A 288,358-nucleotide genomic window follows, 5' to 3' on the forward strand; every position below is an offset into this window, starting at 1 on the left:
TTGGACGCAACAGAGAAGAACGAGGAAGCGTTACCTCGGAAATCACAGGCTGGGTTATTTCAAAGGATATTTACTCTGAGAAGTGTACCATTGCATGAGTATAGGTATTTCCTCGCTAAGTTTCCGTGTTGAACGAAAAAAGACTAAAATATGTTTGGTCGGCTGTCGGAAGAATCTGTAGAGAGGGGGAATATTCCGTGGTTTCGAAAATAGGATTGGCCTTCTGCAGTTACGAGGGAGGGGAGCCGAGGTCTTGTGGGAAGCCAGCAGTGGAGAGAGGAGGTCTACCGTTTTGAGCGTCCAGGTTTGACGGTCGCTCGGTATCAACTTTTGTTGGTACAGACGAACTTGCTATCTTTGGTCTCAGGAGATTGTATAGTTAGAACGGTTGGGCACTGTACTGTTGCCAACTTATACGATTCTAGACTCTGAGTAGGGAGTCTGTAACCTCCCCCTCACTTATCGACTTTAATGACAGTGAAAAATTAAACCGCGTGTACCTAATGGAAATTTTGGAAAAGCAATCGTCACCGAAGTTAATCTGTCGGTAAAGAGGGAGGAGAGGGTTACTTCTAAATGAAAGGAAAAATGTAAATGAATCTGGTGGAAATTAATTTTGAAAAGGGGTAAAGTTAATAAAGAAAGTAAATGTGCGGCCGTTACGTTAACAATTATCTAGCGGTAATTAGATATTTGAGATTCGGGGGAAGTTACGGTCGCCAGTCCTATGGACAATTACTATAGTACCTGGAAAAGAAAGGTTATTACACCTATAATTAGCACTAGAAGCGCGGCAACTGAAGGTTGACACGTGTAGTGTGAAAACTGAAAGTTTGTTAGAAGTAATAAATTTCGCTACACTCTGACTTAATTTAGCAAAAGAATTAATAAAACCGGAAAATTGAACGTTAATTTAGTGACTGAAATTAATAGTGAACTTTCTTTCTGAAGCACATCGAAATTCAGTAAAATACGGTTAGTCTTGGGCTACCTCAACAATCATTTCAAAAGCTACTTGAATCTACACAATTTAGAAATAAGAGATTTAACTTTGAACTCGAATTAAATGCTTCTGAACAACTAACAATAGTAAAATTTAGTACGTACCAAGCTGAGCTGCAGTCACAGGTAAGCTAAAACATGCTAACAAAACTAGCACTCTTAATTTGTGCTTCTGTAATCTAAATATTGTAGCCAGCTATGAATACCTTAACTGAACTTTGAAATTAAAGCAGTGAAATCGAATTTTAATGCTGGCGTTTGAATTTCAACGGCACTCTGGTTCATTTCGGAAAAGGAAGGGACCCTGCTTGGCAATGCAATTGGGACAATGAGCAACAAAGGTTTAAGCTCAGTTGCTGTAATTTTGTGATGCAACAATTTTAAAAGCTGAGGTCTCCCATACAGTTCTGAAACTTTACGTGCTTCCAGTCTTCCTTGTTGGTTGATTGAAGGTTTGAAGCCGTCGATCAAGGAGGTGGCGACAGTCACTCATTGTCGGCCGTCGCTGTTGCAGAAGCTGGATGATGGCGCGCCTTCTTCTCGACACGGTCACCAGGCGAAACGGGCTCTTGATGTGCGCCAGCTAATGCTTCCCGTCCGCGACACCATGTCAGAAACTATCATCGCAAGTCGAGCGCAATTACATGCTGCCAAATCCCGAAAGCGCGACAACTCGAGGGAGCGTCACACAACACACCTGCTCAACCGCAGTACTCCAGCCAGACTCTCTCTCTGCCCGCGCTCCACGCGACAGCGCTAACACTACCAAAGACCCTAACACTTAGGTTCTCCACACGACCTATCGATGTATTCGTTCGATAGCATAGTTTTCCCTAGGCCAGAACCAGCGTATAAATACAAACAATATTCACAAAATAAACCAATTATAAATCGACATAAATGCATATATATACAAATAGTAAAACAACTACAATATACAAAGACACAGAAATGTGTTATCTTCAGGTAAGAAAATAAGGAAAAAATTATAGTACAATATATGGAAATACGAGGATATGCATTTCCGGCTTTACTAGTCGTCGTTGAGGACGCAGCGTTCAGTGATTGAGAGCACTTCCTCTGTCTGTACTCACATCGAGACGTAATCTGAATTCCGTCCTTGAGGCTGGGAACTCGAGTTTCTTTTTTTTAGAACACAGATAGGAGTATTAGATCATACTAGTCTGAGGACCGCCTTCTGCCGTCCTAGTGTTTGGAAGAGTTTTTATTTTGTGGCTGGAGTTCTTCCATCGTCGCAGACGTGTACGAGAACCATCACTCCGATGCACCGGACGCAGTATATACGGTGATATTGCTAATTGCTTCGGTATATTAGGGCTATAGAGCTAAGCAGCTGTGATCACGTAAATTTTATTTCTGCTGAGGTTGCACACCACTGTTGATCATCTTTGAAGGTAGTGTCTTCTAGTGTTTGGTACATAGGTGATGTCAGTCATTTCGCGTTATTTAAATTAGATCGAATAGCCATAAAAAGGGGCATCTTTGGGCAATTGATCAATCGTATTAGTTACGAAATTCATTTGAATCTCTTTATGTCCACTGGATATTGACATATTAATAGCTGTAATATAAAGGGGTTTTAATCTACAATAAATATATAAGCTGAAACAGCATTTATCACTTTATAGTTGCTAGGTCTCTTAATCATCCATTTATGTTTGTGTTGTAATTTATATGTTAAGGACCAAGAAGGAGGAGATATCATCATTAAGAGATCCTAAGATCTGCTTCAGAGGGTAGTCAGACAGGGCCAGATCTTCATTTAGCGATCAGTATCTTTCGTTTCATACATTTATTTTACACCAGCCTGGAGTAGCATCTTGGATGATATGTAACCTGACAGTGTGTGTCAGCTACCGATTTTAAAACTGCATTCTAGCACAAGAAAAAAAAAAAGGTTCAAATGGCTCTGAGCACTATGGGACTTAACATCTATTGTCATCAGTCCCCTAGAACTTAGAACTACTTAAGCCTAACTAACCTAAGGACATCACACAACACCCAGTCATCATGAGGCAGAGAAAATCCCTGACCCCGCCGGGAATCGAACCAGGGAACCCGGGCGCGGGAAGCGAGAACGCTACCTCACGACCACGAGCTGCGGACTTCTAGCACAAGAACCTATAGTTTATCTGCCATAACCTGACAGTGAGCATCACTTCCTGGATCTAAAATTGTATTCCTACTCTCAAATAGTATTGTATCTGACTGAGCCTCATACATCACCGCAGTACACAAAATTCTAATACGTCCCTTATACATCACCACTGAAACTACTGTTACACAAAATTGTAGTAAAGAGCCCATATGTAGATGACTAAGCAAGTAGAGAGTAGCTCCTGCCAGGTAAGACTTGTTCCAGCAAGCAAAAGTGAGAAACCAGCAAACTGAGTCCTGATTATACAAGCAAGTCAGCACATGATCCAACAAGCAAAATGTTGAGCAATATTATTAATATCATGTACACATGTCAGTACCCCATCCATGTTGTAACAAATTTTGCCCCATTTCTCATAAAGTTATCATGATATCAAATGTAGGTTATTAACCCTTTCCACATGACGTCGCAATTCAGGATGGTGACTTATTGTATTAGCTATAGAAACGAAACATCTGATCAGAGCACATTAAGAAATGTAGCCAAATAATATATTGCCAAGAGATTGGACTGTAATGTAATGTGGTCAACGTCAGCGGCCTGTGCATATTGTTAAGGTGATGTCATTGTAAAGAGGATACCTTGTAAAGTCATGGAGAGGGTACAGACCTCTTCAACAAATGTCTCGATTCTAAGAATTTTATAGTTGGAACATGTCTTCACATGATCATATGAACAATTCTCAAGTTGCTACTAAACACTTTTGCTTGTTGAAACAATTTTCAACTTGCAGAAACAGCTCTCAGCTTGTTTTGTTGGTGACATGTTCAGCAATTTGCTGTAAAATGGTGATGTATGAGCAATTTGTTACCACTTTCTTAAACATATTGCTGTTTGCTACAATTTTCAATTATCATGGATATGTAGGGGGCCATGTGTTACATTTTTTGCTATAACTTTGTCTTGCATGAATGGAGAATCGTAACGTTCACTGTGAGATATCATAAGCTGGCATTATCATCAGAAGGGTATAAACGTTTTGTGCTCGAGTGAAATTGATTAAGGTAACATGAAATTGCTATGATGTTTGGCTGTCTTTGAAACTATCTGGGAGCATAGCAACTATCCTTTCCTTCATATGACAGTGTGTATTACTTCTGTTTAGCATGCAATTCCATCCAAGTGTAATGTACTTTGTACTGTGTGACAGCCCTTTCTGCTATGGTACACAGATCTTCTGTTCTCATTAACAAGTGACTTTAAGCTGTAACGTAGATCAACAACAATGTGCAAGTCCATTATGGTATGTACTAAACTTCACTAGAGGAATGTTGCAACACGAGCTAAACATGTACATTATGTGGAATTTTTCTCATCATTTCTTTTGTTTGTACCACATCAGCCGCCCTTCGATACATATTGAATGACTCACACGCATGATTTGCATACAATATTTACAATAGTTGTAAGCTTATTGCTTATATCATGACGTGCCACCATCACTGCCGTGGGACGTCACTCCAATCGCCATTTCAATATGGAACACATATCATTCATGCTTCCAGATAACTCTCCTGGTGAGCACTGCTTACACTCCATAAGTTACATGAAATGAATTACATTCACTTATTTAACATTGTTCTCTGAATTTTCTTCGTGGCCCTAAACAAAATGCACTATCACAGTCTAGTCGTCTGGCCACAGGTGCTTAATAGTACCTGAGCGAAACTGGGCCAGGTCGCTGGGATACCTGCGATACGAAATAGACAGTAAATAAGTCTAAGATATTACCCTACATATAAAAGCCCGCCATGAAGAAAAGTTCGTATCATTCGATATAATCAGCCTCTACGCCAATAAACCAGTAACAGAATCAATAGAAGTTATGAAGTAAAGCCTTATACGCAATGGGTAATTTTCAACCATCGAAGTATGTGAAATAATAAAATGTTTAGAAGTTCCCCTATCACAAAATAAGTTTTAAACTAAAATATACACTCAATCTGATTAAGTAGCATGGACAATTGCATTGCAGGCACTATATCAAATATTTGTATTACTACATTAGAAGAGAAATTTTGCAGTTCGAACGGGTCCACTAATTCGAAATTGACGTAAGAAATGACAAGTCAATAAACTCTCTCGATTTAACAATGAGTTACAGTAACAACTATTAGTTTCACATATATAGGACATTCACCACGACATACATTGTGATAAACACTCTTGTCATCCAAATTCGTATAAATAAGCATTCCTTAGTACTATGAATAATAGAATCACAAATTTACCATTTTTTGAGTGATCTGCGCAGCATTCGCTATGTGGCTTCGTTATAAATCACTAACAAAAATTTGCAATAATAGCCTTTGATGCATTTAGTGCAGTAATGGTCCCTCTGTGCTCGAACATTAAACCGTTTGGGGCACTGTGGTTTGTATGTTGCTGTTGTTTGTCTACTAATTCATGACGAACACAATTAGGTGTTGAATCTTGCTTTAGAGTGCTCCGCATTATGATTATGGTGTTCATCGCATTGGCTGGCGAGTGTGTCTTACTCTATGGTCAATAAAGTCAGTGGTAAATCAAACCTACTTCTCTGCTGTCGACAAGTCACTGCCATACACCAGGGCTACCTGGTGTTAATTGATCTGGAGTCTATGTAGTGATATGGCACCGAACCTGCCCAAGAGTCATCCTTTAAATTAAGCCGTGGTTAGTGCTAGTAGAACACTGGAATAGCGTCAGTTAACTATGTCATAAGATATTTTAGGGGAAAGTGCCCTAGTGTAAGTGAACTAGTCATTAAGGCTAGCTAGATTTAAAGAGAGCTTTGTATGGGCAGTAGTTTAGGTATCGTTGAGTGGTCACTTGTCTTTCAATCTAATGTTTATGTGATTTAGGGAGTTTATGAGCTTTGTTAGTTATTGTTTTATTGATTGACTTTGTAAAGGCCCAATCTGGCTGATAGTTACTCTGATAGACACAGATAGTTCTTGAAACATAGGGTACTAGTCATTTAGGTTCCTGTTACAGAGCGAGACTGTTTTTAATAGCTTCTGTTGCAAGACCTCTGATAAACGCGCTGTTCCAGTCTCTCAGCGGCGCCGCGCTACGGCGGCTTAGGGTATGGCGTCCTTGGAAGGAGGTCGCCAACTTGAGATTCGATGTACAGCAATTGGAGTTAGGAAGATGTGAAACTAAGAAAGAAAGGAAATTGATAAAGAAATTTCGAGTCAACGCAGCCTGCTCTCACCAGATAAACCGCATTGTTCGTCTCCCAAACCACATTATACTGTGTTGCGGGATATAATGCACTACTACCGCTAATTTTTCGCTAGTAATACTCATGGTAAACACATAATAGTTACTGGAGAATGTTGTGAGATAGTTATAAGTATTATTATAAACGTGATGGCAAACAGATATAAGTGTTATTGTAAACATAATCACATACAAAAATTACCAGTAGAACAATACCTGAGAGGTAAAAACAAAATCTTCCAAGATTTGATATTATAATTAGTAATATCTGAGACGTAAAGCAAATAACTACCAACACAGATGTGAGCCATATGCTTTTGTATTATATGAGATGTAAACATAAACTAAAAAAGACATTAATATAGACATCTGCCTTATAGACTTGTGGCGTAGTAGTTATTGTAGGATATGTTGTAGAACAAACAGTTTTTATTGTGTAATATTGAAAAAATTGTATCATCACTGCAGGATTACTTGAAAATGGCAAAAAGTGGCGAAACGAGCTCGTTGTGATATAGATATAACGAGTTAACACTCGCATCATCGTGGAAGGGGATGTTACTTTCAGCCAACGTATTGAAAATATTGTAATCTTTTCAGATACTTCACATTTTAATTTTTTTAAAAAGTATCCATTCTTTATTAGTAACTCTTCTATCAGATTCCACAAATTTCTTAAATTTTTCGGTTAATCTCAACTCGCAAATTTAAATCTCAATCAGGCGTGACATTTTGCAGTCGATGTCATATCTGAAAGTGTGTTATTGAAAGTGTTAAACCATATCTTCAAGTTATGGACCCTGCTTACACATCAACCCTCTTTCAAAAGTCTGTTGTTTTTTGTGGTTGGCATAAAGTACCTCCTCCTCCCTTAGTAACACATGTTGCTGAAAAATAAATTAGTGTTGGGAAGGTTAATAAAATATGAACAGCAGCGAGAAACCCGAAGTATAATCTATACTACTAATAAAACTATGAAACCGTCGTGTCTGTCCGTTTGTCTGCGTCAACACGTTAATCTCCAAAACTATAGTACGAACTTTCATGGGATTTGCATAGGTAAGTTCAGTGTAGCTTGGGGCCACGATTTAGAGACTTCGGTTAGTATTTTAAAAACTTAGAAACATTGCTTTGGTTCCATAGATAGGTTTTATTTATTCTTCTGACAATGAAAAACGAATCTGTGAAGTTTGCGTTCTCATTTGGATGCCTGCTCATTATGATTCGGTCTGTTTATGAGTGAATATGTCTAGAAAACGTTCGAGTCCTTCTGAGTACACCAGAACGGCTGAAAAGCTGAGGACTACGCAGTGTAGAGACTCCAATGAAGATTGTGAAGCGAGATTTGCTGCGACTGGTGAACATCAGACTTCAACTCACACTTTGTAAATTCCTTTGGAAAGCAAGGCTCGAAGAACTCCGATTTAAAGAGTTATGTATTATTGTATATGAAACAGAGGAATGGGAAGTAAGAGGAAATGGTGGCTGGGAAACTAGTGACTTCCAGCCACACAGCGCTTTGCGGAAATGCAATGGTGTAAGTTCAAAATCGTGTTGGACCGGGACTCGAACTTGGATTTACCGCTTGTCATCAGCGGTTGCCTTAACTGTTTTAGCTATCCGAACTCGGTCCCTGGCCGACCCAAATACACAACTTATTGCACACTGCAGTGCTGCATCATCCCTCGTACATTGACCTGCTACTCACAAATTATTAATTCCCGTAGGAGTTCGGACGATATTAGTGGATCGGCGCCTAAGTAAATGTCATGGAGCCGTCACACATGGCAAGAACGAGTATGTATACACGAGTAGTGTGCGACAGAGCAGACACCATTCGGGATAACCCGGCTAGCGGATACGTTGTATATGAAATAGAGGAAGCTCATCAGAACCCTACACTCATAGAGGCTTAAAGTTACTTCTCTCCAATGCAACATTATAGAAGCTGAAATATTGATAGGAATAGGTTCAGGCAACTGGATTCTTGTACCCCAAATCCAGATTATTGTTAACAATTTACCATTTTGATTTATAGTTTTCAGTGATCTCATGTCATGCTGTGATCATAAACGATGCACAAGGCCAGATGCTGTGTGTTGTGGGCGTGGAACTTAGTGTGAGTTGGTTTTCTACTTGGCTCTCTCCCACGTCAGGGAATCGAACAAACTCTTTGTTCATTGCTTACGTTATATACAAAGAAGCTATGTAAGTCAAAAATAAATTCCATACATACAAATCCTTTGGTGCAGCTATAAATAAATACTCAGCCAACGCTGGGTTTCTTATCAAGCATATATGGTATGTCGTTCCTAGACCTCATATACCGAGCGAGGTGGCGCAGAGGCTAGCACACTAGACTAGCTTTCCGGAGGACGACGGTTCAGTCCGCGTCCGGCCATCCTCATTTAGGTTTTCCGTGATTTCCCTAAATCGCTCGAGGAAAATTCCGGCATGGTTCCTTTGAAAGGCCACGGCCGACTTCGTTCCCGTCCTTCCCTTATCAGATGAGACCGATGACCTCGCTGTCTGCTCTCCTCTCTCAAACAACCCCTTAGACCTCGTATGTGCTACAGGCCCATCAGAAAGGAAAAAAAAATAACAGTGGATTTGGTTATGCAAGGAATTTTCATCTTTGTGTGAAAATTTGTCCATCATTTTCTTTGGCGCACTTGTGCGTTTACATTTCGCATTTATAGCACTATCAATAGATCTTGGTAGTATTTATTGGTTTACTATAGGACGGAAAAGAAATACAGAGGGTAAACATTATATAGAGCCATAGCACAGTAGATTTGTTCAGCAAATTTCGTAGTCTCCCACGAAAGTTCGATTTGTACACAGCTTTACGTAAGTCTAAAATGAAATGTCGGTTGCGTGCTTAGAATGTTGTTTTCAGCCAAATGTATCTTGCGTAGTTATAGAGCACTTCACACCTGAAATTAGCATTCCGGCACTTAACTTCAGAGTTCAGTTACTTTTTAGACATCACATTTTAATTGAACTCTTCCAGTACCCAGTTATTAATCTGCAGTTGACACTGACTATTTTTTGTGTGTGAGCCTGCTTTGTACATTATTTTACGGAAAATCTGTTTTGTAGAGTAATATGTTTGGTTCAAAAATGGTTCATATGGCTCTGAGCACTGTGAGACTTAACATCTGAGAACTACTTAAACCTAACTAACCTAAGGACATCACACACATCCATGCCCGAAGCAGGATTCTAACCTGTTACCGTAGCGCTCGAGCGGTTCCAGTCTGTAACGCCTAGAACCGCTCAGCCAGATATGTTTGATAATGTTCGTTTTGATACTTATCCACATTTAGGCTTAAAAATGGTCAACTACATTCTTACCATATTATTTTTTAGTTGTCATATAACAGTGTAGACATAGAATTGACATTTAAACAATCAATTTTAGTCGCAAAAACGCATCCACGAAGCGCGAATACGATTGTACAACTGCTATATGATGTACTTGTTACATATGAAAATTTGTGCCGAATTGGGACGCGAAACCAGATTTCCGGCTTCACGCGAGCGATCGCTAACTCATTTGACTATCCGTGCACGACCCGCAGCCAGGCACAAACTTCCGTATTTCTTTGTGTCTACACCCCATACTGGTAGCATGCAAATCTTACTATTTCCGAACAGGGAGAGACGTAGTTTTCCTCGTCACACTGTCTTGCTATGAGATGAAATACTGTAGGGTAGCGTCTGTATTTTACATTGTCTGTATAGTTCGACGCAATGTTCCTCTGGATACTGCTACCGATTCACAGCCGTATTAAATTACGAAGATGGATTCGCAAACTGCAAATACTACTATACAACGGTTGTACAATTTACTAGTAACATATAAAAATGTGTGCCACACTGGGATACGAATCTGGATTTCCCTTTATATACGAGCAGTTGCCTTAACGTCTGTGGCTATCCGTGCACGACACACAATCAGACTCGAACTTCCATATGTTGTAGTGTCTACATTCCACAGTCCTCGCATACAAATCGTATGATTTCCGCACAGCGAGACACATTGTTTTACTCGTCAGATTGCCCTGCTCTGGCATTAAATGCAGTAGGGCACTGTTTTTTACAGTGCCTCTGTGTCAACACTATCCACATTTCGAGAATACATTTCACAATTTAATGTGGCAGTCAATCGTGAGTAGTATCTGCATCGGACTATACAGACACTATAAAATACAGACACTGTCCAACTGTAATTAAATAAAGAGTCCAATGTCATGTTATAGGTGTCACAGAATAATTGTATTCTTGCAGTAGCTGACACCTATAAACAGTTATTGAGACTGCTTATTGGTTTGTGTGCTTAACTGTTTAGCATTGTAGTGTAGAAAAATCCTCTTTCACACAGCTACGGGCTTGATCAATTCGATTTAATGCATTGCCCTATTTAGGCCAAGGATGGAAGATCCGCTGCATGATGAGCATGCTATTCACGCCCGTAATGGGACACCCTCCTCTAACCTTACCTTTTTTTTTATAGAAATAGTCGATACCAAGTAATTAATATAGGTGAACATTATCTCAGTTGTTTAACAAAATGAATTTCATATGATTTTGTATACAGTGCATTATATTTCAGGCTAAAATGTATAAAAAGAAATTAATGTGTTATAATCGATTTGTAATATCAGTTAAAATTACTCTTCTTTTGAAATAACGAAATATCCGGCATACTTACAATTCGTATTATTAATTGCACAATCTAATGCTAACTATTAAATTTATTTCAGGATTCATTTATAAAATAATGTTAGATCTTGGTGATGATTCTTCTTTTGTCAAGGAAGGTTGTAAACCCTTTTGCTTGGTAAACTCTTTGGAACACTGTGACTCCGCAGAAAGAAGTTAGTAGTGGGCATGCCTCTGATGGCAACGGACGTGGTTTAGTGATTGCCACTAACAATGTAATTTATGGTGTTGTAGAAATGTAAATTATAAAGTCTGTGTGATATTGAAAAATTTGACAAAAATATAAAATAAAATTCTAGAGTAAAACAGGCAAGTCTTCAAACACTATTCAGATCACTAGTAACCCACAAAATCAAAATTTCAGCCTCAAGAATGTACCCCTAGACGCGAGAACTGCAGCCAACAACAAGAGAAAATGAAAATAAGTAAAAAGTTTTCCTTTTGTATATCTTACGCCTCTTGAAGCTTTTAGAGACAGAGAAATTTAATGGTGATATGTGGGAGGGTAATATTACAAGTCACATGTGTATTCTACAGTTACGTTATATTCTTACAGTGTAGAACGTTATACATTACCTTGTGCCCCCATAAGCTAGCACATTATGAGATGAAACACTACTGAAAAACTTCTAAAAATTGTAAGGTGATAATAGCTCAGTCTTTGTACACCGAGTAACAACACCTCAAGTATGCTAGATATGGCCCACGGTGTGTGTGTGTGTGTGTGTGTGTGTGCGTGCATTACATTTGAAGGGTTATTGTGCATTGTACCAAGTGTGGCACATTAATCGACCTATGATTGTTGATGTGTTCCGCTTAATCTGTATGTTAAATCACGAATGTCAAGTTTTAGCCGTATTGTGAATATGTTTCTGTATTTGTTATACTTACTGAGTTCTTTGAAACATTGTGCTAAACGTAGGATTGTGAGATACATTTTAACATGACCAACACTGTCGGTCTGGGGCTTCGTTCTGATTGTCCATACAATTTTAATGCTTGGTAAGTCACTATGACGTGATAACTATTTAATTTTCATTTTGACCACTGTTTCAAGAACTGAGCTGTCGCTTCTTGGAATGTGATGACATGTAAGTGACATGGCTTGTGACATCATGATGATGATGTCTTTCATAACGATCTTGACTTATAATTACATGAGTTAAAGGTCAACAGTTGGATATGACGTCTCCAGGATTCAAGGCCAGTCAAGCTGCACAATGTTGCCCATAGCCTTACTACTGGCCTTCATCCTTCAATAGAATAAGGTGGGACTCAGACCTCACGTAGAGGAACTAAAACGCTTAGCACTGGATCGACCATATGCCTGCAAGTATTTCACTGAAATAGTTCAGTCCACAGGAAGTACGTCCACAGAGCAGAGAGAGTAAAGTATGATGAAAAACTAGATTGAATGTACAAAATCTATAACCTTCGGGTGCTTACTTTCTTATGAGAGGAGTGTGGTCAAAAGAGATAAAACTGTAAAAAATTAACAAGAATAAAAGTCTCTGTTCCCAGACAAGTAATACCATAAAAAAGTGTGTGTGTTACACACAAACATACACCCTCTCTCCCCCTTCCATCCCGACACTGACACACGCACACAAACACACACACAGACACACACACAATGCTTCTACACAAACTCTACAACCCATTTATATGTCAGATCTGAATATTACGTTAAAGAGATTTGTGACAATGATAAATCAAAAGTATGGATTAACTCCTGAACTAAAGGAGGACGATCTGGAGCCTCTGCAACAATCCAGCAGGTTAGGCTGGTATCCATTAAACACATAACACTGAAAAAGCTTTAGCACAATCGTCCTCTCGTCACCTAAAACGAAAGGAAGGTTCCACTTGAATTTACAGAGTCTACTCCGTTAAAGTACGACGTATCGAAACGTAAACGCCATAGTCAGTACTAGCAGGTGGTTCCTCGGGCCGGGATAAAAGCCAATGCGTAAGGGGTCTATGCCCTATCTGCAGATAGAGACTAACTCTTCATCCACACATGTATTGTAGAGGTAGAACTCCACTGCCGGATGATTGGTTTCAAGATCCGTACACTGTTGCTCCCTTATCTGCGGTCACGCCCCTCCATTTGGTGCACGACACTCTGCCTCAACTCTGATTTTACAATTTGTAAGAAAATGGCACACTGTGCAACTGCCAACTTTACAGGCCCTGTTGGTTGCTATATCAGGCTGATCCGTTTTTGTGTGTGAACAGTACCACGTATGTATAGTGTACAAAGGTTCGTTTGTTGGTGAGCCTGTAGAAAACTAAAGGAATCTGAGAAGATTAAGAACGTTATCTGCACTGTCTTCACCATTGAGTACAGGTCATTATTATATACTACATATAATCGTATCTAGCACACAGATTCTGTAGACATTACCAAAGAAAGGCACTGAGCGGCGACGGGTTTGTCCCTACTTGATCCATACTATGCATAATCTTGTCATTTCTGGAGCTTCTATAATAAATCATCAAACAAATATATAAAATTTAAAATTCTTCTCTAGAATTAATCACCATTCTGGGTCCGTTAAGAAGCCAAGGTGGTAATTTACTCCGGCTTTGGTATAAAAGATGACCATTCCCCACATTCACGTCTGGAATTGTGCTCTTCCCCTAGATCCCAAATTGCTTCATTGTTTGTGACCAATTACTGAATAGCTGCTACATGGGAGAGTGAGAAACACTGTATGTAAGTGTGTAGGGCATTGCAACTTATTTCATATTCTTGTTGCTCCATGACTAGTTGAATCCTGATAATAAGTGGCAGGTCGCCAGTCTGAGAGAAGAGGCTAGCAATGGGACTCGTTCTAAACGCCTCTGTGCACCTCTGTGGCCAACCCAATTTCCTCATGGTGGACTGTATCCTACACCTTCAGGTGATGGTCTCGCTAATACATCCACTGTGCATCCAAAATACAGCTGGTACTTAAAATCAGACCTATAAAACTGAAGCAGACATGCTACACACCATGTCCTATGTGCAGCGCATTTTTAAATAATAGGACCCTTGAGGAATCGTGTTTTTATCTCCCTCACATGTGTGAGACATGTAAGTTTGAGACGAAAAAGGAGACCCATGTAATGTTTGAAATTTAGAATGTTGTCCTCGAATTTTGCTTTAGGACGACCGTCGCAGAAACCCCTAATAAAGTACAGAAAAGTAAATAAATTGGATCTTGATATCCCGTAAAGAAAGTTCAGATATCCCATGGCACAATATAACCAATGAGTCTACACTAGACGATGAAGTCTATGAAAAACATGTCGCATAATGTAAACATAGCTATGTAGCTCCTGCACCACAGCTGACCATTTAAATGTGCTAGATAATGAATATACGAGACTTTGCACATAAATGATTCAAGAGAAATACCGTACCTCAACTTTAAGTAGTATACAGAAAGCTGCTGCCAAAAGCGAAGCAAAACGAAATTTTAAAATGAGGCTTGCACGTTGTGCTAGATGAGCGAATTTAATTCCGCGGCACCGTGGAAAAAAATGATGTAAATTGGATATAGGATATACAGGATGCGATGCTGTTCATCAAGCCTTTGAAGAGGAATCTAACTACTTTTTCTCAAACACAATAACCCACATGATAGCACTTCACTACAAATGTATTTTCTTAAAACATATTCCTACATGCACAGTACGATTAACAATTATGAGAATCCTTTCTGAGGCAACAAATGATGATGGATTATATCAATATTATTACTGCTGTTTTTACAGACATCTTTATCCCTATCTGATTAGTGATATATACTATCGTGAATGGAAACAAACGTTATTACGACCAATATTCAATAATGGTAACCTTACATCAACAGACGATAATAGGCCGATCAGCGTGTTGTCCACAGTATATTACGCCTTGGGGTACATTGTTTATGAACAGCTGACGAACTACCTTCAAATTTAAAACATACACGATAAACATTAATCAGGCTTCCAAAAATAACACTGCGCAGCAACTGCATTAATCGAAGTGACAGAGGACAAGAAACTTCCCTTTGAATGGCGTAGTGTAGTCTTTTTTACACTGTACAATTTGAGTAACGCTTTTGATAGTGTTCATTACCCTTTATCACTAATGGAAATGGAACAACCTAATTTCACTATTAGAGAAGTACTATGGTTGGACTGCTACTTCAAAAACAGATATCCAAGAGCCGTATGTTATTTGGAGATGTCGTCATGAAGACTGGTGCTCTCGAGAGTCCTATAGCTCATTTCCTTTTTTCCATTGCTATTCTCGCTGTGTATAAATGATATTCCATCTGTGTGATATTCTTGTACTTATCAATTATATGCTGACAACATCCAGTGCGTCAAAGCGTTAGTCTTAAGAACATTACTGCTGCAGTATCAGGTATGACTGATGAATTTTATTTTTCATGATTTAAGATGAATTACACTGACAGCTGGTATAGTTCTTTTTTTACTGATATACAATCGGTTTCGCGACCTAAGGCCGCGTAATTAGGTGCAACAGTCCTAAAAGGTCATAGGTGTACACATCGCCCGTAGTCAAGATATATTATTCAGTGAATAAAAAGTAGACCATATTCACTGAATAATACAGCTTGATCAGGAGCGATGGGTACACCTATGACCTTTTAACATTGTTGCACCTCATGATGTGGTATTAGGCCGTCAAACCGGTTGTGTATCAATAAAACAAGAATGTTACGAGATTTCTGCTGAATTCTTCTTAACATCATGCCTTTCAACAGCTGCGGTTGCCCGCACTATAAAATACTTTCTAAACTTGATTCTGTATCGCAGTGGACCCAAAACCTGGGTCGTAAACTACAGGGCATCCTGATACCACACTGAAACTGTTTCAGACCCCTTTCATGTAACGGTTATTAGTAATATCTAGCATGTCTTGATCAAACTAGTAGACTGGTCTTCTGCTATTTTTATTATTGTTATATTTGTATAATGAGAGAAGGATTGCGTAGTGACGCAATTTATTAATTATTATCGGCAACCTGTTTTACCTTTTTTCCATAATCCCCACAATGAATAATCTCTATCTGTGTGAATGTGTAGTTATCTGGGTACGAATGTGTACCGATAGTGGTCAGAGTAGTTTTCCATACTTCTATTTATAGAGCCTTCGGAACTACCCGTTGAATCTCGTTCAGATGTTGCTTATGGCCTGATGTGGCCGAGGTCAAGAGAAGCCCCGTCCTTTTTCCCCCTTTTGTCTTACTGTTTAGCGTTTGGGCAAGCCAGCCAACGCGTAGAATCATGATATTTCCCACGGAACGACTTCCCGCCTCTTTAGCACCCATCTGATTGTGAAAACGCCTGTTGTTTCCGATCGGTTTTTTTTAGGTTAGATGGCCTTGGGCAAGTACAGAAAGGGCAACAGCCTCAACGGGTGCGGGGCAAAGTCAGGACATGCGGGGACCAAGCAGCAATCGGTATTGTAATTGTCAACTGTCGAAGCTGCGTTGGTAAAGTACCGGAACTTCAAGCGCTGATAGAAAGCACCGAAGCTGAAATCGTTATAGGTACAGAAAGCTGGCTTAAGCCAGAGATAAATTCTGCCGAAATTTTTACAAAGGTACAGACGGTGTTTAGAAAGGATAGATTGCATGCAACCGGTGGTGGAGTGTTCATCGCTGTTAGTAGTAGTTTATCCTGTAGTGAAGTAGAAGTGGATAGTTCCTGTGAATTATTATGGGTGGAGGTTACACTAAACAACCGAACTAGGTTAATAATTGGCTCCTTTTACCGACCTCCCGACTCAGCAGCATTAGTGGCAGAACAACTGAGAGAAAATTTGGAATACATTTCACATAAATTTTCTCAGCATGTTATAGTCTTAGGTGGAGATTTCAATTTACCAGATATAGACTGGGACACTCAGATGTTTAGGACGGGTGGTAGGGACAGAGCATCGAGTGACATTATACTGAGTGCACTATCCGAAAATTACCTCGAACAATTAAACAGAGAACCGACTCGTGGAGATAACATATTGGACCTACTGATAACAAACAGACCCGAACTTTTCGAATCTGTATGTACAGAACAGGGAATCAGTGATCATAAGGCCGTTGCAGCATCCCTGAATATGGAAGTTAATAGGAATATAAAAAAAGGGAGGAAGGTTTATCTGTTTAGCAAGAGTAATAGAAGGCAGATTTCAGACTACCTAACAGATCAAAACGAAAATTTCTGTTCCGACACTGACAATGTTGAGTGTTTATGGAATAAGTTCAAGGCAATCGTAAAATGCGTTTTAGACAGGTACGTGCCGAGTAAAACTGTGAGGGACGGGAAAAACCCACCGTGGTACAACAACAAAGTTAGGAAACTACTGCGAAAGCAAAGAGAGCTCCACTCCAAGTTTAAACGCAGCCAAAACCTCTCAGACAAACAGAAGCTAAACGATGTCAAAGTTAGCGTAAGGAGGGCTATGCGTGAAGCGTTCATTGAATTCGAAAGTAAAATTCTATGTACCGACTTGACAGAAAATCCTAGGAAGTTCTGGTCTTACGTTAAATCAGTAAGTGGCTCGAAACAGCATATCCAGACACTACGGGATGATGATGGCATTGAAACAGAGGATGACACGCGTAAAGCTGAAATACTAAACACCTTTTTCCAAAGCTGTTTCACAGAGGAAGACCGCACTGCAGTTCCTTCTCTAAATCCTCGCACAAACGAAAAAATGGCGGACATCGAAATAAGTGTCCAAGGAATAGAAAAGCAACTGGAATCACTCAATAGAGGAAAGTCCACTGGACCTGACGGGATACCAATTCGATTCTACACAGAGTACGCGAAAGAACTTGCCCCCCTTCTAACAGCCGTGTACCGCAAGTCTCTAGAGGAACGGAGGGTTCCAAATGATTGGAAAAGAGCACAGATAGTCCCAGTCTTCAAGAAGGGTCGTCGAGCAGATGCTCAAAACTATAGACCTATATCTCTTACGTCGATCTCTTGTAGAATTTTAGAACATGTTTTTTGCTCGCGTATCATGTCATTTCTGGAAACCCAGAATCTACTATGTAGGAATCAACATGGATTCCGGAAACAGCTGTCGTGTGAGACCCAACTCGCCTTATTTGTTCATGAGACCCAGAAAATATTAGATACAGGCTCCCAGGTAGATGCTATTTTTCTTGACTTCCGGAAGGCGTTCGATACAGTTCCGCACTGTCGCCTGATAAGCAAAGTAAGAGCCTACGGAATATCAGACCAGCTGTGTGGCTGGATTGAGGAGTTTTTGGCAAACAGAACACAGCATGTTGTTATCAATGGAGAGACGTCTACAGACGTTAAAGTAACCTCTGGCGTGCCACAGGGGAGTGTTATGGGACCATTGCTTTTCACAATATATATAAATGACTTAGTAGATTGTGTCGGAAGTTCCATGCGGCTTTTCGCGGATGATGCTGTAGTATACAGAGAAGTTGCTGCATTAGAAAATTGTAGCGAAATACAGGAAGATCTGCAGCGGATAGGCACTTGGTGCAGGGAGTGGCAACTGACCCTTAACATAGACAAATGTAATGTATTGCGAATACATAGAAAGAAGGATCCTTTATTGTATGATTATATGATAGCGGAACAAACACTGGTAGCAGTTACTTCTGTAAAATATCTGGGAGTATGCGTACGGAACGATTTGAAGTGGAATGATCATATAAAACTAATTGTTGGTAAGGCGGGTACCAGGTTGAGATTCATTGGGAGAGTGCTTAGAAAATGTAGTCCATCAACAAAGGAGGTGGCTTACAGAACACTCGTTCGACCTATACTTGAGTATTGCTCATCAGTGTGGGATCCGTACCAGGTCGGGTTGACGGAGGAGATAGAGAAGATCCAAAGAAGAGCGGCGCGTTTCGTCACTGGGTTATTTGGTAACCGTGATAGCGTTACGGAGATGTTTAATAAACTCAAGTGGCAGACTCTGCAAGAGAGGCGCTCTGCATCGCGGTGTAGCTTGCTCGCCAGGTTTCGAGAGGGTGCGTTTCTGGATGAGGTATCGAATATATTGCTTCCCCCTACTTATACTTCCCGAGGAGATCACGAATGTAAAATTAGAGAGATTAGAGTGCGCACGGAGGCTTTCAGACAGTCGTTCTTCCCGCGAACCATACGCGACTGGAACAGGAAAGGGAGGTAATGACAGTGGCACGTAAAGTGCCCTCCGCCACACACCGTTGGGTGGCTTGCGGAGTATCAATGTAGATGTAGATGTAGATCGGTCTGCCAGCCCTGTAAAAAACACTCTGGATGATGGCAAACAAAGAGGAAATCTAGAAGCTTAGAGACAGCTCTTTTCCTGCCGCCGGGTTAGTGCGTGGATACCGCTCTTGGGAGCACGCTTGTTATTTGTCTCAGTTTCGGTTAGGATCTGTTAATATTTCGCATTTCGATGTAGGCAGCCATCACGTTTCTTTAAATTATCAATAAAGAGCATTAATGCGCCTTCGTATAGCGTGTAGCAAATATTAACTTAGATTCGTTGTTTCATTGAATACAGTGCCTGTATCAAATTATATCCTAATAATCAATAAAGTATTTTAGAGTGGAACGATTTCACGGATACAAGGATGTCACTGGTATAAGTGCCAATACGCTTTGGACGGTGTACTGAATAACATTACATCAATATTTACGTCATATGCAGGCTAAGTATTGCAGCTACTGCAAGTCGAAAGTTAATTGGTTAGTACCTTCAATTACGTGTGGCAAGAGCAAGCTAATAATGCATCTTTCGCCGTAGGCAGCAGGTGAAGATTTGACATATGGACACGTGGACGTAAATCGGTTTTTCTATACTGACAGGTAGATTCTACTCAGTGGTGCAGTTACGACCATGCACAAAACCTCAGGCCTTAAAATTTGTAACGTGTTTGAGGGACGGCTATTCGACACAAAAAAAGACCAACGCACTGATGTATTTACGTAGTAACGCACCACACATAAAAATAGCTGCACGTTTACCCACTACACCCGGTGTTTCTAAATCTGAGCGTGCCGAATTGATGGGTTGGCTTCGAAATTAGTGTATTCTCACAACACGATTGTAGAATAATATCCTAGTCAATTTCCTGATGATAATGAATACTCACAAGCCAGAGAAGGTGTTGATATGTAGAGATTTATGAGAATTATCAGACATTTGTCAACATGGTGTAGTTAATCTTCTTTATTGTGGGACCTGCAGCATATATTATTCCACAGTAGGAAATTATACTCAGAACAGGAAAACAGTATGCTACTTGATATTTTATTTTAGTGTATAAGCTTATTTCAACTTGATTGCCTTCATCAGTACATGTTCTGATGTTGTAGACGGACAATTTTCAACTTTGAGTGAACCATTATTCTGTCTGTAGTTGTAGGTTGTAATATTATTTTCAGCAACGTTTTAAAGTTGTTCGATAATGTGCTATTGCACATACATTATAATTCGTTTTTCTTTACTATCTGACAGCTGTAGAAATTCAAGTTTAACAGCCAAGTTTTTACTCAAAGGTATTTAAATAAATATAAAGGAAGACATGGAAGGAATTCAGAGGCGTGATGCTAGATTTACTATCGGTAGTTTCGATTAGCATGTAGGTGAACTTAAAGGGGAATCCATGGAGGAAAGACGACGCTCTCTTCGCGAGGCACTAATGCGGAAATTTAGAGAAATGGCATTTGATGCCGATTGCAGAACGATTCTATTACTACCGATGTACATTTCGCCAAGAACCAGGAAGATAGGATAAATTAGGGTTCGTACAGAGGCGTTTAGACAGTCGTTTTTCCCAGCTTATTTGCGAGTAGAAAAGGGAAGGAAATGACTAGTAGTAATAGTAAGTGGAGCCTTCCGCCATGCACTGTCTGGTGGCCTGCGGAATATGCATGTAGATACAAGTTGAAATTTGTTCTTTCATTTGTCACAAACAGAAAATTTGTAAAAAGAAATAAATATTGATCATATTGGAGTTTAGAGCTCAACTCCCGTGCTTACAGAAAAATGATAATGGGTTACGAATGGGTCTGCCTTTCTGCAAGTAGACTAATTATTGTTTTGTTTTATCACCCAAACATGTTTCACAGCAGTTGTGGCATCCTCAGTGGTTTTTTATTATTTACCTCAAATACATATACACGGGTTATTTTTAGATTAAGGAATATGATGCATCAGATTTTGTTGTCATTTAAATTGTATGTGCACTTCTTGTTTTACATTACATGATGTGTGTCCTGTGGCTGCCAACCAAATTCAGCTACAGGTGTAAATTAGGACACCGTGTCATCTGCAATCATGAGGCACGTTTGAAAATCGTCTGCGTTAAATCTTTTGTTTACCATCCAATCTTTAAAATGTATGGCCTAGCAATGTTCGTGAAATCTTCCCTTGTTCGTCCTTACTACGGTAGTACTGCCTATTCCTTAACTGTGGCAAATTTGCTTTATGTACCAAACGAGATTTTGCATAGCATAGCTGATCCTGTGAATATCGATTAAAGTGTATTATAGCTTCAGTATAGTGAACTGTTTCGTGTAATTCGTACAGTCATGGATTGTGTTTTATATTTTGATATTATAACGTGACTGAATGTGCCCCCCCCCCCCCCAATCAATAAAAGTCTGAGTTTCTCCATTTAACACGAATTTCGAGAAAGAGTTTAATTACACTCGATATTAGTACCAAAACATCAATTTGGCTCTTGCTTGCAAAGTTGACGATCTCGGAATTACATTTTTGCAACGTGGTGATTTAATTACGGGAGATAATTCCATTTACAGTAGAATATTTGTTTTGACATTTTTCTGGCTTTGAATTTCGTAGATACCTTTATTAAAGTGTTTTTGACTTTCACGTCAGAGGAAGGTGAGATGTAAGTGCCGCGTCTATTCCGTAGGCAGAGGAGAGAGCGCTTTTGATTTATTCTGTCTCGTTGGACGAAGACGTGTGTGTGAATCAGTAATTCGTCTGGGTGATTTGTTCGTATTATTTCTAGGGAAAAGTGCTACATTGTGTAATTGGTACATAAATCCAGTTCTGTAGCCAGATAACGTCGACGAGATAGTTTAAAGTCACAAAGAGAACACAAGTAACACTTTGGTTACTTCAGTAAAATATCTGGGAGTATGCGTGCGGAACGTTTTGAAGTGGAATGATCATATAAAATTAATTGTTGGTATGGAGGGTGCCAGGTTGAGATTCATTAGGAGAGTCCTTAGAAAATGTAGTCCATCAACAAAGGAGGTGGCTTGCAAAACACTCGTTCGACCTATACTTGAGTATTGCTGATCAGTGTGAGATCCGAACCAGGTCGGGTTGACAGAGGAGATAGAGAAGATCCAAAGAAGAGCGGCGCGTTTCGTCACAGGGTTATTTGGTAAGCGTGATAGCGTTACGCAGATGTTTAGCAAACTCAAGTGGCAGACTCTGCAAGAGAGACGCTCTGCATCGCGGTGTAGCTTGCTGTCCAGGTTTCGAGAGGGTGCGTTTCTGGATGAGGTATCCAATATATTGCTTCCCCATACTTATACCTCCCGAGGAGATCACGAATGTAAAATTAGAGAGATGCGAGCGCGCACGGAGGCTTTCCGGCAGCCGTTCTTCCCGCGAATCATACGCGACTGGGACAGGAAAGGGAGGTAATGACAGTGGCACGTAAAGTGCCCTCCGCCACACTCCGTTGGGTGGCTTGCGGAGTATAAATGTAGATTTAGATGTAGATGTCGGTATAGGACGCGCTCAGACGCATTGTGAGCGATTGACTGCCGAATTAATTGAAAACACTGAGATTTGAATAGCCGCGCGATAGACAATTGTGTGGTGCGTAAATAATTAGCGGAGATTTAAAGACTCACCCGTGGTAAGTATTAAAATATAGAATTTTGAAATAATCGGCGATACGGAGTAGCTTATTGATTCCGTTGTTAGGCTGCATCAATCATTCAACACAATTACAGTTGTATACAAAATCACACTATTTAAGATGAGTCCATGCAGAGTGACTGCAGTTTTTATTTCAGAAGGATGAATAAACCGCAGTTCGACATATTCAATGTTGCTCGATTTTCTAAATGTAAAAACAATCTTTTGAACTCTGAATGCCAGTACACTACATACCTGTCAGAATTTTGTCACGCTTTCCGAAACTCTACGTGCCGTTCTCCCTCGCTCCTTCCCTGCGACGAGCAAGCCGGAAGACAAGAAGACACGACGCCAAGCTGTTCACGTGGTGTTGCGAGAGAAGGAGGGGAAAAAGCGGTTCAATATTACCTACTCACGTGCTTTCCTGTTCGTTTCTAAATACTGTGTCCTGTTTGCTTTCTGTGACTTGGATACACGTTTCACTCTACAAATACAGGTTTCTGACGCTCTTCCGACTACCGCTTGTGTACTGTTTGGATTTGTTTTGCTTCCGCGAACTTTCAGTCTGTCACTTACGTGTGTGTGTGTGTGTGTGTGTGTGTGTGTGTGTGTGTGTGTGTGTGTGTGTCTGCATGCGTGTGTGTTTTATTTTGTGTTGTTCAATAATTCGTTTAAAGTGTTGAATAGAGTTTCGTCACATAGTTCTGTTTGGTCATTGATAACTTCTTTTCCCTTTTTGATAGCTTTCTGGATGTGGTATTTGTCTTCTATTGTTAAAAGTTATATATATGGTTTTATATATATGGTTAGTGTGATTGAGGTCTGTTTCACACCATTTTTTACGTCGAGGGTGTAACACAGCCAAATGAAATAACGTATACATGAAATGTATTCGCAATTGCGAATACGAACAACCACCAGGGGATGACGACAATGAAATTTTGTGACGTAGTTGGAGTCGAACCTAGATTTTCCGTTTTACGCAAGTGGTTGCCTTAACCACTTTGGCTATGCGTGCATGGCTCATGACCAGACCCAAACTTTCATATACCGTCATTCCTGTCTCACAACCCGTTCTCGTACACACATGATGTACTTCCTGTACAGGGGAGGACATTTTAATTGAAAGTCGCTGCCCGGTGCTGGTGGAGAAATACGATACTGCGTGCCTGTGTTGACAAGAAGAACGATGCAATGTACTTTCTGCCATGGATGTCTGAATGAACACTCTGTAGCTCTTCTTAACAACACACGCACTGCAATATCGTGTTTATCCAGTGATACTGGGCAGTGACTTTCAGCTGAAATGTTCTCACCAGTACGGGAATTTATTTATAATTTATTTATTTATTTCATTAATAGTACAGAGTAACCCACCGCCTTGATATGTAAGGTTGGTCGGATGCTTCTGAATCTAATAGCAAAGACTTCTCATTGTTACAGTCTTACTGGTATACAGTTGTCAATGATTTTTTTAAAATAATATAAAGAACATAATATATAAAGATTTCTCTGAGGTTACAGCGAATTGAATACTTAACAATTGTTTAAATGGTTCCATATAATTTGTTACTACCTAGTTGATGAGAATATAATTTAATTTATGCAATACAAATGTCAAAGAAAAAGAAAAAAAGAAAATGTAACACAATGAGCGTGGTTAAGAATAATTTGTAATATACAAAAGGGAGTGATAAGCTGTATTTGTATGAGTAATACAGCCTAAGTGACATGTTGATTAGTAATGGTCTATTTCTATCTACTTCAGATGAGAAGGTCTCGGTACAACCTCGAGCTATTCTCATCTGAAATGGTTTGCGCTAATGTATGTTTACACATATTATACATATTAGATGCTGATTGAGCACTTCATACATGGAATACATGAATTTCAGCTTCACATGAGAAATACACTCATGTTTGTAACTTTTTAGCTGAAATGGAAAATAGTTCATTGCTAATTGAATGCATTATTCCTTAAATAATTTAATACATTTCTGATATATGAAATTCATTGATTATAGCTTTGAATCGAGAAGAGAATATACTTCTGTCAGCACACAATAAGACGAGCAATACATGCCTCATTGTGTGCAGTATACTTTAAACACTATGCAGGATGTCATTGGGGAGGAGGAGCCTCGGAATAAAAGTTCTTCGAGCCTTCTCCTCCGAAGCGACATTACCTTATTACTGCAGTCCTAGTATGTGGTGCCGGTGTTCATTCGTTTTGTGGTTGTTGCGTTGTTTGTGACTGTGTTGTGGCATGCAGTGTCATACATTGTTGGTTTTGGTCCCTTACATGTTGATCCCTTCTGAGTCATGTTCACTTAGTGTTCCTTCCTCGGTTCCGGAATCTGTGGTCATGTTTGTGTCCTCCCATGTGGTTTATTGTGTTGTTTGTGCTTGTCTACGCCTCCTTCCATATTGGTTTTGGCGCTTGTATGCTTCGTGCAGAGTGTTCGATACAATATCGGCTACGCTGTTTATTTTGTTTCAATCATCGGGATTACTTATTACTCCGGCGATGTCATTGTCATTCTGTATAGGTCTCACTTGTACTAGCGTGTTGCACAACAATGTGACATGTTCTGGTGTCCCAGTTTCTCCGCATACGCATACTTCAACGTCAGTTAGTCCCATACGGTTTAAATGTACCGGATACGGCACATTGCCTGTCAGGAAATGAACTAGCCACCGGCTGGGGTTGACATGTTTCAGTTGTAGTCTTTCCTGTACATCAAGAAAGAAAGAGTGTACTCGGCGACATTTATCGGATGCATCCCACACTCTCTGCCATCTTTGAATCCGCCATTGTTTCATTTGTGTTCTGTTCATAATGTTGGTTCCTGCAATTTCGGTGACTTTATCGACCCTGTCCCTTTTAAGCCAATGAAGTGCAGCTCTTTAACGTATTGTTATGTCTATAGGACAGGTCACCATCACAACACAAAGAGCCTCTAGTGAGGTGGTGTTGAAGGCTCCGCTCATTCTCAGGAATATACTACAATGACCTCGTCTTGCAATTGTCTTGTTAGTCTGTATGTTCAGTCTGTGAGGCCAAGCACTTGCGGCGAAGCATGCGATGGATTCAAATACCGCGATGTGGTAGGTCCTTATCGTCTTAATAGGTAATTTGTACTAAGTTGTGTTTAGTCTTGCTAGTTTGTGCATAATTTTGGATGCTTTCTCAGTTGTCAATTTATATGGTGGTTGAAAGTCTGTTTTTCATATAGATGCAGTACGAGATAACGTGTGGCTTGCTTCCTCTGTATGCCTGTACTGTCTAATTTTAGAATTTGAATTCTCTGTAGTGTCCCTCTGAGCAGTAAATACACAGTTTTGTTCTGAGCTATTTTTAATTTATTTTCTTTGCATCAACTGTTAATTTTCTGAAGCAGTTGCGTGCCTTTTGTCTCTAGTGCTGCTCTCGAGTTGGCTGACACCACTATGAGCAGGTCGTCTGCGTAAGCCACCCCACCTCTTACCCTGTCGTCACTGTCCAGGGTGTTCAGCAAGGGATCAATTACGATATCCCAGAATATTGGTCCGCAGATCGAGCCCTGTGGACATCCCTTTGTTATTCTCTTGACAACCTTCCGTGTACCAACCCGGCACTCCGCCACTCTGCCTCTGTAGTAATCGAGGAGGCTATTGTAGAGGGAAGCTAATAGCCTTATTTCTCTTAACCAGGCGAAGAGGGACGGCCGCCACAAGTTGTCAAAAGCCCCGGCTATGTCGATTAGAATGGCGGCCGCGTATTTGTCACGGCTGCAAAATACTAACACGAATTCTTTACAGAGGAATGGAAAAACTAGTAGAAGCCGACTTCGGGGAAGATCAGTTTGGATTCCGTAGAAATATAGGAACACGTGAGGCAATATTGACCCTACGACTTATCTTAGAAGCTAGATTAAGGAAAGGCAAACCTACGTTTCTAGCATTTGTAGACTTAGAGAAAACTTTTGACAATGTTGACTGGAATACTCTCTTTCAAATTCTGAAGGTGGCAGGGGTAAAATACAGGGAGCGAAAGGCTATTTACAACTTTTACAGAAACCAGATGGCAATTATAAGAGTCGATGGACATGAAAGGGAATCAGTGATTGGGAAGGGAGTGAGACAGGGTTGTAGCCTCTCCCCGATGTTATTCAATCTGTATATTGAGCAAGCAGTGAAGGAAACAAAAGAAAAATTCGGAGTAGGTATTAAAATCCATGGAGAGGAAATAAAAACTTTGAGGTTTGCCGATGACATTGTAATTCTGTCGGAGACAGCAAAGGACTTGGAAGAGCAGTTGAACAGAATGGATACTGTCTTGAAAGGAGGATATAAGATGAACATCAACAAAATTAAAACGAGGATAATGGAATGTAGTCGAATTAAGTCGGGTGATGCTGAGGGAATTAGATTAGGAAATGAGAAACTTAAAGTAGTAAAGGAGTTTTGCTATTTGGGGAGCAAAATAACTGATGATGGTCGAAGTAGAGAGGATATAAAATGTATTCTGAACTGATAATATTGTGAATCATGTACCGTTAAGAGCGACGTTCATCATTAATGGATTAAAGTTAAGTATCAAACTATTACATCCGCTTTCTGAATTCTAATTCCTTGTCATGTTCCAGACCTCACGTCAGTATAGTTCTTCCCTCCTCACGCCAGCCAGCGTGAGCTAAAACGCGTGTATTTCGGCCTCCATTCGTAACACGGTGTTGGCTCTTCAGCCAACTACGAAACATGTGCTCTCACAAAGTCCTTTTATACTTTCTCTAGGTTTAGGCCCTCTCCCCTGCACGCACATGCCTCTCCTAGACGCTTTGGGGTTCGTAGGCAAATTTTCAACTCACTCCCCTGGTAGTGACTTGTTGTTCTTAACTCTACCGGAGACTTCTGTGGTGTTTCTGTCTGATGTTGTGCCCGTGCAGGACGTGTCTTTCTGTTCAGCTACATTATGTTTTGTTTTTCGTAGTGACTGTGTTCGCTACCCCGTAGACGGGAATTACATAGATTGTGTTAGAGTACAGTTTGTGATGCAGGAACGACGACATATGTAAGTTTGTGTCTGGTCGTGAGTCGTGCACAGATATCCAAAGCATTTCCGCTTCGCGGGTCGGACGAGTAGGTTCTGCTATTTTCACCTCTACCTCAGCGCCGCGAGAGCTTCGTTTTTCCCCTTCAGGCGCATGTGAGTCCTATCGTGTGTCGCATCGTTGTTTGTCTCTCAGTGTCTCGTGTTCGTGAAACATTTTTGACGTGGTGCATCTTGCGCCCTGAAGCCTTTAATGGCTCTCAGGATGTTTCCATGTACAAGTACCGTCAATTTTAGTTTTGACAATTTCACGTGACCTGTGTAGCCAGGTTCATTAGAAATCTGTTGTGGAGTAACAAGCTAGTTACGCCACATTGCGAGGTGAGCCGAAAGAAAGGCACGCGTACACACACGCCGACTGGCGTCAAGTCTGGAACAGGATAACTATTGAATGGTAGCAAGAAAAGTACGTAGCTGCTTTATACTTAACTCTTATTCGTGGATGAATACAGCGTTCTTCTTGAAACATTTATACTATAACTCTCAAAGTAGGTAAGGCTAATGGCGCCTTGCTAGGTCGTAGCCATGGACTTAGCAGAAGGCTATTCTAACTGTCTCTCGGCAAATGAGAGGAAGGCTTCGTCCGTATTGTCGCTAGCAATGTCGTCGTATCTCAAGACCTGCCTTGTGGTGGCGCTAGGTATGCGATCACACAGTGGCGACACGCGGGTCCGACATGTACTAAATGGACCGCGGCCGATTTAAGCTACCACCTAGCAAGTGTGGTGTCTGGCGGTGACACCACAAAATCCATGGTTGGCTTGCAGACACGATCAAAGAACTGCAAAGCAGGTTCAAACAGCTTACTTCGATTTCGAATGGTATGTGTTTTATTTCAACTTTCTACACTCGCTTCAGGTTGACAGGTTTCTTTCGTGTCACAGACACCAAGTCTCTTATGCTCACTGCGATAGTTCTAATGGTATGGTTATTCTGGTGAACGCAGAGATGGAATATAATCAGGGTGTTTAACTGTCCTTCTGAAGTTGATGATAGGTGTTCGATTTGTAGACATGATGGTTAAACGTAATATCCCCTCTCTTTCGCTGGTCTATGTATACCAAGTGCATATAATTTACACATGACAAGTTGGAACGTATTTTATACACAGTGAGAAAGGACACTTGAGCACAAATTGCCCGCATCGTGTCACGGTCTTAATCACTTGTGATCATGGAAGAAGTCTAGCCCTAGCGAATCTCATTCCCCAAGTGACAACCTTTGTGGCTATCCGAGTTCCCGAGGGACAACGCGACCCGTTGATTGATGGATGGCCTAGTGAATTTCCGCCGTTAACTTTGTGTCAGGACTTCACCGCTCTAGTTTCCGCGTCGCCGCCACTTCCACTTCAAAACAAACGAAAACAGATGCTAGATGGTGAGGAGTCAGACGATTCCGCCTCCCTCCTCCATTCTTCTGAAAAGATTCCGTTGGAGGATGCCTCTCCCGTCACCCAGTACGGATCGGATGATAACATGTCTGCTGCTGTTCAAAATACGAAAGCGTCCAGCGCCCCATCCGATGTATCTCCCGAGACCGAGATCACGTCTTCGCGCTCCCTTGAAGATAGACCTGTTCCAAAGTTCCGTGCTATATCGACGTACTTCCCGTGCATCCCTTGGTCTGTAAGGTATTCCCACCCTTCTTTTGTGCCACTGGATGGCGAAAGCATGCCAAAGACTGCTGCTGATCAGACCAAGATCAGCAAAAGCGTGCCAGTGGATCACGTGGTGACGGTAAAAGACCTACTGTCAGTTTTCATTTCCGTTTATTCTCAGGAGCCGCACCACCCAGCTGCTGGGAAGTAAAGTGTGACCTCTCCACCTGACACTGCATTTCCGCAGGACCCCTCTATGTTGTCGCATGCGGTAGTCGCTTTTTTGCAGCCTAAGTAAACAAAATTTTCGACCTGAGCCTGTAGTGTAACGTAAAAAGAAAAATATAAGTAAAGAGGGTGGAAGAGAGGGATTCAGAAATTTACATTCAGATTCATGCTTTGACTCTACCATGTACTGCAATACAGACCTTAAAGGTCACTTGTAAGTAATCACCTGAATTGACTTGGTAATAACCGTACGTATACCCATACATTTCTTACCTTGAATGTGAGCAGAATTAGTTTACTTATGATCCAAGTACAGACGTGATATTTCTGGAAAAAATGTTATTCCATCAATTTTCTATTCCTGCTTTTCTACGTTCTTTAATTTGGCTCCTAAGCTGTCTACTGGTATCGTGTTAGTTTACAGAAAGGAAATACGATTCAACGATTTCGAAGCTCTTGATAACGGTCGAGGGTTAGGCTGCAATTTTTGGGACTTTATTTTAATTATTCTTTATGCACCATCAGGATCTGGCCATGTAACACCTATTTTCGACCTATTATGTAATTGTATCGATATTTATATGTCAATTTTTAGTGTTGCTCATGTAGAGTGTTGTTATCTATCTTGGAAATTCTTTGATTCTCTCTCTTTCCAATTATTTATCCTGACTGGCGGGTTCTGCTTTTATGGTTAACCGGATTTGGCGCGTTAATTTTAAGGGTGGTCGGATGTTTTTCCTGTCATCACTGATCACTGTGCCGTAGCTGTACACTTAAATCATGTACCGCAGCCTGTAAAACTATATCGTGTCCACTGTATATTGAACACATCTCTCATAATGGACCCCTCGCTCGAGATTTTCGTCAAGGAGATTTGGAATAGTAGCTAGCGTTCCGATGACTGCCCTTCTGTTGAGGCATGGTGGTCAGGGTATGCAAAACCGTTCTTCTCGAAGCGTTAATGCGTTACGGTGCTGGCAGGATGACGGATTTCCTGCAGACTCAGGAATTTTATTGTTCTGTCTTATGACAACTTTATGAAGGTGCCAGACAAGCTCCCTTGCTGATTATGAATGTTCATCTTATTAAGGCGAGGCTTCTTCAGTTAAAGATACAACAAATGGAACGACTCAGGGTGCGATAAAAATCTCGCTCATTCCTACTATATGAATTGACCTCCTTATATAACCTTACCTGGTTGCGGACGTGTCGGAAAAGAGTATGTATAGCATCCCTCACTCACACCGTTGGTCACGTACTGACGTCCCGACGTGACACTTCCTGAGTTATTTGTGTTTACTACATCGACCTTCATGACATCCGTGATACTGATACGACTTGTCCCGATCCCTTCACTCCTCTCCTGTAATGAGTGGTTACTCCTGCATTATTTGATGAATTTCTAAGTCACTTTACTTGAGATAATATATATCGCTTTATTGTTTGTTCATCATCGAAAAAACCGCCGAGACTCGGCAGAATTCGTAAAAAAAATTGTGTTCATTTTTAACCCCTTATTGGGTATACCATTAGATCACTGGTAAACGGGGTGATACAGTTGGAGGGGGGAGGGGGTTGATTCTTGCTCCTTTCAAGATTGGTGAAATAGTTCTAAGACAACACTATGTCCAGACATTGATAATTTCCACCCGATCTCACTCCTTATCTTCGATTACAAAACTGTCGCCCGGGTGGTTAATAGCCGTTTGTCGATATTGCTAGAGAAGATTATTGCTGTTCACCAAAGCTGTCTGCCTGCGCGCACGAGCCTTATTTCTGTAGTTGAATACTGGGACGTCGTCTTGATGACTGCAGCTAATTCTGTCCTTTGAGCCTTACCTTTTATTGATTTTAATAGGGCTTTTGACCGGCTGACTCACAGTTTCTTGATACAGGTTCTTAAGGCTACCAGTTTCAATCAAACTGTGTATCAGATACTATCCAATCTTTTCACTGGTATTCAAGCGTCCTTCGTAGTGAATGGACGACTAAGTACCCAAATTACAATCCGACGGATCTTCCTGCATTGGAGTCCTCTCTCTTTTGTCTTGATCCTATAACCACAGCTGCACCGTATTGCTGATGAATTATGTGGCTGGAAGATATTGGGAGAAATCTTCTCGGTGTCAGCGCGTACGAATGATGTTACGGTATTTCTACGTCTTGTCGGTGACATATAATTCCTCAAGGACATATTGGATTCCTTCTCTTCTCCTCCATGGGCAACGGTGGTTGCTCGTCCATAATCGTTGGGAATTACCGTGTATCGCTGCTCGATGAAACTGGCTGCATTCAGTAGGCTTGACGGATCGAATTCAAGGGGAAATATGTTAACACGAACGCCATTGCCTTAGCCTTCTTTAAGTAGTACAGATCTTACATTTCTACATTTTCAGTAAAGTCTATTATGTTGCTCATATATTCCCGCTTCCCGCGATGATGTCACGCATATTGACGCAATTATCCGATCGTTTCCAACCGGAAAGTCGTATTTTTCGTCTCTGCTATGAAGTGGTAGCCAGTCTCCGTTTCCTTGAAGGTTTTGGACTTTCCAGCATCAAAGTAAGGGCTTCAGTATTGTTTATAAGTAGTAAAGTTTTAATATGTGCACGAGCTACTCATTTCATTAGATCTCGCTTAGTTACAAGTCTTCGACTGGCCAGTGTGACATACCTTTCAGATGTTGACAGGATCAACTCTAAATTGCTGCACATACGTGAATTTTCTGTACTGGTGAGTTTTGTGGGAGTCGACATTTTATTACACGCACTTTATCACCGGATCTTTGTTTCCCTTTGGGATACACACACCCCTCTCCCCTGTTGAAATGTGCGCACTGTTGATATCCTGGAATACAAAGTGGTTTCACGTTAGTCTTGCAATGGAAGTCGCTTCATCGTGGTCTAGGGTCCTTAACAATCTGATCCCAAACAAGGAAAGCCTTCATCGCATTGTTCTTCTTTGCGACACATGTCATCAGCCTGATGTATATTACCACACTGGCTTGTCTCTTGTGGACGAGAACACTTGCACTAGATTCCTTGACCACTGGCATTCCTTACCCGCTCAGCTGAAGCTGCTTTCGCGGTTGAAATTCTCCTGTGTCCGGACGTTACCGTTTTCCCTTCTCCTCGAATACTACGCACACTACGTAATCGGGCGTGACAACTGTCCTGACACCTGCGTTTTTTTGGCAATATATGGTGAACGAACATTGGAAATGGTAGGGCTTCTACGTTATCATTATTTAATTCCAATACGTTGTGCCCTGTCTTTAATTGTCAAAGTATTAGATAGCTCTTGTTCTCCCCCTTGTTCTGGAACCTTCTCTCATTGCCTTCCTCCTAGAGAGAAAAAAAACTGTATTCCTTTGAGTCGTGGAATTGTAGAATTTATGTCTGTCAAGTGTCATTTAAAATAAATAAAAAAACCATTGGCCAATACACAGTACCACGTGAGGCAACTGATCAGTGACACGTGTAAAGGTGGGGGGGGGGGATGGGAGGGGGAGGCGGCTGGGAGGCATCATGGCCAGTCCTCGGATTCGATCCCTCTCCACCTCGCTACCACCCAGCCTGTAGCTGACTGTGTCCGTTGTTTCCTGTAGTAAAAAATAAACAATAAAAGCGATTAAAGCGACTGCCCGAGTAAACTGGGAATACCAGGTTTGAATTGCAGTCTGACACGTTGGTCGTATTAGCACCTGTGAATACGTTTCACGTGTTTCGTAACGGTTGTAGTCACCGCAGTGCCTGTTCTTTCGGAGATGCATGCATATCAGAAGCAACAATGCCTCGTTCTTCTAAAGAAAACAGGCGTTGCAAATCATATTTATCCTCCGATACCGAACAGCGACTTTCAATTAAAATATCTTCCCCCGTAAACGAACTATATAATGTGTGTACGTGTACAGGTTGTGACGAAGAAACGACATGTGGAAGGTTGTGGCTACCCGTCAGTCGTGTGCAAGAAGGTAAGGCGGTTCAGTCGATCTCCCGCTCAAAGCGGGAAATCTGGGTTGAAGTCCTGGTACAGTACAAACTTTCACTGTCGTCATTTTCTTAGACAGGTTATGGCTTTCCGTAATCGCAACTGGGAATGCATATCTTATATTTCCTAACACCACAGTTTTCGCATTGCGTTCTTTTTATTAACAACAAAGGCCGAGTAATATTAAATCAAATAACGTAGTAGATTCATAATCGACACACGTTTCTCTCGGTTACATTTAATAATCCTAACACGATCATAGCGCTCTATGATTTACATTACAAAACCCACTCCCGTCTGTGTTTTGGTGTTCCATGGAACAAAGTCAGAGTGATTCTCACGATAATTCTACCGCCAAGATTGTATAACTGGCACAAACAAAACTCCGCTGCCACACCTAATGTGCAATACACTACACACAGCATAGTGTACAGCACCTGACGTACAATATTAAGACAACCAATTCATGGAAGAAAGCCCTGCGGGCAAAACGATAACCTCGCAAACCACTGTACAGTTCATGGTGGACGGTACGGCTTACAGTCTTCATAGAGACAACTGCGAACCTGTGGACCCAATGTCGAGAGTAAATAATTTGCAAGCTGATGGGTCGAGGAGCTCTCTCTCTCTCTCTCTCTCTCTCTCACACACACACACACACACACACAAACACACACACACTGTGCCAACGTGGCGTTAAGAATCATATTTCGATATTATTTTTTCTTATTTATTGTCATGCACAAAAAAGCTTGTTTCACGCGGTTGATAACACTTAAAGTGTGGGGCGGTGGCTGGTAGTCAACAGCAGCTGGGGAGAGGATGGAGGAGGAGGGACTACGTGTTTATATATGAACCCACCGTCTCACCAAGTCGTTGGTGCGATGCTGCTGTACATGATAATGTTTTCTTTGTGCGACTGCGCTTTGCACATTGTCAGTGTCGGAAGCTCACATGACGTTGAGCTGTGGCAGGTGGTAGCTGGAATAGAGGACATAGCGTCTCGTAGAAAGATTCAGCTTACACAAATCCAATGGTGGTAGCTGTGCAATAGACTATTGTAGACTAAGAACAAATTAACCTATGAGTTCAAGCCAGAAAACATCAACATATGTAAGTGTTACGTGATGTGATATGTGTCGCTGCCGATCAGGTATATTTATTAAGCGACAATGTGAATAACGAGTTCCATGACATTGTGTGAGGTATTATACAGCATCGTCTGTGCATTGGCTCTAAGGTGGGTGATTTCATAGCAGCTCGGGGGGAGATTACTTAAACGGTGACTAGCGTGCGTAAAAAATTGTTTGGTAAATGTTTCCGTGTGGTAGGTGCCGTGGATGGAGGAAAAATGAGCTTCTATTAAAGAAATGTACATACACAAAATTGTAATAAATTATTATTGCTTATAGGACTTACAGTACATGTAAAATTTTCTTCTTTAAGAAAACTACATTACTTTTAAGCTGTGATTTATAACTATGGACTGCATTGTCTGAATTTGACTGACGAGAGTCGTCTAAATGCATTTAAGCATAGTATATGTGTAAATGGGATGAAGTTGAAATGAATTAATTTTTTTTTACTACAAGGAGTAATATACGTTTAAATCTAATATAAATATTATTATGTTTCAGTGGGAACAGATGTTTATTGTTTTCCGTAATACATGTAATAAACTAGTGGTAATTCCTAATGAAAGCACTTCTTATGTAGCTGAGAGAGATCTCTGGCGCACAGCTCACGTTGAGCTCCGCTACGTGATTATATACTCTAAAAGCAATATCATGATACTTTTTGTTACGTGATCAACACATAACATATTCTTATAGATGTAACCCAGTTGTATTGCGCTACATTATTAACTTTAACATAATTCACCATATCGTCATCTAATTATCCGCTACCTGTAGTCGTATGAGCGTCCCACAGGAGTCGGTGGGTCGACAGAAAGATACGCAAAACCCTCTTACCTGGTTTCCAATTCTAGTCAATTATTCTCTTTTAGAGTCCTGACGTGCCAGGTGCTTCATCTCCAACGAACAAAGAAAAAAAATAATAGTGGCTTTCGAGCTGTGGGTGGAATTAAAACATCACTCGGAATGAAAAAACAAAAAACGCTGTTATTCACTTATGTCAGAACTGCATTAAAAGAAAGCCACATTCCATATAGATTCATTGAAATATAAATCAAATTGTACAATATCTTAAAAAAACGAGCAATCGTAAATTAATAAATAGTTTTTGCTCGTAAGAAAGCTCACAAATTTAATAACAGCAATAGTAACCATAAACACCATGTTCAAGCTGGACGATCATACGATCCCACTCATCGCATCCCAGCGATGCTAGTTGTCTCAACAAGTCGCCACTGAACACACACACTCACGGACACACACACACAGCTGCCAACGAGCCTGAAAACACTAGCCTTGATGACATGCCTGTCATACCATACACGAGGTGATCACGCACCGGCTTCTCCTTCATAATGTACAGCTGTGCAACAGTGGAAAAATACCTAGTAACTGTTTACCATATTATTAGTTATACGCAAATAGCCCAAACTATGTATGATCAATTGTATCCGGACATCAATGTCAATAGTACACTCTAAGACATAAAAACGACGCATCACGAAGGAATTATACGAATGCAACGGAAATCGGTAGATGTGATACACACTTACCGACCAACAGATGACGATTACAATTTCTAAAAACCTCGATAATTTATTCCAGATAAGGACCTTCACCAACTGAGCAACTCAATAACGTGTTGGTCCACTACGTCCATTACTCAATCTGTTATTCTGCTTAGAACTGAATGACAGAGTTGTTGCTTGTCCTCCTGAGGACATCATGACTAATTCTGTCCAATTGGCGCCTTAGATTACAAACATCCAGAGCTGGTTGGAAGGTCCTGTCCACAATGCGACTGTTCGCAGTTCAGAGGGAGCTTCCGAACTTGCTGGCCAAGAAAGAGTTTGATAAGCACTAACACAGGCAGTGGAAACTCTCGCCATGTGCGGGCGGGCGTTATCTTGCTGAAATGTAAGCGCAGGATGTCTTGCCACAAAGGTTAACAAATGGTTCAAATGGCTCTAAGCACTAGGGGACTTAACATCTGAGGTCATCAGTCCCACACACTTAGAACTGCTTACACCTAACTAAACTAAGGACATCACATACACTCATGCCCGAGGCAGGATTCGAACCTTGGACCGTAGCAGCAGCGCGTTTCCGGACTGGAGCGCCTAGAACCACTGGGCCACAATGGCCGGCAAAGCTTAACAAACGGGGGCATCGAATGTCGTCGATGTACCGTTGTACTGTAACGGTGCCGCGGATGACAATCAAATGGTCCCGTTGTGAAATGAAACGGCAGCCCAGACCATCAGCTCTGGTTGTCACACAGTATAGCGGGTGACATTCAGCTTGGTATCGCACCGCTGTCCGGGACGTCTCCGCACACGCCTTTGCTGGTCATCGGGGATCAGTTCGAAGCAAAACTCATCAGTGAAGACAATTCTACTAAAGTCAATGAGATTTCAGGAAGAATGTGATTGACATCACTGTAAACAGAATTGTTGGTTTACAGAGGTCAATAGTAGTCGGCGCAAGATGCTGCGTGAGCCTTGCCCCTTTCTGTGAGACACCTATTACTGGTCCTTGTGGTTACTGAAGAACCATTTACACGTCGTATCGATCATAATGATGAATTCGATGCTATGAAAGCCTCTCTAACGCTTGTTTGATCATCTCGCTCCTTCGTCTCTCTCGGTCAACGTCTTCCCTCTTGATGATGTGTTCGTCCACGGTTCACCCGTTCCTGCCAACACGGATAAATAGCGGAATCGGTCCCATTTAAATATCGAGTGATCCGCCGATTATTCCAGCAAGCTTCTTTAAGGCCAATTACAAGACCTGTCCCAAATGCTGATATTTGCGTCTATTGTTCACGAGCCTGCTTGCGTGTTATAGTTAATGTCCAACAGAGTTCACGGTGAAACTGCGCTGCAGCGTCATTCATTCATCCACAGGCCGCCAAAGTTTACAATTTACTGTTTACAGTCGATAGCCTAATGAATATCAATTTGTGAACAGTTTGCATAACTCCTTCATGGGGCGTCGTTTGTTTCTATCTTAGAATGTGCGTACTGATCATATCGGGGACTTATATTTAAGTAAAAGCCCAAGCAGTCTTAATAGTCGTCCTTGAAAATCAGAAACATGCATCAACATAGAAGTGTCCACTTGAATCAAGTAGAGTGGCAAGGCTTACGTCACAGTCCGACGTATACTGAGAGCCAAATTACCGCGGAATATAATCCGCACATCTCTTGCAGCATTTATCAGAGAAGCTTGCCACTAACTGACTAAAAGTTCGAAGGTCTTTTTTTGTCTTCTTTAGGACCAGCAGTATAAAATATGTCTGATAACGACATAATTATTAGAGTAGAAGCACCAAATAGCTGCTTATAATTAGTAAACTTTACGTACGACAGACTCGGCTTTATCGTCACTTTCAAGTACGTCTAGTTTGATGTGACGTCCATATTACGTCGGTAGTGGACAGTGTTATAACTGTGAAAGCTTTAATAAGATGGTACATGATTTCAAGATATTGAACATAAAACATTAATTACGACGTGACACCAGTTTGACAGTTCCACTTCCAGTTCGAAGTTCTGTAACTTGCCAAACCGTTGAACGAATCTGGTAGTGTCTGAGCGGCATGTAATTCGTGGTGAGTAGGAGTTTCTCTGGTATTACCAGCAGACGAACTACACACTATTAGATACAGTAGCCACGTAGTAAACATCGAGTAAGAAGAGTAAGAATCTCCTATTCACAAAGAAATAATAATACAAATCCCCTGAAATTAAGGAAATAAGTATAAAAATGCAACTCTTAGGTAACACGAGTTTACAAATGCTTGTGCTGTAGACCGATTCAAACCACAGATCGTTCTGAATCAAAGACAACGTGAAGGAAGACAAAAGATTCTGCATGCGATATTGTCGCAGAAGAAGCTGAGTAGCGCCGTGGTGTAGTGGTTATGCTACTAAACAGTTGCATGGAGGGCCGTGAGTTAAAAACTCATGTGAACTGTAGAATTTTAATTTCTATATTCGGTTCGAGTACAATCTAGTAGTGTACACAAATGTCAAGAATCATTGTAATGGAATGTTCTGTAGCTGTATGTATACTGTATGTGTTCTGGCCGGAGGCAGTTCGCTCCGCGTTCTTGTATGAACAAGTGCTGAATAAACCTTCGTTAAGTGAAGTTAATGTTTGTCATTTACACCTTCTTATACGTGATATTATTCTGGTGGAGGTGCCGAATATTGACACTTGTGATAGGGCACATTATCGATGACACAGTGACTCTAATCAGGCCACTACAGAGCCGCCGTTTACGTGGCGAACAACCCGAGTTCCAGCCGTATTCAACACATAGCAATCCATCGGAGACAGAAGAAGAAGGAGACGTTACGATGGCAGCAACTGTGTGCCACCACATGAGACATTCTTCCGGGCTCTATGGTGACGATTTCCAAGATCCAAACAAATGGCTGAAGGTATATGAGCGTATAGCCAAATTTAACAAATAGGATGACACCGTGTGTTTGGCCAACGTATTTTTCTACTTGGAGGGCACAGCCAAGCAATGGTATGAGAACAAAGAGGAGAAGTTCACAAGCTGGGAACTATTCCAGGCGGAACAGCGCCAGTATTTTGGCGACACACAACGACAGAAGTACAATGCTGAAGATAAACTAAAGTGCCGGGTACAGCGTCCAGCATCTACATGCAAGAAGTCTTGGAGCTGTGTTAGTAATAGAACCCAGTACGTTGTCCTCGATAGTGAGTGTTCATCGGAGGTGAGGGTATCATCTGGAGTGCCCCAAAGAAGTGTGGTTGGTCCGCTGTTGTTTTCTATCTACATAAGTGATCTTTTGGATAGGGTTGATAGCAATGTGCGGCTGTTTGCTGATGATGCTGTGGTGGACGGGGAGGTGTCGTCGTTGAGTGACTGTAGGAGGATACAAGATGACTTGGACAGGATTTGTGAATGGTGTAAAGAATGGCAGCTAACTCTAAATATAGATAAATGTAAATTAATCCAGATGATAAGAAAAAGAACGTTTGAATACTCCATTAGTAGTGTAGCGCTTGGCACAGTCACGTCAATTAAATATTTGGCCGTAACATTGCAGAGCGATATGAAGTGGGACAAGCATGTAATGGCAGTTGTGGGGAAGGCGGATAGTCGTCTTCGGTTCATTGGTAGAATTTTGGGAAGATGTGGTTCATCTGTAAAGGAGACCGCTTATAAAACACTAACACGACTTATTCTTGAGTACTGCTCGAACGTTTGGGATCCCTATCAGGTCGGATTGAGGGAGGACATAGAAGCAATTCAGAGGCGGGCTGCTAGATTTGTTACTGGTAGGTTTGATCATCACGCGAGTGTTACGGAAATGCTTCAGGAACTCGGGTGGGAGTCTCTGGAGGAAAGGAGGCCTTCTTTTCGTGAATCGCTACTGAGGAAATTTAGAGAACCAGCATTTGAGGGTGACTGCAGTAAAATTTTACTGACGCCAATTTATATTTCGCGGAAAGACCACAAAGATAAGATAAGAGAGTTTAGGACTCGTACAGAGGCATATAGGCAGTCATTTTTCCCTCGTTCTGGTTGGGAGTGGAAAAGGGAGAGATGATGCTAGTTGAGATACGAGGTACCCTCCGCCACGCACCGTATGGTGGATTGCGGAGTATGTAAGTAGATGTGATGTATATGTGTAAAATACTGGATTTTAGAATGCGCGGGAAGATAAGGCTGCACATATCATGAAGAGTATTGCTGAGGCCCTACTCCTGAAGGAGGTTTCGACAACAGACGACTTCATAAAATGGTGCCAGTATATCGAGACAATGCATCAAAAAAGAATTACACGCAAGAAGTTTGAAAGGCTTCCAAACATCGTATTGATGTCTGTGATTGAGGAAGCAACTGATTTCACAAGTGTCCTTAGTCAGATTGTGAGATAGGAAGTTCAGCTAGCCGCCGCAACCTGAAAAACTAAAGGGTTCGCCCTTCCTTGGAGGTGAGGCAGCCGAAGAGAAAACTCCTCCGCCGTCGATCACTACGAAAATGATAGGAAACTACGTCGATATCCTCGTGAATGGCCGAAGAGCTCAAGCCCTTGTGGATTCTGCAGCATCATATTCAGTCATTTCTGAGAAGTACCGTCGCCAATTGCTTAAAACCGTATACGTCGACAACAAATCATCTCTCCTGAAGGTGGCTAATGGGAAATATGTAAAACCTACATGAAGATGTACATTTCGTGTGGGTGTAAGTGACCATACATAATCCTTAAAAAATGGCTCTGAGCACTATGCGACTTAACTTCTGAGGTCATCAGTCGCCTAGAACTTAGAAATAATTAAACCTAACTAACCTAAGGACATCACACACATCCATGCCCTAAGCAGGATTCGAACCTGCGACCGCAGCGGTCGCTCGGTTCCAGACTGCAGCGCCTAAAACCGCACGGCCACTCCGGCTCCCATAACCCTTAGAATTCATCGTCTTACAAGAGTGTAGTCATGACGTCATTCTCGGATGGGACTTTTTGATAGCTTCTCAGGCAATAATAGATTGTGGTCGCTCGAAGATTATGCTAGACGAGATGAGATACTGTGGACAGGAAGATGCATATCCGAGTGTGTGGAGAGTATGTGTGCCGGATGAAGTGATCATTACTGCAGTCAGCGCTAGAAAGGTAACTGTTAGGTGTCATGCCATGTATCAACCCATGATCTTGTATTGGAATGTAAGAAAAGCAACCACTGAAGAATAACTTGGTCATCCTAGCCTCTGTCGTCTCGTTTAACAACGGATTCGGTGAATTGTGGATAGTTAACTGTCGCCGAGAACCCTGGATCCTTCCGAGGTGCATGCGCGTTGCAAACGCTGAGCCGTTAATTGAAGAAAAACTGAGCCTCATAGAACCTTCCCATGCCGAGTCTGTGGGCGAAATTAGCACTACCACTACGAGGCAAGATCTGCTAACTCAACTATCATCAGATATCACTAAGGAACAACAGAAGTATCTACTTATCATTCTTCAAGAATTCTCTGAATACTTCAATCCATAGGTGAAGAGCGAATTAGACAAATCGACGGTGAAGAACCGGATTAACACTGGAGACTATCAACCAATACGCCAGAGAGCATCTAGTGTATCAGCAACGCAACGTCGAATAATTCGCGACGAGGTAGAGAAAATGATGAAGAATGACATCATTCAGCCTTCGACGAGTCCATGGTCGTCACCAGTGGTCCTCGTCAGGAAGACGGATGGCAGTTGGCGCTTTTGTGTTGATTACAGGAAGCTTAATAAGATAATTAAAAAGGGCTTTTACCCTCTTCCACGAATTGACGATTCACCATATTTTCTGAAGTGGGCTAAGTTTTTCTCAACCATAGATATGTACTCGGGATACTGGCAAATCGAAGTAGATGAGGCTGATCGTGAGAAAACTGAACTCATCACCCGTGAGGGCCTATATGAGTTTAAGGTAATGCCGTTTGGTTTGTGTGATGCACCAGCAACTTTTGAACGGATAATGGACAATCTTCTACGTCACCTGAAGTGGACGATTTGTCTTTGTTATTTAGAAGACATTACAGTGTTCTCAGAAACATTTCATGAGCATATAAAAAGACTGAGGGCCGTTCTTGTCTCCAACAAGGCGGACTGAAACTTAATCCAAGAAAATGCCTCTTTGGAGCAAAAGAAATGAAAATACTTGGACACCTTGTGTCAAACGAAGGTGTGCGGCCAGAACCAGGATAGGTGAGATCCATAACGGAATTTCCTATTCCTAAAAGTATTAGAGATGTGAAAAGCTTCCTCGAATTTTATTCTTATTACCGTCGTTTTATCAAAGACTTTTGTATCAAAGCCAGGCCACTCCAAGAGTTGTTAAAAGCTGATGCTAAATTTATCTAGGGTGGTGCTCTACAAAATTCTTTCGATGTGCTGCGAAAAGCTCTGACGACTGACCCTGTACTTGGTCTGTATTATGAGAGAGCACCTACAGATCTACACAAACATGCCAGTGGGTATGGGGTCGGTGCTGTTCTGGTGCAGATTTCGGATGGGAAAGAGAAGGTTATGGTCTATGCTTCTAAGACACTTACAAAAGCCGAGAGAAACTACTCAGTTACAGAAAGAGACTATCTTGCTGTGATCTAGGCCATGTGCACATTTGGACAGTATCTCTATGGAAGGCCATTCACAGTTGTTACAGACCATCACTCACTTTGTTGGTTGACAGGTCTTAAGGATCCAACATGAAGACACGCCAGGTGGGCACTACACCTTCAAGTGTATGACAATACCATAGTGTACCAAAGTGCAGAGCAACTGGGATGAGGTACTACCTTTCGTGGCGTGTGGCGTTTGCCTACAACACCGCCAAACAAGACACCACAGGATTTACGCCATTTGCAAGGGCGTGAGGCGACTACGACGACGGACACTGTGTTTCAATTACATCCTGATGAACTGGACGACGACTACATCGGCCAGGTGTTAACCAGAGATGAGGAAGCTCGGCAGTTAGCTCGACTCCGCAAGCTGCAAGCTCAAGAAAACGATCGCCGAAAGTGTGAAACGAGCAGCCGCCCTGTTGTCTTCCAGCCTGGTGACCTTGTCTGGATCTTCAGTCCTGTTCGGCAGGTTGGTCTCTCTGAGAAGCCCTTCAGGCGCTACTTTGGACCTTATAAGGTTGTAAGACAGTTGTCTCATTTTACTAATGAAGTTGACCCCGACGCAAGAGGACGACAGATCAGAGATGAGGTACACGTTCTTCGAATGGAGCTCTACAAGGATCCTGACACCCAGGGTAAATTCGAAGCTCCAGCGACAGGCAATAAGCGGAAAGGCGACGAAGAGCGTAGCGGCAAAGGAAGTTCAAGAAGATCACCGTCAGGGCGAGCATCAGTCATCGGGAGTCGGAGAATGCAGGACCGATGACTCGTTTCCGGACTAGGACGACGTAACACCGAGACGCTGTTTTCTTAACTAGGGAGCAATGTCGCGAGAGAAGCTGAGTAGCAGCGTGGTGTAGTAGTTATGCTATTAAACTATTGCGTGGAGGTTCGTGAGCTCTAATTTCACGTAAAGCGTAGAATTTTAATTTCTATAGTCGGTTCGAGTACATTCTAGAAGTATCCACAAATGTCAAGAATCATTGTACTGGAATGTTCTATAGTTGTATATATATTGTACGTGTTCTGGCCAGAGGCAGTTCTCTTCGCGTTCCTGTATGTTGTCACGAACCCACTCTACTCTGCAGGAAAAGTTATCTCCATAAGGACACCGTTACGGTGTGGCTAATGGCTGTATAGTACTTTAGTAGAGCTGGCCATGATGTCTCCTTTGTTGATACTGCTGAATCTGTGGCTTCTTGTTGTCTATGCGATGATTCCTTTGCTGCTCTGGGTCCAAGAAAAGGTGCGGGTTTTTTAATTATTACTGGATTATCGAAAAATGACGCAGTATTCCACGGTTTCCTTGTATCAAAAACACATTTATTGCCAAAACTATATACACAACTACACTCAACCGCGGCCAACACTCAAGTGGCCGAAAACCCGTTGTAGACCAAAGATCACGGTCATAAGCTACAAAGAACATACAATTCCAATATCGATTATTGATCGCAACACCTAACTTAGTATTATCTTAAGCAAAAGCTTTTTTAACAAGACTTGAGTGTATAACAAAATAAAATGATGTCTATTTGTCAGTTCCATTACAATGTGCAAGTACTGAATAATCCTTCGTTAAGTGAAGTTAGTGTTCGTCATTCTTATAATTACACCTTCTTATACGTGACAATATTTACATAAAACAACTCATGAAAACAGTACGATTTAGTTCCCAATGAACGACGTTCCGAGTTTTTTAACTCACCATATCGTTCAGCTAACCAAGCAGTGACTATTCGCAGTGAGCGCTAGCATCTCAGTCGTTCGCTGCACAAAAAGCACACTGAGGTGATAGAAAGGCACGGGATAACTGTATGCATATATACAGATGGCACTAGTATCGTATATGTAAGAAATAAAAGGGCAGTGCATTTGCAGAGCTGTCTTTTGTAGTCAGGTATTTCTTGTGGAAAGGTTTTCAGGCGAGATTATGGCGCTCCACGGAAACAACAGACTTCGATCACGGGATGATAGTATGAAGTAGACGGCTGAGATATTCCATTTCGGAAATCATTAGGGAATTCAGTATTCCGAGATCCAAAGCGTCAATAATGTGCTGAGAAGACCAAATTACAGGCATTACTTCTCACCATAGGCAAAGCACTGCCAAACAGCCTTCAAATAACGACCGAATGCAGTGGCGTTAGCTTAGAATTGTCAGTTCTAACAGACAAGCAACACTGCGTGAAATAACCAGCCAAATTAATGCAGGACGTAAGATGAACGTATCCTTTAGGACAATGCAGCGAGATGCGGAGTTAATATGCTGTGGTATGTCACGTAACCGGCGAGTTGTGACGTCCTGAAAATATTCTAAGTTCGGTGTTGGTGTGGCCGCATGGGCCGTTCAGCAAGCCAGGGCTCATCAGCGACTGTGTGGTGCCGAACATTAGCCAGCGAAATAGAGGTACCCGCAGCGTGTGGTCCAGGCTGGGAATTCCATGTTGACGCTGTGTCGAGGACTGTGCTTTGTGTCAACGAAGGAGATTTGTAAGCCGGGAGCGCCAAAGATGGCGGACTTTGTGAAACTATAATGGCAGACATTTCACAGTTCATGTAGAAATTAATAATAGCCAGAGGAATCATGATACCTTAAAAAGAAACATGTACATTACCATTATTTGCACGACTATTCTGATGGTGTAATCAGATTTGCAATATCTTTATTAGTTTAAAGTTTACTATCTTACTGTAAATTATACAAGTAACAGCCAGCAACAAGTTTCCAAAATCTAAACGGTTGTTCCGATTTTGTCGGTCGACGTGTCTTTAGAAAGCTATGAGTGTAAACCTAAATTGGTGTGAATAACAGGCATGTAAGTTGAATACTACATGAGTTATTGGAGGTCAAATTGGCCGATTACAATTGATCGCGTCAGGCCATAAGTACTCCACGGTTACAGGAAAAAGAGGTGAGAGCATGCTTATAAATATATTTATTCGTCTATGTCTTTGTTTGTATCCGATATACACTATTCATGAAGAAATTGGCCAAAAATTTACTGCGTTATAGGAAGCACAGAGACATTTGGCTACTGGCCTACTTTTGTTTCTATTCCATTGATATATGTTTATTTAATTTGTTTACGTATTTAATAATGTGTGTTAGAGCGTGATTATGGTCCAGCCGTAGGAATATTTATTGAATTTCAAGTTATTTAAATGTAAATCCAGTATTTCGTATGTGTTTCAATATCTTTGTGAGTGTGCGTAGGCTTGGAGACATGGCGGGAGCGCTTTAGCCAATCACAGCGCTCGTTACTATGGTAGGCGATTACCTAAGTCAATGGAGAGACTGTATGGAAGTGGGGGGGGGGGGGGGGGGGGGGGAGCATCGGGTGGCACAGGACACGAGAGAGTGCTGGACGGGAAGGCCTGATGGACAGTCGCAGGATATACTTGGAATGTGTTGAGCAGTTTGCGCGTGGTCGCGGGAGACAGAAATATTATTTCGTAGTGTCGTGCAATTGTGAGATTTCCGTAGCTTCTGCACTGAAGACGTAGTATGCGTTTAGAAGTGAATATCTGGAGAGCTATTTTGTTTGCTCATAACTATTTAAGTGAAGTAGGAATCTATTGGTTTCCTGTTACTCAAATTATATTTTATTTAATTGTTGGACCATCGACACCAATAAGTGTTTTGCAGAAATAAGCAGCATTGTTAAAACTACATCTGCTATCGTACTCATCATTTAAAGTGGTTAAAATAGGACTTGCCGATTTTATTTAATTGCAATCTATAATTTATAAATTCCTATGTTTCATTCAAAATTCGCATTTGCCGAGTGATAGGAACCTTCGACCATTCGATTCATGTGTGTATTCATACTGTATACTGTAGACTCAGCAGTATTTGGCATGTAATGCGGCAACTACGTATCCTACGATCTAGACAACGAAACCAGCCAAAACTTTTAATATTTCAGCTCTGAGGCTGAGGGTACGTTGTTGAGGGCCACATTGTTACCTGAAAGCCCGTAGGCAACAGGCGACTGACATGACTGCCATTGCTAACAATACGACATCACCTGCAGCGCCTCTCCACGGCTTGTTGCCATATCGATTAGACCCTGGACTACAGGAAGACCATGGCCTGGTCATGAGTGTCCCGATTTTAGTTGGTAAGAGCTGATGATAGAGTTCGAGAATGGCTTAGACCTCATAAAGCCAGGGACTCAAGTTGTCAACAAGACATTGTGCACGCTGGTGGGGGCTCCATAATGGTGTCCGCTGAGTTAACATGGAATGGTCTGCATCCTCTGATTCAACCGAATCGATCATTGACTAGGAGTGGTTATTTTCGGCTACACTGTCTTCTAACAAGCACTCCATCGATCATTTGTGGGACATAATCGTGTGGGCAGCTCATGCATAATCTCCCACCCCGGCCACACTTTCGCATTGTTGACGGCTGTAGAGGCTGCATGTCTCAGTATTCCTGCAGGGGATATTCTACGACATGTTGAATCCACACTTTGTTGTGCTGCTGCACTATGCCGGGGAAAGGAATTCCTACATGATATTTGGAGTTGTGATGATGATGATGTTTGGTTTGTGAGGGGGTCAACTGCGCGGTCATCAGGGCCCGTATAAAGTCCCGATTCTAACACAGCTAATTTTTGCACAATCGATCCTAGCCACTGTCACAAATGATGATGATGACGAAATGATGAGGACAACACAAACACCCAGTCTCCGGGCAAGGAAAATCCCCAACCCGGCCGGAATCGAGCCCGGGTCCCCTTGATCCATAGGCAGCAACGCTTGCCACTAGACCACGAGATGCGGACATTTGGAGGTATACCATGACTTAAGTCACTTCGACGTATACAGGGTGTTCGGAGATATCCGTTAAAAACCTCTAGGACTTGTAGTGTACGTAATATTTTGAGCAGCAATCCGTGTCCGTATACGTACCGTTTCCGTGATGCAGCCGCTAGGAAACATTTTTCTAGGTATCTATGCGACAGGTTAGTCATGGTGGGGAGGGGTCACGGTGATTACGTCGGATCCGCTGATGTTAGTTGACGTCTATCCGGCCTCTCTGTCTTGGTTTGAGCCTTATTCACGTGTCTGTGAGTGTTAGAGCAAAAATCGGTCTTCACAACATCCGACTCCATCGTATACCCGTTTCGCCACAAACGGCTTCTAGAAATCGTAACTTCACCACAGGTAGGCATGATTGTGGTGCTCCAAGGAGACGCCTCACACCTGAATGGGAAGAGGCCGTACTGTATCATGTTGAAGAGAAACAGTCAAAGAGTAAACGAGCAGTTTCTTTGGCTGTTAATGTAGAAACTGTAAAACAAGTGATGTACTGGGTCACACATACTCAATTACTTGTAAAAGTTGTCACGTTACCAACGTGTTTTCAAATGATTGTAACACGGAAACGGTGCGTTCTCGGTCATACGCTCCAATTCAGAATACTATCTACTCACTCCTCTCTTCGAGTCCTAGAAGTTAGTAACGAGAGTTTCTTCACACTCTATACGCTGTTTGATAGACTAGCTATGGTAAACGTCAGTAGGCAGGATGTCGAGCTGCACCAGTTTGCCGATGGTATTCTCAGTTGAAGATAGGCAGAACGCTGAATTATAGCCTATTACATCATGGTGTCTGTCTGGAGAAGCCCCGCGCGATAGGGTTCAGAAGCGAATATACCAGTGTTACATCTGGAATAGCGTCCAGAGGTGGATTTATCCACGTTCTGTCCGGAACCAAATCTACCCGCGTTAGATCTGGAAGAGTGTACAAAACTGGATTCTCCCATGTTCGAAACAAACGCGAATCCACCCGCATAACAACCGGGACAGTGTGCAGAGATGGATTCGCCTACATTTGGTCTGGAAGTGTATACACCTGTACGAAGTCCGGAATAATGTGCAAAAGTACATTTGCCCACGTTCAGTCTGGAATCGAATCCTCCGGCGTCACATCTGAAATAGTATTCGGAGGTGGATTCTCCCACTGCAGGTACGAGGGTGAGCTGCCAGGGGCTTCCCCAAATTTGGATTTTTTGGGTATACAGAACAAAGCCGATTTCAATGTGTGGTGTGCGCCAGACGTTTCAGCTACAGTGCAAACATTTTCTTCCAGAAATAAATATTAATTAACAGGATATATTGTGGAAAACGAAATACATCAATTACCAAGGGACATAAATAATATGTGTAATGGAATTTAACACACATCATCCTATTTATAAAAACAAACTGTTCACGTCAGTAACACATTTAGATCCCTCTCCACAGAGTCAAACTCAGACAGCCCGTCCGCAGTTATAAATTGCAGCATAAAAACCATGTTCTATTTTTACCGAAGGAAACTATACTTGTACTGTAACTCTTAAAAACAACAATAATTTATTACACGTTTTTCGTATATTTATAATTTTTTTAAATATGTGTTCGCTTTTCCTCCATTAAAATCCCTGCCATAAGTTGGAAGAGCAGTTGAACGGAACAGACAGTGTCTTGAAAGGAGGGTATAAGATGAACATCAACAAAAGCAAAACGAGGATACTGCAATGTAGTCGAATTAAGTCGGGTGATGCTGAGGGAATTAGATTAGGAAATGAGACACTTAAAGTAGTAAAGGAGTTTTGCTATTTGGGGAGCAAAATAACTGATGATGGTCGAAGTAGAGAGGATATGAAATGTAGACTGGCAATGGCAAGGAAACCGATCTGAAGAAGAGAAATTTGTTAACATCGAGTATTGATTTAAGTGTCAGGAAGTCGTTTCTCAAAGTATTTGTATGGAGTGAAACATGGACGATAAATCGCATAGACAGGAAGAGAATAGAAGCTTTCGAAATGTGGTGCTACAGAAGAATGCTGAAGATTAGATGGGTAGATCACATAACTAATGAGGAGGTATTGAATAGAATTGGGGAGAAGAGGAGTTTGTGGCACAAGTCGACGAGAAGAAGGGATCGGTTGGTAGGACATGTTCTGAGGCATCAAGGGATCACCAATTTAGTACTGGAGGGCAGCGTGGAGGGTAAAAATCGTAGAGGGAGACCAAGAGATGAATACACTAAGCAGATTCAGAAGGATGTAGGTCGCAGTAGGTACTGGGAGATGAAGAAGCTTGCACAGGATAAAGTAGCATGGAGAGCTACATCAAACTAGTCTCAGGACTGAAGACCACAACACCACAAACAAGTCGATATTTGCCAGGTATTTCATTTTGTGAATGCTGACTCCACGATGTATGTAATCCCGCCCGTTGGCTGCTATGAAATCACCCAACTCTCAGCCATCACACAGTAGATGTTGTATAATACCTCACACAATGTCATCGAGCACACTTTTCCCATCTTCAGTTAATGGATACACCTGGTCGCAGCACTTAATAGCTGCGTGCTTTTATCGCTTCGTTGTTTTAATAAAACACGGTACGTCATTATGCGATCCAATAGCTTAAGTGCTGTGCCGTTAAAATCACTTACTGCAATAGTGTGTCGCAGAAGTGATACCGTTGTATTGGCGTGAGATGCGACATATTACATCCTGTATTTGGCCTACCACCTGCCATACCCCATAACTCAATGGCAGATAAAAACGTTTTCGTTAACGTTAGCATTGCGTGAACGACTACGTGATCTATCGGGTTCATATGTATACACGTAGTCCCTCCCTTCCAATTCCCACTCCAACACTCTGTGGTAGCAGGTTCGAATCCTGCCACGGGCATGGAAATGTGTGATGTCCTTAGGTTAGTTAGGTTTAATTAGTTCTAAGTTCTAGGCGACTGATGACCTCAGAAGTTAAGTCGCATAGTGCTCAGAGCCATTTGAACCATTTTAACTCTCTGTTTTGTACGAGTTACCTTCCTACACCTAGATAAAGGGATTTTCCAAAAAAAGCCACCGTTCTCCAAGAGAAATGTTTAAAAAGTTTCTCATCACTTTGATCGTGTTAGGATTATGGACCCGAAACGAGGGAAAAGCATATCGCATGTGCGTGGACTTCGTTATTTTCGTGGTTGGGCTACACCTATGTCTTAAAGAAAATGATGTCTCTTTGCTAGGAATACCACAGATGATGAAGAAAGAACACACAGGTGTCTGTTATATATGCATGTGTGACCGCGCAACGTTAGATTAAATATAGGGCACTCTATCGAATACCCAAGCTGTGTTTTCTGTTCACAGATCTTATATTAATGGCCAGCGTTTATATAATTTATACGATATGGTGTATGTTCTCCCATAGATGGCTTTTCATCCCGTTGAATACACACTCTTAAGTCATCAGCGCGAAAGAAGAAGGAAAAGCAACCTGGTATTCTGCATACAGCAGTAGGAATCAGTTTGAAAACTCCACTTAACATGCTAAGTCCGTTGGATATAGTTCCAGGTAAGGGTTTCTAGAAATTACTGCAACCAGTTGCTTGTTGTTTTGATCTTCAATTTTTATGATCCCTCACCGGTTTCGTACCGCCTAGCGATTCATCCCCCCCCCCCCCCCCCCCCCCCCCCATGAACCATGGACCTTGCCGTTGGTGGGGAGGCTTGCGTGCCTCAGCGATACAGATAGCCGTACCGTAGGTGCAACCACAATGGAGGGGTATCTGTTGAGAGGCCAGACAAACGTGTGGTTCCTGAAGAGGGGCAGCAGCCTTTTCAGTAGTTACAAGGGCAACAGTCTGGATGATTGACTGATCTGGCCTTGTAACAATAACCAAAACGGCCTTGCTGTGCTGGTACTGCGAACGGCTGAAAGCAAGGGGAAACTACGGCCGTAATTTTTCCCGAGGGCATGCAGCTTTACTGTATGATTACATGATGATGGCGTCCTCTTGGGTAAAATATTCCGGAGGTAAAATAGTCCCCCATTCGGATCTCCGGGCGAGGACTACTCAAGAGGATGTAGTTATCAGGAGAAAGAAAACTGGCGTTCTACGGATCGGAGCGTGGAATGTCAGATCCCTTAATCGGGCAGGTAGGTTAGAAAATTTAAAAAGGGAAATGGATAGGTTGAAGTTAGATATAGTGGGAATTAGTGAAGTTCGGTGGCAGGAGGAACAAGACTTCTGGTCAGGTGACTACAGGGTTATAAACACAAAATCAAATAGGGGTAATGCAGGAGTAGGTTTAATAATGAATAGGAAAATAGGAATGCGGGTAAGCTACTACAAACAGCATAGAGAACGCATTATTGTGGCCAAGATAGATACGAAGCCCACACCTATTACAGTAGTACAAGTTTATATGCCAACTAGCTCTGCAGATGACGAAGAAATTGAAGAAATGTATGATGAAATAAAAGAAATTATTCAGATTGTGAAGGGAGACGAAAATTTAATAGTCATGGGTGACTGGAATTCGAGTGTAGGAAAAGGGAGAGAAGGAAACATAGTAGGTGAATATGGATTGGGGGACAGAAATGAAAGAGGAAGCCGCCTGGTAGAATTTTGCACAGAGCATAACTTAATCATAGCTAACACTTGGTTTAAGAATCATAAAAGAAGGTTGTATACATGGAAGAACCCTGGAGATACTAAAAGGTATCAGATAGATTATATAATGGTAAGACAGAGATTTAGGAACCAGGTTTTAAATTGTAAGACATTTCCAGGGGCAGATGTGGACTCTGACCACAATCTATTGGTTATGACCTGTAGATTAAAACTGAAGCAACTGCAAAAAGGTGGGAATTTAAGGAGATGGGACCTGGATAAACTAAAAGAACCAGAGGTTGTACAGAGATTCAGGGAGAGCATAAGGGAGCAATTGACAGGAATGGGGGAAATAAATACAGTAGAAGAAGAATGGGTAGCCTTGAGGGATGAAGTAGTGAAGGCAGCAGAGGATCAAGTAGGTAAAAAGACGAGGGCTAGTAGAAATCCTTGGGTAACAGAAGAAATATTGAATTTAATTGATGAAAGGAGAAAATATAAAAATGCAGTAAGTGAAACAGGCAAAAAGGAATACAAACGTCTCAAAAATGAGATCGACAGGAAGTGCAAAATGGCTAAGCAGGGATGGCTAGAGGACAAATGTAAGGATGTAGAGTCCTATCTCACTAGGGGTAAGATAGATACCGCCTACAGGAAAATTAAAGAGACCTTTGGAGATAAGAGAACGACTTGTATGAATATTAAGAGCTCAGATGGAAACCCAGTCCTAAGCAAAGAAGGGAAAGCAGAAAGGTGGAAGGAGTATATAGAGGGTCTATACAAGGGCGATGTACTTGAGGACAATATTATGGAAATGGAAGAGGATGTAGATGAAGATGAAATGGGAGATACGATACTGCGTGAAGAGTTTGACAGAGCACTGAAAGACCTGAGTCGAAACAAGGCCCCCGGAGTAGACAATATTCCATTGGAACTACTGACGGAAGTGGGAGAGCCAGTCCTGACAAAACTCTACCATCTGGTGAGCAAGATGTATGAAACAGGCGAAATACCCTCAGACTTCAAGAAGAATATAATAATTCCAATCCCAAAGAAAGCAGGTGTTGACAGATGTGAAAATTACCGAACTATCAGCTTAATAAGTCACAGCTGCAAAATACTAACACGAATTCTTTACAGACGAATGGAAAAACTAGTAGAAGCCAACCTCGGGGAAGATCAGTTTGGATTCCGTAGAAACACTGGAACACGTGAGGCAATACTGACCTTACGACTTATCTTAGAAGAAAGATTAAGGAAAGGCAAACCTACGTTTCTAGCATTTGTAGACTTAGAGAAAGCTTTTGACAATGTTGACTGGAATACTCTCTTTCAAATTCTGAAGGTGGCAGGGGTAAAATACAGGGAGCGAAAGGCTATTTACAATTTGTACAGAAACCAGATGGCAGTTATAAGAGTCGAGGGACATGAAAGGGAAGCAGTGGTTGGGAAGGGAGTAAGACAGGGTTGTAGCCTCTCCCCGATGTTGTTCAATCTGTATATTGAGCAAGCAGTAAAGGAAACAAAAGAAAAATTCGGGGTAGGTATTAAAATTCATGGAGAAGAAATAAAAACTTTGAGGTTCGCCGATGACATTGTAATTCTGTCAGAGACAGCAAAGGACTTGGAAGAGCATTTGAATGGAATGGACAGTGTCTTGAAAGGAGGATATAAGATGAACATCAACAAAAGCAAAACAAGGATAATGGAATGTAGTCTAATTAAGTCGGGTGATGCTGAGGGAATTAGATTAGGAAATGAGGCACTTAAAGTAGTAAAGGAGTTTTGCTATTTGGGGAGCAAAATAACTGATGATGGTCGAAGTAGAGAGGATATAAAATGTAGGCTGGCAATGGCAAGGAAAGCGTTTCTGAAGAAGAGAAATTTGTTAACATCCAGTATTGATTTAAGTGTCAGGAAGTCATTTCTGAAAGTATTCGTATGGAGTGTAGCCTTGTATGGAAGTGAAACATGGACGATAAATAGTTTGGACAAGAAGAGAATAGAAGCTTTCGAAATGTGGTGCTACAGAAGAATGCTGAAGATTAGATGGGTAGATCACATAACTAATGAGGAAGTATTGAATAGGATTGGGGAGAAGAGAAGTTTGTGGCACAACTTGACCAGAAGAAGGGATCGGTTGGTAGGACATGTTCTGAGGCATCAAGGGATCACCAATTTAGTATTGGAGGGCAGCGTGGAGGGTAAAAATCGTAGAGGGAGACCAAGAGATGAATACACTAAGCAGATTCAGAAGGATGTAGGTTGCAGTTGGTACTGGGAGATGAAAAAGCTTGCACAGGATAGATTGGCATGGAGAGCTGCATCAAACCAGTCTCAGGACTGAAGACCACAACAACAACAACAGCGATTCATCGTTAGATGGTACGTATTTATTGATTGTCTGCAGCAGTGTGGGAGTCGTGTAGCTGTGCAAGATGTATTAACGAAGCATGTAAGCAGTGAGCGTGGCGAGCATTGTTCATATTATGAGATTGATTTTGTTGCTTTACTTACAGTTATTAGTATCAGCTGGTTGGTTGTTGGTGCACTAAGTATTCATAATGAACGTTTTCCAGTGAAGTTATTGTTACTGCGCTTCGCACACTTAGCCACATGTAACACAATGCCCCTGCTTAACAAAACGTAAATAAACCAAGACGTATAGCTACAGTTACGTAAGATGTTTTGTGTTAGGGCTGAGCGTCTCTTTGTTCAGTTCTTGTAACACACACTGTCGACAAAAATTATGTATCTTTTTCTCTTTTGCCAAAATAACGTGCAGTTACATTGCAAACTGACAAGTGCTATTAAACAATCTATTAAACAATGAGTTTGGAGGATCTACATCTGTTATATCTGCAGTTTTAACACTGAGATTTCCCCTGACATTTCATTTAGATTTTATTTGAGAAACACTGATAAATACTTTTTTAATGAAATGTTAAGCAGAAAGGCATATTGAAGGAGTAGACTGTGCGTGTGTCTTTCCTTGTAGTAAGCGCGAACACACGCACACGCACGTACAGTCTTGGACAGTAAAACTGACCGCCGGCCGGCCGCCACAGAGACTGAGTCCGAGTCATTCACTTAAGGTGGCCAATAAAACTGACCGCCCCTGACAACTCTGAGTCCGGCTATATGCACAATCTGGCAACACTGTAAGATGCGGAAGTGTTGTCTACTTCCGAGACGTTGTCGGAGTATGGGAGCCCGTGGTCTAGTGGCAAGCGTCGTGCGTCCTAAACTTATAGTCGCCTCTTAGCGTCCAACTGTATTTTTTTTTTTTTTCCACAGTCGGTCTAAAGTTATGAGTCTCACTGAACATCCAAGATAATTCGCTTAACATTCTACCCACCAGAAATACCTAGTATTCCAGAAACAATTCCGCAGGACAGTTCACGGCTGCGCCGCGATCGTAGCAGCTTACGCTGGAGCGTTTCCTCGCACTGCAGCGGCTACTGACCACCGGCCAGACGCCACCCGCCGCCTGAAGTTCGGCGCCGCCCAGGTGAACGCGGCGCCACGCTGTCAGTGTATGTATCAACTGTCATTTTCGAATTTGAAGTTCTAGTTATCATCTTGCAGTTAAGCATTGGATTTTGCATACTAGAAAATCATGAACTACAGTTAAGCATTGTAAAATTGAGTCGCAAGTGGAAATAGGTGTAACATCTGCAACACAACGTTTACTTTTGGTATAACAGAGGGGTGAATGTAGAGGAGGCAGCTAGAAAGATTTGAATTGTGTGTGGAGCGAGTGCTTTTGGGAAAAATACGCCAGAAAAAGATATGCTTGTTTCAACAAAGATCGTTCTGGCATGAATGATTTTCCACATTATGGAAGTCTTGACTACTGATATATGTAATAGATTACCATTTTACCATCATGCGACATTTGCATTCAACAGGCAAAGTTCAGAAGTCTGGTGTAGGAGTACTGCATGCTCTAATTCGAAACAACAAAAATCAACGGAGTGACTATTATTGAACGTCATCAGGTCGCTCATTGAGCATTCGTATGCAGTACTGTTACTGGTGACGTGTTATGATGCCTTTATCGTAAACTTCCTAAGAAGAAATGAAAGACTGAGCCCCTCAAAAAGACATAACCTCGAGCAAAGAGTAGAGTGAACATAATATTTTACATCTGTTAGCTCCAAAAGTGTGTTTTGGGCTACGAATTCTGCCCCAAGGGCTGTGTGCAACACAGCTGGAATTTGTTGCCAACAACTGAGACACCTTTCGGTCTCAGCGTAAGAAAATCGAGCAACACAACTACGAAAGCAGCTTGCACCTGGTAGCCAAACATGTTTCTTGGGAACAGGCTACTTCCTAAAGTGGGAAGACATTATTTTGTGGTTGAATTGTTGGCAAATGTCAGTCAGACGTGTGCCGTTGTGTAACCTCCCCCCTCACTTACCGACCTTAATGACAGTGAAAATTTAAACCGCGTGTACCTAATGGAAATTTGGGAAAAGCAATCGTCACCGAAGTTAATCTATCGGTAAAGAGGGAGGAAAGGGTTACATCTAAATGAAAGGAAAAATGCAAATGAAACTGGTGGAAATTAATTTTGAAAAGGGGTAAAGTTAATAAAGAAAGTAAATGTGCGGCCGTTACGTTAACAATTAACTAGCGGTAATTAGATATTTGAGATTTGGGGGAAATCACGGTCGCCAGTCCTAAGGACAATTACTATAGTAACTGAAAAAGAAAGGTTATTACACATATAATTAACACTAGAAGCGTGGCAACTGAAGGTTGACACGTGTAGTGTGAAAACTGAAAGTCTGTCAGAAGTAATAAATTTCGCTACACTCTGACTTAATTTAGCAAAAGAATTAATAACACCGGAAAATCGAAAGTTAATTTAGTGACTGAAGTTAATAGTGAGCTTTCTTTCTGAAGCACATCGAAATCCAGTAAAATACGGTAACAAAACTCGCACTCTTAATTTGTGCTTGTGTAATCTAACTATTGTAGCCAGCTAATGCTTGAATTGAACTTTGAAATTGAAGCAGTGAAATGGAATTATGCTGGCGTTTGAATTTCAACGACACTCGGGTTCATTTCGGAAAAGGAAGGGACTCTGCTTGGTAATGCAATTGGGACAATGAGCAACAAACGTTCATGCTAAGTTGCTGTAATTATAGTAACGAAAATGGAACAATTTGAAAAGCTGAGGTCTGCCATACAGTTCTAAAACTTTACGTGCTTTTAGTCTTCCTTGTTGGTTGATTGAAGGTTTGAAGCCGTCGATCGAGGAGGTGGCGACAGTCACTCATTGTCGGCCGTCGCTGTTGCAGAAGCTGGATGTTGGCGCGCCTTCTTCTCGACACGGTCACCAGGCGAAACGGGCTCTTGATGTGCGCCAGCTAATGCTTCCCGTCCGCGACACCATGTCGGAAACTATCATCGCAAGTCGAGCGTAATTACATGCTGCTAAACCCCGAAAGCGCGGCAACTCGCGGGAGCGTTACACAACACCTGCTCCACTCGCTACTCCAGCCAGACCCCGACTGCCCGCGCCCCACGCGGCAGAGTTAACACTCCCAAAGATCCTACACACTTTGATTCTTCACACGACCTATCGACGTAATCGTTCGATAGCAGTTTTCCCTAGGCAAGACCCAGCGTAAAAATACAAATAATATTTACGAAACAAACCAATTATACATCGACATGAGTGCATAAATATATATATATACAAACAGTAAAACAATTACAATATATAAAGAGACAGAAATGTCATATCTTGAGGTAACAAAACAAGGAAAAAAAATAATAGTACAATAGATGGAAATAGGAGGATATGCATTTCCGGCGTTACACGTGCCCCACATTGTCTGAGGATGTTCGTGTAACGTAAACAGACTCAGAAAATGTCCAAAAAAAGAAGCAGCGGAAATGCATATGCTCAAAACATCAACAAAATTTAGCATTCGCCTAATTAACCATAAACCAATTTTTAGACGATAATAATTGAGTGGAGACACTCCTAATCTTATTCCACTCTGTCATCTTGCACAAAATAAAACAGGTTGACAACATATTAAAATTCATAGAAGATATAGAAAATGGTTTAGCTATTCCAAAATCATTAAAATTCGTAACACTATGAGAAATGGAATACTATTTGCAAAATTAATCAGAGTACATGGTCATAAAAACAGGTAGATCAAAATACGCAAATTAATAATTAATTACATAGAATACACATTTTTACATAACCTTTTCATAATTAATATCTCGTCATGAGATTCCACTTAACGCTAAACAAGAAAATAATATTCAGTAGATCGAAAAAAACATAAATATTGACAGCAGAATTCTTTCACATCAGCTGTCCGGGAAGAAAAACTATTCCGCCTTTCGTACTCGCAAGTACAAAGAATGCCGACAGCGGCACAAGAGCCAACAGCGGCACAAGAGCCGACAGCGGCTTGCCTCGCCAGTATTGTTGCGCCCGCGTGTGCGGCACGCTTGATCTCACTCGCCCTTGTGACGGCGTTTCCAGAACGTCCGTTTCACTGAATTCTTTAGGAAAAACTCACTCCCGAGTAATCTCAAGGAGTCCCTTAATACTATCACAGTGGATAACTCAACACTGTCCATCATCACACGCATGTACTAGCCTGAAACTTAAAACAGCGTCTAAGTACATCGGCAATGACTAGTAAAACACATATTCATGAAATCTTACAGCTAGTTACAAAATCATATTTACGTTGCTTAATCTACTGTGACTCAGCTGAAAACTTAAATTAGCAGCTTGGATTTTTAAATTGATTAATATTCAGTAACTCTTAAATAATTTACCAAAATTAATTACTTATTAATTACAACTTCTTTAATGATCTTGGTCAGTCAAAAGCATGGCAATCTAGCAAATCGTTAAATCTTACACTCTATTTTACATACTGTATAAATTACCCATTGTGTGGTATTAATCGATCCTAGGTTGGTACAATTTCAAGTCTACAATATTCCGTAAGCATTTGTGTGAGGCATACCAATGACTTTATATGGTCCATTATAAACAAACTTAAATTTAGAGTTTTCATGGTCTATCTCGCTCGATTTCTCATGAGCTTTTACAAGTACTAAGTCTCCGATTGCAAACTTAGCAAAACGCGCTTTAGCGTCATGACGACGTATGCGAGCATCGGCTTTTAGCTTCATTACTTCTCGCAAACGATCTTTTTTCACACCAATACTAATGTTAATCCGTGGAGGGAATTTGATTATCTCTTCCAATTCACTTTCTACACTTTTGTCAATGCCGAAATTCCTCATGTTATGGCAGTTCAAACTCATACCTACGTCAATGTCATCCGGCCAGTTAACAATGTGTATAGGCTGGTATTGCCTATGCACACCGTCTCCTGCCTCGTCAAAACCAACTACCATTGTTTTATCTAGTGACATACATGTCAAAGTTTTGCTTTCGCAGTTAATCACTGCACGGTACTTTAATAGCCAATCTAACCCGATAATTACTTCCGTAATTAAGTCTGGCACGACGACAAACTCTTGTTCAAATCGTGCCCCACATATCTCGAAGTTGACAAAAATCTGTTTTGTGACCGGTTTACTGGCCTTCCCAGTAGCACCGATAATTTTCACTCCTGTTACTGGCATAACTACGATGCCAGGTCTGTCTTTCAGTAACTCAAATATTTTCCCAGATACAGCACTCAATTCTGCACCGGTGTCAATCAACACGTTTAGTTGTAGGTCGTGCATATTAACAGACACTACTATCTGTCTACACTTGTCCTCGACTGTTTCTTTATTTTCCCACAGTAAATCCTCGTCTATATCCAGGTCATTCCAGAAAAAACCATCCGGCTTTGATCCTAAATCCGGTTTATCTGGCGGCTTTTTCAGTCTCTGTTTACATACAGTTTTAATTTTAACACGTTTGTCCTGAGGCTTAGTCTGTAGCTTCGCCTCCAATACCGAAACCTTTTCCTGTAACTCGTCAACTAGTGAGTGTTGCTTTGCTATCGATTCACTAATTGTCACCTTCGTTGATTCCTCTTTGGTCAGATTGATCTCATCTGCCAATCTACCTGGAGGAATGTGCCCAGTCGCATCTGAAATTACTTCCTCTGGATCTGCGCAACCCACATTGCTACCGTCTGACCGCATAACGTCAGCTCTAACCTCATACACGCTGAAATCTATGTGCTTTTCTACCAATTGTGTCCGGCTATCACTAAAATTTTCGTAATCTTTCCCCTTAATACTCTCGCAATGTTTAAACTGGAGGTTTGCGTCGGATGGGTCGGCTACTTCTACCACTATAACTTTCGGTAAAGTCTGCCGGTTAGGGCCAGAACTTTCCGTTACTCCTTCAACATCTAACTCCTGCGGGACGAGACACGACGAATCTTGCTCGTGCTGCCCATTAACATCAACTATTTCTGGTAAAGTCTGCCGGTTAGGGCCAGAACTTTCAATCACTTCACAAATACTATCTTCCTGTGGGACGAGACGCGGCAAATACTGCACGCGCTCCCCATAAACACTTCTCCCATACAGACCCCTATAATCTCTTAGTTCGTCGTATAAGCGACCGAACTGCCTTAACCAGACCTCATCCCTCTCTGCATCCCCTCGCTCAATGACGGACGTTTTATCCGACATCTGATCTTCTCTAAACAATTGCGAATCATTCTTAAACTCAATCTCCAGTTCCACTGTGGGTATTACAGCTGCCACTTTATGATCGATTTCCGGAACACTACTTAAATTGTTCTCACTGACAGCGAATGTATTTTCTACTGCCGTGTATACAGCTGATCTACTACTTGTGGGCGCACTCTTTTCTCTTAACACTGGCACACTCTCCCGCCGTTGATTATTCCATACGGAATTTTCATAACGACGACACCTGGGTTTTCTCCTGTTATTGGGCCGCCAAAATTTCTCCACGCCCGGTCGGCCCCTCACCGGCGCGGCTAATGGTTTCCCTGTCTCGTCCCAGCAGATACGGTCCCCGGATACTGCTGAGGCGGCTGGTCACACCCTCTGGCATTATTACTATTCTGCGCAGCCCGTATCACGCTAGTATGATACTGGTTTCCGTCATTCCGGTTGTTATTCGCATTGTACCGATTGTTATTACGGCCCGAACCATTATTGTTATTGCTGCGGTATGCATTATTCCCATGGTTATCGTTGTTATGGTTGGGGTGGTACCCGTTGTTGTTACCACGGCCTCTACCACTGTCGCGATTATTGCGCCAATAGTCCTCGTCCTCAACTCTTCCCAGGAAATCATTGATTGTCCTGTGATTGCTTCCTACGTATCGTTTTGTATCATCTGGAAGCTTCTTGTAGAGTTCCCAGACTATTTCGGATTCCGAGCGGCGATCACGCAAATATTCCAACTTGCGGATCCAGCCCTCACAAAACTCCCTCATCGAACCGCGCGAATTCGCATCGAAAGGCCTCGATACGACAAATTCGCGCCAGACACTTTGCTGTTTTTGCTCTGACCAGTATTCAGCCAGAAACAGATTTTTAAACTCGTCAAAAGTCAGGTTCGTAATGTCGAGGTTTAAGCCCCAACGCTTGGCATCACCAGCCAGCACATCAATAACCGCATTAATTTTTCTCTCATTAGTCCATGATCTGGGTAAAACTCTTTCACAATTTTTAATGAAATCCGTCGCGTGTATACCGCCTTTTTTCAAGGGGTCGAACCGCTCCTCTTTCGTCAACAATTCCGAACTATGTGCACAGATTGGCACATAGCTCTGTTTTTCGTCAAGTTTCTTTTCTAATTCCGACACTCTCGTAATTACTTGGCAAGTGGTTGTCGCAAGCGTTTCCACTTCCCTCTTTTTCTCTTCGCAGGTATTAGCCTGCTCCCTCACTTTAGTGTCTACTTCGGACACTAAAGCCTTTAAAGTTTCCACCTTCTGTTGATCCTCTTTCCTCACTAATTGAATTTGTTCCGTCACCTTATTCTCGATGATCGGAGCAACTGATTCTCCTACACTTTTCTGGATTCTGCTAATTTCAGAATTAAAACGAGTATTTATGCTCGCAATTTCCGCCTGAACGCCTATCATTTCCTGTTTAAGATTACCGATTTCGGTATTAATTACAATAATATCTTCTTTGATTTTATCAACTTTTGTGTTAACAACTCCAACATTGTTGATAACAACGTTAATAGCTTTGTTCTGTTTGTCTAGCATTCGTTCAATTTTTTCAGACTGAGCTACTTGCTTGGCAGCCTGAACTTCTTGCTTGGCAGCCTGAGCTTCTAGCTTGACCGATTGACTCTTGATTTCGTTAATCAAAACATTCAATAAATCAGTTAAATTCCCGGAAACTACCGGTTCTACTTCCGTAGCGGCTTCCTCTTTAATTGTCCCCCCGTATTCGTCATCAAGGGATTCAGATTTGATTTTCACTTCTGATTCCGAAACATTTTCTAAAGTTTGGAATTCCATTTCTGCTCTTTGTTGCGTTTCGGCAGTCGCGTCTTTCACGCTAGCCGCCTGCCCCTGAACAATGGGTACCGCGGTGCGCGTTTCCCACTGTTCGACCGATTGTTCCGTATCCAAGTCTACCAAATTTTGGTAATTGTTGCCTTCACTCATTTTAATAATTTTCAATATAAATAACAAATCTCAAATCTAATTAGGATTCCTCCCACTACTTAATCTCGCTGACGGAACTATCTGTTCGTAACCAATACTTTGTTACGACATTTGCACCAAACAAAATTCGTGTCCAGAACAACCTCAAATCTGAAGATTGTCCTGTCACCAGGTCGCCACGTGTAACCTCCCCCCTCACTTACCGACCTTAATGACAGTGAAAATTTAAACCGCGTGTACCTAATGGAAATTTGGGAAAAGCAATCGTCACCGAAGTTAATCTATCGGTAAAGAGGGAGGAAAGGGTTACATCTAAATGAAAGGAAAAATGCAAATGAAACTGGTGGAAATTAATTTTGAAAAGGGGTAAAGTTAATAAAGAAAGTAAATGTGCGGCCGTTACGTTAACAATTAACTAGCGGTAATTAGATATTTGAGATTTGGGGGAAATCACGGTCGCCAGTCCTAAGGACAATTACTATAGTAACTGAAAAAGAAAGGTTATTACACATATAATTAACACTAGAAGCGTGGCAACTGAAGGTTGACACGTGTAGTGTGAAAACTGAAAGTCTGTCAGAAGTAATAAATTTCGCTACACTCTGACTTAATTTAGCAAAAGAATTAATAACACCGGAAAATCGAAAGTTAATTTAGTGACTGAAGTTAATAGTGAGCTTTCTTTCTGAAGCACATCGAAATCCAGTAAAATACGGTAACAAAACTCGCACTCTTAATTTGTGCTTGTGTAATCTAACTATTGTAGCCAGCTAATGCTTGAATTGAACTTTGAAATTGAAGCAGTGAAATGGAATTATGCTGGCGTTTGAATTTCAACGACACTCGGGTTCATTTCGGAAAAGGAAGGGACTCTGCTTGGTAATGCAATTGGGACAATGAGCAACAAACGTTCATGCTAAGTTGCTGTAATTATAGTAACGAAAATGGAACAATTTGAAAAGCTGAGGTCTGCCATACAGTTCTAAAACTTTACGTGCTTTTAGTCTTCCTTGTTGGTTGATTGAAGGTTTGAAGCCGTCGATCGAGGAGGTGGCGACAGTCACTCATTGTCGGCCGTCGCTGTTGCAGAAGCTGGATGTTGGCGCGCCTTCTTCTCGACACGGTCACCAGGCGAAACGGGCTCTTGATGTGCGCCAGCTAATGCTTCCCGTCCGCGACACCATGTCGGAAACTATCATCGCAAGTCGAGCGTAATTACATGCTGCTAAACCCCGAAAGCGCGGCAACTCGCGGGAGCGTTACACAACACCTGCTCCACTCGCTACTCCAGCCAGACCCCGACTGCCCGCGCCCCACGCGGCAGAGTTAACACTCCCAAAGATCCTACACACTTTGATTCTTCACACGACCTATCGACGTAATCGTTCGATAGCAGTTTTCCCTAGGCAAGACCCAGCGTAAAAATACAAATAATATTTACGAAACAAACCAATTATACATCGACATGAGTGCATAAATATATATATATACAAACAGTAAAACAATTACAATATATAAAGAGACAGAAATGTCATATCTTGAGGTAACAAAACAAGGAAAAAAAATAATAGTACAATAGATGGAAATAGGAGGATATGCATTTCCGGCGTTACAGTTGGTCTAAGCGTTTCGGTGTGTTGACTTAGTACCAATGATTTTTCTACAGGTTTTTTCTGTCCCAAATAGAGAGTTGAAGTCTCCCATTAGTATTTTCACGTCATCTTGGTGAATTTTGCTCATAGTATTTTCGAGTGTGTTCCACAATTTTTCGACATTTTCGGTGTTTTCCTTATTTTCGATGTTGGTGGGGGCATGTGCATTTACGAGAGTATATTTTTTGTAGGGGCTCTGAATGAGCATAGTCATAACTCGATTGTTGATGGCTGTGATTTCTTCGACAGAGTTGTTGATAAATCTGTGTTCGAGAAATGCAATGCCGAAGATTGGTGCGCCTTTCGCTACCTTTTGTTGTGTTTTGCTCTTGAAGATGCCATGGTTTCCATAATGCAAGTTTTAATTGTCAATTAATGTGGTTCTTGAAGAGCAAGGATGAGAATCTTTTGGCGGACGATTTCTTTTGTGAGATTATTTAGGTTTCTTGTATGGATCACTGTATCGATGTTTAGTTTTCAAATGAATGTTTTCTGCTTGTAGGGAAATTTACCAGAGATCTTCGATATTCTCTGCCGTGCTAACCTGGGCTCCCCAGAGTGCGAAAATCCAACTGCCGCCTATCGGTGGCCAGGTTGTGTACCACCTGGGGTAAAGTTACCTTTGCTTGCATAGTTCATGTTTTCTTGTGTTTCATTGGTTTGGCCTGGGTGATACCGGGACCAGATAGGACCAGAGGGTGTTGAAGCCTTTGGAAGCAAATATTTTCAGCCAAGCTCATTGAGATAACAGACGGTGACCAGAGTAGCGGTGATTTTCACTCAGATGTGTCTGGATTTTGGGTTCAACGGATTGAGTAGCCGTTCAGGATTGTGTTAGTATTTGGTTCACCCCAAGTATTTGATTTCCTCGGTACCACCCATATGGGGGAGGGTTTCCCATATCGACCACACGGCATTTTTATTATTATTATTATTATTATTGTCATTATGTCATCAGCAAATCTCATATGAAGTATCTTCCCACCACTGAAATAGATGTGTATTGTTCGATTCAATATTTCCATCAGATAAATATAATTACGTTACATTGCTGCTAGTCGACATATTTCTCACTTTTTCTTAGACAGTTGCTAGCTGTTACTCCATCATAGGAATTTATGTGCGTAGCATTGTTGCAATACAGACGTTCAAATTATCCGATTTCTGTAATTTCATTTCAATACAAGATCGTCCTAATCGGATTCAGCCAGTCAGTCTTAATTTGGATATCCGACTACGACTCTCATCATATGATAGACTGGGTTAACCACATTCTTAATCGGACTGTTGACTCCAGATCACTTATCTATGACAGGGAATGAATTCTTAAACACTGTGGAAAATAACAATCCAATGTGCTTATTACAAATACGTTATTTAAATAAAAATATATGAACTAACGAGATAACAGATTATTTACAGGAGCAGAGACCCATCCATCATAGCAGAGCAGTGCGAGATTGGTTTCAGGGCCAAGAGAGGATAAAGCTGTTGCCGTTTGTTCCACGATCACCGAACATCAACCAGATAGAGAATATGTGGGCAGAGGTAACAAGGTCTTTGGACGAATATAGAAAACGTATGGTGGGAAGCAAACCATCACGCTACACTGTCGACGACTTAATGAAATCAATTCACCTACGCCCTCGAGAAATCTTACATAATGATCGTGGGTCGGTTGGTTACTGAAAGTATACTCGTCCACAAAACCCATGTGGACAATTATATGATAATCGGTCAAGCTTTGCTTTGTCGCAGGTCTTTAGCATACAGCAAGTCCATTTACTTTCAGTCCCTTCCTTACAATTCTTGCAGTGCAAGGTAATTGAAAAATCTCGTCCACTCGACGCCAACTGAGGAACTGACTGGTGCATGTGTTGTTCAACACACAGTAGTTGTCACCCTCACTCGAATCAATGACTGTTTGTGTGTGTGTGTGTGTGTTTTCATGTTCACGCACCATCTGAATCAATACTATTAACATTAGAGAGATAACCAACAATAAATATTGCATCAAATATGACTGTAAAGTATTTTAATGCGATGGGAAGTTACAAACTGAATTTTTAAACATCCCACGTCCTGCGTATTACGTTAAGTAAGATGTATTAACTCCATAGTATCGTTAGCAGAGACAGTGCGCTCTTGTTGTCGAGGCTCGTGACAAGTGCAGCGATTAGCAGTGCCCAATGCCGCCGCGATTTGTTTAAGTTGGCTGAGCGTGGACACTGCAGCAGACGCTTTGCCCTAAACAGAAAGAAATCACCTTTGCTCTGACTGCAGTGAGCGGATATCACTGCCTGCGTGTTCTTATAGTAACCAACGTGAGACTCTACTCACAGGTGCCATGGAGCAATTGCAACGGGTATCATGTCATTAGTCATCAGAATATTAACCAGTGATGAAATGTCCACTCTATTTGAATCCCAAGAAAATAAGAACCTTCTCACAAAGGAATGTGAGGTGATATCAAAATTTATCCAACATACAAAAATTAACTGCAAGGCTTTCATGTATGCAGTAATAGCACACAAGGAAATATTCTGTCTTGGAAGCGTATATTTCATTTTCTCTTCTCATATTAACGCCCCTGTTTTAATATGAAGTGAGAAAATAAGCACGAAAAATTAAAGTTCCTGAGACGCTTATAAGTCATTTCCACTTCTCATATCACAACTTTAATATTGTGTCTTGGAAGCGTATATTTCATTTTCTCTTCTCATATTAACGCCCCTGTTTTAATATGAAGTGAGAAAATAAGCACGAAAAACTAAAGTTCCTGAGACGCTTATAAGTCATTTCCACTTCTCATATCACAACTTTTGTTTTAGTATGAAGTAAAAAAATAAACAGTTTAGAGTTCTGAAGCATAATATGACACCAGATTCTTATCGTAGACGCTATCGGAAACGCCAAAAGCAGGGAGCTGTCCATTCGTTTGTCCAACAGTCTGTTTCCTTTCATGTATTACTCCCGCTAGGAGATTCTTATTTAAGGACTTGTGGGCGTCAAGTTCTTCAGCAGAACAAGCCTTATGTTATTGTGCTAATTACGGTATGGAAAAAATGCAACAAAGACGAGTTCCGCTAGAGCAGTGAGGATATTTGCACATGTGTGTATTCAGCAATGACTGCCAGCTGCCACAACACTTCACAGAATCCATGCGGCAGGCAACACAACTGTGCGTGCACTTCAGACTTCATTCAGTGAGACGTCAGGAGATGGATGAAAACGTCAAATTAACGCCGCTTTCCGAGTCGTATTCAATCCAGAATGAGGTGTTATTAAGGTAGTTGAGCTTTCTAGCAATTACACTTTTATGATTCTCATATGAGTATTTCGATAGCCAAAAGAACCCGTTAGTGTGAAACTATGGGGAACTGCATTATATCAAACAGCAAGAACTTGAGACAATACGTGGACTCTTCTCTTCGCAGGGTGACCTATTACTGTTATTTAGCATTCTCTCCGTCCTAGTCGTAATGCAAATGGAACTTCAGAGGCGCTTTCCGCTATTCTTGACAAACATCAGCAACCTGTAATCACTGAGAGTCGGTCCGCAGCTCGTGGTCGTGCGGTAGCGTTCTCGCTTCTCATGCCTGGGTTCTCGGGTTCGATTCCCGGCGGGATCAGGGATTTTCTCTGCTTCGTGATGACTGGGTGTTGTGTGCTGTCCTTAGGTTAGTTAGGTTTAAGTAGTTCTAAGTTCTACGGGACTGATGACCGTAGATGTTAAGTCGCATAATGCTGAGAGCCATTTTAGCCACTGAGAGTCACAACTGCGTGATGATAATGGTTCAGGTTGTCAGTAGATGTGTTGGTGTTATGCTGTCAAACTGCTTAAAGTAACATTAATGGTGGCGCACATAATTTATCGCTGACTACCTACTTAAGTAAAGATAGTGTTGTGGCGTCATCGCTTGTCTTAATTTGGCCTCAGCTTGAGTAATCCGAATCAACGAACATAGTACTCCAATCGCGAGCTCCTACTACACTATGATTGCCGAGATTATCGTGCGGGTATTACATTAATTCTGCAATGAAATGCTTAACAAATCTTACCCTCAGCTATGCAACTGGAATGACTCATTACACAGGTCCTCCATGTTGCACTTGGTTAAGTGATCAGTTTGCTGCAATCCTGCTTGTACTGTTAGCAAATACTCGTATACTTCAGAAATGGTTCAAATGGCTCTGAGCACTATGGGACTTCTGAGGTTATCAGTCCGCTAGAACTTAGAACTACTTAAACCTAACTAACCTAAGGACATCAGACACACCCATGCCCGAGACAGGATTCGAACCTGCGAACGTAGCGGTCGCGCGATTCCAGACAGTAGCGCCAGGAGCCGCTCGGCCACCCCGGTCTGCATACTTGTATACTGACCATTCGTTATTTGACTAAATATGAACTACAATCTAATTCGCATATATATGACATGGGTTAGCGCCGGCACAAAGCAATGACTAAGGGTTGAATGCCGTTGAAGTCCTGTTACATTGATGGCAAGACAAATGTTCGCAAATCACCTCTATTGCCTCAAAAAACAATTGCATCTTAATTATCGAAGGACCGACGTCCACACTGTCACAGCACTTTGAAATACAGCAACGACGGCAGATGAAAATTTGTGACCGACTGGGCTTCGAACCCAGACCTCCTGCTTACTAGACAGACGTTCTGCTCACTGCACTATTATTTTTTTTTTAATGTTTGATAAGACTTTCAGCACCAGGTAGGCGGAGGCAAAGAGGGCAGGGGTCGAAGATCCGAGGCCTGGCCACAATGCCTCTCCCATACCTGGCACTGAGCAGCTGCATTATTCCCATGTATTCCATGTTTGCACCCGTATATTCTTTTAAATTGTAGAACAAAATTGAAGTAGTAATTTAGGTAAAATAAATTACAGATTGCCGCCTCCAATGGCGTGCGTTCCTTGTAGAACATAACTTATAACAATGGAAAGGGTAGCTGAAAAATACATAACAAACATTCATTCAGAAATATATTCATATTTTAATTTATTATGCACTGGATGCATATGAGGTCTGTAAGGAAGCCATATATTTTTCAACAAATAAAAGAAATTTCGGAGTCGGTGGGGTTTTGCCAAATTAGAACAGTTCTGATTTTAGATCCAACGTAAAAGAATATTCCAGGAACAAAAGAAGTGAAAGAATAGTATTCCTCTTCTAATGAATAAAACTGCCCACCTCTTTGTAGCCCACATAAAGCAATAGATAAAAAATTTAAAACCATTTCTTATATTTGTTATTCTTCTTCAGCTTAAAATGTTCTACTGCCTTATAGAACATGTACTCTACTAAGTTCTAAGTTTTGTTTGTTATGACGTAAAACACAAACTGTCCCAGAAGCCACGAATAACTGTTATTCTTTGCGGACGGGTAACATTTCCAGTCGGGTTGTAAAGCTTCAGTTATCGGTATTTGACTTTCAGCGGTTCTATTGACAGTGCTAATTTCTTCCTAGTCCAGTTCCAAATTCTGATTCTATTTTCACATGAGAAGATGTGCGCTACAGTTTCTACAAGCCGTCATTTGTCGCCGTATGGAGATGGTCTCAATTTGATTTTCCATAATCGTTCCGCTGTGGGTATGGTTTCGTTTACAAAGTCGCACCATACGGCACTTACTCTGGTTGGTATAATTTTATTGTTGATATTTTTCTAGACGTTCCTCCAGTTTTCTGTAGGTTAAGTTAACGGAATTGGTTTGTGAAGACGATGTCTGGTAATACAATCATAAACAGTTCTAGTGTTGGTTTGTGCTCGTGGAAGTCTTATACAGCTCCAATCGCCATAGTACTTACGGACGTAATCTAGGCTGGCGAGTTACATTAACAGGAGCGTTCTTATCTCCAGGATCTAACGAGAGGAACAGAAGTTTCGTAATGCCTGTCTTTAATTCCAAGTCCTCCGTTTTGCCTCTGCAAAGTCGCCGTGTCGAAGGATACTTTGATGATATTTTGTTTCCACACATACCAAGAGGCTACAGCTTATATTTTTATGTGCAGTGACCTGCAGTATCGGTAAGACTGCTCCGACGCAATATATTTTTTCTGAGTATGTATGTATTTGTAATCTGAACTTCGTGCAGTCGGTCTAACGATCGCATGTCATGGTCCTTCAACAAGGTTCTGATGACTAAGTTTCCGCTTCCAATTGTTCGTGGCCATGCGCTTGGGATTCGCCCTTAACTACAATCCGAGTTGGTGTCTTTCTTCAGTTACATCTAACCAGTGCGCACCTATTGCACTATTGTAAGAACCGAGATGCAGTATTTCGCTATTAAAATTTTGTAAATCCGGGTTCGAATCTGGTCAGGCACAAATTTTCATCTGACGCTGTTGTTCTATTTTAATGCCCATGACAGCCTGGACATCTGTCCTTCAATCTTTAATTGATTAAGAAGTCTGTCTATTTCGATTCGGAGTGTCTGTTCTTTCGGAAATGTCCTAAGAACACACACACACACACACACACACACACACACACACACACATTTATATCATAAGTGCTATTCGGAAAACGTTTGGCAACTCAGTGGTAGTGTCAGACTAGCTGCATCAACCTACTCATTTCGCTAGAAATTGTTGTAATTTTCTGAACAATTCCTGTTTAATAAGTGACAGCGACAGTGTCTCTGATCGTTTACTTTGTCGGAAACCTGCTTCTTTCTGCCCTAGGCTATACTATAGTAATGAGTGATTGCTCACATTCTTCATACCTCACTGGACGTGCTACTGCAACTGTAGCCAAAGATTCAAATCCCACTGGAAAAGTATGTTTCAAGTCAGATCGTTTTGCTCCTCCCCTACTGTCATTGAAAACGATCACAACGAAATTAAGTATAGGTATTCTATGAAACCCTTTAGTTCATACTGCGGTGCTGTGAAGATGAAAAAGTAGTTTTCACAATTATCAGATGACAGATGGAATTTGTCAGATTCCACTAATTATGATTGCATCATTAACTGTTGGTTCACAGGCGCTTTTCTGCCGCTTATTGAAACTGTTGTTTGTATGTTAGAGCTGGAAGAATAGAAACATCAAATTTTCGCCATATGGAATGTTCGAATTCACCTTAAGTCTTCACGTTTCGAGCAAAGGCAGAATATCCGTCAGGAAAGCTGACAACAATAAGCCAGGCCATGCCTGTCATCTGGTGGATGTGCCAATGACAGTGATCTCAATAACAATATTGTACAGCAAAGAGGCATTGCCAACTCAACCACTGGAGAAGCTCCAAAATTGTGGATCGCGCCTGGTGAATACGCATTCAAGGTTTCGATCCGATTAAGACAGTAAAACACTAATAATTGTCGCAGTTATTAATATATGACATTTAGTTTGCATTCAGTGCATCGATGTATTACAAGTAATTGCACTCTAACCTCTAAACCTAGTTACAGAAATGTGAATAAGACTCTTGGGCATATAATGAGGATCTTGCGGCCCTTGCCACCCGCAACTTTGAGATGAAGCTATAGTCACTCGCGAGGTCACTCACAGAACATATCAGCTGGTATCCTTCCTGGCACTATAACTGAAACTTGGCAACAGCGCAGAATATGTTTGGCAACTCTGTGACCGACGAGTTACTTCCTTGATGGCACAGAACTATCCTGCTAAATTCACTTGATATTATCGTGTCATTTCAATTGAATACTGTAAGTGTTTTTCTCTTGAGACGTAACATAAGGATATCAGTTAACGCTTTTGAGTCAACGAAAGTGGTTCCACACGGGACATACAACTACTCTCGTATCTTATGTTGCGATTTATTTGCCATAGCTGCTACTGAGCCAGTAAGTACGTCAAAGACCCCCACCTGTTCGCTAGCCCCTACGTAACGCCGGCTCGGTAGCTCAGCGTGTTCGGTCAGAGGGTTACGTACCCTCTGTAATAAAAAAACTGAGTGCATCGCTCAATAACGAACTTAAACGGTTGTCTTACGACGTCCGCCCCGAGCAGATGCAACGAACAAAAGCGAACAAAATGAGATTTTTTTTAAAAAAAAAAAGGTACCGTGCTTGACTGCCTTTGTTCGCCTTTCGAGACTCGCTGAATGCAGGATTTTTAATTCTTTTGTAGCAGAACTACAAGCAGGCAGATACAAATTCAGTGAGGGAATGGTAAGACAACGCCCTAGCAAAATTCATCTTGCTACTTTTAGTAACCCTTAGTGTCAAAGCGAAAAACCTTACGGTACTGCCAAATTCATAATGCCACTTTTATTTTCTGCCGACATACTTTTTTGTTGTTGTGAATACGTAATTTTATCTATGAACTGCCACATTTTCATAATACTTACGAAGCAAATCATGTGAGGTAACACTTCACCAACTTGTCGGGAAGGTGGAAAAAGCACTACCCTTTCTGGATGCTCTCTGTATCTTCCTGGATGTCGAGGGGGTTCTAGTAATACGACCTTCGAGTAAATGGTTAGAGATGAAGAACCTAGTGGTGAATGAACTCGTAGATGAGCTGAATGCGAGAGATTACTCTTGAAAAGAATAAGTAGACGATTTATTCACAGTAAAACTTAGAAAATTTGATAGTATTGTTAAACCTATGTGCACTGAACATTGTGAAAAAGTATTTAAAGACAAGCCCCACGAAAATTGGTGTAGTATTATTTATGGGGAAGCATGTCCAGCACATATACTGAAAAATTATGTTTCTCGATGAAACTTTAGAGAGGGTTGTAGTGTATCTAGAGGTAGCCCTGGATGGAAAACTATTATGAACACCTCACGTAAAGAATATATTCCACTGCGAAAGATAATCTTATAAGCACTAGAAGCTGCTGTAGGGTAAAATGGGGTCTAAACCCAGTACCAATGGCAATTTATTGTCATATAATAGGAACAAAGTCGAATAGAAGGTGGCTGCTAGGGAGTCTGGCAAAGTGCAGAGACTGGCCTGCTTTCACAAACAGACAGAATTAGCAGGACATCCACTCTTGGATGGATATTAAGCTAGACATGCCCGCCTTACACCTGTGGCTTAAAATGGAGGCCGCAGCAGGGACATAAAGGCTAAAAATTGTAAATAACTGGATATAGTTAGAATATACAGAATCCCAAATCAGTATGGCGATGGCTGGGGAAATGCCGACTAACTATACAATAACTTGTAGCTGTTTCAATAAACCTTGCCATGTAACAGTTGGAAGCAGGGAGCAATGGATGAACGAACCACTACACCGTTCAGGAGATATAATATAGTGGTTTACTGACAGGTCGAAAACAGATGAAAGTACCGAGTCTGGTGTACTGCCTAGAATCTCCTTAGGGAAGATGGCCACAGTATTACACGGTATCTTCTACCAGCATGTGCACGGAGGAGAATTAGAGTAGACCCTACGAAAATCGTAGGATCTACTTTTATTCAGACAGCCAAGCAGCTCAGAAATCTCTATCAGCCCCTGCGACCGAAGGTCGTTGCAGAATGCCATGAAGCATTTTCTTTCGGACATGTCCGAACGAACAGACACCACACATGTATCCATATACAAAGTGTTTCAGGAGGAATATTAGATATTTCAGCAGGTGGTAGTACAGACGAATTGCATAAAAAATTCCATATAAATGCGTCCACTTTTTATTGTGTACAGAGATACAGATGTTAGTACGTAACCCTAACAAACTCAAAGCAAAGGCAACGAGGACATTCAAAGTTGATTTTCAAAAATTCCCCCACCAACTTCAATGCACATTTGACTTCTCTTGATAACACCACGTGTAGGTCGTCTTTGCGTTCTTTTATGAGGGCTGCACTATTCAAAATCCGACCGATCAAATCGGCTCTTGGGTTTACTTTTTCTTTGTAGACTTCGCCTTTAACCATCCCCGCAGGCAAAAATCGAAAGAGATAAGGTCCGGGGACCTTGAAGACCAAGAAAAGTGCCCATATCTAATGATCCATCTTCCAGGAAATGTTAGGTTTCGATAATGTGTCACCTGACGACTAGAATGTGCAGGAGCCCCGTCATGCTGGAGGAACATACGCATTCTTGTAGCCAAATAAACCTCTTCCAATGACGCTGGAAGCTCATTTTCAAGGAAGTGTAGAAACTGGGTCCTGTAAGAACCAACATACGAAACGAAAATGCATTGAACCCAGCTATCTGTATGTTCAATAATAATTGGACGCATGTTTATGTCATTATTTCAACAATTTGTCTATACTACCATCTCCTAGAATATTTACTACTCCTCCTGAAACATACTGTGTAATTACTTGGGTCTCCACGGGTCATCGAAAGTTTTCAGCGCTTGACGCACGACATAGTCCGACCCTCGCGGGAATACAGTGTGGACGCAAGCCAGTGGAACAATGGCCGGGGGGTACCGCGCATGTGGTATGCGGCAAAAATGGGAATTCGCGACTGACGAGGAGCGTGTGCAGATAGGTGCTGCAGAGAGGGTGACTGCTGTGTCATCATAGTGTCCACCATCGAAGGTTCGAATCCTCCCTCCGGCTTGGGTGCGTGTGTTGTCCATAGCGTAAGTTAGTTTAAGTTAGAATAAATGTGTAAGCTTAGGGACCGATGACCTAAGCAGCTTGGTCTCATAAGTTCTTACCACAAATTTACAAAATTTTAATATCAGAATACTGCATCTCTGTTCTTACAATAGCGCAATAGATGCGCACTGGTTAGATGTAACTGAAGAGAGTCTCCAACTCCGACTGTGGTTAAGGGCGAATCCCAAGCGCATGGCCACTAACAACTGGGAGCGGAATGTCATCCGAACCTTGTTAAAGGACCATGACAGGGCCGGACCTTCGACCCCTGCCCTCTTTGCCTCCGCCTACCTGGTACTGAAAGTCTTATCAAACATAGAAAAAAAAAATAGTCCAGAACGTCTGTCTGGTAATCAGGAGGTCTGGGTTCGAAGCCCAGCCGGTCACAAATTTTCATCTGCCGTCGTTGCTGTATTTCAACGCGCTGTGACAGTGTGGTCGTCGGTCCTTCGATAATTAAGATGCAATTGTTTTTTGAGGCAATAGTGGTGATTTGCGAACATTTGTCTTGCCAGCAATGTAACAGGACTTCAACGGCATCCAACCCTTAGTGATTACTTTGTGCCAACGCTAGCCGATGTCATATACACTCCTGGAAATTGAAATAAGAACACCGTGAATTCATTGTCCCAGGAAGGGGAAACTTTATTGACACATTCCTGGGGTCAGATACATCACATGATCACACTGACAGAACCACAGGCACATAGACACAGGCAACAGAGCATGCACAATGTCGGCACTAGTACAGTGTATATCCACCTTTCGCAGCAATGCAGGCTGCTATTCTCCCATGGAGACGATCGTAGAGATGCTGGATGTAGTCCTGTGGAACGGCTTGCCATGCCATTTCCACCTGGCGCCTCAGTTGGACCAGCGTTCGTGCTGGACGTGCAGACTGCGTGAGACGACGCTTCATCCAGTCCCAAACATGCTCAATGGGGGACAGATCCGGAGATCTTGCTGGCCAGGGTAGTTGACTTACACCTTCTAGAGCACGTTGGGTGGCACGGGATACATGCGGACGTGCATTGTCCTGTTGGAACAGCAAGTTCCCTTGCCGGTCTAGGAATGGTAGAACGATGGGTTCGATGTCGGTTTGGATGTACCGTGCACTATTCAGTGTCCCCTCGACGATCACCAGTGGTGTACGGCCAGTGTAGGAGATCGCTCCCCACACCATGATGCCGGGTGTTGGCCCTGTGTGCCTCGGTCGTATGCAGTCCTGATTGTGGCGCTCACCTGCACGGCGCCAAACACGCATACGACCATCATTGGCACCAAGGCAGAAGCGACTCTCATCGCTGAAGACGACACGTCTCCATTCGTCCCTCCATTCACGTCTGTCGCGACACCACTGGAGGCGGGCTGCACGATGTTGGGGCGTGAGCGGAAGACGGCCTAACGGTGTGCGGGACCGTAGCCCAGCTTCATGGAGACGGTTGCGAATGGTCCTCGCCGATACCCCAGGAGCAACAGTGTCCCTAATTTGCTGGGAAGTGGCGGTGCGGTCCACTACGGCACTGCGTAAGATCCTACGGTCTTGGCGTGCATCCGTGCGTCGCTGCGGTCCGGTCCCAGGTCGACGGGCACGTGCACCTTCCGCCGACCACTGGCGACAACATCGATGTACTGTGGAGACCTCACGCCCCACGTGTTGAGCAATTCGGCGGTACGTCCACCCGGCCTCCCGCATGCCCACTATACGCCCTCGCTCAAAGTCCGTCAACTGCACATACGGTTCACGTCCACGCTGTCGCGGCATGCTACCAGTGTTAAAGACTGCGATGGAGCTCCGTATGCCACGGCAAACTGGCTGACACTGACGGCGGCGGTGCACAAACGCTGCACAGCTAGCGCCATTCGACGGCCAACACCGCGGTTCCTGGTGTGTCCGCTGTGCCGTGCGTGTGATTATTGCTTGTACAGGTCTCTCGCAGTGTCCGGAGCAAGTATGGTGCGTCTGACAAACCGGTGTCAATGTGTTCTTTTTTCCATTTCCAGGAGTGTATATGCGAATCAGATTGTAGTTCATATTTAGTCAAATAACGAATGGTCAGTATAAAAGTATGCAGACCGGGGTGGCCGAGCGGTTCCAGGCGCTACAGTCTGGAATCGCGCGACCGCTACGGTCGCAGGTTCGAATCCTGCCTCGTACATGGATGTTTCTGAGGTCCTTAGGCTAGTTAGGTTTAAGTAGTTCTAAGTTCTAGCGGACTGATAACCTCAGAAGTCCCATAGTGCTCAGAGCCATTTGAACCATTTCTGAAGTATACGAGTATTTACTAACAGTACAAGCAGGATTGCAGCAAACTGATCACTTAACCAAGTGCAACATGGAGGACCTGTGTAATGAGTCATTCCAGTTGCATAGCTGAGGGTAAGATTTGTTAAGCATTTCATTGCAGAATTAATGTAATACCCGCACGATAATCTCGGCAACCATACTGTAGTAGGAGCCCGCGATTGGAGTGCTATGTTCGTTGATTCGGATTACTCAAGCTGAGGCCAAATTAAGACAGGCGATGACGCCACAACACTATCTTTACTTAAGTAGGTAGTCAGCGATAAATTATGTGCGCCACCATTATGTTACTTTAAGCAGTTTGACAGCATAACACCAACACATCTACTGACAACCTGAACCATTATCATCACGCAGTTGTGACTCTCAGTGGCTAAAATAGCTCTCAGCATTATGCGACTTAACATCTATGGTCATCAGTCCCGTAGAACTTAGAACTACTTAAACCTAACTAACCTAAAGACAGCACACAACACCCAGTCATCACGAAGCAGAGAAAATCCCTGACCCCGCCGGGAATCGAACACGGGAACCCAGGCATGATAAGCGAGAACGCTACCGCACGACCACGAGCTGCGGACCGACTCTCAGTGATTACAGGTTGTTGATGTTTGTCAAGAATAGCGGAAAGTGCCTCTGAAGTTCCATTTGCATTACGACTAGGACGGAGAGAATGCTAAATAACAGTAATAGGTCACCCTGCGAAGAGAAGAGTCCACGTATTGTCTCAAGTTCTTGCAGTTTGATATAATGCAGTTCCCCATAGTTTCACACTAACGGGTTCTTTTGGCTATCGAAATACTCATATGAGAATCATAAAAGTGTAATTGCTAGAAAGCTCAACTACCTTAATAACACCTCATTCTGGATTGAATACGACTCGGAAAGCGGCGTTAATTTGACGTTTTCATCCATCTCCTGACGTCTCACTGAATGAAGTCTGAAGCGCACGCACAGTTGTGTTGCCTGCCGCAAGGATTCTGTAAAGTGCTGTGGCAGCTGGCAGTCATTGCTGAATACACACATGTGCAAATATCCTCACTGCTCTAGCGGAACTCGTCTTTGTTGCATTTTTTCCATACTGTAATTAGCACAATAACATAAGGCTTGTTCTGCTGAAGAACTTGACGCCCACAAGTCCTTAAATAAGAATCTCCTAGCGGGAGTAATACATGAAAGGAAACAGACTGTTGGACAAACGAATGGACAGCTCCCTGCTTTTGGCGTTTCCGATAGCGTCTACGATAAGAATCTGGTGTCATATTATGCTTCAGAACTCTAAACTGTTTATTTTTTTACTTCGTACTAAAACAAAAGTTGTGATATGAGAAGTGGAAATGACTTATAAGCGTCTCAGGAACTTTAATTTTTCGTGCTTATTTTCTCACTTCATATTAAAACAGGGGCGTTAATATGAGAAGAGAAAATGAAATATACGCTTCCAAGACAGAATATTTCCTTGTGTGCTATTACTGCATACATGAAAGCCTTGCAGTTAATTTTTGTATGTTGGATAAATTTTGATATCACCTCACATTCCTTTGTGAGAAGGTTCTTATTTTCTTGGGATTCAAATAGAGTGGACATTTCATCACTGGTTAATATTCTGATGACTAATGACATGATACCCGTTGCAATTGCTCCATGGCACCTGTGAGTAGAGTCTCACGTTGGTTACTATAAGAACACGCAGGCAGTGATATCCGCTCACTGCAGTCAGAGCAAAGGTGATTTCTTTCTGTTTAGGGCAAAGCGTCTGCTGCAGTGTCCACGCTCAGCCAACTTAAACAAATCGCGGCGGCATTGGGCACTGCTAATCGCTGCACTTGTCACGAGCCTCGACAACAAGAGCGCACTGTCTCTGCTAACGATACTATGGAGTTAATACATCTTACTTAACGTAATACGCAGGACGTGGGATGTTTAAAAATTCAGTTTGTAACTTCCCATCGCATTAAAATACTTTACAGTCATATTTGATGCAATATTTATTGTTGGTTATCTCTCTAATGTTAATAGTATTGATTCAGATGGTGCGTGAACATGAAAACACACACACACACACACACACACACAAACAGTCATTGATTCGAGTGAGGGTGACAACTACTGTGTGTTGAACAACACATGCACCAGTCAGTTCCTCAGTTGGCGTCGAGTGGACGAGATTTTTCAATTACCTTGCACTGCAAGAATTGTAAGGAAGGGACTGAAAGTAAATGGACTTGCTGTATGCTAAAGACCTGCGACAAAGCAAAGCTTGACCGATTATCATATAATTGTCCACATGGGTTTTGTGGACGAGTATACTTTCAGTAACCAACCGACCCACGATCATTATGTAAGATTTCTCGAGGGCGTAGGTGAATTGATTTCATTAAGTCGTCGACAGTGTAGCGTGATGGTTTGCTTCCCACCATACGTTTTCTATATTCGTCCAAAGACCTTGTTACCTCTGCCCACATATTCTCTATCTGGTTGATGTTCGGTGATCGTGGAACAACCGGCAACAGCTTTATCCTCTCTTGGCCCTGAAACCAATCTCGCACTGCTCTGCTATGATGGATGGGTCTCTGCTCCTGTAAATAATCTGTTATCTCGTTAGTTCATATATTTTTATTTAAATAACGTATTTGTAATAAGCACATTGGATTGTTATTTTCCACAGTGTTTAAGAATTCATTCCCTGTCATAGATAAGTGATCTGGAGTCAACAGTCCGATTAAGAATGTGGTTAACCCAGTCTATCATATGATGAGAGTCGTAGTCGGATATCCAAATTAAGACTGACTGGCTGAATCCGATTAGGACGATCTTGTATTGAAATGAAATTACAGAAATCGGATAATTTGAACGTCTGTATTGCAACAATGCTACGCACATAAATTCCTATGATGGAGTAACAGCTAGCAACTGTCTAAGAAAAAGTGAGAAATATGTCGACTAGCAGCAATGTAACGTAATTATATTTATCTGATGGAAATATTGAATCGAACAATACACATCTATTTCAGTGGTGGGAAGATACTTCATATGAGATTTGCTGATGACATAATGACAATAATAATAATAATAATAATAAAAATGCCGTGTGGTCGATATGGGAAACCCTCCCCTATATGGGTGGTACCGAGGAAATCAAATACTTGGGGTGAACCAAATACTAACACAATCCTGAACGGCTACTCAATCCGTTGAACCCAAAATCCAGACACATCTGAGTGAAAATCACCGCTACTCTGGTCACCGTCTGTTATCTCAATGAGCTTGGCTGAAAATATTTGCTTCCAAAGGCTTTAACACCCTCTGGTCCTGTCTGGTCCCGGTATCACCCAGGCAAAACCAATGAAACACAAGAAAACATGAACTATGCAAGCAAAGGTAACTTTACCCCAGGTGGTACACAACCTGGCCACCGATAGGCGGCAGTTGGATTTTCGCACTCTGGGGAGCCCAGGTTAGCACGGCAGAGAATATCGAAGATCTCTGGTAAATTTCCCTACAAGCAGAAAACATTCATTTGAAAACTAAACATCGATACAGTGATCCAAACAAGAAACCTAAATAATCTCACAAAAGAAATCGTCCGCCAAAAGATTCTCATCCTTGCTCTTCAAGAACCACATTAATTGACAATTAAAACTTGCATTACGGAAACCATGGCATCTTCAAGAGCAAAACACAACAAAAGGTAGCGAAAGGCGCACCAATCTTCGGCATTGCATTTCTCGAACACAGATTTATCAACAACTCTGTCGAAGAAATCACAGCCATCAACAATCGAGTTATGACTATGCTCATTCAGAGCCCCTACAAAAAATATACTCTCGTAAATGCACATGCCCCCACCAACATCGAAAATAAGGAAAACACCGAAAATGTCGAAAAATTGTGGAACACACTCGAAAATACTATGAGCAAAATTCACCAAGATGACGTGAAAATACTAATGGGAGACTACAACTCTCTGTTTGGGACAGAAAAAACCTGTAGAAAAATCATTGGTACTAAGTCAACACACCGAAACGCTTAGACCAACGGCACACGTCTGACTGACATTTGCCAACAATTCAACCACAAAATAATGTCTTCCCACTTTAGGAAGTAGCCTGTTCCCAAGAAACATGTTTGGCTACCAGGTGCAAGCTGCTTTCGTAGTTGTGTTGCTCGATTTTCTTACGCTGAGACCGAAAGGTGTCTCAGTTGTTGGCAACAAATTCCAGCTGTGTTGCACACAGCCCTTGGGGCAGAATTCGTAGCCCAAAACACACTTTTGGAGCTAACAGATGTAAAATATTATGTTCACACTACTCTTTGCTCGAGGTTATGTCTTTTTGAGGGGCTCAGTCTTTCATTTCTTCTTAGGAAGTTTACGATAAAGGCATCATAACACGTCACCAGTAACAGTACTGCATACGAATGCTCAATGAGCGACCTGATGACGTTCAATAATAGTCACTCCGTTGATTTTTGTTGTTTCGAATTAGAGCATGCAGTACTCCTACACCAGACTTCTGAACTTTGCCTGTTGAATGCAAATGTCGCATGATGGTAAAATGGTAATCTATTACATATATCAGTAGTCAAGACTTCCATAATGTGGAAAATCATTCAAGCCAGAACGATCTTTGTTGAAACAAGCATATCTTTTTCTGGCGTATTTTTCCCAAAAGCACTCGCTCCACACACAATTCAAATCTTTCTAGCTGCCTCCTCTACATTCACCCCTCTGTTATACCAAAAGTAAACGTTGTGTTGCAGATGTTACACCTATTTCCACTTGCGACTCAATTTTACAATGCTTAACTGTAGTTCATGATTTTCTAGTATGCAAAATCCAATGCTTAACTGCAAGATGATAACTAGAACTTCAAATTCGAAGATGACAGTTGATACATACACTGACAGCGTGGCGCCGCGTTCACCTGGGCGGCGCCGAACTTCAGGCGGCGGGTGGCGTCTGGCCGGTGGTCAGTAGCCGCTGCAGCGCGAGGAAACGCTCCAGCGTAAGCTGCTATGATCGCGGCGCAGCCATGAACTGTCCTGCGGAATTGTTTCTGGAATACTAGGTATTTCTGGTGGGTAGAATGTTAAGCGAATTATCTTGGATGTTCAGTGAGACTCATAACTTTAGACCGACTGTGGAAAAAAAAAAAAAATACAGTTGGACGCGAACAGGCGACTATAAGTTTAGGACGCACGACGCTTGCCACTAGACCACGGGCTCCCATAGTCCGACAACGTCTCGGAAGTAGACAACACGTCCGCATCTTACAGTGTTGCCAGATTGTGCATATAGCCGGACTCAGAGTTGTCAGGGGCGGTCAGTTTTATTGGCCACCTTAAGTGAATGACTCGGACTTAGTCTCTGTGGCGGCCGGCCGGCGGTCAGTTTTATTGTCTAAGACTGTACATAATCTCCTCCTCTAACATACCGTTCTGCTTAATGCTGTAATATTTATTGTTTATTTCACAAGTGTTGATGTATGTTAGTTAAACAAAAGGTAAATGAAATGCCAACCGCTATTTCAGTGCTACAATTGTAGATGTAATATCTTCTAAATTCATTGTTTAATAGACTTTATAAGTGGCGCATGTCACTTTTGCCATGTAACTACACGTTAATTTTGCAAGAGAGAAATATGTACATACTTACTGTCGACAGTGTATATTACAAGAGCTGAAAAAAGAGATGCCCTGCCCTAACACAGACTCCTTGACGTAACTTAAGCTATACTCTTTGGTTTATTTACGTTTTGTCAAGCATGTGGCAGATGTTAGCTGTGGCTACGTGTGTGAACCGCACTAAAAATAATGTCACTGGAAAACATTCAAGTCGGCCGAAGTGGCCCTGCGGTTAAAGGCGCTGCAGTTCGGAACCGCAAGACCGCTACAGTCGCAGGTTCGAATCCTGTCTCGGGCATGGATGTTTGTGATGTCCTTAGGTTAGTTAGGTTTAACTAGTTCTAAGTTCTAGGGGACTAATGACCTCAGCAGTTGAGTCCCATAGTGCTCAGAGCCATTTGAACCATTTGAAAACATTCATTATGTTTTCCAGAATACTGCGTGCACCAACAACCAATCAACGGATAGTAATAACTGTAATTAACGGAACAAAATCGTTCGTGTAGTGTGAACAATACTCGCCACATTCAGTGCTTACATGTTTCGTTTATGCATCTTGCCACTGCTACACGATTCCCACACCGCTGCAGACGATAAATAAGAGTGTACCATCACATGATGAATCGCTAAGCGCTTCGAAACCGTTAATGGGATACTAAAAATTGAAGAATAAAACAGAAGCCGACTGGTTGCAGTAATTTCAAGAAACACAGTCCCAGTGGTCCCCATCCATTATAGATAAATATTTCATAGCTCCTGTTGCTTCAAGTGAGAGAAAATGTTTCTCAAAGGCTGTCATGCGTTGATGCTAAAGTAGTGTAATGTGATTGCTATTGCTGTGACAGCATTTGCACAATTGGCATTTGGAAATCTATTCATAATGCTGTGTCATTCTGGGTAAGAGAAAGAAAACAGTCAAGTACTGACAGCTACAGAGTCCAACGTGTCTTAAAGAGCATGGGGATCCACAGAAAACAATCACGTAAGAAGATAACAAAAATGCATTGTAACCAAAACCAAGAAAACAACCAAAAATTGACTACATCAACAGATATTCAGTAGGAATAAAATGTAGCATAATTCAACATAATCAATTAACTCCTGCTAGAACACCGATGAACAAATGAAGTACGAAACCTGGATATTTAGGCACGAAAACCACATTTTAATGGAAAAATCGCTTGTATTCAAGACACATACTGACAGTGCAAGCACTTATGAAAGCCTACGAAAGCAGAAGACATTGATCCCAGCATCACATCAAAATGTAGAAACAGAGACCCACTCACAAAGTCCGTCAAAGTACGGCAAATTTAGAATTCCATGGCGGCGTTATGTGCAAATATACTTCTCTAAATTGTGTAAAACTTTGAGGAAGGGAGAACTTGCTAAATTACTGACTGAGCACTGATCCATTGTCTTACCATCGTACATGCTAACCAATCTAAGACAAAACAAATAATGTAAATTTTCTCCTACATTCTAAGCCGGAAACCTCAATATAAAAGAAAATTACACTGATGTGACAAAAGGTCATGGGTTAGTGACATAAAAGTATAGAGATGACGGCAGTACCGCGTACACATGATATGAGAGAGCAGTGTATTGACGGTGTTGTCATTTGCACTCAGGTGATTAATGTGAAAGGTTTCCGACGTGATCCTGGAAGGACGACGGGAATTGACAGGCATTGAATGCGGAATGGTAAATGCATCTAGGTGCATGACGCATTCAATCTTGGAAATCGTTAGGTTCAAATGGCTCTGAGCACTATGGGACTTAACTTCTGAGGTCATCAGTGCCCTAGAATTCAGAACTACTTAAACCTAACTAACCTAAGAACATCACACACACCCATGCTGAGACAGGATTCGAACCAGCGACCGTAGCGGTCGCACGGTTCCAGACTGTAGCGCCTAGAACCACTCGGCCCCAAGGCCGGCGAAATCGTTAGGGAATTCAGCACTCCCCTCCCAAATATGCAATGTCCACACTCTGCCGACAGTACCAAATTTCAGTCATTACTTCTCACCACGGACAACGTAGTGGTCCACGGCTTCACTTAACGACCGAGAGCAGCGGCGTTTTGCGTAGAGTTGCCAGTGTTAACAGACAAGCAACACTACATGAAATAACCGCAGACATAAACGTGGGACGTGCGATGGACTTATCCTTTAGGAGAGCGCGGCGAAATTTGGCATTAGTAAGCTATGACAGCAGACGACCAACGTGAGCGTCTTTGCTAATTGGACGACATTGGCTGCGACGCCTCTCCTGGGCTCATGACTATGTCGGTTGGAGACGAGATGACAGGAAAACCGTGGCCTGATCAGCTGATTCCCGATTTCAGATGGTAAGAGCGAATGGTAGGCCTCGAGTGTGGCGCCGACCCCACGAAACCATGTACTCAAGTTGTCAATAAAGCACTGTGGAAGCTGGTGGCGGCTCCATAATGGTGCAGAATGGACTGAGTCATGGAATGGACTGAGTCCTCTACATCTACATCTACACCCATACTCCGCAAGCCACCTGACGGTGTGTGGCGGTGTCCAGCTGAACCGATCATTGACTGGAAACGGTTATGTTCGTCTACTTGATGACCATTTGCCGCCATTCATGGACTTCACGTTCCCAAACAACGATGGAATATTTATAGATGACAATCCTCCATGTCACTGGGCCACGATTGATCGGGATCGCTTTGAACAGCATTCTGGTAAAGTCGAGTGAATGGTTTGGCCTCCCAGATCGCCCGACATGAGTCCCACAGAACTTTTATGGGATTTAATCAAGGGATCAGATCAAGCACAAAATCCTGCGCCGGCAACACGTTATGGATGGCTCAGTATTTCTACAGGCGACTTCCAGCTACTTGTTGAGTCGATGCTACGTCAAGTTGCTGCAGTACGCCGGGCAACAGGAGATCCTTCACGATACTAGAAGGTATCCCATGATTTTTGCCACCTCAGTGGAGGTTAACGTCCACTGTCACAGCCCGTAATCTGCGCGTTATCCTAATTATTATCTCATTTTCAATTCTCACTTCACATTTCGACCGCTGTCCCTCACAGCCTTTTCACAGTTTTCGTGTAGTCCATATTCACATTGGGTACATCTTTGAGCTACAAATTTGGATTTAACGTCTACAACTATCGAATAAACGCTTTTGAAGATTGTCTTAATCTTTAGTGTTCATAAAGCGTCTGCCGTTAATTACTGTCGATCGGCTGTACGCATCAGTTAAGTGTGTAAGATCACGTCCACATTTCATTTCATTACACAATCATTTCGGATTATACAGAACGAAAAATTCGCTCATAATTACACACGTCCTACCACTAAACGCTCACTTTTCGCTATCTACACCTCACGTCGACGTCGTAAGCTCTCGCAACAGAGATACTTACACATACAGGCAACCCAATGAGTGACAGTTACAAAATTACAACACGGCAAATATTCAGACGTTTAAAAAAGGGCAAATAAAAAGATTGCAGAAGCTATCCGTAGCTCTAACACTGCTGCCTGCGGCTTATACGGATTCACTCGGTCTTCTTACTTAGAGGCAATATATGCAGTTCATCGTAACACCCAAAGATCTCCCCCTCCTTCACCTCCCTCAATCCCCTACCAAACCTCCTCCCCCATGGCGCAGAGAATAGTGAGACAACCATCCTTATCTTTCTGACGACTACCTCCCACGATGCGACGTGAGTACAAATCTTTGTCGTCTGCATACGATACACTTATAGCTTATAGGTTACCTGTAAATTGCAGTGTGAGCGTTGTTGTGGGGGCAGGGAACTCTCCTCGTAGAACGCTAGCACTGCCGTATTGGATCGGTAAGAAACTGTTTCAGTCCAACAGTGCAGTGTAACGGCCGTTGACTTATGTGGGTTATGTTGATGTGTGTTTCTTACATTAAATATGTTAGTTCCTAATTTCTGTATTCCGTACACTGTTGACACATTTAGTGGAAATTAAACACTCTCAGAAGTGTCTGCGCACTATGTTGCCATTCATTTAAAAGGAACACTATGGAAGGGTCAGTGTAATATTGGGAAACTGGCTGCAGCAGCTTCCTATGTTTAGTGACAGAATTTACCAGTCCGCTCGTGTAGTATTCATATGAGTAGAAACAAAAAACTATTAGATCACTCGGGGCAGGGGGAAGCACCATTCACCGAGATTCTGAAGTTCTATCAAGTACATTGTACTGATGAGTTTACCTGCTTACGAAAGAAAGGAAGATTAGTGTCTAACGACCTGTCGACAGTGAGGTCTTTACGGACAGTCCACAAGCTTGCATTAGGGAAGGACACAGAAGAAAATCAGCAATGTAACGAAATATCATGGTCTCTGTCTTAATCGACTTATGGAAACCACGGTGAACCTACGTCTGGATAAGTGGACCAGGATTTGGACCGCCGTCCTTCCTAATTCGAGTCCAGTGTCCTGACCACAGCCACCCACTCGGTAAACTGCTGGGAGACTGTCACGTTGAATACTTTTCTTCTCTCTTCTCTTTCAAAAAAAAAATGGTTCGAATGGCTCTGAGCACTATGGGACTTAACATCTATGGTCATCAGTCCCCTAGAACTTAGAACTACTTAAATCTAATTAACCTAAGGACATCACACAACACCCAGTCATCACGAGGCAGAGAAAATCCCTGACCCCGCCGGGAATCGAACCCGAGAACCCGGGCGTGGGAAGCGAGAAAGCTACCGCACGACCACGAGCTTCGGACTCTTCTCTTTCAAGAAGAATTATACCAACAGTACCCTACTAAATGTCAATATGTGGACGACTGTCTACAATTCTTTCTTTAGCAGAGTAAGTTTTAATTTTTAATCATTGTAAAATGTAACTGACAAAATTGTAATGAATGTTCTTCGTTGTTTCTTATTAAGAAACGTTTGTTAAGTGTCACATAATTCACCTAAAATAACAGAAATATGTTAATGCTGAACTATTGCTATGTTCAAGCACTTTTTACCAAACTGATTACATCGGATCTTCAGTGTTTTTTATATTTGCTTTTCAGGTCATACAGTATGTAAGTCATGTTCCCTATAACTGCCTTCAGCAGTTTGCCCGCAAAACATGTAGTAATCTCATGTCAGTGTGATTTCTGTATTGTGAATGAGGAAGTGTTAAAGAAAAAAATTACCTAAGTTGCTCACACTTGTTCGTGCAGAGATACTTGAGCTGGAAACATGCTCCCAACAGGAGAACAAGAGGAGGTGGCGTTACCTCCCTGATAAAATGGTTCTGCGCCAATGATTTGCATTGAATTGTAAACTTCTTTGCCACTTTTATGTAATGGGGGTATGTAGCAATGTTGGATGAGGATGGTAGGCTTGGCACCTCCCTCAGTAATAATATCGGTAGCAGTAGTTGAAGAAGTATTTGCTTGTCCTCGGATGATTTTACACAATGCTATTAGAAAAGCACCTGCCCTTTGTTACATTGTGATTCTGTTATCATTTTCTCTAAAACCATACGAAGATATGTTCTAACACCGTCCCACTCACTCCATTACTTCCTTTGCTAAGATTTCATCAACACTTTAGTATTTAGTTTACCACTGCTACAACACAGATTCCAGGGATTAACGGAAGTATTACTGTAGACAATATACAGTAAACACTTTGACTGTATGTTAGCATTATCCGTTGAAGATATACAGGTTAAGAAACTGATCACCTCCAATAGCTCTGTGATAGTTTGTTGTACAGAATACATCTGACATTTAAGGGAGTCTTTTCACTTAATTTAAACTGTTTCACTTAGAGATGGTACTATCCATTTTTGTGGCGTAAGTTTGTATTTACATAACAAAATTGAGTAGTTATTATTCAAGTACAAAGTAATTTCATGGATATGTAGCGATATGAATATACATGAACATTTACTTCTTTAATTTTTTTCCTACGAGAAGCTCTGGAACACGATTTTAATTCGTGTGACACGCTCTGAATCTTCACTATCCTATCTGAGAATATATGGGCAGAATTTCACCATATTAACGCAGCATGGTAAATTTGATCGGATTAGAACACATTGCTTTGTTAAAACTGCATCTCCATTCAATGTAAGAGAAACACTTCTCAATTATGATTACGTTGTTTCCCAATATGAAGCTAATTTACCGTGTAATAAGCCTATAAACTATTATACTCATGAAATTATAGTTTACTTACTGGATTTAGAACACAGCCTTCAAGCTTATGACAGACTGTAGTGATAGTTCTGGACATATTTACTCATTCCTTCCAGTGTTGTTGGTTGGTTGGTTGTATGTGTTGAACGTCATAAGGGACTTAAGAAAATCATCTCAGTCAAAAAATGGACAGTCTGCCCCAGTCTCTCACTTTCGCTTATATTTTAACCCAGAAGCGCAAAATACACAAAACATTGTATAAATTTATTTTACACAGTTTAAGTTTAACATACACGTACAAAATCCACACAGTAGCTAAAATGACATAATAGGGTACTGATTACTGTGAAAAAACAGTTTCGCCAATCCCCTGAAAACATTTCAAACCCTCCATCTAAAAACCAAGGCAGATGTTCAAACGCTACACTGATACTTAAAAAGCAAACCAATTTGTTGCAACGTTTTCTAAAAGGGGTTGCAACCGGCTTTCCAGCTGAATTGCGGCATACTGCCGTTATACAAAATACCCTCAAGAAAACGTGTCGTTTAATCGTCCGTACAACAAAAACGCTGCTCACTGGTAAACTCCTGTGGTCATAGGAGGAATCCATGTGTCGTAGGACAGTGGCCTGTCCATGGGCGCATTAAAGGAATTCCCTCTCGCCTCATTGTCGGCAGCTTGTGATCTAGTATTTACTGTCACTACCTGTGTATCGCTAGATCTCGGTATCGATCCCAGGCTGAGTTGCTGGTTTTCTTCCGTCATGGGCTTGGTGTCTAATAATTTCATCTCATCTCCATTTCAAAGACGTGCAAGTCGCCGAAATGGCATTAAATAGAAAAACATGCACCAGGCAGCCTTCGAATCCGAGACAAGGACTCCATTAGATCATTTCATTTCATTTCAGTGGCAGGCTGAAGAAACGCCATAGCTGTACTGTTTTAGTTACCAGACACAGCCTGTTCTATCCCAACCCTACCCACTCTTCTTGTCACTGACGAATGATCCTGAGCCTCGATGGCGATGTGGTAGCCTGTGTATGGACCACATATTTTCCAATCTTTTTTGACATGCAGACATTATTAGATAAATCATCTGCAGCTTCCTTCCCTTAAAATCTCACGTGAACCGATACCCAGTAGAATGGCTCATACTTTCCGTGCCTCTGTGGGTGGAAGGGGACTTGATGCCTGCTGAGTGATGGGATAACCTAAGAGCACTTTGGAAGTTGAAGCAGATGCGAATTTTAGTAGCGTGATTACGTCCCATGTGCTCCACTGCCCTCAAGATCGCCCGTAGTTCGTTAGGGTGAAGTTTCCAGCGCCCATTAACCTTATTATCTTCGATGTTTCGTCCAACACGTGGCTTTAAGACTTCGCTTTTCTCGTCCAGGCAGGAATACTCGTTGCTTTCTGCATTTCGGTTTGGATGTCAGTGAGTCTCCTCTCGATTTCCTCTACCTTATTCCCAGTCTCGTACCTGTTTCTTCTCGCTCGTATTCTCTCTCATACATTACATATACTTGAGAAGCCTATTGCAACTCTCACGGTTATATAAACTATCAGACTACACCCTGCTTCTTTCCACAGATTGTGAACTGGAGTCGTAAAACTCATTTTACATTAAAAACCACCGAGAGAAATTCAGTTAACACCCAGGACTTATTAAGTCCCAGAACTAATGCAATCTTGATCATCAACGGTTCGTTGTTTCAGTTCCTGATATGTAGAGAGACTAAATGAAAGAAAAGAAGAAACCACACCATTCCTGTTATGTCTTCCTTCCGCGTTATGTGCTTCATTAGTGGATGCAGGGGCAAGGAACAGATGCCGTTTGTTAACAGAGATATCAAATATTAATATATTCTATATCAAATACGAAACAGTTAAAATAATACATAATTTTGTTGCTGGAGTAGGGTCGTCAGTTGCATACAGTAGATTTGAATGTAGAAATATATACATACTTACAGAAAAGGTTTATAAATCTGTCACTCCTCAGTACAATCCCTATTCAGCAGATGTCGATACCTGACCTATGTGAAAGTCTGTAAATGCTATTCAATTGGCAAAAACACAAAATTGAGTCAGTATAGGAATGTTCCAAACTAATTAGAGCCCCCGCTCAAGTTCCGGAAACAGGATGCTTGTGTCTCATTTGTATAATCGTTTGTGGCAGCGCCTTCTTGTATACCGGCGGCTGTAGAAAACGCGGCTGCGTAAGTGGCCGCGTATGTATTTGAAGTTGCGGCCGACCGGACAGCGGGCTATACCGCAAATACTAAAACGCAGTAGGGAAACCGCTATCATTTTAAACAGCTTCCAGTCCTCTCGACATGGATAAATACAGTTCCTCTACGCTTTATAAGGTAATCTTATACCATCCTCCCTGTATAATAATGTCAAGTTTAGATGACGATGCTGTAGGTAGATACCACTCACGCAGTCTTCCCTCCAAAGTAGACCACAAAGGCTCAATTATATTGAGGTCTGATGACTGTGGTGGCCAGAGGAGATGTGAAATTCATACCCGTGCTCACAAATCCAGTCATGGACAAGCGAAACCTCAATACAAGCAATTGATTGCTTGCTTCGCATGACTAAATCAGAACCCTACTCAATCGACAGCTGTCCACATTGGGCGTATTCGACCATTCCAGGGCGCATTGAGGCTTTACGTTCATTACCGGAGTTAACATAAAACTAAGGGAGGGGTTAACGAATGGAAAATGACACAACAGAGTGAGCACGCTGAGCCTGCACAATCTGTGTGTATTTTGAGATGTGCTTTAAGAACTAGAGTTAATCTGAAATAAAGAAAATGGTCCTAATGTAAGAGGATTATGAGTGTCTAAATGAATAGAAGTGAGATCTGCATCATAACAGTCGATCAGTGGGAAACATATAGCAATTGCCAGCTGGTGAACGGAAAAGAGCCAGCTCTCAAACTCTTTTCTTTTCGTGTTACATCTGTTCTGTACAGTTGGGGCAGTTAATTCTTGAAAAATTGCATCATGGAGAGGTGAGGATACTAACACAGATGTACTTAGTGAAGCTCAGGTTAATACAAAGAAACCATTTAGTATGGATAATGTTGATGTATATCTTATATAATGTATTTCACTGTACTTATGCAGGTTCTAGTTTCGAATCGACCACTGTCAGTGAAAGTAACCCACAGTTTTCGTGGAGTTTAGCATTGGACCGGTTATATTAGTGGAATGGTTGTGACGCCAAATGATTTCAGGGCAGAAAGTAAGCAACGCTGGACCATTAAGGCGACAACAAAAGAGCTGCGCTGATGCTAGAAGGAGCACGTTGCGATATGCTCCTCCACGGTAGTCCAAAATGTCGTGGGCAGCCTACCGGTGTGGCCGTGCGGTTCTAGGCGCTTCATTATGGAACCGAGTGACCGCTACGGTCGCAGGTTTGAATCCTGCCTGGGGCATGGATGTGTGTGATGTCCTTAGGTTAGTTAGGTTTAAGTAGTTCTAAGTTCTAGGGGACTGATGACCATAGATGTTAAGTCCTATAGTGCTCAGAGCCTTAATGCTGACCATCGCTTGTGTGGCCTACTTCCACTATCAGCAGGGAAAGGTATGCCCGATCCAAACTCCCAGTCCATTGCCTATCAACTCAACGGACCGACCACACGGTTTGAAGAGTATGGTGGTACCAACTGCCATACAATGAATGTTGGAATGTGCGAGGAAGAAAAACAGGCAATATAAAGAAATATAAATAAGGATGCGAGAGGGAAGGCACCATAACTGCAGAGTAAAAATGTGAACACGTAAGTTGTTTTAGTAGTTCGCTAGTTAAGCAGTAATCTAAAATTCAGAGAATCAAATTCTCCACAGGGGCCAACAAGTGTTGCAACATCAGCTGGATGTATGACCTCGAAACAACCACAGGGGCACGTAAGTCCTCCAATAAAAAAATCCTGCACTGGGTGTTAAAGTAATGCTGACATAATATTCTTCTATGCAGTGGAGTACTGTAGCCGTCGCACAATGATGCACTTCCGCAGTTATCTAGTTATTTACGTGACAGGAAATAGGCTCCTGTCAGAAGATACAGGAGCTCTATGGGTAAAAATCCTCCAGCTCACCTACTAATGGCACTTGTTCTTGGATTTCCTATGTCGCCATCGCTGTGACAATCTCGATGACAGTCATCAGTCAAACGTGTGGTCGAGCCACTACAACATCACGCAAAGCAGTGTAATCAGTTAGACGAAGCTGCTGGTTTACGAGCTGCCACATAGACCTGATGATTCCGGTTCTAAAACATGTACTGCAGAATGGAGGGTTATTTCTGTGTGTCACTGCCTTACACTCCGTGCTGCTCCAAGAGTCTTGGGTTCAGGGTGGGGCATTTGGATACACTTCCAGGGCACCTCCAGGGGCCTGCATTAGACACCAGACCAGTCGTAAGCTCACGGGTTGCCAAGCTGATTCCATCATTGCATCAAGAAGGCCACGCATGCTTACGACCGTGTTTTGTTGAGGATTCACGCCGCCGCCCTTGTGTCCACACCCGCTACCCGGTTCCTGGCAGCACATCAACCTTTTGTACGAAAGACATTATTGATTGAGCATCCTTGATGCCGCATTCGCCGCGATATTGGAAGATCTTCACCAGCTAACACCGCACACACAATTCTGGGGTATAAGTGTCTGTCGCGGCAAGTACTGGTGTCGGTGTTCTACGCCGCTATCCTGTGTCATCATACAAGAATTAATCTGCCACCGCTCGTCTCTTGTTAGATACGTACCAGAATACTAACACTCATGTAGAAACATGAACGTGGTATAAGCCAACCAAACGGAAGTCCAGCTGCACATTGTAAGTCGTGCTCCTTTGCCACAAACAGAAATTCAGTTTTTGGAGTCCTTGACTTACAGTGATTGAATTATACACAAGAGATGATTAATTACGTAGCTAAGTGCTCAACACGTGAGACTGCTGTGCAGGTGATCCTAAATTGAGAGCATTTTCCTTTGGTGGGGGACTTTAATTGGTTGCACTCAGCCTTATGACGCCGACTGAGCAGCACCTTGAGTGAGAGTTTGCAGCTCCGAGATCTAGGAAGTTGACAGTCGGCAGGAGATTAGTGTGCAGACCGCATGCGCCTCCATAATTCATTCGAGTGAAGCCGTTGGCAGAGGGTAACATGGCGGCTTGCTGGTAGTGAATGGCCCAACAGGACCAACAGACGGAGATTTAGCTTTTTATGTCAGTCACAGGAGCGTAAATGTATCTGATTTATTTGTTCCGTCACTTGTTAGCCAAAGTAACTACCATACACTATCGTTTTGTGAGCTCCCATCTCTCGTTTGATTAATAACATTTGTTTTTAAAAATGTGATCGAAATGAGCAGAGGATCACTCTAGTAGAAAACGTAGTCCCAAAGCGTGTCTAAGGGGCCGATTCCTTTCCAATTCTTTCGTAATCGGAGTTTGTTCTACTTCTGTAATGAACTTTGAAATCTACCTCAATTCTGGAAATGTTTTTAAGTTATTAAACATATTCTCCAGTTGGCTGTTCCCACTGTAGTCTCCTATTCAGTTCCTTATTGATACATCCACATCTGTCCCAGAGTACTTCAGAATCTTGTATTGATCCACAAAATCTAATCCAGAAGAAGTGCATGAAACTCTCACTTTTGTTGTACGCTGACTAAGCATTCTCCCACCTCGGTACTCGTCCCATCTCTCACTTCCAACGGACTGCTACCTTCAGACTCCTATCTAACTCCGCCTTGATGTTACTCTCCTACCGTCATAAACTACATACTTTCTGCTGTAAATCCACGCAGTTGGCTCCATTATAGTATCTAACAGCAATTTTCTACCAAATGTGATTTTGTTGCTGTATACTGGACTTGCATTCACGAGAACGATGATCCATATCTCTACTTCGACATCCGTTAAACTCACTTCTAACAGCCATCGAAAACTATAGTTCTCACAGTCTTGTAACAGTTATCACCCGTAAATGATGAAATAAAACAGAATTGATTCGCTAGTTCTAGTAGCACTGAGAGACTGCAAGGGAAACATCACTGGGTATATCACGGAAACTATGTGAAGCTCCTTCCAGGCAAAAAGACTAGCAATTGACAGAGCGTGCTTTGGAGCCGTCACACGAGGCAGTAAGTTAGCTCGCAGCGAATCATACGCCATGTGGGATGGACCTTAAGCTCCTCCCCTTCTGAGACGCATGCACATTGAAACGTCCCCTTAGAAAAATTATACATGACTGTGCTTAAACTGACACATAATATTTTTTTTTTTTTTTTTTTTTTTTTTTTAGCGCAACGCAATCTGACTTTTAGTAATCCCTACAAGAGAATGGCCCTGACTAAATTAACCTATACGTTTCACAAATCACTTACCTCACATACACCACTGCTGGCGGCTCGCCTCCAACTGCGCAACGCTATGTGCTGTTAACATCCAGCTGCCCAACACTACAATAGCGAATATTACAACAATGCCACCCAGCCACAGACTGCACTCAGCACAGCCAGTGATTTTCATACAGAGCGCTACGTGGCGTTACCAATATAAAACCTAAATAGCCTACTTACATAGCCCCCATGCTCCGCACAAAAAATTTTACAAATTGTTTTGGGCACTGGCCAATACATATTTGTTAAAAATTTTTTCTCAATTACAATAACAAAGAAATCATATGTACACACTTATTGATACAAGGTTGGTCAAAAGCTAAAATTTCCTCACAGTCCATAAAGACAATCCTGATCATTCATCACAGTAAATTTGCAGTTTTTCTCAAAGTCTGAGCAGTGAAAGAAAATGCACATGGAGGTAATGGAGTAAGCAAAAACAGACATAATGTCTTATGGGATAACAGCAATCAGTGATTTTATAACGTTACTTAAAATCCGTCTTGATTGCAAATTTTTTTATTATTCATATGACCAGTTTCGGTTCATTCAGAACCATCTTCAGATCTGATATTTCAGTTACAGGAGTAACCCGTCCAGCAACTTTCACATGCTACGTCACCTCGTACGTGGCTGCCTGTGGTGCAAGTCATTGTCTGTCGCTTTGTTGGCGCGCGTCGTTATTGGGCTTTGGAGGTTTAACTTCTACAAATTCACCTTGTCGAGAAGGCCCTGCCCTGTTTGAATCTTGCCAGTTCTGATGAAATTCAGGTCTGTCGTTACGATTATATCGTCTGTCGTCATGTCGGTAGATTCCATAGTTTCTTTCTAGTCGGTCGTGTGGTGGAGAATTTCTCCCTGAATCGTAACTGCGTGCTGAATTGTTGCGTCTGAAGTTATTCTGTCTCCCTTGATAGTAATTGTTTTGGTTCCCATATTGTCTGTTTCTATGGTAATCTCTGTCATATTCATTACTATGGAACTGTGATCTTTCTCTGTATTTCTTACTACTGTGCCAACGGTTGTCATATGGGTGGTGTCTGTTTTGGTCACGATTTACATTGTAAGAATAGCCTTGTCGTGTCCATTTATTATTTCTGTCATAGTGGAATTGTGACGGATGTGACCTGTAATTGTTATGTTCCTGTTTTCGCGTTCCGCGATTGTCAGTGTCAATTTCTAATTCTTGTAAGAGTCCCTGAAAATCTTCAATGTCGTCTTTGCAACGTCCTGCCAAAATAATACGTCGTAAATATTCAGGTAATTTGACTAGGCAAATGCAGATGAGTTCTGACGGGCTGTATGGGTTTGACAGGTACTGATTCTTGTGCAACATGTCTTCAAAATATTTCACAAGACTGGAAAATTCAGATTGTTCGAAATGTTTCATCATTATGATGCTATGTTTTACTTGGTCATGTGTAGCTTGAGACCAATATGCTGAGAGGAAGGCATGATAAAATTCTCCTTCACTGTGACAATCGTGAATGACCGATCGCATTCTTTCAGCTGGTTCATTCTCTAAGTAGCCACACATAAATTCTAATCTGTGCTCTAATGACCAATTGGGAGGAAAACAATGAGAGAATTGATGGAGCCACGCTTGTGGATGAATGTCGTTGCCAGAATTCTTAAATGTTTTGAATTTACGTGTAGTAATGAACAGCTTAAAGTCAAAATCATCGTGTCGGCGAGTAGCATATCGGTCACTGTTACGTCGTGTCGGCGGTTCCATCTCAAAATTCGGTGCACCTTGCCAATTTCTTTCATAATTTCGGAAATGCCCTGTGTTAGTATTTTGTGGCTTTTCCGTATTTCTAAGTTCCTCTTCCCGTGTTGGAGCGCGAGTGTCCTCTGAAATATGTAATTTTTGTATTACTTGTGCCAACTGATCTTGTACTTCCCGGATTTCTCTTTGGTGTTGCGTATTAATTTGATTCTGATTTTCTTTGAATTTCTTAATTTGCTCATACTCTTCTGTGTCAGTGATGGCTACAGGTCTTGTGTCATTCAGATCATCATCTACCTTCGCAGATAAGTTAGTGAACTGATCCGAAAGTTCGGCTACTTTCTCCGATAGTGTACTTATTTCCTCAGTGTGTTTTTCTGAACCAAGTTTCAGAGTGTCCATTTGTGTTGAAATCGTATCTACTGTGTCCTTTAAATTTTCCTGAGTTTTTGCAAGTTGCGTAACCGAATCGGTAGATGCAACTGAGTCAGTTTTAGCTTGCAAGGTCTCATGATTTTCGTGAACAATAGTTTGCAGTTCGTTTATTGCTAATTCGTGATTCTGTAATGTATTTTCATGCCGCGAAAAAATAGGTTGGAAATGCTCACAAATTTGTGTTTTTACGTCATTACAGACTTTTTGACATTTCGAATCGATTTTATGTAACTCAGTAGTTAAATCTTCACGTGTTTGTTCAAGCATATGTTCCACTGAGTCTAACGTTTGAAACTTTTGTTCCATTATGTCTAATTTTTGAAGCTTTTGCTGTGTTTGCCTCTGATGCTTTCCGGCAGTGCATTTGCACCGGCAACATTCACATTTTGATAAGCAGAAAATGTGTCTTGACTTACTTGAGAAAACGGTGAGGACGCAAAACCTGAATCTACAGTATTTGCAAGATTGTGTCCTGTCATTTAGGATTCCTGTGGCGAGCTGTTGCCGAGCGATCGATCGATAATGCTTCCCTGTTCACTAATTGTTTCACTGCCTACACCATTATTTACAGCCCGCTCCATTTCCCTATGCACAATTACCAAATTACTACTTTGAACATTAGTTAATTCATTACTCGGCGGCGCTAACACACTGCTGTCGTCTTCACTGTCATTTCTCAGTTTACTTTGGAACCTAGTATTACGTTTTTCACACGCCATTACTGTCACAATATTTCACATGACAACACAGAAAACCACAATTTGAACAGCAAAATAAGAAAACACATTAACATAGCATTGAAAATAATATCTCGTTAATTGCAAGCGCAGCTGCGAAATACTTGGTGCAAATCTACATGCATGTCACAACTGTTTTATTGTACAAGAATGAAAAACTACAACTACAAAGGAATTTCTCTCTACAATTACGCGCTAGCTATAAACAAAGGCTGCACTAATTACACAAACTACAAGAAAAAATCAGAAGATTCTAGTGAGGTATCCTCGGCTAAGGGTCGACGTATGAAACGTCCCCTTAGGAAAATTATACATGACTGTGCTCAAATTGACACACCATCTTTTTTTTTTTTTAGCGCAACGCATTCTGGCTTTCAGTAATCCCTACAAGAGAATGGCCCCGACTAAATTAACCTATACGTTTCACAAATCACTTACCTCACATCCACCACTGCTGGCGGCTCGCCTCCAACTGCGCAACGCTATGCGCTGTTAACATCCAGCTGCCCAACACTACAATAGCGAATATTACAACAATGCCACCCAGCCACAGACTGCACACAGCACAGCCAGTGATTTTCATACAGAGCGCTACGTGGCGTTACCAATATAAAACTTAAATAGCCTACTTACAACATTTACAACGAGGGCTCGTGTGTACGCCCTCAGTTTCCATTTACTTAAAATGTTTTGTGTACAGTCCAGAGGTTATGAAATCAAGAGTGCGATGGATCTGCTTAAATCTGCTTATTTTCGTTTTCTGTAATTGCTGAATGAAGATAAAAGTTAATTGTTGAAGTAACTAATACCATTGTAACTAAGAAGCACAGGGAACACTTCTTTTAGTCACAAGAAGTGGAATATGGTTGGGTGGTGTGGTCATAAGTGCCCTGTCTCAAATTCATGGTACTATTGCGTGATTAATCACTCTTACCAAAACAAAAAGCAAAGGTCATATAACAAGAGGCAAAATAATAAAAAAAATCACATACATTTTCCACATACTGTTCCATGATATCTATTCATATTGTTCTGATACGTTAAAAAGTACCGGTATTAATTAAACAGTGGATGACATACACAAGCAGGTTGATCGTGAAACAAATAGGATGAGCCAGCTACCCAAAAGTACAGAAAAAACATCGTAAAAATGAATTGGGCTGTAGTCCTGACGCCACAAATAATATCAAGAATTTTCTTGCCACTGTCATCGCTTAAAATTAGATGTAAGTCCATCGGTAGACCAAAGACTACCCTCATATCAGTATACAAAACACACAACGTTAAAGTGAAGCACGGTGAGCGTGAAGCCACAAACGATGTATTCTGACAAATCTTAATATCGCAGAATATAAGCATGTCTCGTTCGGCATTGTCAAATACAAATGCAAGGGAGATCTGCTTCGTCCCACCTTTGAGTTAAGGAGGAAATATGGTTCGACCACCATTTGCTTCTGGTTGGGCACTTCCAGCCACCGCCTGCTCCACTCAGCAATCAGTCACATTGCTACTCACGACACGACTACCTCTGTTTGTATGGGGGCGGGGAGGGGGCGGTGGGGACGATATAGTAAACTCTCGTGGCTCCTTGGCAGACTGCTTTCGCTGCTCTGTTAGGTTCCTCATTCCCCGCAGTTCCAATGTCTCCATGTACCCAACAGGAGACAACCACTTTCTTCTTCCTTTGCAGCGGGTGTGTGGTGTAGTGGACCATTCGAATAATCACTAATAAATCTCATCTGCACCATTGCCTCTCTGACTGCCCACAGCTCAGCACAGTACACTGAGAAATGTTTTCATAAGTAATATATATATATATATATATATATATATATATATATATATATTTATATATTGTGGGAAGATAACAGAACCGGAAATTGTCTCCTTCCTTACATCCATCAGAAGAAACAACCATATGCTCGAGATACTAAGATAAAATTAAGATAAAATGCCGCTAAAAACCCTTTTTAAAGTTGTAGGTAGAGAGTTGATCTGAAAGTACTCCGCCACGTACAAGTTAACTGTCGGCCTTTCAAACATACGGAGTGGATAAACTTCTACATCTACATCTACATCCATACTCCGCAAGCCACCCGACGGTGTGTGGCGGAGGGTACCTTGAGTATATCTATCGGTTCTCCCTTCTATTCCAGTCTCGTATTGTTTGTGGAAAGAAGGACTGTCGCTATGCTTCTGTGTGGGCTCTAATCTCTCTGATTTTATCCTCATGGTCTCTTCGCCAGATATACGTAGGAGGGAGCAATATACTGCTTGACTCTTCGGTGAAGGTATGTTCTCGAAACTTTAACAAAAGCCCGTGCCGAGCTACTGAGCGTCTCTCCTGCAGAGTCTTCCACTGGAGTTTATCTATCATATCCGTAACGCTTTCGCGATTACTAAATGATCCTGTAACGAAGAGCGCTGCTCTCCGTTGGATCTTCTCTATCTCTTCTATCAACCCTATCTGGTACGGATCCCACACTGCTGAGCAGTATTCAAGCAGTGGGCGAACAATTGTACTGTAACCTATTTCCTTTCTTTTCGGATTGCATTTCCTTAGGATTCTTCCAAGAATCTCAGTCTGGCATCTGCTTTACCGACGATCAATTTTACATGATCATTCCATTTTAAATCACTCCTAATGCGTACTCCTAGATAATTTATGGAATTAACTGCTTCCAGTTGCTGACCTGCTACATTGTAGCTACATGATAAGGGATGTTTCTTTCAATTTATTCGCAGCACATTACACTTGTCTACAATGAGATTCAGTTGCCATTCCCTGCACCATGCGTCAATTCGCTGCAGATCCTCCTCCATTTCAGTATAATTTTCCATTGTTACATCCTCTCGATATACCACAGCATCATCCGCAAAAAGCCTCAGTGAACATCCGATGTCATCCACAAGGTCATTTATGTATAATGTGAATAGCAACGGTCCTACGACACTCCCCTGCGGCACACCTGAAATCACTCTTACTTCGGAAGACTTCTCTCCATTGAGAATGACATGCTGCGTTCTGTTATCTAGGAACTCTTCATCCAATCACACAATTGGTCTGATAGTCCATATGCTCTTACTTTGTTCATTAAACGACTGTGGAGAACTGTATCGAACGCCTTGCGGAAGTCAAGAAACACGGCATCTACCTGTGAACCCGTGTCTATGGCCCTCTGAGTCTCGTGGACGAATAGCGCGAGCTGGGTTTCACACGATTGTCTTTTTCGAAACCGATGCTGATTCCCACAGAGTAGATTTCTAGTCTCCAGAAAAGTCATTATACTCGAACATAATACGTGTTCCAAAATTCTACAACAGATCGACATTAGAGATATAGGTCTGTAATTCTGCACATCTGTTCGACGTCCCTTCTTGAAAACGGGGATGACCTGTGCCCTTTTCCAATCCTTTGGAACGCTACGCTCTTCTAGAGACCTACGGTACATTGCTGGAAGAAGGGGGGTAAGTTCCTTCGCCTACTCTGTGTATCCCATCAGGTCCATCGGCCATTCCTCTTTTGAGCGATTTTAATTGTTTCTCTATCCCTCTGTCGTCTATTTCGATATCTACCATTTTGTCATCTGTGCTAAAATCTAGAGAAGGAACAACAGTGCAGTCTTCTTCTGTGAAACAGCTTTGGAAAAAGACATTTAGTATTTCGGCCTTCAGTCTGTCATTCTCTTTTTCAGTACCATTTTGGTCACAGAGTGTCTGTACATTTTGTTTTGATCCACCTAACGCTTTGACATAAGACCAACATTTCTTAGGATTTTCTGCCAAGTCAGTACATAAAACTTTACTTTCGAATTCATTGCACGCCTATCGCATAGCCTTCCTCACACTACATTTCGCTTCCCGTAATTTTTGTTTGTCTGCAAGGCTTTGGCTATGTTTATGTTTGCTGTGAACTTCTCTTTCTTCCGCAGCAGTTTTCTAACTCGGTTGTTGTACCACGCTGGCTCTTTTCCATCTCTTACGATCTTGCTTGGCACATACTCATCTAACACGTATTGTACGATGGTTTTGAACTTTGTCCACTGATCCTCAACACTATCTGTACTGAGACAAAACTTTTGTGTTGAGCCATCAGGTTGTCTGAAATTTGCTTTTTGTCACTTTTGCTAAACAGAAAAATCTTCCTACCTTTTTTTAATATTTCTATTTACGACTGAAGTCATCGATGCAGTAACCGCTTTATGATCGCTGATTCCATGTTCTGCGTTAACAGTTTCAAAAAGTTCGGACCTGTTTGTCACCAGAAGGTCCAATATGTTATCGCCACGAGTCGGTTCTCTGTTTAACTGCTCAAGATAGTTTTCAGATAAAGCGTTTAAAAAAATTTCACTGGATTCTTTGTCTCTGCCACCCGTTATGAACATTTGAGTCTCCCAGTCTATATCCGGCAAATTAAAATCTCCACCCAGAACTATAACATGGTGGGGAAATCTACTCGAAATATTTTCCAAATTGTGCTTCAGATGCTCAGCCACAACAGCTGCTGAGCCAGGGGGCCTATGGAGACATCCCATTACCATGTCTGAGCCTGCTTTAACCGTGACCTTCCCCCAAATTATTTCACATTTCGAATCTCCGTCAATTTCCTTCGATACTATTGCACTTCTTATCGCTATAAACACGCCTCCCCCTTCACTGTCCAGCCTGTCTCTGCGGTATACATTCCAGTCTGAGTTTAGAAATTCATTACTGTTTACACCTTGTTTCAGCTAACTTTCTGTCCCTAGTAGTATGTGGGCATTGTGACCGTTTATTAATGAGAGCAGTTCTGGGACCTTTCTATAGACGCTCCTGCAGTTTACTATTAGCTGATTAATAAAGTTATTCCCTGTTGCATTTTGCCTACTCCTACCTTGCCGCGTCTCAGGAGGCGTCTTGTCGGGCCTAGGGAGGGAATTCTCTAACCTAAAAAAACCCACATGTGCACTCCACACGTACTGCGCTACCCTTGTAGCCGCTTCCTGCGTGTAGTGCACGCCTGACCTATTCAGGGGGACCCTACATTTCTCCACCCGATAGCAGAGGTCGAGAAATTTGCACCCCAGATCTCCGCAGAATCGTCAAAGCGTCTGATTTAAGCCTTCCACTCGGCCCCAAACCAGAGGACCGCGATCGGTTCTGGGAACGATACTACAAATAGTTAGCTCAGATTCCACCCCGCGAACGAGGTTTTCCGCCTTCACCAACTTCGCCAACCGCCTGTATGAACTGAGGATGACCTCTGAACCCAGACGGCAGGAGTCGTTGGTGCCGACATGAGCAACAATTTGCAGTCGGGTGCACCCAGTGTTCTCTATCGTCGCCGGCAGGGCCTCCTCCACATCTCGGATGAGACCCCGCGGCAAACAGACAGAGTGAACACTGGCCTTCTACCCCGACCTTTCCGCTATTTTCCTAAGGGGCTCTATCACCCGCCTAACTCGTTGTACAAACATACCGTCGTTTGACCGTCTGACAGACTGCAATATGGATGACATAGTAACAGCCATCCTTGAGGCAGAGAAGCAAATCAGAGAGTTCAAAACAAAGAGGGCGCCAGATTCGGTTGGAATACTAGTTCGGTTTTGCTTAGAGTAAACTGCGGCATTGGCCCATTACTTTGCTCGCATTTATCGCGAATCTCTCGTCCAGCGTATAGCCCCAAGCGACTGATATACCGGCTGCGTGCACGGTTATAGCCCACGAATGGACTGAGAATGGATGGTAGCTTTTTCCTTCACAATAGTCTTCAGCAAGTATAAAAGACTTATCCCATCACGCAATGGAGTATTTGCACTATTATTACTTAGGAAAATAAGGTCGTTAACATCATTGTTTTCCTAATTCGAAAAACGTGTGCTCTAATATGATTGTTGTTAGAAAAAAGGCTATTGGCTTCTGAATCCAAAACAGCTGGTGGAAATAGGGTCCCGATCGTATATCACAAAATCACTACCTTCCATTTAGCACTGCCTGTCTTCAATGTCTTTTTCATACCACGATAATATGCGCCAATCCAACAGTCGTGCTCTGCAAACACAGGAAAAGAGACATTTGTAAGTCACTTTATTCATCCCTTTGAAATGGATATTATTACTATGTTTTATGGTCATCAAGTTCTGAAAGAGCCAATGTACGTCAACAATCGTGAAATTTACTGGAAATGAGTAGCCAGTTTTATTAATGTAAATTCTACTTAAAATTCAACATGATGCCACGTTTGTGCAGCCATGTTTAAAGCATTTACTTTAGCAGTTGCTGAAATTTGTGTATCAGATTATGAACTTTCATTTGCTAAAATTTACATCAGCAAGTCTGGTAACAAAGGCTACCAACGCACAAGGTTCCTATTCAGTTCTATGTAAATGAATGATAAATGCATTTCGCCATATAGTGAATCAGCGAAGTTTTCGTATTATGTAAATACGATTCTTGACATCATAATTTTACCTCAAGTTAGTTTACAATATATGACACAATAACTAGAATCTTGACTCGTCTGTACCTTAAACAAAATTCGAGTTAAACTGAATAATGAATTCTAATATTCTAAATATGTCCAGTTTCACACCCGCGCTATTATGACTGTTAAATTACAGCTCTGTTTCTGCTAAACAATATAAAAGTCTTGCCTTGTCGTAGTAGCGTCGTCGAAAAAGCTGTGGCCAACAAACTTACACAGCTTGTTCACATTCTTTAAAAGTTTTTTAAACGCTGACCACCATGATACTTTGCATATCGCTTGTTAAAACTGCAACCATGGCCCACAAAACCTTACTGCTTCGTAAGTCCGCTACTTCAGTATTTGAGAGACGCTGTAATAGCGCGTAAACCAACGCCACACCAATTTAGAAATGATCTGAAGTACTATCTACTGAAGTTTAATTTTATGCTTGTGGCCACTGACTGCGTATCTGCACACATCAAAGCCTCGCTGATGCGCGCGTCACCACCGAGCGGACCAAGGCAATCGTCCAGTCAAAACCCTTGGGCTTCGTGGCAACATGTATTTATTTTGAATACTTATTATTTAAATCCTTGAAGTAATGCAGTCATTTAAAATTATAAAACATCTTTTTCGTCTTATTATCTTACTAAAATACTACTCATTTCCTAAGTTATAAAGACATTTATATTTCAGACACAGACATACGATATCAGTCGATCTATACGTGCATAGAAAAATATTTTAAAATATTTATTATGTAATATGTTTAGTTTAGTTGTACACAGACATACGATATCAGTCGATCTATACGTGCATAGAAAAATAATTTAAAAAATTTATTATGTAATATGTTTAGTTTAGTTGTGCCGCGCGTTATAATTACGCTGCCATGGTCAAGTCGCTTGCAGGCTAAGGTTCTATAGAATGTCAGCAGATTGGACCGATCTGCCCCCAGTTCTTACTGGTAAGTCTTTTAAAATGTTTAGTGCCTTCAGACATCTGTATTTCAGAGCTGTCCGAGCTACGTTAACCTCTGTTCAAAGACGAAGCCCAAAAACAGATCTGAGGTATTGGAATCAAACTTAGTACCCCTCATCCGAAGTTTTGATAAGGAAAGACTGTCAGTACCAGTTAAAATACACAGAAACATATTAACAGAATCTTCCGTTGGTTCTTGGTAGAACAAAATTATAATAAATGAAAAGCACCAGTTAGCTTTTGTTCTACAATATATTGTAGAACAAAAGCTAACTGGTGCATTTCATTTATTACACAAAAACAGTTTTCTCAGGGAATTTAAAACTATTCCTATCAGCCACATCCTCCAGCCTCTGAATCCTCCGCTATAGCTCACGTGTAATATTCGTGAGAATGGAGGAAAAACAAACTACCGCAAAGTCCTCCAAAAATGAGGAATATTTAATTGGGCTCCTTATCGTGCCATAGATACTATTGATAGCTATAATTGAGATGGTAACACTCAAACGCTACTCTGAGGAGCACCGTTCTGTTGAGGGAATTGGTCGGAGTATGTAGCACAAACTGGATACCAAACGTATCGTTCAGCGAGGCGGAACCACAGCAATATGGAAAGACAGAAACAAAATTATCATTCTTGCAGCCGACGAACGACATTATGTGTCCAGGTGGTATAATGTGCATCGAGCAGAGTAGTACAGTAGTTATCCCACTGTCCTCGCATTCCGCAGGATGACGTTTCAAACCCGCGTCCTGCCATCCTGATTTAGATTTACAGTGATTTCTCTAAAAGCAAGTAAAATGCCGGTATGGTTCCTTGTAAAGGGCATGGCGGCTTTCCTTCTCCATCCTACCCAAATCCGAGCTTGTGTTCCATAGAAATGACCTCGTTGTAGGCGGGACGTTAAACACTAATTTCCTCCTCCTCCGGTACCATATGCTTTTTTCCAGATCGGAGACGATACCAATAAACTGCTGTTTGTGTACGAATGACCCTTGTATCAGCCCTTCTAAATGAAGTAGATTCTCAAGTGTGGATGGTATTTCCAAACACCGCACTGGAAACGGCTATAAATCCTTCGGTATTGAAAGTAAATACCAGGCGTCGGTTTATCATCTGCTCAAGGGTCTTTTCAATACAGCTAGTGAGAGCAACACTCCTGTAACTATCTGGAGGTCGCCTGTCCTTCCTGGCTTCAAAAGAGGTATCAGAATCCCTCACGCCATAGGTCCGTATTGTAGCTTTCGGCCCAGTTTTGTTGAGGAGGCACAGAACTGTTTGGGCTTACATGTGTAAGCATCGTCGTATGACACAGTGTATCTTAATACAGAGGCTGACCGACAGTCATTCTTCCCAAGCGCCATTCGCGAATGGAACAGTGTAGGGGGGATCAATTAGTGGTTGGAGAAGTACCCCCAACATACACCTTTAGGTGCTTGCGGAGGATTTATGTAGACGATGTAAAAGGTAGATGTGCCAGCATATACAGGGTGAGTCACCTAACGTTACCGCTGGATATATTTCGTAAACCACATCAAATACTGAAGAATCGATTCCACAGACCGAAAGTGAGGAGAGGGGCTAGTGTAATTGGTTAATAAAAAAATGCACGGAAGTATGTTTTTTAACACAAAACTACGTTTTCTTAAATGGAACCCCGTTAGTTTGGTTAGCACATCTGAACATATAAACAAATACGTAATCAGTGCCGTTTGTTACATTGTAAAATGTTTATTACATCTGGAGATATTGTAACCTAAATTTGACGCTTGAGTACCACTCCTCCGCTGTTCGATCGTGTGTATCGGAGAGCACCGAATTAAGTAGGGATCCAAAGGGAACGGTGATGGACCTTAGGTACAGAAGAGACTGGAAGAGCACATTACGTCCACATGCTAACACCTTTTTATTGGTCTTTTTCACTGACGCACATGTACATTACCATGAGGGGTGAGGTACACGTACACACGTGGTTTCCGTTTTCAATTACGGTGTGGAATAGAGTGTGTCCCGATATGTCAGGCCAAAAGATGTTCAATGTGGTGGCCATCATTTGCTGCACACAATTGCAATCTCTGGCGTAATGAATGTCGTACACGCCGCAGTACATCTGGTGTAATGTCGCCGCAGGCTGCCGCAATACGTTGTTTCATATCCTCTGGGGTTGTAGGCACATCACGGTGCACATTCTCCTTTAACGTACCCCACAGAAAGAAGTCCAGAAGTGTAAGATCAGGAGAACGAGCTGGAAAATTTATGCGTCCTCCACGTCCTATGAAACGCCCGTCGAACGTGTAGCTCGCCCCTCATGATAATGTATATGTGCGTCAGTGAAAAAGACCAATAAAAAGGTGTTAGCATATGGACGTAATGTGCTGTTCCAGTCTCTTCTGTACCTAAGGTCCATCACCGTTCCCTTTGGATCCCTACGTAATTCGGTGCTCTCCGATACACACGATCGAACAGCGGAGGAGTGGTACTCAAGCGTCAACTTTAGGTTACAATATCTCCGGATGTAATTAACATTTTACAATGCAACAAACGGCACTGGTTACGTATTTGTCAATATGTTCAGATGTTCTAACAAAACTAACGGGGTTACATTTAAAAAAAACGTAGGTTTGTGTTAAAAAACATACTTCCGTGCATTTTTTTATGGTTTGTATTAACCAGTTACACTAACCCCTCTCCTCACGTTCGGTCTGTGGAATCGATTAGTCAGTATTTGATGTGGTTTACGAAATATATCCAGCGGTAATGTTAGGTGACTCACCCTGTATACATAGTATTTGCACTGAGGCGTAGATTTGGCTACTGTTTGCTTTATGATGGTAGAGAACGAGGCTGCGAAAACTGGAGGTGACCTAGCCTTGAAATACTTATTTTGCTCCACGTATGGTAGCCATCTAGTGATCCGAAGCTCCTGATTCTTCTGTTCCTGGACGTAGACAGCACATTTTTTTGTCCGTATGTAGGTGCAACAAAGGACTTGGAAGAGCAGTTGAACGGAATGGACAGTGTTTTGAAAGGAGGATATAAGATGAACATCAACAAAAGCAAAACGAGGATAATGGAATGTAGTCGAATGACGTCGGGTGATGCTGAGGGAATTAGATTAGGAAATGAGAAACTTAAAGTAGTAAAGGAGTTTTGCTATTTGGGGAGCAAATGAACTGATGATGGTCGAAGTAGAGAGGATATAAAATGTAGTCTGGCAATGGCAAGGAAAGCGTTGCTGAAGAAGAGAAATTTGTTAACATCGAGTATAGATTTAAGTGTCAGGAAGTCGTTTCTGAAAGTATTTGTATGGAGTGTAGCCATGTATGGAAGTGAAAAATGGACGATAAATAGTATAGACAAGAAGAGAATAGAAGCTTTCGAAACGTAGTGCTACAGAAGAATGATGAAGATTAGATGGGTAGATCACATAACTAATGAGGAGGTATTGAATAGAATTGGGGAGAAGAGGAGTTTGTGGCACAACTTGACAAGAAGAAGGTACCGGTTGGTAGGACATGTTTTGAGGCATCAAGGGATCACAAATTTAGCATTGGAGGGCAGCGTAGAGGATAAAAATCGTAGAGGGAGACCAAGAGATGAATACACTAAGCAGATTCAGAAGGATGTAGGTCGCAGTAAGTACTGGGAGATGAAGAAGCTTGCACAGAATAGAGTAGCATGGAAAGCTGCATCAAACCAGTCTCAGGACTGAAGACCACAACAACAACAACAACATGTATGTGCGCCTGAGAAATTAGAAAAACAAGGTATTGGGCTGCATTTCGAGCCTATATCATGAGCGTCTGAACCACGTATTCCACAGTGTGGTTTCCCATTGCACGCTGGTACATTGTGACCAAGAATCTAGCACTGAAGGCAGAGCTTCGGAATGGGGAGTTACGGAAGCACTCGAACATGTAAGAAACCAGCCGTTATGTATTAGGTAATATAGGTGAATTAAAGGTGAGGATTAAGGTACGTGTTTTCTCCAAGTCACCGCCCGTTTTAACGCATTTCTCATATAATTTTGCTTTTCGATTCCACTGAAAGATCATTGCGGTACATTCCATAACCTGTTAATAGGCTTAAGGACTCCAGCAGTTCACTCTACATCCTTTCCTGTATAGAGCGGGGATATTCTCTCGAATGTGCCCCCTTTCCTCTTCATAAGAATGACTACAGCATTATGTATTGGCATTGCTGTTTTACTGTTATTCATCATTAAAATAGATGTGTCGGGAGGGCTTTCCACTCGAAGCTATTTGTGGAGTGGAAGGAAAATCATCCACGCCCCGCCCCCCTCTATGGACATCCCACCACCTTCCTCTGGGACTTTGACAATAACAGTTAATGTGAGCCTCTTTGGTCCCACGACATACTACATTCGACTACCCAGAGAGAACCCCACTTTTCTGAGTAAGCCTTATACAACTGAGGTGCGGTCGGTTCCCCAGAGGTGCCCCTAGGCGAGTGCTCTACCCAATGGCCATGCGCCTCATCGGCACGCAACACACCATCAGCTGCGTTTTTTTCTTTTTTCTGTAGAGGTTTGTACAGCACTCGTGACGCAGGCAGTGAAGCCAAGATCCTCGCTCCCTGTGACACACTATTACTCACCGCCACACCACTCGGTGATCGCAGAAGCATGCCCAGAACTACTATCACAGAGGGCTGGTGGCGTTCACCAGTCAACAACTCAGGAAACCCTAGGTCACCCAGTGAATAAAGACTAAGCTATCTTTGGTGCCGCCATTTGGCACGACACCAGGAACGCGTATTGCTTATCGAATGCGGCGGACGCGGCGAACGTTACCCATCCGGACAGGAATACGAGATATAGTAAAGCTTTCTCTGAGCAACAAAATTGTGTTACTTGTGAATGTGGCTGCATTTTGCAGAAACTGACCGTGTATGGCATATGCAAAGAACAACAAAGATTAATATATGGTGATCGTCAAACTCACTGTTGAATCCAAATTACTTTTAATAAGTCTATGTGGAAAAGAGCGGGTACTTAAATAAGAAAGAACCGATTTCAGTTGTTTATTACACACGGACTAAGAAAAATAGAAAAACATTGCTCGGGTCACTGCATGGAGGAAGGTTCAAAGTTTTGACAATGCTGTGCTGTTGTTTGTTTGTCATAACATGGCGACTACACTACAAGAGAAATCATTTTGTGTGTTAGGATATACGGAAAGTCAATCCATTATACAAGCGCAAGGTGCATTCCGCGGTCGATTGAAAAAGAAGCCGCCTCTGCACAAGAAGATTTATGACTTTTGTTGGAGGCTGAGAGCATATGGAAAGGGAAGAGCGCTGGTAGGCCATGTACGTCTGACGAAATTCTCGAGCGTATCCAAGATGTGGTCACACGGAGCCCTCGGAAATCCACAAGGTGGACAGGTCAGAAACTTTAACTTTCTCAAAAACTGGTGCGGCGTGTTCTGAAACGACACCTACATAAGAAGCATTATGAGCTGTAATTACTGTTGCAATTGCGTCTCGACGACCATAACAGTAGGTAAAAATTTTACATTTCAGTTCGCAAGGATATGGTAGAGTATACTTTTTCCGAAGTACTCATCTTTTCTGACGGATTGACGCTTCATCTATTAGTTAAAGAAAACTGTCATAACGTACCAATTTTTGGGTCACAAAATCCTGGCGTCGTCATCCAACGTGAAAGACACTCACCGATACCGAATGCGTTTGGGGTCGTTCCTGTTCACAAAGTTTATGGACTATTCTTTTTTGCAGATGGAACTGGGTTGTCATACAAGGACTTGCCGCAAAACCAGTTGTTTCATATACATCATGTAGCCCACGAGGACGATTACCAGCAATCGCCCTTCCAGTGTACCATACGCGAGTGGAGCAGGTAAAGAGGAAGGTGAGACAGAGTTACAAACCACACTCTGCCACACAACGTAAGGCGGCTTCCGTAGTGTCAATGTAAATGTTTTGTTGCAGTTTTTTCATGTGCGATGCAAGTATTGTGACCGATTCTATACAGTAACCAACCTAATTTAAGCTATGCTGAGTTAACCAACCGAAACAGACGAGTTGGGAGCAGCGTTGGAAAGAAGTCCGAAAAAGTCGTTGGCGCCATTCAATACCTCAGACTGATGTGTGAACAGCATGTGACCACAGAGCTGCGCTCAAATGCAGACTTAAACCTTATAAAGTACCGCACCGGTAATACATCGAGTGGTGGATATGCCAGTGTCAGAGCCTGAGGAAATGACCAAAGGTTATGCAATGACAGCAGCCTGCCTCCCAGGTGTTAGTTCACGGGCTACGATGGGCAAAGTACTTGAGTCGTCCGTGCATTATTTCACATTTGTTACGCATTGCGCGTGCTGCATAAAAATGTTGTACAGGACTTTTTCAAAAACTGACCTAACTATTAATAATTCATTTTTATTCATGTTACTGATCCATATTCATCGAACCCTTTTGAGAATTCGAGTATTCTACGCTAGTCGGCATTAAAATTGCTACACCACCAAGATGACGTGCTACAGACTCGAAATTTAACCGACAGGAAGAAGGTGCGGTGGTAGGAAAATGATTGGCTTTTCAGACCATTCACACAAGGTTGGCGCCGGTGGCAATACCTACAACGTCCTGACATGAGGAAAGTTTCCAACCGATTTCTCATACACAAACAGCAGTTGACCGGCGTTGCCTGGTGAAACGTTGTTGTGATGCCTCGTGTAAGGAGGAGAAATGCGTACCATCACGTTTCCGACTTTGACAAAGGTCGGATTGTAGCCTATCGCGATTGCGGTTTATCGTATCGCGCCATTGATGCTCGCGTTGTTAGAGATCCAATGACTGTTAGCAGAATATGGAATAGATGGGTTCAGGAGGGTATCACTAACAGTCGAGATGACAGGCATCTGATCCGCATGGCTGTAACGGATCGTGCAGACACGTCGCGATCCCTGAGTCAATAGATGGGGACGTTTGCAACACAACAACCATCTGCACGAACAGTTCGACGACGTTTGTAGCAGCATGGACTATCAGCTAGGAGACCATGGCTGCGGTTACCCTTGACGCTGCATCAAAGACAGGAGCGCCTGCGATGTCTATATCTACATTTACACTCCGCAAGCCACCCAACGGTGTGTGGCGGAGGAAACTTTACTTGCCACTGTCATTATCTCCCTTTTCTGTTCCAGTCGCGTATCGCGTGCGCGCTCGAATCTCTCTGATTTTACATTCGTGATCTCCTCGTGAGGTATAATAGGGGGAAGCAATATATTCGATACCTCATCCAGAAACGCACCCTCTCGAAACCTGGAAGCAAGCTACACCGCGATGCAGAGCGCCTCACTTGCAGAGTCTGCCACTTGAGTTTGCTAAACATCTCCGTAACGCTATCACGGTTACCAAATAACCCTGTGACGAAACGCGCCGCTCTTCTTTGGATCTTCTCTATCTCCTCCGTCAACCCGATCTGGTACGGATCTCACACTGATGAGCAATACTCAAGTATAGGTCGAACGAGTGTTTTGTAAGCCACCTCCTTTGTTGATGGACTACATTTTCTAAGGACTCTCCCAATGAATCTCAACCTGGAACCCGCCTTACAAACAACTAATTTTATATGATCATTCCACTTCAAATCGTTCCGCACGCATACTCCCAGATATTTTACAGAAGTAACTGCTACCAGTGTTTGTTCCGCTATCATATAATCATACAATAAAGGATCCTTCTTTCTATGTATTCGCCATACATTACATTTGTCTATGTTTAGGGTCAGTTGCCACTCCCTGCACCAAGTGCCTATCCGCTGCAGATCTTCCTTCATTTCGCTACAGTTTTCTAATGCTGCAACTTCTCTGTATACTACAGCATCATCCGCGAAAAGCCGCATGGAACCTCCGACACCATCCACTAGGTCATTTATATATATTGTGAAAAGCAATGGTCCCATAACACTCCCCTGTGGCACGCCAGAGGTTACTTTAACGTCTGCAGACGTCTCTCCATTGATAACAACATGCTGTGTTCTGTTTGCTAAAAACTCTTCAATCCAGCCACCAGCTGGTCTGATATTCCGTAGGCTCTTACTTTGTTTATCAGTCGACAGTGCGAAACTGTGTCGAAAGCCTTCCGGAAGTCAAGGAAAATAGCATCTACCTGGGAGCCTGTATCTAATATTTTCTGGGTCTCATGAACAAATAAAGCGAGTTGGGTCTCACACGATCGCTGTTTCCGGAATCCATGTTGATTCCTACAGAGTAGATTCTGGGTTTCCAAAAACGACATGGTACGAGAGCAAAAAACATGTTCGAAAATCCTACAACAGATCGACGTCAGAGATATAGGTCTATAGTTTTGCGCATCTGCTCGACGACCCTTCTTGAAGACTTGGACTACCTGTGCTTTTTTTCAATCATTTGGAACCTTCAGTTCCTCTGGAGACTTGCGGTACACGGCTGTTAGAAGGGAGGCAAGTTCTTTCGCGTACTCTGTGTAGAATCGAATTGGTATCCCGTCAGGTCCAGTGGACTTTCCTCTGTTGAGTGATTCCACTTGCTTTTCTATTCCTTGGACACTTATTTCGATGTCAGCCATTTTTTCGTTTGTGCGAGGATTTAGAGAAGGAACTGCAGTGCGGTCTTCCTCTGTGAAACAGTTTTGGAAAAAGGTGTTTAGTATTTCAGCTTTACGCGTGTCATCCTCTGTTTCAATGCCATCATCATCCCGGAGTCTCTGGATATGCTGTTTCGAGCCACTTACTGATTTGACATAAGACCAGAACTTCCTAGTATTTTCTGTCAAGTCGGTACATAGAATTTTACTTTCGAATTCACTGAACGCTTCACGCATAGCCCTCCTTACGCTAACTTTGACACCGTTTAGCTTCTGTTTGTCTCAGAGGTTTTGGCTGCGTTTACACTTGGAGCGAAGCTCTCTTTGCTTTCGCAGTAGTTTCGTAACTTTGTTGTTGAACCACGGTGGGTTTTTCCCGTCCCTCACAGTTTTACTCGGCACGTACCTGTCTAAAACGCATTTTACTACTGCCTTGAACTTTTTCCATAAACACTCAACATTGTCAGTGTCGGAACAGAAATTTTCGTTTTGATGTGTTAGGTAGTCTGAAATCTGCCTTCTATTACTCTTGCTAAACAGATAAACCTTCCTCCCTTTTTTTATATTCCTATTAACTTCCATATTCAGGGATGCTGCAACGGCCTTATGATCACTGATTCCCTGTTCTGCACTTACAGAGTCGAAAAGTTCGGGTCTGTTTGTTATCAGTAGGTCCAAGATGTTATCTCCACGAGTCGGTTCTCCGTTTAATTGCTCGAGGTAATTTTCGGATAGTGCACTCAGTATAATGTCACTCGATGCTCTGTCCCTACCACCCGTCCTAAACATCTGAGTGTCCCAGTCTATATCTGGTAAATTGAAATCTCCACCTAAGACTATAACATGCTGAGAAAATTTATGTGAAATGTATTCCAAATTTTCTCTCTGTTGTTCTGCCACTAATGCTGCTGAGTCGGGAGGTCGGTAAAAGGAGCCAACTATTAACCTAGCTCGGTTGTTGAGTGTAACCTCCACCCATAATAATTGACAGGAACTATCCACTTCTACTTCACTACAGGATAAACTACTACTAACAGCGACAAACTCGCAACCACCGGTTGCATTCAATCTATCCTTTCTAAACACCGTCTGTGCCTTTGTAAAAATTTCGGCAGAATTTATCTCTGACTTCAGCCAGCTTTCTGTACCTATAACTATTTCAGCTTCGGTGCTTTCTATCAGTGCGTGAAGTTCCGGTACTTTACCAATGCAGCTTCGACAGTTTACAATTACAATACCGATTGCTGCTTGGCCCCCGCATGTCCTGACTTTGCCCCGCACCCTTTGAGCCTGTTGCCCTTTCTGTGCTCGCCTGAGGCCATCTTACCTAAAAAACCGCCCAGTCCACGCCACACAACCCCTGCTACCTGTGTAGCCGCTTGCTGCGTGTAGTGGACTCCTGACCTATCCAGCGCAACACGAAACCCCAGCATCCTATGGCGCAAGTCGAGGAATTACAGCCCACACGGTCGCAGAACCGTCTCAGCCTCTGATTCAGACCCTCCACTCGGCTCTGTACCAAAGGTCCGCAGTCAGTCCTGTCGACGATGCTGCAGATGGTGAGCTCTGCTTTAATCCCGCTAGCGAGACTGGCAGTCTTCACCAAATCAGATAGCCGCCGGAAGCCAGAGAGGATTTCCTCCGATTCATAGCGACACACATCATTGGTGCCGACATGAGCGACCACCTGCAGATGGGTGCACCCTGTACCCTTCATGGCATCCGGAAGGACCCTTTCCACATCTGGAATGACTCCTCCCGGTATGCACACGGAGTGCACATTGGTTTTCTTCCCCTCTCTTGCTGCCGTATCCCGAAGGGGCCCCATTACGCGCATGACGTTGGAGCTCCCAACTACCAGTAAGCCCACCCTCTGCGACCGCCCGGATTTTGCGTACTGAGGGGCAACCTCTGGAAAAGGACAAGCAGCCACGTCCGGCCGAAGATCAGTATCAGCTGGAGACAGAGCCTGAAACCAATTCGTCAGACAAACTGGAGAGGCCTTCCGTTCAGCCCTCCGGAATGTCTTTCGCCCCCCAGCCACACCTCGAGACGACCTCCCACTCTACCACAGGTGAAGGATCAGCCTCAATGTGGGCAGTGTCCCGGGAATCCACAGCGATAGTCCGATAGGGGGTTGCGTGGGACGAGTTGGCCGTCACCGACAAACCCCCATCCGGACCCCCACAGTGATGGAAATGGAAATGTCGTGTGGCTAGGGCCTCCCGTCGGGTAGACCGTTCGCCTGGTGCAGGTCTTTCGATTTGACGCCACTTCGGCGACCTGCGCGTCGATGGGGATGAAATGATGATGATTAGGACAACACAACACCCAGTCCCTGAGCGGAGAAAATTTCCGACCCAGCCGGGAATCGAACCCGGGCCCTTAGGATTGACAGTCTGTCACGCTGACCACTCAGCTACCAGGGCGGACCCCCACAGTGATGCCCATTGGCAACAGCCTCAAGCTGTGTGACCGAAGCCAACACTGCCTGAAGCTGGGAGCGAAGGGATGCCAACTCAGCCTGCATCCGAAAACAGCAGTTGCAGTCCCAATCCATGCTAAAAACAGTTGTGCAAAGAACGTCTGAACTAATCTACAGAGAGCACAAACAATTCGACACAAAATTTAAACGGTTATTAAAGTACAAGATTGCTAGTAAATGCAGTAATGCTGCTACTTGCGCACTGTTGACACACTGCGGCGGAAGGAGACTACGTGATTTTACACTATTCAGATACTAAAACGTGATGTTACAACTCTCAAATACTATAATACGCCCGCGATTTTCAACTATTCAGATACTAAAACGTGATGTTACAACTCTCAAATACTATAATACGCCCGAAATTTATGAATTGAACAATGCAAATACCAAAAACACGCAAAGAAATTAAGAATTAACTATGTAACAAATAAGTGAGCTAAGAGTATACGACTTGCTGCTGGCAGCTGCTTATCCAACGGCGGCAGGGAGCACATGGCTGTGACCAACCGACACTGGCCGTTCAAAGCAAAAACAGAAGACAGACGACTACGCGAATTTACACTATTCAGGAACTAAAACGCGATGCTACAACTCTCAAATACTATAATACGCCCGAAATTGATGAATTAAACAAGGCAAGTATCAAACACACGCAAAGAAATTAAGAATTAAACTATGTAGCAAATAAGTGAGCTAAGAGTATACGACTTGCTGCTGGCAGCTGCTTATAACGGCGGCAGGGAGCACACTGTGTACTCAACGACGAACCTGGGTTTCGAACGACTCCTGGTTCTGTTTGCAGTATCATGATGGTCACATCCGTGTTTGGCGACATCGCGGTGAACGCACATTGGAAGCGTGTATTCGTGATCGCCATACTGGAGTATCACCCGGCTTCATGGTATGGGGGGCCACTGGTTACACATCTCGGTCACCTCTTGCTCACATTGACGGCACTTTGAACAGTGGACGTTACATTTCAGATGTGTTACGACCCGTGGCTCTACCCTTCATTCAATCCCTGCGAAACCCTACATTTCAGCATGATAACGCGCGACCGCATGTTGCATGTCCTCTTTGGGCCTTTCTGGATACAGAAAATGTTCGATTGCTGTCGTGGCCAGCACATTCTCCAGATCTCTCACCAATTGAAAACGTCTGGCCAATGGTGGCCAAGCAGCTGGCTCGTTACAATACGCCAGTCACTGCTCTTGATGAACTGTTGTATTGTGTGGAAGCTGCATGGGCAGCTGTACCTGTACACGCTATCCAAGCTCTGTTTGACTCAATGCCCAGGCGTATCAAGGCCGTTATTACGGCCGGAGGTGGTTGTTCTGGGTACTGTTTCTCAGGATCTATGCACCCAATCTGCGTGAAAATGTAATCACATGTCAGTTCTAGTATAATATATTTGTCCAATGAATACCCGTTCATCATCTGCATTTCTTCTTGGTGTAGTAATTTTAATGGCCAGTAGTGTAGTAGCACAATTGTCCCACTGGTACTTCCACTTTGTAGTGCAGTTCTCGAAAGTTTATTTTGAAAACTCATTCAGTGCCTAGAACAAACAAGGGAATGGACCAATCCGACATGTCGGAAGCGACTATGAAATTTTTCACGCAGGTGGAATACACAGAGGCCAGCCGCGGTGGTCTCGCGGTTCTAGGCTCTGAGTCCGGAACCGCGCGACTGCTACGGTCGCAGTTTCGAATCCTGCCTCGGGCATGGATGTGTGTGATGTCCTTAGGTTAGTTAGGTTTAAGTAGTTCTAAGTTCTAGGGGACTGATTGATATATTCTAGCCAGTAATGCCAACAGAGCCCGCTGCCAAAAGGTTGGCAGCATCAAAGTCCGGACGCCGTCCGCATAAGCAGCGCCAGCGAGACAGGAAATCGCCGCAAGTCTGCGCGCGCCACCGCTGGCTTCTGGGTTCTTAAGCGCTGGAGTCGCGAGCGCTAGGGCAGTTCTGTATTCGCCGCTCCGTTGTATACTCGCCACCGAATTGTGTACTTGCTAATCAGTTGTGTGTTCATCGCGGCAGAGTTGTTGTTTGTCGTCAGCCGACGCTGACCTAGCCGCTCCGACTCGAACTAGACAGATTTCTGTAGACCCGGAGTTCACTACTGTTTTCTGTATCTTCGTTAATAAAGGTAAGTACCGACTTTTATTTAATCAGAGTATTTGGGTTTTCATCTTTCTGTTCACTGTTCCAGCGGACCGGTCGGCCCGCTATTGAAAGTGTGGCGGTGACTTCGTAAGCCGTTTCTACAGCGAATTGTTTGTCGCTACGAACGCCGCCACAAAACTGGCGACGAGGACTTCCGAACTCGTGTGCAGGGCTGGTTCAACTTGTTTCTGGTTATACTAATTATAGCGATAAAATTTTGGGGGCTGGTTTCATTTGTGTTCACTATGTCTGCCGACTTACAACAGTTGATCTTGTTACATAGTCAGCAAATACAAAGTCTGGTGGAAGCAATCGCCAAACAAGCGGCTAATCCTCCAAAACAAAAGGAACAAGCACAGGCAGCACCACCTTTCCGTGGTTTTGATGCATCAAGAGAAGAATGGCGAGAATATTTCGCGCAGTTGCAGGCGCACATGACAGTCTACAAAATCACAGGTACTGAGCGGCAGCTTTATTTAATTTCCACTGCAGGCGTGGAAGTCTATCGACTACTTTGTAAGTTGTTCCCGGAATCCCAACCAGAAGCTTTGGACTATGACGTTGTTGTTAACAAGCTTGCTGAGTATTTCGAGTCGCGAGTTCATGTGGCAGCAGCCAGATTCAAGTTCTTCAGATTAAAGAAACTGCCACATCAATCTAATAAACAGTAGTTAACAGATTTACGGAGCCTCACCCGTCAGTGCCGATTTAATTGTGTGTGTGGAGCTTCCTACAGTGATGTCATGTTACGAGACGCTATTACTCAAAACATTGCAGATTCTCGTATTCGTGCTGCTATCTTAAAGTTGCCTGACCCGTGATTAGAGACTGTGATGAACATCATTGAAGCCCAAGATACTTTTGACTATGCTGAGTGTGAGTTAGATCAGCCACGTATTTCTCAAATTGCCTGTGCTAAGCAAGTTATGTCACGCCCGCGGCCCCACCGGCAGAGTCAGACTGTAAACACTAGCCGGCCGCGTCATGTTAAACACATTCGTCAGCCGCGTGTGCAAAATGATAGAGTTAAGTCTTGCCCTAAGTGTGTTCCTGCTCATCCTCGTGAACGTTGCCCGTTAAGAAACGCGGTTTGACACTTTTGTCAAAGGACAGGACACATCCAGACTGTTTGTTTGCGTAAGCGCAAGAAAAATTCTAGTGCTGCCCAGCCCATGGATATTCATGTTCTTCAAAGCCAGCCCGCCCAGAAGGTCGCGTTTAAAGACTCTTCCACGGTTCGTGTGGGTAATAAACTTGTCCGCCATAAGCCACCCACCCAGCCCTCTGCTATGCGACCCAAGCGTAATTCAAACGCTGTAAAAAAGTAATGTACAGACTGCAAGTGAAGCGGGAGTTGTTGTTCCACCCGCCCAACCCACGAGTTGTCGTAAGCAGCGAACACGCGCTAAACGCGCTGATTTTGTGTCTTCCGCCTCCACTGCACCGATCCAGAGACAGGGTAATAAACTATTTGTGAAGCTACGCATCCAGGATAAGACCTTCAATTTTCAATTAGACACTGGTGCGACTCTCATAAATAGTGCTACGTATGCGGCTATCGGCCGCCCTAAACTTTCAGCGGCAAAACATTCTTTGGCTACTTATAGTGGAGAACAAATTCCTGTGTTAGGTGTATGTAGCGTGCCAGCCACGTTCCGTGGCAATACAAAAACAGTTTCATTCACAGTGCTCCGCGCTACAGACAGTGTAAACATTTTCGGATTAGACTGTTTTGACTTGCTTGGCCTGTCTATCCAAGACAATGTGTTGCAAATTAATTCTGTTGTTGTTCCTCAAGACAGCATAACCGATTTGTGTAAATAATACAGTGACATATTTAAAGACGAACTAGGTTGTGCTGCGAACTTTGCCGCTCATATTACGTTAAAAGATAATGCTCAGCCTCGATTTTTTCGTGCTCGTCCAGTGCCTCACGCCCTCCGGGCACCTGTAGAAGATGAACTTCGTCGTTGGCAAAACAACGGTGTTATTCAACCCGTTTCAGCGAGCCAGTGGGCTTCTCCCTTAGTTGTTATAAAGAAACCGTCTGGCAAGTTACGTTTGTGTGCTGATTTTAAGTCGACAGTTAATCCTCCGACTGTCATTGATTCTTTTCCTTTGCCCAGATCGGACGAGCTGATGGATAAGTTATAGGAAGCTCGTTTGTTTTCCAAAATTGATCTCCGTGAAGCATATTTGCAATTGCCCCTCGACGAGCAATCACAACAGTATTTTGTCATAAACACGTCGTTGGGGTTGCTCCGTTTTCTGCGTTTGCCTTTTGGTTGTGCGTCAGCTCCAGCTGTTTTTCAGCGTTTTTTGTCACAACTTCTGGCTAATGTGCCATCGTGTTGCAACTATTTAGACGATATTGTTGTGCCCGGTCGGACGTCTGCTGAACATTTCCGTAATTTGGAGTGTTTGTTTAAAGTGTTGTCTCAGGCAGGCCTACGTTGCAACATCGATAAATGTTCATTTGTCCTTATGGAGATGGAGTATCTGGGACATGTTATTAATGCTCAAGGCATTGATCCCTCCCAGTCACATTTAGCAGCTATTCGTGATTTGCCCGCCCCTCGCAATCTGCATGAATTGCAAGCAGTTCTTGGCAAATTGACATATTATATTAGGTTTATACCTAATGCATCACAGATTGCTGCACCGTTGCATCGTCTCCGCCGTAAGAATGTTCCGTTTGTGTGGTCAGCTGATTGCCAATCGGCCTTTCAGCAGCTTAAAGAGGCTTTATTGAATGATCGTTGTCTGGTCCATTACGACCCTAACAAGCCTCTGGTGTTAGCTTGTGATGCCTCTTCTTTCGGCCTCGGTGCTGTGTTGTCTCACCGAGTCGGTAACACCGAACGTCCTATTGCATTCGCATCTAAATTGCTAAACAAAGCTCAGTGTAATTATAGCCAATTGGACAAGGAAGCGTTGGCTATTGTGTTCGGTGTCACAAAATTCCATCACTACCTCTATGGTAGACCATTCTATTTAGTAACAGATCACAAGCCCCTGACGTCACTGTTTCATCCGTCTAAACCAGTTCCTCAGCGGACAGCTCAGAGACAACAACGTTGGGCTCTTTTGTTATCACAATACCAGTATGAGATACTGTATCGCCCTACAGCTCAGCATGCAAACGCTGACGCGCTTTCTAGATTGCCGATTGCTGCGGATGATGTCTTCGATTCCTCTGAAGACTCTTGCCATCAGATTGACGCCGATGAGCATCAATCCCTCCGGGATTTTCCGATTTATTATCGTCAGGTGGCACGTGAGACAGCTACGGATCCTCATCTGAGTTTACTATTACGTTTTGTTCAACGTGGTTGGCCGTCCAAGGCAAAGGACATATCGGATCCTGTGGTTCGTCGCTATTATCCGCAACGTCATCTGTTGTCTGTTTCGCACGGAGTTTTGCTGTTACGCACCGAGAATGACCAGCTTCGTGTCGTGGTTCCCCAAGTGCTCCAATCCAAGGTCCTCGACTTGCTGCATCAAGGTCATTGGGGAGTGGTCCGCACCAAGCAGCTTGCCCGCCGTCATTGTACATGGATCGGCGTTGATAAAGAGATTACGCAGATGTCTACAGATTGTTCGACGTGTGCCGAACACCAGGCTGCTCCGCCTCAACGCTATTTTGAGTGGGCACGCCCTGCCGGTCCCTGGCAGCGAGTACATATTGATTTCGCTGGTCCATATTGGAATTCTCGTTGGCTCATCGTGATAGATGCATTTAGTAATTTTCCGTTTGTTGTGCCCATGCAGTCTACAACGTCTGCACAAACTATACAGGCGTTGACTTCAAGTTTTTGTATTGAGGGTCTTCCAGAAGTTTTAGTGTCTGACAATGGTCCACAATTTACCTCTGCTGAATTTGAAAGTTTTTGTTCTACCAATGGCATTCGCCATGTTCTTACTCCGCCGTTCCACCCTCAATCGAATGGTGCAGCGGAACGTTTTGTACGCACATTCAAGGATCATATGGACCGCCTTCGTGCTACGCACTCTCGTCAGCAGGCCCTCATCACGTTCCTGTCGTCGTACCGGACCACGCCACGCGACGGCCCTTCGCCTGCGGAGCTTCTCCACGGCCGTCGTCATCGCACCCTACTACGGTTGTTGCACCCCCCGGATCGACCCGCCGCTTCTGAGCATCGCACGCGTTTTCAGCGCAACGACGCCGTTTTTTTCAGAGTTTATCACGGTCGCCGTCGTTGGGAACGTGGTACCGTGATAAGTGTCCAGGGTCGCGGTTTTTATACTGTTCAAGGTGCTATTGGGGTGCACAGGAGGCATCAGAACCAGTTGCGCCGCGCTGGCCGCCCGGATTCTGCCGCTCGTTCTTTGTCCACAGATTTGGTCCGCGGCGGGTTCCGGCCGCGCCTTCCGACTTCACTGCCGCCCCCAGGGCAGCAGCAGCAGCCGTCGCCGCTACCACGCCGACAGCCCGTCCCGTTGATGTCTCCCGCGCAGCTTCATCCGGGAGCGCCCCAGGTGGTCGCTCCGGCGCCTGCGGTCCCTCTTCAGTCGCCACCGCCTTCGGAGCTGATGGACGTCGACCCCTCAGCGGTGGCTGTGCAGCCTGTCCTGCAGCCGCTTTCCTTGGGCACCCCGAAGGAGTCTGACACCGCAGCGCCTTGTCCGGCGCCCACTCAGCAGCCGTCGACGCAGCGTCAGGAGACGCTGCCTCTCTTCGTGGATCCCGACGCCCCGTCGCGTCCAGTACCAGAAGCTGCGCCCGTGGTCACAGGCGTGCACCCTGACCTCGGTTTTCAGTTGGTGTTTCCCGAGACCCCGCGCAGCCAATGCTGGGGGGCGGACCGGGGACTGCCACCGACAACAGTCTCCGCCCCGGTCTCTTCTGCTACGCCTGCGGCCAGACCCCTCCCCCGCCGTCGACGCTCGCCACGTCATTATTCAACGACGGTGCGGCGATTTGGGGGGGGAGGAGTGTTATATCCTAGCCAGTAATGCCAACCGAGCCCGCTGCCAAAAGGTTGGCAGCATCAAAGTCCGGACGCCGTCCGCATAAGCAGCGCCAGCGAGACAGGAAATCGCCGCAAGTCTGCGCGCGCCACCGCTGGCTTCTGGGTTCTTAAGCGCTGGAGTCGCGAGCGCTAGGGCAGTTCTGAATTCGCCGCTCAGTTGTATACTCGCCACCGAATTGTGTACTTGCTAGTCAGTTGTGTGTTCATCGCAGCCGAGTTGTTGTTTGTCGTCAGCCGACGCTGACCTAGCCGCTCCGACTCGAACTAGACAGATTTCTGTAGACCCGGAGTTCACTACTGTTTTCTGTATCTTCGTTAATAAAGATAAGTACCGACTTTTATTTAATCAGAGTATTTGGGTTTTCATCTTTCTGTTCACTGTTCCAGCGGACCGGTCGGCCCGCTATTAAAAGTGTGGCGGTGACTTCGTAAGCCGTTTCTACAGCGAATTGTTTGTCGCTACGAACGCCGCCACAAAACTGATGACCACACATGTGAAGTCCCATAGTGCTCAGAGCCATTTGAACCATTTGAATACACAGAATGAAATGCACTGTCTTAATTTTACCTGCTACGGTGCACTGCATGTATTTCTTTAAAAATGTTGAAGTTACTCATTTTTACCATATGAAGAACCGCTTATAACAGTGCTTTGTGCAGCCCTTCCTTCCTTGTGTTCGAATCGGCTAATAAGGAGACATAGCCGTGACAAGCCCTAGCGCTACTTAGCATGAAGCCTGAAGTCCAAAAGTACACGCACGTGAATTTTAAGCTACTGAAGCCACACAAAAAATATCTCATACTATTAATTTTTTGAATAGCTTGCAGTTCATATCGACAGATAAGCTGTTACAGATGGAATTTTTACACATGTGACTAGAAGAAAGGTATCCAAGACAGTGTATGATGTTATATTACAGACGACTTCCATCATTCCGGACTACAATTTTTTGACATGAAATATTTTATAACTATTCCTGTAGCACGGTCGTTACGATACTTTTTGAATAATACATATTTTGCTAAAAATGAAATAGTTCCTTGTTCATGCCCACTAGTCATCACGAAAATGCGATGTGTCTGTTGGACGACGACCACAAACATTTTCCTTACACGAGACGCACTTGACAAAAGGAAACATTAATGCATTCAAGCACTTCACAGTAATTACTAGGTTTATTTAGACAGAACGGGAATGCAGTGAGAAATGCCCATGGTCGTTGTTGTGCATATTCTACTGCGTTCCGGGCATAGTTCGTCAAATTCGTGAACTGTGGTGATGCAAACTAACAATGCAGAAATTACTGAAGTTTAACAATACTGTTCCGCTGATAAACCTGAAATAACAAAGAGTTATCAGAAACTATATTGTCCGACCGTTATCTGAAAAATGCTTTGCACTGGTGAAAAATCTTATTATCGAGGGGGTATATCAACCTAGTTTTTGGTGGAATCCTTCATGTATTAACATTCTTTTCGTCGTCCTCCTAAGAAGAGAGGAGACGTTATGTCAGAAGACGATTCTAACGAAAGCATAGAATAATTCTCTGCAGATACTAAGAACACTGCTTGTATGCAACGCCGAAAACTATTCTCTCCATTTTTTCAGACTTTTTTACGTCGATTACAAGACTTTTGCAAGTAAACAGCCCCCCCCCCCCCGTTTTTAAATTTTTGCTCCTAACTTGGCTTGACATTCCTGAAGACAGGGATAAAGTTGCGGTAACAGTAATCCACTGATACTTATCGCTGGTATTGTTGTAGCATTCATCGACTGAACAAACGACTCCGTCTTTTTTGGCTCGAAACGATAAAGTGCGGTTTGCACTAAAGTGTACTGATTGTCTTTATACGCAGCTTTTATGGGATAACAAGAAGCATCGTCTTTACGTCACCTACGAGTTTCTGTATAGAACTGCCTATTAATGACATCTCCTCTACACGTTAACTTGGGGGTAAACTTCGTAATTTTGCGACTGTCTTTTCCGTATAATTTCCTGCATCCTTTAACCACGTCGAAGAAGCCTGGAAGTCACTAATGTTCATCATACTTGCAACTGAGAGTGCGTCGTTTCATAGATCGCCGTCGGTAATGGTGCATTGACTCTCACGTGCAGGTTTTAATCTTTCGAATAGTTTTTCGTTCACCCTTTTGTGAGTTTCATTTTGGCATATATTTCGTAATTCGTGAAAATCTTTTTTCCATTTACACAATTCATGTTCAGATTTTACAAAATTAAACCGGCTTTGCACATTGCTTAAGTTTAAGCGTTTTCTTCCACCTTAGTTGAACCAAAAAATTTACAGCCTCTTCTTTGTTACTAAAAGCTATTGTTTTACATACTTTCTTTCGACTTGGAAGGTACTCTATTTTGGGTCTGGACTTTAATTAGTACTTGGCACTACAATCGTCCTTCGAACAACAATTCTCTGAACTGTCCGAGTTATTTCCCCAAGAAATTATTTAAGAAATAACACATATGTAGATCTTCAAGATAAGTAGGTGATTCTAATTGCATGCGCCGTTCTTCGTATTTTACTTTTGCAAGGTTGAAAACATTAATTGTGTTTCATATTATTGTGAAACTATGGAATCTGCACGAAGACAGATGCTATTAGCAAGTGTATGTGAAGAAATCACAAAGAAAATTAATTCAGTTTTATCTACATTGTTAATACTTAGCGATACTGCAAAGGTAACTGCTAATTATCATGGATTTTTTAATGAGTCGCAAATCCAAGCGAATAGTAAGTGTGACCAAATGTGTCAGGGAAACTACCAACGGGAACTGAATGTCGCTTTACATATTACGATCACGATGCACCATGTCTCCTGTTTACCGATGTGCCATGAAGCAAGGATATGTGCACGCCGTGTTGAGCATTTGTTGTCTGCTACACCTACAGCAGGGGTGGAAAATTCTCCAGCCTCCTGGCGAGCTAGGAATTTGGCAGATTTAAACATTTCTTTTAATACCTGGAGTCTGCCTTAGCAGACAAAACTTTGGCACTGTTTTTCTCTCGGTGAATTCTTCCTGAATAAAAAAATTCGAGGGCACATTTCGTCATGTCAGATTGGATAGTTCCCTTGTAAGTCGTCATTGTTTGAGTCAAAACATTTACGTAAGCTGACTTCTTAGTTTATTTACGGAAACAAAGAAGTCACAAAGATCGTGTTCTGGGATGCTCGGTTGTAAGGTGCCTGGGAGGAGATATGTAATCTTATTTCACCACAAAAAAATCGTGAACTCACAAAGCTGACTAGGTGGACGATATTATCATGGTGAAGGAACTATAAGTTGTCTTGCCACAACTACGTTCCTATTATGCCAGTTTTCTCGCAGAACCATTTCAAGAGACGGTTGCGAAGACAGTAAGGTGCGATCTGTTTATTGAGTAAAGCGATTACCATTATATACACAATGGATGCAGCGGTCTTTTATTTTTGTGCAACCATGATATTAGTCCAGAGGGGATGGGCGGCATTGGAGCCGCCCCCCCTTTTCTTTTGCCCAGCAGCTATTCGTCTTAATGGCCTGCCTTCATAACTGAGTGAACAGCATAGATGGCTGCGTAGGATGTGGGTTCGACATACTGCCGAGGATTTTTCTCTGGTTGGAGGATTGGCATTGAGTACACTCAGCTACGTGATGCCATTTGAGGAGCTATTTCATCGAGTAGTAGCGACTCGAACTTCTGCGAAATCTGCAAAACGTCTGACAGTGTGGTGTGCTGACCACATGCCCCTACGTTCCGCACCCGCGTGACGCCGCAAAGCAGAGGATGAAACGGCGGCCGGTAGGCATCCCTTGGGCCTTCACACGCTGACGAGGAGCTCGTTTTCTGTTGGTCTTAGCGTAGTAGTCGTAGATTCAAAGTTCTTCTCATGTAATGATCCCCGTTATTGTCAGACTCTTGCAAGAGTTCGTTGCAAACATTCACACGAATTTACTCTTTCTCTTCGGTTAACAAACGAGCAACAGGTTTCGACAAAAGCTGATGCATGTTCAAAATTTTCAAATTAAAGTGTCATGGCATAGGCGAACTGAGATTACAGCTTCTTCTGCAGATTAACAAGCAAGGTGGCGTAGTGATGAAACGCTGGTCCCGTATTCGGGAGGATCGCAATTAAAATCCCCATCCATCCATCGAGATTTAGGTTTACCTCGACTTCTATAAATCGCGTAAGGCTCATTCCATATTATTTCCTTTGAAAGGCATGGCTCATTTTCTTACCCCTACATCCCCAATTAGAGTTTGCCGTCCGTCTGTAATGACCCCAATTTCGACAGGACACTAACTTCTCCTACGTTCTCGGAAGTACACGACTGCAGAAGTGCATTAATTCTTTGATTTACTGATGGGCACCAACACCTTCTTCGCAGAGGAACATCATCAGCTAATGGAAAATTACTTTTGAATCAAAGAACCATTTGTAATACAGCGTTTGACCGATAATATCATGTCTGCAAATATGTTCCGAAAATACATTCGTTTACGTAATTGTTATCTCTATTCACAAGCAAAAATATCACGAAACATGGTTGCTCCTGTACGTCAAACGTTGCTAAATCTCCACGAACACTGCAAGACTTTCCCCTCAAACAGTGATTGTTGGTAAGATAAACAACATTTCAACAATAATGGGTCCATGACGCGTTCAGTGTTGCAAATGGCACTTCGCATGGCGATAAAACATGTCTGACAAGTGGCAGCGCTTTGCAAACTTCCAGCCATGAACTGCAAACTGCTGCCGCATCACTGAAAGAAAGCCATTGCCTAACAATGCGTTAACAGTGAGACGGCGTTATACAAACATTTACGAAATCGCGGTACGTTATTAGTCGTAGCAGACATACGAAGCAGCCGCTCCAAAAGCTTTCTAGTCGAGGGCGTGCTGAAAAATAATGCCGCGGGTTTTTTATCTGAAAACTCTTAAGCTTTTTTTTAAATAAAACAAACCTTACCGACATTCTAAATCAGATAAACGTCTGATTCCTGAAGAGGGGCATCAGCCTTTTCAGTAGTTGCAGGGGAAACAGTCTGGAAGATTGATATGGCCTTGTAACACTAACCAAAACGGCCTTGCGGTGCTGGTACTGCGAACGGCAGAAAGCAAGGGGAAAGTACAGCCGTAATTTTTCCCGAGGGCATGCACCTTTACTGTATGGTTCAATGGTGATGGCGTCCTCTTGGGTAAAATATTCCGGGCGTGGACTACTCAGGTGGATATCGGTTTCAGGAGAAAGAAAACTGGAGTTCTACAGGTCGGAGCGTGGAATGGCAGATCCCTTAATCGGGCAGGTAGGTTAGAAAATTTAAAAAGGGAAATGGATAGGTTAAACTTATATATGTAGTGGGAATAAGTGAAGTTCGGTGACGGGAGGAACAAGACTTCTAGTCAGGTGAACACAGGGTTATAAATACAAAGTCAAGTAGGGGTAATGGGTAGGTTTAATAATGAATAAAAAAAAATAGGACCGCTAATATGCCACTACGAACAGCATAGTGAACTCATTATTGCAGCCAAGATAGACACGAAGCCCACGCCTACCACAGTAGTACAAGTTTATATAGCGACTAGCTACGCAGATGATGAAGAGATTGAAGACATGTATGATGCGATGAAAGGAAGTATTCAGATAGTTAAGGGAGACGAAAATTTAATAATCAGGGTTGACTGGAATTCAATAGTAGGGAAAGGAAGAGAAGGAAAAGTAGTAGCTGAATATGGGCTGGGGGTAAGGAATTAAAGAGGAAGCCGCCTGGTAGAATTTTGCACAGACCACAACTTAATAATAGCTAACACTTGGTTTAAAATCATGAAAGAAGGTTGTATACGCGGAAAGGTTTCAAATAGATTATATAACAGTAACACAGAGATTTAGGAACCAGGTGTTAAGTTGTAACACATTTCCAGGAGCAAATGTGGACTCTGAACACAATTTTTTGGTTATGGACTGTAGATTAACAGTGAAGAAACGGCAAAAAGTAGGAATTTAAGGAGATGGGACCTGGATAAACTGAAAGAAGCAGAGTTCATGGAGAGTCCGATAGAGGATTAGCGAACGATTGACAAGAACGGGGAAAGTAATACAGTGGAAGAAGAATGGGTAGCTTTGCGGTGAGATAGTGAAGGACGCAGAGGATCAAGTGGTAAAAAGACGAGGGCGAGTAGAAATCCTTCTGTAACAGAAGAGATACTGAATTTAGTTGATGAAAGAAGAACATATAAAAATGTAGTAAATCAAGCAGATGACAAGGATTACAAACGCCTCAAAAGTGAGATCGACTGGAAGTGCAAAATGGCTAAGCAAGGATGGCTGTAGGACAACTGTAAGGAGGTAGAGGCATATACCACTAGGGGTAAGATAGATACTGCCTACTGGAAAATTAAAGAGACCTTTGGAGAAAAGTGACCACCCTTTATGAATATAAAAAGCTCAGATGGGAAACCAGTCCTAAGCAAAAACGGGAAAGCGGAAAGATGGAAGGAGTATATTGCGGATCTATACAATGACGATCTATACAAGGGCGATGTACGTGAGGGACAATTTTACGGAAATGGAAGAGGACGTAGAAGAAGATTAAGTGGGAGGTATGATACTGTGTGAAGAGTTTGACAGAGCACTTAAAGACCTAAGTCGAAACAATTCCCCGGGAGTAGACAACGTTCCGTTAGAACTACTGATAGCCTTGGAAGAGCCAGCCATGACCAAGCTCTACCACTTGGTGAGCAAGATGTATGAGACAGGCGAAACACCTTCGGACATCAAGAAGAATACAATAAGTCTAACCCCAAATAAAGCAGGTGTTGACAGATGTGAAAGTTACAGAACTATCAGTTTAATAAGTCCTGGCTGCAAAATACTAACGCGAATTCCTTAAAGACCAATGGAAAAACTGGTAGAAGCCGACCTGGGGGAAGACCAGTTTGGATTCCGTAGAAATGTTGGAAGACGTTAGGCAATACGAACCATACGACTTACCTTAAAGGGTTCAAATGACTCTGAGCATTATGGGACTTAACATTAGAGGTCATCAGCCCCCCCAGAACTTAGAACTACTTAAACCTAACTAACCTAAGGACAGCACACGCATCTATGACCGAGGCAGGAGTGAAACCTGCGACCGTAGCGGTCTCGCGGTTCCAGTCTGAAGCGCCTAGAACCACTTGGCCACATCTACTGGCGACTTATCTTAGAAGATAGATTAAGGAAAGGCAAATGTATGTTTCTAGCATTTCTAGACTTAGAAGAAGCTTTTGCCAATGTTGACTGGAATATTCTCTCTCAAATTCTGAAGTTGGCGGTGGTCAAATACAGGGAACGAAAAGCTGTTTATAATTTCTACCAAAACCAGATGGCAGTTATAAGAGTAGAAGGGCATGAAAGGGAAGCAGTGGTTGAGAAAGGAGTGAGACAGAGTTGTAGCCTATCTACGATGTTATACAATCTGTATATTGAGCAAGCAGTAAAGAAAACAAAAGAAGAATCTAGAGTAGGAACTAAAACCTATGGAGAAGAAATAAAAACTTTGAGGTTTGCCGATGACACTGTAATTCTGTCGGAGACAGCAATGGATCTGAAAGAGCAGTTGAATGGGATGGACAGTGCCATGAAAGGAAGATATAAGATGAATCTCAACAAAATCAAAACGCGGGTAATGGAATGTAGTCGAATAAAATAAGATGATGCTGAGGGAGTTAGATCAGAAAATGAGACACTTAAACTAGTGGATGAGTTTTGCTATTTGGGGAGAAAAACAACTGATGATGGTCGAAGTAGAGAGAATATTAAATGTAGAGTGGCTGTGGCGAGGAAAGCGTTTCTGAAGAAGAGAAATTTGTTAACATTGAGTATACATTTAAGTGTCAGGAAGACTGTTTTGAAAGTATTTGTATGGAGTGTAGCCATGTATGGAAGCAAAACGTGGACGATAAGTAGTTTAGACAGGAAGAGAATAGCAGCTTTCGAAATGTGGTGTTACAGAAGAATGCTGAAGATTAGATGGGTAGATCACGTAACTAATGAGGAGGTACTGAACAGAACTGAGTAGATGAGAAAATTGTGGCACAACATGACTAAAAGAAGGACAGGTTGGTGGGACACGTTCTGAGGCACCAAGGGATCACCAATTTAGTATTCGAGGGAATTGTGGAGGGTAAAAATCGTAGAGATAGACCAAGAGACGAATACACTAAGCGGATTCAGATGGATGTAGGTTGCAGTAGTTACTCGGAGACGAAGAACGTTGCACAGGATAGAGTAGCATAGAGAGCTGCATCAAACCAGTCTCTGGACTGAAGACCACAACAACAACACATCTCAGTTCTTTATGTCTACATATTTATAGTTCAACATAGTCGCCCTGACAACGAATACATTTCTCCCAACGAGAAGCCAGTTCGTTGATACCGCCACCGTAGACTGGTTGACTTTATTGACGGAGCCATAACTCACCTCCGCTGTCATGTCGCAGCGCTTATGCGTGGTCTGGCGTTTTAATGCTGAAGGACAGAGCGCTCCATTTGTTGATGAACTCTTCTGTGGTTAGTAACTCGATTACAGTACGCTTTTTCTTGCGCATCGACATAGCTACATTACACAACGCCATGTCACACCCTGCAGTTCGGAGCCCTCTCGCGGCAGAGGCTTGCAACTTGCATCAACGAAGCGGGGATGTCTACCGAGTAATATGTATGACATGTAATACCTCAACAGATATTGCGAAAAGAATAAAAAAATTCAAGGGTAATAGTTTCCAGCACGATCTCGTATCAAGCATCATCTTTTGTCGTACTGATTATACGATGCTTTGTCGTCACATTAAAGATAAAAGTTTGTTGGTTGGAATAATTTACAGGAATCGACCAGATAAAATCGTTTGATATTTCGATATGCAAGCTGCCCGTAGTTCTCAAGGCACCAACAGCAACGCGTCCCACTTGTGCCTCTATAGCGGCTGGTGTAGCCGGACACATTCCCGTAAGCTATTAGAAAAATTTGTACTCCAGTTTCGACTTCTTGTAATTTTTCCTATGAACAGATATCACACGTATGTCAGTGTAGCACGCACTGACTTGTGTGCTGGAGTATAAGAGGATGTCACTACGAGTGTACAAGTTTATACACTCTCCCTTGTGCTATTAATCTGGGGCGCATTAGGTTCATCGTGGAGCGTTCCCAGATTTACTTTCTGATGGAACGAAAATTGCATCTATGATTTAGGTGTTAATGACACGATGAGTTGTAAAAGAATTTTGATGAGGAGGTCTTTGCCGTAAGGCACTGCCATGAAATGCGTGGGGTCGACGGAAATACCCTAGGTCGAACTAAACCGCTTTAAAACGGTTCTAAACTATGGAAATGCAATGTTTTTCCACCTTTCAAGGGCATTTGGCTGTAACCCTCTGTATTTGAGCACAACCGGTATTTGAAGTTTGATTAATTTAAAGACTACCGAGACACATGTCGCAGATGAAGCAATAGGTCTGGCACATTACGACGACAAAATTCACGAAAGACATAAGTCAGGTCTTATATACCAAAAAGTAAACAATAACTTGAAACAATGTACGTCATCTCATGTAGTACTTACAGTGACATGTTTCCAAAAAAGGAACGTGTATTGTCGAACATGTTTCCCTTACTCGCCATCGGAATACAAATGTGGAGTTTGAATTAAGTGATTAAAACAAATTAGATTCGAACAGGTAGTAGCAAAAATGTGGTCAATGTAGTCGTTTTGGCAGTTAGCATTGGACAACTTAAGCGTAAAATGTTGAAAGGTGTACACACGTTGCTCTTATCAGATATACAAACTGTTTCATTCCTACGTGTAGTAACCACTTTGTCGAAACTTCACATTCCCAGATAGATGAAGAGCAGAAGAAAAATGTACAATAACAGAGAAACTTCATTTTGGGAAACACTGCACTGTAGGTACTGCATTTGTCAACTTTATTGTTTCAAGCGAACATCAAGATTTTTGTCAATAGTTAACTTATTTTGGATACGAAAGAAGGTCCTCCGTATAAATATCTGCTCATACAATGGAGGCTTTAACGGCCTATTGTCTCAGTTGCTCGTGAATCTTACGGGTTGTATGGTACTGGTCAATGAATCTTCCTCGGAAAGACTCAGCTGAAACAGGAGAACAGCATTCTGAAGATGTGCAGTGCAGCTTTGTACGGGATATCAGGAAAAAAAAAATTCGGGGACCACGATCGTACAACCCGGAAAATTCAGCAGTTTATTCCACTGTACTGTAGCCTCAGCAACCTTTGTTTTCCAGGTATTCAGGTTCCTTACTCTCGAAACGTCTACTGTACACAAATGCAAAGTTTTACAGAGAAATCATCTTGATAGTTGGTAGAAATCATTTTCATTCAGCTATCGGAGACACCGCCTTAACGAAACACTGTCCGTGTGGGCGAAGGGGTTTGTGTGATCGAACGAAGTGGAGGGCTATGCCGGCAGCGGTGTAACTACCTGCAGGGCCTCCCAAGCCGAACAGGTCTCCATAGAGGATCCAGACAAAGTGTTTCTCACAACGTCCCCTCTAGTGTCCTGTCCTGTCCTATCCTATTCTGTTCTGTCCCATCCTATACACTCCCTTCCTTTCCTTTTCCTCACTGTGATTGTGTGGCAGCAAACACAGTCCCCTAATGTGGACAGCAGAAGATCCTTGGAAACCAGGAAAACGTTGATGCACATAGGCCTTATTGCGAAGGGATGGATAGCGTTCTGTAGTCGTGGTGAAGACAAGCTATCTATGGGGTAAGACCATGAAATAAAAAATTGGCAGGTGTCCAGGTCGTGAGGTGGCAGCCCCACCAGGACACTCGGGGGCTGTAGGCTGATAACCCGCACCACCAAAAAACACTTATCACAGAAACTAAAAGGAGAAACAGCAGGATGGATCTTAAGGATATCGCTGTTGCTTAGTGGGAATAACTGGGGGCAGCCGCCGATGCCAACAGTTACTGCTGGAGCCTGTCTAGTGCCTCAGGAAAATGTCCCATTCTCATCCTGCCACAAGACAACAATCCCTATGTTAACTGGCTTGTTAATGAGCCCGGCAGCACCGACACATTAGATAAGGTAATGAGCACTGGGTTAACTTCTGGTTGGCCTGCTGATGGCACGGCACAAAACATATTTTATGAGCGCAGACAATGGACAAAGCATTGCCTATAGACCGCTGCTTACCTTACTCTGACGTCTGTAGCACTAACAAAAGTATAGCACAGTGCATTACCGTCCCGGGTGCGAGACAATAGTGTCCTTTACATCGGTTCCATGCAGGCTTTCATAAATTAAAATAAAAGAAAACCAACACTTGCTAGGGAAACTGAAAAGAGTCTATTCCAGTTTTACTGCTTTCATCATCTCGCAGATATTTAAAGAGTTGAATTTTATTGGGTTTTCTTGTCACTAAGCTATGCAGCAAATACATCGTTAGTCAGTCGTTTGTGCTAATTTCCTTGTGGCGTAAGCGTCACTAGCATTCCCTTGGTGTGTGCTGGCCTATCTTAATAAAATCCGTGCGCTTTGTCATTCGTCCTCGGCGACATGATTGACTTCACAGTGCCCGACATGCGGAGCGGCAGAGTGTAATGGAGTTTCACGTATTGCACGCACGGCTTGTTGTTGTTGTGATCTTCAGTCCTGAGACTGGTTTGATGCAGCTCTCTATGCTACTCTACCCAGAGCAAACTTCTTCATCTCCCAGTACATACTGCAGCGTACACCCTTCTGAAACTGCTTAGTGTATTCATCTCTTGGTCTCCCTCTACGATTTTTACCCTCCACACTGCCCTCCAATGCTAAATTTGTTATCCCTTGATGCCTCAGAACATGTCCTACCAACCGGTCCCTTCTTCTTGTCAAGTTGTGCCACAAAGTCCTCTTCTCCTCAATTCTATTATATGTTTCAGTTCCATACATGGCTACACTCCATACAAATACTTTCAGAAACGACTTCCTCACACTTAAATCTATACTTGATGTTAACAAATTTCTGTTCTTCATAAACGCTTTCCTTGCCATTGCCAGTCTACATTTTATATCCTCTCTACTTCGGCCATCATCAGTTCATTTGCTCCCCAAATAGCAAAACTCCTTTACTACTTTAAGTGTCTCACTGCCTAATCTAATTCCTTCAGCATCACCCGACTTAATTCGACTACATTCCATTATCCTCGTTTTGCTTTTGTTGATGTTCATCTTATATCGTCCTTTCAAGACACTGTCAATTCCGTTCAGCTGCTCTTCCAAGTCCTTTGCTGTCTCCGACAGAATTACACTGTCATCGGCGAACCTCAAAGTTTTTATTTCTTCTCCATGAATTTTAATACCTACTCCGAATTTTTCTTTTGTTTCCTTTACTGCTTGCTAAATATGAAGTTTGAATAACATCGGGGAGAGGCTACAACTCTGTCTCACTCCCTTCCCAATCGCTGCTTACTTATTTCATTTACGGTACAACATTGCTGTCCCTGTGTTTTTAAGAAATATGATCCAATCTTCCTAAGGACGTGCGTGCATGTTCGCAGAAATAGGCGCTGCGATGACTGTAGCTATCGTGAAGTACGTGAAGTATATTCGCAGTTGCGAATACAGACAACCATCAGTTGTGTAACAGAATAACGAAAGTGAAATTTTGTGCCAAACGAACCCTGATTTCCCGCTTTACGGGAGCGGACGCTTGAACAGGTTTGGCTACTCGCGCACAACTCACGGCCAGACGCAGTCTTCCATGTGTAATCGTTCACGTGTCACAACCTGCACTCGTACAAGGATGCGCGTGGCGGGGTCGGGGGAAGGGGGGGGGGGCATTTCAATTGAAAGCCGCTGCATGCATGTCCGAAGGAACATTGCATTGTACTTATTAACAGCACAAGCATTTGTCCGCCGGGACCAGGAACCGATTTTTAATTAAACTGTGCGTGTCTCCCCCACCCCCACTATACGGGAATTACAGCAACTGTAGGAGTGCAGGTTGGACAATGAAGTATGGAAGTTTGGGTCTGGCTGAGAATCGTGTACGGATTACCAAAGCGGTTAAGGCAAAGCGGGAAGTCCCGGTTCGAATCCCGGTCTGGAGAAAACTTTAATTGTCACCATTCCATTATACAGCTGATCGTTGTGTGCATTCGCAACTGTGAATACATTTCGTGTATTACTCCATTCACTTGCGTGCGTCATAAGAGCCACCTCTGTCTATTCAAGCACATCAAAAAAATGGCTCTGACCACTATGGGACTTAACTTCTGAGGTCATCAGTCCCCTAGAACTTAGAACTAGTTAAACCTAACTAACCTAAGGACATCACACACATCCATGCCCGAGGCAGGATTCGAACCTGCGACCGTAGAGGTCGCGCGGTTCCAGATTGTAGCGCCTAGAGCCGCTCGGCAGCTCCGGCCGGCTCAAGCACATCATCGAATCAGATCAATCAATGAGGCGCAACATACAAACTCGGTCGTGGTTAATCAGTGTGCATCGTTGCTTCTTTGGCGTAAGGTCTGTTTCAGCTAATTGCATGATTAATGCTGAAGTAATATCGGCTGGGTTTTTCGTTCCTGTTCGTATGTTGCCATTTACTCTTAGGGATGAAATAAAATGGGCATACTCTTGGTTTGTGCTGAGTTTAGAACAGCATACGTATTTTTCTGGTTATAATTCTTATTGATGTGCCATTAACACTCCCATCAAGCGAGGTGGCGCAGTGGTTAACACTATGGACTCGCATTCGGGAGGAGGACGGTTCAGATCCGCGTTTGACCACCCAGATCTACGTTTTCCTTGATTTCCATTAATTGCTCCAGGCAAATGCCGGGATGGTTCCTTTGAAAGAGCAAGACCGATTTTCTTCCCCATTCTTGAAACATTCAGAGCATGAGCTCCATTTCTAACGACCTAGGTGTCTATGGGATATTACACTCTTATTTTCCTTTTTTTACCAATACCCCATTGCCGTTACGTACAAAATGTAATTCCCAGAATTTTACCCTTTCTGTAGCGACTCGTTGTGTTGCATGCTTACGTTGTATACAATGAACATTCCTCTTGGTCTATATCCCCAGCAAATGAACGTAAGCTATTGTCAAGGTGGTTTCAGTGGCTCGCAGTGATTTACTCAAATTATTTGTGATGGTAAATTATCACTCTTCCTTGTCTTTATTCAAAAGTATTGTTTTTGGGGTACTGTAATTATATGTTTAACATGCCCCTACAATGACGTCGTATGTAACAAAGGTAAAATAAGTGTAAGCAATGATTTTGCCTTTGGGAAAGCTGAAATCATGGTCATTCATATATTTATTTATTTATTTGGGGCTCCTGTACGAGGCGTATGTGTGTACGGGAAATAAATGGAATAATTTCGTCAACGCTCGACATAAAAATGAAGTTCCTTATCACCTGCATCCATGCTTGTCTTCCGACCCATAGCACCAATGCAGTGCATTTGTTTCTGGCGTACCTTAAATCTAATTAACACTACTCCATGCGAGCCCCACGTGTAAGCATTTATTATGAGGATTTTGTTAAACAATAAACTAAAATGTAAATAAACTTAGAAACAAGCTTCTTTCATAAACTACTGAACTTTGATGACCAATTTACTATGGTGTCAAAACTTGTTCAATATATGACTTGTTATGGAAAATAAAGACAATCTCTTCTTCAAAAATCTTGTCTCCACTTAGCTACACTTTCAGATCGCGTAGTAACCATACTATTCTGGCCTAAGATAACTTGATATACTTACATAGTCACATACATCGATTACCAATCTAATATTTCTGAAGCGGAAGCTTTACATTGAGGTGATAAAAGCCATGAGATACCGATGTCCAAATATATAGAGGGCGGTAGTATTGCACACACAACGTACAAAACGGCAGCGCATTGGTGGGTCTGTCATTTGTACTTAGGTGACTCATGCGAGAGGGTTTCCTGAAAGATTATGGCCGCACAGTGGGAATTAACTGACTATGAACGCGGAAAGGAAGTTGGAGCTACACGAAAGGACTATTATTTATTTATTTATTTGTTCTGCCAATCGCTGTTCCATATTATCCTCGTCTCTGAAACTTGGTTGAAACCAAACATTTCTTCCGACGCTATTCGGATCACTGGTTACTCTCTCCTAAGGGCAGATCGTGAAACACGACGTGGGGGTGGTGTGGATGCCTATGTTCGCTCTGATCTGAGACCTACTATACTATGCACATCGGATGCAAAGGGCGAAGGAGAAGCAGAGTTCTTGTTTTTCGAAATAAATACATCAAATCAGAAACTGCTAATTGGAGTAATCTATAAACCTCCAAACGTCGGTGCTATGTCCTCCTTTCAGTCTGCTTTTGTAACCTCCCCCTCACTTATCGACCTTAATGACAGTGAAAAATGAAACCGCGTGTACCTAATGGGAATTTTGGAAAAGCAATCGTCACCGAAGTTAACCTGTCGGTAAAGAGGGAGGAAAGGGTTACATCTAAATGAAAGGAAAAATGCAAGTGAAACTGGTAGAAATTAATTTTGAAATAGGGATAAAGTTAATAAAGAAAGTAAATGTGCGGCCGTTACGTTAACAATCAACTAGCGGTAATTAGATATTTGAGATTTGGGGGAAATTACGGTCGTCAGTCCTATGGACAATTACTATAATAACTGAAAAAGAAAGGTTATTACGCATATAATTAGCACTAGAAGCGTGGCAATTGAAGGTTGACACGTGTAGTGTGAAAACTGAAAGTTTGTCAGAAGTAATAAATTTCGCTACACTTAATTTAGCAAAAGAATTAATGAAACCGGAAAATCGAAAGTTAATTTAGTGACTGAAGTTAATAGTGAGCTTTCTTTCTGAAGCACATCGAAATACAGTTAGTCTTGGACTACCTCAACAATCATTTCTAAAGCTACTTGAATCTACGCAATGTAGAAAGAAGAGCTTTAACTTTGAACTTGAATTAAACAATTCTGAACAATTAACAATAGTAAAATTTAGTACGTACCAAGCTGAGCTGCAGTCACAGGTAAGCTAAAATACGGTAACAAAACTCGCACTCTTAATTTGTGCTTGTGTAATCTAACTATTGTAGCCAGCTATGAATACTTAAATTGAACTTTGAAATTAAAGCAGTGAAATGGAATTATGCTGGAGTTTGAATTCCAACGACACTCGGGTTCATTTCGGAAAACGAAGGCACCCTGCTTGGCAATGCAACTGAGACAATGAGCAACAAAGGTTCACGCTAAGTTGCTGTAATTTTGCGAGGCAAATGGAACAATTTGAAAAGCTGAGGTCTGCCATACAGTTCTGAAACTTTACGTGCTTTTAGTCTTACTTGTTGGTTGATTGAAGGTTTGAAGCCGTCGATCGAGGAGGTGGCGACAGTCACTCATTGTCGGCCGTCGCTGTTGCAGAAGCTGGATGTTGGCGCGCCTTCTTCTCGACACGGTCACCAGGCGAAACGGGCTCTTGATGTGCGCCAGCTAATGCTTCCCGTCCGCGACACCATGTCAGAAACTATCATAGCAAGTCGAGCGCAATTACATGCTGCCAAACCCCGAAAGCGCGGCAACTCGCGGAAGCGTCACACAACACACCCGCTCCACTCGCTACTCCAGCCAGACTCCCACAGCTCTGCCCGCGCTCCACGCGGCAGAGTTAACACTACCAAAGATCCTACACACTTTGAGTCTTCACACGACCTATCGATGTAATCGTTCGATAGCAGTTTTCCCTAGGCAAGACCCAGCGTAAGAATACAAACAATATTTACGAAACAAACCAATTATACATCGACATAAATGCATAAATATATATATATACAAATAGTAAAACAATTACAATATACGAAGACACAGAAATGTTATACAGTCCTGGAAATGGAAAAAAGAACACATTGACACCGGTTTGTCAGACGCACCATACTTGCTCCGGACACTGCGAGAGGGCTGTACAAGCAATGATCACACGCACGGCACAGCGGATACACCAGGAACCGCGGTGTTGGCCGTCGAATGGCGCTAGCTGCGCAGCATTTGTGCACCGCCGCCGTCAGTGTCAGCCAGTTTGCCGTGGCATACGGAGCTCCATCGCAGTCTTTAACACTGGTAGCATGCCGCGACAGCGTGGACGTGAACCGTATGTGCAGATGACGGACTTTGAGCGAGGGCGTATAGTGGGCATGCGGGAGGCCGGGTGGACGTACCGCCGAATTGCTCAACACGTGGGGCGTGAGGTCTCCACAGAACATCGATGTTGTCGCCAGTGGTCGGCGGAAGGTGCACGTGCCCGTCGACCTGGGACCGGACCGCAGCGACGCACGGATGCACGCCAAGACCGTAGGATCCTACGCAGTGCCGTAGGGGACCGCACCGCCACTTCCCAGCAAATTAGGGACACTGTTGCTCCTGGGGTATCGGCGAGGACCATTCGCAACCGTCTCCATGAAGCTGGGCTACGGTCCCGCACACCGTTAGGCCGTCTTCCGCTCACGCCCCAACATCGTGCACCCTGCCTCCAGTGGTGTCGCGACAGGCGTGAATGGAGGGACGAATGGAGACGTGTCGTCTTCAGCGATGAGAGTCGCTTCTGCCTTGGTGCCCATGATGGTCGTATGCGTGTTTGGCGCCGTGCAGGTGAGCGCCACAATCAGGACTGCATACGACCGAGGCACACAGGGCCAACACCCGGCATCATGGTGTGGGGAGCGATCTCCTACACTGGCCGTACACCACTGGTGATCGTCGAGGGGACACTGAATAGTGCACGGTACATCCAAACCGTCATCGAACCCATCGTTCTACCATTCCTAGACCGGCAAGGGAACTTGCTGTTCCAACAGGACAATGCACGTCCGCATGTATCCCGTGCCACCCAACGTGCTCTAGAAGGTGTAAGTCAACTACCCTGGCCAGCAAGATCTCCGGATCTGTCCCCCATTGAGCATGTTTGGGACTGGATGAAGCGTCGTCTCACGCGGTCTGCACGTCCAGCACGAACGCTGGTCCAACTGAGGCGCCAGGTGGAAATGGCATGGCAAGCCGTTCCACAGGACTACATCCAGCATCTCTACGATCGTCTCCATGGGAGAATAGCAGCCTGCATTGCTGCGAAAGGTGGATGTACACTGTACTAGTGCCGACATTGTGCATGCTCTGTTGCCTGTGTCTATGTGCCTGTGGTTCTGTCAGTGTGATCATGTGATGTATCTGACCCCAGTAATGTGTCAATAAAGTTTCCCCTTCCTGGGACAATGAATTCACGGTGTTCTTATTTCAATTTCCAGGAGTGTATATTCAGGTAACAAAAATAAGAAAAAATTATAGTACAATAGATGGAAATAGGAGGATATGCATTTCCGGCGTTACACGTGCCCCACATTGTCTGAGGATGTTCGTGTAACGTAAACAGACTCAGAAAATGTCCAAAAAAAGAAACAGCGGAAATGCATATGCTCAAAACATCAACAAAATTTAGCAGTCGCCTAATTAACCATAAACCAATTTTTAGACGATAATAATTGAGTGGAGACACTCCTAATCTTATTCCACTCTGTCATCTAGATCAAAATAAAACAGGTTGACAACATATTAAAATTCATAGAAAACATAGAAAATGGTTTAGCTATTCTAAAAATCTAAATTCCTAGCAGTATCAAGAAATGGAATACTATTTACAAAATTAATCAGATTACATGGTCATAGAAAACAGGTATATCAAATTACGCAAATTAATAATTAATTACATAGAATACATATTTTATATAAACTTTTCATAATTAATATTCTCGTCATGAGTGTGCACTTAACGCTAAACAAGAAAATAATATACAGCAGATCGACAAAAACATAAATATTGACAACAGAATTCTTTCATATCAGCTGTCCGGGAAGAAAAACAACTCCGCCTTCCGTACTCGCAAGTACAAAGAACGCCGACAGCGGCACAAGAGCCGACAGCGGCACAAGTGCCGACAGCGGTTCCGCCCCGCTAGTATTGTTGCACCTGCCTGTGCGGCACGCTTGATCTCTCTCGCCCTTGTAACGGCATTTCCAGAACGTCCGTTTCACTGAATTCTTTCGGTAAAACTCACTCCCGAGTAATCTCAAAGAGTCCATAAACACTATCACAGTGGATAACTCAACACTGTCCATCATCACACGCATGTACTAGCCTGAAACTTAAAACAGCGTCTAAGTACATCGGCAATGACTAGTAAATCACATATTTATGGAATCTTACAGCTATTTACAAAATCATATTGACATTCCTTAATCTACTGTGACTCAGCTGAAAACTTAAACTAGCAGCTTGGATTTTTCAGTTGATTAGATCATGATTAAATTGATTAAAATTAAATTGATTAATCAAAATTAATTACTTATTAATTACAACTTCTTTAATGACCTTGGTCAGTCAAAAGCATGGCAATCTAGCAAATCGTTAAATCTTACACTCTATTTTACATACTGTACAAATTACCCATTCTGTGGTATTAATCAATCCTAGGTTGGTACAATTTCAGGTCTACAATGTTCCGTATACCTAATAGTTTTCCAGAGCTTGGATACTCTAAGCAATAAGCATTTGTGTGAGGTATACCAATGACTTTATATGGTCCATTATAAACAAACTTAAATTTAGAGATTTCATTGTCTATCTCGCTCGATTTCTCATGAGCTTTTACAAGTACTAAGTCTCCGATCGCAACTTAGCAAAACGCGCTTTAGCGTCATGACGACGTATGCGAGCATCGGCTTTTAGCTTCACTACTTCTCGCAAACGATCTTTTTTTCACACCAATACTAATGTTAATCCGTGGAGGGAATTTGATTATCTCTTCCAATTCACTTTCTACACTTTTGTCAATGCCGAAATTCCTCATGTTACGGCAGTTCAAACTCATTCCTACGTCAATGTCATCCGGCCAGTTAACAATGTGTATAGGCTGGTATTGCCTATGCACACCGTCACCTGCCTCGTCAAAACCAACTACCATTGTTTTATCTAGTGACATACATGTCAAAGTTTTGCTTTCGCAGTTAATCACTGCATGGTACTTTAATAGCCAATCTAACCCGATAATTACTTCCGTAGTCAAGTCTGGCATGACGACAAACTCTTGTTCAAATCGTGCCCCACATATCTCGAAGTTGACAAAAATCTGTTTTGTGACCGGTTTACTGGCCTTCCCAGTAGCACCGATAATTTTCACTCCTGTTACTGGCATAACTACGATGCCAGGTCTGTCTTTCAGTAACTCAAATATTTTCCCAGATACAGCACTCAATTCTGCACCGGTGTCAATCAACACGTTTAGTTGTAGGTCGTGCATATTAACAGACACTACTATCTGTCTACACTTGTCCTCGACTGTTTCTTTATTTTCCCACAGTAAATCCTTGTCTATATCCAGGTCATTCCAGAAAAAAATCATCCGGCTTTGATCCTAAATCCGGTTTACCTGGCGGCTTTTTCAGTCTCTGTTCACATACAGTTTTAATTTCAACACGTTTGTCCTGAGGCTTTGTCTGTAGCTTCGCCTCCAATACCGAAACCTTTTCCTGTAACTCGTCAACTAGCGAGTGTTGCTTTTCTATCAATTCACTAATTGTCACCTTCCTTGATTCCTCTTTAGCCAGATTGATCTCATCTGCCAATCTACCTGGAGAAACGTGCCCAGTAGTATCTGCAATTACTTCCTCTAGATCTGCGCAACCCACACTGTTATCGTCTGACCGTATAACGTCAGCTCTAACCTCATACACACTGTAATCTACGTGGTTTTCTACCAATCGTGTCCGGCTATCACTAAAATTTTCGCAATCTTTCTCCTTAATACTTTCGCAATGTTTAAACTGGAGGTTTGCGTCGGATGGGTCGGCTACTTCTACCACTGAAACTTTCGGTAAGGTCTGCCGGTTAGGGCCAGAACTTTCCGTTACTACTTCAACATCCAACTCTTGCGGGACGAAACACGACCAATCTTGCTCGTGCTCCCCATTAACATCAACTATTTCTAGTAAAGTCTGCCGGTTAGGGCCAGAACTTTCTATCATTTCACAAACACTATCTTCCTGCGGGACGAGACGCGGAAAATCCTGCACGCGCTCCCCATAAACACTTCTCCCATACAGGCCCCTATAATCTCTTAGTTCGTCGTATAAGCGACCGAACTGCCTTAACCAGACCTCATCCCTCTCTGCATCCCCTCGCTCGATGACGGACGTTTCATCCGACATCTGATCTTCTCTCAACACTTGCGAATCATTCTGAAACTCAATCTCCAGTTCCGCTGTGGGTATTACAGCTGCCACTTTATAATCGATTTCCGGAACACTACTTAAATTGTTCTCACTGACAGTGAATGTATTTTCTACTGCCGTGTATACAGCTGATCTACTACTTGTGGGCGCACTCCTTTCTCTTAACACTGGCACACTCTCCCGCCGTTGATTATTCCACACGGAATTTTCATAACGACGACACCTGGGTTTTCTCCTGTTATTGGGCCGCCAAAATTTCTCCACGCCCGGTCGGCCCCTCACCGGCGCGGCTAATGGTTTCCCTGTCTCGTCCCAGCAGATACGCTCCCTGGATGCTGCTGAGGCGGCTGATCACACCCTCTGGCGTTATTACTATTCTGTGAAGCCCGTATCACGTTAGTATGATACTGGTTTCCGTCATTCCTGTTATTATTTGCATTGTACCGATTGTTATCACGGTCCGAACCATTATTGTTATTGCTGCCATGGTTGCGGTATGCATTATTCCCATGGTTATCGTTGTTGTGGTTGCTGTGGTACCCGTTGTTGTTACCACGGCCTCTACCACTGTCGCGATTATTGCGCCCATTGTCCTCGTCCTCCACTCTTTCCAGGACATCATTTATTGTCCTGTAATTGCTTCCTACGTAGCGTTTTGTATCATCTGGAAGCTTTTTGTAGAGTTCCCAGACTATTTCGGATTTCGTGCGGCGATCGCGCAAGTATTCCAACTTGCGGATCCAGCCCTCACAAAACTCCTTCATCGAACCGCGCGAATTCGCATCGAAAGGCCTCGATACGACAAATTCGCGCCAGACACTTTGCTGTTTTTGCTCCGACCAGTATTCAGCCAGAAACAAATTTTTAAATTCGTCAAAAGTCAGGTCCGTAATGTTGAGGTTTAAGCCCCAACGCTTGGCATCACCAGCCAACACATCAATAATCGCATTAATTTTTCTCTCATTAGTCCATGATCTGGGTAAAACTCTTTCACAATTCTTAATGTAATCCGTCGCGTGTATACCGCCTTTTTTCAAGGGGTCGAACCGCTCCTCTTTCGTCAACAATTCCGAACTATGTGCATAGATTGGCACATAGCTCTGTTTTTCGTCAAGTTTCTTTTCTAATGCCGACACTCTCGTAATTTTTTGCAAGTGGTTGTCGCAAGCGTTTCTACTTCCCTTGTTTTCTCTTCGCAGGTATTAGCCTGCTTCGTCACTTTGGTATCTACTTCGGATACTAAAGCCTTTAAAGTTTCCACCTTCTTTTGATCCTCTTTTTTCACTAAGTGAATTTGTTCCGTCACCTTATTCTCGATGATCGGAGCAACTGATTCTCCTACACTTTTCTCGATCTGCTAATTTCGGAATAAAAACGAGTATTTATGATCGCAATTTCCACCTGAACGCCTATCATTTCCTATTTAAGATTACCGATTTCGCTATTAATCACAACAATATCTTCTTTGATTTTATCAACTTTTGTGTTAACAACTCCAACATTGTTCTTAACAACATTAATAGCTTTGTTGTGACTGTCTAGCTTTCGTTCAATTTTTTCGGACTGAGCTTCTTGCTTGGCCGATTCACTCTTGATTTCGTTAATCAAAACATTCAATAAATCAGTTAAATTCCCGCAAACTACCGGTTTTACTTCCGTAGCGGCTTCCTCTTTAATTGTCCCCCCGTATTCGTCATCAAGGGATTCGCATTTGCTTTTCACTTCCGACTCCGAAACATTTTCTAAAGTGTGGAATTCCATTTCTGCTCTTTGTTGCGTTTCGGCGGTCGCGTCTTTCATGCTAGCCGCCTGTCCCTGAACAATGGGTACCGCAGTGCGCATTCCCCACTGTTCGACCGATTGTTCCTTATCCAAGCCTACCAAATTTTGGTAATTGTTGCCTTCACTCATTTTAATAATTTTCAATATAAATGCCAAATCTCAAATCTAATTAGGATTCCTCACACTAATATTCTCGCTGACGTATCGACCATTTCGTAACCAGTTCTTTGTTACGAGATTTGTACAATGCAAAATTCGTGTCCAGAACAACCTCAAATTTGAAGATTGTCCTGTCACCAGGTCGCCACGTGTAACCTCCCCCTCACTTATCGACCTTAATGACAGTGAAAAATGAAACCGCGTGTACCTAATGGGAATTTTGGAAAAGCAATCGTCACTGAAGTTAACCTGTCGGTAAAGAGGGAGGAAAGGGTTACATCTAAATGAAAGGAAAAATGCAAATGAAACTGGTAGAAATTAATTTTGAAATAGGGATAAAGTTAATAAAGAAAGTAAATGTGCGGCCGTTACGTTAACAATCAACTAGCGGTAATTAGATATTTGAGATTTGGGGGAAATTACGGTCGTCAGTCCTATGGACAATTACTATAATAACTGAAAAAGAAAGGTTATTACACATATAATTAGCACTAGAAGCGTGGCAACTGGAGGTTGACTAGTGTAGTGTGAAAACTGAAAGTTTGTCAGAAGTAATAAATTTCGCTACACTTAATTTAGCAAAAGAATTAATGAAACCGGAAAATCGAAAGTTAATTTAGTGACTGAAGTTAATAGTGAGCTTTCTTTCTGAAGCACATCGAAATACAGTTAGTCTTGGACTACCTCAACAATCATTTCAAAAGCTACTTGAATCTACGCAATTTAGAAAGAAGAGATTTAACTTTGAACTTGAATTAAACGATTCTGAACAATTAACAATAGTAAAATTTAGTACGTACCAAGCTGAGCTGCAGTCACAGGTAAGCTAAAATACGGTAACAAAACTCGCACTCTTTATTTGTGCTTGTGTAATCTAACTATTGTAGCCAGCTATGAATACTTAAATTGAACTTTGAAATTAAAACAGTGAAATGGAATTATGCTGGAGTTTGAATTTCAACGACACTCGGGTTCATTTCGGAAAACGAAGGGACCCTGCTTGGCAATGCAATTGGGACAATGAGCAACAAAGGTTCATGCTAAGTTGCTGTAATTTTGACAGGCAAATGGAACAATTTGAAAAGCTGAGGTCTGCCATACAGTTCTGAAACTTTACGTGCTTTTAGTCTTACTTGTTGGTTGATTGAAGGTTTGAAGCCGTCGATCGAGGAGGTGGCGACAGTCACTCATTGTCAGCCGTCGCTGTTGCAGAAGCTGGATGTTGGCGCGCCTTCTTCTCGACACGGTCACCAGGCGAAACGGGCTCTTGATGTGCGCCAGCCAATGCTTCCCGTCCGCGACACCATGTCAGAAACTATCATCGCGAGTCGAGCGCAATTACATGCTGCCAAACCCCGAAAGCGCGGCAACTCGCGGGAGCGTCACAGAACACACCCGCTCCACTCGCTACTCCAGCCAGACTCCCACAGCTCTGCCCGCGCTCCACGCGGCAGAGTTAACGCTACCAAAGATCCTACACACTTTGAGTCTTCACACGACCTATCGATGTAATCGTTCGATAGCCGTTTTCCCTAGGCAAGACCCAGCGTAAAAATACAAATAATATTTACGAAACAAGCCAATTATACATCGACATAAATGCATAAATATATATATATACAAATAGTAAGACAATTACAATATACGAAGACACAGAAATGTTATATATTCACGTAACAAAAATAAGAAAAAATTGTAGTACAATAGATGGAAATAGGAGGATATGCATTTCCGGCGCTACATGCCCTGTCCTCGCTCGTGATACTGTATGAACACATAATCATTATGGGCGACACAAACATCGACTTACAGTTAAAATCTCCCTCTGCAGAGAAACTAAGGAGACTGTTCCACTCCAATGATATGAGTTTAACACCGCTGGACCCAACTCATAACACGCCACACAGCCATACACTCGTAGATATAATAGCAACAAAGCAACCAGATAAAATAATTCGCGCCAATCAGACATCCACTCCGGGACTCTCTGCTCATGACGTGATATTCTTAAACTACTTAGTGCATACTACCAAAGAAAAACCTCACCTGGTAACCTACAGAAACCTAAAAAATGTTAACCATGACGCTCTTCAAAAGGATTGCTCAGACATCCCTTGGCATGATATCAGCAATGAATCGACTCTAGACGGAAAAATTCGGGAATTACGCCGCAAAATTATTGCACTGTATGATAAACATGCTCCTCAACGCACTGTCAAGGTAAAGAGAGCTCCCGCTCCGTGGCTCACCACTGCATTACGCTAGTTAATGAATAAACGTGATGCTGCACATAGGGCCTTCAAGCGTAACCCAACTCCCGAGGCGTACGAAGCTTATAGGAAACTCCGAAATAGAACCAAGCAAAGCGTGAGGAATGCCAAAATCAAACATGCCCGCTCTGTCGTATGCGGCATATCAAAACCTGCTGCACTGTGGAGAAAGCTGCGCAGTTTCGGTATAGGGAAGCGAAGATCTGACGCTGTTTATCAAGCGTCTGCAGAAGAATTAAATGATTTCTTCTCAACAGCTGTAAACTGCCACGCAGCCACAAATTACCAGCCCCAAGATATCAGTCTCTCGAGAGACAAGTTTTTCCTAAAACATGTCACTACCGGCACAGTACACAAGGCAATTATGAGAATCTCTTCCGAGGCATTGGGAAATGATGGAGTGAGCACTGGCATGATTAAGAACGTCGCAGACACTATTACTCCAGTTATCACAGACATCTTCAACCTGTCTCTTGTCAGTAGTACATATCCTACTGAGTGGAAGCAAAGTTTAATTCAACCTATACCCAAGACTGACAACCCTAAGTCGCCAGGTGACTACAGGCCGATCAGCATACTACCTGCAATATCTAAAACCCTAGAATACATCGTCCATGAACAGCTGACGGATTACCTCAAAACTCATAACATCCACGACAAATATCAGTCAGGCTTTCGAAAGCACCATAGTACAGCAACTACATTAATCAAAGTAACTGATGACATTAAACATGCTATGGACAGACGTGAAGCTACCATCCTAACACTGCTTGACTTTAGCAAGGCTTTTGATACAGTTGACTTTGATATATTACTAATTAAAATGAAGCAACTGAATTTCTCAAACAGCGAAATACACTGGTTCGACAGCTACCTCAAAAACAGAAGTCAACAAGTCATTTGTGGGTCGGAAAAGTCATCATGGAAAAACGTGCGCTCTGGAGTTCCCCAAGGCTCCGTCCTCGGTCCATTACTCTTCTCACTGTACATTAATGATATTTCTTCAGTGATTCACTCCTGCAACTACCATCTATATGCCGACGACATCCAACTGTACATAAGTGCAAGCCCGAAGAACATTGCTGACGCAGTAGCGAGTATGAACGCAGATCTTTGCTCTGTTTCTCGATGGGCACAGAACCTAGGTCTGAACCTAAACCCCAAGAAATCCCAGGTCATACTTATATCTCATCCTAAGTTAATCAATCGATACTTTCGCGAAACAGTCCCTCAAATACTCCTCAATGGTACCCAACTACCATACCAAAAAACAGTAAAAGACCTTGGAATAATCTTGGATGAACACCTAAACTGGGAAGAACTAACAGTCACAGCTTGCCGGAAATCGCTCTCCTCCCTACATGCAATTCAAAAATTTAGAAAAATATTTCCAACCCATGTTAAACAAAAATTAGTCCAAACACTAGTCTTGCCTAATCTTTACTACTGTGATGTAGTTCAACACGGCACAAATAGTGCAAATTCGAGATGCCTCGAGCTAGTGATGAATGCTTGCGTTAGATACGTGTGCAATATACGGTTGTATGATCATATCAGTCCTTCATACTCCCAGCTAGGTTGGATACGCCCACATAAGGCACGCGATCTCCACACGATGTGATTACTTCACCGATTTCTTAGCCACTGGTGCCCCCAATACTTATATTCTCACATAAAACACCTATCATCATTCCACAACCGCAATACCAGATCGGATACGTCTAGCATCTTGGCTGTACCTTTACATAACACAAAATCTTTCTCCGTGTCATTCTCCATCTCAGCCATACGACTATGGAACGCGCTCCCCTGTGATCTGCGTCTTATCCAGAACCACTCAACATTCAAGAGGGAACTCAAGACTTACATATTAGGGACGGTATAGCCACCATTGTTGTGCCCCTCTCATCTCTTTCGTTCTCCTCTCCATCATAGCTTCGAACTTTACCAATCTATTTCTCTTCCTCTAACCTACTACCTCTTCTATATCTCTTTCACCCCATTCTATCGTCTTATGTCTCTGTTTGATGAGAATAACTCACAAGCTGCAAGAATATGTAACGAGAAAATTCCCGACTAGCAATAGGACTGACATTCATAAAAGAAAAATATGTTTACTTTCATATACATAGTCATTACTATTATTATTATTCTTGATCGTTATAATTATTTTTTGATTGTTATAATTATCATTGTACTACTTTTATAATCTCTATTTTTTTCTTTAACATTAATACTGTATAACATGTTATATGTCCTTAATGTTCTGTAGAAACTGAAATTTGTTGAATCTGAGTATGCCTGGTTAGGTGTAAGAGAGGGCCTGAAGGCCCTAATCTTGCCAGGTAAAATAAATGCATAAATAAATAAATAGAGTTGTCAGTGCTAACAGACAAGCAACGCAGCGAGAAATAATCACAGAGATCGATGTGGAACGCACGACAAACGTATCCGTTGGAAATTTGGCGTTAATGGTCTGTCGCAGCAGACGACCGACGCGACGTCTTTACTAACAGCACGATCTAGCCTGCAGAGCCTCTTCTGTGCTCGTGACTGTATCTGTTGACCCCTGGAGGACTGGAAAAACATGGCCTGGTCAGATGAGTTCGAATTTCAGTTGGTATGAGTTGATGGTAGGGTTCAATTGTGGCGCGGACCCTACGATGCCGTGCACCAAAGTTGCTGACAAGGCACTGGGCAATCTGGTAGTGGCTCCATAATGGCGTGGGCTGTGTTTACATGGAATGGACTGGGTCCTCTGGCCCCACTGAACTGATCATTACCTCGAAATGGTTATGTTAGGCTACATGGACACCATTTTCAGCCATTCATGGATTCCATGTTCCCAGTCAACGATATTATGTCAACGGGCTAGAACTGTTTGCGACTGGTTTCAAGGCATTTTGGACGTGTCGAAGGAATTATTTGGCCACACAGACTGATCTACATGAACCCATCGAACATTTATGGGATAAAATCGGGTGGTTAGTTCCTGCACAAAATCCTGCACCGGCAACACTTTCGCAGTTATGGACGGCTATAGAGGCAACATGGTTCAGTATTCCTGCATGGGACTTCAAACGACTTATGTCCGTGCTACGTCGAGTTGCTGCACTACGTTGGACGAAAGGAAGTCCATTGCGATGTTAGGACATGAATTTTGTCCCCTCGGTGTGTGCAGCTAATTAGTAATGGTTCAGCAGTGAGGAATGTGCAACATCTTGATGACCTTTACATCATAAAGCCACAGTAATGCCATTTGTAGTTAGTGAAGCACATTGAATTCTTCATCTGCTGTGAAACAGGTCAGGCTAACACTATACAGCACCACTTCCTGGCAGATTAAAACTGTGTGCCGGACCGAGACTCGAACTCGGGACATTTGCCTTTCGCAGGCAAGTGCTCTGTCATCTGAGCTACCCAAGCACGACTCACGACCCGCCCTCACAGCTTTACTTCTGCCAGTATCTCGTCTATACAGCACCGTTAGGAACAAAAACAGTTAGCCACTACACAACAAGAAAACTATCTTGCTTTTTTTTTCAAGTTTTTGTATTTGTCATTTACTACACAATGTATTGTGAGCTACTTCGACTTCACTTTATTCTTCACTTGCAGCTCACTATAAGACCCATCGCCTCATTTCTCATGGTGGGTCGTTTGTGGCCTCTTAGCCGCTGCGTCTTTCTCCCGAGCTTGGAGGAGCCAAAGTTGGACGCCGCCAACGCTACGTACGCACTCACGGTTGCCCGTGTCCGCCACGTGGAGGTGGGGCATTTCTTTACTTCTTTTTTTCTTATTTGTTAGCCGCGTCTATCAGCTGCTCCGTTTGTGACGAGATATCGTCGGTGTGTTGATGAGCTGGCTGCAAAGCGAAGTACTGATTCGAAGAGTACAGAGAGGTATGTTTGTTTAGCTGGAAAAGATAGTATGTATTTTCAGCGCTTAATCTTGCCGGTTTTTGTAGTGTTTATTCTGCTCCGCCTGTAGTTGTTTTGACGTGCTCATGAAAATTTGATCTTTCATCGAAGTATACTCCCAGATAGTGTGTTATCTGCATGTAGTTTGGTCTACTGTGAGGCTGGTTGGGTTGGGTTCTTTGGGGAAGAAAACCAGACATCGAGATCATCGGATTAGTGAAGGTCGGGGAGGGAAGTCGGCCGTGCCCTTTCAAAGGAACCATCCCGGCATTTGCCTGAAGCGATTTAGGGAAATCACGGAAAACCTAAATCAGGATGGCCGGACGCGGGAATGAACCGTCGTCCTCCCGAATGCGAGTCCAGTGTCTAACCACTGCGCCACCTCGCTCGGTGTGCGGCTGGTCCCGGAGGAGGCCTCCCTCGGGCGTGGGTGTGTGTGTTTGTCCTTAGGATAGTTTAGATTAAGTAGTGTGTAAGCTTAGGGACTGATGACCTTAGCAGTTAAGTTTTTTTGTAGTTTGGTCGCTGCTCTCTTGAGTTGGTCTGCTGTGCCCCATTGTGCTACTGCATTTAATGTGCCCTAGGATTTCTCTTTTGGCTGGGCTCTGTTGTTTACAGACTAGTTCTAGCAAATAATCTACATATGCGACAACTCCATCTGTCGTATTATCCTCACCAAGTAGGCACAGGAGGGTTTCAATAGTTATGTCTCAGAAGGTGCGTCCACAGATCGACCTATTAGAGGAACTCTTTGGTATTTTTTTTATTTACTTTACGACTACCTACCTGCCATCCCACTACTCTGTGCCTGCAATAGTGTAACAAGCTGTATACATGGATTGTGGTACCTTCAGTTTGACACCGAACAAAGTCTGCACACGAACACTACGGCGTTACCCGACACAGTCTAAGAACAAACACGTTTCAAAGAAAATCAAAGAGTAAAGAATGTTTTAAGTAACGAAAATGCTTCATTTCACCAATCAGTACCTTAATTGGCACTTATTTATGAGCAGAGAGAGCACATTTGCTTCAAGCCTAACTAACAAACACCTGAAGAAGGCAGCTAATAAGTTGTCGCAATGTCTCGTAAAGAAAGCGATAACCTGGCTTAAAATCCAAAAACTAATAAATCGTTGATTTCCCACAGAATATCTGGAAAATCACATATCAGGCCATAATTGCTTGTCAAATCCTAATGTTATCTGCAAAGAGAAATAACAGGGGATATTTGAGTTATGCAAACAAGTTTAGCACAGCTTTTTATCACCCACGGGAGAGTGTCACGGAATTGCTGAGAAATCGCAACTGGCAGACAAATGCAGACAATTCCAGCTATCATACGAAAGAATATTTACGAAGTTTCAATAACCAGCGTTTATTGAGGAGTCTTGGAAAATGCAACTATCATCTATGTAACGCTCTAGTATGGACCGCGAAGACAAGATTAAATTAGTCATCGTGCTCACAGAGGCATTTAAGCAGTTATTCTTTCTGATTGGAACGGGAAAACCTGTAATGTGTGGTACAATGGATGTACCCTGTGCCGTGGGCTCGCTGTAGTTTGAACAATATGGATATACAACAGAGCACACAACAGCTTCCCGCAAACTATTTATCACGGGATGAGAACACGTGAAAGCGACAGTACGAATGAATGGAGGAATATTCTACTAAAATGACACTCGCTACATTTCGTACAATGACTTTCGTAGAAAATTAAAGAGAAGCTAGTAGCCTTGAAATGGCAACATCGTGGAATGAGATCAGTTTTTCAGTGGCGGGGTCCTGGACGGGTGTACAGGGTTTCACATCTTCGTTAGCGGTCAACGCAATAATGATTACGCCCACAGTGAAGAAATTCCAGTGCAACAGATGGCCGAACTATGCAGTAACGTGCACGCAACGTTTTGCGCTCTTATGGCGTCTGAGTTAAACAGAGCATGATCGAAGGGGACAAAGGAAAGATAAACAGAGAAGCCTGTCACATATAAAGAAGGTATTACATTTAATCTTGCTCGACATTTTCTCATGAAGCGCCCAAATATGTCTTTATCTGCTAAATGAAACATTATTTGTTGAATTCATGGACTGAAAACTAAGACTACCAACGAAATGCAGTCCAATTTTACGTTCCTTTTAAAATTTAATCCAAAATAGATGTTTAGCACTGTCACAAAGTCTATATACCTACGTTAAGTAATTATTCAGAAGTTTTCCTGTAGATTTTAGTTTTGTTGGAATAATAACCCTCCAGATTCAAAATGTAAACTGTCACCTGTAGTCATTGGTACGATTTCAAGTAAAATACCTCTTTCAGTGTTTTAAACAAACATTTATTTTCATGTTGGCTGTGCGTGCTCACATAGCCAGCCTCTTCATTTGTATCTTTAATATTCATTTGTCTGCAAGCGCTGCCAACGGTAGGCTACCCATAGACGCGAAGTTTAACTGCACAAATAGTCACGGGTAATGATGTCAGCGCTGCAGGAAGCAACTGAAGCTGCTTTCCCCTCGCCCCACACCTCCGCAAGCCCTCGTAAACCTATCTTTCCCAACAAACACCGCACGATTCGTCGACAGGCTGTAGAGGGAGGACTGAAGTGAAGGGAGGATGAGTGACTTAGCGCCGATGTAGTGGGAGAGGGAGAGGGGAAGAGAGTGAGTTAACTAGAAAAAAGTGTGGAGTGTGCTATCTGTGAATAGTTTGAAGTACCAGTTCATTGAAATTGAGTGGTTAGTTCACACTTCACTGGAGTGAAGCGTTCATTTGAACGACTCATTCACGAGCTCCCCATCACTAATATGTTCACATCGGAACGGCGCATATCAGCAGTGGTGGTATGCCAATACGATAAATTTTGCCTTACTGTGTACTGAATTTTATTGCCTTTGGGTACTGTTTCGATTTCGCCATTTAAACGCTCCAGCTTTCTTCGTTAGCACGTTATACTTTTCTGTTATTTATATCTGCATAGTTTTGTTTTGTTTTTCTTCCATCAAGAAAAATGTATACTTCAGTAACTGATGAGCCATTGGCCGCTGGAATTGCGCCATATGCCTCGGCGATGTTTTCAGATCGCAAGAAGGGACAGAGGGTAGTGAATAAGGAAGCAAGGAATATTATAAAATCATGTGATTAAGAATCAAGGCAGGAAAGTAAAGCAAGGTTATATTCTCGCTGCCTAGTAAGCTAGCGTATCTGTACGATCTGTTACAAAAATTTAGAAAGGGATAATCTCCACAGGTGTGATCCCTTTGTGCTTGTGGTAAAAAGCGTCCAAGATCTGAAGTATAGAAGTTTCACTGTGATTACTCTGATATGGATGTAATAATGTAATACGACACACTGCACTACATGCATGTGAACAACATATTTCCACTGCAAGCTAGAAACAGTCGAAAAGCAGTCACATATAACAATGTTTTAATTGGTTCGCCGTGGTGAGAAAAAGCATTTCAATTGTTGCATGGACATTATCAGCATTAATAAGCTAATTATACAACAACAGGCTACACAAATGAAGAAAATGGTCGGTATTATTACGAAAGTAGGAATATCCTGAAAGAGTGTTATGATTAGATACGTTTAACTTGTTGAAATGTGCTGCTGACAAAGGCAGATCTACTTTCATGACAATGTTTTTCAAACTCCATATCACAAGGCACACATGGCTAGCTTGTGCATTCCTGTCGCGCGCATTATCCTTCGCTGCTGACAATACACTGACCATTGTGCTGTGCGACAGATCAATTGTTTATTTTTCTCAATAACAACTATTTTATTCGCGATCACGCATTGTCAGTTTGGCAAGCCCTAGGTGAGTAAACAGTATCTGGCATGTGCCTATCATTCCGCCTGAAGTAACGCTCGTCATTATTTTAATACTGCTCAGATCAAGAGAAGGAATAAAATCCTTTGGTAAGTTTCCATTCCAGTCGCTCAGTGTTAAAAATACGATGGGTTACGAGGATTCCGCAAAAATTCCAACAGAATTGCCGATCTGTTTTTGTGTGAGTTGTTAACCTTTTCTCTTTCGAAGAAGCATTACCATTTATGAGTCAAGGCCACATTTCTCTTGGTGACTGGTTTAATTGTACTTCCTTTGTCACAGCAGCTACTGAGGTAGAATTCCGAAACGGAGGGCCCTATTAAACAAGTAATTGGCAATCACAGAGCTCAATAACTTACGAAAAACCTCATAGTATCGGTTTGCAGTAACATAAAAGAAGAAATTTCATGTTTATTTTCATACTAAGAAGCTCTTGTTTCGCTAGGTGACGATAACTCTTAAAAAATTACAGTCACTGGCGTGAAATAAATAAAAAAAGAAGTAGTGATATGTCGCCATAGATAAGAAAGTTCCGTGTGTTTAATAATTGGCAAAACACTCTCCTCCTTGTGTGCTATCATTGGCCAAACTTTCGTTTCGATGTCTCGAGCTGTTTAGGAGATACGAGAGATGTTGCGAGTATTTCATTCTCGGGGCGTGAGATCGGAAGTGAGTGCGCTACATGGGATCAATTTTCTCGATATCGGAGGCAGATAGAGATCTCCCAAGTCTAAACAAAAATTCAGCATGTTAGCTAAATTTCATACGCAGCAACATACGGTGTAATACGCACCAAACGCAAAATCATAGCGATCCCTCATTTTCGTTGCAAACTTTTTCAGTTTTGCGTAGTGTCTTACTAAAATGTATACATCACAATAAGAATGGTTATTAGCGAGGTGATGGGCACTTCGTCACGAAGCTGACATATAACGATACAAATAAGGCAAAAATCATATATTTTCAGAGAATAGTTTGTGTAAAATCGTTTGAGAAAAATAAGAGGTTGCGCGCGCTTCGGTTCAGTCAGCGCCCAGCGTCGCCAGTCGGCGCGTGCGAAGAGTGGTGTACGCGTCGCAATATGCGCTGCACCCGCGTGACCCGTGCGGCACGTGCGTGTCGCGCTGTAGTCTCGTGTCACGTCACACGTGCTATACGCTTCTCAATTTGCGCCTAGCCTAACGGTATCCCATAATAACTGTTTCCTTCTTGACGAAGTTATTTGGTGTTTTTCCTTTTTTTTTTATTATACATCTTCGGATTCATATTTGTTCTAGACACACCATTGTTCTAGACACATAGGGTGGACGGGTGTTGTATACATGAGGTCCTCTTACTGATTTTTCCTTGTTATCTTAGCTCCTCAACATATTTTTAGGATTAATGCTACCTGTAAATTTTCTGTTACTAATCATAGACCTTCTTTTGTACTGGTTATTTAATCAACGTTACTGAATCTCGTTGATTCTGATTTCCAGAACTCTGTTATTCGGTAGCTATGAATTTGTCTTTCCACGTTCAGTGTCTGATTATCCTAAGCAACAAAATTCATTACCACAGACTATAAAATTAATGGTCCGTTACCCTGAATAACAACAGTCAGTTCGTCAAAAGTGATTAGACGCAACACGAAAATAGTGTAATACACTCAGTACTGGTGATAGTTTGAAGGGTGTTCAGAGCGTGTTCTGCTGCATTGTTCCAGATTTCTGTAGATGTCTACCTGCCGACTCCTAGCCCGCCGTTTCAAATCATATTGTACGTCTACATTTCCTTCTTCACTATGAGCCGACATGGTCTTCTGGTTGCTTAGTCCCACACGTTCTCCACTGTGACGTACGTGAAACTCTGCCATACATTGAAATAAGTGCAGTGTTATTTGGAAAACGTTTTAGAAGCGAAGTCGAGTGGATCAGTTGAGCTCATGTTTCATGGAAAATTTAAGGAAAATCGTTCAATTTCACGTTCCGTAAAACATGTACGCGACTTTAAATTCGTATAGGTTTGTTTTAAGCATGACTAGTTACTTACAGAATTTCGCTATGGTATACGTACGCAGGGGGCTGAAGAAAGTCCGTAAATTCTGCCTCACAAAAGATTCGTGGAGTTCTATAAGGAGCTCTCGCGAGTTGTATGGCGTCTATCAATGAGAGACTTTTCGGCATTTTTGTTACTCTCTCCCAGTCAAACTAGTCGGCAAAAATTCACATCGCTCGTCTGTATGACTGGGTGTTTGTGTTGTCCTCATCATTTCATCATCGTTCATGAAAGTGCCGAGATTGGACTGAGCAAAGGTTGGGAATTTGTAAGGGGGCTCATAACAGCGCAGTTGAGCGCCCCACAAACCAAACATCATCATCATCGTCTGTATATACGATACATTTCCCTTGTTAGTTCAGCTTGGTATAGGGGCGTTACCCTTCAGCATTATTCACGTATACGGTATATATAACGAAATTTTCCTTATAGACGAACTGCAGTTTCCTATGGTGCGTCACGGGCCAGTCCGGCGTAGCAATAGGCTGTGGCTATCAACAAAAGCACGTTATAGGATGGATGATGCAAGATACCTCAGTACTTAGGTGTTCCAGCACAAGAAGATGTATTCAGCAACTGACACTTCGGAAGTCGCCCCCCGGAACTCGTAACAGGAGAAGTTGCCATACCATTTCCAATGTGGCAGAAATACGGATTCAGTCCAAGTGGTACTTGATGCTCCTGACAAAGATGAGCGTATCACAGGCAGAATTTTCATCTTTCTAAGCTTTTTGATACTGTGGACCATAAGATTCTACTGAATAAGCCAGAAGCATTAGTAATAAGAAGGGTACCTAATAACTCGTTCCGATCAAATCTAGCAGATTGGATGCAAAGGAGAGATAATACATACCCCAAACAATTCTAAAATTTTAGTATAACACTTATCAGAGCCAAAATGTATTAACATAGGAGTTCGTCAGGGCAGCATTTTAGGACCAATCCTGTTCTCGTTATACATTAATAACTTTTCCACTAGTGTTACTCATGGAGAAAATCTTCTCTTTGCTGAGGAGAGCAGTATTATAATTAATTTAAAAAAAACAAGAGAGTTCCTTGCAGAGAAATCAAATGAAACCATCAAGTAAGCTTACAACTGACCAATCTGTACCACTATACTGTAGCAAAAAAGTCGTTGTTTAACGTAGTTTCTAAAAATCTGGAAACATTCTTGACAGATTTACTTAAAATTCTCACACAATGCTCCAGTAAGCATTTGGATGGTATATAACACTGTTGCGAAAAATATCCAAATTTCTTGATCAATTTACTTAATATTTTCTCGTGATGCTCTAATAAACATTCGGACAGACACAGGCCGTTTTTATACATTAATGGTAAATTTAGTGACTTGGCTTCTCTGTATTTCAGGAACCTCTCTAGCCATTGACATGAAACTTCTACAGGACATTAAACTGTATGTTCTGAGTCTACTGAACTACAATAATTGCATTTCAGCCACTGCTTTCGGATTTTTTAATTGCATGGTATACATTTTGTGTACTTTTTGGACGTTATCCTAAATAGTTTCAAATATAAATAACATTATTTTCTTCTTATAGTTCAGCAGACTCAGGATATGTATGTTATCAATCCCTGAAAATTTGAATTTTCTACTCGAAGTAGTTTCTGAGATTTAGGGTAAAATGCAACGAAAAATGTAAATTTTCAGCAACAGCTTCTGAAGTTTCGAAAGACTGTAACTCACTTAATGTATGATTATTTTGTTATTTTTAGTCACTCTGAAGCACCATGCACCATACTGTATACCATCCTCTTGATCTTTTTCCAAGTTTTTTCTTCTTTTCTTCTTTCTGAACTCCTTAGTGGCCAACTGTGCTGCATATTCTGCTTTATTAGTGCGAACCTTGTCCGTCTATTCGAGTTCTCTGATGCAGTTTGCTCCAGGATTAATTCTCATATGCTGTAGCACTTTCACCCTACTGATTTATGCATCATTAAGAGCAATAACAGCATCGCCGACCTCCCAATTTCATTCCAACAGAAACATTTTTGATAAGTGAGTCCATATAAGATTATTGAATGACTCATTGAGATTTTGAATCTGAGCATGCAGACACTTCTTCAGTAGTTCAAAATTTGCTAGGTCTCTGTAAATAGGTTTTATGATATCCATGTCTGCTGCTGGGGTGGAATGTATAGGGCTGTATGAACTGACTGAGTACTTGGAATTGCGTAATTGCACCATGACTTAGGTCCAGGAGAGCAAAGGTGGTGTATTGGTTTTTCATCAGTTGACAATCTGTGGAAGGAGGTAGCCCATATTGCCTGCTTCATTTTCAACAAATCCTCAGTATTATTTCTAATGGCCATCCCATAATACAGCTGTAGTTCATCAGTAATTTTGTCTGTCATCCTGCCTCTTATGGTTTTTGCGGCTACTAAACTATTATATGCTTTTGAGACTCCATCACCTAAGAACTTAGTGTAACACAATCCCCTTTTGTTCACAGATCGACTAAAAATTTCAGTAGGTGCAGAGGCATCCATACCACCATTTGTTCCTTCATAATTTCTGTCACCGATATGCCCTTCTTCATTTCTTGATTTACACTTATAACATTGTTTGGTTAAAACCTGGAAATCTACTACCTTTCCTGTATCCACACTGGTCACCATAGCAACAGAATTCTTAGAACTGTAGGTGTGCTTCCGCCAGTGCCACGCACTGGTATGTCAGTCATACCATCATTTATTTCAACAGCTTCGTTTGCAGCACCCTTCATTGACTCACACTCAACAGATTCCACAGCAGCTCCAACAAATCCAGCATACTTGTCGATTTTACAAGATGGGCGTGGCATATTCATCATGGTACACATTGTTTCTGCTGCAGTGTGTCCTTTGCCAATAGCTATCAGTCCATAAAACCACCTAACACTTACTTCAAAATAATTATCTTTACACTTATCAGAATTCCAAAATGAATGAGTATATTTACAACTGATACAATTAATGATAAGCGTCCTGGCTAGTCCATTAGATACCTCACTGTCTTCATGTAAACTAACTGACCCTCCACATACTTTACTACACACACATTCACGTAACACCCTTGTTAGGATGTATAAATCTATCAGAACATAATCTAACCTACTATTTACATCACATTCGTTTTGAAAAAACTACCTATCACAACGTTTTATTTTAATCTTCGAAGCACTAATGAGTGTTCCTTTAGATACTGACGAGCTTGCCTGTATTTCATTGTCTGTAACTTCACACGCCACATGTTGAACGCAATGTTTCCCTTTATTCAAAAATCTTTTAACATCAAACCCATGTTTCTTAAAAACATTTCGTTTTGGCTTCATACTTTCGTTTTTGAGAGATTTACCAACCTATTCGTCACTATTCCAAAGGAAAACGTTAGCACTTCGATATACAACTCGTGTTTGTACTATGAAACGATACGATACTGTTTTTGGCAGTGCTACCAATACAAACACGTACTTTAATCCTTATAACACAGCAATCCACAACCTTCTATATAAATAATTACCGATTTAATTAGATCCTGAAGTAAAGCACATAAGAATTTCAACATTTTCAACCGGTGCAGATTATACTTAAAAAAATAAATTACTTTCCATGTGAGTTTATAAGTGATATATATATAGATATATATATATATATATATATATATATTTATTATATCGTTTTATTCGGAAAATTTCAGATTTTGTAATGAGATGAAAATTCGAAAATGTAAAAAAACGTTTTTTCCTTGCTAACTCCCCTTAAGTAGAGACAAGTCGTTGATTAAAGTTGTTGCCATAATTCTCGAAAAGTGCTCGACCGATTTAATTCAAATAAATTTTTAAACACAACTTTAACAATCATTCGGGCTTACATAGGCTACACGTTCTTGAATACATCTTCTTTTAAACAACAGGGTACAGTTCTTCATTAGAAACTGGTGCGAGAAAGAAATTGCTGTGCTGAGAAAATCTGGGGTTTCATTTTCTTTCCCGCTGATAACAAAGCATTTCAAACCACTAGACAAATTCTTTCTTCTACATACATTCTTAATTCTTATATATAATTTTAAACAAAAATCGTATACATAGCACTGTACTGTTTTGTGTTATTCCTAGCATTCAGTTTTAAGACAAGAGGAAAGTTGTATTTGTGGCTTATCGACTTATATTAGAATGCTCTATGAAATCTGAATCGTCGGAAACTTTGCAGTTCTACCCATTCGCAGGTTAGAACTATGTGAAATACTGTCACTGAAGCTGCTACCCTGACAGACGCGGCAGCTGATATATCAATGACCCCAACAGATTCGTAATTCAATTTAAGATAGCTCCCAATCAAGTTTTTGTTCGCAATTACAACAAACAGGACTCTAGGTGAGAGAGAGAGGGGAAGGTCTTGATAGGCAGACGGGGGGGGGGGGGGGGTGAGTTGCGGGGAGGCAGAGGTAGACACTGGAAAGGGGAGGAGGAGGAGATGGACAAAGAGATGGGGAGGAGGAGATAGAGAAAGAGGAAAAAGAGATTATGACGTATATACAAATCCATACATATTTAACAACTGGGAAGCATTACTGCAATTCCTAACAAGCAATAAAGTGATATTGAACATACAGAAAACAAATGCCATAAATTTCAAATTGAAGAATGAAAATGACACTATTCAGTTGAGTTTAGATGGCCCCTCTAGGCGAATTTTCTGGGAATGAATATTGATTCTAGGTTGAGGTGGTGCATACACTCAAAGGTACATGTAACTGAACGTCATAAGCTTGTTATGTCCTTAGACTCCTGTCGTCACTGTGTAACAGCCAGTCTCTTTTAGCTACATACTGTTCATACGTACACTCAGTTCTGACCCATGGCATTCTTTTCTGGGGATCGAATGCACAAAATATGAACACAACTTTCAAACTTCAGAAAAGGGTCTTAAGAATGGTAACCAAAAATACCGCAGTGGTCGATTTCATCGTAATGATCTGTTAAAAAACATTGGGGATTTTAACAGAATCTTGTGAATACGTTTACCAGACAATTGTACAAACAACAAATAACATTGGTAATTACTCCTTAAACGAGTCTGACTGTATCCTCCCCCTCACTTATCGACCTTAATGACAGTGAAAAATTAAACCGCGTGTACCTAATGGAAATTTGGGAAAAGCAATCGTCACCGAAGTTAATCTGTCGGTAAAGAGGGAGGAAAGGGTTACATCTAAATGAAAGGAAAAATGCAAATGAAACTGGTGGAACTTAATTTTGAAAAGGGGTAAAGTTAATGAAGAAAGTAAATGTGCGGCCGTTACGTTAACAATTAACTAGCGGTAATTAGATTTTTGAGATTTGGGGGAAATTACGGTCGCCAGTCCTATGGACAATTACTCTAGTAACTGAAAAAGGAAGGTTATTACACATATAATTAGCACTAGAAGCGTGGCAACTGAAGGTTGACATGTGTAGTGTGAAAACTGAAAGTTTGTCAGAAGTAGTAAATTTCGCTACACCCTGACTTAATTTAGCAAAAGAATTAATAAAACCGGAAAATTGAAAGTTAATTTAGTGACTGACGTTAATAGTGAACTTTCTTTCTGAAGCATATCGAAATTCAGTAAAATACGGTTAGTCTTGGACTACCTCAACAATCATTTCAAAAGCTACTTGAATCTACGCAATTTAGAAATAAGAGATTTAACTTTGGACTTGAATTAAATGATTCTGAACAATTAACAATAGTAAAATTTAGTACGTACCAAGATCAGCTGGAGTCACAGGTAAGCTAAAATATGCAAACAAATCTCGCACTCTTAATTTGTGCTTGTGTAATCCAAATATTGTAGCCAGCTATGAATACCTTAACTGAACTTTGAAATTAAAGCAGTGAAATCGAATGCTTTTACTTTAATGCTGGCGTTTGAATTTCAACGACACTCGAGTTCATTCCGGAAAAGGAAGGGACCCTGTTGGTAATGCAATTGGGACAATGAGCAACAAATGATCATGCTAAGTTGCTGTAATTATAGTTACGAAAATGGATCAATTTGAAAAGCTGAGGTCTGCCATACAGTTCTAAAACTTTACGTGCTTCCAGTCTTCCTTGTTGGCTGATTGAAGATTTGAAGCCGTCGATCGAGGAGGTGGCGACAGTCACTCATTGTCGGCCGTCGCTGTTGCAGAAGCTGGATGCTGGCGCGCCTTCTTCTCGACACGGTCACCAGGTGAAACGGGCGCTTGATGTGCGCCAGCTAATGCTTCCCGTCCGCGACACCATGTCAGAAACTATCATCGCAAGTCGAGCGCAATTACATGCTGCCAAACCCCGAAAGCGCGGCAACTCGCGGGAGCTTCACACAACACACCTGCTCCACTCGCTACTCCAGCCAGACTCCCTCTGCTCTGCCCGCGCTCCACGCGGCAGAGTTAACACTACCAAAGATCCTAAACACTTTCGTTCTCCACACGACCTATCGATGTATTCGTTCGATAGTATAGTTTTCCCTAGGCCAGACTCAGCGTATAAATACAAATAATCTTTACACAACAAATCAATTATACATCGACATAAATGCATAAATATATGTATACAAATAGTAAAACAATTACGATATATAAAGGCACAGAAATGTCATATATTCAGGTAACAAAATAAGGAAAAAATTTACAGTTCAATAGATGGAAATAGGAGGATATGCATTTCCGGCGTTACATGACCATGGCGATTGGAAAAGCGCTAGAGTGAAGAAAAAACATAAAACTCAAAACAGCGTTTTCTACGAAGAAATAAAATTGAATAGCAAGTTACGAAAACGGATTAAAGAAAGTGATGAAGCTAACGTATTTATAAAGACAGTGAAAAAGCATCTATTAGAATTTGAAGCCATTTTGACTATTTTTCTACCGTGACTGTCTCAAGAAATATGTGAAGGTTTTTTTTTTTTAATTATCACTACCAGGCACAAACTTTGTCAACTATTGTATTACTTATTTATTTAGCGACATGTTTCGAGGAAATACCTCATCTTCAGGCTAAATGGCATTACAAAAACAACTTTACAGTAAGGTGATACTGATGTTATGTAGTCAGTTTGTGATCGTGTTTCCAAATTATTGGTACGTTAGTGACGATTTGTGAACAGTGACTAAGAGAGCCACGGTAATGGAAGCACCCCAGCGCATCACAACGAGACTGCCACGCCAGAAGAACAAAAATGACCACAGCATTTACGAAAAGACTATGTAACGTGAATATGACCTTAATGTAAAGTTGTTCTTGTAGTTCGATTTAGCCTGAAGATGAAGTATTACCTTGAAACATGGCGCTAAATAAATAAGTAATGCAATAGTTAACATAGTTTGTGACTGGTAGAGGCAATTTAAAAAAAAATCCTGCACAAGTATCTGTTAACCCAAACATTCTATACATTTATCGATTATTTAAATAACAAAGAGTGGGAGGAGTTTGGTGAAATATGTAATAAGCATGATAGTAAAAAACTAACATTTCATGTAACACTTCTGAACCACATTTACATCTTTCTCTTCTTTTGTGGAAATTTACTCCCAAAATTTTGCAATGTGTAACACTAACGCCTTATCCTGTTTCTGAACTCCACATACCACTGATTAGAGAGAGATGGTGACTAAATTTTTCAGGCTAGGAGATGGGAAGCTGCGGTGCAGAAAATTGTCCTGAAATCAGCTGCTATTGTGATTAGTGTTATGAAGCAATGTGTATATAGTGCATGGAGTGACAGGAAGTGAGAAATGTAGTGTTAGCCTTTTATCATTATTAAATATCTTATTTGTAAAGCATTTCTGTACACTAGGACTAAACGGAATTAGCTATCACTGCTTTAAACTGAATGACCCTGTATTCGGGAGAGTGGAAACTTCAAGTTTCATCCAGCTTTCTTCATTTAGGTTGTCCCTGGTTTCCCTAAATTATTTCAGACAAATGGTGGGATGGTTCCTACTATAAGGTTACGGCTGATTACCTGTCCCACCCTTGTCATTCTAGATTTGTAAGTCTGTATATGTGAATTACTTCAATGTTGTTCTTCTTAAATGGCAATACCAAGACATGTCAAATATCCTTGTAAAAGAGATCTATGTTGTTGTTGTTGTTGTCTTCAGTCCTGAGACTGGTTTGATGTAGCTCTCCATGCTACTCTATCCTATGCAAGCTTCTTCATCTCCCAGTACTTACTGCAACCTACATCCTTCTGAATCTGCTTAGTGTATTCACCTCGTGGTCTCCCTCTACGATTTTTACCCTCCACGCTGCCCTTCAATGCTAACTTTGAGATCCCTTGATGCCTCAAAACATGTCCTACCAACCGGTCCCTTCTTCTTGTCAAATTGTGCCACGGACTCTTCTTCTCACCAATTCTATTCAATACCTCCTCATTAGTTATGTGATCTACACATGTAATCTTCAGCATTCTTCTGTAGCACCACATTTCGAAAGCTTCCATTCTCTTCTTGTCCAAACTATTTATCGTCCATGTTTCACTTCCATACATGGCTACACTCCATACAAATACTTTCAGAAACGACTTCCTGACACTTAAATCTATACTCGATGTTAACAAATTTCTCTTCTTCAGAAACGCTTTCTTTGCCATTGCCAGTCTACATTTTGTATCCTCTCCGACCATCATCAGTTATTTTGCTCCCCAAATAGCAAAACTCATTTACTACTTTAAGTGTCTCATTTCCTAATCTAATTCCCTCAGCATCACCTGACTTAATTCGACTACATTCCATGATCCTCGTTTTGCTTTTGTTGATGTTCATCTTATATCCTCCTTTCAAGACACTGTCCATACCGTTCAACTGCTCTTCCAAGTCCTTTGCTGTCTCTGACAGAATTACAATGTCATCGGCGAACCTCAACGTTTTTATTTCTTCTCCATGGACTTTAATACTTTTTTCTTTTGTTTCCTTTACTGCTTGCTCAATATACAGATTGAATAACATCGGGGACAGGCTACAACCCTGTCTCACTACCTTCCCAACCACTGCTTCCCTTTCATGCCCCTCGACTCTTATAACTGCCATCTGGTTTGTGTACAAATTGTAAATAGCCTTTCGCTCCCTGTAGTTTACCCCTTCCACGTTTAGAATTTGAAAGAGATTATTCCAGTCAACATTTTCAAAAGCTTCCTCTAACTCTACAAATGCTAGAAATGTAGGTTTGCCTTTCCTTAATCTATTTTCTACGATAAGTCGTAGGGTCAGTATTGCCTCACGTGTTCCAACATTTCTGCGGAATCGAAACTGATCTTCGCGTTAGTATTTTGCATCTGTGACTTATTAAACTGATAGTTCGGTAATTTTCACATCTGTCAACACCTGCTTTCTTTGGGATTGGAATTATTATATTCTTCTTGAAGTCTCTGGGTATTTCGCCTGTCTCATACATCCTGCTCAACAGATGGTAGAGCTTAGTCAGGACTGGCTCTCCCAAGGCCGTCAGTAGTTCCAGTGGAATGTTGTCTTCTCCCGGGGCCTTGTTTCGACTCGGGTCTTTAAGTGCTCTGTCAAACTCTTCACGCAGCATCGTATCTCCCATTTCATCTTGATCTACATCCTCTTCCATTTCCATAATATTGTCCTCAAGTACATCGCCCTCGTACAGACACTCTATATACTCCTTCCACCTTTCTGCTTTCCCTTCTTTGCTTAGAACTGGGTTCCCATCTGCGCTCTTGATATTCATACAAGTGGCTCTAGATCTATAGATAAATAAAAAAACTAATACTACTACCACTACCACTACTACCATTACTACTGCAACTAGCACACTGCTGACGTAATGGGAAGACTGGAGCAATGATGTCATGGTTGTTCATTAGTCATACCTTGATCGTAGATCTTGTTATGTCATAGAGGGTAAAACCACTACTGTTTCAGAAACATTAGCGTAACTGGCTTGCAAATATACCATCAGCTCTAGACAAGCGTCATTCAGTCACCGCCATGAGCCAGCTACGAGGCAAGATTCACTCTATTCTGTAATTCAAGGTGAGTCAACGAGGTAAGGCCACCTTACTCTGACTCTACTAGCAGTGGACCTCTTGCTTGCATTAATCAAGATGCTGCTGACTTGACGACTTAGACTGGTGGGACGCCTGCTAGCCAGCTTCCATCTGCTGTTGGTTGCTGACTCTACGGGTCCACAGATCGAGCCTGGGCCAGCTAGTTGCCCAGTCACCTTCACCTGTGTGGGCAAGTTCCCTTGCTTATCACTGCCCGATGTGGTTAAACACGATAATTATTTGCTATCGGATGTGTGGGCACACAACACCGCTGTGAGCTGCCGTTGTCCATACTGGTCCCTCGGCTTGACTATGCACCCTCTGGCTCACCCTGTGCTGGACTGTATATCCATGACTAGTCTGTGCAGACACTATCGCGACTGCCAGTCACTGCGCTGAATCAGCACCACCGTTGCTGTGCTGACTTTGTCACTTCACTCGATACCTCACGCTGTATGAGACAACAAGTCGTTGCTGAGCCAAGCATGATGTCACTGACTGAGCACAAAACGCTCCTTGGGAGTATTGGCTGTCTTATTTGCCTTCATTTTTATTTCGTGTATAAAACTGGCACAATGCCTGGGACTGATACTCTGGGTGTTTCAGTGCAGGAAACAGTTGAACGTTTGGTAAGTCAAGTACCTCAGTTAAGTTCACGGAGATGCATAAGCAACTTGTCGCTATTAGAGAAGATAGGGCTTCTTCCAGCATGACCACCCCTTCATTAGGTTCAGCACCCACCAAATCGGTTAATCCTCTTCAGGAAAGGCAATGGAGAATTGTTGGCATTTACATATGATCTCGTAGCAGCCGCAGGTCTAGGTTTCTAGACAAATGAGCAGTTGTTAACGGGAGAAGCAAAGACCTACGTGACGTGTCACAAAGATTGAAGGAATGTGCTTGCCTTCGAGCAGCTTAAAGAAAGTTTCCTGAGGCGCTATAAGAAGCAGAGTATCTCCAGATTAATTGGTGAACATTTAAGTGGGATGTCGTAGAATCGAAATGAATCAGTGGATAGTTTTGTCAACACCATACGGGAGATCAATGCTAATATCTACGGGCCAACAGGGAATGACGAAACGAACGAAATTATTCTCCAGGAAACGGCACATACTGAGTTCGATGCTTTCCTAAGGGGATTATTACCCTAATGTCAAGAAGAATGCGCGCAGTAACCTCGAAGCACCTGTCTGTGGCCATCAGGGTAGCACAGAACTTGAAGAGATACACACAGTGACAGGATTATGTAACAGAAGGAGTGTCTTCTCTGATGACGTAAGATTTTATCGATGCGGACTTTCTGGTCACATTAGGAGGTATTGTCGCAAAGCGCAGTATAATAAATGTGAAATGGTTCGGCACCGAGAAAAGGATTGAAAGAGTAAGAAACAAATCAGGCTAGGACAAAATAATCGATTGTTAAACATCAACGGGAGCTCCAATCCCACTAAACGCCATTCGCATTGTGTTTCAATGGTACGAAGATATATGCAGATGCGGAGTGGCGTAGTAAATGGTAGAGAGCTTAAATTATTGATAGACACGTGTGTGAGTCGAATCTGAACCTGTTGGGTAAGCGGCGATTGAAAGCTCCACAATATAGGTTACACAGGGTAGGGAATAATGGTGTGTAATCACTTGGCTCGATGATACTCGGTTTTGAAGTCGAAGAAAAACAGTTCCTACAAGGTATGGAAGTTTTGACCCATGGAAATGACCCTAGAGTTAGTTTATCTGAATAAACATCCTGTCAAGCTTGATCTTTGGCTGTGCAGGGTTGATCTTAGTGGGACTTTGTTCCGGCTGGGGGAAGTTATCGCCAATGACACACTGTTCGATAGGTCACCTATCATGAGGAACGAACAAATTAAACCGTGTATTAAGTCATTAAGACTCGATTCGCGTTATAAAGTGCCACAAGGTACACGAAAACTATTCTGGGTGAACGTGGTAACGGAACTACCTGTAAATATATTGTGTGTGGCTGAATCTCTAGAGGTCATTGATGAATTAGATGCATCGCAATGTTTCGTATGAAGGGGTATCATACGTGTACTTGAAGTTGACGGCGAATGATTGGCTGCAATTTGTGTGCATAATTTCGGCAACAACGAAGCACGTTTGTCAAGAGGGTTGCTAGTTGCCAATTTAGACGTCTAGATGGGGATGATCTACACAGGTCAAGTGTGTGCACAAGTCATAAGCAAACCGACACTATAACTGCATTACGTGCGAAAGTGGACCATTGGAAAGCAGCTGAAATGAAAACCACAAAAAAGCTATTATTAGAATTCAAGGAACTATTTTATCCTCGTAGCCCATAACATACAAGCCCCGTAAACATGACACAGGATTCTGAAGGGAGATGTGTCACTTGGATATCCGAAACCGTGTAGGGTACCCCATCGCCTCCAACCGACTATGGAAGAGTTTATGAAGATGATAATGACGACATTGTCCAATCAGGTGATACATGAAGTGCGAGTGTGCCACTAAACAGATATCAAGCTAATGAAAGTCACAGAAAGTGCAAAACTCAACAAAAAAAACGTACGATTAACAGAACGACCTTAAATACATAACTGAAAATACTGAAGCCACTACAAACATGGCAGATATATTAAACTACAAAGCGAACAGGGGTGGGTGTGAGAAGGAATTCGTGATAAATACAAACACAAAGACTTCTTGAAGAAATTAGTTTACCTGGTATATATGAAACAAGGAATAACATTGCCTCTCACTCATTTCAGTTTGATAAACAAACCAGTGGACAAAAATGTTCATAGAGTAATTGAAGTGATCACGCCAAGACACGCGAGGAAGCAAACTGCACTCAATGAAAAAAAGCAGGATAAAAGCGAAAAGCGAAAAGTTGATCCGGCCGTATGTTTTGACTAAAACCTTAAGTTATTTTCACCGACAAGGGACCGTAGACCTTTGCAATTAACTTAAATTCCAGTTTGATACGCCGGCCGCGGTGGCCGTGCGGTTCTGGTGCTGCAGTCCGGAACCGCGGGACTGCTACGGTCGCAGGTTCGAATCCTGCCTCGGACATGGGTGTATGTGATGTCCTTAGGTTAGTTGGGTTTAAGTAGTTCTAAGTTCTAGGGGACTTATGACCTAAGATGTTGAGTCGCATAGTGCTCAGAGCCATTTGAACCATTTTTTCCAGTTTGACACCCCTTCCCGTTTTTGAGAAAAGGTGTCCTTACAGACGGCTGAACCTTTTGACAGCACTGAGTTAAGAGCTTACATTTTTTACACCGCCAAGGGACCGTGGGTCTTAATATGTGACATAATTTTCAACTTGATATCATCATTCCTGAGAAAAAGGGCTATGACATAAGACAGACATACTGATAACAAAGTGGTCTAATAAAGATTCTGCTTTTACCGACACACGTACAGAACCATAAAAAATAAAACGATCAAAAGAAAGACGTACCAAATTCGAATTTCTAGTTTTATGAAAGAATGTGAAATCTTACCGACATAAATTTGACCCTAAGGAAGTTGAATTATTGGATAAAGGACTAAGCTACAACATAACAGCCACATTTCATGATGCTAATATTAAAACTGTAATTTCCCACAGTGAAGTAGCATTATAACAATGACACAGAACGGCATAAGCAGCAATATCGCGGGTTTTATTGAGGAGCAACTACCTGCAATATAAACTTTACAAATAATAATATTAATGTGTTGCTAACCTAAAAAAAACATCAACAGTAACTGCTAACTTAAAAGAATCTACAATAAACGATGATTACATAATGTTACGATGATTAGAACAGACAAAGGCAATACAGCTGTAGTCAAGCTGGGACGTCTCAGAGAGAATAGCATTCTGAGATTAGAGAAAGACTCAGCAACAAAAAATTCAGGTATTTATTAAACAGTCAGTTAAGAAATGTCATTATCTACTTCCTAGCGAGGAACTGAATAATTGCATAGCAATGAATTCACAAACACATAGACTGAGAGCACAATCTAAAATACACAAACAAGGGCTTCCTAACAGGCTCCTTGTGAATTACGTAAACGGACCAGTATAGTTCCTTATTAAGAAACTTAGTAAAACTTCTTCACCAATGCCATTGATATATGAAGAAATACACAATTAAAAATACCATTGACCTAACTAATCAGATTAAACACACAAGAATAATAGTAAATGGAAATCTCATGTCACTAGATGATGCTTACGAGAACACAAATGTCCAATTATTGAAACCATAAATACCATAAAAGAGAACCTTCTAAAATTAGGCAACAGTACCCAGTCAGGAATGTATGAACTGCTCATCCGTCTAGAAATAGTGCTATTACATAACTATTTCACTTTCCTACGAGAGATCTAGGACCTTGGAAAATATTTTCCTATATCACATACAAAGTTATTTTGTCAGAGAACTAATCCAGATGGCTGATACAGACACTTATTAGAGACGTGATACACCATCATTCTCTTTAATGGAGTTAATGACAAAATTAACTAATTTCAGCAACAAATAAATAAAACGTATTATAGAATAAAATTTACCGCCAAATGTGAAGCACACACAAGCACAAACTTCTTAAATATAATATAAGCTAATGATAATGTGGTCCATAAATTTGACATAGTTTGTAAACCAACCACAATTGGCTATAACACGTAAGTGATCATGTCTCCTACTAACCCATATAACAGTGTACTGTCATGCTGTGACAGACCGTGTCATTAGAGACCCCTTTAGTAAGGAAAACATGAAGACAATATTGGCTATAATCACAGCACAGTAGATAAAATATACACAAAGAAAGTTCGAGCCAATCTTGCAAACCAAAATGACAAAATGATATTATTGTAAATAGAAACAAAGAAGAAAGAAAAACTCTTTGCTTTACTATATTTGGCAAATATATTTCAACGAAAATTGTTGCGCGTATTGCAGAGCACGTTGATTTTCATGGGCAGTGCGTGGACGAGCATTATCCAGTAGGAACAACACATCACCTTCCTGTTGCAGGAACAGCAAAAGACCGAGTCTAACGACATTCTGTACGTAGCGAGCGCTCGTTATTGTCCCCTTCGGAAGCAGCAAGGTGAACGAGAGCTACAGCTTATCGCACCTTAGACCATAAGGCCTGGCGTGGATGAATGAACTGTAGAGAGAGCTCTCACCAGATCTACGTCGTATGTGCAAACGACCATCAACTGTGTGCAGGCAGAATCTGTTATCATCACTGAAGGTCACGGTACATCCTCTGACGGCACCATTCAGCCATGTACGTTAACGCTGTGGCGTGAGTGGGAGATGGGTTAGAGGTGGGGCAAACGGGCTCTGCAACGACCTTCTGACGTCACATTAGTCGGCTTGTCCGCCACAATTCGTGAACGCTCGGCTCCGTGCAGGAATCGCGGAAAATCAATATGTAATTGAAATTGAGCCAACTGAGGTTCTCAATTTTTTCGCATGCTATCTAGAACTTGCATGCATTTAAAACACGTAATCAAGAGTTCTTACACTCGTCTGAAATAGCTACTCGCTCCCTGCCGGAGATGGGTGCTGGCACTCGTAAGAGCTGCAGTGTCACGTGCTAGGACGTATGTGCAGCAGCCTGTCTTTCTCGTGTGCGTCGGATGGAGGTGTGCGTGCCCGTTGTCCCTCATTGGTTCGCAACAGTTCGTGTAGACACACGTCTGGGCTCACAAACCCTCTTATCTGTGCTATGGTAGCTCTACGATGTGCCACTGCTGCCCCTACAATACGACGATCCTGGCGGCAGTCTGTGCTTCGTGGACGTCCAGAAACTCATTTACGGCTATGAGAAGATTCACATGACAACTGATACTATCATCGCTGCACAACTGACGCAGCATGTCCAACTTGTGTGGCAGTTCTCCGAAAGGATCATCCCCCACTCGAAAGGAAACCGTCTGACCTCTTTCAAATTCGCTCCGTTGGCTGTAGGAAGCAGAAGTGTGCGCCCGTTTCATGGTTTGCCTCCTTGATTCACACGTCTGAACCACACTGAGCCTTCTGGCTGAGAGCATTTCGTATCAAAGCATAAACATAGATGACGCTCTTATAGTTATGCTCCTACGCTACCTGTTGGCGGACGACGTTGAAACCATTCTCAGTGCAGCTACTATCCCCCAGGCGGCATATTCTGTCATCAGATCAAAATCGAAATTGCCTTACCACGTGTCCCAATTTTTATTGCAGCAAAAGTATCTCTCCTAAGAGTCAACAGACGCATATTCTCTAGCTTGCGTGCCTCAGCGATACAGACAGCCGTACCGTAGGTGCTACCACAACGGAGTGGTATCTGTTGCGAGGCCAGACAAACGTTTAGTTCATGAAGAGGTGCAGCAGCCTTTTCAGTAGTTGCAGGGGCAACAGTCTGGAAGGTTGATTGGTCTGGCCTTGTAACATTAACCTAAGAGGCGTTCTACGGATCGGAGCATGGAATGTCAGATCCCTTCATCAGGCAGATAGGTTAGAACATTTAAAAACGGAAATGGATAGGTTAAAGCTAGATATAGACAGAATTACTGAAGTTCGATGGCAGGAGGTTCAAATCGTTCAAATGGCTCTGAGCACTGTGGGACTTAACAACTGACGTCATCAGTCCCCTAGAACTTGGAACTATTTAAACCTAACTAACCTAAGGACATCACACACATCCATGCCCGAGGCAGGATTCGAACCTACGACCGTAGCAGTCGCGCGGTTCCGGACTGAAGCGCCTAGAACCGCTCGGCCACCGCGGCCAGCGATGGCAGGAGGATCAGGACTTCTGGTCAGGGGAATACAGGGATATAAATATAAAATGAAATAGGAGTAATGGAGGAGTGGTTTACTAATGAATAAAAAATTGGAGCGCGCGTAAGCTACTACGAACAGCATAGTGAACGCATTTTTGTAGCAAACATAGACACGAAGCCCAGGCCTACTACAGTAGTACATTTTTATATGTCAACTAGCTCCGTAGACGACCAAGAGATCGAAGAAATGTATGATGAGATAAAAGAAATTATTCAGATAGTGAAGTGAGACGAAAATGTAATAGTCACGGGGGACTGGAATGCGATAGTAGGAAAAAGAAGAGAAGGAAAAGTAGTAGGTGAATATGGAATGGGGTTAAGAAATGAAAGAGGAAGCCGCCTGGTAGAATTTTGCACAGAGCATAACTTAATCTTAGCTAACTCTTGGTTTAAGAATCATGAAAGAAGGTTGGATACGTGGAAGAGGCCTGGAGAGACTGGAAGATTTCAGACAGATTTTTTAATAGTAACACAGAGATTTAGGAACCAGGTTTTAAATCGTAAAACATTTCCAGCGGCAGATGTGAACTCTGACCACAATTTTTTGGTTATGAACTGTGGACTTTAACTGAAGAAACTGCAAAAATTTGGGAATTCAAGGAGATGGGACCTGGATAAACTGAAAAAAAAACTAGACGTTGTAGAGAGTTTGAGAGACAGCATTAGGGAACAATTGACAAGAACGGGGGAAAGAAATACAATAGATGAAGAATGAGTAGTTCTGAGACATGAAATAGTGAAGGCAACAGAGGATCAAGTAGGTAAAAAGACGAGGGCTAGTAGAAACCCTTGGGTAACGGAAGAGACATGGAATGTAATTGATGAAAGGAGAAAAATAAAAAAGCAGTAAATGAAGCAACGAAAAGGAATACGAACGGCTCAAAAATGAAATCCACAGAAAGTGCAAAATGGCTAAGCAGGGATGGCTACAGGGTAAATGCAAGGATGCAGAGACATATATCACTAGGGGTAAGAAAGATACTGCCTACAGGAAAATTAAAGAAACCTTTCGAGAAAAGAGAACTACTTGTATGAATATCAAGAGCTCAGATGAGAAATCAGTTCTAAGCAAAGAACGGAAGCCAGAAAAGTGGAAGGAGTTTACTGAGGGTCTATACAAGGCCGACGTACTGAGGGCGATATTATGGAAGTGGAAGAGGACGTACACTATTAAATTTTCGTCTCGCTTCACTATCCGAATAATTTCTTTTATCTCATCGTACATTTCTTCGATCTCTTGGTCGTCTACGGAGCTAGTTGGCATATAAACTTCTACTACTATGTTTCCTTCTCTCCTTTTTCCTACTGACGAATTCCAGTCACCCATGACTATTAAATTTTCGTCTCCCTTCACTACCTGAATAATTTCTTTTATCTCGTCATACATTTCATCTATTTCTTCATCATCTGCAGAGCTAGTTGACATATAAACTTGTGCTACTGTAGTAGACGTGGGCTTCGTGTCTATCTTGGCCACAATAATGCGTTCACTATGCTGTTTGTAGTAACTTACCCGCACTCCTATTTTTTTATTCATTAGTAAACCTACTCCTGCATTACCCCTATTTGATTTTGTATTTATAACCCTGTATTCACCTGACCAAAAGTCTCGTTCCTCCTTCGACCGAACTTCACTAATTCCCACTATATCTAACTTTAACCTATTCATTTCCCTTTCTACATTTTCGAACCTACCTGCCCGATTAAGGGATCTGACATTCCACGCTCCGATCCGCAGAACGCCAGTTTTCTTTCTCCTGATAACGACGTCCTCTTGAGTAGTCCCCGCCCGGAGATCCGAATGGGGGACTATTTTACGTCTGGAATATTTTTGCCTGTTACAATCACAGAAATTAGGATAACTGCATAGCAGCTGTATGTAAATAGGCTTGCTAACACATGTTCTTTATTACTGGAATATCAGTGAGGTAATTCTGCATGGTTACTTGTGTTCAATCTACTGATGCTATGACCAATATTTCTTTCTACTGCGCGATTAACGTATGTGATTTCTGTTCCACCGATTTTCACTGATCCTGGTATATCCAGACAGCGTTCCTAAATTCACAGCTAGGATCAAATCAACGGTATAAGGTGCCAAAATTATACAGATGGCACATCTCGCAATGCTTGACAAGAAAGTCTAGTAACATGTTTGCGTATTTCCTACGGTTGTCCCAGAAAAAAACAGTTCGACTCAGGATAATGGTTTTGGAAAAGTAGATACTTGGCCGTGCACGTACGTAAGCAGTCGGTTACTGTTATTGCCCGCTGCGCGTATTGACATCGCGAGCGTAAATCGTAAACACATAGGCAACTGCGGCCTGAGTGGCTGCGTCATTGTAATACACCGAGCGACGACAGTAGGCGAGTAACCTGTGCAGATGTTATTGCAACTTTGTTAACTGTTAGGATGGAAAGGAGATTTACTATAGCTGAACTATGCGTTATGCATTTAATTTAGGGAGAGGCAAAAGGTGTTGCGAGGGCAGCTGTACGAATTTATCGAGAACGCTTCCCACAACGACGACTTCCTGCGCGAAAGACATTTGCTGCTGTGCACCAAAGGTTTGTGTCATTGTAATTCTCTACTTGATTGCGATTATTATGCATTTACATCTTAATAAAGTACAGTAGTTATCTGCACCTTTGTAAATTTTCGTCCGTATGCGAAACGTATATTCTGTTCTGATATGATTTCCGTTTTCGTTACGTAATGACAGAATACAACTGACGAGTATGTATTTAATTTCCTTAGACTGAGAGATACTGACTCTTTACTGCCCCGCGCAGAAGGCAGAGGCCCACAACGCGCCGATCGTACATTGGAAGCTGAGGAAAGAATTCCGGACCGCAACCAGGAAGATCCTTCTCAGAGTAATAGAAGCATTGCCCGCCATGTGGGTATACCGCACACTGTCGTTCATCGCACTTTGCAAGAGGAGCGTCTGCGGCCGTACCACATTCAACGCGTACAAGCATTGGAAGATCAAGATTTCCCTCCACGACGTGAATTCTCAGAGTGGCGCAGCATGATTTTGTCAAGAAAATGCTCGTCACAGATGAAGGGTGTTTCTCTCGCGACGGAATAAATAATTTCCATAACATGCACACGTGGAGTGCACACCATCTTCGCCACGTAGTGGCAACACATTTTCCGTAAATGTGTGGGCGGGTATGCTCGATAATTACATTATTTGGCCCTATGTTTTACCTGCACGTTTCACTGGTAACTATTACCGAACTTTTCTAGAGGAAACATTGTTACCAACGTTGTTAGAAGACATTCCGTTAGGCATGCGTCATAACATGTGGTTCCTCCACGATGGTGCTCCACCCCACATTGGTCACAGAGTACGCAGATTTTTGGATAGTCGATTTCCAGGACGATGGAACGGGCGTTCGGGTCCACGTCGATGGCCGGCACGCAGCCCTGATTTAAATCCCCAGAATTTTTGCTCAGCCAGTAAATAATGTGGACGAATTGACGCAGAAGATTTTAGATGCTGCCAATACCATAAAGGCCAATGGGCATGTGTGTTAACGAGTGCGACGAAACTCGATTCACCGTAATGAAGCGTGTGCAGAAGCGAATGGTGGTCATTTCGAACATTTATTGTAGTATTGGTGTAAGAGGAAACGAAGTAATGGGTTTTCTTTTCGTTACGATCTTGTTGTACGGAAGGAAAATAATGCGAATTTAGTATTCGTTATGGCATTGCCATAAAAAGGTGGAACAGTTGATTGTAATTAATGCACGATTATCTACTTGTTGATTGATTGAATTTGTACTAATGGAAATACATTGTGTTTGATATTAGCTTGTCATTACTAATACGACCTCCATTATCGACTTGTTGAGAAACAGACTGGTTGTATTCAATTCACGTAAAGCGAATTACACATTCTTAACAACCCAAAAACCGTTTACATTCCTTTTTTCGATACCACCTGATTATCGCACCACGTCGTTGTACACGTCTAATGATTTCAATCCTCTGGTCGGCTCGTTGCCTTTCTCTGGCCGCCCCGTTATTGTAGGCAATAAGCTCGGTACGCCGTGTACTGTCGTCGATTTACGTAAACTGAAATGCATATACTATCTATCCCACGAACACTAGGTTTTAATAATACAAAAATAAAGTACATGATACAAGAAAGTGTCGTTAGACTTTTTTGTCAAGCACACCGAGATGTACCATTTGTTTAATTTTGGCGCCTTATACCGTTTACACCCTGTATATGTTGGAATATTATTACAACATTATGCATTTCATAAAGGCTGAAAAACAGTTACCAGCAGCATCTCTGATACCATCATATTTCAGCTTCCCTTGGACAGTGTTCCGAAAAAAGGAAAATATATAAGCAGGACGTGCTGTTCATGAGAAGTTTCTACAAAATAAGACTTCCTTTAAGCTTTATTTTACTTATGTTATTACCGTACGTACGTTTTTATTTTTGTCAGATGCTGAACTAACAATAAGATTTTTACGGGAAACAGGTAACCAAGCAGTACAAGAAATGAAATTTCTAATTTTCTCCGTTGGTTCTAATCGTCGGAATTTAGTGGCGATTGCATTCCATTAGAAGCATCTTCAAAATTTCGATATCACGAAGCACGCTAAAATACAAGAGGTACGTATCATAATAATTATATGTTCAGCTATAGATGTACATTTCTTAATTAAAGCCACCTTTATGCGTTCAATTTTGGAAATAAAACTTGAACTCCCAGTGTTGAGTGACATGTGCATGCCCATTCACAATCACGAAACTGTTCTTGCGTCCTCTTCATAGATCACTTTCGCTGTACCGTTGTCAAGGATGAAATGTAGGACAGAAAAATCATGTTATGGCAGAGTAATGTTACCTACACTAAACCCTTCCCATATTCCTTTAAGATTAAAATACTCTGATTAAGTACCTTATGTATTATATGTTGAGTAATAAGAGCTGGTTTTTTTTAACCACGTATATCACCCAACACTCAGCGAAACATTTTATTTCAAATACTTCTTCGGACAGCGAATGGCTGTTACGAAAGGGGAGACGCAACAAAAAATTAAATGTGTTAGAAGTTTCAGCTTAGAACATTTTTGAGAAGGGACGGTAGTTATAGTGCCATTACTACTACTTTAGCTAGTGCTTCTGAAAACTCCACGCAATTACTCGCGTAATGGTGCGACTACACTGCCTGAAAATGACGGACACAGCGAAATTGACTATCTAATGAAATTTCTGCTACAGGCATATTATTTGTCACTCCCCTGTTAATTGAAACCGCAAATCTGATGGTGTGGTTCTGAGTAAGAACTCTGTTTCATGTTTCGTAGCCTCGGAGGACGCAAGGAACTTTTCCACATGGGCAACTGAGAACCGTCCGTGGAATTTCTGGTAATCACTTTTCCCCGCTGAGTCCTCCAAGATCCTGCCGGCTGTATGCGGCACAACCCGTTTAAGAGGAAATTGGAGCTTTATCTATGATCATTCGGGTATCTTCTCTCTCGGTATATCCCAGCTATTTTCTTTTGGTACAACAGGTAACCAGTGTCTCCGACACACTGTAAACTATCCATGCGTTTCTCATCCCTTTTGTATTTCTGTTTTCTTCACTTCATCTTATCTACTTCTTTTGTCCTATTATTTCTCGCTCTTCCTCTGACTAGTCAACTTCTCCATATTTATTCTTTCTGCATTGTTGCCACAGATTTCTGTTAGAAGTCACGAGAAGAACGTTGAAAAGTTTCATGACTCAGAGTTCGCACAATGAAAGATCGTGTTGGTGCGTACCAGGTGTCGGTTGGGCACTATCATTACTTATTTCTCAAAATACTTTCCATGCCCGATATCCCACACGGAATTCAGTGAAAATCAGATTACCGTATTTTAGGCCTGTAAGACGTATTTCCTCTACCAGGGTGCGCAAAGGATAACACAGGGACGCAAACATAAATGAGAAACGTGACAAAACAGACAACGGCACATACGTCAAGAATGTGTTTACCATACAGTAATAATTAGTACCATTCGACTCCCATTTTTATATTACACGCAATTTAACAAAGCGTTTCGAGAGATCATTCTCTCATCAAATTCCAAATCTTAGGTGATGAGGTTAAACCAATAAAAAGTCTACCAACACAACTGCGGCGTTCACCAAATAAAATGGAATACAGTACATAGGACAATAGGTCCTCGTCTAACATCAAAATCGCCATCTGCCTGTTAAGTCCCATAGTGCTCAGAGCCATTTGAGCCATCTGCCAGTGTCTGCCCCCATCTCAAACCGCACACTACACCATGCCATGCCCATCGGATGTGCTGCGGGCTCCAACAGCGTCAAGTTGACGCTTATGCAGAGCTCCGAAGCAGTTGTAAACTGACATATCCGTGGTATTTCTGTGTAAGCACAGATATTGGCTCAAATGGTTCAAATGGCTCTAAGCATTATGGGACTTAACATCTGAGGTCATCAGTCCCCTAGACTTAGAACAACTTAAACCTGACTAACCGAAGGACATCACACACATCCATGCCCGAGGCAAGATTCGAACCTGCGACAGTAGCAGCAGCGCAGTTCCGGACTGAAGCGCCTAGAACCGCTCGGCCACAGCGGCCGGCCTCAGATTTTGGCTCAACAATAATGTTGCTCTATTGGTCGCCTACACTTTCCTCATTTCCTAATCCTACCGTCTTCAGTTTCCATTTACTTCGTTAACGAGTAAGTGCAAATTTATAATTATGTATCTGCCATAAAATAATTCTACAAATACGTTAATAAATCTCATTCCGTTTTCATAGCCTTGCCGTATTTGTACTTACGAACGGTGATCTCCAATTCGTCGAGTTTCCTACCTTTGTCCTATTTTTTCCAAGTTTTCTTCTATTCCCTTAAGGGAATGGCCTGTTTCGTGCACATGATACACAACAGCTGATTTTTTTGTAACTGCCAAGTCTGAATGCATCTTTATGTTTCTTTTATCTGCTCGAAAATATCCTTCCTGTACGTCCTCTATGATCTGCATCACAGGATGCCCAGTGAATCTGATAAACTTCCTAATTTTCGAAAGTCTCTATGTTCTTACCGACGTCATGTTTCTGGTTATTCCTCACTAGACTGTTTGTAAGGAACGCTATTTTAAGAGCATGTAGTTTAAAAATGTTCGCAGCCATCTGCGAGACTGTTCCAGAATAGAGAATAGCGGAACTTTTCATTTTTCCTTCGGCAGGTTTGTTCTTCCTGTTCTTATTACCGTTTCACAGCAATTTATTAACAATATCTACATTGTAACCATTATTAAACACTATATTCTTAGGCTGCAGTAAGTACTGGGAGATGAAGAAGCTTGCACAGGTTAGAGTAGCATGGAGAGCTGCATCAAACAAGCCTCAGGACTGAAGACCACAACAACAACAATTCTTAATGGTGTTTAGTTTCTTCTCTCTATCTTTCCTTCACAATGGAATGTCGATTGCCCTCTAAACTACGGAAGGCAGCTTCTGTACAAGCCTGTGGATGGCATGACTCATTAGGAATTACACCATCAGTTGTAGGTTTTACTGGAAACGGTAAACTCTTGCCTAGTTCCATGCGTTTTAATGTTCAAGGCGCAAGGTAAACACCACACGAGAACATATCTTAGCCTTTGTAGAATTATCTTAAGCCAGATACATAATTATAAATTCGCAATGGCTCTTTGACAAAGCATCTGGAAGCTGACAACCGTACAATTAGGAAATGAGGAAAATGCAGGCGACCAACAAAGAGCGTTATGGTTGAGCCAATAGCTGCGCTTCTACAGTAATTGCGCGGACATGTCACTTGACAACAGTACTGGAGCTCTGCATCAGCCTCTACATGACACTCTTGGAGGTCGCAGCAGATCAGCAGGACACGGCCTGTTGTAGTGTGCTGTCTTAGATAGAAGTGGTCGATTTCACTGCAAGACGAAGACTCTTAGTCCAATGTGATTCTCTTCCATTACAGGTATTTGGTGAACGCCGCAGTTGTGGTGGTAGACTTTTGGCGTTTTAACGTCATGAACTAAGTTCTTCATCCTGGTGATGAGAACATTGTCTCTAGAAACACATTGCTGAGGTGTGAGTAGGACAAAAATTACGGTTAAATGCTACCAGTTATTACTGCAAAACATAACAACCGTTATTTCACACACGTAATGAATAATATTAAAATGTCTTTTTCCTTTTTTTTTTTGATTGAGATTTTACAGATAACTCATATTTTATTCATATTATTTATTCTTTTTCCTGGAAGGGTATTATTAGTAAGTGGGAATCAATAGTTAAGAATAGAACGGACTTTTTGTAGCATCGTAGTTCGGGGGAAGTTTTCTATATTTGCACCTCATCCTTATAGAGACAATTTGCTCATGGTTAAATGAAACGCTAGATATAACTGAATAACGGTGCAAAAGGATCATATCTCCTGCTGAGGTCAGTTCTGTTTATGATCTACTATTTGAAATTTTCAGAATTGTTGGTGGCCTTTACTCGTGTTAATTATTAATATACGTGATCCATCGACATAAAACAAGAAATAACACATTGATTTAGGCTCTCATAATGTGTAGCAGCTCCACATGTCACAGGCGATAAAGAAAGATATACGAGACAATATGGGAACTAAGAAAACTGTTCGTGCTTCACTATACTTACACAATGAAAGTAAAAACTTCATTCATAATCACAACTAGGGTCCGGAAATTTATAGCGAGCCCTCCAGAGAATATCCGCATTCCATAGGTTACCACGACTTTCCAAAAACATGCTGCACTGTAATGGAAAACATCTTCGTATTTACTTATCAAATAGTTTCTAGTTTATGGACTCTCAACTAAAGATAACCACTACTCACACTGTGTTGCGAGAAGGGGATCCTGACAGTGGCCAGCACTTTTTGCACTGTATACAGGGTGTTACAAAAAGGTACGGCCAAACTTTCAGGAAACATTCCTCACACACAAAGAAAGAAAATATGTTATGTGGACATGTGTCCAGAAACGCTTACTTTCCACGTTAGAGCTCATTTTATTACTTCTCTTCAAATCACATTAATCGTGGAATGGAAACACACAGCAACAGAACGTACCAGCGTGACTTCAAACACTTTGTTACAGGAAATGTTCAAAACGTCCTCCGTTAGCGAGGATACGTGCATCCATCCTCCGTCGCATGGAATCTTTGATGCGCTGATGCAGCCCTGGAGAATGGCGTATTGTATCACAGTCGTCCACAATACGAGCACGAAGAGTCTCTACATTTGGTACCGGGGTTGCGTAGACAAGAGCTTTCAAATGCCCCAATAAATGAAAGTCAAGAGGATTGAGATCAGGAGAGCGTGGAGGCCATGGAATTGGTCCGCCTCTACCAATCCATCGGTCACCGAAGCTGTTGTTGAGAAGCGTACGAACACTTCGACTGAAATGTGCAGGAGCTCCATCGTGCATGAACCACATGTTGTGTCGTACTTATAAAGGCACATGTTCTAGCAGCACAGGTAGAGTATCCCGTACGAAATCATGGCGGTGAATCGAGGAAGTACAGTACATACTGACGAAACTAAAATGAGCTCTAACATGGAAATTAAGCGCTTCCGGACACATGTCCACATAACATCTTTTCTTTATTTGTGTGTGAGGAACGTTTCCTGAAAGTTTGGCCGTACCTTTTTGTAACACCCTGTATAAGAGAAGGGATTTTAGTAGCTCAGGATGCTTCACAACCTGAAGCGTGAAACAATGTTTTCAAAAACGTGCCTGCCTAAGGCGATGTATGCAAATCTACATATGCCCTGTTTTTGTGTCTGATGTTCCTTCGTTACAGTTCAAGTCTATTTTTATTTTAGTTTGAAATTTCGTACAAGCAACCTATTGCACAATCGCATCTGACCTGCCTGATGATCAGGAATATCAAGTATCGTAAATGAGTTGCAAATACGATTTGGATCTTGAATGAAGATTTGATAATAATCGCTGCAGTTAATTATTTTCCTTAGACATATAATGCTATCAAGCCTTTGCATGCATATTGTATATAGCAGTCAGTACCAGATGACATGTACTATGTACATTTGTAATACGATAAATAATACTCTAACGCCTACGGATCGGCTCTGATTTCTCATAAATACTATAATAAATACTATTTCTCTCAATAAAGTAACTGATTACAAGTTAAAATCTTATTAACAGTGATTTCAGAAACCAAAATTGAAATAAGAAGGTGCTCTTACACGCGCAGTTTATATATCGTTAACTAGCGTTTGACAAACTTACGTCAAACAGTCAATAAAATATTTAATTAACTTCAAGTCCAATAAAAACCTACTAGACACTGTGAATTAATTCTTAGAAGACCTACCACGTAAAAAAATTTCTTTATCTGTAGTATATTGTAGTACTTGTATGGTAAGTTGCTCATTAAATTTTGTAAAGTCGACCACTATAAATGAGGTAGGTAACTTACTGCAAAGTCAGCGATGCAACTTTATTAGAAACAAATTGTTTGTGTTTGGTTTCAGGATAAAATAAATATTTCTTTTTGATGGCGTCTTATTTTCTTTTATTTCTAAAGTATTTTAGTGTGAAGTATATCTTTCGTTGTTAATTATCTATTAGGATAAACGTCCTATGTTTAAATATATCTTATCTTTCGGTTTTAAATTCTGCCTTGGTAATGTCACACATTACACGTAATGCTAACTTGCTACAGCTCTGAACTTCAATTCCTTCTTTAGTTCAACTAGTATCAATAAATACTATCTTTGTATTAATATTTTTCCCCTTTAACCGTTTTCTAAATGTTTCATTTACTTCAATTTCATTTCATATAATTCTCAGTCGTCATTCTTTAGGGATTAAAATAGTATGGTTTGGGGATAACCTTTCTTTTATTTTACTCAATAGTTGGAACTTCGTTATTTTATTTAGACGCACAAGACTTTGTTTCGACTTTCTCGTACACAAAATGTCAACGGTAGTGAACGAATGCCAGCAAAATCTATCCCCCAGTAAAGCGATTTAATAATCTCAAAAAAATACAAATTAAAAACCTATGTGCCATCAGCACTTTGGGCCCTGGAGTTACACAGCCAAAACAAAATTAATGCATCTTCAGGAGCTCAAAAAAATGTGTGTGAAATCTTATGGGACTTAACTGCTAACGTCATCAGTACCTCAGATTACACACTACTTAACCTAAATTATCCTAAGGACAAACACACATACACATGCCCGACGGAGGGCTCGAACCTCTGCCGGGACTAGCCCCATATTTCGGTAGCTGGCCAACTGCGACCCATTATGTTTACTTAATTTAATGGTCACTCGCCACTGAAAAAAATGAAAGTAATGGTACTGCTAGGACGTGCCTCCTTAAGTGGTTTCAACAGTTTATTATTTATTGCTACAGGGAGGATCCTGGAAATTTACGGGCAACGAGCGCTGCATGATCAATAAAGAGCTTCGTTCCGAAATTCTCTAGTGTCAATTCAGTATCAAGTATTGCAAACTGGGACACTGTTTTTCAAAGCGAAATATCACTCCGCTCCTGGAAACAACGTAGTGCAACACACTATCCTCTCTGTGTGTGCAAATCCTACAAATAATCACGACAAACGCTCGATTTATTCAGAGTGCACTATCCACATATACAAGGAGAAACCATTGCAATACTCAATTAAATCTGAGTTTGTGCCACCGAAACACTACTTAGAACTGAGAGAAAAATCCAGGTCAATACGTGACCACAACTTCAATTAAGACTCCACAAGAAGTACTTGGTTTCCATACAAGTCCCCACAGTAAAATACTTCTAACTTCAATAAAGTATTTAATTCGACTGTTTATTGTCACATAGGCAGAGCACCCTCATTATTAATTCAGTTACTCACCATGTGAACCACTAGCCAGTATCCCGCTAGAAGGAACTCGGAGAATTAACATGTCACCTGTCGCGAGCCAGTAATTACTGGGATCTTTAAGTAACAAAATTCTGCCATTACTGCAAGTTATACTATTTCGCCGTGAGTTGATACTACAGCTGAGTGTAACTGTCAGCACGTCAGCTATTATGACAATGCCCAGTTTCGGAATTACCGACACAAGCAAATGTAAAGCAATACCATTGCATTTAACAGTTAAGTCATTATTTCAGACGCCTGTTGATTCTTCTTACTTCTATCCTCAAGGCTCCTGACTCGTACCACTAAATTAACTATCTATAAATCATTTATACGACAAGTGCTTACATATGCCTCTGAAGCCTGAGCATCAACAACTAAATATATAGAAACACTGGTCACATTTGAAAGAAAGGTACTTAGACGATTTATCGGCCCAATCTGTAAAAGAGCAAGATGGAGGAGGAGATACAACCATGAATTGTATACAATATACAAAGACCAACCCATCAGAAGGATAGTGAAATCATCCAGACTGGGGTGGGCGGGACATGTGGCTCGTATGAATGAGACAGAAGTACGAAAAAGAATATTACAAGGAAAGGGCAGAGAGGACGTGGTCTACCAAGAGCCAGATGGGAAGATGGAGTAATCGAAGATCTTAGGAAGACAGGGTATAGAAACTGGAGAGCACTGACAAAGGACCGAGAGAAATGGAAGGAAATCGTAGAATAGGCCAAGGCTCATCATGAGCTGTAGAGCCAACAAAGAAGAAGAAGTACACTCCTGGAAATGGAAAAACGAACACATTGACACCGGTGTGTCAGACCCACCATACTTGCTCCGGACACTGCGAGAGGGCTGTACAAGCAGTGATCACACGCACGGCACAGCGGACACACCAGGAACCGCGGTGTTGCCCGTCGAATGGCGCTAGCTGCGCAGCATTTGTGCACCGCCGCCGTCAGTGTCAGCCAGTTTGCCGTGGCATACGGAGCTTCATCGCAGTCTTTAACACTGGTAGCATGCCGCGACAGCGTGGACGTGAACCGTATGTGCAGTTGACGGACTTTGAGCGAGGGCGTATAGTGGGCATGCGGGAGGCCGGGTGGACGTACCGCCGAATTGCTCAACACGTGGGGCGTGGGGTCTCCACAGTACATCGATGTTGTCGCCAGTGGTCGGCGGAAGGTGCACGTGCCCGTCGACCTGGGACCGGACCGCAGCGACGCACGGATGCACGCCAAGACCGTAGGATCCTACGCAGTGCCGTAGGGGACCGCACCGCCACTTCCCAGCAAATTAGGGACACTGTTGCTCCTGGGGTATCGGCGAGGACCATTCACAACCGTCTCCATGAAGCTGGGCTACGGTCCCGCACACCGTTAGGCCGTCTTCCGCTCACGCCCCAACATCGTGCAGCCCGCCTCCAGTGGTGTCGCGACAGGCGTGAATGGAGGGACGAATGGAGACGTGTCGTCTTCAGCGATGAGAGTCGCTTCTGCCTTGGTGCCAATGATGGTCGTATGCGTGTTTGGCGCTGTGCAGGTGAGCCCCACAATCAGGACTGCATACGACCGAGGCACACAAGGCCAACACCCGGCATCATGGTGTGGGGAGCGATCTCCTACACTGGCCGTACACCACTGGTGATCGTCGAGGGGACACTGAATAGTGCACGGTACATCCAAACCGTCATCGAACCCATCGTTCTACCATTCCTAGACCGGCAAGGGAACTTGCTGTTCCAACAGGACAATGAACGTCCGCATGTATCCCGTGCCACCCAACGTGCTCTAGAAGGTGTAAGTCAACTACCCTGGCCAGCAAGATCTCCGGATCTGTCCCCCATTGAGCATGTTTGGGACTGGATGAAGCGTCGTCTCACGCGGTCTGCACGTCCAGCACGAACGCTGGTCCAATTGAGGCGCCAGGTGGAAATGGCATGGCAAGCCGTTCCACAGGACTACATCCAGCATCTCTACGATCGTCTCCATGAGAGAATAGCAGCCTGCATTGCTGCAAAAGGTGGATATACACTGTACTAGTGCCGACATTGTGCGTGCTCTGGTGCCTGTGTCTATGTGCCTGTGGTTCTGTCAGTGTGATCATGTGATGTATCTGACCCCAGGAATGTGTCAATAAAGTTTCCCCTTCCTGGGACGATGAATTCACGGTGTTCTTATTTCAATTTCCAGGAGTGTAGATTCTTCTTATCGTAGCCGACTGTTATTTTTTCATCTTTATCTCTACAATTTCTAACGCCGTCCGCCCTCACTGTAGGTACTATCTCTGCCGCTCAAAATCTGAATGCCAGTCATCGCATCTGCATTTGTATTCCACAACGTTTTATTAAACAGACATATATATAAGCATCAAATAGCCATGAAAGATGAGCATTTAACAGATATAATCTAATATTCATCTTTTGTATTTGCAGCTCATGTATTTTTTCCGTGTTTGAATTTATAATTATTGGTTATAAGTAGCAACCTGTATGAAAACACTGTTTTTTCTTGTTTCCCAAACATGTTTCAGCATCTCTGTGCCATCATTAGTGGGGTCTGTTTATTGAAAAAGCATGAAGAGTGACTATAATTTAGGTTATAACTGATCCAGCAGAATCAGACCTAAAGACAGGTTTTGCTCGTTTTATTCTTACCTTAATTTTACGATATACGATTTTGCACAAACGTCAGTATGATGTCCTGCACTGATAGCTTGTCATATGCAAAGCAAACTATGTAAATGGGAATTTTATCAGAGAGTTACGAACGCATTTGATTTTTAAAAACGTGATTTGGGTGTGGTAAAATGTTTAGCGTAGGTATTCGTTATTACTCACGTTTTTTGTTGTAACAGAACATTCTTCTTACGCGTTCTGAGCATTAAACACACATATCAAATGTACATTGCATAATTTTGGTTTAACGAACTCCTTTTCACTCCTGGGAATTTGTTGAACAGAGATACATGTATTTAACGTCGTGCAACTCGAATAAAATGTGGCAGAGGAGAGAGGAATGAAAATTATGAACGTACCTGCAAGCGGCCTACAGAAAGAATTAGTATTATCACTCGCATAGGATCTGAATAACGATACATAACGGAAATATATGGACGAAATGTGACTTCCGAACACAAAAACAGCTGCTTCTCCCGGTCAGATCATTCTCACGACTAATTGACAATGAATAAATCCTATATGAATTAGTAAAACTAACAATAAATTTTTACTGCGGATAAATTTCCATAGTTATAGCCAAACAGAGCTCCTAGTTATCATAGCGACAGTTTACATCAAAACATAGCGCACTCTCATTTTTTACACTAGTGGAATATTGAAAGGGACATAATAAGTTCTAGACAGAAAGGAATTAAAGAGATTAGCTGCCAGTAGGCATTGGTTTATATTAATGGAGCAAGCTGAAAATTTGTACCTGACTGGAATTCGAACCTGGGTCTCCTGATTATCTCTTTTCTCCGCTTTACGGGAACGGTTGTTTTAAGCTCTCTTTTTATATTCCAGCAATCGACTCTTTTTTACATGGAAATTTTTTTAACTTTTGTTTTTTATTTTTCTTTATTTTCTTTCTTTCGTTATTGGCATGTTTTGGGTACCTAGCAAAACAAAAAAAAAACATAGGACGGACTAATCCTACGGGGCACCGCCATCTGTGAACCTACCAATCAAAAATAAACTGACTCCTCTACAATTAAACATCCCCTCCCCTCACCACCACCACCTAAAGAAACTGCCGGCCGCGGTGGTGTAGCGGTTCTAGGCGCTCAGTCCGGAAACGCGCGACCGCTACGGTCGCAGGTTCAAATCCTGCCTTGGGCATGGATGTGTGTGATGTCCTTAGGTTAGTTAGGTTTAAGTAGTTCTAAGTTCTAGGGGACTGATGACCACAGACGTTAAGTCCCATAGTGCTCAGAGCCATTTGAACCATTTGAACCTAAAGAAACTAAGATAAAAAAAAAGTGACAATCTTCGAGCGCTAGTACTTAAGGGCGATAAGAATGAGGGCTAGAATATTCCAGTAACTATGGAACAAGGAATTCTTTTATATTATATCCGTTCATTGGGCTTCATACGTCGGTGGACGTGTAAGGTAATCTCAGATGCGTCATGTCATGGAATCGGGAGACGGGCACACCCGAATTGAAGGGGGAGGGGTCAATATAGGCGCTGTGGGGATACCCTGCAAAGGTTCGTTGTTAATGGGGCGGCCGGGTGAGCCCACTGTGAGCGATCACAACCCAATTCAAGGAGTTGAGGACTGCGTGTGGACTGTTGTGAAAGAGGTATTCTAAAGCCCGTCCTCAAAACCAGATGAGGCGTGGTATTTTTCAAGAGGATAGTGTGAAGTCTGGGACAATAGCAGCAACTGTGGGATAACCGTTGTTGGCTGGGCGTGGAGGTAACCCCACGATGTGTTGGATGAGGAGCCAAACGTTTCCAGTGGACACGAAAGACGACGCTCGTCGGTGTCGTCGAGTTTTCAGTCAGAACAAAGTGGCGAAGCAGCCAGTCCTATATGATGAAGTCGACGCCTGGTCTGGAATTTTCTGTTGAGAACGACATTATAGAGTGCGGACACGTTCGTTGATGAAAACGGTGCAATTCTAAACCGTCTGTCAAATAACCTATGGGTTTGAGAGGGGTGGATAACATAAGCAAAGGAAAGATGTCCTTCACATGAGAAGTGTGGGTTAGTGGGAGATCGTTTCAAATGTAGGTCAATTCGACTAAATATGTTACGATGTGGTACAATAACGTGGAGATATGTACTGTATCGATCGGTGGTGGGAGAGAAGCTGGTCGGAGGACATCTCTGCGTGTCGAAGATGGGGAGAACACCAGTGCCGTAGCATATTATGCACAAAGAGCGGGATGGATCGCATCCAGCTTAATGAAAAAAAAACGGCTCTAAGCACTATGGGACTTAACATCATCAGTCCCATAGACTTAGAACTACTTAAACCTAACTAACCTAAGGACATCGCACACATCCATGACCGAGGCAGGATTCGAACCTGCGACCGTAGCAGCAGTGCGGTTCCGGACTGAAGCGCCTAGAACCGCTCGACCACAGCGGCCGGCTCCAGCTTAATGAGTCTGAAGTAGTATTTTATAGGGGGTAGCGTTAGAATGTTGTGTCGGATCTTCAAAAGGGCCTCTGCTGACACGAAATATCTGAAGGCCGATTTAAGTTTGCGAGCAATGAGTAAGGGCATCGAAAGGATCTGAGCAACATGTACCAGTTTAGGTATCACATAAATGTTGACGTAGGACACATGTTGTAGTATGGAAGCATACATGGTGCCGTATGGACTGTAGAAGTCGGCGATAAGCGATTGTTGTGGTGCGGTGTGTGTAGCCCATAAGGTCGATTCCCAAGCAACGGACGATGGTGCTGATGGGGAGTGGGACTGGCACCACAACCTGGAGTCCATGCCAGATATGCATTGTAATCGACTTTTAGACGTTAAGGATGCTAAAATATGTCTGAAATGATGGATCCAGTAGATGGCGTTACTGAGTTCTGGTGTGGAGCAGGCGAGAAACAGGAGAACATCTGCAAATGCCCTGTAGTAATAGGTATGATCAAGCAAGGTGAGACGCTTTAGGCTAGTAATAAAACGGGAACTGAAGGACTCCAGTGCCATGGCACACAGTAACGTAGAGTTTGGGCATCCTTGAAGCACAGAGTCGTGCATAGATATTGGCCCAAGAAGTCTCCCGTTGATAAGGACCATGGAGACAGAAGGAAGGAGTAACCAGAGAATGGTGTTCAGAAAGAGTGGCTGGAACCCAATATGCGTCGCGACTATGAGGAGAAACGGGGGCCGAACATGATCGAGGGCATTTGTAAAACTAGTGTAGACCAGATCGACAGAACGCGGCTATTGCGATGAGGTCACAACATTCTCCGAAAGCCATTTGAAGTGTAGCCCCACAACCACATACTGTCTGTTCAAGTGAAAGGACCGTAGGTAAGAGTGTGCCTATGCACGTTGCTAAGAGGTACACTCGTATATTTTATGATCCATGTTCATCGGACGTGGTGGGATAGTGACGAAGAGTCGTCGTCATCGATGATGGTCAGGTGCAACGTGGACTGTGGATAGCGTTTCCTCGTGTACAAGGTTCTGTCGTCGCGAACTCAGTGTGACACCCTAAAGTTTATCGCGTTGGAGAGTGAGGAGATGGGTTTTAGTAAGCTGACGTTCCCTACAGACTTCAGGTGATAGGGGGGAGTGCGTTGAGCTCGAGATGGACGGTGTAGTGAAAATTGACGCTATCTCGATGCTGCGCCGCTGCTTCCTTGCCACAGTTTATGAAGACTTTTGTAAATGCTTGTTTCACACACTTGGACAACCCACCAATGCAACATGGCTCAAATGGCTCTGAGCACTATGAGACTTAATATCTGAGGTCATCAGTCCCCTAGAACTTAGAACTACTTAAACCTAACTGACCTAAGGACATCACACACACCCATGCCCTAGGCAGGATTCGAACCTGCGACCGTAGCGGTCGCGCGGTTCCAGACTGAAGCGCCTAGAACCGCTCGGCCACTCCGGCCGGCAATGCAACATGGACTGTCCCGTGTCAGGACGTCCATGTGGTGGCAATACGTTGTCGGCAGTGCGGGATTCCAAGTAGAGAAGTGTGAAGCTTCCAGAATCCTTTTCTATAACAAAATGACAACTGGTAGTGTGACTATACAGATAATGGCGCGATGGACCGAAAACTTAAGGGGCCATTTTTATGCTTGGGGGACTTTGTTTACAAGGTGGACGGAGACATAAAACCAGTCGAGTCTACTCTCAGATTGAACTGTCTAATGGGTGTAACTGGTGGTATCGCCGTGAATCTTCTCCCAAACGTCAACGAGATGAAAGCCTTCGACCAAGGTAGGCAGCTTGAGGCATGGCAAATAACCAAGCGTCTGGTCTTTTGGGTGGTTTACGCAGTAAAAATAGCAACCCACAATGAAGCGATCATAGTATCCAGAACACAAGGGTCATGTCGTCTGCGAATTTGTGAACCGCTGCCAACGATTTGTGGAGCCAGTCAGTTCATAGATATTGACGACGTGCATGTCAAACGTTTGAAAGCCATGCCCCAGTCAGATGGGAAAAATGTCATGCCCGTCACTGGGATCCCTTTGCGTATGTAAAATACCACTTCGCAACCCGACTGTTCACCTACAGGAATGTATAATGATATAGTTGTAAATTGGTGGTAGCGTGACAACACGAACTTGCTGAAGTAGGGCGACGTCGATGTTGGAGGTCCGAAGCAATCACGGAGTGTATTCAGCTTTGGTGCGGTGCAGATCATGTTGATGTTCAATGTGACGAACCAGTAAGTCTGTGGCAGCAGTGGTAGACCTGCGTCTACTATCATCAGGGGTAGGGTCAGGTGGGGAATGCAAGGAGAGGCCGTCCCATTGTCCGATTCCGATATTAACGAGCAACATCGTCAAGGGGAGGGGTAGACAGATATTTCGTCCTTCACGTCGTTCTCCACTAGCTTGTGCTGGGAGTCAGTCCAGTATCCACGTGGAAGCCGTCGTGGTGAAAGACATCATTCGGCATCAGCAGGGAGACAGGCATCTCAACCTATGCACCGGTCGTAATAGGTTGGTGGCGGTCTCCAATGATTGTCTACCCAGCAAAATGTGTTGGTCATCGCTAGTGCCGTTCGCCGACATCTCCATGGTTCCGCCAACTGCTTGTGTGGCGTTTTTATCGTCTTGGGTAAGAGTGTTATAAGAACCCGTGAGAGACGGCGACGACGTTTCCACCGACACAGTCAGTATTGTTTGCGCACGTGTTTCTCCGTGTCGGATGTTGGCAAGGAGGAATATCGACCTGGTACAAAGGCCTTGGTCAGTTCAGTGAAGGAGTCAATTGTAGTTGTAACACTACAGTCAATTTTGTTTATCGCTTGTACTGATTAATTCCGCATAATGTCAAGTGTACATTCTCTACCATGTGATGTCTTTGATCTACTGTAAAGAAGTGGGAATACCCAAAAAAGGAAGTAGGAGTAATCCGCTGAATTACAGGCCTATATCACTAACGTCGATTTGCAGTAGGGTTTTAGAACATGTACTGTATTCGATCATTATGAAGTTCCTCGAAGAAAACGATTTATTGACATATAGTCAGCACGGATTCAGAAAATATTGTTCATGTGAAACACAACTAGCACTTTATACTCATGAAGTAATAAGTGCTATCGACAGAGGATGTCAAACTGATTCCATATTTTTAGATTTCCAGAAGGCTTTCAACACCGTTCCTCACAAACGTCATCTAATCAAACTGCGTGTCCACGGAGTATCACCACAGTTGCGCGACTAGATTCGTGATTTCCTGTCAGAAAGGTCACAGTTCGTAGTAATAACGGGAAGTCATCGAGTAATACAGAAGTAATATCCGGCGTTCCCCAAGGAAGTGTTGTAGGCCCTCTATTGTTCCTGATCTATATTAACGACATAGGAGACAATCTGAGTAGCCGTCTTAGATTGTTTGCAGATGATGCTGTCATTTACCGTCTTGTAAAGTAATCAGATGATCAAAACGACTTGCAAAATAATTTGCATAAGATATCTGTATGGTGCGAAAAGTGGCAATTGACCCTGAATAAAGAAAAGTGCGAAGTTGTTCACATGAGTACTAAAAGAAATCAGCTAAATTTCGATTACGCGATATGTCACACAAATCTGAGGGCTGTAAATCCAACTAAATACTTAGGGATTACAATTACAAATAATCTAAATTGGAACGATCTCATAGATAATATTGTGGGTAGAGCAAACCAAAGACTGCGATTCATTGGCAGAACACCTAGAAGGTGCAACAGGTCTACCAAAGAGACTGCTTACACTACGCTTGTCCGCCCTGTTCTGGAATACTGCTGTGCGGTGTGGGATCCGCATCAGGTGGGATTGACGGATGACATCGAAAAAGTACAAAGAAGGGCAGCTCGTTTTGTATTATCGCGAAATAGGAGAGATAGTGTCACAGACATGATACGTGAATTGGAGTGGCAATCATTAAAACAAAGGCGTTTTTCGTTGCGACGGGATCTTCTCAGGAAATTTCAATCACCAGTTTTCTCCTCTGATTGCGAAAACATTCTGTTGGCATCCACCTACATAGGGAGAAATCATCATCACGATAAAATAAGAGAAATCAGGGCTCGCACGGAAAAATTTAAGAGCTCGTTTTTCCCGCGTGCCTTTCGAGAGTGGAACGGTAGAGAGACAGCATGAAGGTGGTTCATTGAACCCTCTGCCAGGCAGTTTATTGTGAATAGCAGAGTAATCACGTAGATGTAGATGTAGATGTAGATGTAGATGTAGATGTAGTGTGACATGTTTACTCTTTGCAAGTTAAGTTCTTTCTATTATTTTGAGGGAAGTGGTATTTAATTATGTATATTTGTGTTGACCTTTTAATATGTTTAAATAATGAGATGTTTTAAAATATGTTTACTGGCAACTATGTATAATTGTTTCATACATAGGGCCTTTGTATTGTATAAAGAGAAACCCAAAATAGTTCCCCTCTGCAAAGGAAGTGAGTTGGCGCGCTAGAAAAGGTGGACGTGACGCCCAGTCTGGGCGGCAAGTGAGAGAGCACTGTAGTCAGTGGGCAGCAAATAACTGACGAGTAAACAGCGCAGGTGCCGAGTGAGGCTTACAAGTGGATTGGAATGGACTCGTATTTAATATTTGGCTGTAAAATGGTGCTCTCGATTTGGGAAAAGTCCTAAAAATTGTTGTGACGACGTCAAGAAGAAATAAATAGAGCTAATTACTGCCAATGGAAAGACCACCTAGCCGCAACATGCTCGCCACTACGATTGCGCAACCATTTCGTCACGGATAAGAAAAGTGAGAACTGTATTACTGTATGAACCAGTAATGCTGTGTCTGGTTCTGTGAAAATATAATCCTAATATTCAAAATGTGTTTGAACAACGTGTCCATTCTATGAACTCATCCAGGTAGGATCCTCTACTTTAAGTGGTGAAATCCGAGAGTGTCCTTTGCATAAAAAGCATTAACAGTTTTACAGTGCGTTTTATTGATGTGTGGCAAGGTTATGTCAGTACTCTTAATGTGCAGGTAAAAATGTACTTTTTTCTTTTCATACATATAAAAAGACTATTTATATATGAGTATTTCGAAACTGCACTAGAAAATGCACTTGAATATCAGTTTAGGAAAGAATATTACTTGGAAAACAAAAGTGTTCTAATGTTTACTGCTTTAAAGTTGTTTTCAAAAACTACTTGCTTCGCAAGTGGTATCATAAAACACTTAGTCTTGAGGTTGTTTGAAGTAAAATTTTACTGGAGATTATCTCTGATTTTGTACAGGTTCTGTCAGGGTGAAGAGTGTTAAAATAGTACAAAAATAATGGTCGCATAAGAAAGAGTAATCCAATTCTACCTTAATGCTAAATACTTTTGAAAGTATATATAGTTTTGTTGTTACAATGAAAGGGATAGTTTGTGGAACCACATTTCTTTTCCATCATAATAAAAAGGATAAATCAGATTAGTAGGTTTCTGGTTAACGAATCTTGAAGCGATTACTGAGAAGCAAAGGGAGAAGGATTGTATGCAGTGTCTCCTTATTACTTTTGTATAGTCAATTTGTGTATCAATTGTACTTGACTATTGTCATGTTCTATCTGGTCTTGTGTGGGTTGTGAAGAGCAAGTTTAGACTATAGTTAAAGGCAAAAGTAGTGATTAAAGCAAAGAAGAGAAAGGGCTCATTTGCAAATCTTGTGACTGTGTTACTGCTAAAGTGACAACTGCTGCAGACCACTGTGTAATTTGTCCATTTGGGTGTGTTCATTTCACTTCACAGAACAGTATTTAATGAAAGTTCGTTTTGAATTAGTAAAAATAGGTTCCTTATAAATAATGCTTTTACATTATTATGCCTAATTAGGCAGGCGACCGTATAACTATTTCAATTAACAGTAATCAGTTAGTTACTTTTTGGAAAATTATTTTCTTTCAGTTAACTACCTACAGCTATTCTTACGAAATTGAGGTTACCAATTTTCCGTTAGGTAAACTCGGTCAATTTTCTAAACTCCTCTCAGAGGGGAACATTTACTGCAAGTTTAGGCCATGTGTGGCAAATTTACTACTGCACTGGTGTTATACGTGGGTGCCTTGTGAGAGAAATAAATCTTGTCGTCTCTAGGTTAAACTGCATGCCGGTATAACAAGCAGAGCAGTAGTGTTATATAGTGTATATAGTGTTGTTGTTAAGTTGGTCTTCAGTCCTGAGACTAGTTTGATGCAGCTCTCCATGCTACTCTAGCCTGTGCAAACCTCTTCATCTCACAGTACCTACCGCAACCTACATCCTTCTGAATCTGCTTAGTGTATTCATCTCTTGGTCTCCCTCTACGATTTTTACCCTCCACGCTGCCCTCCAATACTAAATTGGTGATCCCTTGATGCCTCAGAACATGTCCTACCAACCGATCCCTTCTTCTAGTCAGGTTGTGCCACAAGCTTCTCTTCTCCCCAATCCTATTCAATACTTCCTCATTAGTTATGTGATCTACCCATCTAATCTTCAGCATTCTTCTGTAGCACCACATTTCAAAAGCTTCTATCCTCATTTTGTCCAAACTATTTATCGTCCATGTTTCACTTACATACTACACTACACTCCATACAAATACTTTCAGAAATGACTTCCTGACTCTTAAATCTACACTCGATGTTAACAAATTTCTCTCCTTCAGAAACGCTTGCCTTGCCATTGCAAGTCTACATTTTATATCCTTTATTGAACGCAGTTTTCCTAAATTTCTTCACCAGGGAAGACGAATGGAATATTCCAGAATTTGAAACACGAACAGCTGCTAGCATGAGTTTCTTAGAAGTAGATACCTTAGCGAATCGCTTGATACGGGCATGTCATCAGGTCCACATTGTAAACCGATTAGGTTCCTTTCAGATTACGCTGATACATTAGATCCCTACTTAGCAATCATGTACAACCGCTCGCTCACCGATAGATCTGTACCTACAGATTGGAAAATTGCGCAGGTCGCACCAGTGTTAAAGAAGGGTAGTAGGAGTAATCCATCGAACTACAGACCTATATCATTGACGTCGGTTTGCAGTAGGGTTTTGTAGCATATACTGTATTCAAACATTATGAATCACCTCGAAGGGAACGATCTATTGATACTAAATCAATATAGTTTCAGAAAACATCGTTCTTGTGCAACGCAGATAGCTCTTTATTCGCACGAAGTAATGGCCGCTATCGACAGGGGATCTCAAGTTGATTCCGTATTTCTAGATTTCCGGAAGGCTTTTGACACCTTTCCTCACAAGCGACTTCTAATCAAGCTGCGGGCCTATGGGGTATCGTCTCAGTTGTGCGACTGGATTCGTGATTTCCTGTCAGGAAGGTCGCAGTTCGTAGTAATAGACGGCAAATCATCGAGTAAAACTGAAGTGATATCAGGTGTTCCCCAGGGAAGCGTCCTGGGACCTCTGCTGTTCCTAATCTATATAAATGACCTGGGTGACAATCTGAGCAGTTCTCTTAGGTTGTTCGCAGAAGATGCTGTAATTTACCGTCTAGTAAGGTCATCCGAAGACCAGTATCAGTTGCAAAGCGATTTAGAAAAGATTGCTGTATGGTGTGGCAGGTGGCAGTTGACGCTAAATAACGAAAAGTGTGAGGCGATCCACATGAGTTCCAAAAGAAATCCGTTGGAATTCGATTACTCCATAAATAGTACAATTCTCAACGCTGTCAATTCAACTAAGTACCTGGGAGTAAAAATTACGAACAACTTCAGTTGGGAAGAACACATAGATAATATTGTGGGGAAGGCGAGCCAAAGGTTGCGTTTCATTGGCAGGACACTTAGAAGATGTAACAACTCCACTAAAGAGACAGCTTACACTACACTCGTTCGTCCTCTGTTAGAATATTGCTGCGCGGTGTGGGACCCTTACCAGGTGGGAATGACGGAGGACATCGAAAGGGTGCAAAAAAGGGCAGCTCGTTTTGTATTATCACGTAATAGGGGAGAGAGTGTGGCAGATATGGTACGCGAGTTGAGATGGAAGTCATTAAAGCAAAGACGTTATTCGTCGCGGCGAGATATATTTACGAAATTTCAGTCACCAACTTTCTCTTCCAAATGCGAAAATATTTTGTTGAGCCCAAACTACATAGGTAGGAATGATCATCAAAATAAAATAAGAGAAATCAGAGCTCGAACAGAAAGCTTTAGGTGTTCGTTTTTCCCGGACGCTGTTCGGGAGTGGAATGGTAGGGAGATAGTATGATTGTGGTTCGATAAACCCTCTGCCAAGCACTTAAATGTGAATTGCAAAGTAATCATGTAGATGTAGATGTAGATGTAGATGTAGATGTACATCGCCCATCATCAGTTATTTTGCTCCACAAATAGCGAAACTCATTTACTACTTTAAGTGTCTCATTTCCTAATCTAATACTCTCAACATCAACCGATTTAATTCGACTATATTCCATTATCCTCGTTTTGCTTTTGTTGATGTTCATCTTATATCCACCTTTCAAGACACTATCCATTCCGTTCAACTGCTCCTCCTAGTCCTTTGCCGTCTCTGACAGAATTACAATGTCATCGGCCAACCTCAAAGTTTTTATTTCTTCTCCATGGATTTTAATACCTACTCCGAATTTTTCTTTTATTTCCTTCACTGCTTGCTCAATATACAGATTGAATAACGTCGGGGATAGGCTACAGCCCTGTCTCACTCCCTTCCTAGCACTGCTTCCCTTTCATGCCCCTCGATTCTTATAACTGCCATCTGGTTTCTGTACAAATTGTAAATAGCCTTTCGCTCCCTGTATTTTACCCCTGCCACCTTCAGAATTTGAAAGAGAGTATTTCAGTCAGCATTGTCAAAAGCTTTCTCTAAGTCTACAAATGCTAGAAACGTAGGTTTGCCTTTCCTTAATCTAGCTTCCAAGATGAGTCGTAGGGTCAGTATTGCTTCACGTGTTCCAACATTTCTACGGAATCCAAACTGATCTTCCCCGAGGTCGGCTTCTACTAGTTTTTCCATTCTTCTGTAAAGAATTCGCGTTAGTATTTTGCAGCTGTGACTTATTAAACTGATAGTTCGGTACTTTTCACGTCTGTCAACACCTGCTTTCTTTGGGATGGGAATTATTATATTCTTCTTGAAGCCTGAGGGTATTTCGCTCACCAAATGGTAGAGTTTTGTCAGGACAGGCTCTCCCAAGGCCGTCAGTAGTTCCAATGGAATGTTGTCTACTCCGGGAGCCTTGTCTCGACTCAGGTCTTTCAGTGCTCTATCAAATTCTTCACGAAGTATTGTATCTCCTATTTCATCTTCATCTACATCCTCTTCCATTTCCATAATATTGTCCTCAAGTACATCGCCCTTGCATAGACCTTCTATATACTCCTTCCACCTTTCTGCTTTCCCTTCTTTGCTTAGAACTGGGTTTCCATCTCAGCTCTTGATGTTCATACAAGTGGTTCTCTTATCTCCAAAGGTCTCTTTAATCTTCCTGTACGCAGTATCTACTGCTAGTGAGATAAGCTTCTACATCCTTACATTTGTCCTCTAGCCATCCCTGCTAGCCATTTTGCACTTCCTGTCGATCTCATCTTTGAGACGTTTGTATTCCTTTTTGCCTGCTTCATTTACTGCATTTTTATATTTTCTCCTTTCATCAATTAAATTCAATATATCTTCTGTTACCCAAGGATTTCTACTAGCCCTCGTCTTTTTACCTACTTGCTCCTCTGCTGCCTTCACTACTTCATGCCTCAAAGCTACCCATTCTTCTTCTACTGTACTTCTTTCCCCCATTTCTATCAATTGTTCCATTATGCTCTCTCTGAAACTCTGTACAACCTCTGGTTCTTTCAGTTCATCCAGGTCCCATCTCCTTAAATTCCCACCTTTTTGCAGTTTCTTCAGTTTTAATCTACAGGTCATAACCAATAGATTGTGGTCAGAGTCCACATCTGCCCCTGGAAATGTCTTAGAATTTAAAATCTGCTTCCTAAATCTCTGTCTTACCATTAGATAATCTATCTGAAACCTGTCAGTATCTCCAGGCTTCTTCCATGTATACAGCCTTGTTTTATGAGTCTTGAACCAAGTGTTAGCTATGATTAAGTTGTACTCTGTGCAAAATTCTTCCAGGCGGCTTCCTTTTTCATTTCTTAGCCCCAATCCATATTCACCTACTACGTTTTCTTCTCTACCTTTTCCTACTACCGAATTCCAGTCACCCATGACTATTAAATTTTCGTCACCCTTCACTATCTGATTAATTTCTTTTATTTCTTCATACATTTCTTCAATTTATTCGTCATCTGCAGAGCTAGTTGGCATATAAACTTGTACTACTGTAGTAGGCGTGGGCTTCGTGTCTATCTTGGCCACAATAATGCGTTCACTATGCTGTTTGTAGTAGCTTACCCGCATTCCTGTTTTCCTATTCATTATTAAACCTACTCCTGCATTACCCCTATTTGATTTTGTGTTTATAACCCTGTAGTCACCTGACCAGAAGTCTTGTTCCTAATGCCACCGAACTTCACTAATTCCCACCATATCTAACTTTAACCTATCCATTTCCCTTTTTAAATTTCCTAACCTACCTGCCCGATTCAGGGATCTGACATTCTGCTCTCCGATCCGTAGAACACCATTTTTCTTTCTCCTGATAACGACATCCTCTTGAGTAGTCCCCGCCCGGAGATCCGAATAGGGGACTATTTTACCTCTGGAATATTTTACCCAAGAGGACGCCATCATCATTTAACCATACAGTAAAGCTTCATGCCCTCGGGAAAAATTACGGCCGTAGTTTCCCCTTGCTTTCAGCGTTATATAGTGTATATAGGATAGCGTAACATGGATTGTTCATGAGAATGATCTATCTCCCACTGAGGATGCACACGTTGGTGAAAGATGTCCCTGTCTCTTAGAAACATTTTGTGTAGTGTGAACAATCCACTGTATGCACCCTGATTGTGATCTGTGCAGATGGTGCTTATGCAGTGACGTAACGTACCAGGGTCAAGACACCGCATAGTGAGCATAGGAGCACTTGCCATACGCGGGCGTTTGTGTATTGGCGACACCCCTTGAAGGTGTCATGAACACCTCAAACAAAACGGACGTACTGCAGTGTAAACGCTCAAGAAAAATGAATATTGTAAATCTTAGACCTTAAGACAAGTTCGATGTGGTCAGACGTATGTTTTTGAGTTCATGAGTTAATGCTATTTGAATCTGTCTTCACAATTGATGTAAATAGTTGGAACAATACAGACGATTATCGCTGAAGATGTGTTCGTTATTCTGTATTTGGAAGTAATGAGACATTCTCTTACAGCAACACCCTGCCTCGATACAAAGTCAAGAGGAACAAATTCGCGCATGCATGATACAGAGTAGCCAGACCATGAGAACGAACTATAAGGCTACCTTCTTGGAAGAACAACAATCGAAAGGTAACTTAGGCCACGCAGTGTTCCACAGTCTTGGTTTCACAGCCAAGTCAATCAACTATCACGGGATAAATCGCAGCATTCTGGTGTTGTGGAGAGGTACCCGTCTCTGTGCCGTCTGTCGCGGGAGTCAGAGTGGCGGCCATGTAGTCGAGTGGAGCGACTGCACCGTCCAAAGGGTGGTCGGGTGGTGGGACGTGCTGATCGTAGAGACCAGGCGGCGATTTGGCGTAGCCGTAAGCGTGGCAAGAGCCGTTGCGTAAGTTACTTGTAGGGCTGTCAGCATCGGTGGCACGGACGCTTCTGCAACGGGAGCTGCACGACACGTCGTTAGGCCAGTCAGACAAAAAGAGCCCTCCTTCCCGCAACTAGAACATGTGCGGGTCTGACAATATATGGTGGCGTAACGACCTCCGATACATACGTAGGAGGGTACGTGACTCTGAGAACGATACGAATCTACCTCACGGCATTTGAGCCGGGATGCGTTTGGAATTGTAACCATCGTTCGGTGACATGTTCCAGGACGTGGCAATAACGGCACCTCCGGGTAGTTCGAACGGCGATTCGAATATCCGTATCGCTCGTACGCTGATACCACCAGCGTGATCAATGGTAACAGGACCTATGTCGCCGACGGAATGACGGAATTATTCCACGTTTGTGCTTCTGTAGCACTCTGTCGCAAGCTGCGTCGTTAATTATCTCCCATCAGACCCAAATTCTCATCTTATACCAAACACAACTTATGTAGTGCCCCTGCTCATTAACCTCATTAGTCGCGGCATAGTTCCGATTCCCGTAAGATTTCGAGCTTGATGTGCATCTGCACTGAAGGAATAACAGGCCATCATTGCCCTAATTATATTTGTGGAGTCAATTCTTCCTCATATGTTCGAAAGAACAGACACCACGTATACAGTAAATTCTCCTTGACGATATTCTTCTGAAAGTGAAACATTAAACACCATAAACGTTCAAAGTAAGTCATCCTGATAGTTGTATCCAGAAGTGACCCCACCAGGGTGCTTGGTAGCCAAAGGTGGAAGGGCCAGCAAAGGCAAACCTAGCACACTCTGGTGAACATAACTGTTGTGGTGTCACCGCAAGGCACCACACTTGCTAGGTTGTAGGAGTGAGATCGGCCGCGGTCCGTCAGTACACTTGGGACCCGCGAGTCGCCACTGTCGACGCTAGCAGACCGAGCGGTGACACTCGGCTGGTCTTAAGAGACAAGCTAACGCACTGGCCAGTTCTACAACCGACTTTACCAGAAATGGTTCACTTGTTATAGCTTCAGAAATCTCATTTGCAGAGATGCTAGTCTGCACAGCCTTCAGCTAAGTCAGTAGCTACGACCTAGCCAGGCGCCACATACAGTTTATGCATTGACAGTTGGTCTATATGTGTGAAGCAATCAGAATTGTAAAGAAGTATTCGCAATTCAGTCTATCACTGCACTTGTAAATATTATTGTACAAAGTCAAGATCTATGTTCACCGTTGATGCTGAATTAAAGCTAAGTATTTAATGGTATTCCTGTCTACTATCTTTCTAATCACATAAGATGTTCCAGATACACCCGTCAAGTATAGTTCGTTGATCCTCACATCAGCCTACGTGATCAACGAGGGAAATTAATGGCCACACCTCGTGATCAGACTCAACCGGGTCACCCTTTTTCCATGAGGCCTAAAGGATGCTGCTTTCTCGGATAACTATACAACAGTTCAGGCAAATCACATTAATGGTTTTTATTACTATAAAGTAGACTGATAATGCTTAACATTGGGACGCAAACAAAAGGAGACATGCAAATAATCAAGGTCCTTCACTGCATACAATGTCCATACAAATAATTCAAACAAGTTCATAATCACGGCCCTTCTAGTGCCTCTCTTCTAGTGCGTGGCTTCTAGTCCGGGTCTGCTAGTGCGTCTGCTAGTTCACATCTTCTACTGTTCCCGAGACTTGCCGGAGTGGCGCATTTATTCTCCTCGGATAGAGACCGCTCCTGTCGTGGTGCGGTCCTAGTCAGCGTACTATTGGCTGACGTCTTCTCAGAACCTTCTCTGCGGTTACGTGGTGGTTGACGTTTCTCTGGAACATTCACCCCCCCCCCCCCCCCCCAAAGCGACGGACCCTCGTCGTGTAGGGAGCGCGACGACGACGGGGAAGGCAGGAGTGTGGACACAGCGCTGGACCGAAAGCTGTGGCTGCAGGGTACGTCCAGCTTCCAGTCGTACCCCGCCATCCGACCTTTACTCTGGCGGAAACGTCCCCCGGAAAACGACGAGAAGGGTACGCGTCCACCTCCTGATGCCATGAACCAGGAAATGCTGCAGTGTGGGCGGGTCCAGCTTGATCGGTACGACGAGAGGAGGCGGAGGAGGTGTCGTGATGGCACCCTCTGTCGGCTACTGTGGCCGCACTGTCCTCTGGATCCGTGAATCTGGGGGAAGAGACACTGAAAGATCATCGTGCACAAGACAGAGGCGGAGTTGATTTTGATGGCGGCGCTGCAAGCCATCTGGACCTGAAATAAGATACATGCAAGCGCCAATTCGACGGACGATCTCGCATCGCGCCCACTCTCTGGTGCCCTAAAAACCCTCTAAAAGACAATATCATGTGGCGCGAAGCGGTACTTGTGACCTTCCTTCGGCACCGGATGCTGAGGAAGGAGGAGCAGTGTGCGATGGCGGCGCCCGTGAAACAATTCCACCAGCGATAGTCCATCTCGTGGGTGCAAACGATAGGAGGCGAGAAACAGTGGGAATGCTTAATCCCTGGTGTGTGCTGAGGAAAGTTTGGTCATCTGCTACTTGAAGATTGTGACAAAACGTTCCGCTTCGCCGTTTGACTCTAGATGTAACGGTGCACTGGTTAGATGCTATATGCCATTGCGTTCACAGAATGTTTCAAATTTGTTTGATGTGAACTGAGGGCCGTTGTCTGACACTATGACTGTGGTGTCACCGCCAGACACCACACTTGCTAGGTGGTAGCTTAAATCGGCCGCGGTCCATTTAGTACATGTCGGACCTGCGTGTCGCCACTGTGTGATCGCAGACCGAGCGCCACCACAAGGCAGGTCTCGAGATACGATATAGCACTCGCCCCAGTTGTACGGACGACATTGCTAGCGACAATACGGACGAAGCCTTCCTCTCATTTGCCGAGAGACAGTTAGAATAGCCTTCTGCTAAGTCCATGGCTGCGACCTAGCAAGGCGCCAATTGTAACAGTGCATGTATCTTACGAGTCTCATTTGTATAGTCAAGAGAGATGTATCACAAGGAGTGATTAAAAGTTAAGTATATTCCAAAGCTACGTATTTTCTTTATAGCCGTCATAACGTATCCTGTTCCAGACTTGACGCCAGTCGGCGTGTGTGTACGCGTGCCTTTCTTTCGGCTCCCTTCTGAGTGTGGCGTAACTAGCTTGTTACGCCACAACAATGACTTCAGGTAAGCCTTCGACACGAAAGATAGAGGACAGCGCCTGAATTGTGTCCCGTGACGTTGTCGAGTTCATTGGTACAGCAAAAGGAAACTTAATATACGAGTTAACCACAATCAACGAACGAGTGTTCCAAACCGGTTCCGCAAATTCTATGTGCTCACGTTGCCATGGCGATTGCGACGTAAGCCAAGCGGAGAATTTTTGTGGTGGAGCGGACAGATTTTCCGTACATGGGTGACACTTTGACGTCATGTGTTCTATTTGGGCGTCCATACCCTGCCAAGTACACTGTCGACTCGCTAACTATATCGTAGGAACAATACCCCGGTGTCCTTGGTGAGGTAACTACAACACTTGTGTTTGCAAAGCTTTAGGGATTAACACACGTGACTGTCCACTGTCATTTTGAACAAGAATCACATCTTTCTGTATAGCGAGGCTATGCCGACTTGCAAAGTATCGGCGCACTACAGAATTCTTTATGCTATACAGTGAACGAGGCCAAGATGTGAGAATGTATTTTAGCAAAAGGTTCAAATCTGAATGTGCTTCCGTGGCCTGTGCGATTTTCCGATAGTTAAGAGGAAAGGACTGAAGCAATTCAGAATTCTGAGCATAGATGTGACAACAAGAAGCAGGAGAACCGTCAAAGTCTGTATCAGGGCCATTCGGAAGACATGAAAGTGCGTCCGTATTACCATCCTGAACTGTCAGACGATTCACAAAGTCGTACTGGTAATGAGACAACAACGAAGACCATTTTTGCAACTTTTGGGCAGTTCGTACAGGAACCGGTTTCGTCGTATAAAAAAAAGGGCTGCAAGGGATTGTGATCCGTTACTACGTAGAATTTTCTGCCACACAAATAGTGGTGGAATTTGGTGACACCATACAAAACAACCAAAGGCTCTTTCTCAATTTATAAATAGTTACACAGTGCTTTGGTCAACACTTTTGATGCGAAAGCAATAGGCCTGTCTTTATCACCAATTCAGTGCGGAAGCACTGCACCGATTCCGTAAGAGGAAGCGTCAACTTGCAAAACAACTGGCTTGTCAGAATCAAAGTGAACTAAGCGTCGATCACTGAGCAATGCATCCTTAAGTTTTTTAAAAGCTACTTCGCACTCATCTGTCCAAACAAAGGGGACATCCTTAAGACGAAAGGGATGCAATGGAGCGACGATTTGCACAGCATTCGGTATGAACAGAGTATAATAGTTCACTTTCCCGAAGACTGGCTGCAATCATGTGACATTGCGAGGAACTGGTAAATTTGGTTTGGCTAACAAATATGACTGAAGAGGATGTACACCTTGACTGTTTATGACATGACCAAGATACTGAAACTCAGGTTTAAAAACATTACTCTTTTCCAGTCTACACTTTAGTCCTGCATCAGGCAACAAACGAAACAAAGCACGCGAAATTGCAATATGCTCTTCAGGTGTATGACCGGCTATGACAATATCGTCCAAATACTTTGAACAGTTGGTACTTGAGCAGTCAGCTGTTCCAGATACTGTGGGAAAATGGCGGGTGCGTAAGCACTGATAAACGGCAAACGCAAATATTTAAACACACCCAAATGAGTTTTCACTACACATACTTCTGAGATTCATCATCAAGCGGTATTTGAAGATACGCGTCACGATCAATTTTTGAAAAGTATAAGGTGCCAGGCAAATCCAACACCTTCCATGAAAACCATGACATGATAAGCAAATCCAGTAGTATGTCACACAGCTCCGAATGAATCGTGACATTAAAATAACCAAAATAATACGAGTAACGAGTCAGCAAATGGAATACCACAGACTAACACAAGAATGCCTAAATGCATGTCATACCTTCCCACCGTGAGACAGACGCAGTTCCGAGGGGAGAAACGAGAACAGAAGCCGAGAGCAGAACCGTGTTAAGCTAGAAGGCCCTACGATAAGGGACGGACACCCACGTCGCCAGCTAACCACCAGGACCACCCCCTAGCCCATGTTAAAAGCTAGAGCCCTTCAGAAGACCAGTATATATCTTACGATAACATTAAAAGGGCAACACCAGCCGCAAGTTTTAGCGTGAGACTTTTTCGTGTCTCTGTTACGTTGCAAACGTTAAAATAATTGCCCCACCACGATAAGTAACCGCCAGGCCCACCCCCCCAGCCCATGTTAAAAGATAGAGCCTCCAGAAGAACAGTATAGATCTTACGATAACACTAAAAGGGCGACACCAGCTGCAAGTTTTAGCGTGAGACTTTTTCGCGTCTCTGTTACGTTGCAAACTTTAAAAACATTGCCCCACCACGAAAAGTATAACGTTTCTCATTGGATAGACAGAATTTCTGTAGGCGGAGCTTAAGGTTAACATTGAGACCCTGATTGGTCAGATGAAAACACAGCCAGATAGTTTTTTTTTAAACCAACTTCGGTAAATTGTAGTAAGGAGAAGTTCGGAGAGAGTTGCTTCCGAGTCGGCGAGGTGCGTGGAGCTGTGCCGACCGACGCCTCCTGGCACTGCCTAACCAACGACAAGGTAATGAATGCACGTGATGCCGCATAACAGCGCATAAAGCCTCACTCAGAACTGCAGAAGTCTCATCTGTTACACCCCCGTTTTGCGTAATACTATTATCGATCGTCAATTAAAGCTCATGGTATTCACATTTGCTACGTAAGTTAAAATCTGAAACGCGATGATTTTTCTGTTATATAATTATTGAGAAGCCACATCAGCCACTGTAATTTACGACAAGTTAGATAAGTAATTAAACATAATTGAGGGTCACTGTAGACCATTTTGATAGTTTTCTCTTTTGTGAGACTTAATTTAAACCTAGATTATAGATGTGATATGGCATAGGTCATCCTTCGATCCATTGTAGAACTTGGAAACCCATTCAGAGAATATTCGTTCACATTTTTGTTGAACGCAGTTAGTTTTTATCATCCTGTATTAAAACATTTCCTTTTATCAATAGTGCAATTTATAAACAATGTTTTGTGAGTAGAATAAAATTTCCAGTGGTAAACTTAACTGCTTTTTCGCCGTTATTTTACCAGCTAACTAAAAATAGGAAAGCCTTGAACCCCTTCCACTAAATTTAGTTAGTATTAAGATTCTTTTACAGGGAGTGCAGTGGAGCTGACACTGAAATCATTAAGTATTTGGTTATATCATCGCTAGTCTCACTGAACTCTTCTGAACTCTACATGTCATGTGTGGTCTGGCGTCTCCTTACCAGCAACAGGTCCCAGATTCAAACTAGTCAATTCCCTAAAAAACACGCTCAGAGACTCATTGCGCGAAAGTGGTAGGGAAACACTACATAGAACAACAGACACCACGCAGAATGTTAGAAAAGTAGCGTCCAGTTCCTAACCTGTCCACGAGATTCTGAGGGAGTGGCAATGGATAAGTATCAATCATAATTTGTGGGCTGACTGTAGGCTTTAAGTCAACACAGAAGTGAACGCGACCTGGTGGTTTGGGGAGCTAAACCAGTGGACATGCCCGTTAACTAGCCTCTATGGGCGCAATAACTCCACTGTCTTGCAATTCTTTACGTTTAGCAGTGACTTTGTCCCGTAATGCAATGGGAGCAGTTCTGTTCCGACAAAATTTCGGCTGAGTATTGTCATTCAGAGTAATATATGCAACAAAATTGTTAGCCTTGCCTAAACCTTCAAAGAAATGCAGACTGTGACCACACATTGTCCTGTATGTTAAAGCCAAACAAGTCAAATGAATCAAGACCAAATGTGTTACCACAATCGCGTGATTGTAGCACTGTAAAACTCACTGTTCGCGTATGCGACCGATACAGGGCAGGAAAAGTACACTTTCCGAAAACAGGAATGTCTTGTCCTTTATAAGCCGTCAGTTGCGTGCTAGTTTTAGACATGCGAGGGGAGGGTAACAGATCATACGTGTAAAGGTTTCGTATTGTGATACAGGCACCCAAGCCCAACTGAAATTTCACACGTTCCCCACAAAGAAGTAAATGAACAAAAAGTTTGTTTGACTGGCGTATTAATGAAGAAACTGCACGTTTGCTAGTTTTGTGAATGCTTGTTGCAGACTTTGAATATACAGCATTAATAGAATTGGCAATGTGACTAGATCTTTGTGAGTGGGCCGAATTCTTATGTTTGTTCCATTGCAAACATACGGATTGTACACGTCCGCCGGCCGTCTTAGCCGAGCGGTTCTAGGCGTGTAGTCTGGAACCGCGGGACCGCGGGACCGCTGCGTTCGCAGGTTAGAATCCTGCCTCGGGCATGGATGTGTGTGATGTCCTTAGGTTAGTAGTTCTAAGATCTAGGGGACTGATGACCTCAGAATGGTTCAAATGGCTCTGAGCACTATGGGACTCAACATCTGTGGTCATAAGTCCCCTAGAACTTAGAACTACTTAAATCTAACTAACCTAAGGACATCACACACATCCATGCCCGAGGCAGGATTCGAACCTGCGACAGTAGCAGCCGCGCGATGACCTCACCTCAGAAGTTCAGTCCCATAGTGCTCAGAGCCTTCTGAACCATTTTGTATATGTCGTTTCTTATCACAAGTGTAACACTGAGTTTGTCGGAATGGCCAGTCTTAGCGTTTGTGCCATGAATAACACCAAGGGCAAGATTTAATTCTGTTCGCCCACGTAGATGCCAGTTTAGCGAACTGCTTTCGCAGTGTGGAGAATAGTTTACTCGGTGTGGTGAGCGCAAGCTGCTGCTGCCGCCGAATGGGCCGACCGCAAACAAGGAACTCAACCCGACAAATAGCTGATTGCTCAAATTTATCGGCTGCCAGGGCACCAGAATTGTACTGATCTAGTATTTGTACTACCTACTGAAATGATGGACCAGACTGTTTCAAAATCTGTTCTCTAAGGTTGACATCAGGGTCTTTGTACTTGATCACATCATGCAACGTAACATCTGAATATAAAGCTCTGCAAGCACATTTGAATTTGCAGTTCCTCTACGTATCCTGCAAATCTTTTACCCACTGACGATAAGATTGTTCTGAGCGTTTTTTGCAATTAAAGAATTGATACTTGGCTACTACCAAATTCACTTGTTGGTCTCACAACAGTTAGTTAGCGACTGTACCGCCTGTTTATAAATAAGTTCACTCGGAGTGGCGTTAGGAAATAACTTCTAAGCTAAACGGAACACTGCACTTCCTACCATTGATAAGAGATATGGGAGTTTCACAGTACCTAGTACGATGTGAGGGAGGAGTGCGCTTCAGATTGTTGCAGCCACACGAGCCATTCCTCTTCTTGTTCACGAAATTGTTGAAAAGGAGGAGCAGCAGTAGCTTGTAGAACTGAATCATTGCCATTAGCTGTGTGGCATCTCACGCTTGCGGCTGTGGCGCCTGAGCAGGGAGTGGCATAAGCGGGGTGGGCATGTTGGAAGAGACAATTTCGAGAAACAGACAAGGCAAGCAAGAAAATAAGGACAAAAACAAAGAAAATTTCTGCAACGTCCACCTGAAAACACAGATTAGCAAAAGAGACTTTTAAAACAAGTAAACACCTCTGAAAGGAAAAGACAAGAGAGATTAAGGCCCCAGCAAAACATAAACAATAATTCCGTGGCTGCAAGTCACTGGGTTCGTCGTATAACTCGTCACCAATGTGGTGTCCTGCCCACTCGTCTCTTATATGGTGCCTAAAGGATGCTGCTCTCTCGGATAGCTATACAACAATTCAAGCAAATCACATAAATTGTTTTTATTACAATGAAGTACCGGGTGATCAAAAAGTCAGTATAAAATTTGAAAACTTAATAAACCACGATATACTGTAGATAGAGAGGTAAAAATTGACACACATGCTTGGAATGACACGGGGTTTTATTAGAACCGAAAAAAAACAAAGTTTACAAAATGTCCGACGGCGCTGGACAGCAAAACGTCAGTGACTGCGCATGACAATCGTGTATAAAAGGAGCGGTAATGAGAGAGAGAACCAGATGCGCCAGCAGTCGCAGCGTGTTGACGTTACCTAAAAAGGCGCTTTTAGTGAAGCTGTATTATCAGAATGGGGAATGTGCTAGTTCAGCGTAACGATCCTATCGCCATAGGAAGGGGATTCGAACGGGTAAAGGTCCGTTGGCAAATGCAGCTATGGCGAGAATGATTTCGAAGTTCGAATCCACGGGTTGTTTAGACGATAGACCCCGTAGTGGCCGACCGAGCACAAGGCGTAATGCTGCTGAGACAGTTCAGGGAGAAATGGAGACTGTAGCGGGTTCGTCTATGCACGGGGAAGTCAGAGCTCGTGTAGTCGCACGTCGCACCGGCATTCCATACACTACTGTTTGGTTGGCACTTAGGCGTACCCTCCGATGCTATCCGTACAAAATCCATCGGCATCATGAACTATTACCTGGCGATTTAGTGAAGCGGAGGGCATTTGCGGTGGGGGCGTTTCAAAAGATAGCGGAAGATGACGATTGGTTGACTAACGTGTTGTGGACCGACGAAGTTCATTTCACGCTCCGAGGGTCTATCAACGCCCACAACTGCAGAATTTGGGCTAGAACTGTCGTGGAAACTCCATTGCACGACGAGAAAGTCACGGTATGGGTTGGATTTACCACATCTACCGTTATCGGGCCTTTTTTCTTCGAGGAAATGCGTGATTCTGGTTTTGTAACTGCTATCGTGACGGATGAGAGGTACGCCGATATGTTACAGAATCGGTCCTCCCCAGCCTGGCTGATAAACACCTACTGGAACGTACGATGTTTATGCAGGATGGTGCTCCACCCCATATTGCTAGACGCGTGAAAGATCTCTTGCGTGCGTCGTTTGGTGATGATCCTGTGCTCAGCCGCCACTTTCGTCATGCTTGGCCTCCCAGGTCCGCAGACCTCAGTCCGTGCGATTATTTGCTTTGGGGTTACCTGAAGTTGAAAGTGTATCGTCATTGACCGACACCTCTAGGTATGCTGAAAGACAACATCCGACGCAAATGTCTCACTATAACTCCGGACTTGCTTCACGGTGCTGTTCACAACATTATTCCTCGATTACAGCTATTGTTGAGGAATAATGGTAGACATATTGAGCATTTCCTGTAAAGAACATTGAAGCGCCATCTGTCAGACATTTTTTGAACTTTTGTATTTATTTATTTATTTATTTTCGGTTCTAATAAAACCCCACGTCGTGCCAAGCATGTGTTTCAATTTGTACCTCACTATCTACATTATTCCGTGATTTATTCAGTTTTCAAATTTATACTGACTTTTTGATCACCTGGTAGATTTACAATACTTAACTTTGGGACGCAAACAGTAGTCGACATGCAAATAATCAATGTCCTTCGCTGTATACAATGACCATACCAGTAATTCACACAAGTTCATGTTGTTGTTGTTGCGGTCTTCAGTCCTGAGACTGGTTTGATGCAGCTCTTCATGCTACTCTATCCCGCGCAAGCTACTTCGTCTCCCAGTACCTACAGCAACCTACATCCTTCTGAATCTGCTTGGTGTACTCATCTCTTGGTCTCCCTCTATGATTTTTACCCTCCACACTGCCCTCCAATACTAAACTGATGATCCCTTGATGCCTCAGAACATGTCCTACCAACCGATCCCTTCTTCTAGTCAAGTTGTGCCACAAACTTCTCTCCTCCCCAATCCTATTCAACACCTCCTCATTAGTTATGTGATCTACCCATCTAATCTTCAGCATTCTTCTGTAGCACCACATTTCGAAAGCTTCTATTCTCTTCTTGCCTAAACTATTTATCGTCCATGTCTCACTTCCGTACATGGCTACACTCCATACAAAAATACTTTCAGAAACGACTTCCTGACACTTAAACCTATATTCGATGTTAACAAATTTCTCTTCTTCAGAATCGCTTTTCTTCCCATTGCCAGTCCACATTTTATATCCTCTCTACTTCGACCATCATCAGTTATTTTTCTCCCCAAATAGCAAAACTCCTTCACTACTTTAAGTGTCTTATTTCCTAATCTAATATCCTCAACATCTCCCGACTTAATTCGACTACATTCCATTATCCTCGTTTTGCTTTTGTTGATGTTCACCTTATATCCTCCCTTCAAGACACTATCCATTCCGTTCAACAGCTCTTCCAAGTCATTTGCTGTATCTGACAGAATTACAATGTCATCGGCAAACCTCAAACTTTTTATTTCTTCTCCATGGATTTTAATACCTACTCCGAATTTTTCTTTTGTTTCCTTCACTGCTTGCTCAATATACAGATTGAATAACATCTGGGAGAGGCTACAACCCTGTCTCACACCCTTCCCAACCACTGCTTCCCTTTCATGCCCCTCAACTCTTTTATCTGCCACTTGGTTTCTATACAAATTGTAAATAGCCTTTCGCTCCCTGTATTTTACCCCTGCCACCTTCAGAATTTAAAAGAGAGTATTCCAGTCAACATTGTCAAAAGCTTTCTCTAACTCTACAAATGCTAGAAACGCAGGTTTGCCTTTCCTTAACCTAGCTTCTAAGATAAGCCGTAGGGTCAATATTGCCTCACGTGTTCCAGTATTTCTACGGAATCCAAACTGATCTTCCCCAAGGTCGGCTTCTACTAGTTTTCCCATTCTTCTGTAAAAAATTCGCTTTAGTATTTTGCAGCTGTGACTTATTAAACTGATGGTTGGGGAATTTTCACATCTGTCAACACCTGCTTTCTTTGGGATTGGAATTATTATATTCTTCTTGAAGTCTAAGGGTATTTCGCCTGTCTCATACATCTTGCTCACCAGATGGTACGGTTTTGCCAGGACTGGCTCTCCCAAGGCCGTCAGTAGTTCTAATGGAATGTTGTCTACTCTGGGAGCCTTGTCTCAACTCAGGTCTTTCAGTGCTCTGTCAAACTCTTCATGCAGTATCATATCTCCCAATTCAACTTCATCTACATCCTCTTCTATTTGCATAATATTGTCCTCAAGTACATCGCCCTTGTATAGACCCTCTATATACTCCTTCCACCTTTCTGCTTTCCCTTCTTTGCTTAGAACTGCGTTTCCATCTCAGCTCTTGATATTCATACAAGTGGTTCTCTTTTGTCCAAAGGTCTCTTTAATCTTCCTGTACGCAGTATCTATCTTACTCCTAGTGAGATAAGCCTCTACATCCTTACATTTATCCTCTAGCCATCCCTGCTTAACCATTTTGTACTTCCTGCCGATCTCATTTCTGAGACGTTTGTATTCCTTTTTGCGTGCTTCATTTACTGCATTTTTGTATTTTCTCCTTTCATCAATTAAATTCAATATTTCTTCTGTTACCCAAGGATTTCTACTAGCCCTCGTCTTTTTACCTACTTGATCCTCTGCTGCCTTCACTACTTCATCCCTCAAAGCTAACCATTCTTCTTCTACTGTACTTCTTTCCCCCATTCCTGCCATTTGTTCCCTTATGCTCTCCCTGAAACTCTGTACAACCTCTGGTTTAGTCAGTTTATCCAGGTCCCATCTCCTTAAATTCCCACATTTTTTCGGTTTCTTCAGTTTTAATCTACAGTTCATAACCAATAGATTGTGGTCAGAGTCCACATCTGCCCCTAGAAATGTCTTACAATTTAAAACCTGTCTTACCATTATATAATCTATCTGATACCTTTTAGTATCTCCAGGGTTCTTCCATGTATACAACCTTCTTTCATGATTATTGAACCAAGTGTTAGCTATGATTAAGTTGTGCTCTGTGCAAAATTCTACCAGGCGGCTTCCTCTTTCATTTCTTAGTCCCAATCCATGTTCACCTACTACGTTTCCTTCTCTACCTTTTCCTACTACCGAATTCCAGTCACCCATGACTATTAAATTTTCGTCTCAGTTCACTATCTGAATAATTTCTTTTATTTCATCATACATTTCTTCAATTTCTTCGTCATCTGCAGAGCTAGTTGGCATTTAAACTTGTACTACTGAAGTAGACGTGGGCTTCGTGTCTATCTTGGCCACAATAATGCGTTACCCGCATTCCTATTTTTTTATTCATTATTAAACCTACTCCTGCATTACCCCTATTTGACTTTGTATTTACAACCCTGTATTCGCCTGATCAAAAGTCTTGTTCCTCCTGCCACCGAACTTCTCTAATTCCCACTATATCTAACTTTAACCTATCCATTTCCCTTTTTAAATTTTTACTAAGTTCACATGGATCACTAACCACGACCCTTCTAGTGCGTCGTTTCTAGTCTGGGTCTCCCAGTGCCACTGCTAGTGCATATCTTGTACTGTTACCAAGGGTGGGAGGAGTGGCGCTTATATTCTCACTGGACAGAGGCCGCTCCTGTCGTGTTGCGCTCCTTGTCAGCGTAATATTGGCTGACGTCGTCTCAGAGCCTTCTCTGTGGTTACGTTCTTGATCTCGGCGTCGGCGCTTGTAGTTATGCCGCAACACTATGGACCCAGGATAACCTCTCTACTTTCTCCCGTCACCATCACAAGTTGGTAGAAATATCATGTTAAACTACAGGCTACAATTACCTTCAAAATTTCAAACTAAAGAAAATCACACAATAGTGCATCCTTGTTTACGCAAGGCGAGGGGCAAGGGATGGGGCAGGTGAGAGGCACAAAAAAAATGACCACTTTCAAATGGCTCAAATGGCTCTGAGCACTATGGGACTTAACATCTTAGGTCATCAGTGCCCTAGAACTTAGAACTACTTAAACCTAACTAACCTAAGGACATCACACACATCCAAGCCCGAGGCAGGATTCGAACCTGCGACCGTAGCGGTCGCGCGGTTCCGGACTGCGCGCCTAGAACCGCGAGACCACCGCGACCGGCATGACCACTTTATATCGGTATAAAAGCTCCTCTCTCTTCCAAACACATGTCACCTCCGCACACAGGTCACTTAGAGGGTCAACTGCAGATTACTCCTAGTGAGATCGTTTCTATAACGAAACGGTTCTAATAAATCTGTTTCAACGTAATGAGGAAATAGCTTAATACAGTGTAAATAATACTGATATTTGTTTACTTCTATATGTTCATTATTATACATACTGTCATTACCAACAGTTTTGTTGTTAGTATTGTCGTTACTATACATTGTGATGTATGGTGACCGGGGGAGGGGGGTGGGAGGGAGGGTAGGATTAGGGCACTATCAGACCTTTATTTTTATTAGTAGGCGATGAATCAATATTTTGAAACCCTTGATTTTTGTAACATGAGTAGACATATCACTAAACGCAGTTTTAATACATTAAACATTCGACACTTGAACAAAACCAGAAAAATCAACAAAGGGTGCTCTGTTGGAAAATATTAAACCAGAAAACTGAGGGAAAGTACCGATCGTTCCTTCAACGTAGACAGAATTCACGTTCGTAGATGCCAGATGTCTCCGAAAAACGCATTTTTTATGTGCCCACGTTTTGCATGATGACTATTGGATCAGGTCTTCGTCATGGGCTTCTCCGACAAAAAAAATTACAGCTGTTTTCACTTCTTGGTTTTTCGAAATTATAGTCGTCTTTTCCTATCTTTTTTTTTCTTTTTTCTTAAATTTCTCTGACAGCTGCAGTTTTCAACGCAGTATGCTACTGGCTCCCTCCTTAAGCGTCTATTCTTATTGTTCTCCAAACGTTTCTTGCTTGGATTAGGTGAGAGTATCTCACTTTATTCAGATTTTCGGCGTCAACTAGCTTCTCTTTTTATGCTGACATCAGGAATTGGGCTCAATTGCAAAAGCGTTTCCCCACGACTCCACAGTATTAGCGATTGCATTGTTACAAGTATCTGCTTTTTTTGTATTTTCAAGATCTTATTCAACATTTTACACAGTACAATATGCATGGGGAGTGTGCTTGCTGTGAGCGGACACAAGGAGTATTGGCTGCTGTACATAAACAGCTGGACACTGAATTGGTCACGGTCGATAGGCTTCTGGCTGCTGCTCAAAGCTGTGGCAACGTCAGGGCGCTAGTGACAAGACTTGCAACACCCTGGTGCCTTTGCAATCCCCTAGTTGTCGCCACATCTTCTGATAAGCACCGTGTGACTGGTTCGTCTTCACGAAAGTGAGTGGCAGCGATGGGTTCGCTTGTGACTTGGCGAAAGGCGAGAGAGGGAATGGGCAGTACTGCTGGCTCCTTACACCTTGGGAACTGGTACTAATAGGCACGAGGTGCTACCCAGAGCTGATAATACTTCTGAGCCAGCACGGGATGCTTCTCCTGATGGGCCAGGGGCCGATTTTCCTGCCCAGTCCGGACAACTGTAGACAGAGGGTATGCTAGTGATTAGGAGCTCCGACATGAGGCGGGTAATGGAGCCCCTCAGGGAAATGGCATACAGAGCGGGAAAGAATGTCACTGTGCACTCGGTCGGCTTTCCCGGGGTGGAGGGGGGTGTCTTATTCATGACGTTGAGGAGGCTCTGCCGGTGGCTTCTGAAAGCACTGCACTGGGTGTAACCACCTGCATATAGTTGCACTTGTCGGCACTAATGACGCCTGTCCCCTGGCTTCTGAGGCCATCCTCGGTTATTTTCGGCCGATGGCTGATTTGTGAAGGAAAGTAGCATCGCACGCGAGATGCAGGCAAAGTTAACTATTTTCAGCATCGCACCACGGTCGATCGTGGTCCTTTAGTGTGTAGCAGAGTGGAAGGTCTAAACCACAGGTTGAGACGACTCTGCCACCGTAACGTAAGTGAATTTCTTGACTTCCGCTTTCTGGTGAAGAACTGAAGGTTTCCCCTTAGTAGGCCAGGTGTGCACTATACGCAGGAAGCGGAAACTAGGTTATTGAAGTATTTGTGTGGTGCACATGGATGTTTTCACGGTTAGAGAATAACCCCCTCCCCCCTTTCATGTCCCCCATCTTCCTTGCGCTCAGATACGAAATTCCTTCCAAAAAGGAAGTTACATCAGTCACAACGATCTCAGAAATGGTCGTCCTCGCAGATCGGATATAGAAAAGGTTAGTATGATGTCAGGAAATTACACGAGCATCTAAAGAAAGGTCCCTGAATTAGTATCGCTAATTGAAGGTAATGACGTTCAAATAGTATTAGAAACAAGATGTTGATTGAAATCAGATGTGTATAACAATGAAATCCTATGTTGAGACTGGAATATTATCTTGACAATAGGTTAATCGCCAATGGTGGTGGCATATTTATTATGGTAAAGAGTTCGATAAAATCTAGTCAGGTTATCACTGACTCCAGATGTGAATTAATCTGGGTGAAGTTAAGCATCAAGGGTCGGTAAAAAATGGTAATCGGATGCTTTTATAGACCGCCTTGGTTAGGAACTTCAGTGGTAGAGCGTAAGGACGTTTCAGAGGGATCTTACAAAATATCATTAGCAATTTTCCTATGGATACCAATGTCATATGAGGTGGCTTCCACTTGAAAGGTACTGATTTGGAGAGTCATTGTGTCATAACTGATCCCAGAGACAGGCAATCCTGTTACGTTGTTCTGGATATCTCGTCAGAAAACTACTCCATGCAGATGATTAGGGAACCAATTCATGAATAACGTCTTAGATTTCCCAGCGACAAAAGCGATCTAAACTTATCGCTTTAGTTAACGTAGAGGAAGGAGTTAGTGATCATAAGGCTGTGATAGCAACTATGACCACGGGTTTTACAAAGAATTTTAAGAAAGGAAGGAAAATAATTTTACTTAGTAGAAGTGACAGGATACAAATTGCAGAGACTTTGAGCAGTCAACATCAAATATTCAGTGCTGAGGACGAAGACATTGATCACAAATTGGAAAAATTCAAAAGCATCGTCCAATATGCCTTATACAAGAATATTTCGCACGGAAAATGACCGCGACAAGGAGGAAATACTGAATTCGGTCTTCCAAAGATCATGACACGACCCTCCTTTAAGTAATCGCACGAACGTAGAAACGACAGATATTGAGATAACCGATAGGGTAATATTAAAGCAACAACAGTCGCTTAATAATGGAAGGGCATCAGTAGCAGATGATATATCTATAAGATTCTACAAAGTTGTGTGAAAAAACTTGCACTCTCCTAGCAGAAATTTGTCGTATATAGCTGGAGCAGTGAAGGGTACCTAGCGACTAGCAAAAGCACAGGTTATTCCCGTTTATAAAAGGGTCTCAGGACACACGCACTTAATTATAAGCGTATATCGTTGGTGTCAATCAGTTGTAGAATGAAGGAACATGTCTTCCGCCCACGTATTATGATGTTTATGGGGAATGGAAACCTCCTATATCAAAATCAACATGGATTTCGCAAACAGAGATCTTATGAAACTCAATTCGCTCTGTTCTTCCGTGAGATCAATAGCGCAGTAGGCAACGGAGCTCAGATTGATGCCATGCCATGATTTCAGGAAGGCATTTGGCACAGTTCCGCATTGCCGTTTAGTGAAAAATATACGAACTTATCGAATATCAGGTAGAGATTTGCGACTGGACACAAGTCTTTCTTACAGACAGAGGTCAACACTTCGCTCTTACCGGAACAAAATCAATAGAGGTAATTTCCGGAGTACCCCAAGGAATTTTGATGGGACTGTTAACTTTTATAATGTATATAAACAACCTAAAAGAAAGTGTCGAAAGCTCTTTAAGACTGTTGACTGATGATACAGTTGTCTAAAGAAAAGTAGCAACAACAGAAGACCGTAGTGATTTGCAGAGTGGCCTGCAGAGAATAGATAAATGGTGCATGCCCTCACAGTTGACCGTGAACGTGAATAAATGTAACATCTTGCGGATACGCAGGAAAAGAAAGCCACTATTGTGCAACTACACTGCTGATGACAAATTCCTGGAAACAATATCTACAGTAAGGTATCTGCGACTAACTATCCAGAGAGGCCTTAAGTGGAATGATCACATAAAACAAACAGCAGGAAAAGCAGATGCTCGACTGAAATTCGTAGGAAGAATCTTTAGGAAATATAACTGATCCACAAAGTAAGTGGCTTAGAAAGCCCTTGTTCGAGCGTTTCTTGAGTACTGATCACCAATCTGGGATCCTTACCAGGTAGGAATGATGGAAGAGATAGAGAAGATCCAATGAAGAGCAGCGCGTTTTGTCACAACATCGTTCTGTCAGCGCGAGAGCGTTACAGAGTCGCACAACGAACTCCAGCGGCAGACGCTACAAGAGAGGTGTGCGTCGCGGAGAGGTTTTGAGAGAGCACTTTCCGGGAAACGTCGGACAACATACAGTATTATTTCCTCCTACATTCATTTCGAGAAATGACAGTGACGTGTAAACCCCAAAAGGTTTAGCTAACACAGAGGCTTACCAAAAACAATTCTTTCCACGCGCAATTCACTGATGGAACAGGGAAAGGGGATAAGTTGGTGATACCTGAACTACCCACAGCCAAACACCGCTAGGTGGCTTGTGGAATATGATGTAGATGAAGATTATGTGAAAAATCTGCCGGGGTGATATTTGTTACCAAAGGAAATTCAGCTGATGGTCTGAATACAAGAAAATATTGTATCTCTAGGGCCTTTGAGCTAAAGTTAAAGTTTCCGCTGCTAGTCGACTATGCAGTCACCGAAAAATCCGCAATAGTGTCGGTGGATGACGGTGGTAAGATATTTTTAAATGCAAATATATCTATATAATCTGTATACTGACAACACTGAACCGTGTCATCGTTAAATTTCGTCTCACATTTATGTGCACAAAATGGTGTTTATCTCTCTTTCCACATTTTCCTCAAAATTTAAGTTCATTCCATTTATGAGTGTGTGAACAAATTAACTCCACATCTTCCTCATTATTACTATGATTTATACACCACAGTAAATGTCCTGAATCTCCTTGTGTCTTTCCACTTCTGCGTCATCATTAAACTTCACGTCATATATGTATTCTCTCTACATATATATCTTCATAATATATTACACAACTAATAAAGGAAACAAAAAATATTGTAGATATAAATATCTGGAGTGAAGTCGACATTCTAACTCATCCCAAAGTCGTTCTGTCGTGTTAGGTCAGGACAAATGGCAGGCCAGCCCGTCTCAGGAATATTATTGTCCACAAACCATTGTCTCAAAAATGTTATTTTATGACGGGTGCACTGTTAAGTTGATACATACAGTCATTGTCCCTGAAATACATACTAACCCCTGAAGCAGATCTTAGGATCCCTTAATGGTGATATTATTTCATCCTTCTTGCTCTTTAACATGTAAATTACAACATAAACATGAATGAATGGTTAAGGGAACTAGTGACTATAAAATGATACATGCTGTTTCTGCTTATACATTTACTGTAAAACCCCTTTATAGATTGCAAATGTTTCTATGTTAACGTCGAATGGACATAAAGAGATACAAATGAATTTCCTTACTAATACGATTGATCAATTGCCCATATCTCCCCTTTTTATGGCTACGCGATCTAATATAAATAGCGCGAGATGGGTGACATCTCCTACGTACCAAACAATAGAAGACACTACTTTCAAAGATGATCTACAGTGGTGTGCAACCTCAGTGGAAACAAAATTTACGTAATCACAGCTGTTTAGCTTCATAGCGCTAATAAGCGGAAGCAATTAGCAATATCACCGTATGTACTGCGTTAGGTGCGTCGGAGTGATGGTTCTCGTACACGTCTGCGAAAGAACTCCAGGCACAAAATATTAAAAAAAAACCTCATTCAAACTCTAGGACGTCAGAAGACGGTCCTCTGACTAGTATACTCTGATACTGCCTTCTCCTTTTTGTGTTCTACAGATGAGAAACACGAACTCCAAGCCACAAGGACGGAGTTCAGACAACGTCTCAACGTGAGTATAGGCAGAAGAAGTGCTCTCAATCACTGAACGCTGCGTACTCAATGACGACTCCCTACCCGAGGTCCAGAATACTCTAAGTTTGCAACAGTACAGTGCCTAACCGTTCTATCAAATCTCCAGAGAGCAAAGACAGCAAGTCTGTCTGTACCAATAAAATCTGATACTGAGCGACTATCAAACACGGGCGCTCAAAACAAAAGACTCATCCTCTCCACCGCTCGCTTCCCAGCAAAGCTTGACTCCCCTCCGTCATAACTGCAGAAATTGAATCATACTATCGAAACCACGGAATATTCTCCCCCTCTACAGATGCTTCCAAACGCCGCCCAACCATATTTTAATCTTTTGTTGTCCAGTGAGGAAAGTTTGCGAGGAAATAGCTATCCCCATTAATTAGGAATACATACAATGGTACGCTTCTCAGAGTATAAATCCTCGGAGATAACCCAGCCTGCGTGATTTCCGAGGCAACGCTTCCTCGTTCCTCTCTGCTGCATCCAAGATTTTCAGAGTTCCCGAAGTATTATCCGGTTATCCTACCGGCGCCACTATAAAACCGGGCGGCCGCCACTGTGTTGTGCTTCAGCGCTCAGATGCCCCGACCGTCTGTCCTGTGCAAGCAGGACCAACACACCTGTGAGGGCGTTTCCACCCAGGGCTTGAGTTACGCCTGCCGTTTCATTTCCACTAGCGTTCCTACCTCTACTAGTATAGGCAATCATACATTACACCGTTTTGATAATAAAGACACTCCGTCACCTTTAATGTAATAAGCGTTCACAACTATTTACAAGGCGTACATGACAATTTCAGTCTTCTTTAAATATTCATATATACGACGCACAACCTGCCAAATTATACCAAATTTCGGTTGTAAAACATGGCAAGGTATGTAGATGAGTCCTTGTAAGGTGCAAAATTATAGCCACCTTACAGTACCCCCACCCAATGAACTATTTTTTGCTAGGATGGGGTAATTCTTACAGTATTATCTCATAGAATACAAAGTAATATAACCATCAATTGTTTGTACAAGCGAGCTAATAAGAATACGAGGGCAGAAGAACAATCGAATCGTGATATGTTCTTCTACAATGATTCTGCGTTCATTCATGGGCTTACTGCCATAAATTTATTTACTATATGTTTATTATTTAAGATGTCTGATCCTTATGTTTCGAACAATTTTTCGAGATATGACAATTGGAATATACAATAACACGAAAAATAACCCATGTTACCAAAGAAATTTAATTAACATTACATTTTTTTCGAAAATGGCAGTTCCCATCTTTCTTAAGACTTAAGGTCCATGCTCCCTGTCATTCATCCATTCCTAAGACATAGGTTGGGAAAGAAATATTAAAGTATCCTACTCTTTTCAACGTGGTTGTCCAATAAATTACATCTGCTTCATTTAGCCATTAATATCCAAAACAAGCAGTTACGTCAGTTATTCTAGAGGTTATCTATTGGTCATTATGCAATTACATAAAATTCTGTGAAACATACTGTGTAATTTTACTTGGTCGTATTTATGCTCTTGGCTTGCATTTTAAAAAAAAAACATCATTTCACATATTAATTGTCCAAGTCTAGTGTTTCGCTAATGTCTATACTCTTTAAACATTTCAAAAAATCTTATGTTCTAAAGCACTGAAAAGTGCATTTATATTTACTGTGACAACTAATGTTTGTAATAAGAGTTCGCATCGACCACCAATTTTAACTAATGTTCTTGTTGACAATGTATAAAACTGTAATATATTAAAACGTTAAAACCAATAGCCTTATTATCAAAGAAAATGACAAACAATAATTATAAGTAAATAAATACACAAATATTTAAAGACGTCGAAGCACATAGCATCATTATCGAAGAGAATGAGAAACAATAATTTTACATGAATACATACACAAATATCTTCTTAAAACTACCTTGAAAATAAGTACAAGATGTTTACAAACATGCCAAATATATCGGAAATGTTAGTTTCTAGGAGTAACTGTTCAATAGCCCTCAAATTATACACTTTTTTTTTATCAATTCGGATTTTGCAACACACTTTCATGTTCATTTGTGTACAGTGATGGAAGCTACAGTTTTTGTTTTGTTTGGTAAGCGAAAATTGGTTCAACACTTGTTTGAGATCGGTCATGATGGATTTGCAAGGCAGTCTTTGAACCCTCAGCCCATTGTTCTAACCATCAGGTTACAAGTCTCTTGCAGATATGATGATGTGGAAGGATCCTCAGAATATACAGCAAGGCAAGTGGGTGTATGTTTTGAAACAGCCAAGATTACATCGAATTTGTACACAGTATGATGGAGGTACAGTCAGGCAGGATCTTTATAGGTCACCTAAAATTCTTCTGCATTGACTGAGAGAAGTGTAACAGTATCTAGTATTCAGTTCTTCGTGTTTCTTATTTTTACTACGTATGTGTTCCTACTCTTCTGTTCTTCATGTTGCTTCTTTCTCTTGATATAAATATTGTATTTTGGATAAGAATATCGGTAATTGTGGACATGTAGGTTCTCTATTTGGTGACATTATACATGGAACTTGAGTCCTTCTGTGTGACTCTCAGAAGTCAGTGCCAGGTCACTGACTGCTAAGGATTATGGTGTTTATCAGTCTCTGTCTGGCAGAGAACAGCAGAAGGAAAAGCAAATAGAGATCACAGTTCAGTACAGCTATTAGCAGTTGTGCTGTACGATTAACTGACTGTATCATGTGTGAAATTTGTTTATCTCATCTCCATCGTGTAGTACAATAGTGGAGACAAGTCATTAGTGGCCGCTTAAACACCCATCTTGATCCGACCCATCAGGTCTGCCACGGATTGCCACACTACCTGTTCAATCGTTGCCTGCTACCCGGTTCTTCAGGTAGTCGCATTTGAACAGGCCTGTTTGCCTATGTCCATGACATGGCTTTGGCTTACCGAGGACAACCCTTGCTTCCACTTTTCTCTACAGCTGTGTAGTTAGCCTCTCATTCCCATATCGTAACTGATATATAGGGTGTTACAAAAAGGTACGGCCAAACTTTCAGGAAACATTCCGGACACACAAAGAAAGAAAATATGTTATGTGGAAATGTGTCCGGGAACGCTTACTTTCCATGTTAGAGCTCATTTTAGTTTCGTCCCTATGTACTGTACTTCCTCGATTCACCTCCAGTTGGCCCAATTGAAGGAAGGTAATGTTGGCTTCGGTGCTTGTGTTGACATGCGACTCATTGCTCTACAGTACTAGCATCAAGCACATCAGTACGTAGCATCAACAGGTTAGTGTTCATCACAAACGTGGTTTTGCAGTCAGTGCAAGGTTTACAAATGCGGAGTTGGCAGAGGTCCATTTGATGTATTGATTAGCACGGGGCAATAGCCGTGGCGCGGATACGTGTGCATCGAGACAGATTTCCAGAATGAAGGTGTCCCGACAGGAAGACCTTCGAAGCAATTGATCGGCGTCTTAGGGAGCACGGAACATTCCAGCCTATGACTCGCGACTGGGGTAGAACGACGAGGACACCTGCAATGGACGAGGCAGCTCTTCGTGCAGTTGACGATAACCCTAATGTCAGCGTCAGAGAAGTTGCTGCTGTACAAGGTAACGTTCACCACGTCACTGTATGGAGAGTGCTATGGGAGAACCAGTTGTTTCTGTACCATGTACAGCGTGTGCAGGCACTATCAGTAGCTGATTGGCCTCCACGGGTACACTTCTGCGAATGGTTCATCCAACAATGTGTCAATCCTCATTTCAGAGCAAATGTTCTCTTTACGGATGAGGCTTCATTCCAACGTGATCAAATTGTAAATTTTCACAATAAACATGTGTGGGCTGACGAGGATCCGCACGCAATTGTGCAATCACGTCATCAACACAGATTTTCTGTGAACGTTTGGGCAGGCATTGTTGGTGATGTCTTGATTGGGCCCCATGTTCTTCCACCTACGCTCAATGGAGCACGTTATCATGATTTCATACGGGATACTCTACCTGTGCTGCTAGAACATGTGCCTTTACAAGTACGACGCAACATGTGGTTCATGCACGATGGAACTCCTGCACATTTCAGTCGACGTGTTCGCACGCTTCTCAACAACAGATTCGGTGACCGATGGATTGGTAGAGGCGGACCAATTCCATGGCCTCCACGCTCTTCTGACCTCAACCCTCTTGACTTTCATTTATGGGGACTTTTGAAAGCTCTTGTCTACACAACCCCGATACCAAATGTAGAGACTCTTCGTGCTTGTATTGTGGACGGCTGTGATACAATGCGCCATTCTACAGGGCTGCATCAGCACATCAGGGATTCCATGCGACGGAGGGTGTATGCATGTATCCTCGCTAACAGCGGACATTTTGAACATTTCCTGCAACAAAGTGTTTGAAGTCACGCTGGTACGTTCTGTTGCTGTGTGTTTCCATTCCATGATTAATGTGATTTGAAGAAAAGTAATAAAATGAGCTCTAACATGGAAAGTAAGCTTTTCCGGACACATGTCCACATAACATATTTTCTTTCTTTGTGCGTGAGGAATGTTTCCTGAAAGTTTGGCCGTACATTTTTGTAACACCCTGTATATATATATGTAGATGCACTCACCAGTGAGGTCATTTATCTTTACATTTATTATTGTTCTATTTGTACACTCAGCCAAGACACTCACTTATTTACTCTTATTATTCTGATCACAATTTCATGTCCAAAGTTAATGTTAAATATAAAAGAACATATTCCTCAACCTACTTAATTTTATTATTAAGTATCTGTTGACACCTGTATACCTATGAAAAAAAAAAACAAATAACAGTAGAATTATGATCATCACCAGATCCCAATGTTAATAATCGCAAATACTACTTGTTAAACTACAGGCCAGTAGGATATTTATACTAGTGTAACTACAACTCTATTCAAAGTACTACACTGTCGTTGAGTATCACAAAATCGTCCGAACTCATGGCCTTTTGTCTCAACGTGGATGTCGCCGTGAATATCTGTGAACAAGAAAGTGCACGTCTGCACAAACATACACAAATGAATGATTAGGTGGACCTCTTCTTCATCTCATGCTTTGGCTTGCTTCCTGTGGATAATCATAAACTACATAGCAAGTTTAGTAGAAATTTACTGATACTTTCTTTAATCATACTGTCAGGTACCTTCTTTCAAGATTTTACTCAGTAATACCTTCTCCGTCACTGTCACTTTTCCGGAGCTGTTGCTGTTACCTTTATCTGTCGTTAACTCTTTCTTTTATGTTAATAAAGTTACATTTTACTTTACTAGTGGTACCTGTAAATGTAAAGATTTTAGTACACTATATAAAATCACTGCTCTTCAACACGACTACCACGCCCACGATGTCATGTGCTTTGAACGTATGCATTTCTTACTTTCCTTTATTAATTTTTACGTGTCTATATCCCCTTATTGCACTTCCATTCCATGTCGCTATAACAGTCAAACTATATTTCGGTGGGCTCATACAGTATTCCGCATGTACACAATTCTTCCGTCTCTCTGAACAGCATATATACAACACTTCCATATACAAATAACAGTGCGCTCTCGCGTAGCCACGTGGAGCAAGCCACCTAGTGAACTCTCGTTTCTCTTAATGCAGACAAATCATACTTGGACGACACACATGCGTGTCACCGCAAATCACCTCTACCAAGTCACTCATTTGTTACCCCATTGCTAAACATGGAAAATAGACACTCATTTCATGAAGTAGTCCTAAAATCTTTTCCAAAGGTAGACATTCTCTGCTAATACGTTCCTCATCAATTGGATAATAAACATACCTATTCACACATCTTTACAACATTTTATTTGATTTATTTATTTATATATTTATTTTTGCAGTACCACACGTTTCTCATTTTTACTTTATTCCTTCATGGACAGATAGCACATCTTAAACTCCAGACACCATTTAACTTGTTCTCTCTCATCTTGCTGTGCACATAGTTATAGCGTAAATAAAGAAACATACCCTAACTTTCTCACTCTCGACATCCTGCCCTTTTATGCACTGTACTAGATCTTTTAACATGATAATAGCACAGAAAATATTGATAAATCTACAAATCCCTTCAGTGCAATATCTTCACATAATTGATAATTATAAAGAATATACACCAGTGACGTTGGCCTAAAGAACTCCTCCTATCACCCCACACAGCACAAAATGACGTTCTTCAGATCTGTATTTAGCAGTATCGGCTACATAAACTCCCACTCAGTCCTCTTTGTGAAAAAATTACCATTATCAAAGAAATAGCACACATTAATGGAATCAGACTGAAAAGAACAAATATACACTTTCTCTCACATGCCCTTTATAGGATAAGGTTCATACCAAATTGCTAACCTATTTCATAACAAGTCGCTAACTTTTCACGTAACTGTGGTAATCAAATATACTTCAGCTATGACAAGAAGATATAACTGCACATCCTTCACTGCAGTAGGGTGAATAGCCAATGTCATCGCAATTTAGGTATTTGCAAGTTCTTATATGAAAATTGCCCACAGTTGAGCATAGGCCAGATAGTAAGGAGTTCCAATGTAAGATATCGGAAACACGTGGATACCTTCCCACTAAATAGCTTCGATAAGGCCCAACACATCTGAAAGAACGTGGCCACTCAGACAGAGGCATTAAGGACAAACTACAGAAACTGCACACTCTCAGCAAATGAAAAAAAATAGACTCCTTGAAAAGCTCGAGATTTACATCCTCGGCACCATCTCACCACACATTATTCTCAATGAAGACATAGGCCTTCCCAACAGGTTATTTATACATATATGTCATAGAATATTTCGAAAATAATAGACTGTAACTCATTGCCCCTTATAACTAGTAATCATAATATCCTGTATATGAAACGCCTTACAACATAATATAATTTTATGTAAATACTTGATTCGTATAAAGCCCGTGAAAATCCAACATCTGAAAATAGATCTCATTACACCTTCTTCCAATTTATTTGATGAACATTATTTGACAATGATCATATGTTATAAATCACGTAACGATTTTCATTTTTGTAATTTGTAAATATGCTACGTCTTCGTCTGTTTAAAATCTCTTTACTTCTTGCATCTAAGTTCTTTGACCATACCCTCTGTATTCATATGTAAACATTGGATTTTCCGAGTTCATGCCTGATGTATAATTATTAACATCTGGAGTTCCATTACTGTATGAAAAGCGAAATATGGTAGTTGAAAAACATACTATTTCGATAAATGTGCTGTTAGTGTGTGGTTGCACAATTGTGTAACAAATTTTAGTTCGTAATTTGTTACATCTACTACGTTTCTCTATCTGTAACATCTCTGTACGTCCTAGAGGTAAGTTCTCTGACCATAACTTTCGTACAGTGAGTTGAAAAAAGTCCTGCGATACATCCTAATATCGTATCGGAACTCCTTATACCCGGCGTAGTGCAGCAACTAGACGTGGCATGGTCCTTAGAAGCCGTTGGAATTCCCCTTCAGAAATACTGAGCTATCCTGCCTCTATAGCCACCCGTAACAGCGAAAGTTGCCGATGTAGGATTTTGTGAACTGACCTCCCTATTATGACTCTCAAATGTTGGATGGGACTCACGTCGGGTGATCTGGGTGTCCAAACCATTCACTCGATTTGTCCCGAATGTTCTCCAAACCTGTCGCAAACACCTGTGACCCAGTGACACGACGCATTGTCAGCCATAAGATTCCGCAACAAGTGGCTGCAAGTGGTCTCTAAGTAACTGAACATAACAGTTTCCACTCAATGATCGGTTCAGTTGGATCAGAAGACTCAGTCCATTCCACGTAAACACAGCCCATACGATTATGGAGCCACCACCAGCTTGCACAGTGCCTTGTTGACAACTTGGGCCCATGGCTTCGCAGGGTCCGCGCCAACTTTGAATCCTACCATCATCTCTTACCAACTGAAATCGGGCTCATCTGACCATGCCACGGTTCCCCAGTCGTCTAGGGTCCAACCGATTTGGTTATTAGCCCAAGAGAGGCACTGCAGGCGATGTCGTGCTGTTAGCAAAGGCACTAGCATCCGTCATCTGTTGCCATAGCCCATTAACACCAAATTTCCCAGCGCTGCCTTAACGGATACGTTCGTCGTAAGTCCCATATTGGTTTCTTTAGTTATTTCATCCACCTTTTCTACTGAGGATAGATGGAGCGAACAGTCCGATCAAGGTGGTCCCTCAGATTCTCGACTGGGTTAAAATCCGAGCAGTTTGGTGGACAGTGGAGTACGAAGAACTCATCCTGGTGCTCTTTGAACTACCCATGCACACCTCGAGCTGTGTGACACGTTAAATTGTGCTGCTGGTTGATGCTATCGTGTCGAGGAAAAACAAACTATATGTAGGGGTTGACATAGTCCCAAAGGTTAGACACATACTTATGTTGATCCATTGTGCCTTCCAGAATGGCGAGATCACCCAGGAAATGCCGTGTTCCGCAGATCGTGATGCTCTCTGCTACAGCCTGGACCCCTCCGACGATTGTTTCTGGGTGTTTGTTTTCAGGCGTTTCACGCATTACACGCCAGCAGATATCTGTCAAATGGATCATAAAACACAATTCATCTGAAAAGACCGCCTATCGCCAGTCATTGGACGTCCAGTAGCGGTACTGGCGTGCAAATCCTTGCCTTCTTTGCCAATGAATAGCAGTCAGCATGGATGCGTGAACCAGGTGCCTGTTGTGGAGGTCCATAGGCAGCTATGTTCAGTGAACGGTCACTGAGCAGACTCTATTGGCAGACCCTTGATTCATGTGGACGATTAGTAACTCAATAGTTACGTGTCTGTTCGCATGTACACATCTTCACCACCATCGTTATCCCCTGTCACCTGTATGCTGTGTTGCACTACAGTTGCCTCCGCACCAGATTTGGATAGAGCTATTTAACCACGCAAGGTATACTTTAACTACCAGGCATGCAAATAGTTAACAGATTTAGCCATTTTGAAAATTCTCACACTCTTGACCCGAAAGCCAATTATCATGCCCTTTTGGACATAAGATAAATCACACCATTTCCACATTACGAGAATGATGGCAACGTTTTCCTCGTCCCCCGACACGTTTTATATACCCTCCGCTGCTACTGCGATCACCTGTCGTCCAAGGGAAGAAAATCTGTCGCCTAGTTAGGATTATATCTGCAGACGCTTCTTGCACAGCGGTTAGTATGGTGCACCAATAAGTAACATAATTTGCATGCTCATCGTTGAAAATAGGATTCCAAAAATCATCAGTGCAAAGCTAGATGGGAAATGGTATTTTCATGTGCTGTACATTAACGACATGTCAAATAACTTTTACCCATGCTTTTATTCGTTAAATTTAGTACACATCAGAGTTAGCTTAAGTAAAGAATTTGAAGTTTAATTTTGCATCACTATGGTCGTCAGTGAAAGTCACAATTACATTGTTCGTTATTGATTAAATTGTTTATTTGAAAGAGACCAAGGAGGCACAATGTACTTGTAAAAACTTTAATTCGTTAATAATTAATAGTTTCTATGGTTCAGAACATTAAGTGTCGTGGTGACTGTGTAAACTATATTTTTGTATTTCCAATGTATTTGTGTAACAGACTTCAAGGGAAAAACAATCGACACTACTGACGTTACAATAAGGAGAAGAGGAAATTGCTTATTGAAGGAGCAGCAGCGAGGAGGTAGTAAGTTGGTCTTTGACACGAGTCCTGGGAGGTGTACCTGGGGGGGGGGGGGAGGGGGGGCACCATCATGTTCAGGCAGATGGGAGAGCCATACAAGGGCGTCTATCTGCATGGCATGTGGTTCGTTCCACATGGGGTCAGCACGGGCTGCCGCCACAAGAGGACATTACAGTCTGCTAATCCTATAAACCTAATTGGGATGGCCATGCTGACAGCCAATGATGATGTCAAGAAGCGATGTCTCAGTGGTCATCTTATCCTCATCCACAACATTAAATACGCGGCAGGCTTCAAGTCGACCTGAGATATCAGCAAACATGTGTATAGAACATTACTATGACACTCAACTCTGTATAGAGTTTTGTATGTCGGGACCATAGACTTTTCCTGTTACAAAAACTATTAGAACACTGATCAAACGTTGCAACAGGTGTACGTGAAGATTATAATGACAGAAATGTATGTGGTAGAGAAGAGAATGATCCAGTTATTCGTTGTAAGGAGGCTATGGATGAGCTATGGATGAAGGGGAACAGGTAAATTCCATATTTATCGATGTCCGAAAACCATTTGACACCGTGCCCCACTATTAAGGTACGAGCATATGAAATAGGTTACGATTTATGTGATTGTTTCGAAGACTTCTCAGGTAACTGAACCTACTACGTTCGCCTAGTGCTCATCAAACACAAAAGTATTGTCAGGAGTGCCACAGGGAAGAGTGACAGAACCACTGTTATTTTCTATACACGTAAATAATCTGGTGGACAGGGTGAGCACCAATCGGCAGCTTTTTGCTGATTATGCTGTGGTGTATGGAGAGGTGTCATAGCTGAGTACCTGTAGGAGGATACAAGACGACATAGACAAAATTGTAATTGGTGTTGTCATTCGCAGGTACCTCTAAATGTGGAAAAATGTAAGTTAATGTAGAAGAATGTGAGAAACAAACTCACAATCTTCTAATACAGCATGAGTAGTCTGCTGCTTGTCAGAGCCACATCTATTAAATGTGTAAGCCTAATGTTGCAAAGCGATATGAAACGGAACGAGCATGTAAGGATTGTAGTACGGTAGGTGAAAGGCCGATTTCGGTTTATTGGGAGAATTTTAGGGAAGTGTGCTTGATCCGTCAAGGAGACCGCAAATAGGACACTATTACGACTCATTCTTGAGTACTACTTGAGTGTCTGGAACGCGCACCAGTTCGGATTAGAGGAAGACATCGAAGCAGTTCAGAGGCAGGTTACTAGATTTGTTATCCGTTGATTCAAAAACAAATGCAAGTATTACGGAAATGCTTCAGAAACTCAAATGAGAATCCCTGAAGGGAAGGCAATGTTCTTTTCGAGAAACACTGTGGGGAAAATTTAGACAACCGGTATTTGAAGTTAACTGCTACTCGTGTAGCTACTTGTGTGTATTTGTAAATCTATGATATTTCCTCTAGAAGAATTACTAATTATATATTTTTATTTTATTCTATTTTGTTAAAACAATCCTGTTTCGTGTGAGACTGTCAGTTTTTAATATCACAATTACGACACTAATTTACAACTCTGTACTCGAACCTGTTAACGCAGGAGACAACTGACACTATATGAGTATTTCTTTAATGTTTTCAATTCTAACTACGTGATCTTGGTATATACACATAAATTAAGGCATTACTATACATTTTAATGTGTTTCACGTCTTTTGGCAATAAACTACGTTGTTATAGTAACCATTATTTTCCTTTTGTATTTTGATTGATCTTGTTATCAATATGTCCATTTGACGTCTGGCACCCACACTTTCAAGCTTAAATGGGCAACCACCAGTAATTTTCATTTAATAAGCTGTTATCCGTTGCGCAACTTTCCATACTTTTAGTTTGCATTATGTCATGGGGAGCTCTCCACCTCTGTAAGACACCGCAGATAGAATCTGTAGCATCCCAACAAACACCAGTACTCTCACCTACTTGTGTCGTAGGTGCAACTAGCTGGATGTGAAAATTATGTCACAAAAACGAAACCTTGATGTAATCTAATTGACTTCGTGCTCACTTCATCTCTCTGGATGCCGAGACGGCCTACCCTTACCAGTCCAATGGTGGGTGAGGGCAGAAGATGGCCGTATTAGTGGTTGATAATTCTTAGTTCCGCATGGCCAATGTGTTCTGCCATAAACTTGCACCTCTAAGATCCCGATGGCCGTATTAGTGGTTGATAATTCTTAGTTCCGCATGGCCAATGTGTTCTGACATAAACCATCACCTGTAAGATCCAGCGTACTGCCTTAAGCGCTGGAACCTGTATCTTCTCTGACGACCCTTCAGAAAGTGTTCTCTTGCTCTCTTGTGTGAAACTTAATTGGTTCTGCCAGAATCAGGGTCTCACCAGCCTCTGGCAGCTGACCTTGAGACTTATAATCAATGATAATTTAATAAACAAGCTTAACAATTTTCTATTCTAGTGGATTTTGTCGTGGTCAACCAATAAGGTATGTTTCTCCCTTGGTGTCACAGAGTGTTCAGCACAATGTGGCGGTTTTCAAGTTAATTCCAACGTGAAGACGTCCATTTACACATGTAGGAACTATCCCCTGCCATCAAAATAATTGCTATGAGCCAACAACAGAAACTCTTGCTAAATTCTGAACCAATGTTCCAGCTGATCTCATCTTGGTTTAATGGCTGCTCCCACACTATGTATGCTTGTGTTCTCTCCTGTCTTTCAGATTTTTATTCCTTTTGCTTCTCGCACAGGGTTATTCTATAGCACACTGGTCACCCTCCCTCCACGTCCGGCTGGGCCGAGCTGGCAGATCATTCTCCTCTCCATTATACCTGTTTGGAAGCTGACTTACAGCAGGAAACATTTTTTGACTGCTGCGATCCCCCCCAAGTGATACAGACATTTCACCAGCCAGCTAAAGGCCACAAAGCTGCATCAATTACAAGACTCCAAATGGTTCAAATGGCTCTGAGTACTATGGGACGTAACATCTTAGGTCATCAGTCCCCTAGAACTTAAAACTACTTAAACCTAACTAACCTAAGGACATCACAAACATCAATGCCCGAGGCAGGATTCGAACCTGCGACCGTAGCAGTCCCGCGGTTTCGGACTGCAGCGCCTTGAACCGCACGGCCACCACGGCTGGCCAATTACAAGACTCCCTCCAAATGCCAAGAGAAAAAGAGATATAGAAATAATTAGAAGCGCAATCACTGGCAGTCGTTATATTGCTTGCAATTTGCATGTAGCATAAGGGATTTGACTCGATTTAGCAGTTTTACATGCACATTGGATTAATAAACAGGTTATGTAACACTTTTTTGGGAAAAATCTGCCGTGTAACACTATCAAGTATTTTAAAATTTCCAGTAGCCTTTTTAATCGATAGTCGTCTAGAAAGGGCGTTTTTTGCCTTTCTCAGATCTTCTGTAATCCATTTCTTTCCCACCTGAAACATAAAAATATATAAGGTTAGATTGTAGTATGACCACATGAGTTTATTCAGCAACGGTGTAGTGCAAATTTGGGTTCGATTCACATTCATACTTTAATTTGATTTGCAGTGAGCTAAGAGGTATCTTACAATTTTTAGCAGCCTGTTTAATCCACAAAACTCAAGCAAAAGCTTATTTTGCTTTTTCGCATCTTCTGAAATCTACTTGCTACCCACAGTAAACTTATAAATATGGATTCTCTTGAAACTCTGATGGTCAGTCTTCGTTGTGAATGCGATTCCCTCAAATGCTTCGACTAATACAACAGATATGTGATGGAAGGTAGAGCTTATCTTGACGCTGTGTAATAACTGGTATAAAGAAAAAGCAGTGAAACAGACACTGAATTGTGAACAGTGCTGTGGTGTTGCTTGTAACAAACACTTATATTGTCACGACATCCAAAGAGGATCTGTCAACATGGCTTGTATTATAACGCTATAATACAAAATACTGCTCCTACTGAGCTGCACTGACCTTCCTGATTGACAGTTAGTTGACAGAGTGGCCAACATTATCCAGGAAAAGAACGACATTATTCATTTATTTTTTTCAAACGTGGTAGTAGTATATTTTTCTTTCCTGATGATCGCTGCAAGCTCATGACGTCACAATATATGGTACACCATCCTGATGGAGTCCCTGTCTCAGGAATTATTTGTGTAATGGCTGTGTGCCACACTCACCTGGCTTTTATGTGCTTTGTATATTATTCGTTTTCTGCTGCAAATAAATCTATCCTACATTTTTTGAAACTGGTTTCATCCGGTTCCTTATAGTTAGCTCTTCACAGCAAACAATTTAACACATCATACCACCGCTACTTGAAACAGGAGGTGGCAGTTGCCAATGTCCTTATGCGTAGCAGTTTCGTTTGATAAGAATGTGTTATCAGAGATTGGCTAGAGCATCTGAAACAGCAGTAATTGGTGACCACATATTTATGGCACAGAGTCCAAGGGTTCCTTGAATATGTTTATCTGTTTCCTGTTACTTCTAATGTAGAAGACAAATATGATGGAAGAGATGAACTTTTATCGAAACAGGCGCTGGATTGTTTGAGACATACATAGGCGAGCGATTGTGCCGGAACTTACCAAAGTTCACTGCTAGTAGCGCCACGTCACTAGAACGCGTCTGGGCGTAACACAAGTATTGCACCATAATTTAAGAATGGAATTAAAAGACAAAATTACTTTTCAAAACTTTGTAAGCATATGCTTTAGTATATTAACGTTTAAACTGTCAAATCTCAGAAAGATCAGATGAATATTTTCTCCTAAATACATAGTTTTAAGAAAAAGTAAGTGGCGCTAAATAGTCATGCTAGGAACCCAAAAATTGGTCATAATGTGCAGATATATGTTAAAATTAACTAGTACAAGTCTCAACGTGATTAAATCAATATTTTGGTCAGAATCCACGTTTTTAAGAACACTTGAAGGCGCTAAATATTAGACTTAGAAATGAAAGTTTGTATGAACCTTCAGTTTAGTATAAAATCATTAATTCTGCAACACCATTGAGCTACCTCTAATGGTTTTTGGGTAATTGGCTGAAAACTAAATTTGGAACAAAAAGTCCTTATTTGTAGTAGATTAAGTATCTGTTATATTAATGCAAGAAAGTTTTGGTTACAGAATGTGATGAAACCTATTAAATAATAGAGCTATAACAAGTTTCAATACCTGGATGAAAATAATAACAAAGACAAGGCCTCTTAAAGTTGTAGTTCGGAGGTCAGGTTCTACTGTCAGTTCTATTCTGAAGATTCTAGACGGCAAAGTATAAATGCAAGAGAGCTAAAACTTTTCTGCGATTTTAACCAACTTACAGTTGTACAAAAATTACGAAAATTCAAAATGAATACACAACCGTGTTATAAAATATTATGGGTCTGAGAAAGCGTCCGTTTACAGGCTGCTACTGTGGACATAGAGAGGATAACAGCAGATGTTCCCTTGGCCTTCCGCTACGCTAGTATATAAATACAGCCCGAGAGCCAAGACGAGTCTTCTCTTTGCACCCAGCCACTGTAGAACCCTCGTCAGTCAAACGCAGGAGTACGCGATGCCTGGGATGACGACACAGACAGACTGCAACTAAGTTAATGTTTTCGGCTCAGATATGAACTCGCGAGGGCTGTACACCGTCCTGAATAGCTTAGATTTCGCAGAAGTACCTGTTAGTGTGCCGTCCGTAATGTTATCAAATTCGCGTGGCAAGTGGTGACAAATATTTCTCACTTTGGTGGCCAGCAGTTATCAGGAGTCAGGGCGAAACACAATTTAATAGGAACTTACCGTAGAGGTCACTCTGAACTGATTGTAGTGCTGTTTAGCATAGAGAGATTTATTAATAGTATTAATATAATGAACATTACAATGTTGTGTGTGAAACTTTACCAAAAATATCTGTCAATTAGAACTCAAAATCTTCATTTATAATCATAGTCATGACCCTGCTAATCAAATAGAGAATAGAAACATTTTTTTCACTAGGCTGGACGAGAATGTGGACTTGCAGACTGGGAAATATGGTCAGTATGTTCTCCACCTATTTCTAGCTGACCACAGAAATAGTTTCCAGGCTTTCGTAAAAGACAGCGATTAATATTCTAATATTTCCTACTACTTATGATTTATTGTTATTGTTATTAACCCGCTGCCCCACAGCTTGTCGCTTTATTGCCTGTCAGAACATGTCTGGAAACGGGCGGGAACTTGACATCTCATACGAGATAAGAAATTTTGGAAATGTGCATGCACTTTCTCTTTCCCTACAGATTCATCAGAAATTCACACATGAAATAACAAATTCCAGGAATCCCCTACCCACCATTTGCTGACTAAACGGGAGGTTCGGGAGTATTCATAACTATTCAGCCTGGAGGTGTGGTTTTAAAAAAAGAGCTTCAAGAGCTTCATCTTAAGGAAGCCACTGATGTACCAACTATTCATCAAAATTTTTCAGTGATTTTTTATCACGCACAGTGAAAAAAAAATATGTCCAACAAATATATATTTCACAATAAACAATCTTACACCGTTAACCTAATGATTACTCATTGCTATTCAAGTACGCTTTTTTCTTCTCATTCAGCGCTGCAGAATCTGCAAGCAGGTGGAGGGAGAACAGTGATTGTCGATCGTCTGCCAGAAATATACCCCAAAATTCTACACACGTTGCAAAATTCAGCGCAAAACGAAATTTAAGTGTTCCTCAACTTATTCAGTCTACCCTTCAGGCATTTTTCATTCTTTCTCATATTTATGAATACAGCTCAGACTCGCTTTTCGTTCAATATTACAGAATCTGCAAGCAGTTTTCGATCGAGCAGTGGAGAATCTGCAAGCAGATATGGTGTTATACCCTCCCCCTGGATGAGGGGTCGAGAATCTTCAAGTAGCTGCAGAGAACTGTAACGGTTGTAGAACCAGAAGACGTAAGTCTGTAGATACACTGAACTTCATCGACGTTGAGACTAACCTTGTAATATTACTGTATTAGTAACAACGACTGAAGTGGCATCAAAACGCATTAAATCATATGCTCTTAAATGGGTTGCTGTTCAATCGGAGTGTGGAAGTACAATGTGTACAACTGTGACAAATAATAGGATTGCGTTTAAGGAACGTAGACATTACTAGGATGCCAGTTTTAAGATTTATGAGAATTCAATCATTAAACCACATTTTGAAATCAGTTTTTCCTTAAGCTTCAAGTTTCTGTTGCCCCAGACAGGTGAAGATAAGCAAATGAATCTCAATACAAAGAATGTGATTCTAATGCCATCCAAAATTAGTAATGATTCATACTAGACGATTGTCATTGATAAGCTTTGAAAGAAACATGAGACTTCTAAAGAGATATAGTCCAGCTAGTCATTGAAGGAAATAGTTCAACTGTATGTTAATGTAAACAAATAAGAGGAACTTTATGCAAGGGTATGCACAAAATCACCCAAAGTGACTGGAAATAAACACACAGTAACAAAATTCAGTCATCTGATAATGCCCGTGTTAAGTGGTTAATTCCAGCAAGTTTATATCCTGCGAGTAAGCATGCACAATGTACGTTCAATTATTTTTCATACGTAAACCAATTAAGCTTAACAAAAACACAGTTTCCTACTGAGCTGAAATAGGATCAAATTTTTGAAAAACAGAATGAAGACGTCTCTGTAAATGTCTCCGACGTTCAACATTCTTATTATGAATGGATTGTCGTGGATGACAAGAGAGATGAGAAAGTATTTGTGCTATTTCACTACACGTCACAAAACGCCATCATGAGTGTTGTATACGCCAGAGGTGGTCGTCGAGGAATAGTTACGTGCTGAGACACTAAGGAAAAATGATTAGAACCACACGCAATGTCAATGACACAGTCTTTACTTAATTTTGAACAGCAAATCCTACGGAGACCGACATACAAACATAAACGTTCACAATGCAGAGAACCTACTATGAACACTGCTGACGCTTGAGTCGATTCCGCTAGTAGACTGGGCTGGCCTCATTGCGGCGTTTTCTTATACAGGCTCGGTGTAGCGCTGCGTGCCTGAGCCCCAGAAGGTGTGCACTCCAGCTGCCCGCAAATCGGTGGCACCATCGGGATATGTTCTGCCTAGTGTGGCGTCAGTACTGATCAAAATTACAATGAGCAACATGTAAATTTAGTTAAGTTTCAGGTCATTCATACAGATTCATAGCATTTGTACTGCTAAAAAAAAAAAAAAAAAAAAAAAAAAAACACTAAATGGAATTTTATAACAGTATTACTTCTTATAAGCATTCAACTGAAGTATGTGAGAGTTACCTGTTCTTTTTCAATTTTTTTTAATTCGAAAGAAAAATGAGGAAGTAAGGAAGATTACAGTTCAATGTCACATTGAAAGTGAGGTTATTCGAGACGAAAACTAGATGCATACTCGGCTGAATGTGTGCAGTTTAAACAAGTCAACAGCATACCGCCTAGTGGTAAGAAGGATTTTGTAAAACTTGCCAAGTTCATGAAATAGCTAAAGCTATCTTTTGTAACTTAAGCTCATGCAGAAAGCCTGTGTGGAGCACTTGCTAGGTGCAGTCATAGCAGTGACTGGGTTTTGTATTCCAGTCAAGTAAATCAGCGTAAACCATTCAACATCGCCTACTACATACACTGATTAGGGGTATTTAAATCGTTGTTTAAATTGTGCGTAGACAGTGATTGCTTGGAATGGTTCACTTAAAAGCTGTGAATAACTTTTATTGTAAAATAAAAAGGCGGAAATAAGTCCCAAAGAAGACTCAGCATTTCGTTTGGCTGAGGTCCACCATATTTGTGAAAACTGTTACAGGAAGATGATATTAAACGCAGACACCACTGCCATTTCACTATTGGATATCGAGGTGCAGCACATCTTGGTTGAAATGTGAAATACAGACCTCATTACATAGTCGTCATTGTATTCCACAATTTGAGATATTACGAAGGGCATTTATGGTAATGAACAGTTTTGAACAAAAGAAGTCAAAATGTGATGAAGAATTCAAGTGATACCTGGGTCGTGTTTCTCTTCTGCAACCGAATATGCAGAGATATAAATCTTGCACGAAATGCACTGCAGCACTGCACCAGAAGTGGCACTCCTATATAAATTTCTATCATATAAGTTCATTAAATTTCTTGCTGTGCTCAGTCAAAATGTGTGTGTCATATCTTAACCAGAATAACTCAATATAACGACACATTTTCTCAATATCTGAGTGTTTCATCTAGCTAATTATAAGGAAGGGTTTCGATTTGAGAATGTCAGTGATGGATAGACTCTACTGGAGGATCACAAATTTTCAGTTGAAAAATTTAATAGTTTATTAACAATCAAAATTATAACAGGAGCCAAGTACTAAAGATCTTGCAATGTATGGGACATAATCAGGTGTAAAACACTTTCACATTGTTCTCGTTTATGTTTGACAACTGGTATGCTAATTCTTAGCGATATGTTCAAAAACTTCCACAGTTTGCGACATATGAATTGGATCGTGTGCATTGCATTACTTCACCTGTCTTGACATGGGATATTTTGCTGAAAATTATTAAAGCAAAACAGCAGCTTGAAACCAATATCGAAAACTTCCATTTGGTTGAAAGAGGTGTTAGAGTCATTGTTCCTGAGGATATGTAGTTGCTAACAACATATTAATGCCCAATTATGAGGTCAATGGCCTGCTCCAGAGAGAGTTGAAACTTAACTGGTGAAAAACGTCCCAAAAATTTCGACATACTGTACATTTTAGAACTGGATCTCTAATATCCCGAGAGTGTTCATGAGTTTCATTCTGATTTACCCGCACGATCAGAAAAAATAAGAACCCCAGAAAATAGTAAGAAGCTACGAAAATTATAGTCAAGCTTCCATGATAGCAAAGACAATATTATTCTCTACAGGAACCCGAATCAATGTTCATACATAAAGCGGTTTTAAAACAGATCCATCGAACCTCATCATTTAGGCAGCTCCGAGTATGAAGCCATAAAACGAGATAAATGCACAAAAGTGCATGAGTGCTGGCGATAATTTCGAGAAAACGTTCTGAGACTGATAAATCATAGTGTGTTTGGAAGACAGACATCAGCTGCATTAATTGGCAAACCAGATTTTCACGGATGTGGTATTTTTAACGAAAATTTTTTCGCTTTTGAACATAACAGGCTTAATGAACTCTTTGATAAACCTATTGCAGTATGAATGCTAATCTGAAATTTCCGAAATCCTTCTCATCGACATTTACTATCGATACAAATTAAACATGTTTCCAGATAATCATGTAAATTATGCTACACTGATATCCATTGCTTAATCAACCACAGCTTCAAAAATCTATGAGGATGTTAGGAATGATGTTCATACAAGGTTTGATATTCCGCTGGCGAATAGCTTGTATGAATTCAAGAAAAACTGAATAGTGAAACTGTTAGAGTATTTGCCAGTTTACGAGCGAAAATGTATGCTCTCGAGACCGAATCTGGATGTATAACGTGCGAGCAAAAGGTATAAAACCGTCTTCTGTTAACAAGTTAATCATCGACGATAACAGGTAGTGTATTTTGGATTCAGTAGCACAAACGATGCAATACTGTGCAGTATGTAATTAACTCAAAACAGCATGTTGTTTCTACTACTAGACAATGCATAATGGCTATATCTATCTGCACAGGACAATAAAAGTTTTATATTTCTGAAGAGGGTAAATATATTTCCTTGAGGCCATTACCATTAGAAAAACGTAATTGATTTTAGTGCAAATACTTGTAAATATGGTAAATAACTGAGAAATACAAAATGTATAATCTATAGTAATTATAGACTATAACTTACAATCAATACCACCTTGTACCCGTAACTGATGTGAATTCACATTACTTCTTTCTGATTCAACTAATTTTCTCTTTACCTTGACTTCGTCTGATGTATGCTTTTCGATGAAAATTTAGTTTCTTTATGATCCATCATAATTCCTCAGCAGCGAAAAATATGAAAAAATTGTACAATGAAATTCTGCGTAGCTCTTACTGTATTTAATGTTTCTGATAGGCTGTGCTTAAATGTAATTACATTATATGTAAAAAAATAATAATTGCTGAAATGTAAGAATATCTAATGTAACAACATTGTATGACAATATAAAAATTAAGTAAACAGCAAGATTATAAAAAACTGCAACACATTTTATATATAAAGCATGTTTTGTTTTTCCTTCTGTTACCCTCTGTAATATTCGAGGGCTATTCACTTAGTAATGCAACATATCTTTTTACGAAATCAGGTTGGTTTCAATATGCCATATTATTCCCGACACTTTAGATACAAAAGCTTATTTTTTAACATGATCTCTGCTCAACATGACGACCATGCCTGCATGGTATCACTCTACTGGTCAATGTCGGAGCCCACGTCTTGCAGCACCAGTAAGCTCCGCATCATCCATGTGCTGCTTCCTGCAGAGCGCTTCCTTCACTGGGGCAAACTCGTTGCTCTTTACGGTCTTCTGTTAGGTGGGAAGGAAATCAGCGGGCACACACCCTCGAGTAACCCAACTGGTGGACGAGTGTGTCAGCTCCACTAACAGAAATGTCCAGTTCTGCAGCGAGGTGTTTCATCACCTGAAATGAGGGTGTTCGCACGTTCCAGTAGTGCAGAAGACACAGCTTTTGTGCGTCCGGCCGGCAAGGGGAGATCGGACAGGTTTGCACCACCTTGTTGTGATGAAGACAGAATCCTTACTCAACTACCCATCGTGCTTTTGTTCCCTGCCAGGTCGCTGTAGACATTCTGCAAGCGCCTATGAGTATCTGCGATACTCTGGTTTCCCGCCAAAAGAAACTTAGTGACAGCTGTCTGCCTGGAATGCACCCCCATTACAGACGCAATCATGAAGGCTACGTAAAGCGCCGCCAGTTATTGGAACTTCACGAAACTACAACGGCTGAAGAAGGAATATTTCAGGTCGTCCCATAACAAATTCCATATTTTTTAACGGAAGTTGGACGAGAAAAGAAAGAGTTGCATTATTTATTGGATTCCGCTCGTACTTTTTGTGCTTTTCTGCCAAATAATAAAAGCAAGATGATACACGTGGTGTCTCTTAGCAGGACGTTTCAGCTGTCTGTCCGTTGACATAGAGTCATGAAATTCTACAAGAAGCAAAGTGTCAAAGTAAAAACAAAGGAAAAAAAACATAAAATAGATAATTTATAATTATATCACATAAAAAGTTATTTTTTTCGCTTGTTGTCCATCTGTGTGACAAGAACCCTTTTGTCTAAGAAATGGGTATTAGTATCAAGCTGAAAGTTATGTGCCTGTGCTCTCTTGGCGGTGTAAAAAAAATTTAAGCTTCCGAATCACTGCAGTCAAAAGATCGAGGATTTATATCATATATTTTGATATTCGCAAACTTATTCATTAAAAGCTGAAGGGTACTAACAATCATGCAATTTGACAAGAAGCAAGCGTTCACAGTAAAAGCACAAGAAAAAGTCCAGAAATTGTTATTTTTTAATTACATGACATAAAAAATTTTATTTTACCATTTAATGTCAGTCCGTCGGTCTGTCCGCCCGTGAACATCCCTTTTTCTCAGGGACGGGTGGTCGTATCGGAGTGAAATTTATGTATACATGCAGGCCTGTGGTCCCTTGTCAGTGTAAATAATTTAGTTTTAAGTCAATGTAATCAAAACACTCGGCCAGTTATGCCTACGTCACAAATTTTGATACTAGCAAAATTCACTCTTCGAAACCTGTAGATTAACTGTCTACATACAAGTTGTGTGTGGTGGACTATCAGTAAAGCTATTGGCTGAAAACCCATAGGCCACGGGTTCTAATTGCGGTCGGAACACGCGTTTCTCAGTCTTCGTTTTCGCCTAGCATTCACCTCTGATCAGTACGAAGATTTGCCGAAAACAATACGTGGTAACAACAACGCTTAATATTTCGAATCGATTATGTCTGAGGGGATTAATGTGACTAGGATGGCAAAAAAGTCGAAGTCCACGTGTAAAAGGAGGAGAAATACTGAGAGCATGTTCAAAGATTTTTTGAAGTCACTTTCAGATGCAAGAGCTCGAAGTGTGATAATGGTTGACGCTTGTACTGAGACTGGGCCTTTGGCTCAGGTTGGCGTCTCCTCCTCCCACAACCGGGAACAGATGGATGAAGCAGAGAGACCAGTGGTGGCAGGCCGGCCTGTGGTGATCCAGGGCAGCGGAGTGTTAGACAACCACTCTAGAGCAGGCATTATCAGCAGTACCTTACCTGCGCATATGGAACAGCCAGAGCACCCAATACAAGATAGTACAGTTACCAGTACGGTGCCAGCGCAGGAACTGCTGACCCAAGAAGTGTATACCCCAACCCAGAGTATGTCATGTGGCTTTCGTGCTTGAAGCAGCCGACTGTCCTGACGTCAGCCTTGAGACATCTCAGTCGGGTCTGCCGCCAGTATGGAACAAAAGTCATTTTTTCGACAATGGAGGCTGTAGATAAAATACAGTTAAAGTCAATGAATCTCCCCACCGACTTCGGAGCCCTAGGTGACCTTGTAAAGAAAGTTTTTGAAAGAAGAGAGGAAAGATTTGACTTTGATGAAATTTACATACAGGGAGCTGTAGCTAATGGGTGCATTGCGCTAGATTGGAAAAAGAAGCGGCCATGATGCCTTTTGAAATAAATATCAGACAGATTAAGTCACACAACAGTCGACTGGTAAAGCAGCAGCTGCTAATGGTGGTGGAGGAGTGGAGGCCTACAGGAGCCATACTCCCAAGTCGGGCGAATTCCTTTTACAGCTGCCACTTGGCAGGTAATAAGTAACGGGGATGAGCCAAAAGTAGCACTACATCTACATCTACATTTATACTCCGCAAGCCACCCAACGGTGTGCGGCGGAGGGCACTTTACGTGCCTCTGTCATTACCACCCTTCCCTATTACAGTCGCGTATAGTTCGCGGGAAGAACGACTGCCGGAAATACCTGCGTGCGCGCTCGAATCTCTCTAATTTTACATTCGTGATCTCCTCGGGAGGTATAAGTAGGGGGAAGCAATATATTCGATACCTCACCCAGAAACGCACCCTCTCGAAACTCGGACAGCAAGCTACACCGCGATGCAGAGCGCCTTTCTTGCAGAGTCTGCCACTTGAGTTTGCTAAACATGTCCGTAAAGCTATCACGCTCACCAAATAACCCTGTGACGAAACACGCCGCTCTTCTTTGGATCCTCTCTATCTCCTCCGTCAACCTGACCTGGTACGGATCCCACACTGATGATCAATACTCAAGTATAGGTCGAACGAGTGTTTTGTAAGCCACCTACTTTGTTGACGGACTACATTTTCTAAGGACTCTCCCAATGAATCTCAACCTGGTACCCGCCTTACCAACAATTAATTTTATATGATCATTCCACTTCAAATCGTTCCGCACGCATACTCCCAGATATTTTGTAGAAGTAACTGCTACCAGTGTTTGTTCCGCTATCATATAATCATACAATAAATGATCCTTCTTTCTATGTATTAGCAATAAATCACACTTGTCTCTGTTAAGGGTCAGTTGCCACTCCCTGCACCAAGTACCTATCCGCTGCAGATCTTCCTGCATTTCGCTACAATTTTCTAATGCTGCAACTTCTCTGTATACTACAGCATCATCAGCGAAAAGCCGCATGGAACTTCCGACACTATTTACTAGGTCATTTATATATATTGTGAAAAGCAATGGTCCCATAACACTCCCCTGCGGCACGCCAGAGGTTACTTTAACATCTGTAGACGTATCTCCATTGAGAACAACATACTGTGTTCTGTTTGCTAAGAACTCAGCAATCCAGCCACACAGCTGGTCTGATATTCCGTAGGCTCTTACTTTGTTTATCAGGCGACAGAGCGGAACTGTAACGAACGCCTTCCGGAAGTCAAGGAAAATAGCATCTACCTGGGAGCCTGTATCTAATATTTTCTGGGTCTCATGAACAAATAAAGCGAGTCGGGTCTCACACGATCGCTGTTTCCGGAATCCATGTTGATTCCTACAGAGTAGATTCTGGGTTTCCAGAAACGAAATGATACGCGAGCAAAAGACATGTTCTAAAATTCTACAACAGATCGACGTCAGAGATATAGGTCTATAGTTTTGCGCATCTGCTCGACGACCCTTCTTGAAGACTGGGACTACCTGTGTTCTTTTCCAATCATTTGGAACCTTCCGTTCCTCTAGAGACTTGCGGTACACGGCTGTTAGAAGGGGGGCAAGCTCTTTCGCGTACTCTGTGTAGAATCGAATTGGTATCCCGTCAGGTCCAGTGGACATTCCTCTGTTGAGTGATTCCAGTTGCTTTTTTATTCCTTGGACATTTATTTCGATGTCAGCCATTTTTTCGCTTGTGCGAGGATTTAGAGAAGAAACTGCAGTGCGGTCTTCCTCTGTGAAACAGCTTCGGAAAAAGGTGTTTAGTATTTCAGCTTTACGCGTGTCACTAATTGTGACGAATAAGTCTCTATGTGTCATGCTTTTCTCACAGTTGTCAGATATCCACTGCAACGTCGTGGAGCTTCAGTCACCTGTTGGACTCGTGTATGTCGTGAATATGTACTTCCAATTCGGAGGTAACTTTGAAGACCACATGGATCACCTAACACGAGTTATCACGGCGCTGCAGGGGCGTAATGTCACTATAACATCAGGTGTGAACGCTAAATCCCCCCTACGGCTCAGTGGCACTCGTGATGCAAATGGTGAGAGAGATGAAGAGTTCATAGAGGCATCGCAGCTTGTTGTTGTAAATAGATCTGTGACTCACCCAACCTACAGAGATGGAGGTTGTGATGGTACTAACATAGATGTGACGCTAGCGACGCCAAGCGTCACTGGTAACATCAGGAATTGGAGAGTTCTCGATCAGGTCACAACAAATGACCACAACTTGATTGTGTTCTCTTTGAGCGACAGGAAGTGCCACTGGGACATGGAGGAGGTTCAAGTTAATTTCAACAGGACTGACTGGGAATGCCTGACTCGGGAGAGTAAATTCCTCCACTGCCAGAGAGTGAAGAAAATGTGGACGGATACGCCGAAGAGCTCGTGAAATCTCTAGTCAGAGTGGTGAATGCTGCTGTACCAAACAGCAGGAGAGTCGTTGTGGCCTCTCCATCTCCGTGGTCTGCCGAACTTGGACGTATGCTTCATCAGTCTGTCGGAAGAGCGAGGATACCAGCGAAGTGTCATCTGGAATGAAAAACAGTACTGGCTACAAAGATATCGGGACGCCAAGGAATTGTCCCAGAAGGAACTAAAGGCCCAGAGCCGCAAGAACTGGGAACACGATGTGTTGTACGAGATAGCCACTGACCCCTACGGACTCCCTTACAAGCTGGTAAGGAAAGAGATAAGATCTCCCACGGTGTTGTCGACTATCAGGGACGGAGGCTGGGTGACAGCGCTACATCCATAGGGACGATCTTGTTGAGTACATAAATAACACCGTAGTGTAGCCCTTCTCTGAGGAGGAGATGGTGGTTCACATCAAATCCATGAAACGAGGGAAGGCCCCAGGGCCAGACAGCATTGTAGCGGAGGTGGTGCAGTTCCTCGTCCCTTAGCTATTCCCACTTATTACTAGGCACTACAACGAATGCCTAAGATTTGGCAAGTTTCCTAAAGGTTGAAATAAGTCAAATGTTGTTATTATAAAGAAAGGCAAAGATAAAGAGCCTATGGTAGCCAAGTCCTAGAAGCTAATTAGTCTTTTAGAAGTTTTGGGGAACTATTCGTGAGGCTATTGGCTGACAGATTGGGGGGGTGAGCGAGAGGCAGTTCGACTTTCGGCTGGGACGATCGGCAGCTGACACAATCGCCCTGGCAGTTGAGGTCTGCAGCTCAGCCCCACACAGTTATGTGATAGGCATCATGGTGGACATCAGTGGTGCCTATGACATTCTGTGTGGACCTTCACTCTTCTCCTGTTTTCGGGAGAAGGAGTGTCCAGGGCCACTATACGGATGTCTGAGGAGCTATTGTGAAGAAAGGGAAGGCTGGTTATCACCCCCTAGCGGAAGAATAAGTAAAACAATAACCAAGTGGTATCCACAGGGTTCTTTCCTGGGGCCATTCTTTAGAGATGTGAATATGGAACCTTTGTTGGAAAATCTACAACACAGTAACGCAGAAACGATGTGCTAGAGGTGACAGCCTACACGGACGACGTTCTGCTGGTTGGTGGCTGTAGCTGCGAAAGCTTAGAACCAACGTGGAGAGGTCAGCAAGAAAGTTGAACTATCTGTTGCTCAAACGAAGATCCATTAGAAATCCTGCTGTGAGGCTAGAGGGAATACCAGTTCTTCGGTACCGCGAGGCCCAGTATCTTGGGGTAATCATTGAAGAACACTGGAATTACACAGCCCACATAGACGTCGTAGCTCACCGATCATTAGAGGTCCTAAATAACCCAATTAACATCGAGCATAAAAGGTTCTATCTGCCACCTGGCTTAATCGACCTCTGTCACAACAGTATATTGACTTCCATAGTAGGATACGGGTCGGGAGTGTTGGCGCACAGGCTCACCAGGGTGATGCCCGCCGTGGCTGAGAGGAGGGTGCAGTGGCATATGGTATTACGCTCTGTCAGGATGTACAGAATAACTCCTGGACGGGCTCTGTTGGTGTTGATGAGGCAGTGTCCCCTAGACGTTAAAATCCAAGAACAGGCAGCGTGGTATTGGATAACGAAGGGCAAAATTGAAGAGACTTTGGAAATTATGGGGTACAGGTTGAAGACAAGTTTGCAATTAGAAGAAGAGGGAAAGAGTTGTAGGAGGAGTCGTGGGAAACCCAGGAAACAGGGCGAAGGGTTTTGCAATTGCATTCATGAAAAACTGAAGTGAACAGTGTTATTATAGAAGAGCCCTTATCATAATTGCTGTATAATCAAGCATTAACAGAAAGTAATGATTGACAGCTGAATACACTCCTAGCAAAGTGTAATATCAGGGGCGATCAAAATGTTTCCGTTTGAGGATGTTGTTGCAGCTTATGTGGAACCTACCGCAATCCCAGTACGCATATATAAGCACCGACTTGTAGTCGAGGGGTTAGTGTTGAAGGGTCTCTGCATGAGCCTCTTCATGATTTTGCCATACCACACAGCTTCATCTGTTTGCCTCTGGCACCTCAATTGTTGGTGAAAGTGGTCTATTACCTTAGATGTAAAGAATAAAAGGGAAAAGACTGAGCAGCTGAGTGTGTTTGTGGTGGCATTATTTAACATTTAACATCTCATTAGGTTATTGGTACTTGTCGGAGCCCCACACACATGTTTGATACATTTAAGTGCCATGGGAATGTGCAAGGATTTCAGTGTGTAGATGCGTGTGGTGTAGTAGTCTGCCACTGTGTCAGAACAGCCAACTGTAGGAAACACGCATCAGGTAGCAAAGAGGTTTATGTTTGTCTCGGACGAACCTCTTGTATAGGTTGGCACCACAATAGCGGTTTCTCTGGCACAACTTCCGTAGGTATTGGGATCGGTTTTTGGTTGGAGAGCGAATGCTGGCAGAGTGTTCCATGGGATGTGAGATTGGTGAGATCTACTGGCGGTAAGGGTGCCTTTTCGATGAGAAGTTAATGTTGCGTTTTATGTAAGTTTTCCAAAGCTAGTCAAAGTAAACGTTTCCATTTATCGTTCATAGTTTATTATCGTGTGTGTCAAATTTTACATGCTAATTCGTGAGTGTTAAATGCGTAAAACTCCAGGGATGGTGTAGGCTATTGTTCAGTTGAATTGTTAATCAAACACGTGGAGCCATTTTGAGTTTATTGTGATTCAGTTCATTTTGTTTAGTATCCCTTTCGGAAGAGCATATATATTGCGTATGATTTCTGTGGTTTTATGACTCAGTTTTTTGCAATTCGTCTAACTTAATAACTTCACTTTTGTTTGTGAGGACCACGTGGTCGTGATCTAATGAGAAAGTTTACAGTGTCGAGGTCATAGTGATCTTCCGCTGTAGAATATCTGAATTAATTATGATTCTTAATTATGCTTCATTTTTGTAGCAATTCACTTCAAATAGAAATCTTATTCATTTATCCCGCATATTGAAACCAGGGGAACAGCCCACCTTGCCACACACGTGTATTTTGGTGAAGGTTTCCAGTTCTTTTCCTTCCCGCCAACCTCTCAAGTGCATATGAATGTGTTTGCTATTAAATCATCCTTTGATCATTCCTCTTTCATAGATCATAGATCTTGCAGGGGACTCCGAAGTTGCCGGCCGCTGGTGGCCGAGCGGTTCTAAGCGCTACAGTCTGGAACCGCACCAGCGCTACGGTTGCAGGTTCGAATCCTGCCTCGGGCATGGATGTGTGTGATGTCCTTAGGTTAGTTAGGTTTAAGTAGTTCTAAGTTCTAGGGGACTGATGACCTCAGATGTTAAGTCCCATAGTGCTCAGAGCCACTTGAACCATTTGGACTCCGAAGTAAAGTTCTAGGCTTAACTAATATGCGACGTAATAGACTGCAGGCAACAGTAACCATCATATTACACACTATATACGTTCATGTGTGCAATTAAATTTACCGATCAAGTAAGTGTTCTTTTTCAAGAGTCTTTCTGTACGCTCTCACTGCTAAAATTCCACCACATGCTTCATACAGCTCTGATGTATGACAGTTGTATTGACGCCACGCTTTGCCACCCATATTCAGATTAATTGTGTAGATACCCTTTAATTGTAAAAATATATTTCAGTGTGGCATTCGAACGAACTTTCTGATCGACATTCATATGTAACTTTTTTTTTTTTTGCTAATGCAGTACCGTAAGGTGTCAAACATATAATACACCTTATATTGAATTCCTGAAACAATTTTAGTAAAATCGATATGTCACACGACATAGTTCATGAAATTGCACGAATTTTACTGATATATGGATCTAATAAATAAGCCAGCATTTCGTGAATATAAACAACTAACACTCACACTAGTAGCTGAAAGTAAGTAATTTCCCTAGTCCGAGCTAAAGGACACAGTTCTGATTTTCACGATGACACGGCCGTCCTGCATGGCTGAAACGTCACAGCGCGACACCTAGAAGACACAATCAGATGCTGGAGCCACTTCATAGACCGCCAGCAAAAACATCCCTTGTCCCTGCTTCTGACGAAGACCCTTCATAATGCCTTTCTAAAGGAACACGGCGGGAGATGCAAGACAAACGTCCGGACAAACCTAACTTAAAACATTAGTGACTCACTATAACCACCTGTGTTAAAACTCGTAGGAAAGAAAAAGTTGTTAACCTCAGTATTACTTAGCAGAAGCAAAACTCTGCCCTACGAAAGAAATGACATATGTGGTAGTCTACAGAAACCCTAGTGGGTGGAACTGTAACAAGTACAAACGCTCTGACTGGCCAGAAAGAAAACGTGTGGCCACCAGCTTTGATATAGACAAATTGCAGACAGAGTGATTCGCCTTTTCTCTCGCTGGAAACTGTCGAGTGCTTGAGCAAGGTGACTCGTGCTGTACTGAGACTATTGCGAGTCATTGTTCACAGGCTCGTCATAATTCATAAGGAGGTAAACTGTAAAGTCTCCTAGAATGGATAATCACACCAAGCACTGATGGTTAACACTTGCGAGCGATTTGAAGACAATGACGTACACTCTATTCCAGCGAATTAGCGTATGCCATGCCAATTAACTTAGCCGGGGAATAACTAGGAGCTTAAGCTTCACGGAAGATGTAGAAAATGTATCCAACTGGTGTTTAACAGTCGAGAGAGATTTAGAACAGAATCTCAGGTTCAAAAGTAGTGCAAACAGCAGCCTCTGCCACTGTCGACCAAAGGTAAATCCATGCACTCACCCTACGCCGTCAAATGATATTCAATTGACACTCAGAACTGCAGTCGTCTCCATCTCTTCTAATTTTGTACTTGCAGCTATGAGCGGTAGTTAAACATATTCACGATTGTCAGGCTTCATTGAAGCAGAAACGTGAGATATCCGATTTAACGAAAAGGATTGATCATCCACTGTAAAGTGCCTTATACTATGAATTTGTTGAGTTGTTTTAATTGTGTACTTCTCTTTGATTGCTCTTTACCGACCCCCATTTAATTTTGGCTATTTTCATTGTGCATTTTAACGTAAATGATATCTCTAGCCCCAATGGTATTTAATTTGTTTGTATTTTTATCGAGCCGGCCGCGGTGGCCTAGCGGTTCTAGGCGCTTCAGTCCGGAGCCGCGCGACTGCTACGGTCGCAGGTTCGAATCCTGCCTCGAGCATGGATGTGTGTGATGTCCTTAGGTTAGTTAGGTTTAAGTAGTTCTAAGTTCTAGGGGACTGATGACCTCAGATATTAAGTCCCATAGTGCTCAGAGCCATTTGAACCAATTTGACAAGTCAGTAGGGAGACAGAGATGTACAATGCACTGAGAGACATACGCAGTATTCCAATAATATAGTTGTAACGCCATTCTTAGCTTTAAGTTTTTCTTGCAAGCGCACAGCTGGCTGACACAGCGTTGGTAAGTTGGTTCTGTCCCAACTGGTAAGTGACGGTCGTACAGACTTGTTATTGTGTCAAGGGAATTAGGAACAGGAGAGAAAGCGTGAAGGGAATAATTTTATGTAGCCAATAATATTGTATGATCGCATGATTACGTGAAGTAGGGCGCGTCAGTCAAAATTGCAAAGACAGGAATAGAGAGATTAGCAATGGCAGATCGAAACTTTGACCTAATTGCGATAAACACAAAGCAAGATAACGTGCAGGAACCTCAGGACAGAACAACAGGCGACACAATGCCGTGAGAAATAGATCAGGGGGCTCAAATGGTTCAAATGGCCCTGAGCACTATGGGTCTTAACACTTGAGGTCATTAGTCCCCTAGAACTTAGAACTACTTAAACCTAACTAACCTAAGACATCACACACATCCATGCCGAGGCAGGATTCGAACCTGCGACCGTAGCGGTCATGCGGTTCCAGACTGAAGCGCCTAGAACCGCTCGGCCACATCGGCCGGCTAGATCAGGGGGCACAGCAGGATGTAAATATCGAGCAACAAGGGCCGTAAGCGGCGACGACTATACTATAGAGGTGCAAGGAGATTGGGAACGTCTTGAATACGTAGAACCCATAGTACAGGTAATAAGACCTCCCTCACAACCAATAGAGGCAATACAAGTCGAAATGTGTCACCACATGGTTCACTGCCCTCAGTTGTGGACAAAGACGAGAATGTAAACACAGAACGGAACACGTTGTAAGAAAAGGTAATAGGACCCGTTAATCTGTCGGAAATTCTCCAGTAATTAACGCGCACCGTAACGATACAAAACACACAGATAAAACAACAGACACGTTAGCAGAGTGAGCAAAGTGCGTGAACAGCGAAACAACTGTAACAACAGATACGTGAGCATAGTGCGGGAACAGAGAAACAACAGCATGAGATCAAACAATTACGTCACATTGAGGGAAAGTCAAAAGAATCCCGAGTTATGATCGAAAATTTAGTAATAGATCACACTTAATTAAGAACAGATATTGGCCATGTCCAATTGGACATGCAGAAATTGTGGAATGACTCCAAGACCAAACTAAAAACGCTGCTTGACGACACTCAGGGTGAAATCAAAACATTATGTAACGATATCCATGGTGAAATTGCAAAGGTAACCAAACAGGTTAATGCAATTACACGCCAAGCAGCGGGCACAGCATGACAAATAGTTGAAGATAGTGTGCTGCAAAAACGTATCTCGAAAGCAGTTCTCAAGGGGTACAATACTCGCATCATGAAAATAGAAGCGAAAACGAAGAATCAATTCGTAAAACTCATAGAACTGTTTCGAACTATGCAAGAGTGAAGTGATCAAGATCATACAAGCTCTGAGTCCGTAACAACTTCCTAGTCAATAACACTCCCAGAAAGACAAGAAGTTCCAAAAGGAATGAAAATAGACTTCAAGTAAATGAAACTCCAATCACAGGTGGAGAAGAAATTACGCAATAGCGGGCCACCTGCGATGCCACAGGTATGTTTCGAAACTTACGAAGAGCAGACGGCACCACCAAGACATCGGGTACCTCAGGCATACTTTACGGAACAATGCGGACCACATGATGAAGCGGCAAGATTAGCCAGGCAAGACACCGAGCCAACACGTGACAAGGAAACGAAAGAGCGCGAAGGCTATGGCGTAAAGCATACAGACACTCGTGCAGAGCCGATGGAAGAAAGACATTGTGTTCCATTACAACGATATCATGCAAGACTAGGCGCAAGTTAGAGTGGGCAATATCCAATGGATTTACCGCAACCTGAAAGGCTGACGGGTGAAATGATCGGGAACAGAAGTGGCGAGGACGTCCGAATTTCGTACAGTACCATGATGAGGTACGACAACGAACATTTCCTCAGTGTAAGGGAGATTCAGCATTTCCGTGTAGGAAACTCAATGCACCCACGAACCTTCATTGACCAATTCAGACTACCAGAACATTGGACAAATTAGACTTCAAATGTGCCTATATGTCTGGACAGTAGAAGAAACGAAGCAAAACGCAGCAGCTACATGTCAACCATATGAAGATTTCAGAGATTTCAGAGATAAGTTTCTCTCACGCTACTGGTAGAGTTAAGTGCAAAATATAGTGACGTATGAAGTGCTAAAAAATCCATACTTCAAGATCGGGAGAGAAGAGCCCAGTAAAATGTTTCGAAGCAATGGCCAAGAAAAACCAATGTTTGGATGGGCCATACAGCGATGGAGAATTTATTAAATTGTGTACCATAAAGCTGCCACTAAAATATCAACGTCATTAGTAAGTTGTGGAGGCAATGACGTGGAAGCCTTCACAGGAATTTTGAGAGAATTAGAATTCATATTCCCGTAACACGAGGCAAGAAAAAAGCCAAACTGGCGTGAAAACGTGAATGAAAGTCCGCGAAACCGGCCAGAGACCGCTCAAAGGAATGTCAGCTATTACAAACTGCGTGATAATTTTGCGCAAAGAAAGTGACAAAGATTCCAACAAGGAAATGGTTATGGGTACAGGACAAGAAATGGCAACGGTTATCCACCCATGAATGGCAATAATTGCTACAAAGTGTGAGGTAATAGTCGAGATGTGGCGCCCTGAAAATATTCCAAGTTCGGAGTTGGCGTGGCCGCACAGCGCGCTCGGCAAGTCGGGGCTCATCATCAACCGCGTGGTGCCGAACATGAGCCAGAACAAGGGGGGTAGCCCCAACGTGCGGTCAAGGCCGACCACATGGTAGGGGATTCCATGTTGACGCTGTGTCGAAGACCGTGCTTTGTGTCGATGAAGGAGATTTGTATGCCAGGAGTGCCAAAGATGGCGGACTTTGTGAAACCATAATACCAGACATTTCACAGTTCATGTAGAAATTAATAACAGCTAGAGGAATCGTGATACCTTAAAAAGAAACATCTACATTACCATCAGTTGCACGACGGTTTGAATGGTGTAATCAGATTTTCAATGTCTTTATTAGTTTAAAGTTTAGTGTCACTGTAAATTATACAAGTAACACCCAGCAACAAATTTCCAAAATCTAAACGGATCATCCGATTTTATCAATCAACGTGTCTTTAGAAAGCTATTAGTGTAAACCGAAATTGGTATGAATTACAGGCATGTAACTTGAATAGTACATGAGTTGTTGGAGCTCAAAGCGGCCGCTTAGTATTGATCGCATCAGGCCATAAGTACTCCACAGTTACATGAAAAAACGGTAGCAGCATGCTTATAAATATATATTTATTCGTCTAGGTCTTTGTTTATATCAGATATATACTATTCATGAAGAAACTGGTCAAATATTTACTGTTTTTTAGAACGCACAGTGACATTAGGGTACTGGGCTACTTTGCTCTTATTCATTTGATATGTGTTTATTTAATTTGTTTATGTATTTAAGAATGTGTGTTAGAGCGTGTTTATGGTCCAGCTGTAGGAATATTTACTTAAGTTCAAGTTATTTAAACGTAAATCCTGTATTTTGTATGTGTTTCAATATGTTTGTGAGTGTGCGTAGGCTTGGAGACGTGGCGGGAGTGCTCTAGCCAATTACAACGCTCGTTACTACGGTAGGCGACTACCTAAGTCAATGGAGAGACTGTATGTAAGTGGGGGACGCATAGGATATGGAGGAGTGCTGGACGGGAATGTGTGTCGGTTGGTCGCAGGAAATACTTGGAGAGTGTTGAGCAGTTTGCGCGTGGTCGTGGGGGATAGAAATATATCTTTGTGCCGACTTGTGCACTTGTGAGATTTCAATGTCTTGTGCAGTGAAGACGTAGTATGCGTCTAGAAGTCAATATCTCGTGAGCTGTGTTGTTGCTCATAACTAATTACGTGAAGTAGGAATGTTTTGTTTCCTTGTTACTCAGCTCATATCTCATTTAGTTGCCGGACCATCAACACCAATAAGTGTTTTGCATAAATAAAGGGCATTCTTAAAAGTACCTCTGCTATCGTACTCATCAATTAAAGTCGTTAAAATAGGACTTTCAGATTTTATTTAATTAAAATCTTTCATTCATAAATTTCTATGTTACATTCAAAATTCACAATTGCCGAGTGATAGGAACCTTCAACCATTCGATTCATATGTGTATTCATATTGTATACTGTAGACTCAGCAGTATTTGGTACGTAATGTGGCAACTACGTATCCCACCCCCTAGACAACGAAAGCAGCCAAAACTTTTAATATTTCAACCCTGAGTCTGAGGGTACATAGTTCAGGTCCACATTTTTATTTGAAAGCCAACAAGAGGAGATAATGGTAATCGCAGTGGGTATTGGAAGACAAGCAGGCCTAGAACTTGCCAGTAACGAAACCCATGTCACCAAGTCGAGCAAAGACAGTAAGGACCGACAGAAGATGTGAAAATAAGGCTACCAAACCCCGATAAACGTTCGATTGACGAGAGAGCACCCAAGTCAAGGAGATCAGCACACCTACCCAATCAAGCACCAGCAACGTAACAAAAGAAATAAACACTATGAAACGAGAGGTGAAAGATGACGAAACAGAACCGCAGGGGCCGAAGGAAGTCGAGATATCGCAAACATCAGGTTCGACAGGAATTAATTTTGAGGATTTCGCGAAAAAAACGGACTACCGGAACAAAATGAAGCAGGCATAACGGAAGTCGATTTAAAGGGCAAAGTAATTAGCACTGCATAGTTATTTAATATTGAAATTAGGGAGAGCTGATTCCAAGAGGATAACGCACCGTCGAGAGAAATAAACATCTTGTCATGATAGATAATAAATGAGGAAATAGGCTTGCAGGAACCAAACTGAGGCAGGAAACCAACAACATCATGCTGGGGAGAAATTAATTTTGAGGATACCAACGAAGAAACCGAACTGCCAGAGGTATACACCATGGGAAAAGAGAATGGGAACGACGTAATTAGAATTTCGGAATTATTTGAGGCTGACACCAGGTAAGACGAACTTCAGGAGGATAATGCGCAGTCGACAGAAGTCTAAAATAAATTACAATTGGGCACAGGTCCCAATGAATACAATGCTGGAAGTTACAGAGATATAATAAGGTTGTTTATATGCGATTATTTGGGAATTCCCCAAAGAAAGAAGAGACAGTGAAGGCCATGGTAGTAAAAATCCCAATTAATGTGGTCATAGACAATGGAAGCGAGCTAACCGCGGTTTCGGGGAACTTATTTAACCAATGCAATGCCATTGAGGAGTTACAGATCTTGAGAACGACGAAGATTAAAGTGACGGGTCCCATCAAAAATCATGCTATGGATGTCAACAAACAAACAATGTTAATTCTTTCGTATCAAGTTCAAAAGATCGAAGCCAATTTCGTTATCGTACCGAAATTAACGATTGACATGATAATATGTGCGGATTTTCTGTGTGAAAGACGAGCTGTGATAGGCATGAAAAGGGTTGTGTGTCATTTGAGAGCACTAGGCTTCTCTTTCATCCAGGACTGTACAGTGTCAAACATAGATGGAAGAGCAAGAGCCTTCCAAACCTAAGAAACGATGTTCCACCACTCAAACAAAATAGTATAGACAAAACGAACGGAGCAAAGAATGAGATAGGTAAAAGTTTAGTACTTCATCATGTAAGCCATAAAAGGTATGATGAATAATCACTTATAGGCATCAGTAAATAATATCAAAGAAGCTATCAAGTATTGTTCAGACAGGACATGACCAGAAGTCTGAGGAAAAGAAGAGACAAAGGAATGAGAAGTACCTTCAATTTTTGTATGTAGCAACCAACATGATGTGAAGAGTTTGCAAAGGTGATGATCTAATAGCATGACATACTAACATGCCACACCACGACACCACACATAGCGAACATAAGGAGTCTCATTGGATCCTGATAGAGGAACTAGAATTGTAACGCAGAGATTGGACATTGAAACATGTAAAGAATTTCTTAAGAGGTGTAAATTAGGCATTAGGCATAAGGAAATGCATAAGGCAATATTTTTGTACTCAGACGTCCCGCAAGAAATAATCGTCAACTACTCACAACGATGTGGCGGACGACAACTGAAAACGTATATGGGACGTGAATGGACGAGATCAACGATTTTATGCGAAGCAAAGGAACCGGCAAGGGCACTAGAAGGATGGCGACTCGTAACCAAGGCAACCCTTGTACCAAACTCTTGTAGCAACCTTGCCATGATAAAGAAAGTACAAGGAGGGTGGATGAACAGCAATGTCGTATCATTAGACAATATGAGAACTGTGGCTCTTGATATTGGATCACTGCAACCCAAACACGACGGAAATGGTGTAGTGTGTCTATGTGACATTCTTTATACTGATTTCTTACACTGTACTTCAATCACTTCACGTACGCTCTATATTTGCACTTTAATTACGATAAGAGAACACTGTACTACAGTACAGTAACTTCTTTCCACGAATAATACGAGACTGGAATAGAAGGGAGATCAGATAGGGTACCCTCCGCCACACACCGTCAGCTGGCTTGCGGAGTATGGATCTAGATGTAGATGTAGAAGGTCACCCATCCAAGTGCTGGCCACGCCCGGCTTCGCTTAACTTCGGTGACCTCACGTGAACCGGTGTATCCACTGCGGGAAGGCCGTTACGTAACTGTTATAAGTTTCCTATATGTCATTTGGTTAACACCAGACACCAGGTCGCATGTACTGTACGGGTTAGCACGCATAATTCAAGCACATGTTTAGATTATTTTCAAGTATTTCCTTACTAGTGACTCTTATGAATCTTACGGTCATAATTGCCTCTTACAACACACTGATTCTTCAGTGATTTGTGCTTCTATAGTCTTAGCCTCCCAACATCGATTTATTTAAATACAGACTTTCGCAAGTAAATGACTTTGATTTATGGTAGAGAGAATACATCTCCCTATTTTAATATAATATTTATTCGGTTTTAGCCGTAAGAACTACGGCATTTGCCTTGTCGGGGTAGACACACTGTGCCTGGGCACAATTAGGTAAGCATTATATTCCGAATAAATAGCTACAGTTTTCCAGAAATAAGGAACTGGTCTTACCTGACTCAAGATCATGAACACAAGCACACGCTACAGAGCCTTGACAAGATACGGGTTGCGACCGAACCGCCGAATCTTTCCATCAGTAAATGGGGTATGTTCTTATGTGACTCCGTTGTTTTAACCCCTCCACTGACAGAATGACCCGCTTCCTACTTCCATATGTATGAAGCCAATACGGACTTGTAGCTGTCACGCCTTTGCGCTTACTGCTACGTATTTTAACCGTAAATAGCTCAGCCCTAATGGTAAGAGTTAGTAGTGAATTCTGGCGTTATTAATCTTTGAAGACAGCACAGCTGCCACAAGCTCAGCTCACTTTTACTTCACTCCTACCCTCGCCATTACACCACATTAACTAGGTGCTACATGGACCTTGCTAATTCACTTGCGTATACATTTTTGACCGTTACTCGCCAGACCTATTGGATTAGTACACTCCTAACCGGACTATTTCTCAAAGAGCTGTGATGATTGAACGGGTTCGATCCACGGCCTACAGTGCCCTACAGTACACACGGTAACACTGCCTACCTGACCCACTTAACTTGGTAGTGAGCTTATGTATCCAATCACCACTGCTAGCAGCAGTAGATAATCCTATCAGCACGACGAGAGCAGCAGACTTACCGTCGAATCCTCCTGAAAATACTTATAACTACGGTCGCCAGCTCTGAAGGAGCAAAAGAATAAATCAATTTTTTGGCTCGTTTCAAAGTGAAACGGCTTGAGTTGAATTTTAAACTTAATTCTGAATATTACTATTTCTGATCATTCTAGGTGATTCTACAAAGCAAATACTCTCTCAATTTCTGTGAGTTGGCTTGGTAATTACCACCAAGACAATTTAAGCAACTTAGGTTAACAAACTTCTACCCTTCAACTTATTTAATAATTTTGGGATATTACTCTTGGACAATTGCTATAGAATTAGTTAAGTGACTTTACTTGAAAGGTTATTCAGAAAAAATTTAAGTAACTATAAATAGGCGACTCATTCTGGTGTGACCATTGCTCTTTTCTACATTCTTAAACGCTAAAGTATTCTACAACCAAAAGAATTGTAATTGAAAGAGGCGATGGTGGCCTCAGTCTGATTTCACTACACTATGTTTCAGGTTACTACACTTTACAAGGAACAACATGCGTCGTAATTTTGCTCATTACTATATTCTGTCTTCTGCACTTGCACAAAAGAAAACTGGTATTCTCCTTTTACATGTATACAAAGTTCGACTTAACAATTTCAAGCAGTCTTGCCTTGGGTAGACGTGTCGGTGCTGGTGGTGATATGCATGTGGCTAACGCAGCTCTTCCTCTTCACGCCTCGTGCCCTTAATGGCGGCTGGAACTACGAGCTGTAGCACTCGTATAAGCTACTGCGCGTCCGCCATAAAATCTGGGCGCAGGAACTCTTACAATCAGCCCCAGTGGCATAGAGACGGCTTCGACAACCATTCGTCGCGTTCCACTCCACAAACGGCGACGATATTCGCCTCTTCGCTGTTGCACAATCACTTTTGCGTGAGCACAGTTACGCACGTCCGCTCACGTCAACACTCCCCAGGCCATTCCATTGTTCAGTCCCTGTGTCTCCAGCTACCTCTAGCTACGCTCGTATCACCAAGAGTGGGGGCGTTCCCCTACCACCTTTTCACCGAAATCATTTAGTATTTAAGAATATTTATATTTATTACCCTGGAGTTCATACCAGTCATAATAATTTACTACTAGCGCTTTATAACATTAAATCATACAGTAATAGCTTATAAATACCAAGAAAAAGAATACATTTGACTTCGATATCTTATTGCATTGTCTGAGACAGCGCTAATTCCCAGTTTCGCCAATAGATGGCATCAGGGTGCACTCCCTGGCAGTCTCACACCAGCGCGCCCGTTTCCGACGCGCGGGCTCCAAATTACTGTCAGCCCACCATCATTTCAGTTCCGTTACACATGCCCCACTTCTTATTGAAGTATCTAACAGTGATAATTCAATAAGAAGTCTCTCCTATAATGAATCTGAAATTTTCGTTAAGCTTTTTACCAAGGGTTTTCCCTTTCTTACTGATACACCTCGGTACTTATATTACTTATTTAACATTAAACACCAATTCTTTCTATCTTTCCTGCTAAACATTACATAAATGATTTACATATATTCTTTACAATTTTCTTACATCTAAACACAGTACACTTTAAACATCTTTTTTACAAAAATTTTAAATACACTTCTTTTATCTCAGGCAAGTAAAACACACGTTAAGCGCCTATTACTTTATAGCCCGTCCTTCTCACTTTACCTCCTCACTTTTCTACCTCTTCCACAACATTTATTTACACATCTATTAAGGCTTTCTTAGAAGCTCAGTCTTTCCCAGTCTGTTTAGTCTCTACTTAAACTAGAAGTTTCATTAGAATACTGCAACATATTTTAGTGAACATTTACCTTTCACATAGAACAAAAGAAACAAAACTATTTACATATTGGTTTACTTTAATATTTATTTATATATTTATTTTCAATCTGGTAGAATTCGTGGTTCATACCTTTTGAGATCCACTATGTTTCTTACCCCCAGGCGTTTGCCTGTTAATGGGTACTCTAAATAATAAGCATTCACATTGGGTATGGACACTATTTTAAATGGTCCATTATATATATATTTAAATTTGCTGATCTCGTTATTAATTTCACTTGAATTTTCATGTGTTTTTACAAGAACGAGATCACCTATTTTGAATTTAGGATTCCTTACTTTTTCGTCATGACGACGAATTCTCGCATCTGCTTGTTTTCTCATCTTGTCTTTTACTAAGTTCTTTTTACTATCATAATCTAATTCAACTCTATCTGGAAATTCTAGTAGGTCTTCTACTAGACTTTTACTTCTCGTCTTTTTCAGGATTTCTTCTGGAGTAAATCCAGTGCTCTCGTTTGTTAATGAATTCATGATTTCTTCGAATTCACTCACATACATGCCCCACTTCTTGTGGTTACTATGGCAGTACGTCCTAAATAACCGACCTATCTCACGCATATATCTTTCTGCCGGATTGCTTGATGGGTGATAAGCTGAGATATGGACCACTTCTACCTGTTTCTCAGTTATCCCATCCTTCCACATTTTTGAGCAAAACTGAACACCATTATCTGATAGTATTCTCTTTGGCTTCCCTACTTTCACAAAATAATCACACACCATTTTATCATACACAGCTCTGGCAGTAGCTTTTCTCAAGGGATATAGCTTTATATACTTTGAGAAAAGTTCAACTGCTACAAATATGTACACAAAACCCCCCATGGTTTTCGGTAATGGTCCAAAGATATCTACTATTACTATTTCTAATACTTCATCAGGTTTTATTGATTGCATGGGCCCTTGATTAGTTGAATTTGTTACTTTCGCCTTTTGGCATAGATCACAAGATCTTATCCTCTGTGCTACCCTTCGTGCCATGTTGTTAAAGGTAATGCATTCATCTAACTTATCGGTACACTTCCGTGCACCACAATGGCCATATGCCAAGTGAACATAATCTATCAGCACTTCAGTGTGTTGTTCTGGCCAACATACTCTCCACTTCCCTGGATTATTTAATCTTTGAAGATACAGTACACCTTTATGTATTTTATATGAAGCCCTTATGTTAGTTGCATCCGGATTGTCAAACTTGACCTTTACCGACTTGAGTGCATCATCATCACTTTGATATCTTCGCATATTCCGACATATTTCCCTAATTTTTTCTCTTCCTTCTGCTTTTTTGAAGTAATTCACCTCAAAAACATCTTCCCTATTCTTTACACTTTCTAGTGTATCACATCCTTCTGGTAATCTCGACAAAGCATCCGGTACCGCATGTTCTTTCCCTTTAACATACTTGATCTCTATATCAAATTGTTGTAAAAACAGCGCCCATCTGGTCAACCTGTTATGTAACAATCTGCAGTCCTTCAAAAATATTAAAGCTTTGTGGTCTGTATGGACCACAGTCTTATGCCCCCATAAGAAAAGTTGAAATTTCCTAAAACCCCATACTATAGCTAAAGCCTCCTTCTCTGAAACCGTATAGTTTCTTTCGTACTTAGACATGGTTCTACTCGCAAATGCTATTTGTCTATGAGTTTTTTCCCCATCTATCATTACCTCCTGAAATATGGATACTCCCAATCCATAATCTGAACTATCTGTTGCCATGTGGAATGGTTCACACAGGTCAGGGTGCCATAACTTTATGTTTTAGCCAAATTGTCTTTTATCCGGTTGAATGCTGTTTCACATTCCTCAGTCCACATATACACACTGTTCTTCTTAAGTAGGTTGTTCAGATGTGGGCTATTGAACACCTGATCATCCACATACTTACGATAAAAGGAACAAAGTCCTATAAATGACTTTAGTTGTTTTTTATTCTTGGGAGCCGGACAATTTCTTATTGCTTTGACTTTATCGGGATCCTTTTCAATTCCCTCTGGTGTTACTATGTGACCTAAAAACTTTATTTCTTTCTTCACAAACTCGCATTTTTTCAGGTTCAGGGTCATTCCTCCTTTAATTAAAGCTTTGAACACCCTGTCACATAACTCTATGTGCTCTTCCCATGTCCTTGTAGCAATTAACAGATCATCTACATAAACCGTGATTAGCGAACTAAGTTCACTCCCTAAAATCTTGTCTAAAGCCCGAATGAACACTGAAACTGAAGTATTTAGGCCAAATGGTACCACTGTGAAATGGTAGCATTTGCCATTGAATAAAAATGCCGTGTACTTCCTAGACTCCTCACTTAATGGGATTTGCCAGTATCCTGCAGTTAGGTCTAAACTAGTCATGTACTTTACACCATTAAACTTCTGCAATAAATTATCTATGTTCTCTGGACGATCCAACTCCCTCTTCACTACTTTATTCAGAGTACGAGCATCTATCACTATTCGTACACTTCCATCCTTCTTACCTACTATCACCAGTGGGTTATTATATGGGCTACAACTCCGTTCAATGACCCCACATGAAACCATTTTATCTATTTCTTTTTGAACTGCTTCTTTCTTAGACAAGGGTACATTATATGGTGGTTTAAAGAAAGGTTCATGCTCCTCTACCTCCATGCAGTACTCATAATTTATCACTCGTCCCGGTTTGTCTGAAAATACCTCCTGATTTTCTTTCAGAATTTGCCATAGATCCTCCCTTTGTGCATCAGATAGTCCTTCCGTTTTATCCACTACATTTAGAAGGAGTGTCTCCTTATTTCCATCTTCAACTATCTGCCTCACCAGACACAAATCGAATTTTTGACCTATTCCTGAATCATGATCATCTCTAAATTCTACCCATCTCAGCTGGTTCTCTTCCATTACTCTAGATGATTCGAATGGTATTTCTAAGATCGCACTATCAACTTTACAAACTATTATCCCTTTGTCACAATCTATAATTACTTTCTGTTTTATTAACCAGTCAATGCCTAAAATGATCTCGGCACTGAGCTCTGGAATTACTAAAAATGCATTCGAGAATAGCTTGTTTTTTATCTTAAATTCCATCATCACTTGATGTTTAACAGGTTTACTACATTTCCCTGTCGCCCCTATCACTTTAACACCTGTTACTGGCATCATGACTACTCCTCGTTGCTCTTTGATCATCTCAAAAAATGCGTGCGAAATAGCACTTATTTGAGCACCAGTATCCAACAATACATATAAATCGTATCCACATATATTAATGGGTAGGATTGTTTGCATCCTATTGTCCTCTTTCATACTTTCTTTATCTTCCCATAATAAATCCTTTTCCACCGCCAAGTCTTGCCATATTATTTTTCCGGTTTTTATACTGACCATTCCATCTGGAGGTTTCTTTCTCCTTTTCATCCTAAATTCTTTCACCACTTTTTCCAATAGTCCTTCGTCTAGGCTCTTTAATGCTATCTCGTTCTCATTCGAATCTGTCATGCCTGAACTCTCGGTTGCGGGATCGGAAACTTCCTCTACTTCTTTTTCTCCCTGGATGCTTTCTGATGATTCTGACGATAATTCCTCCTCCTTAGAAATATGACATTCTTCGGATTCAAATAATTCTTGCAAATTATAATCCATTTCTCTACTTTCCCTTTGTTGGATAGTGCATTCGCCACTCTTACTTTCATTATTTTCCCCTACTAATGGAATTCCAGTCTCACTCAACTCATTTGCTTCAGTACTACAGGGATCACAACACTCTTTCTCTTGGTTAGATACACTTTCTCTAATTTCTTTAAAAGAATCTTCATCACAGTCATGTACTCTTGCTGTCACTAGGTACACATGATAATCGGTATGGCTCTCTAACACTGTCATATTCGGGTCCAAATTAATCACTTGAGTGGAAGATCTTTCTAATTGTGCTGGCTGGCTTTTGAGCTGATGTACATATTCTGCATACGAGGTAATTTCTGAACTGGCATCTGTCTCTGCACTATGCCCCTTTTTCTTATCCACCCTTCCCTCTTTAATTACTTCTCGATGCGATTCGTCGACTATTCGTACGAACCTTTTACCATAAGTCACATCACTCCTACCCTGCCCCTGCCTCTCTGCACAGTTGCCATCCCTACCGACAAACAACGCCTTCTCTGACTCTTCCATCATCAATTCGTCACTCTGACCTCGAATTGTACTTATTTCATTCACGTGAGCCTTCACATCCGACCGATATTCTTTTCCCACTTCATTTCCTTTAATAATTCCTCCCTGCTCTCTCTCCTCTGTTTGTATCCCTGCATTATACTTCGCAAAGTTTCGTTTATATAACTGCTCTTCAGGCGAACGACGCACTATCCTACTATAGTACTGACTACTCCGATCTTCCCTATATTTGGGCCATTTCTTTCTTTCCGCGCGCGTTAGGCCCTTGACCTGCGCGGTATTTAGTTTTCCTGATTTTTATAATGCATCCCGTTTCCCTGATAGTGTCCTCTCCCTCGCTGAGAGTTACCTCCTCGACCTCTTCCTCTCATCATGTTAATTTGCGGTTCATTCCTACCACTTTTTACTATTCCATTCTGATTTCTGAAACCTCGAAACTCTCTAGTTTCACGCCACCTATCTTCATTCTCGATTTTTTCTAAAAATTCATCGAATGTTCGATGAGCGCCTCCTACATACCGCTTTGAATCGTCAGGTAGCTTTTTCCACAACTCCCACACTATCTCCGATTCTGATCTACGATCTTTAAGATACTCCAGACGCTTGAACCATCCTTCACAGTATTCTTTCATGAGCCCACGCCCATGTTCTGGCATTCTGGCGACAACGAATTCTCTCCACAACCTATCTCTCTGTTGTGTGCCCCAGAATTCCTCAAGGAACTTTTCTTTGAAGTCAGTAAACTTCAAATTGTCGATATCCAAATTCAATCCCCAACGTTTAGCATGACCTGCTAAAGCGTCTATTACTAAATTAATTTTTTCTTTATCCGACATGTCTGTTGGTAAGACACGTTCACAATTTTTTATAAAATCCATTGGATGCCATCCACCTTGTTTCTTTTGAGGATCGTATTTTTCCTCCCTACTCAGTATTTCCGATTTTTGCATTACCAATGGGATACCACTACAGTTAAGAAACGTCTGATTCTGAACTTGCTGACTTAACAATTTTATCTCATTACGCAGTGTATTTTCCTGTTCCTGCACACATGCATCAAAACTCAACATGGTGTTGCGCAGTGTTTCAATATCAGCTGCCGTTTCTTTAACAATCTCTTTCTTTACAACTGGTACTATCACCTGTAATTTACTTTCAATTATCGGTTCTAATTTTTCACTAACCAAAGGTTCCACTGATTTCTCTATTCTCTGAATTTCGGTATCAAATCTTTTCTCTATTTCTGTGACTTTTCTCTGAACATTTGTTATTTCAGCCCTAATGCTATTTACTGATTTGTTTACCTCTGTGATACGCTGGCTTTGCGTATTCAAAATATCTAAATTGGCTTTTATTTTACCAGATAGGTTTTCATCCAATTGGGATATATGACTAGCCATTTCTGCTTTCAAACTAGCATTCCCTTCTCGAATTTGCGCCATCATACTATTTAACAAACTTGTTAATTCCATATCCTCTCCCTTGTGACTTGCATCCACAGATACATTGGGTTCACTTTTCACTACCTTTGGTTTCACTTCCCGTTCCTCCTGTTTTGTGGGTGTGGATTCATCTATGGGATTTTCCAACCCTACAACAGTATCTATGGTCCCTAATTCTGTGTCTGACCTTGTAATGTTTTCGTCTTGCTTGTTACTATTCGACTCCATCTTATGCTGCTGTATTTCGTGCCTAATAGAAATGTTTATTAAACCAAGTATTACTTGTTTAACTCCTACTATTGGACTTTCTTTTGCTGCTTTGCAGGTTGTCGTCTTGAACTTACCAATTGTGGTATATTTGTCTACAACAGAATTTTAAATTTAAAATTTTCTTGAAACTACAAGTTTATATAAAACACTTTTATTGCAGCCATTATTCTACAAACTTGGTAAGTCCTGTCACGGTCGCCACATGCGACCGAACCGCCGAATCTTTCCATCAGTAAATGGGGTATGTTCTTATGTGACTCCGTTGTTTTAACCCCTCCACTGACAGAATGACCCACTTCCTACTTCCGTATGTATGAAGCCAATATGGACTTGTAGCTGTCACGCCTTTGCGCTTACTGCTACGTATTTTAACCGTAAATAGCTCAGCCCTAATGGTAAGAGTTAGTAGTGAATTCTGGCGTTATTAATCTTTGAAGACAGCACAGCTGCCACAAGCTCAGCTCACTTTTACTCCACTCCTACCCTCGCCATTACACCACATTAACTAGGTGCTACATGGACCTTGCTAATTCACTTGCGTATACATTTTTGACCGTTACTCGCCAGTATTTACCTATTGGATTAGTACACTCCTAACCGGACTATTTCTCAAAGAGCTGTGATGATTGAACGGGTTTGATCCACGGCCTACAGTGCCCTACAGTACACACGGTAACACTGCCTACCTGACCCACTTAACTTGGTAGTGAGCTTATGTATCCAATCACCACTGCTAGCAGCAGTAGATAATCCTATCAGCACGACGAGAGCAGCAGACTTACCGTCGAATCCTCCTGAAAATACTTATAACTACAGTCGCCAGCTCTGAAGGAGCAAAAGAATAAATCAATTTTTTGGCTCGTTTCAAAGTGAAACGGCTTGAGTTGAATTTTAAACTTAATTCTGAATATTACTATTTCTGATCATTCTAGGTGATTCTACAAAGCAAATACTCTCTCAATTTCTGTGAGTTGGCTTGGTAATTACCACCAAGACAATTTAAGCAACTTAGGTTAACAAACTTCTACCCTTCAACTTATTTAATGATTTTGGGATATTACTCTTGGACAATTGCTATAGAATTAGTTAAGTGACTTTACTTGAAAGGTTATTCAGAAAAAATTTAAGTAACTATAAATAGGCGACTCATTCTGGTGTGACCATTGCTCTTTTCTACATTCTTAAACGCTAAAGTATTCTACAACCAAAAGAATTGTAATTGAAAGAGGCGATGGTGGCCTCAGTCTGATTTCACTACACTATGTTTCAGGTTACTACACTTTACAAGGAACAACATGCGTCGTAATTTTGCTCATTACTATATTCTGTCTTCTGCACTTGCACAAAAGAAAACTGGTATTCTCCTTTTACATGTATACAAAGTTCGACTTAACAATTTCAAGCAGTCTTGCCTTGGGTAGACGTGTCAGTGCTGGTGGTGATATGCATGTGGCTAGCGCAGCTCTTCCTCTTCACGCCTCGTGCCCTTAATGGCGGCTGGAACTACGAGCTGTAGCACTCGTATAAGCTACTGCGCGTCCGCCATAAAATCTGGGCGCAGGAACTCTTACAATCAGCCCCAGTGGCATAGAGACGGCTTCGACAACCATTCGTCGCGTTCCACTCCACAAACGGCGACGATATTCGCCTCTTCGCTGTTGCACAATCACTTTTGCGTGAGCACAGTTACGCACGTCCGCTCACGTCAACACTCCCCAGGCCATTCCATTGTTCAGTCCCTGTGTCTCCAGCTACCTCTAGCTACGCTCGTATCACCAAGAGTGGGGGCGTTCCCCTACCACCTTTTCACCGAAATCATTTAGTATTTAAGAATATTTATATTTATTACCCTGGAGTTCATACCAGTCATAATAATTTACTACTAGCGCTTTATAACATTAAATCATACAGTAATAGCTTATAAATACCAAGAAAAAGAATACATTTGACTTCGATATCTTATTGCATTGTCTGAGACAGCGCTAATTCCCAGTTTCGCCAATAGATGGCATCAGGGTGCACTCCCTGGCAGTCTCACACCAGCGCGCCCGTTTCCGACGCACGGGCTCCAAATTACTGTCAGCCCACCATCATTTCAGTTCCGTTACACATGCCCCACTTCTTATTGAAGTATCTAACAGTGATAATTCAATAAGAAGTCTCTCCTATAATGAATCTGAAATTTTCGTTAAGCTTTTTACCAAGGGTTTTCCCTTTCTTACTGATACACCTCGGTACTTATATTACTTTTACAAAAGGTAGTCTCTCCAGGTCTTAGAATATTATAATAAACTCATTTTCGTCCTAGTTTATGCCCTACTAATTAATTGTAGTTTCAAAAGAGAAAGAACATTGTATGTGTAGGTTGTAGTACCACAGGCTTAGATAACGATGTAAAACCATATTGTCATAATGTGTGAGAAATCCACTAATCCCATCCAGCCAAAGCAGTCAACAGACACAGCCTAAAATCAGAAAATATGTATATGACGTATCCATACAAAAATTTGGCAAGGATATATGAAGGTACTTATGTCGTAAAGTAAAACATGGAATATCTGTATGGAACAGCATACACTACTGTACTTTCAGAGCTGTTTTATTTCTCAATGTTTGTTTTTGTTTGTTGTATTAAATTTGTGATATTTTGTTTCGTAAATTCATTCCTGTGGCATTGCTTCGTTTATCAGTCAGACAGCTATTCATGCTCATTGGACTGTGATCGATTAGCCTTTGCATGGGGCATATTTATAGTGGGGAACCCCTTAATTGTAGCTTCAGTATAATGACACAGCGATCATTGTTTCCTAACTAACTGAAATATAGTAAAGTGATTAAATTAGTGCCACAAAGTTATTTTAATTCTACGAAATATTAGTTTTATAAGATATAGAATTTTTTTGCGATAACCACTTTGTAAAACATGTTTTTTTCTCTTATCATTGTTTTGCTTTTGCGGATTGTGCATTGTAATGTTCTGCTTTATAATACTGATGTTATTTTCACGTTCTTTTTTAATTGCTGTGGCACCTTTGCTTTTATCATAGATTTTACTTGTCAATAAAAAGTCATAAATTTTCCTGTTATCAGTTGGCTCTTGCAATGAGCAAATACTGGTGAACTCCATAAGGCTAACAACCAGAAATTGTTTTCATATTAATGACACAGGAACCATTGTTTTTACTTGCTGACCGTATTAGGTCTACACTATCTTTTAAATAGGTGTCACAGATTGTTTATTCTCTTAGAAATTGGTAGATTCTATAGATGTGTTGAAATCATTGTGTTTTAGCAAGTAGCTGGTGACCTTTTGCCTTTTCTTTACATTTTTGGTTTAAGTTGGGTGTGAGAAGCCTGATTGGGAATGTCCTAGCATGGCCAGAAAATTACCTGCACAGTCTTTTCCCGGAGCGTTGGGTTTATGAAAGGTCTCTATTGGATTCCATTCATGTTAATTTCTTAAATATGTTGTCATTTACGGCATAAATTCCTCTTCTAAATTTACTGTGATGTTTCAGACTATCTGGGAGGAAACTGAGTAGTGGAACGTGTTACTTTTACACATAAACAAGAACGATCTGTCACACTACTACACTTTAAAACACAGTTTATATGTAATTCATGCCACACAGTCTCATACGGAACCTACATCCGCTTTCGTTTATATACTGTATATGAAAAGATACTGTCATCCCCCTTCCCCTCTGTGTGAAAGGATGAATGAGCAAATGTATTTCTAGTTGCATGCTGGATGGTAGCAGACAAGCCTGTCTGCTAGAGAACACTAGGACCAACATCATAACAGGTTTGTTGTGGTTAATTTCCTCTTGCATATGTTTCAACGTTCTTTGTGTGTTATTTTATGAATGCAGTGTTGTATGCAGTCTCCCAATCTTGGCTCCATATTTGATGTGTTCCATAAGATTACAAACTCACTTTTTCACAGTCCTAAATAAGGCACCAGCTTAGTTATGACTCAAGTTTAATATGCTGAAATTTCAATGATCATTGTTAAAATAAATTTCCAAATATAAACTGATTTATTTCTTTTTATTTAAATTATCTTTTATGTATATATATATATATATATATATATATATATATATATATATATATATATATATATATCACCAGTTGTCGTATGACTATTAAAAGATTATAATTAATGTTAGTCTGGTTGGGAATTTGGTAAGCTAGACTGGATACCTGGTGAAATAGTTGCTCAGTATTGCAAGGTTAACTTCCCCATACAGCTCACAGCTTTTAAACCGCTTTTATTGTTTATCAGTACTGCTTTCATAACAAATTAAAGCAACAATATTACAATTTGCTACTCCATAACGAATTTCCACTCTACACGTTGTTTGAATGTACTGTTTGTTAATTAAATCATTAATTAAATATTCCATGATTAAAACTGGTTACTTGGATGAAACATTAAACTTCACAACCCTCAAGTAACCTACTAACCTACAAAACTAACTAGAAAATGACAGATGTATGAAATAAACTGTAACATCTGAAATAAGTAAAGCAAAGAAACATGTATTTGTGCGTAAATAGTCCTTCCATAAGGACAGCATCAACAATATCTTAGTTTCAATATAGGTAAAGCTATCAAAACGACAATATGAATACATCTGTATATCATGTCAAAGTTATAAAATGCTGAGGTGCAAACAGTAGAGGGGTATAACTACGTCACACACATGAAATCAATATCGAAGACATGTCAAATGACCAAATTCAGGAAACTACCTACATCATAACATATGCTATATCTATGAAAACATACCACAAGGAACTATTCACATAGAACAACATTCATGTGTTAATGCTTCCATATATTATGTACTGCCAAAAAACAAATATCGAACAGGAAGAACTTTATAACTCATGTAAACATCAGATACTGGTAATATACATCATATAACATTTAATATCTGTAGATCATATGATACATTGTCAGTAATTCGAAAGAGAAAGAACATTGTATGTGTAGATCGTAGTACCACAGACATAGATAACGATGTAAAACCATATTATCATAATGTGTGAGGAATCCACTAATCCTATCCAGCCAAAGCACTCAACAGACACAGCCCAAAATCAGAAAATATGTATATGACGTATCCATACAGAAATTTGGCACGGATATATGAAGATACTTATGTTGTAAAGTAAAACATGGAATATCTGTATGGAACAACATACACTACTGGATATGTCGCAAAAAGGTATAATGGTACAGCAGCTTGTACTATCCTCTGCACATCTTGTGTAGCCAGATAGAAAACTAGTCTGTGATATAATATGCCACTGAATGTCACAGGTATTGAGGTTGCAACGATAGCTAGAGAATTGAGAGACAATGTTAAGGTGGCTACCCTGTACTAAATATACCCACTAGAACACACACCCAGACCATCTACATCATACCATACCAAGAAGAGAGGTACCAGTCTGTGAGAATGCAGTACAACATAAAGGATAACTCAATAACATTAATCTAAGAAGTTACAGAAAAATATTCAGGCATTACCCCACATGAAAAAATAATCGTCCATTGATAGTGACCGGGCCAAATATATCACGAAATAAGCATGAAACGAAAAAACTAAAAAGAACGAAACTCGTTCTCAAACGTATAAGTACGTGGTATCACGTAACATTCCGCCAGTGCGGACGTTATTTGCTTCGTCATACATTACCCGTGATAAAATGGACCGTTTACCAACTGCGGGGAAGGTCGATATCGTGTTGGTGTATGGCTATTGTGATCAAAATGCCCAACGGGCGTGAGCTATGTATGCTGCTCGGTATCCTGGACGACATCATCCAAGTGTCCGGACCGTTCGCCGGTTCTTTAAGGAAACGGGAAGTGTTCTGCCACATTTGAAACGTCAACCACGACCTGCAACAAATGATGATGCCCAAGTAGGTGTTTTAGCTGCTAATTCGCACATCAGTAGCAGACAAATTGGGCGAGAATCGGGAATCTCAAAACGTTGGTGCTGAGAATGCTACATCAACATCGAGTGGACCCGTACCATATTTCTATGTACCAGGAATTGCATGGCGACGACTTTGAACGTCGTGTACAGTTCTGCCTCTGGGCACAAGAGAAATTATGAGACGATGACAGATTTTTTGCACGCGTTTTATTTAGCGACGAAGCATCATTCGTCAAAAGCGGTAACGTAAACCGGCATAATATGCACTATTGGGCAACGGAAAATCCACGATGGCTGCTATCTTGGCGGGTTAATGTATGGTGCGGCATTATGGGAGGAAGGATAATTGACCCCCATTTTATCGATGGCAATCTAAATGGTGCAATGTATGCTGATTTCCTACGTAATGTTCTACTGATGTTACTACAAGATGTTTCACTGCATGACAGAATGGCGATGTACTTCCAACATGATGGATGTCAGGCACATAGCTCGCGTGCCGTTGAAGCGGTTTGAATAGCATATTTCATGACAGGTGGATCGGTCGTCGAAACACAATACCATGTCCCGCACGTTCACCGGATCTGACGTCCCCGGATTTCTTTCTGTGGGAACGTTGAAGGATACTTGCTATCGTAATCCACCGACAACGCCTGACAACATGCGTCAGCGCATTGTCAAAAAAATGTTCAAATGTGTGTGAAATCTTATGGGACTTAACTGCTAAGGTCATCAATCCCTAAGCTTACACACTACTTAAATTATCCTAAGGACAAACACACACACCTATGCCTGAGGAAGGACTCGAACCTCCGCCGGGACCAGCCGTACAGTCCATGAGTGCTGCGCCTTAGACCGCTCGGCTAATCCTGCGCGGCAGGAGCGCATTGTCAATGCATGTGCGAACATTACGGAAGGCGAACTACTCGCTGTTGAGAGGAATGTCGTTACACGTATTTCCCAATACATTGAGGTTGACGGACATCATTTTGAGCATTTATTGCATTAATGTGTGATTTACAGGTAATCACGCTGTAACAGCATGCGTTCTCAGAAATGGTAAGTTCACAAAAGTACTGTAAGTAGGCTGTTTAGGTTTTTTTATTGGTCACGCCACCTCTGTATAAAAATCACTGGCTGTGCTGTGTGCAGTCTGTGTCTAGTTTGCATCGTTGTCTGCCACTGTAGTGTTGGGCAGCGGCAGCTGGATGTGAACAGCGCGTAGCGTTGCGCAGTTGGAGGTGAGCCGCCAGCAGTGGTGGATGTGGGGAGAGAGATGGCGGAGTTTTGAAATTTATAAAACTGGATGTCATGAACTGGTATATATATTATGACTATTAAGGTAAATACATTGTTTGTTCTCTATTAAAATCTTTCATTTGCTAACTATTCCTATCAGTAGTTAGTGCCTTCCGTAGTTTGAATCTTTTATTTAGCTGGCAGTAGTGGCGCTGGCTGTATTGCAGTAGTTCGAGTAACGAAGATTTTTGTGAGGTAAGTGATTTGTGAAAGGCATAGGTTAATGTTAGTCAGGGCCATTCTTTTGTAGGATTTTTGAACGTCAGATTGCGTTGCGCTAAAAATATTGTGTGTCAGTTTAAGCACAGTCTTGTATAATTGTTGAAAGGGGACGTTTCAGTACATGTATCACACTGGAACAACCGAAATAAAATATTCAAACGTACCTACGTTCTGTATTGTAATTTAGAAAACCTACCTGTTGGCAACTGTTCGTCTAAAATTGTGAGCCATATGTTTGTGACTATTACAGCGCCACCTATCACAAAGCGAAAAAAGTGGTCCAACTAAAACATTCACATTTCTTTATGTACTACGCGAATATGTAATAAAAATGGGGGTTCCTATTTTAAAAAACGCAATTGATATCCGTTTGACCTATGGCAGCGCCATCTAGCGGGCCAACCATAGCGCCAATTGGTTTCCCCCTTCAAGCTAGACAAGTTTAGTTCTTTGTACTTTTTTCGTTTGACACTTATTTCGTGAGATATTTGGGGCAGTCACGATCAATGGACCACCCTCTATAGTGGATATGAATAAAGTACCGAATTCTCCCCAACATTACATGTATAACTTACTAATGGGCTCAATCCAGAGAAAGTGTACAATAGAAACAAAACATGTAATTGTGACATATCCATATCCCCTGTACCGAATATGGTTCAGTATGGTCTGGACATGTGAAGAAAATATTTGTTACACAACGTAGACAAAAACATTGAATAAATGTGTGGATCCTACATACGTGACTTAATAATGTTGCAAGTGGTGTAACGGTGTAAGACAACCACTTACACTAACCTCAGTATATTCTATGTAAGCATGTAACTATCGAGAAAGTAATTTACTGAAATTTCTGCTGATGTCCCAGGCCTCAAGGTTACATGTGAATAGACAAGTCGAAATAGTGGACAGTCCGGAAAGTGTTAAGGTAGATATTCTGTAATAATTCTCCCCACTTAAACGCACACCATGAACAACTACATTATACCCTACCATAATGAGTGGTAATAGCCTTTGAGGGTGCAGTGCCCGATAAAGGAGAACTCAATAGCATCAATTCATAAAGTATCCGAAAAATGTTTCACTAGCAACCCACTCCAAAAAGCTACTCATATATATTTAGAGTATTTATACATATGTGAACCCACGAAATGAAATAAGGTTTAGAATTACATATAGCCATGAGTAAATATATTGTAAATCAATATATACCTAATCTTCTAAATCACATCAAAACCAAAACCCATTAGATTCATGTTATCAGAATCTGAAATGAAAGGTACTGGGCACAAACATCGTCTGAAAGAGAAACCACATTCTTAATCAACCAGTGAGGAGGCCACACAACATGCCAGTAAGAAATCGTAAGTAGATCCAATGCGTCATTTTAATGTAAGTCTGTGAACATATGACAGCAATCATTGAGTTGACTGTAAATAGACTACTAAAAAAAAACGCTGGCAATGCCATAAATCATGTCCAGTGGAGCACAAGTGACGGTAAATTGCAATCCATGTAAAACTAAAGAGGGATGCAAACCATTAAATGCGTCATATAGGACTAAAATAATTTAATGTCGCAAGGAGGTAGGCATTCAGCGATATCTAGTGACAATTCTTGGGCTAAAACACGCAGTTCTACCACCAAGCATGCACCGAGAGGCCAATGACAGCAACAAATACATCTGCGAAGACCCTTACTCGAAAAATTCTCCAAAGTACGCTACAAACCATATATCAAGAATGAAACCGAGCATGATCTCGTAATCCGCATTAAGTCCGATAACAACCGTGTACCGAGCGAGGTGGCGCAGTGGTTAGCACACTGGACTCGCATTCGGGAGGACGACGGGTCAATCCCGTCTCCAGCCATCCTGATTTAGGTTTTCCGTGATTTCCCTAAATCGTTTCGGGCAAATGCCGGGATGGTTCCTTTGAAAGGGCACGGCCGATTTCCTTCCCTATCCTTCCCTAACCCGAGCTTGCGCTCCGTCTCTAATGACCTCGTTGTTGACGGGACGTTAAACACCACTAACCTAACAACTGTGTCATGATGAAAGAGCCAATTACCTGTGGAAGCACTATACAGTCAAGTATATAGTTGAGCAATTATAAAAGCTCAATAAGGAAATGTGACGGGTTGTGTATAAAGAATAATAGATAGTCAGCGGAAAGTGTGGGAAAGAAGAGGGTTAGAGTGAGAGCACAGTCATCAAATAGAGTGTAATAGTCACACAACAACCCACAAATATTAATTGTGTGCAATTACTATGAGAACAAGGCAGAAATCCCGACAAATACGACATTTTATCAAGAAAGTGTATGTCAACACGGAAAAATCCTCTCTGCCAATAACAGGACATGAGGCATTCATCCACATACAAACAACACACAGCAACACCGAGAACACTGAAGAATTCAGCTTAAGTGGCGCTGACGGGATGAACTCCAAACGATTTCGTCGGTGGCCAACGTCTGTGCAATGGTTTTCATCACAGTGCACTTACAGTTAACTCATGGACTGCTGTCATATGTTCATAGGCTTACATTAAACAAACACACTGGATTTACTTATGGTTTTTTACTGGCATGTTATGTGGCCTCATCCCTAGTTAATTAATAGTTATGTTTGTCTTTTAGATTATATGTGTGGCCAGTAACTTTGGTTTGAGATCTGGTTATATGAATGTAATGGCTTTTCGTTTTAATGTGGTTTAAAAGGCTAATGTATATTGTGGTTTACAATATATTTATTTATAGGTATATGTACTTCGAAATTTTATTTTATTTTCTGTGTTCACATACGTTTAAATACATATCTCTGAATTTTTGATTGGCTTCCAAGTCGAAATACGCTCCTGATTCTTCATGAATTGATACTATTGAGTTATCCTTAATGGTGCACTGCATTCTCATAGGTAGTTACCATTCATTCTGGTAGGGTGTGATGTAGACGTTTTGCTTGTGTCTTCTAGTGGTTACCTTTATTACAGAGTATCTACTGTAACAGTCTTGTGAATGTCCTCTATTTTGACTTGTCTATTGACATGTAACCTTGATGCCTGGGACGCTTGCTAAATTTTCAGTAAGTTACTGTATAGGTATTTACCAAGTTACGCAGGTTGTACTAAGGTTGTTATAACAAATGTCTTACACCATTACACCGCTCCAAAAATTGAACAGCCATGCATGTGGGTTCCTTATGTTTATTTCATGTTTTTGTTTTTGTTGTATGAAAGATATTTTCTTCACATGTCCAGGCCATACTGGACCATATTCGGTGCACGATATACAGACATGTCATATTTATGTGTTTTGCTTCTGTTGTACACTTTCTCTAGAGTGAAAAGTACATATGAACTGCTCGGAAGAATTCAGTATTTTATTTGTATCCACTATATGTTATTACAGATATTCCATGTTTTGGTTTACATCATAAGTATTATCTTCACATATCCTTGCCATATTTGAATGTATTCGTTATGGGGTGTATGGTTCGTACATATTTTGTGATTTTGTGCTTTGTCTAGATATAATTAGCGGATTACATGCACCTCATTAAGTATAATATATTTTTCATTGATATCTAAGCCTTTGGTACAACATTAGATGCAAATTATGTTTCTTCACCTTCGATATTTTTGATAATGTATCGTATGAGCTGAAGGTACTATATGTTACATGGATGTGTATTATTAGTTTCAGACATTTGTACAAGATAGTTATTCTTGCTTCATATTTGTTTTATGGTGGCACATGGTCTAGTGATGCAGTCACACGTGAATGTTGTTCAATATGAATAGTTTCTTATAGGGGTATTCCATATAATCTGCATATGTTGTGATAAAGGTGTTTACCTATATTTGGTCTTTCGAAATATCTTCGTGATTCATTTTGTGGATATGCCATATGTATGTCCATCTACGGTTTGCACCTCAACATTTTATTCTGTTACATGACATATAGATATATTTCTATTGTCATTTTAACATTTGACCTATACTGACGCTTGTACTTTTTTGAGGCTATACTTCTGCGAGCAGTACTTTCACAAGACTGCGTAAATGTTGTTCGTCCTGAACATTATCCTGGGTTCTAACTAGTCTTTGTACGGTATGACAGACGTGGACTTCTACATTTTGCCCCTTTTCCCGATGTTGGACATTTGTTTTAAACATATAATAAAAAGCATATATTCGGTTTTCAGCTAATAATTTTATAACTCTGATGTGTTATACATATATATTTAAACTGTCATCTTGATAGCTTTACTTATATTAACAGTAAGATATTGCTGATTGTCCTACCTTATGCAAGGACTACTTGCTCACTGATACATATTTCTTCGGTTTACCGATTTCTGATGTAGTTTCTTTCACACATCTATCATTTACTACAGTTATTTTTGTAGATTAGTAGGTTACTTTAGGATTGTGCAAATAATGTATCATCCAACCGACCAGTTTTAATCACAGAATATTAAAGGAATGGAAATTTGGAAATTTGTCGTAAGGACTGTGGGACCAAACTGCTGAGGTCATCGGTCCCTAGGCTTACGCACTACTTAATCTAATTTAAAGTAACTGACGCTAAGGACAACACACACACCCATGCCCAAGGGAGGTCTCGAACCTCTGATGGGGGGAGCGGCGCGAACCGCGACAGGACGACCGAGACCGCACGGCTACACCACGCGGCTCCTTAAGGAATGATTTTATTAACAAATATTACGTTTGTGCAATTATAGAGTGGAAATTCGTTATGGAATATTACACTGAGAGGCCAGAACATTATGACCTTGTATCTGATAGCCGTAATGACCACCATTAACACGAATAGCAGTGGCGACACGTCGTGGCATAGAAGTAATGAGTTATTGGTAAGTATCTGGAGGGATTTGGCACCACGTCTGCACAAGCGAATCACCTAAGGCCACATCCAATTACATTCCACATGTGATCGATCGGGTTCAGATCTGTCTAGTTGGGAGGCCAACAAATCAATTGCAGTTCGCCACTGTATTTCTCGAGCCACACCATTACACACATGGTCTTGTGACATGAGGCATTATTTTTTTGAAAATTGCCACTGACGTCGGGAAACATGATCGCCATGAAAGGATGTGCTTGGTCTGCAACCAGTGTACGTTACTCCTTGCCGTCATGGTGCCTTACACGAGCTCCACATGACCCGTGGACGCCCACGTGAATGTTCCGCAGACCGTAATGGAGCCGCCGCGAGCTTCTCTCCGCCCTGCAGTACAGGCGTCAAGGGACTGTTCCCCTAGAAGACGACAGATAAGCGCCTTCTCATCGGCATGATGAAGGAAGTATCGGGATTTTTCAGACCATACAACTCTCTACCAAAACGCCAAGGTCCATTGCCGATGGTCACGTGCCCATTTCAGTAGTAGTTGCCGATGTCGTGGCTTCAGAGGCCCTTCATTAAACGTGTTCGGTGCACTGTGTGCTCAGACGCAACAGTACTCTGTCCAGAATCAAAGTTTGATGTTAGTTCAGTCACAGTTCACCGTCTGTCCTGTTTTACTAGTCTGCCCAGCCTGCGGCGTCTGACATCTGGATATGGTTTCCTCTTGATTTAACCACTTGTGAAAGACACTCACCACAGCATTCCTCGAACATCCAACAAACCGTGCAGGACACGGGTTGGGCATGCAACCGTCGTTTCGGAAAAGACAAAGTGTTTCTGCACTATATGTAGGCAATGCACCGTCATCATCAATGCGACGCGGTTACCACATATTCGCTCGTCGTTCCACAACTTAAGGTTTGAAAACCAATTTCTCCTCTCTAAGGTACGTGAAGTCACGAAAGTTCGATCAGCGATCCACGCAGGTAAACCCTCACCGAAAAGTAATAGCACCCTGTCGCCAAGGCATCGGTTAAGCACTGAATCCGGATCATTTTCTGCACCTCAGTCTTAGAGGAACAGTTCTTGAAAAGGTGGTCAGTCACGCTACGCTATGTGATCAAAAATACCCGGACACCTGGCTGATAATGACGAACATGTTCGTGGCGCCTGCCGTCGGTAATGCTGGAATTCAATATGGTGTTGGCCCACTTGTAGCTTTGATGACAGCTTCCACACTCGCAGGTACACATTCAATCAGGTGATGGAAGGTTTCTTGGGGAACAGCAAGCCATTCTTCATGGAGTGATGCACCAAGGAGAGGTATCGATGGCGGTCGGTGAGGTCTCGCACGAAGTCGGCGTTCCAAAACATCCCAAAGGTTTTCTATTGAATTCAGTCAGGACTCTGTGCAGGCCAGTCCATTACAGGGATGTTAATGTCGTATATCCACTCCGCCACACTACGTGCATTATGAACAGCTGCTCGATCGTGTAGGAAGATGCAATCGCCATCCCCTAATTGCTCTTCAACAGTGGGAAGCAAGAAGGTGCTTTAAACATCAATGTAGGCCTCTGCTGTGGTAGTGCCTCGCAAAACGACAATACGACCACACAGTAACACCACCGCCTCCGAATTTTACTGTTAGCACTACACACGCTAGCAGATGACTTTCACCGGGAATTCACCATACCCACACCCTGGCATCTGATCACCATATTGTGTACCGTGATTCGTCACTCTAAACAACGTTTTTCCACTGTTCCATAGTCCTATGTTTACTTTCCTTACACCGAGCAAGGCGTCATCTGGCATTTACCGGCAAGATGTGTGGCTTGTGAGCAGCCCTTCGACCATGAAATCCAAGTTATCTCACCTCCCGCATTACTGTGATAGTACTTGCAGCGGATCCTAATGAAGTTTGGAACTCCTTTGTGATGGTCTGGATAGATGTCTGTCTATTATACATTACGACCCTCGTCAACTGTCGGTGGTCTCTGTTAGCCAACAGACGAGATCAGCCTGTACGCTTTTGTGCTGTACGAGTCCCTTCATGTTTCCACTTCACTGTCACATCGGAAACAATGGACCTAGGGATTTATAAGAGTGTGAAATCTCGCGTAAAGACGTATAACACAAGTAACATCCAATCACCTGACCACATTCGAAGTCCGTGAGTTCCGCGAAGCTCCCCATTCCGCTCTCTCACGATATTTAATGACTACTGAGGTCGCTGATGTGGAATATGTGGCAGTAGGTGGCAGCACAATGCACCTAATACGAAAAACGTATGTTTGGGGGGGGGGGGTGTACGAATTCTAAAAAAGGCACAATTCGGATTCAGCTAGACACGGCACTTGAAAATTCCGATAGCGTTCAGATAAATTCTAAGATTCGACTATTGGGCTAGGACTGTTCACCGCTAGCATTCCTTGTTCAACCTCCAACTGGCTCCACACGATATCCTCGGTGATCTGACTTTCACTTCTCCAATACCTGCAAACGTCATTTCGATGGACGTATTATTCTATCAGCTCTCTCATCAAGAAACGCCTTTGTTCTGCAGAATAATTATGCTTTCCTAAATATGGCCAAAGCATAGCCCTTCCAGTCAGACAATGGCGCTTCAATGCCCTCCTTTCACACTCCAGCTGGAGACTGTGTCCGCCACCTATGCTTCGGGGCAAGAGAAATCCCATGAAACTTACTTTATAACAATTCCTGTTCGTGTTAATTTTATCATTAGTAACAGTGTTTTTTATATCACTGAAACTGTACTGCTTCTGTTATTTGTGATGTGGTCTTGAAGTAGAAAACATGGCTAAATTTACATTTCTTTTTCATTTGTATTGCTCGGTGAGTATTAGGTTCTTTTTCACTCACTAAGAATTTTTCGAGTCAAAATCGAAGATAATACATGGTACCAGCGGCTTATAAAAAAATAGTTTTCCAGATATAGTATGTAAAGACAAAGATATGTTTTTCACATGAGTGATATTTGCAAAATCTGTTTTGTCTGTTCTGTATCTTTAAGATTACCTAATCCCCTAGTCTAGATCTGTAAAGAATTCTGGTGCGGCGTCTGTCGACTAATCGTAGCTTATTGGGATCCTGATACCAACAAAAATTTCCATCATATTTAGCAGTATATTCAAAGTGACACCTAGGGCGAATTCCTTGAACATTTTTCCATTATTTATTTTTAATAGTTTCAGTTTTTCTCAACTGAGGAGATGATATTGTCCGTGGTACACAATTGAAATTTTGTGTAGTAGGATGTCAGTTATAATGTAATAGGTTAATCCAGCATGGATGAAGTTTCAAACAGAAAATTTAAAATTTCTGCCTTCATTGTGTTATGTTCAGTTAAGCTACAACCCTTGAGTCACTAACTCATTTTTCATACGTGCCCTTAGCGCTAGGATTTCACCCGGAACAAGTCCCGCCCATTCACCCCCCTCCACGCCTATCCATAGTGTAAGGCCCTCCCCTAAACGGCCGCCAGTTCCGCAAACTGGAAGCTACAACAAAGTTGTAATCGTCGCACTCCAACACGTGTTATACTGTGATGAAATTCAGTGACGATAAGAAAATTAAGCTTTTCTGGATAGTAATGTAATATGAATCTGCATTATTAAAGAGATAAAAATATTTATAGAGGATTGAAAGCATCGCCAGCAATAGAAAACAAAAAATAACGTGATGTTATTTAAGGGCAATAAGGAGAAATTTTCATTAACTAATGCACTTACTATAATACGTTTATTTGAGGGAAACAGCAGAGCAATCATACAATGCGAAAACAAT

Source organism: Schistocerca piceifrons, chromosome 3 (assembly GCF_021461385.2).
Source record: "Schistocerca piceifrons isolate TAMUIC-IGC-003096 chromosome 3, iqSchPice1.1, whole genome shotgun sequence".
Lineage (NCBI taxonomy): Eukaryota > Metazoa > Arthropoda > Insecta > Orthoptera > Acrididae > Schistocerca > Schistocerca piceifrons.